Source organism: Schistocerca gregaria, chromosome X (assembly GCF_023897955.1).
Source record: "Schistocerca gregaria isolate iqSchGreg1 chromosome X, iqSchGreg1.2, whole genome shotgun sequence".
Classification (NCBI taxonomy): Eukaryota; Metazoa; Arthropoda; class Insecta; order Orthoptera; family Acrididae; genus Schistocerca; species Schistocerca gregaria.
In genome coordinates, this window is record NC_064931.1 from 456962979 (window position 1) to 457251336 (window position 288358).

Consider the following 288358-nt stretch of genomic DNA (forward strand, 5'->3'; position numbering starts at 1 on the left):
GAAGCTGAAATCTATTGCCTAGATGGAGATGGACCTAAATAATTGCCTGTTTTAGGCAACTGCAATGTGTATGAAATACTTCCTGCAAGGACGCCTGCAGCAGCTGAATTAAGAAAGTAATAGTAATAATCGTTTTATCCGGTAACTACATACTCTGCAAAACCATTCCTGAAAATAAGAAATTTGCTAAAATAGGTTAAATTACCAAATGGCTTCGAATCGGATCTATTATGGCGAGGAGCCTCTTTACATCCGGTTGACATGAGATTAAAATAATAATTTCCTTGTCAGAAGCTTGTTGATAACTAACACTTTAAACAGCCAGTTTCGCTTTCGATATCTAATTTCTGAGCTCTCTTCAGACACAGAGTCAGAAATTAACTGTAACCGATTTGCAATTAAAACCGCATAGAAGCTGATTTTAGTAGGTAATTCAGTATTGTAAAAATACAATCGAACTTTAGGTTTTATTGAGGTATTGAGCATATTGAAAATACAGACTGCGAAACCAAGGCTTATGGTGAATATCGATGCCGCCGAACAACGTTAATGATGTTAAGAAAATGAATGCAGTGATCAGTGTGGAATCCACGTTCATGGACTCGGACCACTCACATAGGATTGTGCATCTTCCGTTACAACACAATCACGAGGTCGAAAAATGTGTGTGTCAGTGGTGTGGTCGATTGATCCTACTGTCTGGCACTGGCTGGCGGGCAGTGAACATCGTATGGAGCAGAGCGAGAGAGATATTTATGGAATTAAAGACAGACGCAAGAAACTTTATGCACGTCTCCGTTAGCTTTCATACAACAATTACTTGTGAAATTCATTTGTAATGAAATTTTCAAGAAATTTATCCGATACTGCGGCGTCAATCGGAAATTACTTAATACCCACGGGGGTGTGAACGATATTCAAATTGCGCTGTCAGCTTGCGAGGTGCCGGCGTGGAGAAGAGTTTGTGCCTTTTTAATTCAGACGAATTTAGCATGAGAGCGAGACATGCACTCGACCCCTTCCCAGTCTACCAGGTAATTAATTATGCGCTCAACGGTAACCAATGAAAATGATGGTAGACCCTGCTAGTTGGTAAAATAAGGTGTGCACACTCACAATAATGTAATGAAAATCGTAATCCACCAAAAAAAGAGAACTTTATCATAATAAACAACAGGAAATGGGATTCTGCATATGTCTACGAAAAGATATGCTGATTAAATATTACAATGAGATTTATTATACATCAGAACATAAATGCACATGATTGTCGACACAAACAGTAGGTTAAAGGATGGGGTATACTGAACAATTATGAGAACAAGAGTTGGCTCAAGAACAAGGGCCTCCTACTCTCTATGATGCAATAGATTGACGATAATGAATGGAGGTCCTAATGAATCGAATAGTAATCTTCTGACTACACCGCAGTATCGCAATTAGTACTGAGAGCTCAAATGGGATCACATGGAGAAACGAAAAAGGTGGACTTGTAGTAAAGCGAGCGCGCGTGCTGCTGAGGGATTCAGTATAAAACTGATAAGGTAGCAGCAGCGCGGTTCCGGACTAAAGCGCCTAGAACCGGTTGGCCACAGCGAACGGCACACACATTTTGAACATTTGATATTTTCGACAGAAGGATAACCTCATCCATAGATTTACATGGGGCAACGCATTCATCATATTGAAGTGTGTACGCCATAAAATAGTGTTTATAGATCATACAGCTCCCAATTTCATCAATTTAAAGGCACTTAATCATCCACAGAGACTGCCATACCCAGGAACGAGAAATAACGCTGTAACATTCATTACTGGACTCACTGTGAGTCACGTACTAATGAAACAAACAGCAAGATCCGAGGATTACCACGCATATCTTGAATATTAACATTGTAAACTAACAGGGAAAAAGAAATATGTAGAAACGTAATATGGCAACATGTTATGAAGTATAAATGAGGGGCAGTTTTTCTACAGTATCCCAATGTAGAGAAGAGGAAATCGTATAGTTATATTTAAAGAAGAAATCTATAATTTACCACAAGAACTTTATATTAGCTATATTTCATGAGTATATAATTTAATTCCGAAAATGACTATGAGTATTTCATGGGAAGAAAAGTTAAAAAGTCACGCAAAAGATTTACTTTATTTTTACGCATTCTTGCTTTTCAGTTTTCTATGCACTCACGAAGTCCGAATATTTACTTTTCAGATTGAGTGAAATTTTATTTCACATTACACAGAAGATACCAGGCTGCAATGAAAGTATAATTTACGCATTTTCCTACGAGAGAGCGAATTTGATTGTTCCTTTATCACATCTCCAAAACCGATACTTGTTGGTGAAATGTCTCAAAAGAAAACTCAATATTCTTTTTACCTTGCGTATATTCAGTAAAGCACAACATTTTATGTCAGTTGATACAAGATTATAGTTTTACATAAAATATTTATCATCCGCTAGTTCAAACGAGAGTCGACTAAGCGCGTCATATCATTGCAAAGAAGTTCTCAAAGAAAGTATTAACTGTGAAGAGAAAGGCAGGCCTGTAAGGGAAGATAAGAAGATAGAATGAGAAGAAAAAATTTTACTTAGATAAGGGCGGTGTATGGGCTCCATTCCCACTTCTGGCAATAATTTCATTCTTACAAATCGCATTAAACAAGATACACTATGTGATCAAAATTATCTGGTCACCAAAAAAAACCTATTTTTTTCTTATTAGGTGCATTGTGCTGCCACGTACTGCCAGGTACTCCATGCCAGCGACCTCAGTAGTCATTAGACGTCGTGAGAGAGCAGAACGGGGTGCTCCGCGGACCTCGAGGACTTCGAATGTGGTCAGGCGATTGACTTTCTCTTGCGTCATCGGTCTGTACGCGAGATTTCCACAATCCATTAGCATCTCTAAGTCAACAGTTTCCGATTTGAAAATGAAGGGAGACAGAAAGCACAAAAGCGTATAGATCGACTTCGTCTGTTGACTGACAGAGACCGCCAACTGGTGCTAGCAGAAGGAAAATGAGAAATTGTTTATTCGTGGGATAATGGTGACATTTTGTGAAGTTTTGTGTGTGACCTGTAGTGTGTATACATACCTGTTTTTAGAAGTGCTCCTATGCGGAGACCGCCAACTGGTGCTAGCAGAAGAAAAATGAGAAACTGTTTATACGTGGGATAATGGTGACATTTTGTGAAGTTTTGTGTGTGACCTGTAGTGTGTATACATACCTGTTTTTAGAAGTGCTCCTATGCGGAGGCCGCCAACTGGTGCTAGCAGAAGAAAAATGAGAAATTGTTTATACGTGGGATAAAGGTGACATTTTGTGAAGTTTTGTGTGTGACCTGTAGTGTGTATACATACCTGTTTTTAGAAGTGCTCCTATGCGGAGACCGCCAGCTGGTGCTAGCAGAAGAAAAATGAGAAATTGTTTATACGTGGGATAATGGTGACATTTTGTGAAGTTTTGTGTGTGACCAGTAGTGTGTATACATACCTGTTTTTAGAAGTGCTCCTATGCGGAGACCGCCAACTGGTGCTAGCAGAAGTAAAATGAGAAATTGTTTATACGTGGGATAATGGTGACATTTTGTGAAGTTTTGTGTGTGACCTGTAGTGTGTATACATACCTGTTTTTAGAAGTGCTCCTATGCGGAGACCGCCAACTGGTGCTAGCAGAAGAAATATGAGAAATTGTTTATACGTGGGATAATGGTGACATTTTGTGAAGTTTTGTGTGTGACCTGTAGTGTGTATACATACCTGTTTTTAGAAGTGCTCCTATGCGGAGACCGCCAACTGGTGCTAGCAGAAGAAAAATGAGAAATTGTTTATACGTGGGATAATGGTGACATTTTGTGAAGTTTTGAGTGTGACCTGTAGTGTGTATACATACCTGTTTTTAGAAGTGCTCCTATGCGGAGACCGCCAGCTGGTGCTAACAGAAGAAAAATGAGAAATTGTTTATACGTGGGATAATGGTGACATTTTGTGAAGTTTTGTGTGTGACCTGTAGTGTGTATACATACCTGTTTTTAGAAGTGCTCCTATGCGGAGACCGCCAACTGGTGCTAGCAGAAGAAAAATGAGAAATTGTTTATACGTGGGATAATGGTGACATTTTGTGAAGTTTTGTGTGTGACCTGTAGTGTGTATACATACCTGTTTTTAGAAGTGCTCCTATGCGGAGACCGCCAACTGGTGCTAGCAGAAGAAAAATGAGAAATTGTTTATACGTGGGATAATGGTGACATTTTGTGAAGTTTTGTGTGTGACCTGTAGTGTGTATACATACCTGTTTTTAGAAGTGCTCCTATGCGGAGACCGCCAACTGGTGCTAGCAGAAGAAAAATGAGAAATTGTTTATACGTGGGATAATGGTGACATTTTGTGAAGTTTTGTGTGTGACCTGTAGTGTGTATACATACCTGTTTTTAGAAGTGCTCCTATGCGGATACCGCCAACTGGTGCTAGCAGAAGAAAAATGAGAAATTGTTTATACGTGGGATAATGGTGACATTTTGTGAAGTTTTGTGTGTAACCTGTAGTGTGTATACATACCTGTTTTTAGAAGTGCTCCTATGCGGATTCCCATTATTTCCCACTGCTTTTATGTGCCCTCCGTGATGCCATGTTTGTCAGACACCTCTTAGGCAGTCTGACACTGACGTCATAGAGTTACAGCTATTTCTAGGTTATAAGTTATAATAAGTTCAATGAGAAGTATATTAACACACTGATATTACGGGAACAAACCCCTTAAATTTCTTAAAACATTATGGTGTTGCAATAGGACTGGGCTTGTGCGTATTGTGGTAGATACTGACTATCATGTGGAAATTCACGTCCACTGTAATGTTAAGTTGGTTGGGCAGATTCGATGTTAATTTTGGATCACAAATTATAATAATTCATATAATTCAGCCACTAGCAAAATTCTCAGAAATTTATATATCAACCATCTGGTCTAGAGGAGTGAGGAGGACGGCTAAGATATTCAAATGGCTCTGAGCACTAAGGGACTTAATATCGGAGGTCATCAGTCCCCTAGAACTTAGAACTACTTAAACCTAACTAACCTAAGGACATCACACACAGCCATGCCCGAGGCAGGATTCGAACCTGCGACCGTAGCAGTCGCGCGGTTCCAAAGTGAAGCGCCTAGAACCGCTAGGCCACCTCGGCCGGCAAGGCTAAGAGAGCCAGTTTTGTTATTAAATTTAAACCATTACGATAATTGTGTGATAATTAGGATATACATAAACTTGACACAAAAGCAGAAGCTCAAAAATGATTCAAATGGCTCTGAGCACTATGCGACTTAACTTCTGAGGTCATCAGTCACCTAGAACTTAGAACTAATTAAACCTAACTAATCTAAGGGCATCACACACATCCATGCCCGAAGCAGGATTCGGACCTGCGACCGTAGCGACCGCTCGGGTCCAGACTGTAGCGCATAGAACGGCACGACCACTCAGGCCGGCAAAGCACAAGTTACTTGTTTGTTTATATAATACTCATTAATTACTCCCGGTCAAGTGGCCAGTTTGTTCATGTAAGAAAACAATGAATCCATTGTGCCAGAACCGGTACAGTCCAAATACTGTCTGAATTACGAGTTCTCTACTTAGTGACAGAGCTTACGGTATAGTTGTCCCTTAACATTTAGCACTGTCTGCCAATCCACCCATTGCCTGAATTTGCACTCGCTTACTGATACCAGTTGCAGGCAAATTGGATGTGGGCTGCCACAGTCGGAAATGAAGAGGCTTGCACATGACAGAGTAGCATCGAGAGCTGTATCAAAGCAGTCTTCAGACAGCAGATCACAGCTCCAAAATGTTCATTTAAGGCGTTTACATAGTTCTCTAAATAAAGAACTGCTATGTTAGAGGATACATCAACCTCCTTATTGAGTTTTTTCGTATAATAGAAATTAGAAATTTTGGTATTACCGTGAAACTGGTGGGAGCTGACGTAATGAGGCATGTGAATAACAGTAAAAGATTAAGATGTTGTAAAGATGGGGACTCTTCTGCGTAAACGTGTTACGGACTTCACATCATGGTAGAAAACTGGAAAAGAGTCATACTAAAATAGTGAAATTATTCTAAAACCACACTTACTTCCCCTCCTTTACTGTTCACACAGGAATTTACATTCGAGACGGTCAGGGTTTGAGTGCCAGCGAAAGCATGTTTCACTCGATTTTATTTAAATTCCTATACTTCCTTGTGTTATACACTTAGTAGGAATTGCACAACAGTTACATGTCTTCACAACTTAGGTTGTCCACACCAGCAGCAGCAGTGTATATCAGTTATGAATAATTAGACAGTGTTTACTCTATATTTTGCAAATCAAACGTAAACATCAGTAACAATATCTACACCACCAGCGCCAAGTCGCTCTTAAGAGCACCGTCTTCACTCACCGAAGGTCCACTCCAGAGTGACGAGAGCACTCTCGCCCTGCAACGAACTTCCCCCAGGCTGCCGGAAGGGACCAGAAGGGTCCTTTCTGCCATCAACAGGCGAATGACTACCGAAAGGGTGCAAATCTCTTTGCCCTGACTAAGAAAGCTACGTTGGCTACATTGTTGCTACAAGAGCAGACGCCATATGCTGGACTGTACCATATTCAGGGTGTTACAAGAAGGTAGGGCCAAACTTTCAGGAAACATTCCTCACACACAAATAAAGAAAAGATGTTATGTGAACATATTCCGGAAACGCTTAATTTCCATGTTAGAGCTCATTTTAGTTTCGTCAGTATGTACTGTACTTCCTCGATTCACCACCAGTTGGCCCAATTGAAGGAAGGTAATGTTGACTTCGGTGCTTGTGTTGACATGCGACTCATTGCTCTACAGTACTAGCATCAGGCACATCAGTACGTAGCATCAACAGGATAGTGTTTATCACGAACGTGTTTTTGCAGTCAATGCAATGCTTACAAATGCGTAGTTGGCAGATGCCCATTTGATGTATGGATTAGCACGGGGCAATAGCCGTGGCGCGGTACGTTTGTATCGAGACACATTTCCAGAACGAAGGTGTCCCGACAAGAAGACTTTCGAAGCAATTGATCAGCGTCTTAGGGAGAACGGAGAATTCCAGCCTATAACTCGCGACTGGGGAAGACCTAGAGCGACGAGGACACCTGCAATGGACGAGGCAATTCTTCGTGCAGTTGAGGATAACCCTAATATCAGCGTCAGAGAAGTTGCTGCTGTACAAGGTCACGTTGATCACGTCACTGTATGGAGAGTGCTACGGGAGAACCAGCTGTTTCCGTACATGTACAGCGTGTGCAGGCACTATCAGCAGCTGGTTGGCCTCCACAGGTACACTTATGCGAATGGTTCATCCAACAATGAGTCAATCCTTATATCAGTGTTCAATGTTCTCTTTACGGATGAGGTTTCATTCCAACGTGATCAAATTGTAAATTTTCACAGTCAACATGTGTGGGCTGACGAGAATCCGCACGCAATTTTGCAATCACGTCATCAACACAGATCTTCTGTGAACGTTAGGGCAGGCATTGTTGGTGATGTCTTGATTGGGCCCCATGTTCTTCCACCTACGCTCAATGGAGCACGTTATCATAATTTCATACGGGATACTCTACCTCTGCTGCTAGAACATGTGCCTTTACAAGTACGACACAACACGTGGTTCATGCACGATGGAGCTCCTGCACATTTCAGTCGAAGTGTTCGTACGCTTCACAACAACAGATTCGGTGACTGATGGATTGGTAGCGGCGGACCAATTCCATGGCCTCCACGCTCTCCTGACCTCAACCCTCTTGACATTCATTTATGGGGGCATTTGAAAGCTCTTGTCTACGCAACACCGGTACCAAATGTAGAGACTCTTCGTGCTCGTATTGTGGACGGCTGTGATACAACACGCCATTCTCCAGGGCTGCATCAGGGCATCAGGGATTCAATGCGACGGAGGGTGGATGTATGTATCCTCGCTAAAGGAGGACATTTTGAACATTTCCTGTATCAAAGTGTTTGAAGTCACGCTGGTACGTTCTGTTGCTGTGTGTTTCCATTCATGATTAATGTGATGTGAAGAGAAGTAATAAAATGAGATCTAACATGGAAAGTAAACGTTTCCGGACACATGTCCACATAACATATTTTATTTCTTTGTGTGTGAGGAATGTTTCCTGAAAGTTTGGCCGTACCTTTTTGTAACACTGTGTATATGAGAAATTGAATTTTCACATTCACTCACACATTCATTCAGATGATAAAGAGAGAAAGGAAACTTGGGAGTGCGTAATATAGATAATGTACATAGAATTAGATACATACTGGGAAAACCGATACTTTATTGAAATTGTGTACCCCTGAATGGGGAAAAACACATAGTACAAAACTAAATCACAAATAATCGAGGGTGACAACACGAAATACTAGTAAAATAGTATGAAATGAATCTAACAGTGACGTTTCAGCATGCATAGTTTCTAATAAGCTGCTAATAAAAAAAGTAATGCAATGCGATTTTAAAAAATATTGTTTAAATGGCTCTGAGCACTATGGGACTTAACTTCTGAGGTGATCAGTCCCCTAGGACTTAAAACTACTTAAACCTAACTAACCTAAGGACATCACAAACATCCATGCCCGAGGCAGGATTAGAACCTGCGACAGTAGCGGTCGCGCGGTTCCAGGCTGTAGCACCTAGAACCGCTCGGCCACCCAGGCCGGCAGCAGGTAAAATTACGAAATGGCTTCTAATAGGAACAATAATGGCAAGGAGTCTCTTTACATCCGGTTGACGTGAGAGTAAAAGAATACTTTCGTTGTCAGAAGCATAGAAGCTGATTTTAGCAGTTACATCAGCAACGTATAAATGCTATCAAACTTTTCGATTTTTTGAGGTATTGAGCATATCGAAAATACAAACTGTGTAACCAAGGCATTAGGTGATTGTCGATGCCGTCGAACAACATTAAGCAGATTCAGACAATGAACGCAGTGAACAGTGTGGAATCCACTTTCGTGGATCAGACGACTCATATAAGGTTGTGCATCTTCCGTTACAACACAATCACGAGGGTGAAAAATGTATGTGTCAGCGGTGTGGTGGACTGATCCTACTGTCTGTCACTGGCTGCCGGTCAGTTAGCACCGTATGGAGCAGAGCGCTCGGGCAACTCTTAACGTCAACGATCGCTGCTTATTTGCAGGAGACTAACACTTTCTGTGGCCGAAACTTAGTTGTGGGGTGTAGTTCATTGTCATGGCTACATTCAACAGAGAAAACCGTATTCACTGTGTATTTGATCCTAATACCTTGCTGCCGACAGTTTCTGAAATTCATATATGGATATTGGAGGAATCAAAGGAAGCCACAGGAAATTGTATGTTCATCTCCGTTAGTTTTCATACGAGACTTATCCGTGAAATTCATATGTAATGAAATTTTCAAGAAATTTATCCAAGAATGCGGCGTCAATCGGAAATTTCATCATATTCACGGGAGTGTGAGCGATATTTAAGTTGCGCTATCAGGTTATCCAGTAATAAATGTGTGTGTTTTTAACGCACCACTTGAACATTACAGTGAGTTGATTGCTAGTGCCCCCTCGCAGTAAAGTGAGATGCAGTGCAACGAAGTTCCTTTTCTTTTTCTTTTCTCTTACCAACTATTTCTCTTGAAGTGTTTTATGTATTCTGGGGAACTTCGACAGTAATCCTGCTTAAAGTGAATGCCGGACGCTAATTCCCAACACTCCGTCTTCCTCAACCGTTTATCGCACAAATACAAAACCATAACCGTGTAGAAATTCGGGCAGGTGAACTGCAATTGCTGATAAAGTATTTAAATGGAGCACAGCACAGCTATCCATATTGGCTTCACGATGGTACGGAAGGGTCCGTAGTTTCTGACAGTTAATGAGTGATAGTCAGACTTAAAATGTAACCGCGATCGACTTCAAGAGAATCCGTGCACTTATATGTTTCCTTTGTAGCATCTGTGCAGACATGGAGCTTCTGTAGGCGGGGAGAGACGAGATCAGTTTGTTTGAGTTTGTATCGATTACCAACACCAACAAAGAGACCTCAACTGGCACTTTTATTTTATTGTACGTAGCAATCCATTTTACGCATGTGAACCGAATCCTTGGCAGAAGAGAAATATCTTGCAGAGTTAACGGTATGCTAATAGTAAGATGGCAACTTATGGCCCGAACGTTCTTCGTTCATAAGAAATAAGATACCAACAGTGCTTGTTAATCCTGACGGGAATTTTACAATTGGCGGCAACTTAAACTGCGTATTAAACGCGAAAGACAAGTCACCGAATTTGAACATGTGTCATGAGCTACCACTCCAAAGTTTACAACTCATTCATACATGTTGAAAGCTATTCGATGAAGGCACTGCTTACACCTGTTCAGACAGACAGTCAGCTACTCGCATAAACAGAATTTACGTTTCAGCAACCCTCCGTCCAAGCGTAATGAACTGCGACATAGCGCTCGTTGCGTTCTCTGATCATTGCGCTTACCAGCCATATATGAATCTCCAACGTTCTGATGAATATCGAGTGACAGGGTACAGGAAATTGAACATCAGTTTTATTAGACGTCCATGCACTTGACGGAATACATGAATCCTGGTCCAAGGTCGTGCGATGTAAAGGTCGCTACGGTATTGTTCAAAATGATTCAAATGTCTCTGAGCTCTATGGGACTTTACATCTGAGGTCATCTGTCCCCTAGAACTTAGAACTACTTAAACCTAACTAACCTAAGGACATCACACACATCCATGCCCGAGGCAGGATACGAACCCGCGAACGTAGCAGTCGCGCGGTTCCGGACTGAAGCACCTAGAACCGCTAGATCACCGCGGCCGGCGCTACGGTATTGTCATCCTGTTGTGAATACCTCATGCAAAACTTAAGCTACGGCAAACTCACGTCAGACACGCCTAATGGGAAAGGTTTTGGCTCAAAAAATATGGAATTTTTCATTCTGAGCGAGCTATACCAAAGCGGTAATATCTACGGTGTTGATACGTACCGCTATATTTGGAGGGGCAAGTCGAAAATTATTGTCTTTCGCGGAGATGATATAGAAGGAACCAATGTCTCTTCGCGACGGACGAATCATGCGCGGGATAAAAGTTTCACATTCTGATGTCGAAAATACACCGCCAATCTTTGATATTGACACGTAGATAAAAGTTCTGATATATTTCTGGAATGTATACAGCAAGGAGGAAATAAATTTGCCCCTTTGTGATAGTGTGCTCAAAAAAGTAAGCCTCCGAATGCCGAGGGAGAAGACCGTTCTTCGCAAACCGTTCAATAGCGATGAAACTGATACTTCCGTCAACAGTGCAGCTTAACAAATGTCTACTATAGCTGACGCCATTTGTGCTGAATTATGTCAGCAGTACTGGAACATCCTAGGATCTGCCCTAGCCGGAATGGCGAATGAAATGTGGAGTGACGATAACATCCCACATGATCTTAAGGATGGTTACATTATTCTAATACCGAAGAAAGGCAACAACAACACGATTAATCAAGTGCACCCGGATGTACTGTTGAACTGTGACTTGAAGATCATAACGATCCCGGTCGTGGTGGCCGAGAGGTTCTAGGCGCTTCGTTCCGGAACAGTGCGATTGCTACGGTCGCAGGTTCGAAACCAGCCTCGGGCATGGATGTGTGTGATGTCCTTAGGTTAGTTAGGTTTAAGTAGTTCTAAGTTCTAGGGAACTGATGACCTCAGATGATAAGTCCTATAGTGCTCAGAGCCATTTGAACCATTTTTTAAAATCATAACTAGGAGGATGAAGTTAGAAAAGCAAAATATTTTTAAAGTGAGCCTGAGGACACATCAGTAGAATGCTGTGCCTGGGGGAAGCATCATAAGTGCTTGCAACGTCTGAACTAATAAATATACACTAATGGAAAAAATGGCAGAACTAAGAAGGAAAATGGAAGTTGGTAGGTATATTTCTACACCTGGAAAATAATGTCTATTCAGATTTGGCCCCAGTAGTGTAAGAGAGGCGCTAGAAGCGCCACGATGATGATGGCAGCAAGAATTGCTATAAATTTGCGCTGTATGAGTCGTGAGCGTTAGTTACTTCTTTGACTGGTCGTAGTTAGTTGATATTAATTCAGAATACCTGTAAGGCAACAAAGACGCCATTATTGCACCTCAATGAGTTTGAATGGGGTCGTGTAATATGGCTACAAGAAGCTGGATGTTCCTTCTGCGATACTGCAGAAAGACTTGGCAGGAATGTAGCACCGTATATGACAGCTGGCGGCGGTGGTCACGAGAATATACGATCGCAAGATGACTGGACTCAGGACGATTACGTGGCACTTCTGAGAAGGAAGACCATCGTGTTTGGCGTATGGCTTTGGCGAACCGTACTGCATCTGCAACACCAATACGACCAGACTTTTTTTAACCACAGGGACACAACGGACAGTTACAAATCGATTACTTCAAGGACAGCTCCAAGCCAGACTCCCTGTAGCGTGTATTTCACTGACCCTAAATTACCACCACTTGCGACTTCAGTGACGTCAAACGAGAATTCTTTGCAGGGCAGGATGTCGGTCTCTTGTGTTTTCTGATGAAAACCGGTTCTTCCTCGTCGCCAGTGATGGCCATGTATTGGGTAGAAGGGGACCAGGTGAGCACCTGTAACCCAATTGTTCGCGGTCTAGACACAATGGAACTTGAGTTATTTCCTCCGGTACAATTTCGTATGATAGGAGTAGCACTCCCGTGATTATCCCACGCTTCCTGATTGGAAAACACTGCGTCAGTCTGGTGATTCGATACGTTTTGTTGCAATTTATGTACAGTATTCCAGGGGGTGTCTTCCAGCAGGATAAGACTCTTGTCACTCAATATGCTCTACAAAGTGTCCACATATGGCCTTGGCTTCCTCCATCACCAGATCTGTCTCATGTCGAGCAGAAATGTGAAATCATCTGACGACAACTCTAGTGTCATCCACAGCCCCCATGAACCGTCTCCTTACTGACAGACCAAGTGCAACAGGTATGGAACTGGATCCCATAAACTGACGTCCCGTCTGTACTACAGAATGCATATACAGGGTGTTTAAAAAATGACCGGTATATTTGAAACTTTCGAAATTACAATAGTTACAATTTTCAACAACAGATGGCGCTGCAAGTGATGTGAAAGATATATAAGACAACGCAGTCTGTGGGTGCGCCATTCTGTACGTCGTCTTTCTGCTGTAAGCGTGCGCTGTTCACAAAGTGCAAATGTGCTGCGGACAACATGGTTTATTCCTTAGAAGAGAGGATTTTTCTGGTTGTGGCGTCGCAACTAGTGCGAGCGCACAGTTTTCTATCAAATATTTACTGTGAAATGTAGACAGACTGTAAAGTAGCCATCAGATTAGCATATGTGCTGTAGCGGGCAGATTACCGGTGTCCGTTCGTCTGACGTCACGACCATATGGCATGTCTGTACCGTGAGAATGTAAGACCTGTGCGCTAACTAGCCGCGTGTATAACGTGGAACTTTCATCTTTAATAACTTCTAACTGAGGAACCTGAGGAAATTAAAAGTTAATATACTAGTTTCTGTTATGAATAAAAATAAGTCATCCAAATTTGAGCTTTGAAATCTGCATATTTTGGAAATTAGAAAAATCTTACAGAAAACGCAAATTTCTACAATTTTCGAGTCTAAATAAATACCATTATGTATAGATCACCTTCAGTGACCATCCAACTATGAAACAAAATCACCTTCCGTGCTTTTGTATTTATTTTGAGAATTTTACTTTTAGAAATTCACCTATAACTTTGTTAAAACCATAAATGTTTTGAATTTTTGTGAACAGTTATTTTATATGAGTAGGTGAGAGTGAATGAGTGTGCCTGAGTGAATGAAAGAGGGACATTCGCCATTCTTTGCAAGTGTATAAAATCTAGGTTGGAACTCGCAAGTGTTCAGACGATGTAACCGTGGGAACAGAGTCGCCAGTGGTTCCCCATCTTAGTGAATGTCGGATGTCCAAGAGTGTATGGTATTGTACAAGCAGCCAGAACGTTCGCGAGTATTTAAATAATTTCTGGAAATAAAGTAAAGTCTAGTTTTCCTTTCGGTTTGTTAAATTATACAGTAAATTTTGTGTAACAAGAAATCATGACGTAAATGATTCAGAAGTCATGACTGGTGCGTGCTAGATTTTGGCGCGAGGCGCACCCAAAGAGTTAATTCTGATTGGCTGTGTGATGTGTGAGCCAATGAGATGCGAGGACGGTTAGCAGACTAGGAGAGTGAGTCGCGAGTGGATGAGGAGTCGCGAAGGAACTGTGATCGAGAAGAGACATGCTTGATGTGTCCTCGCGAATAATGTGTAAAATGAAGTCATAAAACGGCTTCATCGGTTCGGTACTGTGCGATTTGAGACTGGAAGAGTCCAGTAACGCGTAGTGTGAGTTTGAGCGAGTTGTGACTTTTCGTTCCGCGAAAGACGCGAGTAACTTTAATAATTAAAAGCGTGGCGGTACTTCGTAAACTTTTACTAAGTGCTTATGGCGAGCATTAACGTTAAAAAACGAACTATTATTGAACATCGACTGCAAACGTGTATGTTAGAAAATCGTCTGTGTTGCAGTTAAGTAAATTCCGTAACTTTGAAAGCTAATTCTGGCGGGGTTTGAGTGTGGATAGAATTGTGAACTGAACTTTCTTCAAACGTAGATTAGCGGGCTGATGATCAGGCTTAAAGACAATAAAGAGCTTAAATAGAATTACCAACTTCGCGTTCTCGTTTGAGTAAACAATTACTACCATTCCAATAACTCAATTTATTTAGGAAGATTGCTCATAGATTGTATTTCAGCAAACATGTATCGCGGCCTCCGGTGAGCGGCTATTAAATTGCAGTTTCTTCAACACTGCTTTTCTGCAATTTTTCCAGTAGCTGCTATCAGGAGAGGCGAGTGCAGCAACTACCTAAGAAACGAGGTAGGTGGATTTTCTTTCAGGGAAAGGAAACTGCGCGATAAGAGCCTGACCCGTCGCATGGTGTTGGAATTCCACCGCCTAGAACACAGTGTTGTTGCAACAAGACGAAGTTTTCAACGGAGGTTTAATGTACCAAAGGACCGAAAAGCGATACAATAAAGGATCTGTTTGAAAAATTTCAACGGACTGGGAACGTGACGGATGAACGTGCTGGAAAGGTAGGGCAACGCGCAGCTAGTGCAGCATGTGATCCAACAGCGGCCTCGGGTGTCCGTTCGCCGTGTTGCAGCTGCAGTCCAAATGACGCCAACGTCCAGGTATCGTCTCATGCACCAGAGTTTACACCTCTATCCATACAAAATTCAAACGCGGCAACCCCTCAGCGCTGCTACCATTGCTGCACGAGAGACATTCGCTAACGATATAGTGCACAGGATTGATGACGGCGATATGCATGTGGGCAGCATTTGGTTTACTGACGAAGCTTATTTTTACCTGGACGGCTTCGTCAGTAAACAGAACTGGCGCATATGGGGAACCGAAAAGCCCCATGTTGCAGTCCCATCGTCCCTGCATCCTCAAAAAGTACTGGTCTGGGCCGCCAATTACTTCCAAAGGAATCATTGGCCCATTTTGCAGATCCGAAACGATTACTGCATCACGCTATCTGGACATTCTTCGTGAATTTGTGGCGGTACAAACTGCCTTAGATGACACTGCGAACACCTCGTGGTTTATGCAAGATGGTGCCCGGCCACATCGCACGGCCGACGTCTTTAATTTCCTGAATGAATATTTCGATGATCGTGTGATTGCTTTGGGCTATCCGAAACATACAGGAGGCGGCGTGGATTGGCCTCCCTATTCGCGAGACATGAACCCCTGTGACTTCTTTCTGTGGGGACACTTGAAAGACCAGGTTTACCGCCAGAATCCAGAAACAATTGAACAGCTGAAGCAGTACATCTCATCTGCATGTGAAGCCATTCCGCCAGACACGTTGTCAAAGGTTTCGGGTAATTTCATTCAGAGACTACGCCATATTATTGCTACGCATGGTGGATGTGTGGAAAATATCGTACTATAGAGTTTCCCAGACCGCAGGGCCATCTGTTGTTGACAATTGTAACTACTGTAATTTCGAAAGTTTGTCCGCTTGAAAATGTACTGTTGTCCCAAGCATATTGCAACAAACGGTGTATTTCTATCGCTGCTCGTTTAGTTTCTATTGCCGTTTCAAATATACCGGTCATTTTTCAAACACCCTGTACGTTAGCATGCTTCCATTCAACATTCAGGTGGTTACACCAGCTATTAATATACAAGCAATTCACATTTGCTAGACCGCGGCTATTAATATGCAAGCATTTCACATTTGCTAGACCGCGAACATTTGCTTTATCCGTGTGAGCTTTCCAACCATTTTGCTGTGGCATAAAACGGTTTAAGAGCTGTTCAGCATTTGCGTATGCAATCCGTCGGCTGGTTCCTCATCGCCGCAGTAAATGGGATTACATGTAAGAATGACAACGCAGTTCTCGATAAACACTGGCTTATTTCACGCTTACATTAACCTGTGATCTTGCAGTTTTAACCACTTACATATGTTACCTAGACAAAATAATTCCAAATGTTGCGAGGAAAACAGCTGTTACAGGCCTCTAAGACTCACTTTCAGGTTGTGCCAGATAGGGTGTACGCCCGAAATTGAACAGAGCAACTCAACAAAATGAGTGCTTGTCCTGAGATTCACTCCGATGAGGAACTCAACCTCATACAAAGAAAACCAAAAGCTTAATATTTCATTCGAATGTGAAATGTACTACATGACACAGATTCTACCAATTTCACACAGCATGGCTGACAATAGTCTATACCAAGAACGCTGTGCTTTATGATGAGAGTCCACATTTTAAAAATATGATCTCATATCTTAACTCTGATAGTAACGGAAGTCCGATTGACTCTCACGAACATATGGCAGCGTTGCAAGGTCGTTCGGATCAGCCGCGGATGGAAGAGACTCCGTAGCAACAATCCGAGTGTGACTACGACTTTAGCGAAAAAGTGAAAACCAGGGATTTGAGAACTCCGTGTCAGTATTGCACAGATACTGCCCGATATCTCCAACTAAAGATATGTTACTGCGACATAAGTTGCACAGACAAGATTGACCACCACCGACTAGAAAATTGTGCGAGCTCATGACATGAAACGAAGTCTGAAATCATGTAGAACAAAACTTTCCGGATATGAAATGGAACATGGTTTGGAGAAACTTCCGTAGGGGCAACTTACCTTCCCAAGTTAGATTATAATGGTACCTCATTGTCAATGACTGAATAGGGGCAAGCGAAACAGTAAATAATATTTGTCTGTACCCTACAAAGATGTGCAAAATATTTGGGCAGGTGCGCGAAGTGGGCCCACGGTTTAGGCACCATGTCACGGATTGCGCGGCGTCTCCCGTCGGAGTTTCGAGTCGTTCCTCGGGCATGGGTGTGTGTGTTGTTCTTAGCGTAAGTTAGTTTAAGCAGTGTTTAAGTCCAGGGACCGATGACCTCAGCAGTTTGGTCCCTTAGGAATTCACACACATTTTGTCTCAAATGGTTCAAATGACTCTAAGCACTATGTGACTTAACGTATGAGGTCATCTAGTCCCCTAAACTTAGAACTACCTAAACCTAACTAACCTAAGGACATTACACACATCCAATCCCGAGGCAGGATTCGAACCTGCGACCGTAGCAGCAGCGCGGTTCCGGACTGAAGCGCCTAGAACCGCTCGGCCATACACACCGGCACACGCATTTAGAACATTTGATATTTTCGGTAGGTGGATAGATTCAAATATAGATTTACATGTGACAATGTATTCACTATATTGAAGTATGTACTCCTCAACATAGCGTTTACGGACCGTAGAGCTTCCGATTTCATAAATTTAATGGCTCTTAATCATCCACAGAGATTGCCATACTCACGAACAGGAAATAACGCAGTGATATTTATAAGTGAACTCACTTTGAGTCACGTACTAATGAAACAAACTTCAAGACGGATGATTACCATGCTTATCTTGAATATGAACATTATAAAACAACAGGGAACAGAAATATATAGAAACGTAATATAGCAACATGTTATGAAGTACGAATGATGGCAGATTTTCGACAGTATCCCAATGTAGAGAAGAGGAAATCATATAGTCATATTTCAAGAAGAAATATATAGTTTACGACAAGAACTTTATATTAGCTATGTTTCATGAGTATATAATTTATTCCGAAAACGGGTAGGAGTATTTCATTGGAGGAAAAGTTAAAAAGCCACGCACAACATTTATTTTACTTTTAGTCATTCCTGCTTATGAATTTTCTATGTACCCACGAAATCCAGATTGAGTGAAATTTTATTTCACCTTACACAGAAGTTACGAGGCTGCAATGAACTTATAATTTATGTATTTTCATACGAGAGAGCAAATTGATTATTCATTTATAGCATCTCCAAAACTGATACTTGTTGGTGAAATGTCCCCAAAGAAAACACAATATTAATTTTACCTTGCCTACCTTCAGTCAAGCACAACGTTTTATATCACTTGATACAAGATCATAGTTTTATATATAACATTATTTGGCGTTCCGCTAGTTAAACGAGAGTCCAATAAGCGTGACATACCATTGCAAAGAAGCTCGCCGAAGAAAGTATTAACTGTAATGGAAAAGTCAGGCCTATAAGGGGAGATAAGAGGGTAGAAAAAGAAGAAAAGATCCTACTTCGGTAAGGGTGGGGTATGGGTTCGATTCCCACTTCCGGCAATAATTGTTAAAAGGCTACAACTGTTCTCATTCTTACAAAACGCATTAAACAAGATGCTCTAAGTGATCAAAAGTATCCGCACAACCCCAAAAACGTTTTACGTGTTAGGTGCATTGTGCTTCCACGTACTGCCAGGTACTCCATATCAGCGACCTCAGTAGTCATTAGACATCGTGAGAGAGAAGAACGGGGCGCTCCGCGGAACTGAAGGACTTCGAATGTGGTCAGGTGATTGTGTCTCACTTGTGTCACACGTCTCTACGCGAGATATCCACACTCCTAAACACCCCTATGTCCACAGTTTCCGATGTGATAGTGATGTAGAAACGTGAAGGAAGACCTACAGCACAAAAGCGTACAGGCCGAATTCGTCTGTGGACTGACGGAGATCGCCGGTAGTTGAAGATTGTCGTAGCAGCAATAGGCAGACATTTATCCAGACATTCACAAACGAATTCTAAACTGCGTCAGGATCCACTGCAAGTGTCATGAGAGTTAGGGGGAGGTGAGGAAACGTGAATTTCATGGTCGAGCGGCTGCGCATAAGTCACACATCACGCCGCTAAATGCCAAGCGACGCCTCGTTTGGTATAAGGAGCGTAATTATTGGACTATTGAAGAGTGGAGAAACGTTGTGTGGAGACACGAATCACGGAACACAATGTGGCTATTCGATGGCAGGATGTTGGTATGGCGAATGTCCGGTGAATGCCATCTGCCAAAGTGTGCAGTGCCAGCAGTAAAATTCGGAGGTGGTGGTGTTATGGTGTGGTCGTGATTTTCGTGGAGGTTGTTTCACCCCCCGTTGCTTTGCGTGGCACTATCACAGTACAAGTCTTCATTGATGTATTAAGGATCTTCTTGCTTCCCTATGTTGAAGAGAATTTCGAGGATGGTGATTGCATCTTTCAACACGAACGAGCACCTTTTCATAAAGGACGGTCTGTGGTGGAGTTGTTACACGACAATAACAACCCTGTAATGGACTGGCCTGCACAGTATCCTGACATGAATCCAATAGAACATCTTTGGGATGTTTTGGAATGTCGACTTTGTGCCAGGCCTCACCGAACGACATCGATACCTATCCTCAGTCCAGCACTTCGTGAAGAATGGGCATCCATTCCCAAAGAAACATCGCAGCACCTGACTGAATGTATGCCTGCGGGAGTGTTTGCTGTCATCAAGGCTATGGGCAGGCCAACACCATACTGAATTTCAACATTACTGATGGAGGGCCCGACGAACTTGTAAGTCATTATCCGCAAGGTGTCTGGCTAATTTTTATCACATAGTGTAAATAAAGAAGTGATATCTCGCCACCTAGGAAGCACAGGCCGAAAGAGACAGAGTATGACGTCCCAGTTGCTATGCCAGAAAGTGAATTAGATAATTTCTCGAAGCACGTCTGAGGTTGCCTGAATGGCACGATTTCAGAACGTTGGATTGGAAGAGGAGGGGCAGAAGATGAACGACATCGCCAGTGGCCTCTCATGTCTCCAGGCCTCATACTTTGTGACTTTTCACATGATCCTCACAGTGACTGCATAAAAATTTGAAATTTTCTCTTTTCAGGAAAGTTGGAATTGTGTTTCTGTCCTTTGTAGTTTGGAAGAAAGAAATGTTTAAAATCTGTTCCTTCTTTCTAAATGGCACTATATATCGAAATTGGGCGCAGAATAGTCATTATATTCACTTGCTCTAATCTCTCTTATCATGTTCTTAAAACCTATATGTCATATACACAATGGTAAGGCAGAATTACCGTTCAGTCTACTATGAAAATCCGTTCCATAAAATTATACGGAAGTGTTTATCGAGAACTGCGTTGTCATTCTTACATGTAATCCCGTTTACTGCGGCGATGAGGAACCAGCCGACGGATTGCATACGCAAATGCTGAACAGCTCTTAAACCGTTTTATGCCACAGGAAAATTGTTGGAAATCTCACACGGATAATGTAATGTCTTTGTTTACAATATAAGTGTTTTCCTACTACCAGTAATGATTTCCTTGTTTTAAATATGGTGTCAGACCTGCTGCGTAGCAGACAAATGGTCACAAATTCCGTGCACGCTGCTAATGACTTTATTTCTAATATTTTCCTACCGAGATACTGATTTCCTTATTTGAAGTACAATGTATAATTTGACCTGTAAGGTCATCCCATATTAATGTCTACCAGTAAGTGTCCGGATACTTTTGATAAGGTGGTGTATGTGTTACTGGAGCTCATATGGGTGCAGTTATGGAGCAGAATACAGGATGTAGCTTCCCGAAATTTGTCGTTTATAGGATAGATATCATTTTTCCTGTCACATCCTAGCGGTGGTGATAGCAAAAGAAATGTGAGAAATCGTTTATTCGTGGGATATTCGTGACATTTTGAGAAGTTATGTGTGTAACCTGTGTGTATACATACTTGTGTTTAGAAGTGCTCCTATTCGGATTTCCTTAACTTCCCACTGCTTTTACATGCCCTCAGTGATGCCATCGTTGTCAGACTTCTCTTAGGCAGTCTCACACTCACGTCATAGAGTGAAAGCTATTTTTAGGTTATAAGTTATAGTAAGTACAATGCGAAATATTTTAACACACTGAAAATGCGGGAACAGGCCCTTGCATTTCTTAAAATTTTATGTTTGTGCATTAAGACTGGGCCTGTGCGTATTGTGGTAGATACTTACTATATCACGTGGAGTACACACATCCACTGTAATGTTAAATTGGATGGGCAGGTACGACGTTAAATTTGGATCATAAATTATGAATAACAGTAAAAGATTAAGATGTTGTAAACATGGGGACTCTTCTGCGGCTAGGTAATACGGACTTCACATCATGGTAGAAAACTGGAAAAAGAGTCATGCTAAAATAGTGGAATTATTCTAAAACCAGGCTTGCTTCCCCTCCTTTACTGTTCACACAAGAATTTACATTCGAGACCCTCAGGACTCGAGTTCCAGCGAAAGCATGTTTCACTCGATTTCATTTAAAGTCCTATACTTCCTTGTGTTATACACTTAGCAGGAATTGCACAACAGTTACATGTCTTCACAACTTACGTGGTCCACACGAGCAGTAGAAGTGTATGTCAGTTATGAATAATTAGACACTATTCTCTCTATGTTTAGCAATTTGATACCATTATGTTTTAAACATATTGAAAAATGATTTTAATTCTTAGTCCAATGAAGGATACTCTCATTTTACAGCGTTTTGAATACTCATATCTATTTCAGTTCATGTACGCATTACGAGGGACACACTGTGACTTCACGAGGTAATTTACTGATATATGCTCCGTTGATATTATTGATATGCACCTCATATGTTAATACCGCTACATACTCTTTCTGTTTGTGTTGGTTTGCTTGGTCACCGCGAGTGCTACGGTTATAAGGAGTTCTAAATTGTTGAAGAAACATATATGCACTGTTGTTTCATTGCAAGCTGCTCAGAAACTGAAGAAGGAAAACGCCAAAACTCTGTTTGAGTTTACGGTGGTGACTTGATTTTCTTCATATTCAGATTTAGTCTGGACAAGCCTCTGAGTTCACATGTTCGATTTAATATAGAACAGCGAGCAAGGTTCATCTACATCTACATCTACATTTATACTCCGCAAGCCACCCAACGGTGTGGAGCGGAGGGCACTTTACGTGGCACTGTCACTACCTCCCTTTCCTGTTCCATTCGCGTATGGTTCGCGGGAAGAACGACTGCCGGAAAGCCTCCGTGCGCGCTCGAATCTCTCTAATGTGACATTCGTGATCTCCTCGGAAGGTATAAATAGGAGGAAGCAATATATTCGATACTTCGTCCAGAAACGCACACTCTAGAGACCTGCCCATCAAGCTATACCGCGATGCAGAGCGCCTCTCTTGCAGAGTCTACGTTATATTCAAGTATTCCAACTAACCGTCAATGTCACTTCAGTGTGTAATGTTGCCGTAAGTAGTGAAATGACACTTAGGTTTTCTCTAACGCTTCAGAAACATAGACAGATCGAGGGGATTCCACTGCTGCAGTCATGAAACCGGGAGTTCGGCTTAACGCCCTGGAATATCTAACTATCTAATCATGTCACTGAATTCACACTGTGAAATTTCGTGTCTTTTGTTTTTGACCATGAAATGTGTGGTGATCAGTGCTCCAAGGCAAGGGGTGGTTTCATTGACGCCAACTCTTAGAGACGTATCCGTGTCGGTTCTGAGCTGCAGTGTCTGATATGTTTTCCTCTCCCACCCATTTTACCGGTAAAGAATAGTTGAAATGTGGGTAAGATGGGATGTGACGACCTTCCCTTCGTGTGACACGTCCGCGGTGACGTTGGACATAAGTGTGGTGAAATTTTCCACGCATGAGATATAATGAATCCACCTTACCTGACATGTGTCGACACCTTGCTGTTCGAAGCGCCACGAGCCCGTAGGTGAAGACACTGGGCATCACGCTTTTACACCCTTGCAGAGTAACACTGTAGCACCTTAGAACCGAATATCAAAGTTCGGAAGGTTTTTTTTTTTTTTCAATATAATGAAGATTAGGGACCCTAGGTGAGTCAGGCAAATGTCCGGGGTTTTTAACAAGAATACTTTTACTTGTGCACTTGGCGTACTGGATCGGGTCGTTGGCTCTGGCTCAAGGCCTGTTATGAGACCCAAACTGTTAATTAAAACTGCCCCTTCACTAATTTTGACTAATATTTAATAACTAAATTGTGTTGGGGGAACTGATCACCACTAATCAAACAAGGATAGCATTGAACACATATATTGAACAATAATCTTCGTAACATGAAACTGAACAATGGCAGACATTTATAAGTGATAAAATTAAGCTAGTAATGGCAATGGCCCTTAAATTCAAAAACTAACTCTTAAGGTCAGATAACGCATCTGTACTTCTTATTTTCTACTCTCTCCCCTTGTCCGACGGCATAAAATACGTCATACAAACCTACTGCAATTAACAAATTCTCAATAAGAGCGTGGCTGGAAAACTGAGCTCTGGTAATCACAGGCGTGCGTAATATCAAATTTGTGGTGTCACCGCCAGACACCACACTTGATAGATGGTAGCCTTTAAATCGGCCGCGTTCCGTTAGTATACGTCGGACCCGCGTGTCGCCACTATCAGTGATTGCAGACCGAGCGCCGCCACACGACAGGTCGAGAGAGAGTCCCTAGCACTCGCCTCAATTGTACAGCCGACTTTGCTAGCCATGGTTCACTGTCTACATATGCTCTCATTTGCCGAGACGACAGTTTAGCATAGCTTTCAGCTGCGTCATTTGCTATGACCTAGCAAGGTGCCATATTCAGTAGCTATGAATGTATTCTGAACAGATAATATTGTGAATCATGTACCATCAAGAGCGACGTTCATCGCTAATGGATTAAATTTAAGTATCAAACTAATTACGTCCGCTTTCTGAATTCCAATTCCTTGTCATGTACCAGACCTCACGTCAGTATAGTTCTTCCCTCCTCACGCCAGCCTGCGTGATATAAAACGCGTGCATTTCGGCCTCCTCTAGTAACATGGTGTTGGCTCTTCTGCCAACACAACATTGGCGACGAGTGTAAAAACGGTGTTCTTATCTATACTGGCATGATTTAACTGTGTAATGGCTTCGCTACAATCTCCAGATGTACTGTCCGAATTTTATCGCTTACGGAATCAGCAGACGCAGGCCTCACTGGGTGCCCTAGGACAGCTCGTCCAGGGTCGACGTGCAATGCAAAACGACGCGGCAGCTGCCGCTCCACCGTTAACGCAGTCACAAAACGCTGTTGCTCCTCCCTTAAGACCTTTTGATGCTGCGCTGGAAAGCTGGTCGGAGTGGTCACGCCAATTTGGAGTCCATCTCGCGACCTACAGAATTCAAGGTAACGAGCGGCAGCCTTTCCTTTTGTCGTCCGTCGGTGTGCAAACCTACCGTGTCATAGTCAAATTATTTACCCGACGCGACGTAGCAACTCTATACTACGAAGAAATTTTGTCTGCGTTAGATGCATATTTCAAACAATCAATATGAAACGTCCCCTTAGAAAAATTATACATGACTTTGCTTAAACTGATACACAATATTTTTTAGCGCAACGCAATCTGACTTTCAATAATCCCTACAAAAGAATGGCCCTGACTAACATTAAATCATATCTTTCACAAATTACTTACCTCACAAAAATCTTCGTTACTCGAACTACTGCAATACAGCGAGCGCCAATACTGCAAGCTAAATAAAATATTCTAACTACTGAAGGCACTAACTACTGATAGGCATAGTTAGCAAATGAAAGATATTGATAGAGAACAAACAATCTATTTACCTTAATACTTTCAAAAGTCGTTATATATATAGCAGTTTTGAGAGCGGATGATCTGGACGTGTTTCCATCAGAGACAGTACGTTTGTAAGACTGGACGCCATCTCTCTCCCCACATCCACCACTGCTGGTGGCTCACCTCCAACTGCGCTGTCAACAGCCAACTGTCCAACACTACAATAGCCAACAACAATGCAAACCCGCCACAGACTGCACACAGCACAGCCAGTGATTTTCATACAGAGCGCTACGTGGCGTTACCAATAAGAAAACCTAAACAGCCTACTTACATATCCCCCATGCTCCCCATCAAAAAAATTTTCAAATAGTTTTGGGCACTGGCCAATATATACTTCTTAAAAAGATTTCACACTCACAATAACAAAGAAATCATATGCACACAATTATCGATACAATGTTGGTCAAAAGCTAAAATGTTCTAACAGTTCATAAAGACAGTCATGATCAATCATGACAGCATCACAGTAAAATTGCAGTGTTTTTTTTTCTCAAAGTCTGAGCAGTAAAAGAAAATGCACACGGAAGTAGTGGATTTCCCTGCAGTCTTGAAGAAGTAGTGCTGTCCTTCCAACGGAAAGACAGTGCTGACACTTGAGATGCAGACAGGTAATGGGCCACAACAGAGCAAACCCACAGCAGAGTCAGTCGAATTTGAAGACTATTGGTAGGTAGGTCATCACAGAGCAGACCCACTGTAGTCCTGGTAGTGATTATGGTATTGGTGGGCCACCAGAGGAGCAGACCCACTGCAGTCCTTGTACAAATAATGGTACTGGTGGGCCATCGAAGGTGCAGACCCACTTCAGTCCTTGTTGAGATGGCTAGCAGCCAACTGTTGCGACTGTGCAGGTGCACAATCACCATCGAAGAGTCTTGTGGACAATATAGCAAGTCCATAAACCACCACTTGTCCACTCACAAAGAATTTGTTTGAAATGGCCTTAGAACCAGCAATGCTGTTATCCAGTCCCTTGCTGAATTATTAACACACATGCAAACATTATAAGTCCCTACTTCTCACATATTGTCCATATACTATGACCAACAGAAAAGTGTGCAGTGAAATGTAATTTACAAGTTACTTCATTTGATGAACTGGTGTAAATTACAATTTTATAACATGAGAATAAAATATAAAAGATACAAAATATATCATTAAAGAACATAATAGTACAGATAACATTTGCAGTAATACAGGCTTTACAAAAGAATCGAAATAACAAATATATTAGTGGTACAAAAATTACGACATAAGTACATACATAAAAGATCAGAATAACTTTTGAAACATCAACTTCACACATGAGCATTAGAACAAAACAGAATAAATAATGTGTAAACATTTTTACGAAGTAAATAACATGTTATTAATGCAAATTATATTTGAGGATAACAGTATTCCCCACCATAGTGAATGTAGCTTAGTATTAGAAGAGAAAAAATTCTATGAAACAGTGCACAGAGACAGGAAGAAAACAAATACACAAGGGTACACAAACACATAGTGGGATAACACAAGAGGAAAGCGCAGGGTTTGTTTTCAGTGTAACATTTGGTACTGCAGTCCAACCCAAAACTTCATTCCATAGATCTTTCGTCTTAATTCAACATTTGGTTCCACCAAAAAAATCCTATCCAAGCATGATTTCTGTATTTATATGTTCACATATTTCTTACCTCATCATTTATTTTCCAGTATCTTACTTCATCATTTATTTCCAAGAAAATCCTAGCTATACCTGCTTTCTGTACATTTTTCGTATAACCTCTCAGTGCTTTCTTCCAATTCAGCTCAACTCATTCTTTTATATAGTCTACCCCCTCTTAAGCTAACTTAAATCTATTGAGCTCAGATGCTTAACTAAGGGACGAGGCAATGCAGCAGCACAAAACAATTAATACAAACTGCAATGAGAGAAAAAAGCAAGTAAGCAAAGCAAGCAGCAATAAATGTAATAACTTATACAAAAAGATGACAAAGCTCAAGCAGAAAAAATAGTACACTAAAGACAACAACGCAGACAAGGGAAATGTATATTCACATCTTAATGTCTATATCATTAAAGTGGTGCACCACAAAAACTTATTTTATGAAAAAAATTCCCAGAACTTTAAAAGAAAATCATGTATGCAGTTCCTGCGAAGGGAAATGTCTTTTTGTGCTCCCTCATTTTTTTGAGTACATCATAAAGTTATTATTTACTGGATCTGTAGGCATAAAATATTTATATTAGTACATCCATAAAATTTTATTGTAACCAATGATGCAGTGCAACTAGAAACTAGATATTAAACAAAATGAGCAAAGCAAGGCGTGAAACGTCATTCGCTAGCCATAAGGCATTTCATAATGCAGTAATGTAGCAAGACAATAGACATGAAATGTTTCTCATCATTTCATTTCAGTAAATATCATAAATTAAGAACTGTACAGTGTAATAATGTTTTCAAGTTTGGGGGTGTCGTACTTACGATGCTTTCTACAAAGGAATGTCAATAGCGAGGACAATTGCCTCTTTTTTTTCTCTCCACGTGTGCCTCTGAAAGGCACACACTAATGACTTTTTTCCAGGTGACTGTCGCTCTGATGGGCCTCCACGGCACATTACGTGAAGGTCATCTACCTTCTACCTCTGCAGTGACAGTCTCATATAAAATTTAATAAATCAAAGGTTAGAAATTTACATTAGAAGTGTGTAGAAACAAAATCTCATATATAACATTGTCCAAAAAGTTTTCGCCGGCATTGTGATACATTCACCCATTTACACACATTTCATAACTCTTAAAGTACCATTCTTGGTTTCCAACATGTTTTTCACAAATCAGAGTCTCTAACCACTACTCATTACTCCTTACCTTATTACACATATACATATTCGTAGACACTTCTTCAATATTTCATCATAATAAATATGTAACATAATCAAATTCCTCATATAGCATCAGTTTATTGATCATAAACATACCGCAACAGCATAATACACATAGTAATCGTAATAATAACATCATAACACCTCAGTCAACTCTCAAAATCGCCGTAGCTTCCTCCAATAATTTCAAAACCTAAAAAAATTCTCTGCTCATGTCAAAAGTATCATCTGCCTCAAATGTACTTTAAAAATGATGATCCCATACCAAATACATCATTCAAAGCTCTCATAGTATCACAATGGTTCCGAAAAAATATGAACATTTCACAAAGTACAGACAAAATACAATTTCATAAGTGTGAAGTTATCCAACGGTGTAAATACGTAAACATCTGTCACTGATGTAGTATAATAAATGTTTGTTTCTCTCAGTTAAATGATCAGATATCTGTGTAATTTATGTGTTAGAGAAATATTAGCTAAGGCTCCTTGTGCTTGCCAAACACATGATACACAAAGTAAGCGTGTACCCCCCTGAGGATTAATGTAATTATATCCTCAGGTGTTACAGATTACAGCAATGGAATGAAATGTATCACGGAAAACCTTTGTATCATTGTACTTCAAATATCTTTAAAAATAAATGTTTTAAGTACAAAATTAATCACTCAAATACGAGTCCTTTAGGGCTAAATGTGCGTCTGGCCGTAAGATAATTCTGTGGAAGTGTCGTAGTTATCGTCCTCTGCAAGCAAAGTTCTGCTGAAGTCAATGTACTCACCTCATGTTAAAGAAAAGTGAAATGCTTTGCGTATAGATATCGTAGTTATTATGATTATTGCCGTGGTGAAGAAAGTACTGCACTGTAACGTATTTTTGTGCTACAGAAAAGGCTGCCTCATTGTAGCTACGTCGGATTCTGTAAGGTCCATTGTAAACCAGAAAGAATTTGTGACTCAAGTGTTTCTTCTTATGCGACAATGAATGAGCTTTAATGAGAACTTTGTGACCAATATATAGTTTCTTTGCATTTGCTTTACCGTGTAGTTTTCTCCTTTTGTCTGCAGCAGAATTTATATTTTTAATGGCCAAATCAATTATGTCTTTGTGTCGAAGTTTACGTTATTCGGAAAAGGTACAAGCTCTCTGATTCTGTTTGGTGGTTCTTCATTCTTCAGTACAAGAGTAGGTGGTAAAGCAGTGGAGTCATGAGGCATTTCATTCAGCACATTTTGAAATAAGTGTAAATATCTGTCCCAATGCTGATGCTTTCTGTGATAATAAAGTCTGCAAAGCTTATTGATTTAATTCATAATCCGTTCAGACGGGTTACAATGTGGTGAGTGCAATGAAATAAAAACAGGTTTGATTTTATTATTCCGAAGCATTGTGACCACATAGCAGATCTGAATTGCGGTCCGTTATCTGAAATAACTTTACTAACGTGTCCGACTTCACGTAAGAAATTTTTAACAAAGGCGTTGGATACAGACCGTCCAGTGGCTTTACATTACGGTGTGAAAGAAACCAATTTTGAAGTAAGTTCAACAGCGACTAGAACGTGCGAAAATCCATTAGATGTTCTGACAAGCGGTCCCAAGAGATCAACAGCAGCAAATTCTTTTAATTTAGAAGGAATGATAGGAAACAACGGAGCACGATGGGAGATAGTTGATGGTTTCGCCTTTTGACAAAGTTTACAAATAGACAAGACTCTTCGAATTCTCTTTTCCATAATGTTAAAATAACAAGTCGTTCGAAGAATATGATAACACTTTCGTGGACTAAAATGTGCGTAGCTGAAATGAATCTACCAAATGAGCTTATTAACAAAATCGTCTGGAATGCAAAGTACCCACATCTTGTCATCAACAGTGCAGCGTTTGAACAGTATGTTGTTTCTAACCAGATAATAATGCCGAATCTGAGTGTGTGCTTTTCATGCCATTTACTTTTGATGTGTTTCCAAATTGGATCTTTATCTTGTTCATGAGCAATGTCCTTTAAAGGTGTGGTTATGACGTTTTCGAAGGCGACTTTTTGAATGTAAAGAACACTGAAATTTTTCTCGAGGTTGCCTTCTGTGTTACATTTTTTCAAGCCCAGCCGGTGCGTGTGACAGTGCGTCCGCAACAATGTCCTCCTTGGCGGGAATTTAGACTGTTGTGAAGCGGAATTCTTGTAGAAACAATGCCCAACGTTTTAACCTCTCATGATTTAATTTTGAAGACATAAGAAACTGTAATTCACGATGATCACTGTATACTTTTACGTGCTTACCAGAAAGAAAGAAACGGAATTTGTTGAATGCCTAAACGATAGCTAAAGCTTCTAATTCAGTAATGGAATAATTTTTTTCAGATTTTGTTAGCATTGGGCTAGCAAAAGTAATGGTTTTCTGAACAGTAGTGTCATTTTCTATGGCTTCTTGAAATAAATGGGCACCAAGACCGACTTTAGAAGAATCCGTGCTCAGGCAGAAATTTTGTGACAGATCTGGATGAGGTAGTATTGGCGCGTTAAGTAGAGATTCTTTCAAAGAATTGAATTCCAACTTTGCTTGTTCGTCCCATCTCCAAATAGTATTTTTTCCAGTGAGAGAACAAAGATTTGGTGTAACTAGAATTTGCATATTCAGAAAACGACGGTAAAAATTTACGAGACGTAGAAAACTGCGGACTTGTTTTTTGTGGATGAAACTGGAATGGCTCTGATTGCTTCTAACTTTTCAGGATCCGGCTGAATGCCTTCAGAAGAAATAATATGTCCCAAAAACCTCACCTTTGACCTACCGAATTCAGACTTTTACAAGTAAACTGTAATTCCAGATTCTGCAAAAATACGTGACAAACTGTTGAGGATGCGATTATGTTGTTTCCATGAGGCTTCTGGCATTAGAATATCATCCACATATAAGGTGATGCGACGTGTTAAGAAATCAAGTAATATGGAATTTAGTCCGTGAATGAACGCTGCCGAAGAAATGTTCAAACCAAAGGGAAGTTTCTGAAATTGATAACAAACGCCGAAACAAAGAAAAGCTATGTATATTCTACATTCTGGATGAAGTTCGCTCTGATAAAAGCTGGATCTGAGATCAATAGAAGACAACACTTTTACACCATCAAAATTTTGAAGAAGTTCTTCCATCGTTTGCGGCCTGTCTGTTTCAGGAATAATGATAGTATTGATTTGTCTCGAATCTAAGACAAGGCTGATCGATCCATTTTTCTTCTCAACAACATGTAAGGGATTGTTGTATGAGCTTACTGCAGGCTCTATAATGCTCTCATCAAGCATAGATTGTATTTCTGCTCTAACATGGTCCCTATAATGTGCTGGAATTACGTATGGTCTAACAAAATTTAGTATGCTCACGAACACGAAATTGGTATTAAAATCCCTTGATTGTTCCTGATTTGTGAGTAAAAACTGTGGAATATGCTTGTAAAATCTCAAAAAGGTCCTGCCTATCAGTGTCATTGCAATTCTCAATTGTTTGAAATTTATTCTGAATTAACTCATTACTTTCAAGTATGCCGTCGATATCATCCCTGTCAGTACTTGCAGAGTCGTTGTTAGTGTCTAGTTCCGTAGAAAATTCCGAACTGTTGTCTAACGGAAGGTAAACCGATTAATTTCCTCGTCATAGTTTGAGAGCCAATCTTCAAATTTCAAAGCTATTGACTTGGTTTGTAGGCGTACATCTACACTTTTTCCAACAATTGCACCTTGTAATTTAATCTTACGTAATGGAAGTGTGGGGCAATCGTTCGATTTGTTGCATTTGCTAAAGGCTGTTTCAGTAATGACTGAAATGGGACTGCCAGAGACAAGTACTGCCGTAAATTTTACGTCATTTACTGTAATGTGAATCACAGGATATCCAAATGTTGTTATGTTTTACGTCGTGTTCCTGGAGTAAGCTGTCCATAGTATCTTCCATTTTTACGTAATTACTAGCTACGGCAGCTGCGTCGTCAGTTTCATAAGTACGTTTTGTGGCTGCCAGCGGTAAGAGTCATTGCCTATAGTCTCTTTGCTGGCGCGCGTCGTTATTGGGATTTGGACACCTAACTTCTACAAATTCGCCTTGTAAAGAGGGCCCTGCCCTGTATGAATCCCGCCAGTTCTGATGCAATTCAGGTCTGTCGTTACGATCATATCGTCTGTCGTCATGTCGGTAGATTCCATAGTTCCTTTCTTGTCGGACACATGGTGGAGAATTTCTCCCTGAATCGTAACTGCGCGTTGGACCGTTGCGTCTGAAGTTATTCTGTCTCCCTTGATAATAATTATTTTGGTTCCCGTATTGTCTGTTTCTCTGATTGTATCTGTGATAGTCATTACCGCGGAGAGGTGATCTTTCCGTGTGATTATGACTACTCTGCCAACGGTTGTCATACGGGTGGTGTCTGTTTTGGTCACGATTTACGTTGTAAGAATAGCCTTGTCGTGTCCAGTTATTATTTCTGTCATCGCGGAATTGTGACGGACGTGACCTGTAATTGTTGTGCTCCTGTTTCCGCTTTCCGCGATTGTCAGTGTCAATTTCCAGTTCTTATAACAGTCCCTCAAAAGCTTCAATGTCGTCTTGGCAACGTCCCGCCAAAATAATGTGTCGTAAATGTTTAGGCAATTTGATTAAGCAAATGCGGATGAGTTATGAGTGGCTGTATGGGTTTGAAAGATACTGATTCTTATGCAACATGTCTTCAAAATATTCCACAGGACTGTAAAATTCAGATTGTTCGAAATGTTTCATCATTATGATGCTATGTTTTACTCGGTCTTGTGTAGCTTAAGACCAATACGCTGAGAGGAAGGCATGATAAAATTCTCCTTCACTGTGACAATCGTGAATGGCCGATCGCATTCTTACAGATGGTTCATTCTCTAAATAGCCACACATAAATTCTAATCTGTGCTCCAATGACCAGTTGGGAGAAAAACAATGAGAGAATTGATGAAGCCATGCTTGTGGATGAAAGTCGTTGCTAGAATTCTTAAATGTTTTGAATTTACGTGTAGTAATGAACAGCTTATGGTCAAAATCAGCGTGTCGGCGAGTCGCACATCGCTCATTATTACTTTGTTTCGGCGGTTCCATTTCAAAATTCAATGCGCCTTGACAATTTCTTTCATAATTGTCGAAGTGTCCTGTGTTATTATTTTGTGGTTGTTCCGTATTTCTATGTCCCACTTCCCGTACTGGAACGCGAGTGTCTTCTGAAATATGTAATTCTTGTATTACTTGTGCCAACTGATCTCTTACTTCCCGGATTTCTCTCTTGTACCGTGTATTGATTTGATTTTTTTTTTTGAATTTTATAATTTGTTCATACTCTTCAGTGTCAGTGAAGGCTACAGGTCTTGTGTCATTCAGATCATCATCTACCTTTGTAGATAAGTTAGTGAACTGATCTGAAAGTTCGGCTGCTTTATCCGATAGTGAAATTATTTCCTCTGTGTGTTTTTCTGAACCAAGTTTCAGAGTGTCCATTTGTATTGAAATCGTATCTACTGTGTCCTTTAAGTTTTCCTAAGTTTTTTTCAAGTTGCGTAACCGAATCGGTAAATGCAACTGAGTCAATTTTAGCTTGCAAGGTGTCGTGATTTTCATGAACAATAGTTCGCAGTTCTTTTATGGCTGCTTCGTGATTCTGTAATGCATTTTCATGACACAAATTTGTGTTTTTACGTCATTACAGATTGTTTGACATTTCGATTCGATTTTAAGTAACTCAACAGTTAAACTTTCACGTGTTTGTTCAATCGTGGTGTCTAACTTTTGAAGATTTTGTTCCATTGTGTCTAACGTTTGAAGATTTGTTCCCATTTGTTTCTGATTTTGTTTAAGCGTTGTGTCTAACTTTTTTAGCCTTTGTCCCATTTGTTGTATTAACTGTAATAACAATGCACTGGTGTCTGAAACATGTTCCTCAGTGCTATTCGGCAGTGCATTTGAACCGGAAATATTCGCATTTTGAAAAGTAGAAAATGTGTCTTGACTTATTTGAGAAAACGGTGAGGATGCAAAACCTGAATCTACAGTATTTGCAAGATTGTGTCCTGTCATTTCGGAATCCTGAGCTGTTTCCGACCGATCGAGCGATAATGCCTCCCTGTTCACTAGTTGTTTCACGGTCTACGCCATTATTTTCAGCCCGCTCCATTTCCCTATGCACAATTACCAAATTACTACTTTGAACATTACTTAATTCATTACACGGTGGCGCTAACACACTGCTTTCGTCTTCACTGTCATTTCTCAGTTTACTTTGGAGCCTAGTATTACGTTTTTCACGAGTCATTATTGTCATAATGTTTCACACGACAACACAGAAAAGCACAATTTGAAGAGCAAAATAAAAAAAAACACATTAACATAGCGCTGAAAATAATATCTCGTTAATTGCTAGTGCGGCTACGCAATACTTGGTGCGAATCTACATGCATGCCACAAATGTTTTACTGTACAACAATGATAAATTACAACTACAAAGGAAATTCTCTCTATAATTACGTGCTAGGAATAAACAACAGTTACACTAATTACACAAGCTACAAGAAAAAAATCGGAAGATTCCAGTGGGGTATCCTCCACTAAGGGTCGACATATGAAACGTCCCTTAGGAAAATTATACATGACTGTGCCTAAACTGATACACAATATTTTTTAGCGCAACGCAATCTGACTTTTAATAATCCCTACAAAAGAATGGCCCTGACTAACATTAAATCATATCTTTCACAAATTACTTACCTCACAAAAATCTTCGTTACTCGAACTACTGCATTACAGCGAGCGCCAATAATGCAAGCCAAATAAAATATTCTAACTACTGAAGGCACTAACTACTGATAGGCATAGTTAGCAAATGAAAGATTTTGATAGAGAACAAACAATGTATTTACCTTAATACTTTCAAAAGTCGTTATATATATAGCAGTTTTGAGAGCGGATGATCTGGACGTGTTTCCATCAGAGACAGTACGTTTGTAAGACTGGATGCCATCTCTCTCCCCACATCCACCACTGCTGGCGGCTCACCTCCAACTGCGCAACTCTCCTTGCTGTCAACAGCCAACTGTCCAACACTGCAATAGCCAACAACAATGCAAACCAGCCACATACTGCACACAGCGCAGCCAGTGATTTTCATACAGAGCGCTACGTGGCGTTACCAATAAGAAAACCTAAACAGCCTACTTACAAATGTTGTTGCGAAACGCATTCCAGGTCAGACAAATAGGGAATGGGTTGCAACCTTGCAAGTTCTTACTAGGGATTGTGGTTTTGAGTGTCAATGTCGAATCCGTTATTTAGATACTATGGTACGTGATGCAATTGCACAGAACGTTTCTGATGTTCGTATAAGGGGACAGATTTAGAAACTAGTCAGTCCCTCCTTTCAACAGGTGATGGACATATTGGATCGGCAGGACACACTTTACTTTGCTCAGGAATCATTTGAAACTTCGCCAGCCGTGTGTCATGTTAACCGGCACGCCGCGCGAGCCGCACGGAGCAGTCAACAGCCCTCTCGCCCGGCCGCCTCGCTGCCGCCAGGCTCTCAGCCACGTGTGCCGCGCCGGCAAGCAAATGCAGTGCTCAAATCATGCCCGCGGAGCACTACTAAACATTCGCGTGGGAACTGCCCGTCACGCCAAGCTATTTACATTTACTGTACTAAAAAAGGATATTTTCAGAGTGTATGCCAGGAAAAGCTCAGATCGGAAACTCAAAACCATTCCAGGCCCTTTGCTTCGCGCCGGAATTGGAATCGAACCAAAGATACTCAGGCTCGATAAACTTCGCCCATTGAAATTCACGTCTTTGATTCCGCTCCCACCAGTGCCACTCTCTCTAACAGTGACTGAGTTCGTCCCACAAATAATGTGCGTCGAAATCGCCGGAACTCCCGTCAAGTCGCAAGTGATTTTGTACTAGTGTCAGTTCACGTTGCACGAGACAGTCGCTCTTGTCGTCAGCAGGACAATAAACATTTTGTAGACTTGGACATTAACGGCAAAGTGATACCATTCCAGCTCGATACCGGAGCTGCAGTTTCACTGATCAATCAAGACACTTACAAACAGCTGGGCACACCTCTGTTGCGTGCTATTCAGGTCAAGAGATCCCTGTGTTAGGACAGTGCAGGCTTCTTGCAACATACAATGGACAAACAAAACTTGTGTCATTTTACGTCCTTCGTTCGTCTTCTGCAGTGAACTTGTTTGGTTTCGATTTATTTCAGTTGTTTAACTTGTCTATACTAAATCAGGTCCTATCAGTGAAACACACTGTGCCTTCAGACAGTGTTTCTCGTCTATGTGAAGAATTTGCAGACATTTTTGCACCGGACCTCGGTAGCGCTAAGAACTATAAAGCACATTTGGAACTGAAAGTAAACGCGCAACCGAAAATTTTCAAGGCGCGCCACGTTCCCCACGCATTGCGTGATGAGGTCGTAAAAACGTCGCACGATTTGGAATCACAAGGTGTAATTGAACGTGTGCAGGCTTCTCTCTGGGCATCACCCTTAGTAATTTTGCCAAAACCTTCAGGAAAATTTAGACTTTGTGTGGACTTCAAGGCAACAGTGAATCCACAACTAGTGATAGCAACTTTTCCTTTACCCCTCCCGGAAGATCTTTTTGACAAACTGTGCCCGGGTAAATATTTTTCGAAATTGGACCTAGCAGATGTGTACTTGCAAATACCGGTGGACGAGGAAGCCCAGCGCGTTTTGGTGGTTAACACGCATCTTGGTTTGTATCAACTCAAACGACTGCCACTCGGGTGTGCATCGGCCCCTGCATAATTTCAGCAATATCTCCAAACTGTTTGTGCGAAGGTCCCTACTGCAGAAAACTATCTGGACGATATTGTGATCCCCGGAAAGACGGAAGAAGAACGTTCAGCCAATCTCAGAACATTATTTCAGGTCTTGCGACAACATGGTCTTCGCTTACGGAAGGACAAATGTGTGTTTTTTTCCTTGTGCCTTGCCATACTTGGGACTTGTACTCAATGCCCAAGGCATACATCCCAGTCCCACACATCTCCGTGTCATACAAAACTTGCGTTCACCGCAGAATTTGAAGCAGCTACAGGGTGTGCTGGGAAAAATCAACTATTGTCACAGATATGTGCCGCATGCCTCTTCCATTTCAGCTCCAATTCATCGCTTACGCCGTAAAGGTGTTCCATTCGTCTGGACGACGGAATGCGAACGCGCCTTTCGCCGGTTGAAATCGGCGTTGCTTTCCAATACTTGCCTTGCGCCATTCCATCCCCGGAAGCCCCTTTTGTTGATGGTGGCTGCATCGGATTTCGGGGTCGGTGCTGTGCTTGCGCACAAAGTTGGATCGCACGATCGCCCTATTGCCTTTGCGTCCAAATTACTCTCGTCTGCGAAGACAAACTATTCACAGATCGAGAAAGAAGCATTGGCTCTCTCTCGTATTTGGTGTTACAAAGTTTCATGATTTCTTGTATTGTCGTCCCTTTACCATAATCACAGACCTCAAACTTTTGACATCGCTTTTTCATCCGAACAAGCCTGTACCTCCACGTACAACACAGAAATTCATTCGCTGGTCTATTTTCCTCTCGCAGTACCGCTACGATATCTTATATTGGTGCACTGCTAAGCACGGAAACGCCGATGCGTTGTCCCGTTTTCCTGTTGCTGAGGATAGGGCATTCGATTCCTCTGAACTTGCTTACATATTCATTGATTCAGAAACCGATGACGTGGTCGAATCGTTTCCGATTGATTTTCGTAGTGTAGCTACAGCCACAACTGCCGACCCTGTCCTTGCTACCGCTCTGCGTTTTGTTTCTACACAATGGTCCTTGTCAAAGTCACGGATGGGGGGGACCCATTGGTTCGCCGATTTTTTGCTCACGAGGAGAGACCTTTTGTTCGACGTGGTGTTTTGCTGTTGCGTTCTGATAATGATCAGTCCAGGGTCGTGGTCCCACGTTCGTTACAGTCCTCGGAGGTTAAAGCTTTTCCACCAAGGACATTGGGGTATAGTGAGAACGAAACAACTTGCTCATCAGCACTGTACTTGGTTCGAAATCGATGCCTTGATTACAAATATGTTCTCTTCTTGCATGGTTTGTGCCGAACAACAATCAGCACCACCGCGGAAATTCTTTGCATGGCCAAACGCCGCTTTCCCGTGGCAACGCTTACAAATCGATTTTGCTGGTCCATTCTGGAATGCTCGACGGTTGTTAGTGATGGATTCATTCAGTAATATTCGTTTTGTTGTCCCGATGTCTTCCACGACCTCATCTGCCACCAGCCAAGCGTTATCTGCTATCTTTTGCATTGAAGGTCCTCCACAGACTACAGTTTCCGACAATGGCCCACAATTCATCTCCGCAGAATTTCAGTCATTCTGCAAGGTCAATGGTATTCAACGTCTGACGTCCGCGCCGTTTTCGCCACAGTCAAACGGTGCCGCGGAACGATTGGTCAGGACTTTCAACTCACAGATGTTGAAGTTGAATGAGTCGCATTCTCGGGAGGACGCGTTATTACTCTCAGCCCCGAGATGGTCGCTCGCCAGATGAGTTGCTCCACAGTCGCCATCATCGAACCTTGACGTCTTTGCTACATCCGCCGCATCAGATTCCTGTGCAGCGGCAGACACCTGCTTTTGCTCCAGGCGACGTTGTCTACTACCGCCGCTATCGAGGTTCACGGCGTTGGCTCGAAGGGCGCATTTTTTGCTGCCTCGGATGCGCTATGTATCTGGTTTTGCGGGCCTCTGATGAGGTGCACCAGCATCAGCTGCGCCTCTGTCGTCGCACGGGATCTGCCGCTCCCTGTCTGCTTTCAGCGATGGTGCCGTCCGGTCAGCACCCCGGGGACCTATCTACTGGCTCGCCTCGGCCCCAGTTGTTACCGACCCTACCTTCCATTTTGCCCCATGGCGACGCGCAGCCGCCGCCGCCGCCTGTTCTCCCGCCGGCGACGCCCGCAGTGGACGCGTCGCTGCAGCCGCCGGGCGCCCCCCTGCGTCACGCGCCGCCGATCGCTCCCCGTGGTCAGTTGTCCTCCGACATGGAACTCTTGTCCGCTCCGGACCATATGTCGTCTTCGCCCGTCGGGTGCCCCGGCCCGATGGAGTTCGACAATTCGGCCCGTCCTGTCTCTCTACGGGCGCATACACCGCATGTTGGCGTGCACCCTGGAGTAGGTTTTCAGGCGTTCCCTAGCTCCCCGCGGTCCGAATGCCAACGTGCGGGTGGCACAGCCTCGGCTGTTGTTAGGCTCCCCACCTCGTCGCATACGCCAACCGTCCGCCGATTTTCGGGGGAGGAATGTGGTGTCACCGCCAGACATTACACTTGCTAGGTGCTAGCCTTTAAATCGGCCGCGGTCCGTTAGTATAAGGCGGACCCGCATGTCGCCACTATCAGTGATTGCAGACCGAGCGCCGAAACATGGCAGAAGTAGTCTACATTCCCTAGCACTGGACCCAGTTTACAGCCGACTTTGCTAGCGATGGTTCACTTATTACATACGCTCTCATTTGCAGAGACGACAGTTTAGCATAGTCTTCAGCTACGTAATTTGCTACGACCTAGCAAGGCGCCATATTCAGTAATTAGAATGAATTCTGAACAGACAGTATTGTAAGTCATGTACCGTCAAGAGCGACGTTCATCATTAATGGATTAATGAAAAGTATCAAACTAATTACGTCCGCCTTCTGAATTCTAATTCCTTGTCATGTTCCAGACCTTACGTCAGTATAGTTCTTCCCTCCTCACCCCAGCCTGCGTGAGATAAAACGCGTGCATTTCGGCCTCCTCTAGTAACACGGTGTTGGCTCTTCTGTCAACACAACAGTTCTCGAGCAAGATTTCAAAACACGTTGGGTAGATGTGCTCACGTCCTCCCTACTCGCTACGAGAATAGTGGCACAAATAACTCGCTGGATCCATCCTATGAGCGATAACTTGCAAGTGTGCTTTTTTATACATACAACAAGTCAAGTTGATAATGCTTCCCTATTTGCAGATCGACTAAAGACATGAGAGGCAGAATTTATAACCTGTTTAGATTTGGAGAAAGCTAAGAAAAATGTTCGCTATAATACACTCGAAATTCTCAAGGTATATTGAAAGGAGCGGAAACTACGTACAATTTGTATAGAAACGAAACTCTTGTCACAAAGAGTGAGAGGTTTGAAAGCATGGAAAAGGTGGAGGCGGAGAGATACAACACAAATGCCTCTCCCCCATGTTATTCAGTACGTGCATTCAACAAGCAGTAAAAGGAATTAAGCAGAAATTTGGCCCAGGAAGTAATGTACAGATAGCAAAAACAGAAATTTAGTTGTTTGAAGACAACATTGTAATTCTTTCACAGACAGCAAAAGCCATGGAGGAACAGTTAAATAGAATGGATAATGTTTTGAAGTGATGTATTAAGATGAGTATCATCAAAAGTGAAACAAGGGTAGTGGAATGTACTGGATTTCTGTCGAGTGGTGCCGACAGAATTATATTGAGGAACTAAACACTAAAAGTAGTCGACGGGTTTTGCAATGTGCTTTACTTTTTGCAAGAAAAGAATTTATCAACAAGAGAAACTTGTTAACATGAAACATAAATGGGAGATTTGGGAATTCTTGCTAAAGGTATTTGTAATGAGTTTAACCTATTTCGGAAGAGAAACTGCTACAATAAACAGCACAACGAAGAATGGAATGGCAGCCTTTGAAACGAAGCGCTATATAGTGACGTTGCATGTCAGATATGTAGGCGGAATAAGTAATAAGGAAGTACTGAATCGTATTGGGTAAAAAAGAAACTTGCGGTTTGGGCTAAACTGAAAGGACACACCCCGGTTTCAAGGAATCGTCAATATGATAATGGAAGGAACTTTCGGAGGTAAAAACTGTAGAGAGAAACCTAGGCATTCATATAATAAGCCAGTTCAAATGGTAGAAAGTTGCGTTAGTCGTGCCGAGATGAAGACGTTTGCGCAAGATAGACAGGCATGGTGAGCTTCATCAGCCTGTCTTCGGAATGAAGGCCACTTATCAGTGATTGCCGCAGTTGTCGTAGTAATGATCAGGCGCTATATTGGTTGCACGTCTACAGACTGAAGATACCTTTGTGGTATTATTATAAAGATGTTATGAGCTGGCCTCACTAGTTCTGATTCCTAAAAGTGTTATCCAAGCGTTCAAGTGACATCTGTTTGCCGTCTGTTACTTACTGAAATCCTTAATGAAAAAGAAAACTGAGCGCTAACTACATTCTGCTGAAACACAAGTATGAAAATCCACTGTATCCGCCTGAAGATGTTCGTTGAAATTCACAAAACGCTTCGTGAATTTGATTAAAAATTTGACTAACTCTGTGGTTTTAAATATTTAGCACGTCGAGGCAACATTTCGTTGTGGACGAAATATGCAGTTCAGTGAGTATGAATGGTATTGGTCATACAAGGAGAAAATTGAGGCTCACGAGAAACTAAATTTTAAGGGTAAGTCTCTACGAGACATCTGAAAAGAATAGAAGCTAGTAGCAGTATACTTTAAATCATTACTCCATAAGAGGCATATTTATCCTAATTGCAAGTTTCCGCAATTCCACTGTACCCATCGGTTCACATCTACGCTCGTGTGAGAAAGTATCGGGTGCTCTGTGTTATCGTCCAGAGGATCATTAGATATCAAAATTTTAGTACTAGTGATCTGCTGTGGTAGTCCATATTCCTAAGCACGAAAACTTTCATTCGGTTTGTGGCTGGTGGAGGGGATTTACGAAGCTAAATGAAGAATGAGTAAGTAATTTGTTTGTCCCTCCACCATGTTCCCCTAAGTGCTGGAGTATTAAATCCCACCTATAATTTTTCTGCTGTCCCGACCGCGGCCGCCATCAGGCTCTATCACGTCTAGCTGATTCACTGATAAAGAAAGAACTACAGGAGGAGTCTACAGAAAAAAACAAATAGATAGGATATGGTGTTGCACATATTGTGTGAAGACGATGTGTTAAACTAGAGGCAGATTGTTACATGTGAATAATGGTTACTGTTCGCCAACAAACCTACGAAACTGACAAACGTCGTATTGCTGCAGGTCAAGACACAATAATAATCAAGTGGTACAAATTACGAACATAATATTGAATCGTACAACGTCTGCATGAAGAGAGCGAGAGATAGCTGAGCATCTGAAATTCATAAGAATTGACGAGAACAGAACAGGCAGCGGCGTTTGAGATTGCTTTTAGGGAAGCATGATATAATTCCAGCACCAACCGTTTGGTGAACACGTTATCACGTCACGTCAGAATTACTACCGATTAGCACGCGGTAACGGAATATTGCCCATGCTGTATTGTGCCGCGCGATCAGTTGTCGCTACCGAAGTAACCAGCATCCACATATTACTCAGCACAATGGTCACGAATTTGCACCGTCTAAGAACTGGCTTCGACTTGGGTGTCCAGAGCGTCTCCTGTCACTTTATGTACAAAGGCCCAGTTTCAGTGTCTGCCTCTGCCTACAGGAAGAGGAGCTCCGTAACCAATCTGACAGGTGCGCCTCTCGCGCATTCGCCCCGGTCCGTGAAGTCAGTGTCGACGCCATCACATTTGGGACAACTGGAATAGCTGATCTTCCGCCGAACGGGTGGGCGATAAGTGTGCCCTCCTCTGCCAGCGAAGCAGAACCGAAATTCAAACTAACGTCTACATTACTCATCAAGTAATATGCCATATTGTACCAACTCTATATTAATTAAACGAGGCATCAGAAAATTATGATATCTCCATGAGGCAGGAGTGCTGTTGTTAGGAATGCTTACGGAGGTCCGTAACTGCCGGTGAATTTCATTTGTTATGATATATTCGGCACTTAATGAACTCGACTTATAAGCTACCAGGCCGATCACCTAGTGACAAATATAAATCGACTCGTAATCTAAAGACGAATCTGTCATCAGAAGTATTGATTAAATGTTATTAGAACTCTCTTACCTTGTCAGAGACAGGACATGTAGCTGCTTTGCCTCCCTGTATTCTGTAGTGAGTAGCTGTCTATCATTGCCACAAGTTGGCTCACATAACATTCATCATTTCTCCCAGTTACTGATAAATTGTTTTACTACGTTGCAAAAATATGAGACACCCATTCGGTATGTACACCGCCTTTCTCGATTCGTGGCTAGAGGCCTACGCATCCATTACCGTTCTGATTTTGTCATGTGGTGGTGGCCTCATGGTTCAACTCACAATAACTAATTTGTATGAGGAACACATAATCATGTATCTGCTTTTCGTTCAGTTATATAATCTATGATTTTCAAAATTTTCATCTCTTTCGCTTTCAGTTATATAATCTGCAGAATATTTGCCCATATGATTGAAGTCAGCATCTAATCTTTTACCCTGTTTTAAATGAGGAATTAGACTCTTGACGAGGATTAAAGAACTTTGGTCAAATTTCTGCTGGAAACGCGCCATCCAAAACAATGAATACGAAAGCATTAATGCGGCATGACTATTTTAAATATTCTCCAACGTATCTAATTTTCCTATCAGAATTAAAGTTCTACGTAACACTGAACAACATATTCCAGAAACGCCTAAACAATATTTCATTGGTATCTACACTGCAGCTAATCCGTCTTACGAAATCAATTTGTGAAGGTCTACCTGAGACATAAGAAAGGTGGTCACTAGCTACGATAGCCATATCACATGTTCAAAAAACTCGCTGAGTGACAGATACTATCCGAACAGACCTCGGAATGCCAACTGGTACCGGATGACCGCCATGTCATGTTCCGCCGATAGGCGTTATTTGATGCGTATATGGAGGGGTATGTTGACAGCACAACGCCCTCCCAACCGCTGTTAGTTTTCGTGTCTGGGCCACTAATTATCAGTCAAGTAGCACCTCAAGTTGCTTCACAAGGTCTGCGTACACCATGCTTGTCAACAACGCTCTCTGGATCCCGATGCTCACCCATGCAAGTGCAAGACAAGCCCGACAGCCCTTAAATTCGGTGATGTGACGAGAACCGCAGTTACCACATGAGCAATGCCGTTGGCGTTAAACAAAATCGTAGTTAAGAATTACGATAAGTACGAGGTAACCTTCTTTTATCATAAATAGAACTTATTTAACACACTGTGTTTAAAATTTTCCACCAATGTCTATTAATTTTTTTCCTGTTCCCAAACTAAAGGTTACTTCCGTCTCAAAAACATTTATTTCTTTTCAGATTCATATCACCTGTTGGAAAAAAAATTGGGAGGCCAGTATGAAAGAGAGCGAAATAAGAAATCACGTGGTTGATACCAAGATTACTCGAGAGATGGAGCTGGCGTCTCTACTGGAAGGGCGACTTCTACTCGCTCTTAACCGTAGGCTCGCTCGCCAGTAGCAGAACGCCTCACTTGCCAGTGACAACACAAACTCGCGTTATTCCCGAGCTGTTCGTTGTGTAGCGAAGACGTGATCTATTGCTTAGTGCACGAATGTTCTTGTGATTTGGCATCTGACTACAGATATGGAATTCCTCACTTTCTTGCTATGTGTTTTTGGTAAGTACCATTACTCAAAGAATAACTTCCTTCCGCTACATCAATTTTTATTTGACACTCTAAGTTATTGGTTACTGTAATTGGTCTATAAAATGATTACAGTCGATTTCTCAGCCTGCTGCTGCACATTTAAGTCTCTCAAAATTATTTTAATATGTAATTAGTGTATTCCAGTCCTCGTGAAGAAGAGTTGCTATCGAAATGATTTTGAAACTTTCGTGAAAGTATCAATGATAGAGGGCTGAGAATAACGCGGTACAAAATATAACGCGGAACTGACGTATTTAAGCTATGCACGTGATGAACACGTCGACACCTTATACAAATATGTTCCCCTATTGAATTACAGCTCAAGAAATGTTCTCATTTACAACTTCTTTTTATAGGTACAAGAACATTGTGGCAAACTGTTAGGGACGTGAAACACATTACCTGATTTTCATTTCGTGTGGGTACTTACAGACAAATTTCTGTTTCAGTTGTTAGCGCTGTACTAAAACAACCTACCACAAATTCTGGGAATTTCACACCTATTGTTCCTGGATATGAGCTGCCTGACCGTCAGTATGAGTAAGTACTACTATGTCAAGTTACAACCTCCTTTTACACATTAATCAGTGTTTAATGTTACATTTTTATAGTTTAGAAACATCAGATATGGAAGTTAGCTAACTTCCATGAGTCATACAAATAAAATTAACAGACACATTAAGTCATCATTACTATTTGTTTTTGTAATGTGTTGGGAATATTATACATCACCATTTTCACTTCTGTCTAGTATCAGGTTTATTTGCCTATTATTACAATGAACTGCACAATGAACTGTGTCTGACAGTCACAGTTGAAATAACAAAACTGATTGCTGCATGCAAGCACATATCACAATAATGCTGGAAAGCTAAGTATGGGCATACACTTGAGTTTGTGCCACCTTAATACACAAGTTGACATGGGTGAAGCTGTAGCTGTGAAATTCATTACCAGAATTTGTCTTAGTTTGGGACACTGATTGTGACAAACACTGAATTTGTCTTAGTTTGGGACACTGATTGTGACAAACACTTTTAATCCTGAGAACATATTTCATAGACTGCACCAAGAAACTAAGTGTGACAGTTATAATGCTGACGTATAACTGGAGCTAAATCTGTGATACGATTCTAATGTAGAATGTATGGAACGATTGCATGGGCCTATAAATGTTTTCTGCTAGTACTGCATTAGTTTACAGTTACAATCCATTGTATACAGCAACTTCCATAACTAATAGATAAGCAATTCTGTTTTCTAAATAGTAAATCTTTTTGGTTAATTCTGAAATTAGCATTAGTAACCACTTTTATTTATTTAATATCTTTCAGTAGCTATTTTTTTACATTTCGCGTTTTTCTCATCATTACTAATAATTTTGATTTTCCTACTTTCAGGAAAGGTCCTGGCTTCAGCCAAGTATCCAGTGTGTTAGTGACAGTAGATAATACTGCATTATCTAGTGATATGGATGACTTCTCTGAGCAAAATGACCAGGAGAATACTGATGTTGACTTCATAAACAGACTGCGATCTGGAATGGAAAACAAGGAGCGTATCCAACAGTACATCAGAGAAACAGCTGAAGCTGAAATGGAATATCTCGAACAGTGGTATGATGAGTTCAGTGTGACAACAGAGCATGCTAAACTGGACACACATACACCACAATCAGAGACCAATACAACAGTAGGGAATAAGACATCAGTTTTCTGGATGGAAAACAAACCTTTGCCTACAGCTACTGCTCTTCTCAAATTAGTCATATTCATGATAATACTAATCATAGCTGCAATAATTACTACTTCCATGTGGAGTATTTTGAGACACCAAATTACATTCATCTCTGGGATTATACACACAGTGAGGTACAGAAGTGCAGATTTCGTTACTGTCAAATACAACGATACATTTGTTATTTAGAAGGCTCCACACATGTGTCCATCATATACTCAGAACTAACCAACCCTCCTCCCAGACATAGTCAATTCTTGTTTCTTTCTAATCTTTTATCCTTCTTTGCAATTCTAACTCTCTGAGTGATTCGTTGCTGCATATGCACACACACACACACACACACACACACACACACACACACACACACACAAACACACGAATATATAAAAATGGAAAATACTATTATCACAACAATAGAGTCATAGTGGACATAATTACATTCAATTATTTTGAGATTTGTACCACAGAAGACAATTGTGCTTCGGTAATCTATATTCTACTAGCACATTTAGGTAAATGTGAAGTGAATTATCGGGTAGATGTGATTACCTGGTGGTTTCACAAGAGCTACCAAAGATGTTCCCTCGTCAATGTTACCACCTTCGCCATCTTACACTATCTTTGCCCAATTTATGATAAAATGTGCTAATAGATAAACTAACGGTTTCAGGAGATAGTCAGATTGTCACAAAATGTGCCTTACAAAACAAATGACTGTATCAGAAGATTGGTTAACATACTGTGCTGTAAAACATATTGATTTTGCTTTTGTATTCAATGTCTGGAAGATTTGTAGAGTTGCAGATGCAAAATTTATGACATTATCTGTGAGAATATATTAATTCAGTGTATTCGATTAACAGCTTCAGTGGAAGATGAGACTTTTGAAAAGTTTGTTATAAAGAATGAAAAGAAATTTTACAAGAGCACTAGCTAATGCTACCACTTTTGCTTCAATGTTTAATGTTTACAATGATTGTATATTTACAATTATAAATTTCTAATGGTTCTTAATAAAAATAAATAGCATGTTTGTGCTGCTTTTGAATAACTTCTGTAGACTTGAATGTCTCATCCTACCTTCATAGTACTGTTGTGGTGTGATTATAGTTCTTAAGAAAAATATTGCCGTTCCTCGTGTGTTCCAATAGGACAGACACTAAGCATGTAGTGAATATTTTTTATGAATTTTCCTACATGAAGGAATATAACAATTTTCTCTAATTATGCATAGAATGGATATTGCACAAACCTTCAAATTACTATACACAGCAATGTTACATACCATTCATGGTAAACAGTTAGGGGGAATGGAAAGTGAGATCATTGAGGGAAAGAGTGAGTGAGTGAGTGAACGAGTGAGTGAGAGAGAGAGAGAGACAGAGATGGAGAGGATTGTCACCACATAATGAACATATCAGTGTAAACAAGTAAATAATATACAGCATTTAGGTTATCTAATTAATTCCTGGTTGATGTGGAAGTTATTGATGCCATCATAACCATCTACATTCACTGAATGCACATTTGCTGAATGATTATAGTGCATAATTGTCACCACATAAACACATGTCTAAGTACTGCTCTTACATAATAATTAATGATCTGTTCTAGAACGCAATCACTTGCTGCTGTTGCTTTATCTAATGCAGTCTAAATAATCTAAATTCCATTCATTTTATTATTTTGAAGACATTAATTTACCTATACAATAATTCTCATATGGGATTATTATATTACTTTACATTTGATGTTACGAATATAACAATTTCATGTCAGTATTCACACAACTCCAGGAACTGTTTTCCTACTGTGTAATTTCCTATTTCTTACAGAATTTCCAGTCCTTTACCTGCAAGAAAATTGAAGATCTGTTGTAACTTCGTTCATATTTCACTTTTGACACATATAGCTAAGCAATGAGGTCCTATGTAGTTTCAGTGCGACAAGATTAAAGGAGAAGTTTTTTTTAGAATTCACATAAATAATCTGAGATGTAACTGGAATGATAACTGAGAAATAATTCCAATAGTAGATATTGTAAATATTTGTGTATGTTTAATTTAATGTATGTGATTTAGCGTAGGGTATAACAGCAGCTTTACTGTAATAAGAAAATTGTTAATGTGATGGTCCAAAGCTCAGTGCATACAGATCCATACACAAAGAATTATTTACAAAAAGATTCAGCTGGCTCTGAGCACTATGGGACTTAAAAAAAAATGGTTCAAATGGCTCTAAGCACTATCGCTCTTAATATCGTATGTTATCAGTCCCCGATAATTTAGAACTACTTAAACCCAACTAACGTAAGGACATCACACACATCCATGACCGAGGCAGGATTGGAACTTGCGACCGTAGTGGTTGCGCGGTTCCAGCCTGAAGCGCCTAGAACCGCCCAGCCACAGCAGCCAGCCAAAATCATTAAATTTATATTTTGTTGTAATATGGTGATATAATAAACCATGAGGCAATAGTTAAAAAATTCTGTTAATAATGACAGAGAGCTCACTTGGAAAGTACTTAGCGAGCAATCATATGCTGAATGCAGCTCACACTGACAGCAATACTGGTAGATGTGTTTTCTAGGTTCTCTCCAAATCTGGAATTACTCTCTGGGCGTTCACTCATTCAGAAAGGAATATGGGGGGAATTTATGCAATATCGTATTGAAGTTCTTCAAATTGCTGTTTAGGGACCTAGAAACTGACTTTATCTACACATTAGTGAAAAACGTGGACAATAATGAATTAAAGAGGGTCCCCCTCCTTCCAAGAACACAGCAGTTAAAATTGCTGTTTAGGAATCTAGAAACTGACTTTATCTAGCACATTAGTGATAAACGTGAACAATAATGAATTAAAGGGGGTCCCCCTCCTTCCAAGAACACAGTTTTGTTGTCTTTGTTTAATCACAAGATAGGGTTCACCAAATTTGTGTCATCTTCAGTAAATACTCTCTTATATATTTCGTCTTCTTTACGTTTAACTTTATGTATGTTTTCTGGCTCCCAACAGAAAGCAGAAAGAAGTCTACATTAATACTGCATGTCATGAGGGATCCATACGAGCTGTCCTGAGCTGTATTATTATTTCCCTTCTAAAATCATGGTTATAAATTTTTGTTTTTTAAAGTAACGTTTCCTCATATCCATCGGCTACGTCTGGATGTTACTTTCTTTTTGGGACTTAATGCACTTCTCACAGTAGGTCTGCATTTCGACAATAGCAATTAAGCAACATTGAGGACCTGACAATAATTATTAGATAACATCTCTGCACACCAAAATAATAACAACAATACCTTTATCAGATGAATAACAAACAAGTTATACTCAGGAAATGTCAACTGTGAAAATCATTTCCTGATTTCTGATTTCTGTCTGCAGCCACTGGACATGCAATATGTAAAAGAAGAAACAATAAAGAAAAACGACCTTTTGAAAATGATACAGCTCTGGTTAAACATGATTGGGGATGAAAGAAATTTAAAAATAATGTGTTCTTGCAAGAAGTGGACTATCGTAAATTCCTTATCATTTTATGAAAGCACAGGAAATGACACTTACAGTCCATCTGGAAAGCAAAATGTAAAGTGAAAAGTTCCGATTTTCGAATGTCCATTTCTTGTGAAGCTCCTATGAGGTACCTTTTTCCTTTTTTGGTACAGCATTTCTGAGCTCTCTTCTGATACATTGTTGTTATGCCTATATCTTGTCCACTGTAGACGTTTCTAAAATACGTTCTTCTCTGAACTAAAATATCATATTAATGAAATTATTTAATGTCAAAAGAGCAGTTGTACGAGGGTCATATAAATGTATATGGTATCAAAAAGGCAACAGTACGGTATGATGCTGGAGTACCTGAATGGGTGGAAAGAGGGCATAGAAATATTTCTGTGTATTTTCCATCCACAAATTGTGTTTATTCGTCAACAATACAGTTCATCAAGACAGTGAAGAGCTAGTCACCAGAACAATGTATTCCACGTAATTTCCATCGGCCAAATGTGAAGTGAATGTACAGGTCCGAGGTATTAAGTGATTGCTCATCACATATGAGAGTCGTACTAGAACCTTTCATGCTGTTTCATACCAAGCTGAATTTGTGTACGATAACAGTATGAAGCATGCTGTCGGTTTGCTTTGCTACTGTAGTGTCAAAGATGTATCCATCTATACTAAAGGACAAGTTGCAGTAGGATTCGTCTAAATGTACTAAACTTCTTCCACACTGAATGTCAGAGACGGATTTTACATGCCCCTCAGATACCAGCATGTGGTATGTCTGCTCCTTACAGTTTTCATGATGTACTCGTATTAAAATCCGTGAAAGAAACCACAACTAAAAACATTAGGAGACTTCAAATGCATAAATACACCGGAACTAGGAAGTGTGGCGCTAGAAGTCGTTTGTGAGAAGATGTACATTCCCTTCTAAGACCTAAATGGAAAACTTCATAGATTCACTAACAAACATACTCAGGTATAACACAGACATGCTGAGCTAAATACCGAAAAAGTAAGAAGGAAACCTGCACTTTAGGTAACTGATGAACTAAGACAGCTAATGAATTTCAGAAATACTGCACATTGAGCAAACAAACTATTCCCAGCACCTGAAAGGCTGTCACGTTGTCAGTTTTCATAGTTCGTTATTCGTACTACATACAAACAACGGGTGTTATCGATATGAATCTCACTGGGCAATGAAATGAAAACGAACTCCTAGACAGAAACAGACATTAGCTGGGCAACAGCATTCGAGGTTTCAACTTGACATGATGCTGCTGATTTTGTACTAACGTCATAAACACAACAGATCGCTAGGTCTCTCCAACTTCTCTCTCACAGTTAGTGTCAAGCATATGGCTAGAAATCTGGTACGTCGCGCTGCGGAATTTGAATCCGCGACAGACGTCATGGACGTCGAAAACCCCTAAAGTCTCTGCACCATCGCGCCATAATCCGTGGCGGTGAGCGCCCCTGGCCCATATTTAGTGTCAGGGCGCTACAGTGGAACACGTTGTCCCAGCGGCCAATAGCGGCTCCTCCGTTACTGTATTTAAGCGCCTGCCTCTCGTTCAGCAAGCCTCCCGCCGCCCTGATCATCCTCACCCCCTGGTTGTTCCTCTCCTCTCACAGCCCCGCCCACTTCCACGTGTTCACTGTTGTGTCCCTCCTACCCTTCATCTCCACACCGTTCATCTCCTTTCCCAAGGTGGCTTCCATCAACTTCCCCTTCCGGATGATGCCCTCTCTCCTTCCGATTATCCCTCCTACTAACTCTAATCCTCACCCCCCCCTCCTTTACTCCATATTTTCCTGGGCTCTCTCTCCCCCCTTTCCACTTTCCTGATGATGCCATCTCTCACTCCATTTATCCCTCCTATCAACTCTAATACTCACCCCCCTCCTTTCCTCCATCCTTTTACTGGGCTCTCTCTCTCCCCCTTCCATTCTCTTTTTTTCCCCACCTACCCTCTCTCTGCCCCCATTCTCTCCCCCCGAGTCCTTTTGCATTTCCATCCTGTGCCTTTTCCCATTCCCTCTCATGTCTGCTCTGCTCCTCATCCTTCCCCCCTTATGAGTCCTCAACCTCCTTTGCTTCCCCCTTTCATTTTTCCTCTCCTCCCTCCTTGTTTTCCCCTCCATCTGCCCAGGTCCCCCTCCCCCCATCTGCCCTCAGCTATGGTGTGTTATCTTTGTGCCGACATTTTAGTACAGTGTTTACAGTGAATGTTCAGTGTAGTGTGTCTTCTCAGAAGTGTTGCGAATGGACATCATACTGTCGCTGTGTGTGATTTTTATATTTCTTCGCGAACAGAAACCAGACTGTCGCCATGTTTTTTAATTATCTGTCTGCTGTGTTCCCTGTCTGCTTCCTGTGTATTTTATTAGCTTTGCCACCCTTTTGCTTTATGTTTTAACCTTCCACAATTTTCCGCCGTTTTACAATTTCAGTCAGCGTCTTATCGCCTGCTTTTATTGTTTCTTATCTTCTTTCTTACGTTTTAAAAAGTCTGTAGGCTACAGAGCAGCGTAATTAGCTGCTTCCAGCTCGTCCCCTTCGAGGGGAAACGAAATACAATAAAGGAAAAAAAAGACTTACCCAGCGAGTCTAATCGTTGGGTGCGTCTTGACATATCGCCTCTACAACAGACAGCGAGTTTACCGTTCTTTGTTTTCTTTGCTGGTGAACGTATTGGATTCGTTTGGTTCTCTCTGTCACTCCGTTGCTTCTTGCGTGTTGTCGTCGTAAGGCCTCTGTCGTTCCTCCGTCGTTGTTTCGTGTTCGTTCTTCCAGTTCGTATATTTGTTCGCAGGCCGCACTCCGTTTGGTTCCGCCGCGCTTTCCCGGACACCCTGCGACTGGTCCGATCGCGGTTACAACAAGAGACGCTGTTGTAAGGTGTCACATAAGGAGACGGTCAGAAACAAAAGTATTTTCTAAATTAGCAGCAGCTGTACTTGGTAGGTCCGTTCTTCTTCTTGTTACACTACCCCTTTTCTGTTTGTTAGGATGTTAAGCGGACCTAGCCTTCACCTTAATTTGGAAAATTTCGCAAATCCTTGAAGGAATACTAGACGGTGTGTTCCTACTGTTTAGACGGGAAGTAACTGAAGGCACTTCGGACTCGCACGTATTCAGAAACAAGTTCATAATACAATTTACCCTGAAAGTTTCTCCATCGAGTGCTGCTTTCTGGGTTGTTATCAATACAGTTGACTAAGGAATGTTGATACCTCCAACATTGAATGTCACTTCTCACTTGTGCACAATATCTCATGTAACATTTGCGGAATAACCTGTCGTTATTCAGATGTTGTTTCGGACACTGGGGTTGGTGTCCGAAACGCGATGGTACTACGAACGTCTATGTTAAATCGCAGATAAACATATTTGCAGAGCGCTAATCTGTGTGACCTACCTCTCAGGAAGCCCTATTGCAATTTACTCTTTTGGGCGCTCCAGCACTTTATCAGGCATTTCGCCCCCTCCCCCTCTGCCGCCCCTCTCACACAACTGAACATACATTTCCGTTCTCATGAGTCATATTTGATTTACTCGCATTTGCAAATGAATACTAACTGCGTCAGACGAATCAGACTCATTAGGTATTGTCTTCTGTTGCCTTTTATAGATTAGTATTAGAAAGATAGTTCTTGACTAGAAGGAATAATAAGTTCTATGAGTATTTTGATCTGTTGTATAGCATACCGGTGCGGGGATTATCCTGTGACATCGCCGTTCCACATGCTTTTAAACTCATGGAACTTCCTACCTATGTGATAATTTTTCTGTAACATTGGAGACGTATTCTGCGTTCCCGTAAGAATGCCACACACATATAACTTGAGGCTGCGTTACTAGCGAGCCTTTTCGTTCTTTGAAACTCACCGCCTTCCATATCTAGCTTCCAAGAGTCGGCCCTCCTAGTGTCATGTTAAGTCCTCCATCTTATATTAATTGGAGGACAACTCAAATATTCTATTCATGTCACCTTATGGATGGACCGAAATGATCTTCTAATTCAGATGGAGCATATAAGTTACTGCTGTTGCTGTCAAGTGCAAGCGAAAAAAAAAATTGGTGGATACACTTACATATTACTACTTAATGTATTGGGTTGGTGCATAAGTTCGTATCGTTTTTCCATCCAGAAACACTCTGGTCATCATTAATACATTCTACTTCACTATTTACAACTGTCCACCGACACTGGGGTAACTTACTGTTTCCGTGACTGTAGAAGTCACGTGGTTTTGAGGCGAAGAAGTCATCGAGATGTCTATGGAGAGAACTTTTACCCGTAAAGGAAGTTCCTTGAAAGCTGTTCGACAGAGAGCAAAATAAGGAGAAAATCTTAGGGAGCAAGACAGGGTAAACAAGGTGGATGTGGAGTAACTTCCTAACCCAACTCTTGTATAATGTTCTTTGTCAGTCTAGAAGAGTGCCGGCGGTGTTATCAGGGAGTAGTATTACTTACGCAGCCTAACTGGTAATTGTTCTTGGATTTCGTCTGAAAGGGTTGTCAGTTGTTGACTGAAAATATCAGCAGTGACGGTTAAAGTTCGAGGAAAGCGAATCGTAGTACACCACACCGTCACTGTTCCACCAGATGCAAAGCATTTCTTTTGTGGATGCACACGAGTCTTTGTACGACGGGCTGCTGCTATGTTTGGGATCGACTATTCCTTTCTTTTCTTTTTTCATGTTGTTCACGAGCCAACTGATGACGAACAAACAGAGATTTTTGTGATTTGGGTTTAGAGCATATAATACCCAGATACCCGATTGTTGAACTTTCCCTATGACATGCAAATGTCGCACGGTGGTGCAGTGATCACCATCATATTTGCCTGTTCTCGAAGCCAACTGACGTGGATCGTTGTGGATTAATGTGATTAAACGTTCTTTATCAAATCCCAAAGATCTTTCTGACAGTGTCAAAACGATCGTCTAATGGCGTTATCCCTGTACACAGCGTAAATGTTTCTGGCTGCCTCCACAGCTGTCACCTCTCTACTGAATTCAATGAATCCAAAGAATATGTCGCAAGTGTTCCGATATCTCCACTTGTTACTCCGTTTTCTAGCTTCCACAGCTCTACACACTATCCCCAAATGACAATACATAAACTCAAACAGCAGCAATGAACTTCAACTAAAAGATAACAATGGATAAATAAACCCAAAGCAATCAAAATGTCAACACGCATAACACAAGTTTTGCTAACTTATGTAATAACCTAACTGATGTCACATTGTAATTGGTTCACAAAATGCCGCTCAGAGATATGAACCATAAGATGATTAAAGAATTTTGCTTCGCTCACAGGTACCCCTGGTGTAAACATTCGTATTTGTTTCGTGTCTTAATCGATGCTTTCATTTTCTCTACTGTAGAATCTGGAGAAACTGTTTGTAGGCCGAAAGCTATTATAATTGTCGCAAAAAATCGATTGTTTCAAAAATTAACAGACATTACAATAAATCAATGGCTAGCTCCTGAAAAGGACTGCAGGTTTTGCTAAATATATGACATATTAGACATGGAGGGTAATAATACTTTTGGAAATAAGTAGTACTCAATCCCATGGAAGTTGTAACACTCTAGATCAAGTTTAATGTAAACATTAGTAATTAATGTACACATATTTTTCGATTTAACCTAGTCGAATATATAGTGAACACCTGGAGTTTTATCAGAAACAGGTTTCTGCCTCTTCATTAACATTCACAATTTCATAGTACTACAGGTGTAACCTTTTCACATGTTTACGAGAAATTTTTTTCAAAATGTTTAAGTGATTTTCGGGGAGTGGAAATCATAGAAATATGGTTTTAGAATTACTGTTATCCTTTAATAGTAATTGAGTGGAAGGTTTCATATAGGCCGGGTGATTCCCCTACATGTTGGTCTTATTGTATATGTTCATTTCCTTCGCTTACGTTAAAAACTGATGTCGTCAAAAGGTGCTGCTTCGAAATAGCATCAATTATAAAAATTTTATTCATTTTCCAACCTTTCCTTCATTCAGATGCAGCTGTGGACTTCAATTGCAAATTATCAAATGATCATAGCTGCAGCTATACTTCACATTTTTAGATATCTGAGTAGTGAATGACAAGACAGTAAGGAAATGGTTTTGCCACACAACACCAAAAATATTTACTAAAGAATAATGAAATATCGGGGATACATTTGTCTACATAAAATATGTGATTAGCATTCCATTATCACAGGTAATGTAAGTGCGAGATACGTCACTGCATAAGTGAAATGCTGGCACATTAATAAGCGATGTAGCCGCTAGAATGTTGAATTCATTGTGTTTTATAGGTGCTGGATATCAGTTTGTGGGATGGAATTCTACGCCTTTTCACTTCGTCGAGCAATACAGAGGCTGTTGATGGCAGTTGTGCATGACTCAGGAGTTGTCGGCGGATGATGTCCCACATGCGCTTGATTATAGACAAATCTTGTGACCGAGCAGGCCATGACAGCATGTCGACACTCTGTAGAGCATGATAGATTATAACAGCGACGTCTGGGCGAACGTTACCGTCTTGGAAAGCACCTACTGTAATGCTCTTCATTAATGTCAACTAAACAGATTGAATCACCTGACCGACGTACAAATCTACAGTCAGAGTGCGTATGATAACAAAGAGAGTGAGTCTGCTGCCATATGAAATCACACCCCCTACCACAACGCCAGGTATAGGTCAACGGCCGTCAGTGGCACCGAGGCAAAGAAGCTTTCATCACGAAACAACAGATATCCATTCAGCCATCCTATGAGCTCTCTCTTAACACCACTGATGTCACAAATGGCGGTGGTTTGGAGTCATAGGAATGCACGCTACAGGTGGTGTGGGTAGGAACTATCCTTGAAGTAAACTATTTGTAACAGTTCGTTGGGTCACTGTGGTGTCAACTGCTCCTCAAAGTGCTGCTGCAGATGCAGTATGAAGCGACTCAACCACATGCCGAGCACGATGGTCCTCCCTCTCGGTTGTACCACCTGTCTGTCCGGAGCCCGGTCGACTTGCGACCGTGCATGCTCGTAACCACCATTGCTAGATAACATGTACAGTGGCTACATTCCTGCCAAGTCTTTCTGAAATAAAGCAAAGGGAACATCCATCTCATCGTATTCCTATTACAAGACCTCGTTCAGACTCAGTAGGTTGTTGGTATTGTCATCTTAATCACCGTAAAGGTATGGTTGAGTTACATCAACTGACCACGTCCAGTCTCAAACATAATTAGCGCTCACGACCATTACAGAGTGTATTTAAAGCAAACCTGATTTGCACCCTCATAGTATGACAACTGGCCCCGCCCTTTTGCGACGGGTGTGAAATATGATTAGACAACGGCTTTCAGTTGTTGAAACATGCCAACCAACTTCCATTTATGTCGCACAACTCTTTCTTAGTGTTGCTATTTGCTTTTTCCTTTCAGTGCATATGAACCTTCTTACTATCCTCCGGCGATTTCAGTGTTTCATCTGAAGGTGAACAATGAAACCATTCGGACATTCCCAGAACTCAGTATGGCTCATGAATACGTTTCCCCTTCTTCTAACATCATTCAACTGCATGTTGCTCAAATGCTTGTGTAGTATTCTTCGAGTCAAAACAGATACAATGTTTCTCTGCTGGGAATTTAGATAAATTTGCCAAATTTTCTAGTTGATGTGTTTACTTTAATGCAGTTACTTGAAAAGTGGAGATTAAATTTCTGTTTGACTGTAACGCCAGTATCACATACTTAGCTGTGTCAAGAGCTGTATTAGATATAATTTTCCCACAGCCATCAATTATTTTCTGGTGTAATACCTGATACCTAGACTCAAACAAAAACTAATTTATAAGATGTTCTACGATGATATGTGTGGCTTTTCAGAATGATTAACGTGTTGCCTTTCCCAGTACATGTTCTCCAGTATTATTTTTGACTTTTTATTTGCACTATTTTAGGAAAAACAATTAACATTTTGTCGTCTGGGTGGTTATAATAGAAACGACAATGGCTGCGATGTGTGCTGTGTACATTGCATGAGTCTGAAACGTCGTACGTATGTCCATTAATCAGTATGCTCACAGACTGCATTAAAAAATAATAGTTCCACATTTTGCCAACAGCCGAATATATAGCACTGTCTTAGGCCGTGTCCTGCATGAGCGACAGAAGCGACCGACAGCGAGCGACTTCTGTATACACGACACTCCAGCGACAAGCAGCAACATCGGGCGGAAAACTCGGGTGTCCTGTGTGCGAGCAACCACGTCGCACTGCAAGACGGCTACTTAGAGCCAACCAGCTGTTTCTATAAAACGGCGTCCCTAAACTGTAGAATACTGCAGCTGGGGAGTAAGGCTACAAAATTACGTTTACTTACGAAAATAAAGAGAAAAGGAGTGCTGTTTATGCAGTTTACAAAGAAAGGAATCTCCATTGACAATTTCATAGACGTCATCAACTAGGAAGATCACCATACAGATTCTTCGAATACACATGACTGTGCAGAGGATCATCATCAATAAATTAAATGCTAATGTATTTTCATGATTGAGAGCTTTTAACAGGCGATAAATACGGAAGATTGACTGACTACATGACGAACTACCCTAAATCCATATGTAAGTTCACAGAATGAAACCTTCAAACAGTGGCCAGATGTGGTGTAGCAGTAGCGTTACAGGTCATCATTGCCTGCTTCGTGAAGTCCTAGGTTCAGATCTGGCGTTACCTTGTATTTTAACTGACTCAGTTATAATTCTGTATACTAAGTCTTACGTATACTGTTTGCACTGCATCGCTAAGTATAATATTAAGGTCTTGCCAAGGAACTTTATCTTAAATTTATACACACCTATCCCAGTGTATCACACACAGTATATTCCTAGCAAATTACAATGTATCATGAAATTTTACAGATATTTGATGTTGTGCACGTAATTCATCAGCAGTCAGTGTTAAGGCCACGCGTTTCAATTAGTCTAAATAGTCTATAAAATTAAAGCATACTGAATTTTTGAAAAGAAAGCCAAACGTTTTGTGTAACAATTTTTCTAAAAGTATGAAACAGCCGGCCGAGCGGTTCTAGGTGCTTCAGTCTGGAACCGCGTGACCGCTACGGTCGCAGGTGGGAATCCTGCCTCGGGCATGTATGTGTGGGATGTCCTTAGTTAGGTTTAAGTAGGTCTAAGTTCTAGTGGACAGATGACCTCAGCTGTTAACTCGCCTAACACTCTGAACCATTTGAACCATTTGAAGTATGAAATAAAAAATATTAGGGAAACGTTTGGTGCACCTCATTTTCTATTCACGATTTCGACCATCATTCAAAGGCACGTAGACCGTTTCTCTGATCTACTTATTTATTTTACACAAATCGTTTCATAAAATATTTCATTTATTTCATTTTTTATTTTCAAGTTTTATTAAGAAAGCATGATCTTACTGACTCCTCTTTGGCCTTCCTAACGTACATGCTTCGAAGGAAGCCCTATTGACATTTATATATCGCACCAATGTATCTTTTTATGTGGAAAATAACTAGGCCTTGAAGAGATGGAATTTTTGACACTTCATTTACATTAATTGCTAGCAGCTTTTAGTGAAATATTTCAATTTTTCCACACCCCATTAATGAACTTTTAGTTAATTACCCTGATTAATTTAAAGCAGTTACATATTTTCATACAAAACTAGACCTCACGCTGGTCACTTTGCTATTCCGTTTACCTGTTTCTCTCCCTTTGTTTGCCTATGAAAATTCGAACAAATCCACATGGTGTAATTTATAGGTGGTCTTGTTTACGCTGTACTCACGCATTTACAAAAACGTATCGAGTGTTAATCATACGATAAACTAGTCCTTCCTGCGTGCTGTGATTTCCAAAGATGGTCCTTTCACTATCTTCAACCGTTTATGAGATATGAGTATTTTTATGACCACTTGATTCCCGAAGTCTAGGAAAGGTTCGGAAGTGCCGCGAGCTACTCGTCCCCGGATATAACAAGCAATATTTCAAGAATGAAAAGACATATCATTATGGTCTCAACTTTAAATACAATTTACATATATTGGTTACATTTCGTATGCAATAACGTATGGCCTTAAATGAACTATACGGGAAGTCTACGCTATTTGATTTTACCTCTGTAAATTAATAAAAATTTCTTGCAGCCATACACTCAATTTCTTGCAGCACAATAACTATGACGAATAACGAAAATAGATCCAGAGCTTTATTGTTGAAAGATATCAAGCTACAAGTTGTAGAAGAATCAAATTTTTTCACCAAATAGTTTTCTTAAGAACGGTTGAGAAGTATTGCTCCTCTGCTTTTCCGAGAACACACATGGCTGTCGTTCTCTGTTGTGCGTGCTCCAGCGACAAGATTTAAACACGTTTCAGTTCAAACGTTGCCAGTTGCAGCGGTAGACAGGCAGCGACACACATGTCGCTCACGTAGGACACTTCCGTAACTATACCTGCGGTTGTGTATTGTCCCATGAAACTGTCGCGCGCTGTTGGTCGCTTCTGTCTCTTATCATCTACGTAGGACGCGGCCCTACTGTGGTGTGGGTGCGGGAAGAGGGATGGGAAGATAGTCATACAAGTGGTAACGGTGGTTCTGAGACGTTTATTAGGAGTTGGTCACAAGTTACTAAATGTGTTCAGCGTGGTCTCCCTAGTCAGCAACGTGCCACATCCGTAACACGGCACAGTTGACAGTTACTCGTTGCATACCCTGTGTAATCAAAGTGGTATATCATTGTATGCTATCTTTCAGATCGGGCAGAGACCGGACGAATCCCTGACAGAAACGATCTTCGAGATATCCTCAGAATCAGAAACCACATTGAAATAGTGGTGTGGACACAGTTGCAGCCTCGCAAAGCTGAAATCATTAGTTGCATAAGGAGGTCCTTATAACGTGCCGATACCACAGTAAATCTAACGGGAGCAGGAGGTGTCATTTGCTAGAAGAAAAACGGACCATGAATGAAGGATCTTGAGGAACCTCGCCACACTCTGACATAAGCTCAGTGAAGCGGATATTCCTGCACAGAATGTGGCGGAGTAGAACCCAGTGTGAGAGAGTTCTGAGCATTCACGGCATCGTACGGAATAAAACGTGAATTCCGTCCAAAGAATATTCCCCGACCACATGTCATTCTTTTCCAAAAGGGCAAAAAAAAAAAAAAAATAGAAAGATGAAAGGCAAAGTAACGGTGTTGGCTGTCTTTGGGATTCATTTAGTGCACATTTAGAATTTTGTAGGAATACCATTGCGAAATGTGCCACAAAATCTTTTGAATTGTTTACGAGGAAGAGTCGAGCACTGGCTGCGGAAACTGAGGAATATGATGCACGGTCGGTCATAGCTACAGCAACTTCTGCAACAAGTGCCTATTTCTTCAGATTTATAGATCATAATCTTTAGCCCATCTGTTGAGATGGGGCCTCTTCGAAGCTGTTCCTATCGACGATATCCCCGAAATGCAGTGCTGCAGTTGCTGCCGTACTGATGAAACAACTTACCATCTGTGCAAGGCTTTGCTTATCAACAGTCCTTGCGTTTCGCTCGGAAAAATTCAACCATCTTAACTCTTTACAACAAGAGGCACTCCACAAAAGAAATCAACATACGTCGCCAAGCGACGGACTTCAAAAGAGGAAACATTCTACTTTCTAACTGCTTACTGTGTCATCTATGCACTTTGTGGTAGAAGATTGAGCTATCGTTTATCAGCATCCTCAACGAGTGCTCCCGTTAATGAACATACATTCCTCTTTCCAGCGTCCTGCTATGTACACAGCACTGCAGCACTGCAGCACTGCAGCATTAGGAATGCCGTTACTTTAACTACAACCAACTGCTATTACAAATCAGTAGAAGTTCACGGGGTACATTTAGAATTAATCATTTATATTTCTCTTTAGAGCCCAGTACCATTTAAAGCGGACTATAAAATAAAAATGTTACATCGCCATCGAGTATCTCTTTCAGGTTACTGTTTCTGGCTTTCTACAAAGCATTTTCTTCGACTGGTGTAACATTATCAGTCCAGTATTACGTACACGATAAATTATTTCGTTATTGGGAAGTTACTGAATGTCTGAAGATGGGTGAGTTTCATAGTGAATAGTTATCTCAGTATCAGTAGATTTCCCCTATCCTGCTGCATTAACTAGCCATTCTTTAACATCTAACCGAGTCTCAAAAGGCAACAGGTAAGTGATGTCACTTTTTTTAACGACTGATATGAAATAGCTCTGAGCAAAAGATAGTACAAAAGGTATACACTAATGATACTGAAAGCGAGCAACAAACTCGTCGAAAAGTACTTTTTTTGTAGCATTGTACATTCTTCTTGTTTCTTCTTCTTCCTGTCGATCACACCCTTGGATGTCAAAGACTCAAATGAGGGGTCGCACATGATAGAATCATTATTTGCTGCACTTTTTATTCCAATAATGGCCATATTTGTCTATCGTGAAGCGTCAAAATAGTTTTCACTTTTTTACCTTCTGTCATTTTCTTCGTTTTTACGCTTTATAGTGTAGTGTGGCGGTGGGTTTCCTTTACGATAAAATTTTCCCGATGATATGTTTTCTAATAATCCATTGTTGAAAACAAGCCACAAGTGTTTTTATATTACATTTATGAGCATCCATAAAACTGCCGCAAACTTAGTATTTTCAGTCTACATTCCAGTACTCCACTTTTAATCTCACCTGAATTGAAAATTATAGTCATTCTCGGTTCTTTTAAGAGGAGTAAGAAAATAACGACTAACTGTAAAGGTTCGATGTCTTTAGCGATCCAGAAGTTTTTGCCGTTAGATTTAGAGCTGTCCGAATCGCATTTCATGGCGGTGAGTTACTCTGAACTGTTAAAGAAAAAAATAAATAGAAAATAAATAAATACCATGTATTCAAAAACTGTGTTGTCCCACGCAAAAACAATCTTTTAAAAACAGAGCTTGACATCGTTCAGAGCCTAAAATTTCTCAGAACTCCATGTTGTGTAATTTACTGTTATGAAACTGATTTATCCAATAATTCAAAGCACAGTTTGGTGCACGCCTAAAAGTGGTAAATTATAATACAGCACTTATCACACTGATTTCGAATACGATAGGTAGGGCATAAACTACCTCAGACCTAACCGAAAAAGGCATTTAAAGTATTTGACGTCACGCACAAGTTCACAGGAAACGTACGGTTCAGACTAAGGGAATAAATACGGGATGTGACTCACGATATAATGCAGAAACAACCAGCGTCGGCGAAGCGGATAGAGACATCGTTAAAAGGACCTAAATGGTTGACACTACGATGACATCGATACGATACCGACACCTATCAGTGTCGTGTCGCCTGATGGTACCCAGATTTCTGGCCGCTCCAAGGAACTCGTGTCGTACGAGACACAGGGAAAGACAGTTCAAGTCATCCGACGTCCCTAAACCGAATTGTTTATTTAAATAAAACTAAGCTGTATCTTACACTGTACTTGGTTTTACGATATTACTTCTACATTTTGCATAAAAAATTAGAAACCACGGTCTTTGGATTCGCCCGTGTTCTTCGCTACGCTATCTTTCTCGTTTGATTTTGAGGATACTGTAAAGGAAAATAGTTTTCCGAATATTATAGTATCACATCATACGTTCAAAATAAGCTGCTTTTCTTTACGTTATTTCCCATAGCGATTGTCATACTTTTCAAATAGAGAAACTACTGTGTATATTTTGAAAAGTTTGGAATGAAGCACGTAGTCGCTGAGCAGTTTAAATTTGGTGTTTAAGTCACAGGATCTGTACAAAGGCGATGTCCTTGAGGACAATATTATGCAAATGGAAGAGGATGTAGATGAAGATGAAATGGGAGATGTGATACTGCGTGAGTAGTTCGACAGTGCACTGAAAGACCTGAGTCGAAACAAGGCCCCGAGAGTAGACAACATTCCATAAGAACTACTAACAGCCTTTGGAGAGCCGGTACTGACAAAACTGTACCATCTGGGGAGCAAGATGTATGAGACAGGCGAAATTCACACAGTCTCCAAGAAGAATATGATAATTCCAATCCCAAAGAAATCAGGTGTTGACAGATGTGAAAATTACCGAACAATCAGTTTAATAAGCCACAGCTACATAATACTAACGCGAATTCCGTACAGACGAATGGAAAAACTAGTACAAGCCGACCTCGGGGAAGATCAGTTGGGATTCCGTAGAAATAATGGAACACGTGAGGCAATACTGACCCTACGACTTATCTTAAAAGCTAGGTTAAGGAAAGGCCAACCTACGTTTCTAGCATTTGTAGACTTAGGGAAAGCTTTTGACAATGTTGACTGGAATACTCTCTTTCAAATGGTAAAGGTGGCAGCGATAAAATACAGGGAGCGAAAGGCTATTTACAATTTATACAGAAACCAGATGGCAGTTATTAGAGTCGAGGGACGTGAAGGGGAAGCAGTGGTTGGGAAGGGAGTGAGACAGGGTTGTAGCCTATCCCCGATGTTATTCAATCTGTATATTTAGCAAGCAGTGAAGAAAACAAAACAAAAGTTCGGAGTAGGTACTGAGAAGAAATAAAAACTTTGAGGTTCGCCGATGACATCGTGATTCTGTCAGATACAGCAAAGGACTAGGAAGAGCAGTTGAACGGAATGGATAGTGTCTTTAAAGGAGGATATAAGATGAACATCAACAAAAGCAAAACGAGGATAATGGAATGTAGTGGAATTAAGTCAGGTGATGTTGAGGGAATTAGATTGGATAATGAGACACTTAAAGTAGTAACGAAGTTTTGCTATTTGGGGAGCAAGATAACTGATTATAGTCGAAGTAGAGAGGATATAAAATGTAGACTGTCAATGAGAAGGAAAGCGTTTCTGAAGAAGAGAAATTTTTTAACTTGGAGTATAGATTTAAGTGTCAGGAAGTGATTTCTGAAAGTATTTGTATGGAGTGTAGCCATGTATGGACGTGAAACATGAACGATAAATAGTTTGGGCAAGAAGAGAATAGAAGCTTTCGAAATGTGGTGCTAGAGAAGAATTCTGAAGATTAGATGGGTAGATCGCATAACTAATAAGGAGGTATTGAATAGGATTGGGGAGAAGAGACGTTTGTGTCGCAACTTGAGTAGAAGAAGGGATCGGCTGGTGGGACACGTTCTGAGGCAACAAGGGATCACTAATTTACTATTGGAGGGAAGCGCGGAGGGTAGAAATCGTATAGGCAGACCAAGAGATGAATACACTAAGCTGATTCTAAAGGATGTAGGTTGCAGTAGGTACTGGGAGATGAAGAACCTTGCACAGGATAGAGTAGCATGGAGAGCTGCATCAAACCAGTCTTGGGACTGAAGACCCCAACAACAACAACAAGTCACAAATCTCTGCATACGAAGTATAGCTATCGCATCGACATTGTTTTTAACAATGGAAGAAGAGCGGTATTAAGTTCATTCTGGAAGAAGTACGTGACACATATTGGAGGTTGTCCTCTACGAAGTTGACAAATATGCGCCACATGTGACGCTAGTGCCGCCTGCTTTGGCCTGCTATGCAGCCCCACACATTCCTCGTGTTTTTCTTTCCTGTATGCTGCCGATACAAGCCGATGCTGGAAACGAAAAACTTACTCACATGAAAACACACCAGCAGTCATCAGCTGATGAGATCTGAAAGGTGAATCCAGTTACCTCTGAATGAGCAGCTGGATAAAGCAGAGAAAGTCACAGGATGTTATTCTTATCATCATGGGCTTCTTCCATTTCTTCAGTCACATTGTGCACCCCTACTCAGAGTTCTCCACCTACTGCTACACCACTGATGCCCAAATCCGGCAACGTTGCCTCTAGCACATATAGATCGAGGAAGGTAGCACAGTGGTTAGCTCGCTGGACTCACATTCGGGAGGACGACGGTTCAAACCCGTGGGGAACGTGAGAGTCGTATCGATGCGAGTATCGTCACAAGAACTTTATTCTACTACGTCGTTTTCCATAGCCTGTCGTCTCAGTGTGGACCACGCCTAAATGTTCTATAAACAAGAAATCATAAGATTTTCATGTTTCACTCTTAGTTGCCTGTATAAAGACGAACGAGGTTCGCGATTTTGGATGCTGTTAAAATCACAGTGCATTCCATCGGGAAATTAAGCACTAAACTTGTTGAAGGCAACACGTGCTGGCCAAATATTTCAAGTGAATAGATCCTGAGGCAGTTGTAATGTTTCTTATACAGGATATTTTGAAACTCTTCGTTCAAACTAATACATTAGTCAGAGAACATGTAAACAAACATATTCCGGTAAGGAAAATATGGTCTCTGAAGTCCCCTTGTAACGTTAGGTAACATTTTGGCATTGGTACTGACGTAACCTATTGACTCGTTGTCGCTGACTAATTATGGGTACTGACGTTAAAAAATGCTCTGTGTACAGATTGGTGGATCTGAGGTCCACTTGAAAACAAACCGATTCATTCCCAAGCAACACCGTCTTCCCTGCAAACGTACCAGTTCAGTGGCAATCATTACTACCTTGTGACAACAGTGGACATTCAGCAGTTTAAATGTGCTGAAATGGCTGTAATACAACTGGTATACTGGTCTGTGAGCGGAAACAGACGAGCTGCTGCGATAGATTATCGATAGCGCTTTCCCAACACATGAGTTCCACAACACCAGACACCCGAACGTCTCCATCACCTGCTACGTCAAACAGGTACTTTCCGCACATGTTTGCACGATGCAGGTCGGAACTGAACAGTGCGAACTCCCGAAATGGATTCTGCGACATGCTGAAGACACTCTATCTACAAGTATACGATGCACTGCACACATCGTTGGCGTCAGTCGTAGCCATGTGTAAAATGTTACATGTCCAACTGCTTCATCCTTTTCATCCTCAGCCCATCACACCGATATCACCTCAAGATTGTCAACAATGTGGACAGTTAGCATAATGGGTTTTGCAATAGAATGCACCTCTCATTTCCTCCCGAGGTCCTGTACAGGGAGGAGGCTTTGTCTACTTATGAAGACTGTATTAGTACGCCAAAGTGGGCATCAAGGTATTTTGGTAGTGCAGCTTGCCTGCATCAGGGGCATGTACGCACTCAGGTGCAAACCTATTCTACTTCTTTGAATGAAAGGTACTTAACCTCTTGTTCTGCTATGAGGATTAAGACCCCCTGGGGATAATGCAAAATTTTGATTTACAGGTTATGACCCCCAGTGATTATACACAAATTTGACTGACAGGTCCTTAACGTATTGTTTCCCCCTCACTCCTCCTCATCCTCACCACCCTTCCACTGCATCCTCCCTCATCCCTCCGGGAACGCCCCTCTTCGATACAGACACGGAAATTGGCGGCAAAAAGACTCAGCTGATAGTTCATTTGGAGGGAAATCGATTGCACTAGATGGAATATGGTTTAAACAATTTTGACAGTGTGTGGAATACTGTTTATTTAAACAGTTTACGGGGTATGAGACTGTGTACGGAACATCGTTTATTTATTTATGTAAAGATTTTGGTAGTTGTTTAAAAGGTTTAGACAATGTGTGCAGTGTTGTACATTTAAACAATTAAAGAGATATGAGACAATATATGAAATACGGTTTATTTATTTATGTAAAGAATTTAACCTTTGGCGGGAATACGATTGAGATGTATGGAATACTGTTTAAACAATTTAGGCAATGTGTGGAATACTATTTATTTAAACAATTTATGTCACTAAGGTGATATATTGAACATTTAAACAACTGTGAAGCTTTTTCTTTCTCATCGTGCAATACCGCCACATCACACGTAAATACACAGTTAAAAATCTTTCGATAGCGAATCATGCACCACCCTTCGTCCCCTGTCCACTGGACCGCACCCAGTGCCGACTCGCGCAACCGCACTTGCAGCTTGATTGGGGGTTCTGCAAAGCGCCGCCGCGCCACGAGTTTCACGCACGTGCTCGCTCGGGCAACAAATTCCGTACAAGCTACAGCTGCTGATTTCACAGTGCACCGCGGCTACCTGGAAGGGCGTTCAACGACGAGTCGACAACCAGAAGTTACGGAGTAGCCCAAATTTTAATGTATATAATTGATGAGTCCACTTGTTGGATCTTGGCAGTGTCAATGACAGCTGGTGAAGTGACCAGTGTGCTGGGTGAGCACGAGAGAAGCGGACGACTGTCTATTACGTGAGAGAAGAATCAAAGTGATGGACATTAGCACTGGACATATTGACAACATCAGAATTCCTGCCACTGCAATCATCCCCACATGCCGTTTATGGCCGGGAGTGGGGCACTCTGCCATACACGCGCATCCACAACTGCGACTGCGGCCGTGGTGGAAATTTTCACTAACCTCTTTACACTTTCCTTGTGACCACGAGTCTGTGTGATCTTTAGGATTTTTTTGTCACCAGAAGTGTTTAGTAGAAACGCTGAGGAGGAGGAGGGTGCGTACAAGACCTCGAATATATTTAGCGCTACGATTTATTTGTGATGCGAAGTTCATTACTTGATTTACATTATGTTTGCATCTGATACTCAAACACTGAAAATATGTTTTACTACAAAGAATGATCATTGTATGTTGGAAGTGAGTGTTTAAGCGATCTATTTGTTTCCTGTAAACTGTTGAAAAATTAATTTTACAGCATAGTGCAAATGGATTATTTCACTCTATTTTGGATATCGAAATTCCGTCAGCCTTCATTTGCCGCCAGCATTAGCCAGTAGGAGTAAGTTGTTCTAAGGAGAAGTGGAAACCTCCATGTTCGTGATTGGAGGCGTTGGTCCACACAGAAAAGCATGGAGTGTCTTGTTGGAAGCGACAGTGACGGGGAACGGGTCTGCAATTTTCCGATAAGCAGAGAGTTGACATTTGATGCTTTGTTTGGAGGTCGCAAGATGAAAGTAAGCCGATATTCGGTCCGGAGTTGGTGGTATTTATTAACGTGATCTGTAATTAGGACACTGGACAGTTTCAACTTTCGTGGCGGCTCCCTGACGACAGACACACACGTGGGAGAGCCCCAACGGTAGCTGCTATATATCACATCATTCCATTCCCTTGTCATTACAGTTATTATGTCACGGTGATGGAGAGTAGGAGGATGCAGTCACAATGTCTGCTTAAGATAGGAACCCCGTATTCTGTAAGGTGACTAAATAAATAGTATGTACCAGTTATTATGGACTTTGGTTTGAATTTCGTGTCATAATATCCTTCTTGTCCAGCTCAGAGTGATTGCTAGGGGTGATGATGGAGGGGGCGAGGGGTATGGAGGGGGAACCTCCTCTGGTAGTGGCACCGTGCACTGTTCACTGAATGTCAAAATGAACACACATAGGATAATTTAGATATAGGACAACACCTTCAATCTGACGAAGTGTAATTACATAATTAGGACACGTAGCTGCCTGATGTGAGCTTACCCCAGCTCCTGCAAATTGAATTTTATATATAAACAGACATATTCTATGCGATATAATTGAATTTTTCGTGTTGAGATCCTTTCTCTTCTGCGTAGATGGCAGCTAAGAGCTCATGGCGGTATCCCTTCTCAGTCAGGAATTTGCCTTGGAAGGAAGGCATCTGCCCTGCATTGGTACTCTACAGGGGTTTACTGGCTAAATGTACTTTGTTTGCAGTCTGGTCAAACAGCAACCGACGGCGCATGCAGGTCTGGGAGGACATGAGGCGAAACAGAGAAAGAGCACTTGTTTCTATGGGAATTTCTCCGGTGCTTTTGTTCGAGGATTAGTATGACATCCGGGCTCTCAGCAGCGGTGCCCGAGTCGAGACCGGCGCATGGCACATAGCGCTGCCGCGCGTTGCAGAACACCGATAGAGCTGCGTGTGCGGTGGCATAAGTCGGCATTGCGTGCGGTCTAATGCACAGGGAACGGTGGGCTATGCCTGCTATGTGATCTAAAGGTTATTAACTTTGTAATTACGTGTAGTGTGTGGTTCATGGTGGTGCTCCCGGTGCTCCTTGTGCAATCAGGATGAAAAAGCATAACAGTAGCATAATATTTCATATAACACGTTTTATCACGTAAATTGTTTAAATAATCAATATTGCACACATTATCTGAACTGTCAATATTCCCATGAACGCTTTTGATTGCCTTCCAACTGCCGGATTCCTTGCATAAATAAATAAACGACATTCCATACACAGTCTCGTATACTAGAAACTGTTTAAGTAAACAGACTCCACACATTGTCTAAATTTTTTAAATGATATTCCATACCCTGCTATGGATTTCACTCCAAATGCCCTATCAACTGAGTCTTTTTTCCCGCCAATTTCCGGGAGGGGGATGGGAGAGGGAGGGCTGCGGTTTTTACCATGGGGGGAGGGGTTAATTAAATGATCGATTTAATTAATTAGTCAATCAAATTGATATCAGAAGTGTGCCTGTAACGGCAAGCGGAGTTCCTGGAGGGATGGGAGAGGAGGAGGTGGAAAAGGGGAGGAGGAGGTGGAACGATGAGGGGAGAACAATAGGTTAAAGACCTGTCAATCAAATGTGTGGATTATCCCCGGGGAGTTATAAATTGTAGATCAAATTGGCTGATTATCTACAGGGGGCCTTAATCCTCTAAGCAGAACAATAGGTTATGTACCTGGCAATCAAATCAGGTTTGACCCTGAGTGCATACTTGCCCCTGATGTGAGTAACTGACACTAAATAAACGCCCTAATCCGCTTTTCCCTGCTAGTGACTGTTCAAGTGTCCACAATTCGCCTGTTTCAGGACATGTGACTCCATAAGGTAAAACAGTACAGTAGTTTCCGTTCTATAAGCAGCAGGTTTCGCTGCTCGCTCGCACCGGGAAATAGAAACAGAGGCGGATCCGCAGCCAATTTTATTACACGACGCGGCCGGCCGCGGGTGCAACAGAACCCATGTGGACGGGTGGAAAGAAATGTGTCAGGCTTCATAATAAGTATTTATATGTGTCGTGTATTATGGATTTCTTGTACGTGGACGTGAATCTGCACATGAACTTTTCTAATCCCCCTGACACCTTTCCGTAAAGCGTGGCCAAATCTTTGTTCGGAAGTAGTTCTGTAGTATAGTAGTGTCAACCTTACTCCTGGCTAGGGGATCAGAGAGACAAAACAGGCAGGTAAAAGTCAAAGACTTTCCAGTGTCACAAGATTTGAGGTGGAGAGGTTGGTCACTGCCAATTGGTTCGACCACCCCCTCCACCGGGGCCCAGGAAGACCTCCGGATGCTCGCCATATTCTAGGAGTGTTACAGAAGACGGATCCCCCGTGGTACACAAAAAAGGTCCGAACGCTGTTGCAGAGGCAAAGGAAAAAGCGTGCGAAGTTCAGAAGAACGCGAAATCCTGAAGATGGGCTAAAATTTACAGACGCGCGAAGTTTGGCACGTACTTCGATGCGAGATGCCTTTAATAGCTTCCACAACGAAACATTGTCTCGAAATTTGGTAGAAAATCCGAAGAAATTCTGGTCGTATGTAAAGTACACAAGCGGCAAGACGCAGTCAATACCTTCGCTGCGCAGTGCCGATGGTACTGTTATCGACGACTGCGCCGCTAAAGCGGAGTTATTGAACGCAGTTTTCCGAAATTCCTTCACCAGGGAAGACGAATGGAATATTCCAGAATTTGAAACACGAACATCTGCTAGCATGAGTTTCTTAGAAGTAGATACCTTAGGGGTTGCGAAGCAACTCAAATCGCTTGATACGGGCAAGTCTTCAGGTCCAGATTGTATACCGATTAGGTTCCTTTCAGATTACGCTGATACTATAGCTCCCTACTTAGCATTCATATACAACCGCTCGCTCACCGATAGATCTGTACCTACAGATTGGAAAATTGCGCAGGTCGCACCAGTGTTCAAGAAGGGTAGTAGGAGTAATCCATTTAACTACAGACCTATTTCATTGACGTCGGTTTGCAGTAGGGTTTTGGAGCATATACTGTATTCAAACATTATGAATCACCTCGAAGGGAACGATCTATTGACAAGTAATCAGCATGGCTTCAGAAAACATCGCTCTTGTGCAACGCAGCTAGCTCTTTATTCGCACGAAGTAATGGCCGCTATCGACAGGGGATCTCAAGTTGATTCCGTATTTCTAGATTTCCGGAAAGCTTTTGACACCGTTCCTCACAAGCGACTTCTAATCAAGCTGCGGAGCTATGGGTTATCGTCTCAGATGTGCGACTGGATTCGTGATTTCCTGTCAGGAAGGTCGCAGTTCGTAGTAATAGACGGCAAATCATCGAGTAAAACTGAAGTGATATCAGGAGTTCCCCAGGGAAGCGTCCTGGGACCTCTACTGTTCCTGATCTATATAAATGACCTGGGTGACAATCTGAGCAGTTCTCTTAGGTTGTTCGCAGATGATGCTGTAATTTACCGTCTAGTAAGGTCATCCGAAGACCAGTATCAGCTGCAAAGCGATTTAGAAAAGATTGCTGTATGGTGTGTCAGGTGGCAGTTGACGCTAAATAACGAAAAGTGTGAGATGATCCACATGAGTTCCAAAAGAAATCCGTTGGAATTCGATTACTCGATAAATAGTACAATTCTCAAGGCTGTCAATTCAACTAAGTACCTGGGTGTTAAAATTACAAACAACTTCAGTGGGAAGGACCACATAGATAATATTGTCGGGAAGGCGAGCCAAAGGTTGCGTTTCATTGGCAGGACACTTAGAAGATGCAACAAGTCCACTAAAGAGACAGCTTACACTACACTCGTTCGTCCTCTGTTAGAATATTGCTGCGCGGTGTGGGATCCTTACCAGTTGGGATTGACGGAGGACATCGAGAGGGTGCAAAGAAGGGCAGCTCGTTTTGTATTATCGCGTTATAGGGGAGAGAGTGTGGCAGATATGATAAACGAGTTGGGATGGAAGTCATTACAGCATAGACGTTTTTCGTCGCGGCGAGACCTTTTTACGAAATTTCAGTCACCAACTTTCTCTTCCGAATGCGAAAATATTTTGTTGTGCCCAACCTACATAGGTAGGAATGATCATCAAAATAAAATAAGAGAAATCAGAGCTCGAACAGAAAGGTTTAGGTGTTCGTTTTTCCCGCTCGCTGTTCGGGGGTGGAATAGTAGAGAGATAGTATGATTGTGGTTCGATGAAGCCTCTGCCAAGCACTTAAATGTGAATTGCAGAGTAGTCATGTAGATGTAGATGTAAGTGAGCAGACGTGCCCTCAGTGCGTGTGTCTCAATGTTCAAGCATGGAAGAGAGGTATTTGAATAAACCTATCGTAGCACATCACTTTTCTTGTTTTAGAATATATACTTGTTTAGATGATCTGTGTCTCCTTTATTAATCTGAAGGAATAGTTTTGGGACTCACTGTATAATCTCAGTTCTGTCCGCACAATGCCCTGAAACTGAACGATTGCTGCTGAAACGCCAGCGCCTTGCTTCTCTTCTCAAAAAGCACCATTTTTGTGTACTGAATTGTTAATAAATTATCCAGTTTGGATCATATCGCTTCTATAATTTCTCCTGCTATAAATGTCAACATATAGAACCTACACTTTACTTTAGCTTTCATATCTTACTAATTGTGACTTTTGAGATTATTTCAGTAGCGCCTTGAGTGGGTTCTACCCCAGTAAGTGTCCCTTTCATTATCTCTGTACCCTTGTAAAATCCATTAGATTCACTACAAAATGGCACATAGTCATTATTATCCATACAGTATATTTTACTGTATTTTCTAATCTCTAAGTTATGTCTTCGCTCCTGTGAAACAAATCTCTTCTATCGAACAAGCGCCCACAGTTCTTGCGGCATGTGTTTGAAAGCCCATGTTCATTCAATTTTTTTTGGTTCATACTACCACCTCTGAAAGTTACCGACCCTATACCCATAGCAACAACAGTAGTGGAGCTTGAATTCCTCTATCAAAGACATGTGGACGATTTTTGATTATATCTTTCAACTCGGTCGTTTCCAGGCTGGAGTCCCTTACCTCAAACTGATGGTTTTACTGTTCCCCATGAACTCTGAAAGTTTGTTATGTGATCATGGTATCATCCTCAATACGGAGCTGCTGTAACTATTGCTGACTCACGCATGAAGTCAAACGAACGTGAAACTGACCAACTCATATGTAAAACGATCACATTATAAAGATATTGAACGTTGATCAGTACATTTTCACTGTGCAGTTATTTCGCGCTTTTACACGTAGATATGTTTCTGTCGTTAGTTGCCGATTGCTAGCAGCATAGTTTGTCCTTGACACAGTCTGTAACTGTCTGACTTCCGGTTTAGAAGGTGAATCAGTTAAGAGCCCGAATCACAGTGGAGCCTGGTTAGCATGTTTGAAGAACACACTATGGTTTTTGTCGAGCCTGGTGGTGTGGTTCGGGGTCTCGAGCACGTCAGCGTGGTTAGGACAGTTTGACTATATGCTGGTGGAGACAATTTGCCAAACGAGTTTGTTTCTTATTCATAAAGATGGTGTGAGTCATATGTAATTATTTTCCTGGTCCACATCGCGAAGTTTAAAGCAAAGAATCTCATCATTTTAGAGCATGTCTCCCGTACGGAGATATGGTCTTTGTGCCTTTGAAAGAGCGTAGGTATTTGCTTCCTGTTAATTATTTAGAATAACAGAACTTTTAAAAATTTCACACTACCTACAGAGAGTTTGATTCGATGTCTTCCGAAGCACATAGACGTCTTTTGCGTCGTTTCATCATGCTTTGAATCCTTGTGTACCACGTGTTTCACATGTTTGTGAGCTCTAACGTTCCGCGTAGTACTGTGGTTTTATTACTATCTAGTGATATTAACACGCGTTTTATATTCAAATAATTGTCAAATAATTAAGTTAATTTACACCAATTTCCTGTTTAGACGATCTTACGACTTTTCTCTCTTAGCATTTTTCCCAAAATCACTAGATGAAACTGTACTGCCTGCCCTCATCTGCAGTAGGAAAATTTCTGAATTTCAATGGCATTCATTTATGGAAAATGGAGAACATTAATCACATGTGTAACAATTAACAAGCTTGGTGTGTTATTCTGGAGACCTTAGATGTGTTGCTATTCCTGATGCTGGAATTATGTTGTGTGAGAAGTTTTGGACAAGTAGAAGGTAATTATAGGCTTTAAGATCATACTTCAGTGAAACAGGATCACATTTAAGCGTGTTAGTTGTATGTATTGTAGAGGACAGAAGTTCTTTCTTGAGCAGTATTATACACTCATCTCAGAAAATATTACTAGACATACATGTGCATTTTGCCTAGATTGATTGTATTTGTATTTTAATATCTGGAAGTGTTAGATGAAAACAGGATTATGGATAGACTCATTGCAGTGATATGAGTGTACTGATAAATTTGTTTGTATTCTTCTTGTAATTAAGTTGGCGTTATTCTTTGTTTCTTCTATGTAATTTTTTGACGGGAATTTGCCTTTGCATTCTGTGTTTCGTGGATTAAAGTTTATGTACTCACTATTGAGACTTTTTTTCCTTGACAGACAATCGTGATGAATGTAAAATTTTAGAATAGAGACACACTTGGTAACAAAACTCAGTGTTATATTGATGTGAGAGTAGGTGATGGAGCATTGATGATTTTTGCGAGGGAATTATCCTTGCGTGAGACACTGCATATGTTTGAGGCATGTTTTCTAACCAAGTGATATTAATAATACCTTATCGTACAAAGTTCGTGCAATTATTTTTTTGATCTATGTCAATGAGAAACGAGTCTCCTTTTAGAAAGTGTCTTGTAGTGTACAGTTTTATTATCGTGAGTGAAAGTTTTCTTTATAGTTCCTGGAGTGTGAGATATGACTGGGAATTAAACGACTCTCTGGAGTGTAGGGTTGACTGTTTTAATACCGTTATATTAGAATTGTGTCTGTGCAGCAGAGCATTCTTGTGAGTGTGCTACTTATCGTTTAGCAGCTGACGACTGTATAACTTTATTTGATTTGTTACTAGGGTTCATTTGGCCTGATGCAACAAATAACTTCAGGAAGGTGCAAATTTTGAGTTGAGTGATTATACTCTTTTGTGGAGTGAAATAAAAACTGAGGATAGGTATGTGAAATGTATTTCACCTCACATCCTATGGAGAATTTGAGTTTGACGTTGGGTAGAGTTCTTTTTTTAAAATTCTTTATTTCCAAAACTTATGAATTATACAAATTAACCCACTACCTTATGTGATTAGTGGCCCGAAAAAGTGGTACAATAGTTTTAGTTGCAGCTAATCTGACATATATTTAAGTATCTAGTTAGTGTTTTAGCTATGGGATAAATGGAATAGGCAAATTAACTATTGGCTAGTTACTAAGGCCTGCTGTGTTACATATGCGTCAGTTGAAATATAAACCTACTATAGACCCTTGCACATTAAGCTAACCGCAATGAGCGTGCCCCTGACACTGGGCAGGCCAAGATGTTGATCGCTGCAGGTTTCTAGAAATAGCCTAAAATCTAACTCCTACAACTAAACTTATTCTAAGGTCAACTCAGGTATGCTGTCAATATCGGTAAGTTGCACCCCACTCCCCCTGAGTCCCAAGGTGCGGCGGATTCCAGACTGAGGAAGTTGGCCTTTCCGCGCCCAGACGGTTTGGGAATAGGGTACCAGACTCTATCTGTGTTTAGGTAAGTCTCTCATTATTGCTGGTTTAAGTCTCTTAGGTAATCCTTTAAGACTTTCTATGATATCACGTTAGCCAGTTTATTAATGGTCTGAAAGGTGTCGTGTTGTCTGAGTAGTCTGTATGTGTCATAGTGTGGTAGTTGGTTGCGTAACAATGAAGCCACATCATTGAAAAGGGGGCACTCGTAGACTACATGGTCAGAAGTATCCTCTGGAGCACCACAGTCACTCGTTGGTTTTGCCTTTTTTCCAAATCGACATAAGTATGTCGAGTAGGGTCCATGTCCCGTGAGAAAGTGAATTAGTCCCCGGGTTGGTTCGACATATGTCATTCCCATCCGTTCCTTAACATCTGGTAGAAAATCAAAAGTTATGCGTCCAGTTTCTTCATCTTCCCACGATTGTTGCCATAATTGGTCCCCTCTTAACCTAATCTCAGAATTGTTCCTAGTCCTGCTGCCTAAAATTTCCTCTGTTTTCTCCATATTCCCCTTCTTTGCCCAATACCAAGCGGCCGGTTCTCGAAATTTGATGTCCAGGGGTCAGAGCCTCATTATGAGTAACAGGGCTCTTGCCAGCGTAGTCCTGTATGCCCCCACTGATCTCATAATCATATTTCTCTATACTCTTCTCACTGTCATGGCAGGCACCACCCTCGTGAGCCTGTGCCTCCAGATTCACGAGCCGTAACCCACTACTGAGGTGAGTCTACTATTGTGGCAAAGTTTGATGAGATGTGGTGGGAGATGAAATGTTTTGTGTCCAATGGAAATGAGGTTGTTGGGTACTTGCAGGGCTCTTTGAGTTGCGGTTTCAATGTGCCTTCCAAAGGACCACCTTTCATCAATGATGATTCCAAGGTAGCGAGTCTGTCGTCGCCGGAGAACTGGTGAGCCCTCAGTCCTGATAGTTCGATTACGAACTAGCTGTCGCTTTAGAAGAAGATATGTGGACTTGGCTGGTGAGATCTTCATCTTTATGTTTCGGCACCAAAGTTGTAGTGTTTCTATTGCACTTTCTATCTTGGGCTCTATATCTTCTCGGCTACGGCCGACGACCAGTAGGAGGAGGTCATCTGCCTAGGCTATCACCTCTAGCATTTCATCACTTTACTGTAGTTTGTCTAGTAGGGGTTCCATATGGATGTCCCAGAACAGGGGGCCTAATACAGAGCCCTGGGACATCCTTTTGTGATAGTTTTTCTTACTATTGTGCTAGGGGATGATAGCCAAACCTCCCGATCCTCACAATAGCTCCTCAGACACCCATATAGCAGCCCTGGACACTCCTTCTCCCGCAAGCAGGAGAAGAGCGAAGGCCACCACAGGTTGTCGAAGGCGCCACTTATGTCCACCATGATGCCGACAACGTACTTGTACGGGGTAGAGCCACAGACCTCGGCCGCCAGGGCAATTGCATCAGATGCCGATTGCCCAGGCCTGAAGCCGAACTGCCTGTTGCTCATCCATCACAGCACTCGGTGTGCAGCCAGTCTGTCAGCCAGTAGCCTTTCCAGAACCTTTCCCAGCAGATCGAGCAGGCAGATTGGCCTGTAAGATTTTATTTCTGCTGGGTCTTTGTCGGGTCCTTTCTTGATTATTGCGACATTTGCCCTCTTCCAGATTCGAGGGAACTTTTTCTGCCTGAGACATTCGTTGTAGCGGTAAGTTAAAGGGGCGACTATCTGGGGGGGCCTGGAATTGCACCATCTCTGCCAGAATGCCGACTGGCCCGGGAGCTTTCCCTCTCTTCAGGGATATTATATGGACAGCTACCTCCTCTTCAGAGAATGTGTAGACTGCCGTTTCATTTCCATATTCATTGTTGTTATGATCACACAGTAGCCGTTGTTCATTTGTCTCTCCATCCGCGGTGTCGTCAGGCAACAGGGACTAGAGAAAGGCCTCAGCAGTCTACTGCCAAGACAAACTGTTGCCAGCTTTTTGATCTGACATCGCGTAGTTCTTTATGGAAGTTGTCTTTAGCTTCCCGGTATAGCTGCAACCATCTTTGTATTTCCAACCAGACGACACTGCGGTGGTAGTGCCTCCTGAGCCCTCTGACACACCGGTGCATCTCCTCCAGTTCAGCTCACCATGGCCTTCCTTCTAGTAGGTACAGCTGCTTCCACCGCTCGAGTTATTACTTTCACCAGTTCCTCTGCTCTGTTGTCTACGTCAATGTCCAGGTGTCTGTGACATTCTGGTAGTGCAGGAATGTCGCACTCCCTAGCAAGTCGTTCCCAATCGGCTCTTTTATAGTTATATTGCACCTCCCACCCCATAGCCCAGCAGATCTCCTTATCTTCTATAGTAAAGGTGATGAGGTTGTGATCGCTAGTGGTGGCGTTCAATTCTACTCTCCATTGCTGAATAAGATTCGCAGCATTAGGCGTAGCCAAGGTCACATCGATGTTTGTTCCTTGGCCACCTCCCACCACATAGGTCGGAAGGTAGCCGGCTTGTTAGCCACCACCAGCTGCAAGGCCATCATGGCCTCTTCTGCCTTCTCTCCATTTTGGTTCCTGGTGCCGCTGTACCATAGGGGAGATTTAGCATTTATGTCAGCAGCTACAATCGCTTTCCGCCCACGCAATGCCATGGTAACTGTGGTAAGGTGTGCCAGATGTCTCTTAATATCGTCTCTGCACTGGAAGTACATGTTGATGATGATGATTGCTCCTGATGGAGACTGCAGCACCACGACGTTGCAGTGGCTGGTTGTGAATTGTGATAATACTGTGGCCCTTAGAAGTTTATTTGTTGTTATAATTGCCGATTTTGGGTCTTCCCCTCTGCTTACGATTAGCCAGGTTGCAGCCGCGAAAGCTATTTTCTTATTTTGGGAGTACCGCTCTTGCAGACTCAGCACATCTAGTCTCCTCTCTTCCAGTTACTTGCGTAGCTCCTGCATCACTAGTCTGCTGTTATGGGTGTTAAGTTGGCCAATGGTGATTTTCATCATGTAGTCATTTATGGAAAATATGTGTGGATTCTGTCATTTGGCCATGTCTTGCTCCAGTCAAATGAGATGCGTCCATTTGCAAAAACTGCTTGTTCATAGATATCGTCCAGGTCGAATTTTTCACCTCGTCTTTCGAATACTTTCTTAAGTAAGTCCCGCAGTGCTCCAAAGTCGGTGGGAAAATTCACTGACTTGAGCTGTGTTCTGCCCACAGCCTCCATTACCGAGAAGGTGACTCTCCTACCATATTCATGTCCCACCCGGACCACGTGTCTCAAGGCAGTGGTCAGGGTAGTCGGCTGCTCTAGTCTTGCTAGTTGCATAGTAAATTCGAGGTTGGGGTAGACTCTGACTGGGTCGACTGGTGGCAATCTGACGACAGGATATGTTGTGGTAGATGTTTCGCTGGAGCTAGTTATTTTATTTTCCTGAACAGGTTTCTTCGAAGTTCTGTTTCTAAGATTGCCACAGTCTCTGTTACAGGATGCTGTTGCCGTTGGTCTTAAGTCGGCCTTATCTCCCGGCTTAGGGAGGAGGGAATCGTGGCTGTAAAAGGGGGCTCCGTTTGAGTCCCTCTGTCCATTGTGGAAAAGTCGGTTTGAGTCAGTTTGAGTGCTTGTGTTGGTAGTTTCAATAGTGGCGCTCGTGAGCGACCTCAAGAATAACTAGTATGCACTTGCCCTCATGACATCCCTCCTCCTTTTGTTCGGGGATTTTCTCTTGGGCATCCTGTTGGCCTTAGCTTGATCAGCCATAATCTATCCTTGAGATTAGTCTTTGTTCTAAGAGTCTGTAAGTGGGGCAGGTGCGTCCGGTGGCTCCACAAGGTTTTTTGCCCCGTCATTTACATGGGATGCAGACTGCTGCAGCCCTACAGTGTTTCCTAACATGACCATCTTCACCACATTTTTAGCAGGCCGACCCCCTGGTACAGAGCCTCAGAACGTGGTCGAGATCTCCACAATTGTGGCAACGTGGTACCACAAGATAGTCTCTAGTACTGACGTCGTGAAAGCCAATGCATAGTTTGCCCATTGCTGTTACTCTTTTCCATATTAGAGCGGAGACCTCGGCAACGTGATGAACCACATCACGGTCCCGAGGCCCCATTTTGAATCTCAGTCTAAGACTGTCTTTAAATTCCTCGTCTGTCAAGCCCTCAAAATTCTCAGCCTTAATAGTGTTACGTAGTTCCTCGTTTGTCATGACTGTTGGTACGTCATATAAGATGACTAGAGGGTTTCTTTTCCCAGGTGGCTCGCATTTGACCACCGAGTTTAGTCTGACATTGTTCAGCAGTTTTTCTTTGTCCTCCTCTGAGGCAACTTTAACAATTACCGAGGTTTTTCTCGGTTTTACTTTGTTTATTTTGATTTTATCTTTGACAGGATTGGTAGTGGTTGTGAGTAGCTCCTGTATCTTTTTTACGCTGGTATCTTGGCCAGGTAAGGTCATTAGAAAGACCGTTGTGTCTGACAGTTTGGTCACTCGAGCAATGGTGTCTTTGGTTGTTTGCGGTTTCAGTGGCGCTTGTGCGACCACTCCCACCCAGGTCTTGATCGGTTGCTTTCTTAGTCTTCCATTTTCTTCCTCAAGTTCCTCTACGCGGCCCTCAAGTTTGCCATTAGCGATGGCGAATGCCACCAGCTCATTTTTAATTGTCGTTAAAGCCGCTTTACTAATCTTACCGTTTTTAATGTTTTGCTCTAGGAGCAACGTGATTCTTGTGTGTCTCTGCAACACGTTTTCATCAGTTGCCTGTCCCAGCTCGTCCCGAGGAGCGAGTTCAGGCGTCGAAGAAGCTCGCGAAGGCACACTCGTATCACTTGTTTCTGGTGTCGCCATTTTGTACGAGTGATATAAAAGGATGGGAGCCTGGCTCTTGCCTCGGACCGGTTCCTCTGGAGCGGGAGGGGGGTTTAAGGGCACTCTTGAGCTGCTGGGTTCAGCGCACCGTTTCCAGTGCAGTGGTCCCCCTCGGTGGCTCCGTCATCGTCGATTTCACGCGACGCACCACGGCAATTGCACCCCTCCCCGCACTCCGGAGAGGCGGATGCACCTCTCGTCCTTCGCCGCCTACTTGCCCGAGTTTCCACCTCTCGGCCAGGGACCCACTCCTACTCGGGTGGCGGGCCGGTCCCCCAGACGTTCGGCGGTCTGGATCCATCTAACCTGGCCCAGGCGATGTCACCACTACCTGGGTTTGGCAGAACACGCCCCGGTTACCCAGGGGCGTAGCGAAGCACCCTTGCCGACACGCGCCGCGATCCTACGCCGACAAACAAGATCGCCGGCATGCAGAGCACCTGCTGGTATGTGTCCTGCGGACAGAAAGGGACTGGTGTTCGGTCCCTCGACACAGCTCACCCTGTGCCACGCACCCTTCGCTTTAGCATCGGGTTGGGTCGCAGCTCTCCCTTTTGTCGCAAGGCAGAATGCCGAGCTTAAAATCTGGCACCACGGGAGGGCGCAAAGAGCCACTTGGGAAGGAGAGGCTATGAGAGAGGCATCACTTCCTTTGTGAGGACTGCCGCGACACGCCGACTAGAAGCGATGCGCCCCAGTGCGAGCCTCCGTGCCTTACGGCGCGCCGCAATGGGCGGGTCCACGCCGAACGCGCCGTCAAACGACCGACCTCACGCCCGAAAGTACATTTTTTTAAAAATTCTTTATTTCCAGAAAGAATGTTATTTATACATCTAGCCCACTGCCTTATGTGATTAGTGGGCCAAGTAATGATACAGAGATATTAGTTGCAGCTAATTCTAAGTCATATTTTAGTAACTAGTTTGTAGGTAAGCTATTAGGAGAAAGCAGTGGGCAAAAGTTAATGTGTTAATCTACTACAAGCATGTAACTTTAAAATAGACCAGTTACTAAGTCCTACAGCGTTACAAATGTGTCAGCTGAAAATATAAACCTACTATAAAGCCTTGCTCATTGATCTAACCCCAATGAGCGTGCCCCTGACACTGGGCAGCCCATGATGTTGATCGCTGCACGTTTATAAGGATAATGTCTAAAACTAAGTCCTACAACTAACTTATCCTAAGGTCAAGTCTGGTGCGTTTTCCAATTCAGTAAGGCTGCACCCCACTCCCCCAAAATCCTGTGGCGCAGCCGATTCAGACTGAGGAAGTCGGTCTTTCCGCGTCGAAGCGGTTTGGGAGTAGGGTATCGAACTCTATTAGTGTTTAGGTTTGTCTCTTATTAGTGCTAATATAATTCTCTCAAATAGTCCTTTAAGACTTTCTGTGATACCGCGTTAGCCAGTTCATTGATGGCATGAAAAGTGTCGCGTTGTCTGGTCAGTCTATATGTGTCGTTATGCGGTAGTTGGTCACGTAATACTGAGGCCACATCATTGAAAAGGGGGTACTCGTAGACTACATGGTCAGGAGTACCCTCCGGAACACCACAGTCACACTCAGGTGTCGCCTTTTTCCCGAATCGACATAGGTATGTCGAGTACCGTCCATGTCCAGTGAGAAAGTGGATTAGTCCCCGGGTTGGATCGAAATATGACATTCCCATCCTTTCCCTGACATCTGGTAGGAGCTCAAAGGTTCGACGCCCTGTTTCTTCACTTTCCCACGAAAGTTGCCATAGCAGATCCCCTTTTTGCCTGATCTCAACTTTATTTTCAGTCCTGCTGCCTAGAATTTCCTCAGTTTAGTGGACAACCAATTTCACTTTTCTTAAGGGCGCTAAATACACTGAAATACAGAGATGTAGCGACTTTATTAAATTTATTTGCTCGCGAAATGTTTATCTCAGGATCAGAAACAAAGACTTGTGGCATCTATAGAAATGAGGCACTGTGGGACATTGACTGATGAGAATTGAAATACTCTGGTTTCTGGTACTGGTTTTCTGTTGATTGTGATCAATATTTAGTCTGTGTGGATTAAGTGCACTGTTTTAAAAATTTTTGCATTTTATTTTTAAAGAAACGAAAGTAAAAGTGATTTATAGATTTAAATCAGCTGCCACGAATGTTGATGTTAAAATTGTCCCCCAGTTCTGGGTGACAAATAACCTGGTTGTTTACGTTTGACAGTCGGACTTATGAGACATTGTAAGAGCTACATGCAAAGGCATTGTGGCAAGGGTTCCTCTGCTATAAGTAGGTGAGTCGGGTATTTCCAGTACAATTTGGCATCACTGCCTTACATCATGACTCCAGTCACGAGAAAATTGTTGAAGTTAGAAACCAAATGAGGTTTTAACTGCCGTTTGTTGCGGCTGCTTGCTCTAGTGCTCCGTTAGTTCACTTGTTACTGGAACGATATCGTCCCAGTTGGAAGTGAATGCATGTGAGGTGAAGTGTTCTACTGTGCACTGTAATCTTACAAAAAATACCCCATACCTGCAGTAACATACTTGGTAACAGATGATACATCTGAGCAGATGTAATTCGTGGTTAAGAAAGGTGTCCATTGACAAAAGCAGCGAAACAAGCGTAAGCCTTGTACTTCGGATGACTAGTTAGAGACCAAGATTGCTACTTTTGTGTGGTGCCTTCGTTGAGGAGAGAATCAATAGCAAGAAGAAGAGAAATATTCAGGTTCCTGACATCCAGTCTGTCATTCGCCGCGTGGCCTACACGTACCACCATGAAGCACGGATACATACTACGAAAAAGTACAGCCATCCGCCAGTGACACTGCCTCTACATTTACAAGAACATCGTCATCTATAGAAACAAACGAAATCTCACAGTGTGAATTCAGTGACATGGTTAGATATTTAGATGTCCCAGGGCGTAAAGCCGAAGTCTCGCTCTCATGACTGCAGCAGTGGAATCCCCTCGCTTTGTCTATGTTTTGAAGCGTCAGAGAAAACCTAAGTGTCATTTCAACACTTAGGACAACATTACACTCTGCAGAGACATTGAAGGTTTGTTGGAAGACCTGAGTACAACATGTAAGTCACACGTGTGGAGACGGCTTCATAACAAGCCTTACGGCATTACTGATCCATAATGGTAATGAAAGGCCATCCATCCTTTCTGAATATGCTGTCTTAGCTAGAGAAAGGTATACCATGTAGAAATCCGTTGCAAACTATGTTATTTAAAATAATCATGTGTGGTTGGTTCGTGGATATTTCAAAGATATTGCAATACTGTTGAGTTTCCTAAGAGGTTACACCAAGTACTGCTGCCACCTGCGTCAGTGGGACAGTCGCGCAAGAGAAAATTACCTCCAGAAACAGTTCTGGTGCCTGCGTAAAAATGTACTCCCGCAAAACCTGTAGCGAATCATAACACAATTTTTCTCCTACTGTGCACATTAAGTTAGGACTCACGACGATATTTGTTAAGCCTGTTTATGGGACTGATGCAGCATTTTGTATCTGTCTAGGGAGTTTCCACTACTCAATTCAGAGAATATCAGAAAACGATTTTCAATTCGTGGAGTCATCTTCCGTCTATGTAATTAATAGAAGGCAGTTTGTTTATTGCCATACGCGTATCGCTTCTTTTATTTGGGAAGCATCTTCAACGGACTTGAGTTGCCACTGAAGATGCTTGCCAAATAAAAGAAGCGAAACGCGTATGGCAATAAACAAAATGTCTTCAGTTAATTGCATAGACGAATGGTGATGATGATTTATGGTGGATGGCGCTAAATGCATGGACAGAACATACCTCCACGAATTTAAAGCAATTGAAAAAAAGACGGAAAACAGAAAAAATGATGATTTCCAATTCTTACGAAGGTACCTCAGCTATTGGGAGATTTACACATTGTGTCCGCTCTAACTCTGGATCATCTGCTTGAACTTATGATGCTTATAACGATAATGCCTGATATTTGACCCTGAAGATGAAATTTCTTTACTCCCACATGGATATGTTCCCAGGGAACTGTGCTGCATTCACTGTCGAGCAAGGTCAGCGGTCCCTCGAGAGTATTTTACTCGGCGGAGATGCGGCACGCAGAATGGTGGACTACTGCTGTGTTTGCTGATTTCTGCTGGGTGCAACAGAGAGATGCTCCAGACACTTCCCATATGAGGAATGCAAAGAAGGATCAAGAATACGTTAGTTTAATTCAAATAATGTATATACGCTATTGATTACGGCAGTAACATACTAGCCGGCCGCTGCAGTCCGGAACCGCGGGACTGCTACGGTCGCAGGTTCGAGTCCTGCCTCGGGCATGGATGTGTGTGATGTCCTTAGGTTAGTTAGGTTTAAGTAGTTCTAAGTTCTAGGGTACTGAAGACCTAAGGTATTAAGTCCCATAGTGTTCAGAGCCATTTGAACCATTAGAAGTAACATACTTGAAACGTGAAGCCAAAGTTTACTCGTAACCTTGAGCTTGTAGACAATTTTAATTGTGATATTCTTGTTCAACGCATTGAAATGTACAAAAACCGTCTACTCTGTTTTCTGCAGAAAAGTACACCGTGAAGCACAACTTTTTAATATCTGTGTGTGACCGAGGAGACATCCGAACGTGCTTTTGTTTGGAAGTTGATCTGGATTCCATCTTAATTTTTGAATATGCAGCTGATTCCTGAGGAATAACAATTAGTGTTATTGTCTTATGTTGTTCATGTTGTGTTGAAATACAGAAGATTTAGTGGCAAAATGGAAGAATATACGTGTACACACATTAATAGGCCAGTGTTTAACCTGTGATTTTTGTTGTGTTTTGGAGTTAGTGCATTTGAGTTGTATAGTCTAACATTGAGATTGGTTGATCATTGCCTTGATTATTTCAACATTGATTTCAAAACTGTAGTGTGCGCAGGATGTTGTTTGTAATTCTGAGAATGCCAAGACATAAGGTGATCTTGGTAATAGACTAATTAAAGCCATAAAGATATGAGGAGAATCCTATTCTAAAGTAGTTAGCGAAAAAGCCGGTATAATTACAGAACAAGAAGTGGCCAGCATTAAGAAATTAAAACAAGGTTCTGTAAGGATATTTAAGATTCGGACCAATAAGTTAAAGAAGTGTTACAACGAAGGTGTAAAGGAATCTAAGGCCGTGACTAATCACACGAAGGGCAGAAGTGAATGTAGTGGGGGTGCTGTTCTTGGGAAGAAAAGGAACTGTAGCGCACAGGTAACAGCTGATAATTGTAAATTAATTGCTTTACTTGATACAACTGTCAATTATGAAGTTACGTACTTTAAGCATTGCAGATAACTAGAGACAGAACGCAAATCATTTATTAGTACTTCTCTTGTACGAATTAATAAAATAAGTGAAGAATAGCTCTGATGAAATAATGGCTAATCGTGTAGGACTAATGAAAGATGCTCTCATAACGAGCGAATGATAGCTGATTATGAAATGATATGAAATAAATCTCTGATCTTCAGAAGTCATTAAGAGGAAGAGAAAGAGCAATCAAAAGATGGGACTATGAAATTACAGTTACAAACTGAGGCGCAGAAGGCGGTTACCAAAGTTAATGATCTTACAACTATTGTAGCCCAGCCACCTGTTAAGCAGAAGTCAGTTGGCACACTTCCAGCCAGTGTTTGTGATTCAAAAGATGTCACAGCTTGCCTGGAGGAGACAGTGGCTGAACCTCTTGATCACACAACAAGTGCTAAACCAGAAATGTGAGTTAATTCTTAGTTAGCATAACGAACAATAGACATAGACCATAATTTATGTCTCAATGTAATCGTGTAGTAACAATAGGGAAAGGGTACAGAATCTACCAGTGACGTTATGGAGAATAAGCTATCAGTACGCAAAGAGGTAACGAATGAAGTTTCAGAGAGGAGAAGTGAGTGGACAGCCTTTTTGATCCGTTTTGTTGTAGGTGATTATGGGTTCATAGGTACTGTTCCGGTTAGAGGTAACGTTTCCGTATACATAATGCCATTTTGTGAAACATTAACTGTGTCTGTTCTATTTCGAGATGAATATGAGTCAGTAACATAGTTGGATTTTTGTGGTGGTACTAGAAAAAGTGGAATTCTTACGTCTTTGAGATTAAATGAGTTTGTAATGAGTGGTTTTGAAGTTTTCAACAGGGCCTGCAGCACATTTCAAGCCCTGTAGTGCCATTAGTAATAGCTGTGAAAACCAAGTGGCGGTAAGTGAGGCGCATAGGTTTAAGAAAAACTGGAAATGTGTGGTAAGGTCTTATGGGACCTAAGTACTGAGGTCACTGGTCCTTAAGCCTACGTACTACTCAGTATGACTTAAACTGACTTACGCTATGGACAACACACACACCCATACCCCGAGGGAGGACTCGAACCACCAAGTGGCCAGGGGGAGGAGGGGGGGGGGGGGGGGCGCACCAACCGTGACCAGGCGCCCGGAAACTGCGCGGCTACCACGTGCGTAGGGTTTAAGATTTACTGAGTTCAGTGCAGGGTTCATGTCAGAAGACGTGGAGGTAACATACTTTCTGATTTTCCTGTATTCATTATAAAATTGGTATTTGTTCTTTTTACGTGCTAGTTAAAATTCTCCATTCAGTCAGGTGGCTTCAAAGTTTTCTTTGTACCAGGCAACTTATGTAGTTTTTCTAAGTTTACCTTCCTGGTGATAAGATTTTTTCTATTAATAAGTAAAGAGTTACAAGTTAGGTAGTTTCCTACACATAGGTGGCAATATGTTTAAAGGAAATTAGTATTCTTGAGGATAAAGGTTGTTGGGAATTTTTCAGTGCTACCATTTAATAAGCTCACATGGAGTGATATAGCAAATGACAGATTTATTAGGAGTGTGATTGCTCTGTGCTGTATGCTTTGTTACATGTGCAATGATCATGTAATAATAATAATGAGAGTATGGCATTGGTAGTTGGAGACTCCACGCGGGGTGGTTCGGCCACCGCTCCACAAGTTCCTTAACGCCACTACGGCGACTTGCGAGTGAATGAGGATGAGATGATGATGAAAGACACACAACACCCAGTCATCTCGAATCAGAGAAAATCCCGACACCGCTGGGTATCGAATCCGGGACCCCATGCGCAGGAGCGAGAACGCTACCTCAAGACCACAAACCGATGTAATTTTCCTACATGCCTTTGGAAATTCCTTCTTTGTATTGCTTCCTCTTGTGGATTTTATGAATATTTGTTGTAGTAGTACTGGACGTATTTCGAGGTTGTATGATGCAGATCTCTGAGGTAGGATAAGGAATTTTTGTAATTGTTTATTGTGACTCTTGAGCTATGACAAGTGATCATGAGTGAGTGCTGTAAATGTATTGGCATAATCTGACTTTTGTGAAGGATCACTTTTTTCTCCATTTTCTATTTTAAATGTACGCTTAATCAGTTGTTTGGATGTAGTAAAGATCATGTCCTTGTATGATCAATCAATTTTGATTTTACAACTAATTGTCTCTCGTGTGACATGAGTTTTGACTGTTCCATCATTAATTAATTATTGCTAGTAACTATGAGGAAGAATCTTAATATGATATGAAGTGAGGCTACTCTCTTCACCCAGAGAGCGATATACATCCTGCGATTATGATGTCCCTGGCAAACACAGGACTACTCCAGTTGAGGTTGGTCATCTGTGAAATAGTGTATACGTTCATGTGAAATGAAAGGAAATTGATTAATTGAGGTGGTGTGGGCCGTAAGTATTTGTGTGAAGTAAGTGAAGAATTGCGAGTGAGATGCGCTACGTATTGTGTTCCAGAGATGTTAAATGTTTGATAGTGTGTTCTCCAGACTGTAAAGGTGACTAGGATTCTTGCAAAGATATGCTGAAGAGAAGAAAGCAATTACTTCGTTTCTGACTGTATCGTTTAATTATTATGAGATGATTTGAAATGATTTTCTGGATTTGTAGATTCTCTGTAAGTATTAAGGATGAAACAGTGGGAATTCTTGAGTTTTACGTTGTCTTAAGCAACACTGAGAAATGCTATGTGACCATTGGTTTCTCCACAAAAGGAGACTGTTACTGGGCGATGTCTCTTGATGTAGGCCTTAACTGATATTAAGTAGTAGTTCAAAAGATAATTGTGTTCAGATTTATTCTAGATATGTAGGTTTCCGATTGACAGTGGCTGAAGGTACAACACATGGCCGTGTGTGTTGGTGGTGGTGACCGATGAAGAAAATAGCTTTGTGGTGCCTAATTGGATAGAAGCTAACCCGTTTTCGAGGTCTTTTGAGACATTTTTCTGATGTCAGAGGCATTGGAGCTATTTATTCTTTAAAGAGATTTAACGAGAGCTCAGTTGGTTGGTACCCTCTGTGTAATGTAGGCCACATTAGAATTCAGGACGTTTGTATCATGATAAATTTGAAGGGTGCTACTCATAATGCACTTTACTGAATATGAGAGGTCATGTTATATTTTCTAATATGTCGATGCACAAGGGATCTGATGGAAAATGAAGAGTAGCCACCATCGGTCCACTTGTAGACGTATTTACTGGGAGAATAATGTGGATTAAAGAGATGGAACTTGCAGAATAAATATGAAAATGTTTCAATCGTTGCTAAGCTTTGGTGAGGTAAGGATAAGTGTTTTAAAAATGAGGTGTTCATTAGCGAGATCAACGGTGAAAAATCTAAATTTACATTCTTTGAAACTGGGATTTTTTAGATATTATCAAGAGGTGAAATGGATGTATGTGATCAACAAAGCGATGAATTGAAATCTATTTTGAATAGTCTTTCTCCTCCTTACTGTGGTATAAATGTGACTTGATGAACGAAAATTTTAGTCTGTTCATACATTTCTCGTTTTCCAGTGATCGAATGTAGGTTTGAATGCGTTATCATTGTTATTAATGATATGACAACGTTCTTTCTAGTTGACCTGCCAGGTTTCTTACAATTGTTTGTACTTTTATGCTTATGATTAAAAGTTTTGTTAGAGGATCTGCCTTTAATGACTGTGATGCGATTTTTATGTGCTTCCATGGTCATTCTTCTATTCTTTAATATTCTCTTCACTACCCCCAAGAACATCTTCTCTTGCTTAAGTCGTGTTAGTTGTAAATTGTGTTTCTGAACCCTTTCACCTTGTTTGTGTTAACAGTTAGTTATGAAGTGAAGAAAATTTTTCCCTTGTTCGGGTACTGCTACTTACAGATACTGAGGTTATCAATTTTTTGTGCTGATTATGCATTGTTTTCCACGGGTGCTTAGGAGTATGCCCACATGGTATCATTTGTGTTATGTGTGTAAATTAATTACATGATGTGCTGAGGCTGTCCTTTGAATCTTTTGTAGTTATGGATTGAGTAGATTATGGTGGGGGGGGTGGGGGGAGAGGAGTGGATATAATGTGCCACTATATTCATGTACAGTGTTTCCGTTGGTTTGAGTATTCTTCATGGTGTCCATAAAAGAATGAACCACTTGTAAATTTTGGTAGTATCAAGTATAATCGTCGTAGTGAGTTAGCTCAAGGTCTCAATTAAAGTACAACTCAAAAACTTTCAGACAAGGACCTGCGAAACTACTGATTTGATGTTTTCCCGCTTTCAACATAACATATGCCACATACGGAAAATTGCGACTCATGAGTGCAATGAGTTTTGTGTTATGCAGTATGCTAAGTGATTTTAGTTCAACGTGCACTTCATTTAAAATTTAATGGTGATCACCAATGTGAGAAAACATGCGCCAGTGGTATAGTCAATTCGAAACGACCACACACGTGTGTTAAAGGAAAAGCATAGGACTGCCAATAAGTCTATGAAGAAGATGTTGACCTCCACAGAGATTCTTACCTTAAAATTCCTAAGAAGTCTATTCTGGGATCAAATTTGGAACGTAAGCTGCCAAAGACGATGGTGTTGAAAAGTACGCTATAACTTTGCAAGTGCAGTGTTGCAGTGGAAAAATGACTTCCTTCGTCGAGTTGTGTTCAGGCACTTTTCATCAAAGTGGTAAGGTAAAACACGAATGTTCTTATCTTGGAGTCGGAACATCCTCATTAATCTGTAAAATATCAAAGAAATTCCTCATAATTATACGTTATCGGCACTGCGTCCCGACATCAAGTCTACTGACCATTACTTTCGCTCAAGCTACCGTAACAGGGATGGCTTACCCGGATATGATGCAAGAATGGCTCTTCTGCTAAATATTCGATGAACTTCATAACTATATTTGGTAACAAGAAGGAGCCCCTCCCCATAGGCGCCCTTTGTACGAGAGTTGTTCAAGACATAAATCCCTGACAGATTGGTTTTACGGTCAACACGATGGAGCTCTTATCCGCTTACCTCCACATCCACCAGACTTTAAGGCATCGATTTGTTTCCTTTGGAGCATTATAAAAGATCGTGTCTACTTTTCGCCATTATCTACTTATTTGCCAGAGCTGATACACAGAACTGAAGAGGGTATTGTTTCCATTGCTCCGGACTCGTTAACAAATGTGTCGAATGAATTGAATTTTGGGTAGGATGTGGCTAAAGGCGCACATACAGAACACTTGAAGTAAAAATTAGGCTAGTGTCCCTTCAGTTTAATGAACGATTTGTTGTAAAAATCTGAATAGAACTGTTATAATATATCAATGAAACTGAATCGTTCTTTTATGGACACTCGGTATAATAATTATAATGTATAGCGTTTTACACCGCAATATTTCCATTTTTCTTCTCTTGGCAATATGGAAGGTGAAGTGATTGCGAGATATGTGTACATGCCAGTGTCACAAATTCATATTCTTCACTTTATCTACGAGAGGTAAAGGTGAAAGGTATTTGGCGTGCTACATGTAAGATTCATGTCTGCAGCAAGCTGACAGAGGAGTGGAGAGTACATAGCTGTAGGCTCTGAAGCAGCCATGCTGTAGCATTGTTAGTGGTTTAATGTAGCTATTTGGTACCAGGCAGTAACCAAGATGCTCTGTAGTGAAGTATATTGTGTGTGGTGGGCAAAGAACGGTCTTGTGACCTAACGTTAAAGCTGTTCCATGGATCGCTCATTGGAAAAAGCAAGGATCCGAAGGTTTATAAGACTACGAGTACTGAGCTGAGTTTAAAAATGTACTTTGTGAATGGTTTGAACCCATTTTCTAAACATGTACTTTGTGAATGATTTAAACCCATTTTCTTGTCACTGTAAATGTCAAGTAATGTACGCAAAACAAAACCTGATACCAATTTAATAGTAGGCAATGATTCAGATGTGTTGTCTGAAGAAGAAGGCACCGAATGCATATTCTGTATCTTTGGTTATATGCAGCTCACTCTGGTGGTAACGCAACATTCTATTTCATCTAAAGCAGAAATACATGTACCATACTGTTATCAGTGTGTCTGTTCCTTTCTTAATGTAATGATTTAACTTACAGACCGTTTTGATTTTCTGTGATTGTATATAACTACCTCATATTCTCTTATATATGCATTATAGCACTTACTTTTACCTTATACACTATGCGATCAGAAGTATCCGGACACCCCAAAAACATACGTTTCTCACATTAGGTGCATTGTGCTGCAACCTACTACCAGGCACTCCATATCAGCAACCTCAGTAGGCATTAGACAACGTGAGAGAACAGAATGGGGTGCTCCGCGGAATTCAAGGACTTCGAACGTGGTCAGGTGACTGGGTGTCACTTGTGACATACTTCTATAGGCGAGATTTCCACACGCCTAAACATCCCTAGGTCCACTGTTTCCGATGTGATAGTGAAGTAGAAACGTGAAGGGAGGCGTACAGCACAAAAGCGTACAGACCGACCTCGTCTGTTGACTGACAGACACCGCCGACAGTTGAAGAGTGTCGGCCCGGTGAACGTCATCTGAAAGCAGTAAAACTGGGAGACGGTGGTGTTATGGTGTGGTCGTGGTTTTGATGGAGGGAGCTTGCACCTCAAATTGTTTTGCGTGGTAACATCACAGCACAGGTCAACATTGATGTTTTAAGCACCTCCTTGCTTCCCACCGTTGAACAGCAATTCGGGGATAGCAATTGCATCTTGCCATAAGATCGAGCAGCTGTTCATAATGTGGGGCCCGTGGCGGAGAGGTTACACGACACTAACAGCACAGTAATGGATGTTTTGGAACGCCGACTTTAAGCCAGGCTTCACCGATACCACTCCTCAGGACAGCACTCTGTGAAGTATTTTCTGCCATTCCCCTAGAAACCTGCCAGCACCTGATGAACGTATGCCTGTGAGAGTGGAAGCTCTCATGAAGACTAAGGGTGGGCCCACACCGTACTGAATTCCAAATTACGGATGGTTCAAATGCCTCTAAGAACTATGGGACTTAACATCTGAGGTAATCAGTCCCCTAGATTTAGAACTACTTAAACATAACGACATCACACACATTCATGCCCGGGGCAGGATTCGAATATCTGAGATCATCAGTCCCCTAGACTTGGAACTACTTAAACCTAACGAAATCACACACATGCATGCCCGAGGCAGGATTCGAACCTGCGACTATAGCAGCAGCGCGGTTCCGACTAAAGCGGCTAGAACCGCTCGGCTACAGCGGCCGGTGGAATCCCTGTAGGGAAGGCGGCGTTCCTTTCGGGAAATAGCATTAAGAAAATTTTGGGAACCGGTATTTAAAAGTAACTGCTGAACGACTCAGCTCCTGCTAACATACATTGGGCGTAAGGACCAAAGAAACGAGAAAGTGGGGCTCATTCGGGGGTACACAAATCCGCTTCGAGAGCCGAGCGGGAAGGTTCTTGTTGCCGGCCCCGTTGGCCGAGCGGTTCTAGGCACTTCAGTCCGGAACCGCGCGACAGCTACGTTCACAGGTTCGAATCCTGACTCGGGGATGGATGTGTGTGATGTCCTTAGGTTAGTCAGGTTTAAGTAGTTCTAAGGGAAGGATGACCTCAGATGTTAAGTCCCATACTTCTCAGTGCCATTTGAATCATTTTTTGGATCATGTTCATTTTCCCGTGCCACAGCGTCGCTTGTGCGAAGCTTTCCTCGTTAGTGCTGTTCTGTCTGCCGAATGAGTCTTAGCGCTTCCGCTCAGCTGTATTCTCTGTCTGTGCTAGTCTCCTTGCAGCTGCGTCGGCAGCTCAGCTATTGGTTCCACCGTTTCCACGTGTATTCCACGGAAAGGTACTGTGAGCTTTACTTTCGATAAAACAACGCGACACGTGCAGCCAGAGTCTCTGCTAATCCACGATTGGCTTGCCGGTGCAATTCATTTGAAATCTGATCAGGTCCACTCCGCTGATTTTCACGCTTACGAGTACGTGTTTTACGTGAAATTTATTGATCGGCTTCACGTTAAAAGATTACACTCGTGGCACAGTACTCAAGATACGTTCAAGCATCACTATAATTCCGTTCGTATGGTCTCAGCCGCAGATGCTGAAATTGACTATACCAATGTTCGAGTGTTCACCCTCCCGCCGGAGGTTGATTATAACTTTCGTAAGGACATATTGACTCCTAATGGTAAAGCGAAAAAGGCCGTCGTGAACGTTCGTCTACTCCACACAGATTATAGTGTTATGGTGGCATTCGTTTGGTGGAAACGCACGTCAAACGCAATATTCCATCGTATTTTGAGTTGTATGGTTACCGCGTTCGTGTCCTGTATATTTTGTCAAGAGGGACACTGTCTCCCATGTAACGAATGTTTACACGTTCTGTTTAATTGCCCACTACGGGCTTTTGTCCTAAAGCCATCATTAATGAAGCGTCGCTAATTGAGGGTTGCTGATCTTGTCATTTCTACTCCAGACGTCGGACATACTTCTGCTTCAGGTCATAATGAACAAAAAGTCAGTTCTGATAATCGTGTAAATGAATTTCCGACTTTACCTCCGCGTCTCGTTCAGAATCCTCTTGCCCCCAGGAGAGAACCTGTAACAGTGACAAACAAGAGACGTCGCACTCAAGATGGTGAGGATATTGTTGTTCCTACAGCCCGAACCGCCTCCGCGTTGACTGTTGACTGTCCCCTCTGCTCCTCTCGATACTACGATTACTCCCGTCCGTGGTACGCGAGTGGTGAAGAAGCCAACTGATAAATACCTCCTGCTCGCGAAGAATCTCATTCGGAGCTAACTGCGGAGTCTCCACCTTCGTCTTTGTGGTCTCTCCAACAGTCAGCGACAATTCAGTATCCTCCTGATCCTTCGTCTTCAGCCGTCGACAGTTTTCCCAATTTGCCGCCTACCGCAACTCCCAAGGAAATCAAACCAGCCACCAACTATCACCTGCTGAAATGGTAGTTCCAGAGAACGCTTCATCCTTAATGACTGGACTGGCTTTACATGTCCCTTGTTCTGAGGGGCAGGATGCTGTGATTATGACCCCTCCTACGCCTCCCTCTGCAGTGGCCGCCATGCCACGTAGCAGACAGAAACAACGCATACAAGCTGATTGTGCGGTGGCACGTAAGAAACCCTCGAAAAATGGTTGTGATGATGGGGGTTCTGGTCCACCAATGTCTGATTCCTCAATGTGGACTCCGCTGTGGACCTTGACGCTCAGCTGTCCACCTTATTCTGCTCGATACGATCCTCACATCTCTGTATCTACACGTTAATTTCCTTAAATGTTTATTGAGTGGAATCAGAATTGTGATTGGCTCCGCTGTGTTAATTCATTTATGATTCATGTGCGACGTAGTGTTCTTACAGGAGGTGTTATTTAGACATTTCTGCTTGCCTGGTTTTCGTATAATTTTTGATGCAATACCCGAATATTCTACGGGAACCGCCTTCTTCTTTCTCGAAGGCATTCCTGTTGCTGAGGTGGAAACGTTGGATTCATGTAGGGGGATAGATTGTCAAGTTTTTAATCTTACCTTGGTTCTTCTATATGCCCCTTCTGGTACTAGTGGCAGAAAAGATAGTTCGCATTTTTAAAAAGAGGAAACTGTTTATCTGTTGCGTAAGAGACCACTTGATATTCTGTTGGGTAATGATTTCAACTGTGTGTCGCATCCTGCAGATCAATTTCAAAATTTTAATTTCTCTCGTGAATTACGTGAATTGGTCAGCTCCTTACGCCTGAAAGACGTCTGGATATGTTAATACCCGACCTTAGTTAAATTTACGGCTAGCCGTCGAAATGTTTCGTTCTCCGTGGATGTGAAATGACGCTCACCTAGCTGACCACTCTCTCGATGACGCGATGCGAGGCATGTGGGAGTGTACTCTACGGTCCACTGGGAACTACTCTTCCACCCTTGACTGGTGGACGCAGCTGAGCAAAACAGAGGCTCAGGCAAACTTTGATACTTTTCAGTGCTGCCAAAGCGAGAGACTTCCGGAGAACTTATGAGTATTACTATTTCATCCTGCCTGAACTGTATGCTGCTCCGGTTAGCGCACCTCAGCGAATTGCGTATAATAGGCGTGTAAAGGCAAACCTGTTTAACTTGAAGAGAATACAAATGGAAGGTTAGAAAGCGGCGTTCACTGGTGACGAAAGAACTGACTTCCGTATACCATTTGCTTCGGCATCAGAACAGTCGCCGACGTGCTTTTATTCATTCTTTGACGATAAAAATGGACGCATCGTAATGGCGCAAGCAGACATAGAGCGTGTCTTACACCAGTACTATGTAGACATGTATGACGTCGATTATTGCAGTGGAACCACTTAAGACAGACTAGTCAGCATGTTGGATACGAGAATGCAACGTTTTTAGCTGCCTTTTAGCCTGAGAAAGTTTACAAACTTATTGTGGAATCGCCTTAAGTCCCTGGGTGTGGATGGACTACCCAAGGTCTTCGACCTGCGCTTTTACCCGTTGCTGGGTGCTATCTTTATGTCCCTTTTGAGTGAGGTGTCACAGGGTAGAGTAGTGCAGATCTCGTTCAAAGTGGGAAAAATTGTTAAATCAAGAAACGCCCTGGATCGGCTGCCCCTTATAGCTTTCATCCAGTTACTTTGTTAGACTTTGATTATAAGACTGGGGCGATGGAAATTAATAGTGGGATGTCGGCTGTGATGCAGACGGTTGTTGCAAAACATCAAAGGTTCGTACCTGGTCTTACCATTCTTACTCCTGTAGTCGAGGGTCGTGGCGTGGTTTCGGTTGCCGCTGTAACGTCCGTCTGTTGTGCCCTTGCTCTTCTAAGCGTCGATAAGGCATTTGATCGTGTTAATCACGACTTTCTGCTTCGGATTCTGGATTCTGCTGGTTTTACTGTTTGCACACGGCGAGTGCTCTCCAATCTGTTTACGGGTATTTCGGCTTCGATGGTTGTTAATGGACAACAGACACCCACGATAAATATCCATAGAGGAGTGCCTCAAGGAAGCCCACTGTCAACGACTTTGTTTTTGTGGTCTCTAGAGCCCCTGCTTCGTATGCTTGCATCCCAGCAGAACGGTTGGACGCTTTCCGGCGGGACTATAGGTGTTCGTGCATACACGTATGACGTGATATATCAGCTTCGCAATCCTGCTGAGATACCCCGACTGAAGGATGTAATCAATGATTATCGTCGAAGTTCAGGCGCCCTATTTAATGGATGCAAATACAGGCTTGTTACCTTGCAATGTTTACAAACTTATTGTGAGATCGACTTCCCAAAAGTCCCCGGGTGTGGAGGGACTTCCCAAGGACCTTTACGTGCGCTTTTGGCCGTTGTTGGGTGCTATCTTTATGTCCCTTTTGAATGAGGTGTCACAGGGTAGAGTAGTGCAGACCTCGTTCAAAGTGGGAAAAATTGTTATAATCAAGAACCGGCCTGGAATGGCTACCCCTTATAGCTTTCATCCAATTACTTTGTTAGACTCGAACCTTAAAGGCGTTGACTTACTATGCTCCAGAAGGTCCTAAAACTGGATGCATATGTCTTATGCAAAGCTTATTACGTGGCCCAAGTTCCTTCGTTTCTCTCGATGATGGCGAAGAAACTATAATAATTGTCTTGCCGTTTCTTATGGAAAAGACATATGTTTGTCTTACGGTATGAGGTGATGACGAAGCCTCGTTCTTTTGGGGGCTGGTCCTGACTGATATACGAAGGAAAACGCAGATGCTATATGTGCGTCGTACTGCTTTGACGATGACTCAAGAAAATCACACATTCACGTCTCGTTTATTTCTCTGTGTCTGTCCTGCTAATCTTTTACCCTCTATTGATGTTGGTGACATAAATTATAAGTTAAAACACACAATGACTTCTTTCTTGCGGTAAGCTATTTAGGGGCTGTCATTTTGTGGAGACCCGTCCTCACTATGAAATTCCTAAAGACTCGTTGGGAACCAATCCCTAGCCCCAACCTCGTTGCAAGATAATCGCCGCAAACAACCTGGACCAAATTTTAGTTCATTATCTGTCTTCTGATTTTGTCGATGCACCTACCAGGCGACTGCTGTGGCCGAGCAGTTCTAGGGGCTTCAGTCCGGAACCGTGGACTGCTTCGGTCGCAGGTTCGAATCCTTCCTAGGGCATGGATGTTTGTGATGCCCTTAGGTTAGTTAGGTTTAAGTAGTTCTAAGTCTAGGGGACTGATGACCTCAGATGTTAAGTCTCATAGTGCTCAGAGCCATTTAAACCATTTTGATGGGCGTACTGTCCTCTTGGTATAACGTAGTAAAAGCTTGAATCCAACGATCGAGCGACTACTCCGTATTGGGCTTAGCGACATCGAGATATGTTGTCGGTGTACTTCTACAGATACGATGCGACACTGCTTTACTTGTGGAGCTCTTATGGCAAATTGGTGTAGTTTTAGGACAGAATTGTCCTTCCTTACTCGATCGTTTGAGACTGTATACACTACGGACATCATATTGCACCGAGATTCTTCTTTCTTTCTACGGTCGGCAATCCATAGCATTATGTGGTTGCTGGGACACTTCGTTCATTACGTTGTAGAAGGTGAGGAGGGAGATCACGTGAACTTCATGGAGTACATGATTACGGCCCATTGTACATGACTGCGAATGCCTCGATATCGAGACCTCTTCATCAACTTTTTGAATCTTGTTTTCCGTCGGCAAACTGTTGGTTAATTACGTTTTTCTAGTGACAGGTGTTATTCTTTGTTACGTATGTTCACATTTGATTTGCTTCAGATTATTCTCCCCTAGCTTCCATGTTCGTTTTGTTTAGTGTTTTGACTCAGAATCTCTCCATTTCTTGTGTAAAATGTGTATAGATGAAGTACATATACACATGAGCGTATAGGATCTTTTCAGTCAAATTGAGATGTAGATATAGGTAAATTATATTTCTAGAATTAGTTGTCGTGTTCTACAATTTAGCAGTAATAGCAAATTTTCAAGCACAAAGCGGTCTAGTGTGCGGAGTAACATTACATACTTCAGCAACTCCTCATTTAACTTCTTTAAGTGTGTGACACTGTAATTTATAAATTCTTAGCTACTAAGGATTTTATCGAAATCATCGTTCAGTATGTCTAATGATTGTCCATCATACTACTAAGTGAAGAAGTCAGCGGACAAATGATTGATGTCTGAATAGGTTATGATTCCCACGTGTGCGCAAATTAACGTTATGGACACCCGTCTGCCCAACCCAACGCTTCACCAACAGCAAAATAAATCAGAGATCTTTTCACCCACCTTCCGAGGAGGGAGTTACTGGAACCCAAACAATCTAAGCGACCCCGACCTGCAGATCTGTGCTTATGCGTGGGCAGTTATCGCCATCCGAGGTTTTCTTCGTTACCTTTGGGCTCATGCTTCTGTATTTTCCTTCTCGATAAGGAATTACTGTATTTACTTCCTCTTACCTGCTTTCCTTATGCGTGATACACTACTAAAAAAACTGCACTTTAAATTCCAGTAATTAACTACAAATAGATTCTACGTACATTTTGCTAAGATCAATAGGCAGTTCTATTTTCCTCTCTCCCTTTGCGGTAGGAGTAGATGTATTCTTCCAGCACAACCATTTCCCGATGCTATTTGCTATAATATTACAATGTTTCTCCTAATAACCACATGTCCGTTCTATGTTAGTACAATTGTCGTTGCGCCAGTTCTCCCTCGTTACTACCATGCAATCACACCTTCCCAGCTAACGTATGCATTTCGCCATTGGAAGTACTGTGGTGTGCCAGTGAGCTGGAGCAGATAGTTACGACATTTTATTTCATACGCCAGCTATTATAACAACAACAACAACAACGACAACGACACCTGACCGGAAGTATCTCACACACTGCACTACTTCTGTGGTACTACAGTGAGCTTCTCTTTTGAGGCTGCGAGCTGATACGTAGCGTCACCAACAATGCAAAAACAGGATTACGGTATGGATTAGAGCTATCAGCCGAGAAATGTCTGCCGTCAGATAGTTCGTGGAATAATCAATACAGCTCCCAAGGCACGTTCTGAAAATAAGTTAGTGTGCCATGCATCCTGTAAGGACAACCCTCCCCGGTCTTATAAGGTGAGCATTGTGGAAGAAACATCGCGAGTATTCAGCAGCGTGAGAGGAACAAGAACTCCGTCAGAGGTGAGCAGACCGCCACGCCATGGCTCCTTTGCACTGTTGCTCCCTTTCTACGTTCGTGAACTTCGTGATTTTGATCAGCCAGCTATTTGACTACACGACTGCTGAAACAACAATCAGGTGTACGTGTATTGCTGTCCAATCTCTCTCTCTCTCTCTCTCTCTCTCTCTCTCTCTCTCTCTCTCTCTCTCTCTGTGTGTGTGTGTGTGTGTGTGTGTGTGTGTGTGTGTGTGTGTGTGTGTCCATGCGTTTTCTGTCCCCTGGCACTTGTTTCCTTGGATGTTTTAACTTTTCACAATTAGCTAGTGCTTCTGGAGTCATTAGCTGTATCCACGAATTAAGTCTACCCGCATGTGTCAAGGAACGTTAGTTAGAGAATGGTCTTATTCAGTATTACCTGCAGTTCTAGAACAGAATTCCGGCTGTTACTGGCCAGAGATGTAACCATAATACACAAATTCGTAAATAACGACTCACATTTACCGCCTTCCAGATACGAAATTTTTTTCAGACGCAATTCATTAAAATTCGACGATTGTTCTTTCTTCAAAACGAACCACTTGAGTTTGCTCACTGATGCAAAAATAAAAAAAAAAGTGCTTTTACGGAATCTTCCCCCGAAATGATTTCTCTGTTAGCCATTTGCAAGTCCAGAGTATTTTGATTTCTTTCGTCCTGTGAGATTAAACGTTGGTGGCGTAGTAAAGATTTGATGTTATATTGTCTGATTCCGAAACAATAACGTAAATCAATTTTTTCTCGTCCCACGCACGGAAGAATGATAATTACTAAAAACTCTTTCCATAGTATTTCCCCAGTTTCATGCAGGTCACAACTTTTTTTTTAAATTATGAGTAAACTCTGTTCTGAGGATGCTGGCCAAATTTCCTGGAAGTTTCTTTTATACATAAGAAGACGCAAGGGAAAATCTTTTCTGACGTGGTTATGGTACACTGTGAAGTAAAGGCGTGTCTAATCTTCTACTGCACAACCTCGAGTTGTACAGGCAGTCGATCGAAATTAGTAATGAGTACTATAGTCCCTGTCTGTAGTCCTCCTGCAGTTGGCAATACTTCGTCCATCGTTAAGAACTGTGCAAATATTTCTAATTTTAACTATGAAACAAAGAAAGAATACACGTTTGAGGGAGGAGGCTCTAATGATTAATTTATTAATGAAATTACTAAGATGAAAGTAATTATTTTCTGAATGGTTTTCATCACATACACTGAAGACCCAAAGAAAGTGGTACACTAGCCTATAGTGCATTTAAAATTAGTTTCCACTTTTGACGTTTCGGCTGACCGGAGAAGGACGTGACACCGTTGCTCAGTTAACACCACTGGTGAGCCGACTTCCCTTACCATGCCGCCAGCTGATCAGCTGGTAACACGCCACTGTTGTCAAATCATGAATAAATAGAATGCATTACATGCATCAACGTTCGTCAGCTCTTGTTGTAACGTCGTCTTTTCTAGGGTTGGAAGTGGTCTGTAGTCGTTAAGTATCGTGAACAAATGTTCTGAGTTGGTGCTGCAGTAATAACAACTGAGTACATGTGCACACGAGATTTTCAAGTAGTGGAGCGCTCAACTGCGCGGTTATCAAAGCTCGTACAAAGCCTTCACTTTTAAACAGACCAATTTTTTCACAATCCAATCTAGTCACTGTCACAAGTGATGAATATGATGAAATGATGAGGACAACACAAACACCCAGACTCCGGACAGGGAAAATCCCCAGCCCGGCCAGAAATCAAACCTTGGATCCCGTAATCCAGAGACACGAACGCTGGCCCTAGACCACGAGCTGCGGACTTCAATAAAGGTGTCGTCCGAGAACTCGTTCGTGGGCTGGGAAGATAACGTTCTGCTGCAAAACATTCCTCAGAATTCGACAACAGTAACAGACAAAACGCATTACAACTCTGTTGTGATGTACAAAGCTCCAATAGCACAGTCAACCAAAGCGGATATTTTGCGGGTATAAAGAAATGTTCCATGTGATAAAGGTGAACTTCGGATGTAAATGCGAAGGTAATCGAACTTGTAGTGCTGTACAAGATAAAACTTCACGTTACCGGATAGACGAACTGGCTAACGATAAAGGGAATAGTTTAATCAGACTACCTCCGTATCATGCTCATTTAAATCCAACACAGTATATGGGCCAAGGTGAAAAGTAATGTGGCAAAAAACATCAAATAATTTACCCTCAGCGAGGCTGATGTGGGGACCAAAGAAGCCACTGAAAACGTTGCACGACAGGACTGGTATTGATTTGTCAACCATACCAAGAAGGCAGTTCGGGAGGCATTGATTCATGAAGGGCTGTGACGAGTATTGACGAATATGTAACTTCTCTTGTTGCCATGTTAAAATCTGTTTCTTGTGTGAAAACACAGCAGAGTTCAGAAATATTCATCTCATTAACATTCTATTGCAGTTGGAATTGCGACAGAATCCTGAAATAGCGTATTATTACACTAAGAACTGAGCGCTTCTCAGGTCTATAGTTTATGAAACAGCCCATTCTTAGAATAAAAATTAACATGTAGTTTCTTCAATTATATTGTCATAAAACCCACAGCAGTTCTAATTTACCCAGCTGTCGACTGCTCTCTATAATTTTTCATTGAAAAAATCTGTAGTCGTTTGAATATCGCGATAGATACGGAAGTTTCGCATATTAATCATACGGCAAAACACTCTCATCTTGTCGAGCTATCATTTGCCCACATATTGTTTGGATATCTCAAACCATTTATATGGTACGAGGAACTTACGAATATATTTTTTTTTCACTGACTCACGAGTTCGTCATATTTTCTCGAAATTAAAAACAGACGGCGTTATATTATATATTTAAAAATAATTCAATATATCATCTACATTTAATATGCAGCAACATGTAACCTGTCACACACCAAACACAAATTCATATAGATACCTATTTTTCACTGCACGCTAAGAAGTTATTGCAGTATTTTACGTACTATCGAAATATCATAATAACTACGACCATTAACGAAATGATAGACGTTTCATCACGAAGCTGACCAATTAAACTATAAGATGTGCGAGAATTAGAGTTTATTGGCGAATAGTGTCTTTACAAACATTTGAGTAAGGTCGCAGATCGGTCACTGTGGTCACCTGCTGACGCGTCCAGCAAGCGCCTGCATCTACCCTTCCCTCCACTCGCTCCGTACTGAACGGTCAAAACTCAAAACATCTTTTAAACGTACTATAATATCGTGTATTGTGTAGACCCCCGCGAGCACGGAGAACTGCTCCAACATGATGTGGCGTGGATCTGACTAAGGTCTGAAGTAGTTCTGGACGGAATTTACACCATGAATCCTGCAGAAGTATCCATAATTCCGTAAGAGTATGAACGAGGGGGGGGGGGGGGGGAGGGGGGGGGGGAAGATCTCTTCTGAACAGCATGTTGCAAAGCTTCCCAATTATCCTCATTATTAATTATGTCTGGGGAGTTTGACGGCCAGTGGAAGTGTGTAAACTTAGAATAGTTTCCCTGGAGCCACTCTGTAGCAATTCTGGCGTGAAAGGTATCGCGTTGTCCTCCTGAAATTAGTCAAGTATGTCGGAATGCTCAATGGACATGAATGGATGCAGGTGATCAGGCAGGATGCTCACGGACGTGTCACCTCCCAGAGTCGTATCTAGACGTATCAGGGCCCAATCACTCCCTCTGTACATGCCCCACAACATTGCACCATTGCAGAGACTCCACCTGCTTGAACAGTACCCTGCTGATATGCTGGGTTCATGGCCGCATGAGGTTGTCTCCATACCATTACGAGTCCATCCGTTAGATACAATTTGAAACGAGAGGCGTACGACCAGGCAAAATGTTTCCAGTCATCAACAGTCCAATGTCGGTATTGGCGGACCCAGGCGAGGCGTGAAGTTTTGTGTCGTTCAGTCATCAAGGGCACACGAGTGGGCATTAGGCTCCGAAAGCCCATATCTATGATGTTTCGTTGAATGGTTCGCACGCTGATACTTGCTGGCGGCCCAGCATTGAAATCTGCAGAAATTTGCGGAAGGTTTGCACTTCTATCACGTTGAACGATTCTCTTCAGATGTTGTTGGTCCCGTTCTTGCAGGATATTTCTCTGTTCGAAGTGATGTCGGAAATTTGATGTTTTACCGGATTCCTGACGTTCACGACACACTCTTGAAATGCCTCGGTGAAATTGTTTCCCATCGCTCGTGCATCGACTGTAACACCGCTTTCGATTTGACTTAAATCTTGATAACCTTCCATTGTAGCAGTAGTAGGCGTTACCGACCACAGTGCCGATTCCAACTGTTTACATATATCTGCATTTGAATATGCATGCTATACCAGTTTCCTTGGCGCTCTAGCGTACACTAGTAAATAGTATTCTGTATGATGAAATTGAAAAAAAAAATAATGGATAAATTTTGAATTCTTACCTACAGCGTTCTAACCACGAACGTTAGCTCCTGTGGCCTGCACTAAGCTCACTCGGTCAAAACATAATTGAAGTTACGAATATAAGTGAAATGTATATAACTTGAATATAGGTTTTCTCGGTAAACAAGGGGTCTGCACAAGAAAAACCGCTCGCCAGGTACTGAAGACCAGCCCCTGCAACATACCTAGGACTAAGAGAAATCTCTTATGCTTATATGACCTGTGATTAAATGAGATTCCAGGAGACTGAGGCTATATTTAATGGACAGCATACCATGATCTTTTCGGATGTCTAATATATTCTGAATACCTTTACGACCATTACATAAATGTCAATATGTTATTGTAGACGGCAAACACAGTGCAGATGTCTTAACTAGGAATGCAAGTGATGTTTTTCAAAGCATTATTGTTGCATATTTAAAAATGCAGTGCCTGAAAGTGAACAGAGACGGAGGCGGTGGCGCCTGAAAAAAAATTCAGTTCAAACAGCCATCCAGAAGAGTCATCCAGTGTTCATCCCTCCACGGATTTTGACAGTCAAGAACAGTGTACTTTTACTCAGGTCACTTATTCAGTTTTACTCAGGTGAGTATTACAGACTGTAGTTATTCAGGTTTTGCCGGATTTTTCTTATATTAGCCGACCGAGTTCGATAACTCCTACAAAATATTCAGTTAGCTTCCTCCTTGTTATCTGACTGGAGGGACTATCCTCAGCTTCCTTTGTCATTAAGGTTCTAGACAGCTCGATGGATGTGACATTGCGACTTCGTAAAATAAAATAATTCTGGTGCGAGTTGTGGGGTTGGTGGTGGATTAGCATGCACTTGTCACACCACAAGTTATGGAAATAGGTTTCGGTTATAGAACTTGATCAGCCCGAAGTCACGTAAGACGACGGAACTGCTTTGGGAACCCCTTTTGCTTCAGTTAATTAACCCGAGAAGAAGAAGACGGGCCCTATCCAACTCCAAGGAATGCACAGAGCACAGAGAAGACAGAAGAAGAGACCGGGACTATTCTAGAAGACAGACGGTACCAGGGGATGGAGTGATCATCCCAGGAGGTAGTGCTTGAGCACAGGGACAGCGTCCACGACTGGGTGGGTCACATTACCGATGTATTCCACGCTACCACTGATGCATCTGTACCTAAATCTCCAGGCCGTCACAGAAGGCATCCTGTTTCTTGGCGGAACTCTTGTTGTCTTTGAGCTATACGCGACAGGCAGGCAGCGCCGCACTGGTTCCGCCATAGTCCAGCTGCAGAGATCCTTCGAGCATTTCGGATAGCGAGAGGCAAAGCCCGTCGGACATTGAAGGAGACCAAGAATCAATCATGGGAAGAGTTTCTTAAGTTCATAATCGATCAACTTACGTCACTGTAGTAAGAGAATCTGTGAGGAGGATAACTGGAAAAGAATTTCCTGGTAACTAACTGCCGTAAAGGACAGTGGAGTCCTGAAAGTAGCGACCGCGGATATAGCTTGGCGCGGTACTTTTACGATGTAACATCGTCTTTGAGTCATGTTCCAGGTTTCCACACCTATCGCGAAGTGCGGGAGAGGAGACGTCTTCCTTTCATTTCCAGCAGTGACGAGACTTACAATCTCCCGTCCTCGATGTGGGAATTGGACACGGAATTAGCTGCAGCTCGCGAGACCGCTTCCAGGCCACACTTTATACATTATGGTATGCTATGGCACGTTGAGGCTGCATCTAAAGAAATCTTACATTATCTCTTTAATAAGATATGGAGAGATGGGGAATATCCCGTCCCTTGGAAGGAACCCACAATGGTTCCCATTCTTGAAGCAGGGAATGATCGCACACTCCCAGGCAGCTGTCGGACTGTCGCTCATGTCAGCTGCGTGGGAAACACGCTAGAGTGGATGATCAACTCCCTCCTAGTCTGGACTCTGGATTCTCAAAAAATCTTCACACGAGTTGTCAGAGGGATACCACGAAGTGGCTACATGTTGGCCCCAACACAAGGGACTGTCTACTATACTGAATATTGGCTGCAGAGAAATGCAATGTGGTCGTTGGGGCGAAAGAGGACAGTGGACAGTGAGAGCAGATGTAGTATCCCAGAAAGTTTCCTCTTCCAAATGGCTGAATTGCATCTGGAGTTGAAGAGACATGGCAATAACGGTTGTAGAAGGTCGAATGGCACCAAGGACATATGGTGCAACACGTAAGGTGTCCTTCCCAAAATGGTCTGCTCTTCGGAATATTTTGACAGTGTGGCGGTGAAATCCTGAAAGGGGACCATAACGTATTAGGCTGAAAAGACGGAGACTCCTTTTATTCATCTCTTAGAACAGGGAGGAATACTTCAGGGCTATCTACCTCGCAAACCCGCTGGGGAGTCCCGTCGCTGGTCCCTTAACTTCATCCGTACTTCAGTACAGAGAGACGCTTCATTGTGGAGATTGATAGATGGACTTTGTTTCTTGCTGCATTACTTGTAATTAGTCCTCGTATTCTAGGAGAAATATAAGTAAGTCTACTGTTTAATCTTTCGATAATCATCTCTACTCACGTCCAGCTTTTCGACGACGGCAGTTACTGCACCACTCAGCAGCAGTGCGTACGAAGTCGAACACAACATAACGGATCTGCCATCCAGAATGGTGATTATTGGTTTTAAACTGGAGGAATATGTCTGGCGAATCATGTACAAGAGTGGAAAAATAAACCAAGTCGGCAATGCAGAGAGATCAGTGTGGCTTTTGCGCGATTTGGAGGCAACAGTAGCACAGGTCAGGAAATGACCAACGCTGAAGCTGTACCGGGGGTCAGGGACCGGCAACATTAAAACATTACAATTCGCAACTGTATATATGGAAACGAGAGACAGCTGGGTGGATAGCGGCGAAAGAAATAAGTGAAAGTGGAGAGTCCGCGATATTGCAACAGTTTCATGATTCTTCTACTGGAGGACATCAGGTTATAGCAAGAACCTACACTGAAGAGACAAAGAAACTGGTACACATGCTTTATATCGTGTAGAGCCCCCGCGAACACTCAGAAGTGCCGCAACACGACCAGGGCATGGACTCGACTAATGCCTGATGAAGTGCTGGAGGGTACTGACACCATGAACCCTGGGGGCCGTCCATAAATCCGTAAGAGTACGAGGGGTGGAGATCTCTCCTTAACACCTAGCTGCAAGGCATCCCAGATGTGCTCAATAAATGTCATGTGTGGGGAGTGTGGTTGTTAGAGGAAGTATTTAAGCTCAGAATAGTGTTCCTCCAGCATTTATTAAGAAATTATCGATGTGTGGAGTGGCGCATTGTCTTGCAGGAATTGTCCAAGTTGATCGGAATGCATAATGGATATGAACGGCTGCAGGCGAATTGACAGGATGATTACAATTGTGCCACCTGTCACAGTCGTATCGAGACGTCTCACTGGTTCCACATTACCCCAACTGCACACGCTCTACACCATTAAGCAGCTTGCACCAACTTGAACAGTCCCCTGTTGACATGCAAGGTCCATGGAATCATGAAGTTGTCTCCATACCTGTTCGATATGATTTGAAACGAGACTCATCGCACCAGGCAGCATATTTCCAGGCATCAACTGTCCAATGTCGGTTTTACGGGTCCAGGCGAGGCGTAAAGCTTAGTGTCGTGCAGTCATCAAGGGTACACGAGTGGGCCTTCAGCTCCGAAAGCACGGATTGATGATGTTTCGTCGAATGGTTCGCACGCTGACACTTGTTGAAGACCCAGCACTGAAATTTGCAGCAGTCTGAGGAAGGGTTCAACTTCTGTCACGTTTCCGGCGCCAGCGCTGTCGGTGATCTGATGTTTTACCGGATTCCTCATGTTCACGGTAAATTCTCGATATGGTTGTACTGGAAAATCCCCAGCTCATAGCTACCTGTGAGATGCTGTTTCCCATCGCACGAGCGCCGACTATAACACGACGTTCAAACTTACTTAAATCTTGATAACCTGCCATTGTAGCAACAGCAACCAATCTACAAAGTTAATGGTAGTAGCACGAGTGGTGGTTGCGAAAATTACTCCGAGGTACCATCAGTACTGTCAAATGATATCAGAAGTAAGTTCATGAGTGAAACCATGAAAAGAGTACGTAAACTGTTGCATACTGAAAAGATTCAGAGTACCAGCTACCACCCTCACACAAATGGAGCGTTAGGAAGGTCACATCTAACTTAACGGAGATGTTTCGACGCTAGGAAAATAGAGCTCAAACAAATGGGAAGAGCTGGGTTCCGTTAGCCGTTTTTGTGTGTAATACGACGCCGTATAGTGCGACAGGATACACACCACCTGAGTTATTTTTTCCAAGAACAATGAATATTCCAAGGATACTGTGGACGATTTGATTTGAATGTGATATAAATTTGTGATTATATGGCGCGTCGAAAAAATTCACCGATGTGCGAGAGACCAAATGTGCAATGTAAATAACGAGTAAGGTTGTTATGATAGAAGACAGAAACCAAAGGAATTCCGCCTTTGGGATAAGGTTCTTTTGTGTGATTAAAGCATACGACGAGGCATATCGTTACCAACGCAGTGACGGAAGCCGAACACAGTATTACGAACAAAGGGGCCAAATGTAGCAATCTGTCTGAAATCAAATAAGTATCTAACGGTTGATGCCAACATACTGACGGAATATCTGAAATTCCAGATATTTGCCGTTAACGTATTGCTCGTTGGGATTGAACACACAAGACAAGTACTGTACACTAAAGTAACGAAGTTTCAGACGCCACCCGGACTATGTTACGATAATAGAGGAAAAATAAAAACCTGCAGACTAACTTGGAACATTATGAGTTATTTGAGTTTGAAGGAACTGAAAGATAAATTAGCACATATGAGGTTCTCGCGAGGCGGGCAAGTGAATATTATAAAGACAGATTGTCATTACCGAATATGAGTGCAGCAGAATGCAAAAATGTAGAAACTGCGTTAAAATGGCACATAGGGAGAACTGAAAGTGCACGAGGTCAGTAAGATTTTGTCTGGAATACATGACGAAAATGATGCACAGTACGCGAAAGCGAAAATAGTCGTCGAAGAGAAACAGAAACACTCGCTCAGACTTTCGAAGGAGCAGGTAGCCGTAAATAAAGCGGATTTGACTAGTTGTAATCAAACGGAAAGCTTCATAGCGAATAATGAAGAGGTTATCACGCATGGAATGATACAATTAAGCGGAAAAATTTGAGAACAGTAGTGACAAACGGTGTGGAGAGTAGTCATCTTGATCGATGTTGGCGAACATTTGATACCTCTCACGCTCATTTTCAACGAGCTAGAGAGGGAGGATGTGGTGTGCGTACTGTTAGACCTTCGGCACACACACCATCAGATTATTTGACTTGACGCTCTAACGAAGTAGGCGAGTATCAGCAATATGTCTCGTGTTCTTATCGTGGCGTGTTTATCTTCTGCCGTTAGGTCAGACGATAGAAATGCCACTTGCACGCTTAGAGTAGCAGATTGACGGTGACCAACTTTAAACAGAACCTGTTTAATTTTCACACACATTTATTAAAATAATAACAAGCATAAAAATAACATAACTTGGTTCTGGATGCTATTTACAATTGACAATGTGCACAACAGAGGACGATAAGTTAATATCAGCGCCTATCAACGTTCAGAACATCATTCTGGAGCAGCATCTGATCAGTCCAGTTCAGATCGTATAGTACCTAGAACTGATAAACGACGAAAGGTTCTCTGAAATCATTCATGCGGGAAGCATAAAACATCTACGATCGTCACACCTTAGCAAAAATGTGGCAGAAATCCCGAGAAAATTCTGGTCGTATGTTAAATTGCTAAGCGGGTCTAAGGCTTCCATTCAGTCCCTTGTTGACCAGTCTGATCTGCCAGTTGAAAATAGCAAAACGAAAACCAAAGTTTTATATTTCACGTTCACGAAATGACAGAAGAGAGCTATACAAGCATAACGCCATTTGACCACCTAGCGGACTGCCGTATGGACGACGTAGAAATAAGCTTATGTGAGTGTGTGTATTAAACAGGGGACCTAGAAACGACGGAGAGGCTTCGTCTCGCCTCAGTCCTCAGCGGTTCACAACCCCACAAGATGCCACAGGAGTCCACCCACCCCACCGCCACACCCCACCGAACCCAGTGGAAGTGCGAAAAGTAGTGTAAAGTGTTTTCTCTTTCATGTATTAAAATTATAATTATGTTGTGATGCGAACATCAGTGTGTAAAGTACAACTGCTTGTAAAGTTAATTACAGGAAAAGATTAATTTATTTTTGTTATTGTTCTGCAGGACGGTAAAATATTTGTGTATCTGTTTTGAATATTATTGTAAAAGAAATGTGAAAGTTTCTTATTAACTGAATCAAAAATGCGATAAACATATTTCAAAATTTGTAGTCGCTAGGAGCGGCGCCTATAAATTTTTTTCTAAGTGGGGTAAGTGTCGCATATTATAAAATACAAAACTTGAATGACAACAGAGCAGCAGCCAGAGCGAATAAATTCTCTAGGAATTACTCATTGTACAAAGGAGATGGCACAGGAAGGGCTTGGTTCGGGCGGTGGCCGGAAATGTTACGTAGACTCACGAGGTATCACGTGAGCTGACGTCGAGAGCTGTGGGGCGTGATAGTGTGTCGCAGTGACCATATATGGCCACACATCAGAGTCCTCAGGGTGGTGGCCGGTAGCGCCAACGTGGAAGCGGCGACGTGGCCTACCACAGTACAAAGGTGGAAGCAGAGGCGTCCGAAGGAGAATGCCATTTAGACAGCCTGCAGGGAGGGACTTCAGTGCATATGATGCCTGGAGCCTGGACTTGTAGTATTAGATTTTCAATTCCAGATTTCGTTACTGAATTTCGTTCTGGCCGTTGCCAAATGCATTAAAGAAAATAGAAAAAATCTTGAAAACTACAGTTATCCAGCAAGATACGAACCAACATCTTAAGTTTTCAGTGTATCAGAGGCCGACAGTGTTACCGCTAAACCAGCAAGACATCGTTGCAGCATAGCATATCACTTTAGTCCTTTGGTGCCTTAACTCGATTGCTCTGAAGGTCCCGGAAGAAATCAGTCGTAGAACTTAGGGGCGCAGAACAACCATACTGGCTTCAAGGATTGAATTTTAAATACGCATTGTCTCGTCTTAAATTATAATCATTCCGAATAAATCATCAAGATGACAAGAAAGTATCGAGTGAACGTAGATGGAGAAATCATAGCTTTGCAAAACTTTTCCCAGAATCGTGTCAGTTACATCCTGCACTAGCTTCCGTATCCCAACAGCCAGTACCAAACTGGCACTGAGAGTCCCGCGAAGTGGGAGGCGAGCGCAGGACAGCACTAAATTAATTTGAGAGCTGCTCACGCGCCTGGATAGTGCTAAGTAGCTGCACGAGCTACCGACTGAAATTTATTCTCATTTTAGTGACTACGCTAACAGCCTAAACTGTAGGCAGGAATATCGTTCTTGACCTGAATAGCAGCCTACACCGGACATTAAGAGCAGGGGAAATTTTTAGGTAGGGCTTCTATGGGTGTTCACAACTGCTTCCTTCCAATTTAAACGTACCTCAAATTGACACGTTCTTTCAAGAACTTTAAACCATCCGAATATTCATATGTGGAAAGTTGAGATGTAGCTATCGCCAGTTTAATGAGGAGCGACAGTTACAAAATTCTGACAAGAACCATTTCTTGAAGAATGGATACGTGGGTAGCCGTCGGTTTCGGGGAAGACCAGTTTGGGTTCGGGAGACATATAGGAACGCTCAAAACATTACTAACCTGGTGATTCACGTAGAAAGTAGAGTAAAGCAGGCCAAATCTAAAATTATATAACATGTAGATTGCGAGAAAACTTTTGACCATGCTGACAGGCTCCCACTATTAGAAATTCTGAAGAGAGCAGTGGTGAAATACAGGAAAAGGAAAGATATCTACCACTTGTACAATAACCTGACTGCATTAACGAAATCGAAGGACATGATAGAAGCAGTAGTTGACAAGAGTAAGACATAGTTGTAGCCTTCCCCCGATGATATTCAATCAGTATATGGAGCTAGCAGTAAAAGACATTATGGGACAGTTTCCTAACGAAATTAAAGTTCAGGAGAGGGAATAATAATTTGTGGCTTTTTGATGAGACTCTACTTTTGACTGAGATAGCAATCGAGTAGAAACAGTAGACGAACGGAATGAACAGTGTCTGGAAAAGAGATTAAACAATGATTATCAACAAAAGTAATTTAAGGGTTAGCGAATGCAGTCGACTTAAGTGAGAATATCTACATGAATATAACACGTGATCACACACGTAAAAATTGCTAAGTTTGCTATTGCTTCCAGAAATTTGGATGAGCTAGTTTGCAGTTGCTCTCTCTTCATAACGACCGAAGTATTGTCCTTTACTGTTTTACAGCTATGGCAAACGTCCCGGCGACATATGTGACACATTCCACAGAAACCAATTTGTACAGGTGTGTAGATGGTTGTAGCAGCAGAGAATTGGGAGGACCAATTGAGTCAGTCATTTTCCCGCAACAGCGGAAACACAGAGTTTACCATTTTCTTTGTTCAGAATAATCGCTAGTGGACATCGCGATGAAGACAGACGAGCTGGAGTGGGTAGCATATCGGCATAGTGTGGAAAACAGCCACGGAGAGCACACGCAATACTTCGGTTGGGCACACCCTGGGGGGAGTTGTTTACCTGCGGTAGGTGGTAGGCCGGGCGGGCATGTGCCTTCTCTTTAGTTCGACCACTGCGGATCTCTCCTAGCGTATCGTGCGTTGTGTTGTGCCGAGTGCTTAGCCGTTAGCCGTCTGAGTCAGTCGCTCCAAGAGTTCTTCCCGTGCTCGTCTCAATGCGGATGCAGATTCACTGTATCCCGTAGGACGAATCACACGTCGACCTTGTTTCCCACTCTCGGGGTTCTGTTCCCGGTTGTTACCGACCCACCGCAGGTCCTTGAACTACCCGCGCCGATCATGTAGTGAAGTTGCATTGTTTCACCTTGCAGATAGTAAACCTTAATTACAACTAACTTTCGTGGCAAGATGCTTGAATAGGTGTATAATTCAACAGCATTTTATGGCACATTTTAATCATGATGATAGATTATATGTCTCAAAGATTCTCACGTCATATGCTAGACGAGCAACTGTTACCGTCCTAACCCTGCTCATAGAATATGTAATTAGACCCCCTGTCGGCATTTCTATCGGATACGCGCTGCTACCCTTTCACTCGATAAATCATAGACTTAATCCATGAAAACTCAAATATCAACTACACATTTATTTTATTGATTTCATTAACAGTACAGAGTAACCAGCCGCCTTGAAATGTAAGGTGGGTCGGATGCTTCTGAATCTAGCAGCAAAGATTTCCCGTTGTTGCAGTCTTATTGGTATATTGTTGTTAATGCTGTTTTGATAAATAATATAAAGAACATTATATATAAAGATTTCTCTGAGGTTACAGCGAATTGAATGCTTATTAATTATTAAAATGGTTCCATATAATGTGTTACTACCTAGTTGATGAAAATATAATTTATATAATGCAAATATCAAATAAAAATTAAAAGGGAAAACGAAATACAATGAGTGTCGTGGAAAGAATTTTCAGTATGTAGAGGGAAGTGATATACTGTATTTGGATTTGTAATACAGTCTATTTAGCATTCTGGTTGATAATATCCTATTTCTATCTATTTCAGATGAGAATGTCTCGCTAGTACCTCGGTATATTCTCACGTGTGCCTATGTATGTTTACACAGATTATACAGATTAAATACTGAGTGAGCACGTCACACATGGAATACATGAATTTTAGCTTCACATGAGAAATTCATTAGTAAAAATACAATATAGTTAATTCTTACTTGAATTCATTATTCCTTAAATAACTTCATACATTATATTTTTAGTGTCATACATACTTTGTACAGAAAATACTTCTGATATATAAAAATCACTGATTGTAGCCTTGAATAGAGAAGAAAATATACTTGTATCTGCACACACTAAGACGAGCAATACATTGCTGCTTGTATGCAGTATACTATAAACTCAATGCACCGTGTCATTGGGGAGGAGGAGCCTCGGGACAAAAGTTCTTCGAGCCTTCTCCTACCAAGCGACATTACCTTATTACTACAGTCTTACTATGTGGTGTCGGTGTTTGTTTTATGATTGTTATGTTTTTTGTGACAATGTTGTGGCATGCAGTATCATACATTGTTGGTTTAAGTCCCTTACATGTTGGTCCCTTCGGAGTAATGTTCACTTAGTGTTCCTTCCCCGGTTTCGGAATCTGTGGTCGTGCTTGTGTCCTCCCTAGTGATTTTTTGTGGTGTTTGTGCTTTCCTACGCCTCCTTCCATGTAGGTTTTAGCGCCTGTAATCTTCATGCAGAATGTTCGATACAATTTCGGCTACGCTATTTATTGTGTTTATTCTGGCGATGTCATTGTCGTTCCGTGTAGGTCTCACCTGTGCTAGTTTTAAATATACGAGATACGGCCCTTGGCCTGTCAGGAAATGGACCATCCCCCTGCGTAGGTCGACATGTTACAGTTGCAGTCATTCGCGTACGTCAGGAAAGTTAGAGTACTCGGCGACCCTTGTCGGAAGCATCTCACTATCTCTGCCATTATTGAATCTGCCAATGTTTCGGTTGTGTTTTGTTCATATTGTTGGTTCCCGTAATTACGGCGAATTTATTTAGCGTGTCCCTTTTAAGCCAGTAAAGTGCAGCTCTGTAACGTGTTGTTATGTCTACAGGGGAGGTCCCCATCACAACGCAAGGTGCCTCTACTGACACGGAGTAGAAGGCACCGCTCATTCTCAGGAGTACACTACGTTGACCTCGTCTTACAATTGTCTTGTTAATCTGTATGTTCAGTCTGTAAGCCCAAGAACTTGAGGCAAAGCATGCGATGTATTCAAATATCGCAAATTGGTTGGTCCTTATAATGTTAATAGGTAAATTGTACTGAGTTGTGTTTAAGCTTATTAGTTTGTGATTAATTTTCGAGGCTATGTCAATTGTCAGTTTGATATGATGGTTGAAAGTCTGCTATTCGGCAAAATGAAATCCTAGATAACGTGTGGCTTGTGTCCTCTGTATGCTTCAATTGTCTAATTGTAGAACTGGATTCCTCTGTAGTGTTACTCTGAGCAGTAAATATACAATTTTGTTGGGAGCTATTTTTAATTTATTTTCTTTGGTTCAAAAATGGTTCAAATGGCTCTGAGCACTATGAGACTTAACATCTGTGGTCAGCAGTCCCCTAGTACTTAGAACTACTTAAACCTAACTAACGTAAGGACATCACACACATCCATGCCCGAGGCAGGATTCGAACCTGCGACCGTAGCAGTCGCGCGGCTCCGGACTGAGCGCCTAGAACCGCTAGACCACCGCGGCCGGTCTATTTTCTTTGCACCAACTGAAAATTTTCTGAGGCTGTTACGTGTCTTTTGTCTCTAGTGCTGCTCTCGAGTTTGCTGACACTTCTACGAGCAGGTCATCTGCGTAAGCCACTTCACTTCTTACCCTGTTCAGCAAGGGCTCGATTTCGATATCCCCGAACATTGATCCGCAGATCGAGCCATGTGGTCATCCCTTTGTTATTCTCTTGACAACCTTCCTTGTATCAGACCTCCGCTCTGCCACTCTGCCTCTGCAGCAGTAGAGGAGGATATTGAAGAGGGAAGCTGATAGCATCATTTCCCTTAACCTGGCAAAGAGGGACGGCCACCACAAGTTGTAAAAAGACGTGGCTATGTCGATTAGTATGGTGGCTACGTGTGTTGTCGTTGATGCTATTTGTAACTGTCAGTGCTCGGTTGACGGCGTCTTCTATTGACCTACCTTCCCTGAAGCCGATTTGATGGGGCGTTAGGCCGAGGAAATATTTGTGCGATTGTAAACTGGCGAAGATCGGTCGGTGCGTTTTGTGGTCTGTTGCTGTTTGTCTTGTAATTTCCTAATTATTACTACATTAGCCGTTTTGCAGAGGTTTTGAATGCTACCTGTTAGTAGTGCCTCGTTGAACATGATTGTCAGAAAAGGTTCGATTTGTGTTACTGTTTTTTTTAATGTTATGAAAGTATTTGGTCTGGGCCGGATGCTATCCGGGTTTTAAGCCTGATGATTGCCGTCCCGACTTCATCTTGTGCGAATGGCATGGTTACAATGTAACTGATGTATGATTGCCTCATCCTCTCTCTTACGTCAGCATGGTGTTGCTCGTCTTGTGTGGGGACGTCATCTGGGAGGACCCTGTTCAGGAGATATTTTGCGGTGCTTCTCCATCCACTGTTCATTGTGCCGTGAGCTTGTTTTAGTGTTGACAGAACTGTCCGTGTCTTAACTCGTTCTGTTTCTATCTTGAATAGATGTCCCCAGACGTCGTTCTGTAGCTGTGTTTTGACAAAATTGGTCCAGCAGTTTTGCCTTGTTGTCTTTAGTACTTTTTGGCATTTCTGTTTAGCGTCACGATGCAGGTCAAGTCTTATCTGTGTTTCAGTAGCTGTCTTTGCTTGTTGGTAGTACTTTCTCTTGTCCCGTGAATCCTTTCTTAGCCTTACCAGTTCGGTCGATCACGGCTGTTTCTGTCCCCATGTAGTTTTTGCCCATGGTGTACCTTCTTTCTCTGCTCTTTGTAGATCCTCTGTCAGTACTTGCGTTTTGTAATGTATACTGTCTTGAACAGTATGTAATGATGACACCTCAACATATAGCTCGAACGTTTTGCCAGTCGGCTCTTCCTATGAGTAAATGCGGCTGTTCATGGTCCATGTTGAGGGTATTGACATATCTGTCCTTGGTTATGAAGGTTGCGTTGCGGTCGCTCTGTGTGGCTCTACCTAACACCCTCAATGTGTTGGCTAGTGGAAGAGGTTTTTCGTTCCCTAGAGGAAGGTCTATGTTACTTACAACACCGGCGTCTCCACGGTAGGTAGGTGGCTGAACTCCCTATTCAGTATGAAGAGGTGGCATTCATTTTCCACGTCAAGCACTAGCTGCCATCTGTCGTCAGTTCTATCGGAGTTCCATTAGGGGGATTTGGCGTTGATGTCAGTTAGAATAGCAGCCTTTTTCTTTCTGAGTGTCATGCAACGTCTTATATGTTGTATAAGGAAGGTTCTACATCATACGAGTACTGAGTGTAAATAGACGACATTCAGTCCGTCTGTTAACTCTGCTGTGACAATGTGTTCAGAGCAAAACTGGATGATCTCTGTTACTATGAGGTTTTTATTAACTACTATTACTGCGACCTTTGCGTTTGGTGTTCGTGCTATTGTGATGTAATGTGAGGGGAATCTTGAAATCATTCCGATTCGCAGAAAAGGTGCTTGAGTGCAGGCGATGTCTTCCTTTGTTTCTTCTAAGAGCCTACCTGGTTCCATGTTTACTAGAATACAGCCCTGACAGTTTACTTGTATTACCTTCAGAAGGGATATCTGGTGAAGGAAAAACACTTTGGTGGGGTCTTTAAAATCCAGAAACACACGTCCATGTGCTCTCACCTAGTCCTTGTATACTTTCTCTATGCTTAGCCCCTCTCTCCTTCGCGCACCTGCCTCCTCTAATAGCTTACATCATTCTTTGGGGTTCGTTGGCAGATTTTCAACTCTTAGGATAATCCTGTCAGTATGTTCTGTAGTTGGGAAGCAGATTTTATCCCCGTTTTCATTCTTAGTTCATATTACATAGCGTACAGCTGTTTGAAATATATCCTTGTTTTCTAGTCTGCTAAGCTGTAGGTTAACTTCTAAGTTATCACAGTTTACGAAATTAACGGTATTCGGCTTGGGATCCTTGGCTGTATCTGGTTGGTATTTTTGACTGTTTGTTTATTGCTCCGATTTCGAGTAATTTTGTAGTGCAGCGCGTCTTTCTTACTTTATGGCTTCTGGTAGTGTGGAGTTTGATGAGTTTTCGCTGAGCATTTCCCCTGATAGTGACCTGTTCTTGATCTCTACTGGGGATTTGTTAGTGAAAGGTGACCGTTGTACGTCCGTTTCTCTCTCTCTCTCTGTGTGTGTGTGTGTGTGTGTGTGTGTGTGTGTGTGTGTGTGAGTGTGTGTGGGTGGGTGAGTGGGTGGGTGGGGGTTGGGGGTTTTGCATGGTTTTGTGGCGGTGAAAGATGTGTCTTTCTGTTCAGGTACCTTTCTATTTTGTTTTTAGTAGTGACTCTTTGTGCTACCCCCGTAGACAAAACGAGCTGGTGTAGTATAGCGTCTACAATAGGTTGTATCATATTCTACTTGTTGCTCTGGTAGTGTGCAGTTGTTTTGAACTTAGTGACATCTTCATTCTCAGGATGTTCAAGGACGTCGTTACATTTCTCTGAACTATCTCAAAGTATTCCGTCTTCCAGTTCATCAGATCGTAAAAGGATACCAGCCTCTAAGATGGCCCAATCAAACATGAGATGTTTCAGATGCCTGGCAACTTCATATTCAATTGCACGCTGCACGAAAAATCGTCTATACAGTTGGTAATGCTGACGTCTCTAAACTGTATTGTCTCCCAGAAGTGAGGCAATACATTAGTATTAGTATCAGCATTTGTAGGTTGTAATATCCACATGTGTTGCCGCCAGCCTCTCATCGTAGTCGACGGCGATTTGTACCTTTGCCTGTTTGCGTTATTAGTTATGTCTGTTCTTGCGTGTGTCAGGGGGTGGGTTTCTGGCAGTTATGGTAGCACTCCTTATTAAAGGACGTTGTCCAGAACATCGTACTCGCTACGCTTTTTTTGTCTTTCATAGAGCGGTTTGTATGTAGGACAGTCTGGCCCCCACAGCCTTATCACATGATCTGTTTCTGTGTTTGCATGGGATACTGCCTACAGTATCCTCCTGCCTGTATTCTGACTCTCTGTGTCCCGCTTTTTCACATCTCCCGCTTACTGGATCCTTGTCGCAACGCTTCGATGGATGACCAAAGCTCCAACAGTTATAACGTTTTCGTACAGTAACAAAGTCGTTGATATACAAAGATTCAAACTGAATAAGAACCCTTTCTTTTTGAAGCAGCAATAATTGTACTCTTGGCGACACTTCTACAATATTGTTTGCTATCCTTTTACCCTATGGTCCCATTTTAAATTTTATTTTAACCTCGTTATGGAACACGCCTCTAGTAATGTCTTCACTCAGGTTTATTTCGTAGAGCTCTTCTAAGAATTCCTGGTCAGTTAAGTATGTTGAGACATGGTGCACCGCCAGCAGGGGCCTGAACTTCTTCGGCTGTTCACACCCAATGTCTCTAAGCTGTGCTGTTTTTCCTATTAGTTTTTTCTTGGCTATTTGTGATACTGTTTCAATTATTACGGTGTTTGCTACTGACCTGATTGATTTTTTAACATTTGTATTGCTTCGAGTTACTTGTTTTATTGATAGTTTCTCTAATGATTCTCGCATCTTGGTTGATTTCTGATTTAAAAAAAAGTGTGCTGGACTGTTTAGCTTTTGACTACTGAGTCCGTTCCTGTAATTTGCTTTTAGGTTTTGCAATCGGCAGTAGCAACCGCTACAAATGAGAGTGAGAGGAGTTTATTTTCTGACTTTAGTCTCTGATTTTCGTATTTGAGTTCCGCTATTTCTTGTACCAGTTGCTGAATGCGTTCCTTCGCATCTGGTGCGTTTGCAACCACTAGTTATTTTATGAGTGTGGCGTTGTGAGTTTTAAGTACTTCATTTTGGTCTTGAAGCCTTGCTTGACCTAGTGCGAGTGTCCCAATTTTGTCTCTAACATGCGAAGTAATTTTGTTTGACGCCCGTTTTTTGTTTTAGCTCATTCAGGAACTCCGCTAAGATCTGTGCTACTGTGCTTATCATTTTAGTTTCCCTTTTCTTTCTTTTGGAAATTAACTCCTCGCTGAATACCACTCCTCTTACTGCCCCAGTGCTCCTGCCCGTCGGAGTCACGTCACTCTTTCGACGTCCTTCTTGCGACTGATGTGTAGTTCACATTGATTACAGGAGCACGTTCGCCGTTTTCGAAAGTCGCAGCGACTGCCGCCAGCGTGGACCAAGTTGTATGCTCCAGTGTCTGCGTATATTCGCGGACATGGAGCTTAACTTAATCAATCCCGGTGGACGCGTCCAAAATGCTTCCGAAAGTGATGTAAAGAGAGCACGCAGCGAACGAAATTAACTGTACGGTAGCCGATTCCTAAATTATAGATCCTTTGCGCGTGTAGTTCGTCTCTAAACGGAGTGCAACCAGTTTCGTTAAGGGCAGTACGCTCTATGATTTGTTCCACAGTTTGCAGCGCTCTTACTCGGTAACGCCAGGAAATAAGAGCGACACGCCAGGTGACATTACCTGCAGCCTACAGCTTTGAGTAGTATTACATCGCTCAGATGGAAATCAGGGAGCAATCACTGCAACAAATAGGGAATGCATGAGTGGATAGAGGGCCATTGCCAATAGCCAGTGCCAGTGCATCATCTGTGTTGTGGGATGACACAAGGGCACATTGGCGTTCAGAACTGAGCTCCCAGCCTCGATCTCTGTCACGACATTATTCTTGTGGAGTGCCAAAATGTGAAATTATGGATGTGCTTCCGTTAGACATGTAATTGTTGTATACATGCAGAATGTAATATAGTGTCAGACATCAACGAACTTCCTAGCGCTATTTACTACACACCCACTACAGTTACGCCATTGGCTTCCTCTAGCAGAAGATAAAATTTCCTGTATCAACTTCTGCATACTTTAGTGTGGCCAGTTGTTGCATACTGACAGACACACAGGTCTGAGGATTGTCATCTACCCCATAACGGGTTTGTTAAGTCTTAGCCAACGCCAAACCAAACACCCTTAATCAGATCAGTGTTTGCTCCGAGGCGTATTGTTTGTCACAAATACCGTACTGCTTCGAATGCTGTCGAAGTTGAGTATCTTGCAAGAGACATTTAGATTCACGTATCGATTCATGTTATGGTTCTCCGGCCACTATACATGTATAAAAATATTGATATAATGGCGCCGCGGTTTCATTACTAAATATCTAATCGGTGGGTAGCGTGTTCGAAACCATATTTTTCTACAAATTCTAATTCGTAGTATGAGTTATTAGTTTAGGGAGAAAAGTCAGCTCAAGCATTCATCTATTCACAGTGTTGTATACCTTTGTGTATATAGCTCCCAGTGTTCGCTGTAGGAAGGCAAGGACAAAATGGTTCAAATGTCTCTGAGCACCATGGGACTTAACATCTGACGTCATCTGTCCCCTATAACATAGATCTACTTAAACCTAACTAACATAAGGACATCACACACATCCATGCCCGAGGCAGGATTCGAACCAGCGACCGTAGCGGTCTCGCGGCTCCCAACGTAAGTGCCTAAAACCGGTCACATAGGCTGGTGAAGGCAAGGACTAACGTTTTATAAATAAACCTCAGTTTGACTTTGAACTTTTAAAGAAATGTCTTAGAGAGTTCTAAGCAGTTGAATCTTCCTAGCAGATTAAAACTGTGTGCCGGTCCTAGACTTGAAATCGGGACCTTTGCCTTTCGGCTGGAAGTGCTATACCATCTGAGCTACCCAAACAGCAATCACGACCCGTCCTCACAGCTTCATTTCATGTCTCACAATATACTTTCTTCCAGGAGTGCTAGTTCTTCAAAGTTAGCAGAAGAGCTTCCGTGAAATTTTGGGGGTAGGACACAGGGTACTGACAGAATTGAAGCTGTGGGGAGGGGTCGTGGGTCGTGCTTGGGTTGCTCAGATGGTAGAGCACTTGCCCCCGAAAGGCAAAGGTTCCGAGTTCGCGTCTCGGTCCGGCACACAGTTCTAATCTCCCAGGAAGCTTCATATCAGTGTAGACTCCGCCGCAAAGAGGAAATCTCATTCTAAACAGTTGTTAGTCAATCGGTTAGTGGCCAAATTTTGCAGCATTTCATTGGTAAGTAGCATAATACGACTGACAAAAGAAATCTCCCTGAAGGAAAGGAGAAACGGAATTGAATTTCTCATGTTGGGAGGACGCGTAATTTTATTTCTATGATTCCAAAATCAAGTGAAAGAATAAAAACAAATCTGGTAGTACTAGTACACTGCAGTTGTTACTATGATGTTGCACTGTCAGAGGAGTCAAATGATTCATGGCCAGTATAGGTCAGGCATATGCAGTGCTGTAAGCCACGAGGCTATTAAATTCTGAGGTTTGTAAGCATTTCTTGCAGACGAAATTTATGTTACGGTGCAGCTATAGAGCCTACAAAGAGAACTGCAAGTCTTCCAACGAGAAAGAGCACTGCAGACAGTCGTCACTAAATATCATTACCGAAACTTTTGTTCCACATAGCACATTTTTGGTTAGTTACTAACTGAGTCCGATGTGATGTTTCCAAACTGAGCAGTGATCTGATACGTTATCAATTTGGGTACCAAAATTAAACTAATTCATCAAAAATGTGAACTGAATCACGTAGAATGCTCTGATTTGAGTTTATGTCAAAGTAAACCGACGAACTCTTGTTGCATTTTCTTCCTTATGCTACTTGAAACAGGCAACTTCTACCATGTCATCTGGAAACATGTACATGACATTTAACGCAATACTTTAACATAATGTGGCTTTGGTCAGTTTTAGAGTGCTACATTACATGGTTATTAATGAGTGAATGGTTATGTGTCGAGTGATTTGCAAGCAGAAACTGGAGAAGTTAGTCAGTGTGAAACTCTGCAGTCTACTGTAAGTTTTATATGGCGCAAAATTTTTCTGGTTTGCCACCCTATTTAATTAAAATTGGTAAAATTTAATGTAAGAAATGAGTCAATCACTGAATTGGTAAACATAACTAACGTGTTAATATTAATAAAAAGATCCAAATGAAAATATGGAATGAGCAAATGGCAACAATTTCAATATAACCGTTAAATAAAATAATTCAGAACAAGCAGAAGCATAAGCCACAACAAAAAGAATAAGACAGTCACACAAAGTCTACAAATATAATATCTGCCTTTTCTGCTACAGAAACGCCAGGCTGTAAGTCATAAAAATAATCCTACAAAAGCGGATGGGTTTCCCTGAGGAACAGTTGTCGCTGTTTAACATAGTTTAATAAAATAATATATCGTACAGAAAATTCACCAGATAATTCTAAACTATTATCTGTCGTTGCGCGTTACGTAATTTATTAACTCATTTATATTATTATTATATTGAGCGCTATGGTACATTACAGTGATAAATAAAATAGAAATCTTAAGCGCGAATGGGAAAAGTTCGCACAAACATACACGATTCAAACAAAAGTCTGGCGATGAAAAGAATTTTCCCCATCGCAGTAAGTCAGAGGCTCAGAGGTTCACGTAGCATGAAAAAAACTATCCAATCTTAAAACTAAAACGAAACGAAATGAAAAATGGAAGAAATAAAACAAATACACACGAGAAAGGTTCGCGCGTACATTCCACTTAAGAGAAAAATCAGACAACTGAATTTTAAATCTTTGCTGGAATAACCAACTTCCTTCACCACATGGTCTCGTTACACAAAGCAAGGGTCGAGAAAACTTACTAAATACAGAAAAAATACTCGTGACTGCCTTCTGAAAAATATAAAAAATCCACTATCGAACTCTAAAACTGACTAGCAAATCAAACGTTTACATCAGTTACAATAGCTACATATCATCACACATTAACACTCTCGCCAACTACAAATCGCTCTTAAGACTACCGTCTTCACTCACCCAAGGTCCTACCCAGAGTGCCGAGAGCACGCTCTCCTTTCAGCGAAATTGCCCCAGATAGACGGAAGGAACCAGAGGGTTCCTTTCCGCCACCAACTCAATTACTTTCGAATGACTACGGAAAGGGTACAAATCGCTTTGCTTGACTGACAAAGCTACGTTGGCTACACTGTTGCTACAAGAGCAGACCGCCAGATGCTGTACTGCTATCAAATATAAGACAAATTTAGCATACACAAGCACCAATTCATGCAGATGATAAAGAGAGAAAGAAAATTAGGGAGTGCAAAAAATAGGTAATGTACACAGGATTGGGTGCGTAATGGAAAAACTGTTACTTTCATGCAATTGTGCCCCACTGAACGAGGACAAAAACTAACTACAAAATTAAATTACAAATAATTGAGTGTGACTGTACGAAATACAAGTTAAATAGTGTGAACCGAGTCTAAGAAAGACGTTTCATAACCCCTATGTCCCGTGAAACAGACTGTGCAGAGAATGTCCTTTCCATGCTAGGGCATTATCAGTATTATTTAAAAAAAAAAAAAAAGCTACAGAGGAAGGCAGAGAAAAAGATACAGAGGAAGGGAGAGAAAAATAAGGAATAAAACAGCAGACCAAAAAGTAGAGAAGTTCTGAATACATTAGCGAAACAGGAAATAAAAGTTAAAAAACGCAACCAGTAATCTAAAGCTAAAATGTGTGTAAATTTAATCCACTCTGTGCCACTGTAATATGGCAAATTTAACATGGACATCATTAGTTCTCCAAGACTATCATAATGTACAGCTGACGAGTTTAAAATAAGGGAAGAAGGTGGATGTGACTTTTTTGGAGCCCACCAAGTAATGCTCCGTCCGAGAGTCAAGCCAAACTACAAGTATTTTATATATATAACTAGAGAATACAGTGAGTTAAAAGCGAGTACAAACATAGAAAACAAAATTGATTCAGATACAACATGACTGGCAATTATATTACAGAAAACAACACATTAGAAGATATTAAAATCAGAATTAGTGTAAAGAAGCACATAAAGAAATCGGTTATGTAAGTACATACTGAATAATGAGATCAATAACTTAAAAAATGGAACAGTAACTTAAAAGGTTATCGTGAGTATTATAAAATCGTGAGTAAGAAAGAAATTTGTTGGTGGCACCGTTGTGCACAATTCAGCACTTCACATAGGTAATACATGAGAAACGATAGTGGTGTCAAAATATTAATTTGAGGAAAAAATAAGTTTACTTAGGATATGTAATGTATTTTTCAAATGTTGCTGGATTGTCCCATTTTGTTGAAAATATTTGTGAGACGTTTCTATTGCAATGATGCAGAATCAAAGATCAGATAATGAGCAAATTTTAAGATATCCTTGGCCATCCCGAAATGCCCATAGATCGACAAATACGGAATATTGATAATTGTTTTGATGACTCATCAACGTCTATTTCATCGTAACGTTTATTGATAATTCGCTCATAGGTTTCGTTTACTTCGCAAAGAAATGAGCAATGCTTCGTTCAAATGGTTCAAATGGCTCTGAGCTCTATGGGACTTAACATCTGAGGTCATCAGTCCCCTAGAACTGAGAAATACTTCAACCTAACTAATCTAAAGACATCACACACATCCTAGCCCGAGGCAGATTCGAACCTGCGACCGCAGCGGTCGTGCGGTTCCGGACTTAAGCGCCTAGAACCGTACGGCCTAAGCGGTCGGCGACCAAAGCTTATGCACTGTTTTCACACTCAGTCGTCGCCCTGTATTGAGGTCCAAAGCAAGAGGAGCGTGTCGTTTTGGCAGTTCATGAAGTACACTCTCAATTGCTGCGTACGTGCTTGCTGGTAGCGTCGCCTCTGGCACCTATCATGCAACTCGTGGTCGCGTGTTGCGCCGCCTCTTTGCGCCGTCAGTGACGTCGAATTGTAATCCGTCTTCGATCGTGTGTGGTATCTCTGCGCAAGGGGGACACGAACTGGATCTCCTGTGTGTCGCCCTCGGCAGCAGAGACATCGACGGAGGTGCCAGTCACCTGTAGACGTAAGTTGTTTTGAGCGGCACGCTTCCTTGGCACAGAACGCGCCGAATTTGGGTGAGCGTGTCTGCCAGTTGACGTCCCCTCCTGCGGACACTGGTCCACCGTAGGCTTCGGCTCGGTGAGGTAACCACAACCCTTTGGTCTGCCACCTTCGTTCGGTACTGCGAAGCAGGGGGAGGGGGCATTCGACTACCGAACTTTAAAACAGACTAGCAAATCAGTTACAATAGCTACACACCGCCACACATTAATACACTCACCAGCACCAAGTCGCTCTTAAGAGCACCGTCTTCACTCACCGCAGGTCCAGTCCAGAGTGCCAAGAGCAGTCTCAGCCTGAAATCAACTCCCACTAGGTAGCCGGAAGGGACCAGAGGGGTCCTTTCCGTCATCAACTTAATTACTGTCGAATGCCTACCGAAAGGGTACAAATCTCTTTGCCCTGACTAAGAAAGCCACGTTGGCTACACTCTTGCTACAAGAGCAGACAGCCATATGCTGGACTGTACCACATATAAGAGAAATTAAACTTACACATTCGCTCACTCATTCATACACATGAGAAAATGAAAAAGGAAGCTTGGGATTGTCAAATGTAGGTAATGTACATAGGATTGGATGGATACTGTAAAAACTGGTATTTTATGGTAATTGTGTACCACTGAATGAGGACAAACACTAAATACAAAACTAAATTACAAATAATCGAGCGTGAAAACACGAAATGAATGTAACAGAGACTTTTCAACATGCATAATTTCTAGTAAGCTGCTAATACATAAAGAAATGCAACGCGATTTCTGATGTCAACTAATGTCTTCAACGATTAATTTATTTTTAATGTAGCCAATGAACAATTGGAGATGTTCAACATGAAGCTGAAATCTACTGCGTAGACGGAGAAGGACCTAAATAATTGCCTGTTATAGGCAACTGCAATATGTATGAAATACTTCCTGCAAGCACGCCTGCAGCAGCTGAATTAAGAAAGTAATAGTAATAATCGTTTTACCTGGTAACTCCATACTCTGCAAAACCATTCCTGAAAATAAGAAATTTGCTAAAATAGGTTAAATTACCAAATGGCTTCGAATCGGACCTATTGTGGCGAGGAGCCTCTTTACATCCGGTTGACATGAGATTAAAATAATAATTTCCTTGTCAGAAGCTTGTTGATAACTAACACTTTAAACAGCCAGTTTCGCTTCCGATATCTAATTTCTGAGCTCTTTTCAGACACAGAGTCAGAAATTAACTGTAACCGATTAGCAATTAAAACCGCATAGAAGCTGATATTAGTAGGTACTTCAGTATTGTAAAAATACAATCGAACTTTAGGTTTTATTGAGGTATTGAGCATATTGAAAATACAGACTGCGAAACCAAGGCTTATGGTGAATATCGATGCCGTCGAACAACGTTAATGAGGTTCAGAAAATGAATGCAGTGATCAGTGTGGAATCCACGTTCATGGACTCGCACCACTCACATAGGATTGTGCGTCTTCCGTTACAACACAATCACGAGGTCGAAAAATGTGTGTGTCAGTGGTGTGGTGGATTGATCCTACTGTCTGGCACTGGCTGGCGGGAGTGAACATCGTATGGAGCAGAGCGAGAGAGATATTTATGGAATTAAAGACAGACGCAAGAAACTTTATGCACGTCTCCGTTAGCTTTCATACAACAATTACTTGTGAAATTCATTTGTGATGAAATTTTCAAGAAATTTATCCGAGACTGCGGCGTCAATCGGAAATTACTTAATACCCACGGGAGTGTGAACGATATTCAAATTGCGCTGTCAGCTTGCGAGGTGCCGACGTGGAGAAGAGTTTGTGCCTTTTTAATTCAGACGAATTTTGCATGAGAGCGAGACATGCTCTCGACCCCTTCCCTGTCTACCAGGTAATTAATTATGCGCTCAACGGTAACCAATGGAAATGATGGTAGACCCTGCTAGTTGGTAAAATAAGGTGTGCACACTCACAATAATGTAATGAAAATCGTAATCCAACAAAAAAAGAAAACTTTTTCATAATAAACAACAGGAAATGGGATTCTGCATATGTCTACGAAAAGGTATGCAGATTAAATATTACAATGAGATTTATTATACATCAAAACATAAATGCACATGATTGTCGACACAAACAGTAGGTAAAAGGATGGGGTATACTGAACAATTATGAGAACAAGAGTTGGCTCAAGAACAAGGGCCTCCTACTCTCTATGATGCAATAGATTGACGATAATGAATGGAGGTCCTAACGAATCGAATAGTAATCTTCTGACTACACCGCAGTATCGCAATTAGTACTGAGAGCTCAAATGGGATCACATGGAGAAACGAAGAAGGTGGACTTGTAGTAAAGCGAGCGCTCGTGCTGCTGAGGGATTCAGTATAAAACTGATAAGGTAGCAGCAGCGCGGTTCCGGACTAAAGCGCCTAGAACCGGTTGGCCATAGGTAACGGCACACACATTTTGAACATTTGATATTTTCGACAGAAGGATAACCTCATCCATAGATTTACATGGGGCAACGCATTCATCATATTGAAGTGTGTACGCCATAAAACAGTGTTTATAGATCATACAGCTCCCAATTACATCAATTTAATGGCACTTAATCATCCACAGAGATTTCCATACCTACGAACGAGAAATAACGCAGTAACATCCATTACTGGACTCACTGTGAGTCACGTACTAATGAAACAAACAGCAAGATCCGAGGATTACCACGCGTACCTTGAATATGAACATTATAAAATAACAGGGAAAAAGAAATATGTAGAAACGTAATATGGCAACATGTTATGAAGTATGAATGAGGGGCAGTTTTTCTACAGTATCCCAATGTAGAGAAGAGGAAATCGTATAGTTATATTTAAAGAAGAAATCTATAATTTACCACAAGAACTTTATATTAGCTACATTTCATGAGTATATAATTTAATTCCGAAAATGACTATGAGTATTTCATGGGAAGAAACGTTAAAAAGTCACGCAAAAGATTTACTTTATATTTACGCATTCTTGCTTTTCAGTTTTCTATGCACTCACGAAGTCCGAATATTTACTTTTCAGAATGAGTGAAATTTTATTTCACATTACACAGAAGATACCATGCTGCAATGAAAGTATAATTTACGCATTTTCCTACGAGAGAGCGAATTTGATTGTTCCTTTATCACATCTCCAAAACCGATACTTGTTGCTGAAATGTCTCAAAAGAAAACTCAATATTCATTTTACCTTGCGTACCTTCAGTAAAGCACAACATTTTATGTCAGTTGATACAAGATTATAGTTTTACATAAAATATTTATCATCCGATAGTTCAAACGAGAGTCGACTAAGCGCGTCATATCATTGCAAAGAAGTTCGCCAAAGAAAGTATTAACTGTGAAGAGAAAGGCAGGCCTGTAAGGGGAGATAAGAAGATAGAAAAAGAAGAAAAAATTTTACTTAGATAAGGGCGGTGTATGGGGTCCATTCCCACTTCTGGCAATAATTTCATTCTTACAAATCGCATTAAACAAGATACACTATGTGATCAAAATTATCTGGTCACCAAAAAAAACCTATTTTTTCTTATTAGGTGCATTGTGCTGCCACGTACTGCCAGGTACTCCATACCAGCGACCTCAGTAGTCATTAGACGTCGTGAGAGAGCAGAACGGGGTGCTCCGCGGACCTCGAGGACTTCGAATGTGGTCAGGCGATTGACTTTCTCTTGCGTCATCGGTCTGTACGCGAGATTTCCACAATCCATTAGCATCCCTAAGACAACAGTTTCCGATGTAAAAATGAAGGGAGACAGAAAGCACAAAAGCGTATAGATCGACTTCGTCTGTTGACTGACAGAGACCGCCAACTGGTGCTAGCAGAAGAAAAATGAGAAAATGTTTATACGTGGGATGATGGTGACATTTTGTGAAGTTTTGTGTGTGACCTGTAGTGTGTATACATACCTGTTTTTAGAAGTGCTCCTATGCGGATTCCCCTTATTTCCCACTGCTTCTATATGCCCTCAGTGATGCCATGTTTGTCAGACACCTCTTAGGCAGTCTGACACTGACGTCATAGAGTTACAGCTGTTTCTAGGTTATAAGTTATAGTAAGTGCAATGAGAAGTATATTAACACACTGATACTACGGGAACAAGCCCCTTAAATTTCTTAAAACTTTATGGTGTTGCATTAGGACTGGGCTTGTGCGTATTGTGGTAGATACTTACTATCATGTGGAATATTCACGTTCACTGTAATGTTAAGTTGGTTGGGCAGATTCGATGTTAATTTTGGATCACAAATTATAATAATTCATATAATTCAGCCACTAGCAAAATTCTCAGAAATTTATATATCAACCATCTGGTCTAGAGGAGTGAGGAGGACGGCTAAGAGATTCAAATGGCTCTGAGCACTAAGGGACTTAATATCGGAGGTCATCAGTCCCCTAGAACTTAGAACTACTTAAACCTAACTAACCTAAGGACATCACACACAGCCATGCCCGAGGCAGGATTCGAACCTGCGACCGTAGCAGTCGCGCGGTTCCAAAGTGAAGCGCCTAGAACTGCTAGGCCACCTCGGCCGGCAAGGCTAAGAGAGCCAGTTTTGTTATTAAATTTAAATAATTGTGTGATAATTAGGATATACCTAAACTTGACACAAAAGCAGAAGCTCAAAAATGGTTCAAATGGCTCTGACCACTATGCAACTTAACTTCTGAGGTCATCAGTCGCCTAGAACTTAGAACTAATTAAACGTAACTAATCTAAGGGCATCACACACATCCATGCCCGAAGCAGGATTCGGACCTGCGACCGTAGCGACCGCTCGGGTCCAGACTGTAGCGCATAGAACGGCACGACCACTCAGGCCGGCAAAGCACAAGTTACTTGTTTGTTTATATAATACTCATTAATTACTCCTGGTCAAGTGGCCAGTTTGTTCATGTAAGAAAACAATCAATCCATTGTGCCAGAACCGGTACAGTCCAAATACTGTCTGAATTACGAGCAGTTCTCTACTTAGTGACAGAGCTTACGGTATAGTTGTCCCTTAACATTTAGCACTGTCTGCCAATCCACCCATTGCCTGAATTAGCACTCGCTTACTGATACCAGTTGCAGGCAAAGTGGATGTGGGCTGCCACAGTCGGAAATGAAGAGGCTTGTACATGACAGAGTAGCATCGAGAGCTGTATCAAAGCAGTTTTCAGACAGCAGATCACAGCTCCAAAATGTTCATCTAAGGCGTTTACATAGTTCTCTAAATAAAGAACTGCTATGTTAGAGGATACATCAACCTCCTTATTGAGTTTTTTCGTATAATAGAGATTAGAAAGTTTGGTATTACCATGAAACTGGTGGGAGCTAACGTAATGAGGCATGTGAATAACAGTAAAAGATTAAGATGTTGTAAAGATGGGGACTCTTCTGCGTAAAAGTGGTACGGACTTCACACCATGGTAGAAAACTGGAAAAGAGTCATACTAAAATAGTGAAATTATTCTAAAACCACACTTGCTTCCCCTCCTTTACTGTTCACACAGGAATTTACATTCGAGACGCTCAGGGTTTGAGTGCCAGCGAAAGCATGTTTCACTCGATTTTATTTAAATTCCTATACTTCTCGTGTTATACACTTAGTAGGAATTGCACAACAGTTACATGTCTTCACAACTTAGGTTGTCCACACCAGCAGCAGCAGTGTATATCAGTTATGAATAATTAGACAGTGTTTTCTCTATATTTTGCAAATCCAACGTAAACATCAGTAACAATAGCTACACCACCAGCGCCAAGTCGCTCTTAAGAGCACCGTCTTCACTCACCGAAGGTCCACTCCAGAGTGACGAGAGCACTCTCGCCCTGCAACGAACTTCCCCCAGGCTGCCGGAAGGGACCAGAAGGGTCCTTTCTGCCATCAACTGGCGGATGACTACCGAAAGGGTGCAAATCTCTTTGCCCTGACTAAGAAAGCTACGTTGGCTACATTGTTGCTACAAGAGCAGACGCCATATGCTGGACTGTAGCATATTCAGGGTGTTACAAGAAGGTAGGGCCAAACATACAGGAAACATTCCTCACACACAAATTTCCATGTTAGAGCTCATTTTAGTTTCGTCAGTATGTACTGTACTTCCTCGATTCACCGCCATTTGGCCCAATTGAAGGAACGTAATGTTGACTTCTGTGCTTGTGTTGACATGCGACTCATTGCTCTACAGTACTAGCATCAGGCACATCAGTACGTAGCATTAACAGGTTAGTGTTTATCACGAACGTGGTTTTGCAGTCAATGCAATGTTTACAAATGCGTAGTTGGCAGATGCCCATTTGATGTATGGTTTAGCACGGGGCAATAGCCGTGGCGCGGTACGTTTGTATCGAGACACATTTCCAGAACGAAGGTGTCCCGACAAGAAGACTTTCGAAGCAATTGATCAGCGTCTTAGGGAGAACGGAGAATTCCAGCCTATAACTCGCGACTGGGGAAGACCTAGAGCGACGAGGACACCTGCAATGGACGAGGCAATTCTTCGTGCAGTTGAGGATAACCCTAATGTCAGCGTCAGAGAAGTTGCTGCTGTACAAGGTCACGTTGACCACGTCACTCTACGGAGAGTGCTACGGGAGAACCAGCTGTTTCCGTACATGTACAGCGTGTGCAGGCACTATCAGCAGCTGGTTGGCCTCCACAGGTACTCTTATGCGAATGGTTCATCCAACAATCAGTCAATCCTTATTTCAGTGTTCAATGTTCTCTTTACGGATGAGGTTTCATTCCAACGTGATCAAATTGTAAATTTTCACAGTCAACATATGTGGGCTGACGAGAATCAGCACGCAATTTTGCAATCACGTCATCAACACAGATCTTCTGTGAACGTTTGGGCAGGCATTGTTGGTGATGTCTTGAGTGGGCCCCATGTTCTTCCACCTACGCTCAATGGAGCACGTTATCATGATTTCATACGGGATACTCTACCTCTGCTGCTAGAACATGTGCCTCTACATGTACGACACAACATGTGGTTCATGCACGATGGAGCTCCTGCACATTTCAGTCGAAGTGTTCGTACGCTTCACAACAGATTCGGTGACCGATGGATTGGTAGCGGCGGACCAATTCCATGGCCTCCACGCTCTCCTGACCTCAACCCTCTTGACTTTCATTTATGGGGGCATTTGAAAGCTCTTGTCTACGCAACACCGGTACCAAATGTAGAGACTCTTCGTGCTCGTATTGTGGACGGCTGTGATACAACACGCCATTCTCCAGGGCTGCATCAGGGCATCAGGGATTCAATGCGACGGAGGGTGGATGCATGTATCCTCGCTAACGGAGGACATTTTGAACATTTCCTGTATCTAAGTGTTTGAAGTCACGCTGGTACGTTCTGTTGCTGTGTGTTTCCATTCATGATTAATGTGATGTGAAGAGAAGTAATAAAATGAGTTCTAACATGGAAAGTAAACGTTTCCGGACACATGTCCACATAACATATTTTCTTTGTTTGTGTGTGAGGAATGTTTCCTGAAAGTTTGGCCGTACCTTTTTGTAACACTCTGTATATGAGAAATTGAATTTTCACATTCACTCACACATTCATTCAGATGATAAAGAGAGAAAGGAAACTTGGGAGTGAGAAATGTAGATAATGTACATAGAATTGGATACATACTGGGAAAACTGATACTTTATTGAAATTGTGTACCCCTGAATGGGGAAAAACACATAGTACAAAATTAATCACAAATAATCGAGCGTGACAACACGAAATACTAGTAAAATAGTATGAAATGAATCTAACAGTGACGTTTCAGCATGCATAGTTTCTAATAAGCTGCTAATAAAAAAAGTAATGCAATGCGATTTAAAAAAAAAAATGGTTTTAATGGCTCTGAGCACTATGGGACTTAACATCTTAGGTCATCAGTCCCCTAGACCTTAGAACTACTTAAATCTAACTAACCTAAGGATATCACACAACACCCAGCCATCACGAGGCAGAGAAAATCCCTGACCCCGCCGGGAATCGAACCCGGGAACCCTGGCGTTGGGAAGCGAGAACTCTACCGCACGACCACGAGATGCGGGCCTTATTTCAAATAATGTTTTCCGCGATTAATGGTATTCTAATGTAATCAATGAACAATTGTAGATGTTAGACATTATGCTGAAATCTATTGCCTAAATACAGAAGGACGTAAAAAATTGTCTGTTTTAGGCAACCGTATCTAAAAGTTACCAATATGATTGAAATACTTCCTGCAAGCAGGCCAGCAGCAACTGAATTAACAAAGTAATAGAAAAATAATTTTATCCTGTAACTTCATGCTGTGCAAAACCATTTCTCAAAACAAGAAATTTGTTGTAGTAAGTTAAATGGTTCAAATGGCTCTGAGCACTATGGGACTTAACTTCTGAGGTCATCAGTCCCCTAGGACTTAAAACTACTTAAACCTAACTAACCTAAGGACATCACAAACGTCCATGCCCGAGGCAGGATTAGAACCTGCGACAGTAGCGGTCGCGCGGTTCCAGGCTGTAGCACCTAGAACCGCTCGGCCACCCAGGCCGGCAGTAGGTAAAATTACGAAATGGCTTCTAATAGGAACAATAATGGCAAGGAGTCTCTTTACATCCGGTTGACGTGAGACTAAAAGAATACTCTCGTTGTCAGAAGCATAGAAGCTGATTTTAGCAGTTACATCAGCAACGTATAAATGCTATCAAACTTTTCGTTTTTTTGAGGTATTGAGCATATCGAAAATACAAACTGTGTAACCAAGGCATTAGGTGATTGTCGATGCCGTCGAACAACATTAAGCAGATTCAGACAATGAACGTAGTGAACAGTGTGGAATCAACTTTCGTGGATCAGACGACTCATATAAGGCTGCGCATCTTCCGTTACAACACAATCACGAGGGAGAAAAATGTATGTGTCAGCGGTGTGGTGGACTGATCCTACTGTCACTGGCTGCCGGACAGTTAGCACCGTATGGAGCAGAGCGCTCGGGCAACTCTTAACGTCAACGACCGCTGCTTATTTGCAGGAGACGAGCACTTTCTGTGGCCGAAACTTAGTTGTGCGGTTCATTGTCATGGCTACATTCAACAGAGAAAACCGTATTCACTGTGTATTTGATCCTAATGCCTTGCTGCCGACAGCTTCTGAAATTCATATATGGATATTGGAGGAATCAAAGGAAGCCACAGGAAATTGTATGTTCATCTCCGTTAGTTTTCATACGAGACTTATCCGTGAAATTCATTTGTAATGAAATTTTCAAGACATTTATCCAAGAATGCGGCGTCAATCAGAAATTTCATCATATTGACGGAAGTGTGAGCGATATTTAAGTTTCGCTATCAGGTTATCCATTCATAAATGTGTGTGTTTTTAACACACCCCTTGACCATCACAGTGAGTTGATTGCTAGTGCCCCCTCGCAGTAAAGTGTGATTTTGTCAGTCACTAACCAGACAAAAAAGAGAATCCCACTGTCATTAGCAGAGGTAGCTCCCAGGTTACGTGCATTGAGCAACCACAAACGTGCTCAATTTGTCATTCCACTGAACATTTAAGAGCAAACTGTGCCCGTCAAAGCCCGATGGAGCTTAGTCAAGGGAAGGCTGTATTCCACGTTTTGGAACTAGCAGCTCAGGAACAAATCGGCACAAATAACAGTCGGGAACAGATGGAGGTCACTCTATATCCGTAGTCCCTGACAGATAAGATTATCTTGGATAACGAGGATGCATCAGTGCCTTCCGAAAGTAGTCCATGTGAGACGCAGCAAAAGACGGAAGCCACTTTCACTCCACCTTCTCCACTAAAAATGCTTCCGATAGAAGAGAAAGAAGTGAGTAAAAGTAAAAACAAAATTAAGAATGGTAAGAATCAGAAATTACACACTGGCGAATAAAGCCATGTGAGACGGTGGTAGCGAAACTGAGTCTAACAACTCGTCACCGCAGTACTAGATATGTTAGCAAACAGAACACCTGAAGGTATTGCCGAACACCGAGAGATAGCAGGCTTTGATAACAGCAAAGTCCAAACTAAGCCGGCAGGGCTGCACGCGGCATCCCACTATCACTCGCTGACCACAGCATCAGCCCCGCGTGGTGGCCAGCCAGACGCTGCTATGTTGACTGACACGGCTGCCGGTAGCGGGCTGGGCGGGTCCTCGCACAGCACACCGACAAGCACAGTCCGTGACGGCAGCAGGGGGAGCAAGAACAGCAGTAGCTGCCCCGTCTTCGTTTGTCGCTACACAAAATAGTACTGCATTCACAGTATACAAATAGTGGCATCATAAAATTACTATGCAGTACAACGAAGTTCCTTTTCTTTTTCTTTTCTCTTACCAACTATTGCTCTTGAAGTGTTTTATGTATTCTGGGGAACTTCGACAGTAATCCTACTTAAAGTGAATGCCGGACGCTAATTCCCAACACTCCGTCTTCCTCCACCGTTTATCGCACAACCACAAAACAATAACCATGGAGAAATTCGGGCAGGTGAACTGCAATTGCTGATAAAGTATTTAAATGGAGCACAGCACAGCTATCCATGTTGGCTTCACGATGGTACGGAAGGGTCCGTAGTTTCTGACAGTTAATGAGTGATAGTCAGACTTAAAATGTAACTGCCATCGACTTCAAGAGAATCCGTGCACTTATATGTTTCCTTTGTAGCATCTGTGCAGACATGGGGCTTCTGTAGGCGGGGAGAGACGAGATCAGTTTGTTTGAGTTTGTATCGATTACCAACACCAACAAAGAGACCTCAACTGGCACTTTTATTTTATTGTACGTAGCAATCCATTTTACGCATGTGAACCGAATCCTTGGCAGAAGAGAAATATCTTGCAGAGTTAACGGTATGCTAATAGTAAGATGGCAACTCATGGCCCGAACGTTCTTCGTTCATAAAAAATAAGATACCAACAGTGCTTGTTAATCCTGACGGGAATTTTACAATTGGCGGCAACTTAAACTGCGTAGTAAACGCGAAAGACAAGTCACCGAATTTGAACATGTGTCATGAGCTACCACTCCAAAGTTTACAACTCATTCATACATGTTGAAAGCTATTCGATGAAGGCACTGCGTACACCTGTTCAGACAGACAGTCAGCTACTCGCATAAACAGCATTTACGTTTCAGCAACTCTCCGTCCAAGCGTAATGAACTGCGGCATAGCGCTCGTTGCGTTCTCTGATCATTGCGCTTACCAGCCATATATGAATCTCCAACGTTCTGATGAATATCGAGTAACAGGGTACAGGAAATTGAACATCAGTTTATTAGACGTCCATGCACTTGACGGAATACATGAATCCTGGTCCAAGGTCGTGCGATGTAAAGGTCGCTACGGTATTGTTCAAAATGATTCAAATGTCTCTGAGCTCTATGGGACTTTACATCTGAGGTCATCTGTCCCCTAGAACTTAGAACTACTTAAACCTAACTAACCTAAGGACATCACACACATCCATGCCCGAGGCAGGATACGAACCCGCGAACGTAGCAGTCGCGCGGTTCCGGACTGAAGCACCTAGAACCGCTCGATCACCGCGGCCGGCGCTACGGTATTGTCATCCTGTGGTGAATGCCTCCTGCAAAACTTAAGCTACGGTAAACTCACGTCAGACACGCCTAATGGGAAAAGTTTTGGCTCAAAAAATATGGACTTTTTCATTCTGTGCGAGCTATACCAAAGCGGTAATATCTACGGTGTTGATACGTACCGCTATATTTGGAGGGGCAAGTCGAAAATTATTGTCTTTCGCGGAGATGATATAGAAGGAACCATTGTCTCTTCGCGACGGACGAATCATGCGGGGGATAAAAGTTTCACGTTCGGAGGTCGAAAATACACCGTCAATCTTTGATGTTGACACGTAGATAAAAGTTCTGATATATTTCTGGAATGTATACAGCAAGGAGGAAATAAATTTGCCCCTTTGTGATAGTGTGCTCAAAAAAGTAAGCCTCCGTATGCCGAGGGAGAAGACCGTTCTTCGCAAACCGTTCAATAGCGATGAAACTGATACTTCCGTCAACAGTGCAGCTTAACAAATGTCTACTATAGCTGACGCCATTTGTGCTAAATTATGTCAGCAGTACTGGAACACCCTAGGATCTGCCCTAGCCGGAATGGCGAATGAAATGTGGGGTGATGATAACATCCCACATGATCTTAAGGATGGTTACATTATTCTAATACCAAAGAAAGGCAACAACAACAGGATTAATCCAGTGCACCCGGATGTACTGTTGAACTGTGACTTGAAGATCATAACGATCCCGGTCGTGGTGGCCGAGAGGTTCTAGGCGCTTCATTCCGGAACCGTGCGATTGCTACGGTCGCAGGTTCGAATCCAGCCTCGGGCATGGATGTGTGTGATGTCCTTAGGTTAGTTAGGTTTAAGTAGTTCTAAGTTCTAGGGAACTGATGATCTCAGATGATAAGTCCCATAGTGCTCAGAGCCATTTGAACCATTTTTTTAAATCATAACATGAAGTTACAAAAGCAAAATATTTTTAACGTGAGCCTGAGGACACATCAGTAGAATGCTGTGCCTGGGGGAAGCATCATAAGTGCTTGCAACGTCTGAACTAATAAATATACACTAATGGAAAAAATGGCAGAACCAAGAAGGAAAATGGAAGTTGGTAGGTATATTTCTACATCTGAAAAAAATTGTCTATTCAGATTTGGCCCCAGTAGTGTAAGAGTGGCGCTAGAAGCGCCACGATGATGATGGCAGCAAGAATTGCTATAAATTTACGCTGCATGAGTCGTGAGCGTTAGTTACTTCTTAGACTGGTCGTAGTTAGTTGATATTAATTCAGAATACCTGTAAGGCAACAAAGACGCCATTATTGCACCTCAATGAGTTTGAATGGGGTCGTGTAATAGGGCTACAAGAAGCTGGATGTTCCTTCTGCGATACTGCAGAAAGACTTGGCAGGAATGTAGCACCGTATATGATAGCTGGCAGCGGTGGTCACGAGAATATACGATCGCAAGATGACTGGACTCTGGACGATTACGTGGCACTACTGAGAAGGAAGACCATCGTGTTTGGCGTATGGCTTTGGCGAACCGTACTGCATCTGCAGCACCAATACGATCAGCCTTTTTTAACCACAGGGACACAACGGACAGTTACAAATCGATTACTTCAAGGACAGCTCCAAGCCAGACTCCCTGTAGCGTGTATTTCACTGACCCTAAATTACCACCACTTGCGACTTTAGTGACGTCGAACGAGAATTCTTTGCAGGGCAGGATGTCGGTCTCTTGTGTTTTCTGATGAAAACCGGTTCTTCCTCGTCGCCAGTGATGGCCATGTATTGGGTAGAAGGGGACCAGGTGAGCACCTGTAACCCAATTGTTCGCGGTCTAGACACAATGGAACTGGAGTTATGCCCTCCGGTACAATTTCATATGACAGGAGTAGCACTCTCGTGATTATCCCACGCTTCCTGATTGGAAAACACTGCGTCAGTCTGGTGATTCGATATGTTTTATTGCAATTTATGTACAGTATTCCAGGGGGTGTCTTCCAGCAGGATAAGACTCTTGTCACTCAATATGCTCTACAAAGTGTCCACATATGGCCTTGGCTTCCTCCATCACCAGATCTGTCTCATGTCGAGCAGAAATGTGAAATCATCAGACGACAACTCTAGTGTCATCCACAGCCCCCATTAACCGTCTCCTTACTCACCGACCAAGTGCAACAGGTATGGAACTGGATCCCATAAACTGACGTCCCGTCTGTACTACACAATGCATATACAGGGTGTTTCAAAACTGACCGGTATATTTGAAACTTTCGAAATTACAGAAGTTACAATTTTCAACAACAGATGGCGCTGCAAGTGATGTGAAAGATATATAAGACAACGTAGTCTGTGGTTGCGCCATTCTGTACGTCGTCTTTCTGCTGTAAGCGTGTGCTGGTCACAAAGTGCAAGTGTGCTGTGGACAACATGGTTTATTCCTTAAAACAGAGGATTTTTCTGGTGTTGGAATTACACCGCCTAGAACACAGTATTGTTGCAACAAGACGAAGTTTTCAACGGAGGTTTAATGTAACAAAAGGACCGAAAAGCGATACAATAAAGGATCTGTTTGAAAAATTTCAACGGACTGGTAACGTGACGGATGAACGTACTGGAAAGGTAGGGTGACCACATATGGCAACCACAGAGGGCAACGCGCAGCTAGTGCAGCAGGTGATCCAACAGCGGCCTCGGGTTTCCGTTCGCCGTGTTGCTGCTGCGGTCCAAATGACGCCAACGTCCACGTATCGTCACATGCGCCAGAGTTTACACCTATATCCATACAAAATTCAAACGCGGCAACCCCTCAGCGCCGCTACCATTGCTGGACGAGGGACATTCGCTAACGATATAGTGCACAGGATTGATGACGGCGATATGCATGTGGGCAGCATTTGGTTTACTGACGAAGCTTATTTTTACCTGGACGGCTTCGTCAATAAACAGAACTGGCGCATATGGGGAACCGAAAAGCCCCATGTTGCAGTCCCATCGTCCCTGCATCCTCAAAAAGTACTCGTCTGGGCCGCCATTTCTTCCGAAGGAATCATTGGCCCATTTTTCAGATCCGAAACGATTACTGCATCACGCTATCTGGACATTCTTCGTGAATTTGTGGCGGTACAAACTGCCTTAGACGACACTGCGAACACCTCATGGTTTATGCAAGATGGTGCCCGGCCACATCGCACGGCCGAGGTCTTTAATTTTCTGAATGAATATTTCGATGATCGTGTGATTGCTTTGGGCTATCCGAAACATACAGGAGGCGGCGTGGATTGGCCTCCCTATTCGCCAGACATGAACCCCTGTGACTTCTTTCTGTTGGGACACTTGAAAGACCAGGTGTACATCTACATCTACATCTACATGACTACTCTGCAATTCACATTTAAGTGCTTGGCAGAGGGTTCATCGAACCACAATCATACTGTCTCTCTACTATTCCACTCCCGAAAAGCGAGCGGGAAAAACGAACACCTAAACCTTTCTGTTCGAGCTCTGATTTCTCTTATTTTATTTTGATGATCATTCCTACCTATGTAGGTTGGGCTCAACAAAATATTTTCGCATTCGGAAGAGAAAGTTAGTGACTGAAATTTCGTAAAAAGGTCTCGCCGCGACGAAAAACGTCTATGCTGTAATGACTTCCATCCCAACTCGTGTATCATATCTGCCACACTCTCTCCCCTCGTACGCGATAATACAAAACGAGCTGCCCTTTTTTGCACCCTTTCGATGTCCTCCGTCAATCCCACCTGGTAAGGATCCCACACCGCGCAGCAATATTCTAACAGTGGACTTGTTGCATCTTTTAAGTGTCCTGCCAATGAAACGCAACCTTTGGCTCGCCTTCCCGACAATATTTTCTATGTGGTCCTTCCAACTGAAGTTGTTCGTAATTTTAACACCCAGGTACTTACTTGAATTGACAGCCTTGAGAATTGTACTATTTATCGAGTAATCGAATTCCAACGGATTTCTTTTGGAACTCATGTGGATCATCTCACACTTTTCGTTATTTAGCGTCAACTGCCACCTGACACACCATACAGCAATCTTTTCTAAATCGCTTTGCAGCTGATACTGATCTTCGGATGACCTTACCAGACGGTAAATTACAGCATTATCTGCGAACAGTCTAAGAGAACTGCTCAGATAGTCACCCAGGTCATTTATATAGATCAGGAACAGTAGAGGTCCCAGGACGCTTCCCTGGGGAACACCTGATATCACTTCAGTTTTACTCGATGATTTGCCGTCTATTACTACGAACTGCGACCTTCCTGACAGGAAATCACGAATCCAGTCGTACAACTGAGACGATAACCCATAGCTCCGCAGCTTGATTAGAAGTCGCTTGTGAGGAACGGTGTCAAAAGCTTTCCGGAAATCTAGAAATACGGAATCAACTTGAGATCCCCTGTCGATAGCGGCCATTACTTCGTGCGAATAAAGCGCTAGCTGCCTTGCACAAGAGCGATGTTTTCTGAAGCCATGCTGATTACGTGTAAATAGATCGTTCCCTTCGAGGTGATTCATAATGTTTGAATACAGTATATACTCCAAAACCCTACTGCAAACCGACGTCAATGATATAGGTCTGTAGTTAAATGGATTACTCCTACTACCCTTCTTGAACACTGGTGCGACCTGCGCAATTTTCCAATCTGTAGGTACAGATCTATCCGTGAGCGAGCGGTTGTATATGAGTGCTAAGTAGGGAGCTATAGTATCAGCGTAATCTGAAAGGAACCTAATCGGTATACAATCTGGACCTGAAGACTTGCCCGTATCAAGCGATTTGAGTTGCTTCGCAACCCCTAAGGTATCTACTTCTAAGAAACTCATGCTAGCAGATGTTCGTGTTTCAAGTTCTGGAATATTCCATTCGTCTTCCCTGGTGAAGGAATTTCGGAAAACTGCGTTCAATAACTCCGCTTTAGCGGCACAGTCGTCGATAACAGTACCATCGGCACTGCGCAGCGGAGGTATTGACTGCGTCTTGCCGCTTGTGTACTTTACATACGACCAGAATTTCTTCGGAATTTCTACCAAATTTCGAGACAATGTTTCGTTGTGGAAGCTATTAAAGGCATCTCGCATCGAAGTACGTGCCAAATTTCGCGCGTCTGTAAATTTTAGCCCATCTTCAGGATTTCGCGTTCTTCTGAACTTCGCATGCTTTTTCCGTTGCCTCTGCAACAGCGTTCGGAAGATATTTGTGTACCACGGGGGATACGTTCCATCTCTTACCAATTTATGAGGTATGAATATCTCAATTGCTGTTGCTACTATATCTTTCAATTTGAGCCACATCTCGTCTACATTCGCATAGTCAGTTCGGAAGGAATGGAAATTGTCTTTTAGGAAGGCTTTTAGTGGCACTTTATCCGCTTTTTTAAATAAAATTATTTTGCGTTTGTTTCTAATGGATTTGGAATAAATGGTATTGAGCCTAGCTACAATGACCTTGTGATCACTAATCCCTGTATCAGTCATGATGCTCTCTATCAGCTCTGGATTGTTTGTGGCCAAGAGGTCAAGTGTGTTTTCGCAACCATTTACAATTCGCGTGGGTTCGTGGACTAACTGCTCGCCAGAAACCAGAAACAGTTGAACAGCTGAAGCAGTACATCTCATCTGCATGTGAAGCCATTCCGCCAGACACGTTGTCAAAGGTTTCGGGTAATTTCATTCAGAGACTACGCCATATTATTGCTACGCATGGTGGATGTGTGGAAAATATCGTACTATAGAGTTTCCCAGACCGCAGCGCCATCTGTTGTTGACAATTGTAACTACTGCAATTTCAAAAGTTTGTCCGCCTGAAAATGTACTGTTGTCCCAAGCATATTGCAACAAACGGTGTATTTCTATCGCTGCTCGTTTAGTTTCTATTGCCGTTTCAAATATACCAGTCATTTTTGGAACACCCTGTACGTTAGCATGCTTCCATTCAACATTCAGGTGGTTACACCGGCTATTAATATACAAGCAATTCACATTTGCTAGACCGCGGCTATTAATATACAAGCATTTCACACTTGCTAGACCGCGAACATTTGCTTTATCCGTGTGAGATTTCCAACCATTTTCCTGTGGCATAAAACGGTTTAAGAGCTGTTCAGCATTTGCGTATGCAATCCGTCGGCTGGTTCCTCATCGCCGCAGTAAATGGGATTACATGTAAGAATGACAACGCAGTTCTCGATAAACACTGGCTTATTTCACACTTACATTAACCTGTGATGTTGCAGTTTTAACCACTTACATATGTTACCTGGACAAAAGAATTCCAAATATTTCTTTACTCTACATTACTTAATTTTTGATCTTGCTATTTTTTCCGTTATTGTATGTGCATATTCTGAAAGAAAAGGAAATGCAGCGGTAGACTTCTTCCATTTTGAGACGTCGTTGACCGAACAAACCATGAGCACTTAGTCAAGATGAGATTCATCAACCGCTTGATTTGTCTAAGAATGAAATCATCAATGCTTCGTCAAGAGTACTGATAAACGAACAAACAATTAAAGCAGTTACCAGTGGGCAATCAATGCGGCAGAGTCGCTCACTGGCAATGCGCTTTATACAAGTCCTGTGGAGCCGTTGTTAGACAACGTCAGGGACGGAATATTGGACATCAAAGTACACTTCACAGTCGCTTTCTTCGTAGCGTATGCTAATATATTCACTGTTGCGAGGAAAAGAGCTGTTACAGGCCTCTAAGACTCACTTTCAGGTTGTGCCAGATAGGGTGTACTCCCGAAATTGAACAGAGCAACTCAACAAAATGAGTGCTTGTCCTGAGATTCACTCCGATGAGGAACTCAACCTCATACAAAAAAAACCAAAAGCTTAATATTTCATTCGAATGTGAAATGTACTACATGACACAGATTCTACCAATTTCACACAGCATAGCTGACAATAGTCTATACTCGTACCAAGAACGCTGTGCTTTATGATGAGAGTCCACATTTTAAAAATATGATCTCATATCTTAACTCTGATAGTAACGGAAGTCCGATTGACTCTCACGAACATATGGCAGCGTTGCAAGGTCCTTCGGATCAGGCGCGGATGGAAGAGACTCCGTAGCAACCATCCGAGTGTGACTACGACTTTAGCGAAAAAGTGAAAACCAGAGAATTCTGAACTCCGTGTCAGTATTGCACAGATACTGCCCGATATCTCCAACTAAAGATATATTACTGCGACATAAGTTGCACAGACAAGATTGACCACCACCGACTAGAAAATTGTGCGAGCTCATGACATGAAACGATGTCTGAAATCATGTAGAACAAAACTTTCCGGATATGAAATGGAACATGGTTTGGAGAAACTTCCGTAGGGGCAACCTACCTTCCCAAGTTAGATTATAATGGTACCTCATTGTCAATGACTGAATAGGGGCAAGCGAAACAGTAAATAATATTTGTCTGTACCCTACAAAGACGTGGAAAATATTTGGGCAGCTGCGCGAAGTGGGCCCACGGTTTAGGCACCATGTCACGGATTGCGCGACGTCTCCCGTCGGAGTTTCGAGTCGTTCCTCGGGCATGGGTGTATGTGTTGTTCTTAGCGTAAGTTAGTTTAAGCAGTGTGTAAGTCCAGGGACCGATGACCTCAGCAGTTTGGTCCCTTAGGTATTCACACACATTTTGTCTCAAATGGTTCAAATGACTCTAAGCACTATGTGACTTAACATATGAGGTCATCTAGTCCCCTAAACTTAGAACTACCTAAACCTAACTAACCTAAGGACATTACACACATCCAATCCCGAGGCAGGATTCGAACCTGCGACCGTAGCAGCAGCGCGGTTCCGGACTGAAGCGCCTAGAACCGCTCGGCCACACAGACCGGCACACGCATTTAGAACATTTGATATTTTCGGCAGGTGGATACATGCTACTATAGATTTACATGTGACAATGTATTCACTATATTGAAGTATGTACTCCATAAAATAGCGTTTACCGATCGTAGACCTCCCGATTTCATGAATTTAATGGCTCTTAATCATCCACAGAGATTGCCATATTCACGAACGGGAAATAACGCAGTGATATGTATAAGTGAACTCACTTTGAGTCACGTACTAATGAAACAAACTTCAAGACGGATGATTACCATGCGTATCTTGAATATGAACATTATAAAACAACAGGGAAAATAAATATATAGAAACGTAATATGGCAACATGTTATGAAGCACGAATGATGGCAGATTTTCGACAGTATCCCAATGTAGACAAGAGGAAATCATATAGTCATATTTCAAGAAGAAATCTATAGTTTACGACAAGAACTTTATATTAGCTATGTTTCATGAGTATATAATTTATTCCGAAAACGGGTAGGAGTATTTCATTGGAGGAAAAGTTAAAAAGCCACGCACAACATTTATTTTACTTTTAGTCATTCCTGCTTATGAATTTTCTATGTACCCACGAAATCCAGATTGAGTGAAATTTTATTTCACCTTACACAGAAGTTACGAGGCTGCAATGAACTTATAATTTATGTATTTTCATACGAGAGAGCAAATTGATTATTCATTTATAACATCTCCAAAACTGATACTTGTTGGTGAAATGTCCCCAAAGAAAACACAATATACATTTTACCTTGCCTACCTTCAGTCAAGCACAACGTTTTATAACACTTGATACAAGATCATTGTTTTATATATAACATTATTTAGCGTTCCGCTAGTTAAACGAGAGTCCAATAAGCGTGACATACCATTGCAAAGAAGCTCGCCGAAGAAAGTATTAACTGTAATGGAAAAGTCAGGCCTATAAGGAGAGATAAGAGGGTAGAAAAAGAAGAAAAGATCCTACTTGGGCAAGGGTGGGGTATGGGTTCGATTCCCACTTCCGGCAATAATTGTTAAAAGGCTACAATGTTCTCATTCTTACAAAACGCATTAAACAAGATGCACTAAGTGATCAAAAGTATCCGCACAACCCCAAAAACGTTTTACGTATTAGGTGCACTGTGCTTCCACGTACTGCCATGTACTCCATATCAGCGTCCTCAGTAGTCATTAGACATCGTGAGAGAGAAGAACGGGGCGCTCCGCGGAACTGAAGGACTTCGAATGTGGTCAGGTGATTGTGTCTCACTTGTGTCACACGTCTCTACGCGAGATATCCACACTCCTAAAAACCCCTATGTCCACAGTTTCCGATGTGATAGTGATGTAGAAACGTGAAGGAAGACCTACAGCACAAAAGCGTACAGGCCGAATTCGTCTGTGGACTGACGGAGATCGCCGATAGTTGAAGATTCTCGTAGCGAGCAATAGGCAGACATTTATCCAGACATTCACAAACGAATTCTAAACTGCGTCAGGATCCACTGCAAGTATCATGAGAGTTAGGCGGGAGGTGAGGAAACGTGAATTTCATGGTCGAGCGGCTGCGCATAAGTCACACATCACGCCGCTAAATGCCAAGCGACGCCTCGTTTGGTATAAGGAGCGTAATTATTGGACGATTGAAGAGTGGAGAAACGTTGTGTGGAGACACGAATAACGGAACACAATGTGGCGATTCGATGGCAGGATGTTGGTATAGCGAATGTCCGGTGAATGCCATCTGCCAATGTGTGCAGTGCCAGCAGTAAAATTCGGAGGTGGTGGTGTTATGGTGTGGTCGTGATTTTCGTGGAGGTTGTTTCACCCCCCGTTGCTTTGCGTGGCACTATCACAGTACAAGTCTTCATTGATGTATTAAGGATCTTCTTGCTTCCCTATGTTGAAGAGAATTTCGAGGATGGTGATTGCATCTTTCAACACGAACGAGCACCTTTTCATAAAGGACGGTCTGTGGTGAAGTTGTTACACGACAATAACAACCCTGTAATGGACTGGCCTGCACAGTATCCTGACATGAATCCAATAGAACATCTTTGGGATGTTTTGGAATTTCGACTTTGTGCCAGGCCTCACCGAACGACATCGATACCTATCCTCAGTCCAGCACTTCGTGAAGAATGGGCATCCATTCCCAAAGAAACCTCGCAGCACCTGACTGAATGTATGCCTGCGGGAGTGTTTGCTGTCATCAAGGCTATGGGCAGGCCAACACCATACTGAATTTCAACATTACTGATGGAGGGCCCCACGAACTTGTAAGTCATTATCCGCAAGGTGTCCGGCTAATTTTCATCACATAGTGTAAATAAAGAAGTGATATCTCGCCACCTAGGAGACAGAGACAGAGTATGACGTCCCAGTTGCTATGCCAGAAAGTGAATTAGAGAATTTCTCGAAGCACGTCTGAGGTTGCCTGAATGGCACGATTTCAGAACGTTGGATTGGAAGAGGAGGGGCAGAAGATGAACGACATCGCCAGTGGCCTCTCATGTCTCCAGGCCTCATACTTTGTGACTTTTCACATGATCCTCACAGTGACTGCATAAAAATTTGAAATTTTCTCTTTTCAGGAAAGTTGGAATTGTGTTTCTGTCCTTTGTAGTTTGGAAGAAATAAATGTTTGAAATCTGTTCCTTCTTTCTAAATAGCACTATATATCGAAATTGGGCGCAGAATAGTCATTATATTCACTTGCTCTAATCTCTCTTATCATGTCCTTAAAACCTATATGTCATATACACAATGGTAAGGCAGAATTACCGTTCAGTCTACTATGAAAATCCGTTCCATAAAATTATACGGAAGTGTTTATCGAGAACTGCGTTGTCATTCTTACATGTAATCCCGTTTACTGCGGCGACGAGGAACCAGCCGACGGATTGCATACGCAAATGCTGAACAGCTCTTAAACCGTTTTATGCCACAGGAAAATGGTTGGAAATCTCACACGGATAATGTTATGTCTTTGTTTACAATATAAGTGTTTTCCTACTACCAGTAATGATTTCCTTGTTTTAAATATGGTGTCAGACCTGCTGCGTAGCAGACAAATGGTCACAAATTCCGTGCACGCTGCTAATGACTTTATTTCTAATATTTTCCTACCGCGATACTGATTTCCTTATTTGAAGTACAATGTATAATTTGACCTGTAAGGTCATCCCATATTAATGTCTACCAGTAGGTGTCCGGATACTTTTGATAAGGTGGTGTATGTGTTACTGGAGCTCATATGGGTGCAGTTATGGAGCAGAATACAGGATGTAGCTTCCCGAAATTTGTCGTTTATAGGATAGATGTCATTTTTCCTGTCACATCCTAGCGGTGGTGATAGCAAAAGAAAAGTGAGAAATCGTTTATTCGTGGGATATTGGTGACATTTTGAGAAGTTTTGTGTGTAACCTGTGTGTATACATACTTGTCTTTAGAAGTGCTCCTATTCGGATTTCCTTAACTTCCCACTGCTTTTACATGCCCTCAGTGATGCCATGTTTGTCAGACTTCTCTTAGGCAGTCTGACACTCACGTCATAGAGTGACAGCTATTTTTAGGTTATAAGTTATAGTAAGTACAATGCGAAATATTTTAACACACTGAAAATGCGGGAACAGGCCCTTACATTTCTTAAAATTTTATGTTTGTGCATTAAGACTGGGCCTGTGCGTACTGTGGTAGATACTTACTATATCACGTGGAGTACACACATCCACTGTAATGTTAAATTGGATGGGCAGATACGACGTTAAATTTGGATCATAAAGTATAAATAACACTAAAAGTTTAAGATGTTGTAAACATGGGGACTCTTCTGCGGCTAGGTAATACGGACTTCACATCATGGTAGAAAACTGGAAAAGAGTCATGCTAAAATAGTGGAATTATTCTAAAACCTCGCTTGCTTCCCCTCCTTTACTGTTCACACAAGAATTTACATTCGAGACCCTCAGGGCTCGAGTTCCAGCGAAAGCATGTTTCACTCGATTTCATTTAAAGTCCTATACTTCCTTGTGTTATACACTTAGCAGGAATTGCACAACAGTTACATGTCTTCACAACTTACGTGGTCCACACGAGCAGTAGAAGTGTATGTCAGTTATGAATAATTAGACACTATTCTCTCTATTTTTAGCAATTTGATGCCATTATGTTTTAAACATATTGAAAAATGATTTTAATTCTTAGTCCAATGAAGGATACTCTCATTTTACAGCGTTTTGAATACTCTTATCTATTTCAGTTCATGTACGCATTACGAGGGACACACTGTGACTTCACGAGGTAATTTACTGATATATGCTCCGTTGATCTTATTGATTTGCACCTCATATGTTAATACCGCTACATACTCTTTCTGTTTGTGTTGGTTTGCTTGGTCACCGCGAGTGCTACGGTTATAAGGAGTTCTAAATTGTTGAAGAAACATATATGCACAGTTGTTTCATTGCAAGCTGCTCAGAAACTGAAGAAGGAAAACGCCAAAACTCTGTTTAACTTTACAGTGGTGACTTGATTTTCTTCATATTCAGATTCAGTCTTGACAAGCCTCTGAGTTCACATGTTTGATTTAATATAGAACAGCGAGCAAGGTTCATCTACATCTACATCTACATTTATACTCCGCAAGCCACCCAACGGTGAGGAGCGGAGGGCACTTTACGTGGCACTGTCACTAACTCCCTTTCCTGTACCATTCGCGTATGGTTCGCGGGAAGAACGACTGCCGGAAAGCCTCCGTGCGCGCTCGAATCTCTCTAATGTAACATTCGTGATCTCCTCGGAAGGTATAAATAGGAGGAAGCAATATATTCGATACCTCGTCCAGAAACGCACACTCTAGAGACCTGCCCATCAAGCTATACCGCGATGCAGAGCGCCTCTCTTGCAGAGTCTACGTTATATTCAAGTATTCCAACTAACCGTCAATGTCACTTCAGTGTGTAATGTTGCCCTAAGTAGTGAAATGACACTTAGGTTTTCTCTAACGCTTCAGAAACATAGACAGAGCGAGGGGATTCCACTGCTGCAGTCATGAAACCGAGAGTTCGGCTTAACGCCCTGGAAGATCTAACTATCTAATCATGTCACTGAATTCACACTGTGAAATTTCGTGTCTTTTGTTTTTGACCATGAAATGTGTGGTGATCAGTGCTCCAAGGCAAGGGGTGGTTTCATTGACGCCAACTCTTAGAGACGTATCCGTGTCGGTTCTGAGCTGCAGTGTCTGATATGTTTTCCTCTCCCACCCATTTTACCGGTAAAGAATAGTTGAAATGTGGGTAAGATGGGATGTGACGACCTTCCCTTCGTGTGACACGTCCGCGGTGACGTTGGACATAAGTGTGGTGAAATTTTCCACGCGTGAGATATAATGAATCCACCTTACCTGACATGTGTCGACACCTTGCTGTTCGAAGCGCCACGAGCCCGTAGGTGAAGACACTGGGCATCACGCTTTTACACCCTTGCAGAGTAACACTGTAGTACCTTAGAACCGAATATCAAAGTTCGGAAGGTTTTTTTTTTCAATATAATGAAGATTAGGGACCCTAGGTGGGTCAGGCAAATGTCCGGGGTTTTTAACAAGAATACTTTTACTTGTGCACTTGGCGTACTGGATCGGGTCGTTGGCTCTGGCTGAAGGCCTGTTATGAGACCCAAACTGTTAATTAAAACTGCCCCTTCACTAATTTTGACTAATTTTAACTAAATTGTGTTGGGGGAACTGATCACCACTAATCAAACAAGGATAGCATTGAACACATATATTGAACAACAATCTTCCTAACATCAAACTGAACAATGGCAGACATTTATAAGTTATAAAATTAAGCTAGTAATGGCAATGGCCCTTAAATTCAAAAACTAACTCTTAAGGTCAGATAACGCATCTGTACTTCTTATTTTCTACTCTCTCCCCTTGTCTGACGGCATAAAATACGTCATACAAACCTACTGCAATTAACAAATTCTCAATAAGAGCGTGGCTGGAAAACTGAGCTCTGGTAATCAAAGGCGTGCGTAATATCAAATTTGTGGTGTCACCGCCAGACACCACACTTGATAGATGGTAGCCTTTAAATCGGCCGCGTTCCGTTAGTATACGTCGGACCCGCGTGTCGCCACTATCAGTGATTGCAGACCGAGCGCCGCCACACGACAGGTCGAGAGAGAGTCCCTAGCACTCGCCTCAATTGTACAGCCGACTTTGCTAGCCATGGTTCACTGTCTACATATGCTGTCATTTGCCGAGACGACAGTTTAGCATAGCTTTCAGCTGCGTCATTTGCTATGACCTAGCAAGGCGCCATATTCAGTAGCTATGAATGTATTCTGAACAGATAATATTGTGAATCATGTACCATCAAGAGCGACGTTCATCACTAATGGATTAAATTTAAGTATCAAACTAATTACGTCCGCTTTCTGAATTCCAATACCTTGTCATGTACCAGACCTCACGTCAGTATAGTTCTTCCCTCCTCACGCCAGCCTGCGTGATATAAAACGCGTGCATTTCGGCCTCCTCTAGTAACATGGTGTTGGCTCTTCTGCCAACACAACATTGGCGACGAGTGTAAAAACGGTGTTCTTATCTATACTGGCATGATTTAACTGTGTAATGGCTTCGCCACAATCTCCAGATGTACTGTCCGAATTTTATCGCTTACAGAATCAGCAGACGCAGGCCTCACTGGGTGCCCTAGGACAGCTCGTCCAGGGTCGACGTGCAATGCAAAACGATGCGGCAGCTGCCGCTCCACCGTTAACGCAGTCACAAAACGCTGTTGCACCTCCCTTAAGACCTTTTGATGCTGCGCTGGAAAGCTGGTCGGAGTGGTCACGCCAATTTGGAGTCCATCTCGCGACCTACAGAATTCAAGGTAACGAGCGGCAGCCTTTCCTTTTGTCGTCCGTCGGTGTGCAAACCTACCGTGTCATAGTCAAATTATTTACCCGACGCGACGTAGCAACTCTATACTACGAAGAAATTTTGTCTGCGTTAGATGCATATTTCAAACAATCAATCTGAAACGTCCCCTTAGAAAAATTATACATGACTTTGCTTAAACTGATACACAATATTTTTTAGCGCAACGCAATCTGACTTTCAGTATTCCCTACAAAAGAATGGCCCTGACTAACATTAAATTGTATCTTTCACAAATCACTTACCTCACAAAAATCTTCATTACTCGAACTACTGCAATACAGCGAGCGCCAATACTGCCAGCTAAATAAAGTATTCTAACTACTGAAGGCACTAACTACTGATAGGCATAGTTAGCAAATGAAAGATATTGATAGAGAACAAACAATCTATTTACCTTAATACTTTCAAAAGTCATAATATATATAGCAGTTTTGAGAGCGGATGATCTGGACGTGTTTCCATCAGAGACAGTACGTTTGTAAGACTGGACGCCATCTCTCTCCCCACATCCACCACTGCTGGTGGCTCACCTCCAACTGCGCTGTCAACAGCCAACTGTCCAACACTACAATAGCCAACAACAATGCAAACCCGCCACAGACTGCACACAGCGCAGCCAGTGATTTTCATACAGAGCGCTACGTGGCGTTACCAATAAGAAAACCTAAACAGCCTACGTACATATCCCCCATGCTCCCCATCAAAAAAATTTTCAAATAGTTTTGGGCACTGGCCAATACATACTTCTTAAAAAATTTCACACTCACAATAATAAAGAAATCATATGCACACAATTATCGATACAATGTTGGTCAAAAGGTAAAATGTTCTAACAGTTCATAAAGACAGTCATGATCAATCATGACAGCATCACAGTAAAATTGCAGTGTTCTTTTTCTCAAAGTCTGAGCAGTAAAAGAAAATGCACACGGAAGTAGTGGATTTCCCTGCAGTCTTGAAGAAGTAGTGCTGTCCTTCCAACGGAAAAACAGTGCTGACACTTGACATGCAGACAGGTAATGGGCAACAACAGAGCAAACCCACAGCAGAGTCAGTCGAATTTGAAGACTATTGGTAGGTAGGTCATCACAGAGCAGACCCACTGTAGCCCTGGTAGTGATTATGGTATTGGTGGGCCACCAGAGGAGCAGACCCACTGCAGTCCTTGTACAAATAATGGTACTGGTGGGCCATCGAAGGTGCAGACCCACTTCAGTCCTTGTTGAGATGGCTAGCAGCCAACTGTTGCGACTGTGCAGGTGCACAATCACCATCGAAGAGTCTTGTGGACAATATAGCAAGTCCATAAACCACCACTTGTCCACTCACAAAGAATTTGTTTGAAATGGCCTTAGAACCAGCAATGCTGTTATCCAGTCCCTTGCTGAATTATTAACACACATGCAAACATTATAAGTCCCTACTTCTCACATATTGTCCATATACTATGACCAACAGAAAAGTGTGCAGTGAAATGTAATTTACAAGTTACTTCATTTGATGAACTGGTGTAAATTACAATTTTATAACACGAGAATACAATATAAAAGATACAAAATATATCATTAAAGAACATAATAGTACAGATAACATTTGCAGTAATATAGGCTTTACAAAAGAATCGAAATAACAAATACATTAGTGGTAAAAAAATTACGACATAAGTACATACATAAAAGATCAGAATAACTTTTGAATCATCAACTTCACACATGAGCATTAGAACAAAACAGAATAAATAATGTGTAAACATTTTTACGAAGTAAATAACATGTTATTAATGCAAATTATATTTGAGGATAACAGTATTCCCCACCATAGTGAATGTAGCTTAGTATTAGAAGAGAAAAAATTCTATGAAACAGTGCACAGAGACAGTTAGAAAACAAATACACAAGGGTACACAAAAACATAGTGGGATAACACAAGAGGAAAGCGCAGGGTTTGTTTTCAGTGTAACATTTGGTACTGCAGTCCAACCCAAAACTTCATTCCATAGATCTTTCGTCTTATTTCAACATTTGGTTCCACCAAAAAAATCCTATCCAAGCATGATTTCTGTATTTATATGTTCACATATTCCTTACCTCATCATTTATTTTCCAGTATCTTACTTCATCATTTATTTCCAAGAAAATCCTAGCTATACCTGCTTTCTGTACATTTTTCGTATAACCTCTCAGTGCTTTCTTCCAATTCAGCTCACCTCATTCTTTTATATAGTCTACCCCCTCTTAAGCTAACTTAAATCTATTGAGCTCAGATGCTTAACTAAGGGACGAGGCAATGCAGCAGCACAAAACAATTAATACAAACTGCAATGAGAGAAAAAAGCAAGTAAGCAAAGCAAGCAGCAATAAATGTAATAACTTATACCAAAAGATGACAAAGCTCAAGCAGAAAAAATAGTACACTAAAGACAACAACGCACACAAGGGAAATGTATATTCACATCTTAATGTCTATATAATTAAAGTGGTGCACCACAAAAACTTATTTAATGAAAAAAAATTCCCAGAACTTTAAAAGAAAATCATGTATGCAGTTCCTGTGAAGGGAAATGTCTTTTTGTGCTCCCTCATTTTTTTGAGTACATCATAAAGTTATTATTTACTGGATCTATAGGCATAAAACATTTATATTAGTACATGCATAAAATTTTATTGTAACCAATGATGCAGTGCAGCTAGAAACTAGATATTAAACAAAATGAGCAAAGCAAGGCGTGAAACGTCATTCGCTAGCCATAAGGCATTTCATAATGCAGTAATGTAGCAAGACAATAGACATGAAATGTTTCTCATCATTTCATTTCAGTAAATATCATAAATTAAGAACTGTACAGTGTAATAATGTTTTCAAATTTGGGGGTGTCGTATTTACGATGCTTTCTACAAAGGAATGTCAATAGCGAGGACAATTGCCTCTTTTTTTTTCTCTCCACGTGTGCCTCTGAAAGGCACACACTAATGACTTTTTTCCAGGTGACTGTCGCTCTGATGGGCCTCCACGGCACATTACGTGAAGGTCATCTACCTTCTACCACTGCAGTGACAGTCTCATATAAAATTTAATAAATCAAAGGTTAGAAATTTACATTAGAAGTGTGTAGAAACAAAATCTCATATATAACATTGTCCAAAAAGTTTTCGCTGGCATTGTGATACATTCACCCATTTACACACATTTCATAACTCTTAAAGTTCCATTCTTGGTTTCCAACATGTTTTTCACAAATCAGAGTCTCTAACCACTACTCATTACTCCTTACCTTATTACACATATACATATTCGTAGACACTTCTTCAATATTTCATCATAATAAATATGTAGCATAATCAAATTCCTCATATAGCATCAGTTTATTGATCATAAACATACCGCAACAGCATAATACACATAGTAATCGTAATAATAACATCATAACACCTCAGTCAACTCTCAAAATCGCCGTAGCTTCCTCCAATAATTTCAAAACCTAAAAAAACTCTCTGCTCATGTCAAAAGTGTCATCTGCCTCAAATGTACTTTAAAAATGATGATCCCATACCAAATACATCATTCAAAGCTCTCATAGTATCACAATGGTTCCGAAAAAATATGAACATTTCACAAAGTACAGACAAAATACAATTTCATAAGTGTGAAGTTATCCAACGGTTTAAATACATAAACATCTGTCACTGATGTAGTATAATAAATGTTTGTTTCTCTCAGTTAAATGATCAGATATCTGTGTAATTTATGTGTTAGAGAAATATTAGCTAAGGCTCCTTGTGCTTGCCAAACACATGATACATAAAGTAAGCGTGTACCCCCCTGAGGATTAATGTAATTATATCCTCAGGTGTTACAGATTACAGCAATGGAATGAAATGTATCACGGAAAACCTTTGTATCATTGTACTTCAACTATCTTTAAAAATAAATGTTTTAAGTACAAAATTAATCACTCAAATACGAGTCCTTTAGGGCTAAATGTGCGTCTGGCCGTAAGATAATTCTGTGGAAGTGTCGTAGTTATCGTCCTCTGCAAGCAAAGTTCTGCTGAAGTCAATGTACTCACCTCATGTTAAAGAAAAGTGAAATGCTTTGCGTATAGATATCGTAGTTATTATGATTATTGCCGTGGTGAAGAAAGTACTGCACTGTAACGTATTTTTGTGCTACAGAAAAGGCTGCCTCATTGTAGCTACGTCGGATTCTGTAAGGTCCATTGTAAACCAGAAAGAATTTGTGACTCAAGTGTTTCTTCTTATGCGACAATGAATGAGCTTTAATGAGAACTATGTGACCAATATATAGTTTCTTTGCATTTGCTTTACCGTGTAGTTTTCTCCTTTTGTCTGCAGCAGAATTTATATTTTTAATGGCCAAATCAATTATGTCTTTGTGTCGAAGTTTACGTTATTCGGAAAAGGTACAAGCTCTCTGATTCTGTTTGGTGGTTCTTCATTCTTCAGTACAAGAGTAGGTGGTAAAGCAGTGGAGTCATGAGGCATTTCATTCAGCACATTTTGAAATAAGTGTAAATATCTGTCCCAATGCTGATGCTTTCTGTGATAATACAGTCTGCAAAGCTTATTGATTTAATTCATAATCCGTTCAGACGGGTTACAATGTGGTGAGTGCAATGAAATAAAAACAGGTTTGATTTTATTATTCCGAAGCATTGTGACCACATAGCAGATCTGAATTGCGGTCCGTTATCTGAAATAACTTTACTAACGTGTCCGACTTCACGTAAGAAATTTTTTACAAAGGCGTTGGATACAGACCGTCCAGTGGCTTTACATTACGGTGTGAAAGAAACCAATTTTGAAGTAAGTTCAACAGCGACTAGAACGTGCGAAAATCCATTAGATGTTCTGACAAGCGGTCCCAAGAGATCAACAGCAGCAAATTCTTTTAATTTAGAAGGAATGATAGGAAACAACGGAGCACGATGGGAGATAGTAGATGGTTTCGCCTTTTGACAAAGTTTACAAATAGACAAGACTCTTCGAATTCTCTTTTCCATAATGTTAAAATAACAAGTCGTTCGAAGAATATGATAACATTTTCGTGGACTAAAATGTGCGTAGCTGAAATGAATCTACCAAATGAGCTTATTAACAAAATCGTCTGGAATGCAAAGTACCCACATCTTGTCATCAACAGTGCAGCGTTTGAACAGTATGTTGTTTCTAACCAGATAATAATGCCGAATCTGAGTGTGTGCTTTTCATGCCATTTACTTTTGATGTGTTTCCAAATTGGATCTTTATCTTGTTCATGAGCAATGTCCTTTAAAGGTGTGGTTATGACGTTTTCGAAGGCGACTTTTTGAATGTAAAGAACACTGAAATTTTTCTCGAGGTTGCCTTCTGTGTTACATTTTTTCAAGCCCAGCCGGTGCGTGTGACAGTGCGTCCGCAACAATGTCCTCCTTGCCGGGAATTTAGACTCTTGTGAAGCGGAATTCTTGTAGAAACAATGCCCAACGTTTTAACCTCTCATGATTTAATTTTGAAGACATAAGAAATTGTAATGCACGATGATCACTGTATACTTTTACGTGCTTACCAGAAAGAAAGAAACGGAATTTGTTAAATGCCTAAACGATAGCTAAAGCTTCTAATTCAGTAATGGAATAATTTTTTTCAGATTTTGTTAGCATTGGGCTAGCAAAAGTAATGGTTTTCTGAACAGTAGTGTCATTTTCTATGGCTTCTTGAAATAAATGGGCACCAAGACCGACTTTAGAAGAATCCGTGCTCAGGCAGAAATTTTGTGACAGATCTGGATGAGCTAGTATTGGCGCGTTAAGTAGAGATTCTTTCAAAGAATTGAATTCCAACTTTGCTTGATCGTCCCATCTCCAAATAGTATTTTTTCCAGTGAGAGAACAAAGATTTGGTGTAACTAGAATTTGCATATTCAGAAAACGACGGTAAAAATTTACGAGACGTAGAAAACTGCGGACTTGTTTTTTGTGGATGGAACTGGAATGGCTCTGATTGCTTCTAACTTTTCAGGATCCGGCTGAATGCCTTCAGAAGAAATAATATGTCCCAAAAACCTCACCTTTGACCTACCGAATTCAGACTTTTACAAGCAAACTGTAATTCCAGATTCTGCAAAAATACGTAACAAACTGTTGAGGATGCGATTATGTTGTTTCCATGAGGCTTCTGGCATTAGAATATCATCCACGTATAAGGTGATGCGACGTGTTAAGAAATCAAGTAATATGGAATTTAGTCCGCAAATGAACGCTGCCGAAGAAATGTTCAAACCAAAAGGAAGTTTCTGAAATTGATAACAAACGCCGAAACAAAGAAAAGCTATGTATTTTCTACATTCTGGATGAAGTTCGATCTGATAAAAGCTGGATCTGAGATCAATAGAAGACAACACTTTTACACCATCAAAATTTTGAAGAAGTTCTTCCATCGTTTGCGGCCTGTCTGTTTCAGGAATAATGATAGTATTGATTTGTCTCGAATCTAAGACAAGGCTGATCGATCCATTTTTCTTCTCAACAACATGTAATGGATTGTTGTATGAGCTTACTGCAGGCTCTATAATGCTCTCATCAAGCATAGATTGTATTTCTGCTCTAACATGGTCCCTATAATGTGCTGGAATTACGTATGGTCTAACAAAATTTAGTATGCTCTCGAACACGAAATTGGTATTGAAATCCCTTGATTGTTCCTGATTTGTGAGTAAAAACTGTGGAATGTGCTTGTAAAATCTCAAAAAGGTCCTGCCTATCAGTGTCATTGCAATTGTCAATTGTTTGAAATTTATTCTGAATTAACTCATTACTTTCAAGTATGCCGTCGATATCATCCCTGTCAGTACTTGCAGAGTCGTTGTTAGTGTCTAGTTCCGTAGAAAATTCCGAACTGTTGTCTAACGGAAGGTAAACCGATTAATTTCCTCGTCATAGTTTGAGAGCCAATCTTCAAATTTCAAAGCTATTGACTTGGTTTGTAGGCGTACATCTACACTTTTTCCAACAATTGCACCTTGTAATTTAATCTTACGTAATGGAAGTGTGGGGCAATCGTTCGATTTGTTGCATTTGCTAAAGGCTGTTTCAGTAATGACTGAAATGGGACTGCCAGAGACAAGTACTGCTGTAAATTTTACGTCATTTACTGTAATGTGAATCACAGGATATCCAAATGTTGTTATGTTTTACGTCGTGTTCCTGGAGTAAGCTGTCCGTAATGTCTTCAATTTTTACGTAATTACTAGCTACGGCAGCTGCGTCGTCAGTTTCATAAGTACGTTTTGTGGCTGCCAGCGGTAAGAGTCATTGCCTATTGTCTCTTTGCTGGCGCGCGTCGTTATTGGGATTTGGACACCTAACTTCTACAAATTCGCCTTGTAAAGAGGGCCCTGCCCTGTATGAATCCCGCCAGTTCTGATGCAATTCAGGTCTGTCGTTACGATCATATCGTCTGTCGTCATGTCGGTAGATTCCATAGTTTCTTTCTTGTCGGACACATGGTGGAGAATATCTCCCTGAATCGTAACTGCGCGCTGGACCGTTGCGTCTGAAGTTATTCTGTCTCCCTTGATAATAATTATTTTGGTTCCCGTATTGTCTGTTTCTCTGATTGTCTCTGTGATAGTCATTACCACGGAGAGGTGATCTTTCCGTGTGATTATGACTACTCTGCCAACGGTTGTCATACGGGGGGTGTCTGTTTTGGTCACGATTTACGTTGTAAGAATAGCCTTGTCGTGTCCAGTTATTATTTCTGTCATCGCGGAATTGTGACGGACGTGACCTGTAATTGTTGTGCTCCTGTTTTCGCGTTCCGCGATTGTCAGTGTCAATTTCCAATTCTTGTAACAGTCCCTCAAAAGCTTCAATGTCGTCTGGGCAACGTCCCGCCAAAATAATGTGTAGTAAATGATTAGACAATTTGATTAAGCAAATGCGGATGAGTTATGAGTGGCTGTATGGGTTTGAAAGATACTGATTCTTATGCAACATGTCTTCAAAATATTTCACAGGACTGTAAAATTCAGATTGTTCGAAATGTTTCATCATTATGATGCTATGTTTTACTCGGTCTTGTGTAGCTTAAGACCAATACGCTGAGAGGAAGGCATGATAAAATTCTCCTTCACTGTGACAATCGTGAATGGCCGATCGCATTCTTACAGATGGTTCATTCTCTAAATAGCCACACATAAATTCTAATCTGTGCTCCAATGACCAGTTGGGAGAAAAACAATGAGAGAATTGATGAAGCCATGCTTGTGGATGAAAGTCGTTGCTAGAATTCTTAAATGTTTTGAATTTACGTGTAGTAATGAACAGCTTATGGTCAAAATCAGCGTGTCGGCGAGTCGCACGTCGCTCATTATTACTTTGTTTCGGCGGTTCCATTTCAAAATTCAATGCGCCTTGCCAATTTCTTTCATAATTGTCGAAGTGTCCTGTGTCATTATTTTGTGGTTGTTCCGTATTTCTATGTCCCACTTCCCGTACTGGAACGCGAATGTCTTCTGAAATATGTAATTCTTGTATTACTTGTGCCAACTGATCTCTTACTTCCCGGATTTCTCTCTTGTACCGTGTATTGATTTGATTTTTTTTTGAATTTTATAATTTGTTCATACTCTTCAGTGTCAGTGAAGGCTACAGGTCTTGTGTCATTCAGATCATCATCTACCTTTGTAGATAAGTTAGTGAACTGATCTGAAAGTTCGGCTGCTTTATCCGATAGTGAAATTATTTCCTCTGTGTGTTTTCCTGAACCAAGTTTCAGAGTGTCCATTTGTATTGAAATCGTATCTACTGTGTCCTTTAAGTTTTCCTAAGTTTATTCAAGTTGCGTAACCGAATCGGTAAATGCAACTGAGTCAATTTTAGCTTGCAAGGTGTCGTGATTTTCATGAACAATAGTTCGCAGTTCTTTTATGGCTGCTTCGTGATTCTGTAATGCATTTTCATGACACAAATTTGTGTTTTTACGTCATTACAGATTGTTTGACATTTCGATTCGATTTTAAGTAACTCAACAGTTAAACTTTCACGTGTTTGTTCAAGCGTGGTGTCTAACTTTTGAAGATTTTGTTCCATTGTGTCTAACGTTTGAAGATTTGTTCCCATTTGTTTCTGATTTTGTTCAAGCGTTGTGTCTAAATTTTGTAGCCTTTGTCCCATTTGTTGTATTAACTGTAATAACAATGCACTGGTGTCTGAAACATGTTCCTCAGTGCTATTCGGCAGTGCATTTGAACCGGAAATATTCGCATTTTGAAAAGTAGAAAATGTGTCTTGACTTATTTGAGAAAACGGTGAGGATGCAAAACCTGAATCTACAGTATTTGCAAGATTGTGTCCTGTCATTTCGGAATCCTGAGCTGTTGCCGACCGATCGAGCGATAATGCTTCCCTGTTCACTAGTTGTTTCACGGTCTACGCCATTATTTTCAGCCCGCTCCATTTCCCTATGCACAATTACCAAATTACTACTTTGAACATTACTTAATTCATTACACGGTGGCGCTAACACACTGCTTTCGTCTTCACTGTCATTTCTCAGTTTACTTTGGAGCCTAGTATTACGTTTTTCACGAGTCATTATTGTCATAATGTTTCACACGACAACACAGAAAAGCACAATTTGAAGAGCAAAATAAAAAAAAAAACACATTAACATAGCGCTGAAAATAATATCTCGTTAATTGCTAGTGCGGCTACGCAATACTTGGTGCGAATCTACATGCATGCCACAAATGTTTTACTGTACAACAATGATAAATTACAACTACAAAGGAAATTCTCTCTATAATTACGTGCTAGGAATAAACAACAGTTACACTAATTACACAAGCTACAAGAAAAAAATCGGAAGATTCCAGTGAGGTATCCTCCGCTAAGGGTCGACATATGAAACGTCCCTTAGAAAAATTATACATGACTGTGCCTAAACTGATACACAATATTTTTTAGCGCAACACAATCTGACTTTTAATAATCCCTACAAAAGAATGGCCCTGACTAACATTAAATCATATCTTTCACAAATTACTTACCTCACAAAAATCTTCGTTACTCGAACTACTGCAATACAGCGAGCGCCAATAATGCAAGCCAAATAAAATATTCTAACTACTGAAGGCACTAACTACTGATAGGCATAGTTAGCAAATGAAAGATTTTGATAGAGAACAAACAATGTATTTACCTTAATACTTTCAAAAGTCGTTATATATAAAGCAGTTTTGAGAGCGGATGATCTGGACGTGTTTCCATCAGAGACAGTACGTTTGTAAGACTGGATGCCATCTCTCTCCCCACAACCAACACTGCTGGCGGCTCACCTCCAACTGCGCAACTCTCCTTGCTGTCAACAGCCAACTGTCCAACACTGCAATAGCCAACAACAATGCAAACCAGCCACATACTGCACATAGCGCAGCCAGTGATTTTCATACAGAGCGCTACGTGGCGTTACCAATAAGAAAACCTAAGCAGCCTACTTACAAATGTTGTTGCGAAACGCATTCCAGGTCAGACAAATCGGGAATGGGTTGCAACCTTGCAAGTTCTTACTAGGGATTGTGGTTTTGAGTGTCAATGTCGAATCCGTTATTTAGATACTATGGTAAGTGATGCAATTGCACAGAACGTTTCTGATGTTCGTATAAGGGAACAGATTTAGAAACTAGTCAGTCCCTGCTTTCAACAGGTGATGGACATATTGGATCGGCAGGACACACTTTACTTTGCTCAGGAATCATTTGAAACTTCGCCAGCCGTGTGTCATGTTAACCGGCACGCCGGGCGAGCCGCACGGAGCAGTCAACAGCCCTCTCGCCCGGCCGCCTCGCTGCCGCCAGGCTCTCAGCCACGTGTGCCGCGCCGGCAAGCAAATGCAGTGCTCAAATCATGCCCGCGGAGCACTACTAAACATTCGCGTGGGAACTGCCCGTCACGCCAAGCTATTTACTTTTACTGTACTAAAAAAGGATATTTTCAGAGTGTATGCCAGGAAAAGCTCAGATCTGAAACTCAAAACCATTCCAGGCCCTTTGCTTCGCGCCGGAATTGGAATCGAACCAAGGATACTCAGGCTCGATAAACTTCGCCCATTGAAATTCACGTCGTTGATTCCGCTCCCACCAGTGCCACTCTCTCTAACAGTGACTCAGTTCGTCCCACAAATAATGTGCGTCGAAATCGCCGGAACTCCCGTCAAGTCGCAAGTGATTTTGTACTAGTGTCAGTTCACGTTGCACGAGACAGTCGCTCTTGTCGTCAGCAGGACAATAAACATTTTGTAGACTTGGACATTAACGGCAAAGTGATACCATTCCAGCTCAATACCGGAGCTGCAGTTTCACTGATCAATCAAGACACTTACAAACAGCTGGGCACACCTCTGTTGCGTGCTATTCAGGTCAAGAGATCCCTGTGTGAGGACAGTGCAGGCTTCTTGCAACATACAATGGACAAACAAAACTTGTGTCATTTTACGTCCTTCGTTAGTCTTCTGCAGTGAACTTGTTTGGTTTCGATTTATTTCAGTTGTTTAACTTGTCTATAGTAAATCAGGTCCTATCAGTGAAACACACTGTGCCTTCAGACAGTGTTTCTCGTCTATGTGAAGAATTTGCAGACATTTTTGCACCGGACCTCGGTAGCGCTAAGAACTATAAAGCACATTTGGAACTGAAAGTAAACGCGCAACCGAAAATTTTCAAGGCGCGCAACGTTCCCCACGCATTGCGTGATGAGGTCGTAAAAACATCGCACGATTTGGAATCACAAGGTGTAATTGACGTGTGCAGGCTTCTCTCTGGGCATCACCCTTAGTAATTTTGCCAAAACCTTCAGGAAAATTTAGACTTTGTGTGGACTTCAAGGCAACAGTGAATCCACAACTAGTGATTGCAACTTTTCCTTTACCCCTCCCGGAAGATCTTTTTGACAAACTGTGCCCGGGTAAATATTTTTCGAAATTGGACCTAGCAGATGTGTACTTGCAAATACCGGTGGACGAGGAAGCCCAGCGCGTTTTGGTGGTTAACACGCGTCTTGGTTTATATCAATTCAAACGACTGCCACTCGGGTGTGCATCGGCCCCTGCATAATTTCAGCAATATCTCCAAACTGTTTGTGCGAAGGTCCCTACTGCAGAAAACTATCTGGACGATATTGTGATCCCCGGAAAGACGGAAGAAGAACGTTCAGCCAATCTCAGATCATTATTTCAGGTCTTGCGACAACATGGTCTTCGCTTACGGAAGGACAAATGTGTGTTTTTTCCTTGTGCCTTGCCATACTTGGGACTTGTACTCAATGCCCAAGGCATACATCCCAGTCCCACACATCTCCGTGTCATACAAAACTTGCGTTCACCGCAGAATTTGAAGCAGCTACAGGGTGTGCTGGGAAAAATCAACTATTATCACAGATATGTGCCGCATGCCTCTTCCATTTCAGCTCCAATTCATCGCTTACGCCGTAAAGGTGTTCCATTCGTCTGGACGACGGAATGCGAACGCGCCTTTCGCCGGTTGAAATCGGCGTTGCTTTCCAATACTTGCCTTGCGCCATTCCATCCCCGGAAGCCCCTTTTGTTGATGGTGGCTGCATCGGATTTCGGGGTCGGTGCTGTGCTTGCGCACAAAGTTGGATCGCACGATCGCCCTATTGCCTTTGCGTCCAAATTACTCTCGTCTGCGAAGACAAACTATTCACAGATCGAGAAAGAAGCATTGGCTCTCGTATTTGGTGTTAGGAAGTTTCATGATTTCTTGTATTGTCGTCCCTTTACCATAATCACAGACCTCAAACTTTTGACATCGCTTTTTCATCCTAACAAGCCTGTACCTCCACGTACAGCACAGAAATTCATTCGCTGGTCTATTTTCCTCTCGCAGTACCGCTACGATATCTTATATTGGTGCACTGCTAAGCACGGAAACGCCGATGCGTTGTCCCGTTTTCCTGTTGCTGAGGATAGGGCATTCGATTACTCTGAACTTGCTTACATATTCATTGATTCAGAAACCGATGACGTGGTCGAATCGTTTCCGATTGATTTTCGTAGTGTAGCTACAGTCACAACTGCCGACCCTGTCCTTGCTACCGCTCTGCGTTTTGTTGCTACACAATGGTCCTTGTCAAAGTCACGGATGGGGGGGACCCATTGGTTCGCCGATTTTTTGCTCACGAGGAGAGACCTTTTGTTCGACGTGGTGTTTTGCTGTTGCGTTCTGATAATGATCAGTCCAGGGTCGTGGTCCCACGTTCGTTACAGTCCTCGGTGGTTAAAGCTTTTCCACCAAGGACATTGGGGTATAGTGAGAACGAAACAACTTGCTCATCAGCACTGTACTTGGTTCGAAATCGATGCCTTGATTACAAATATGCTCTCTTCTTGCATGGTTTGTGCGGAACAACAATCAGCACCACCGCGGAAATTCTTTGCATGGTCAAACGCCGCTTTCCCGTGGCAACGCTTACAAATCGATTTTGCTGGTCCATTCTGGAATGCTCGACGGTTGTTAGTGATGGATTCATTCAGTAATATTCCTTTTGTTGTCCCGATGTCTTCCACGACCTCATCTGCCACCAGCCAAGCGTTATCTGCTATCTTTTGCATTGAAGGTCTTCCACAGACTACAGTTTCCGACAATGGCCCACAATTCATCTCCTCAGAATTTCAGTCATTCTGCAAGGTCACTGGTATTCAACGTCTTACGTCCACGCCGTTTTCGCCACAGTCAAACGGTGCCGCGGAACGATTGGTCAGGACTTTCAACTCACAGATGTTGAAGTTGAATGAGTCGCATTCTCGGGAGGACGCTTTATTACTCTCAGCCCCGAGATGGTCGCTCGCCAGATGAGTTGCTCCACAGTCGCCATCATCGAACCTTGACGTTTTTGCTACATCCGCCGCATCAGATTCCTGTGCAGCGGCAGACACCTGCTTTTGCTCCAGGCGACGTTGTCTACTACCGCCGCTATCGAGGTTCACGGCGTTGGCTCGAAGGGCGCATTTTTCGCTGCGTCGGATGCGCTATGTATCTGGTTTTGGGGGCCTCTGATGAGGTGCGCTAGCATCAGCTGCGCTTCTGTCGTCGCACGGGATCTGCCGCTCCCTGTCTGCTTTCAGCGCTGGTGCCGTCCGGTCACCACCCCGGGGACCTATCTACTGGCTCGCCTCGGCCCCAGTTGTTACCGACGCTACCTTCCATTTTGCCCCATGGGGACGCGCAGCCGCCGCCGCCGCCTGTTCTCCCGCCGGCGAAGCCCGCAGTGGACGCGTCGCTGCAGCCGCCGGGCGCCCCCCTGCGTCACGCGCCGCCGATCGCTCCCCGTGGTCAGTTGTCCTCCGACATGGAACTCTTGTCCGCTCTGGACCATATGTCGTCTTCGCCCGTCATGTGCCCCGGCCCGATGGAGGTCGACAATTCGGCCCGTCCTGTCTCTCTACGGGCGCATACAACGCATGTTGGCGTGCACCCTGGAGTAGGTTTTCAGGCGTTCCCTAGCTCCCCGCGGTCCGAATGGCAACGTGCGGGTGGCACAGCCTCGGCTGTTGTTAGGCTCCCCACCTCGTCGCATACGCCAACCGTCCGCCGATTTTCGGGGGAGGAATGTGGTGTCACCGCCAGACATTACACTTGCTAGGTGCTAGCCTTTAAATCGGCCGCGGTCCGTTAGTATAAGGCGGACCCGCATGTCGCCACTATCAGTGATTGCAGACCGAGCGCCGAAACATGGCAGAAGTAGTCTACATTCCCTAGCACTGGACCCAGTTTACAGCCGACTTGCTAGCGATGGTTCACTTATTACATACGCTCTCATTTGCAGAGACGACAGTTTAGCATAGTCTTCAGCTACGTAATTTGCTACGACCTAGCAAGGCGCCATATTCTGTAATTAGAATGAATTCTGAACAGACAATATTGTAAGTCATGTACCGTCAAGAGCGACGTACATCATTAATGGATTAATGAAAAGTATCAAACTAATTACGTCCGCCTTCTGAATTCTAATTCCTTGTCATGTTCCAGACCTTACGTCAGTATAGTTCTTCCCTCCTCACCCCAGCCTGCGTGAGATAAAACGCGTGCATTTCGGCCTCCTCTAGTAACACGGTGTTGGCTCTTCTGTCAACACAACAGTTCTCGAGCAAGATTTCAAAACACGTTGGGTACATGTGCTCACGTCCTCCCTACTCTTCCCTCTTCTTCAACGTTCCGCGAAGGAGAGGGCTCTCGTTGTCACTCCGCTGTACTGTTCTTGGCCCTCGGACAATTGACGGCTGCAGTCTGTCGAAATTGATGAGCGTGAAAGTTTAAAAGCCGTACTTTCTGATATTCCTTTCTGCTCGCTACGAGAATAGTGGCACAAATAACTCGCTGGATCCATCCTATGAGCGATAACTTGCAAGTGTGCTTTTTTATACATACAACAAGTCAAGTTGGTAATGCTTCCCTATTTGCAGATCGACTAAAGACATCAGAGGCAGAATTTATAAGCTGTTTAGATTTGGAGAAAGCAAAGAACAATGTTCGCTATAATACACTCGAAATTCTCAAGGTATATTGAAAGGAGCGGAAACTACGTACAATTTGTATAGAAACGAAACTCTTGTCACAAAGAGTGAGAGGTTTGAAAGCATGGAAAAGGTGGAGGCGGAGAGATACAACACAAATGCCTCTCCCCCATGTTATTCAGTACGTGCATTCAACAAGCAGTAAAAGGAATTAAGCAGAAATTTGGCCCAGGAAGTAATGTACAGATAGCTAAAACAGAAATTTAGTTGTTTGAAGACAACATTGTAATTCTTTCACAGACAGCAAAAGCCATGGAGGAACAGTTAAAAAAATGGTTCAAATGGCTCTGAGCACTATGGGACTCAACTGCTGTGGTCATCAGTCCCCTAGAACTTAGAACTACTTAAACCTAACTAACCTAAGGACATCACACACATCCATGCCCGAGGCAGGATTCGAACCTGCGACCGTAGCAGTCGCTCGGTTCCAGACTGCGCGCCTAGAACCGCGAGACCACCGCGGCCGGCACGAGGAACAGTTAAATAGAATGGATAGTGTTTTGAAGTGATGTATTAAGATGAGTATCATCAAAAGTGAAACAAGGGTAGTGGAATGTACTGGATTTCTATCGAGTGGTGCCGACAGAATTATATTGAGGAACTAAACACTAAAAGTAGTCGACGGGTTTTGCAATGTGCTTTACTTTTTGCAAGAAAAGAATTTATCAACAAGAGAAACTTGTTAACATGAAACATAAATGGGAGATTTGGGAATTCTTGCTAAAGGTATTTGTAATGAGTGTAACCTATTTCGGAAAGGAAACTGCTACAATAAACAGCACAACGAAGAATGGAATGGCAGCCTTTGAAACGAAGCGCTATATAGTGACGTTGAATGTCAGATATGTAGGCGGAATAAGTAATAAGGAAGTACTGAATCGTATTGGGTAAAAAAGAAACTTGCGGTTTGGGCTAAACTGAAAGGACACACCCAGGTTTCAAGGAATCGTCAATTTGATAATGGAAGGAACTTTCGGAGGTAAAAACTGTAGGCATTCATATAATAAGCCAGTTCAAATGGTAGGAAGTTGTGTTAGTTGTGCCGAGATGAAGACGTTTGCGCAAGATAGACAGGCATGGTGAGCTTCATCAGCCTGTCTTCGGAATGAAGGCCACTTATCAGTGACTGCCGCAATTGTCGTAGTAATGATCAGGCGCTATATTGGTTGCACGTCTACAGACTGAAGATACCTTTGTGGTATTATTATAAAGATGTTATGAGCTGGCCTCACTAGTGCTGATTCCTAAAAGTGTTATCCAAGCGTTCAAGTGACATCTGTTTGCCGTCTGTTACTTACTGAAATCCTTAATGAAAAAGAAAACTGAGCGCTAACTACATTCTGCTGAAACACAAATATGAAAATCCACTGTATCCGCCTGAAGATGTTCGCTGAAATTCACAAAACGCTTCGTGAATTTGATTAAAAATTTGACTAACTCTGTGGTTTTAAATATTTTGCACGTCGAGGCAACATTTCGTTGTGGACGAAATATGCAGCTCAGTGAGTATGAATGGTATTGGTCATACAAGGAGAAAATTGAGGCTCACGAGAAACTAAATTTTAAGGGTAAGTCTCTATGAGACATCTGAAAAGAATAGAAGCTAGTAGCAGTATACTTTAAATCATTACTCCATAAGAGCCATATTTATCCTAATTGCAAGTTTCCACAATTCCACTGTACCCATCGGTTCACATCTACGCTCGTGTGAGAAAATATCGGGTGCTCTGTGTTATCGTCCAGAGGATCATTAGATATCAAAATTTTAGTACTAGTGATCTGCTGTGGTAGTCCATATTCCTAAGCACGAAAACTTTCATTCGGTTTGTGGCTGGTGGAGGGGATTTACGAAGCTAAATGAAGAATGAGTAAGTAATTTGTTTGTCCCTCCACCATGTTCCCCTAAGAACTGGAGTATTAAATCCCACCTATAATTTTTCTGCTGTCCCGACCGCGGCCGCCATCAGGCTCTATCACGTCTAGCTGATTCACTGATAAAGAAAGAACTACAGGAGGAGTCTACAGAAAAAAACAGATAGATAGGATATGGTGTTGCACATATTGTGTGAAGACGATGTGTTAAACTAGAGGCAGATTGTTACATGTGAATAATGGTTACTGTTCGCCAACAAACCTACGAAACTGACAAACGTCGTATTGCTGCAGGTCAAGACACAATAATAATCAAGTGGTACAAATTACGAACATAATATTGAATCGTACAACGTCTGCATGAAGAGAGCGAGAGATAGCTGAGCATCTGAAATTCATAAGAATTGACGAGAACAGAACAGGCAGCGGCGTTTGAGATTGCTTTTAGGGAAGCATGATATAATTCCAGCACCAACCGTTTGGTGAACACGTTATCACGTCACGTCAGAATTACTACCGATTAGCACGCGGTAACGGATTATTGCCCATGCTGTATTGTGCCGCGCGATCAGTTGTCGCTACCGAAGTAACCAGTATCCACATATTACTCAGCACAATGGTGACGAATTTGCACCGTCTAAGAACTGGCTTCGACTTGGGTGTCTAGAGCGTCTCCTGTCACTTTATGTACAAAGGCCCAGTTTCAGTGTCTGCCTCTGCCGACAGGAAGAGGAGCTCCGTAACCAATCTGACAGGTGCGCCTCTCGCGCATTCGCCCCGGCCCGTGAAGTCAGTGTCGACGCCATCACATTTGGGACAACTGGAATAGCTGATCTTCCGCCGAACCAGGGGGCGATAAGTGTGCCCTCCGCTGCCAGCGAAGCAGAACCGAAATTCAAACTAACGTCTACATTACTCATCAAGTAATACGCCATATTGTACCAACTCTACATTAATTAAACGAGGCATCAGAAAATTATGATATCTCCATGAGCCAGGAGTGCTGTTGTTAGGAATGCTTACGGAGGTCCGTAACTGCGGGTGAATTTCATTTGTTATGATATATTCGGCACTTAATGAACTCGACTTATAAGCTACCAGGCCGATCACCTAGTGACAAATATAAATCGACTCGTAATCTAAAGACGAATCTGTCATCAGAAGTATTGATTAAATGTTATTAGAACTCTCTTACCTTGTCAGGGACAGGACATGTAGCTGCTTTGGCTCCCTGTATTCTGTAGTGAGTAGCAGTCTATCATTGCCACAAGTTGGCTCACATAACATTCATCATTTCTCCCAGTTACTGATAAATTGTTTTACTACGTTGCAAAAATATGAGACACCCATTCGGTATGTACACCGCCTTTCTCGATTCGTGGCTAGAGGCCTACGCATCCATTACCTTTCTGATTTTGTCATGTAGTGGTGGCCTCATGGTTCAACTCACAATAACTAATTTCTATGAGGAACACATAATCATGTATCTGCTTTTCGTTCAGTTATATAATCTATGATTTTCAAAATTTTCATCTCTTTCGCTTTCAGTTATATAATCTGCAGAATATTTGCCCATATGATTGAAGTCAGCACCTAATCTTTTACCTGTTTTAAATGAGGAATTAGACTCTTGACGAGGATTAAAGAACTTTGGTCAAATTTCTGCTGGAAACGCGCCATCCAAAATAATGAATACGAAAGCATTAATGCGGCATGACTATTTTAAATATTCTCCAACGTATCTAATTTTCCCATCAGATTTAAAGTTCTACGTAACACTGAACAACATATTCCAGAAACGCCTAAACAATATTTCATTGGTATCAACACTGCAGCTAATCCGTCTTACGAAATCAATTTGTGAAGGTCTACCTGAGACATAGGAAAGGTGGTCACTAGCTACTACAGCCACATCACTTGTTCAAAAAACTCGCTGAGTGACAGATACTATCCGAACAGACCTCGGAATGCCAACTGGTACCGGATGACCGCCATGTCATGTTCCGCCGATAGGCGTTATTTGATGAGTATATGGAGGGGTATGTTGACAGCACAACGCCCTCCTAACCGTTGTTAGTTTTCGTGTCTGGGCCACTAATTATCAGTCAAGTAGCACTTCAAGTTGCTTCACAAGGTCTGCGTACACCATGCTTGTCAACAACGCTCTCTGGATCCCGATGCTCACCCATGCAAGTGCAAGACAAGCCCGACAGCCCTTAAATTCGGTGATGTGACGAGAACCGCAGTTACCACATCAGCAATGCCGTTGGCGTTAAACAAAATCGTCGTTAAGAATTACGATAAGTACGAGGTAACCTTCTTTTATCATAAATAGAACTTATTTAACACACTGTGTTTAAAGTTTTCCACCAAAGTCTATTAAGTTTTTTCCTGTTCCCAAACTAAAGGTTACTTCCGTCTCAAAAACATTTATTTCTTTTCAGATTCATATCACCTGCTGGAAAAAAAATTGGGAGGCCAGTATGAAAGAGAGCGAAATAAGAAATCACGTGTTTGATACCAAGATTACTCGAGAGATGGAGCTGGCGTCTCTGCTGGAAGGGCGACTTCTACTAGCTCTTAACCGTAGGCTCGCTCGCCAGTAGCAGAACGCCTCACTTGCCAGTGACAACACAAACTCGCGTTATTCCCGAGCTGTTCGTTGTGTAGCGAAGACGTGATCTATTGCTTAGTGCACGAATGTTCTTGTGATTTGGCATCTGACTACAGATATGGAATTCCTCACTTTCTTGCTATGTGTTTTTGGTAAGTACCATTACTCAAAGAATAACTTCTTTCCGCTACATCAATTTTTATTTGACACTCTAAGTTATTGGTTACTGTAATTGGTCTATAAAATGATTACAGTCGATTTCTCAGCCTGCTGCTGCACATTTAAGTCTCTAAAAATTATTTTAATATGTAATTAATGTATTCCAGTCCTCGTGAAGAAGAGCTGCTATCGAAATGATTTTGAAACTTTTTTGAAAGTATCAATGATAGAGGGCTGAGAATAACGCAGCACAAAATATAACGCACAACTGACGTATTTAACCTATGCGCGTGATGAACACGTCGACACCTTATACAAATATGTTCCCCTATTGTATTAGAGCTCAAGAAATGTTCTCATTTACAACTTCTGTTTATAGGTACAAGAACATTACCTGATTTTCATTTCGTATGGGTACTTACAGACAAATTTCTGTTTCAGTTGTTAGCGCTGTACTAAAACAACCTACCACAAATTCTGGGAATTTCACACCTATTGTTCCTGGATATGAGCTGCCTGACCGTCAGTATGAGTAAGTACTACTATGTCCTTACTCTTTACTATTGTTCTACTAGCCTTCACAGGTTTACAACATTAATATATGGAGTTTAAGATTAAGTAAATTCATTTTTAAGTGTTCACTTTTGATAATAATATATTAGATGGAGTCCTGTGCAAGGGCAAGGAATTCTCTGTAAATTTTAGTGGTATATTACCATGTACATTTCTGTTATTTTACTTTATTAACGAATTTCCATTTAGCTAATAGGATATAAAGCTACCAAGTTACAACCTCCTTTTACACATTAATCAGTGTTTAATGTTACATTTTTATAGTTTAGAAACATCAGATATGGAAGTTAGCTAACTTCCATGAGTCATACAAATAAAATTAACAGACACATTAAGTCATCATTACTATTTGTTTTTGTAATGTGTGGGGAATATTAAACATCACCATTTTCACTTCTGTCTAGTATCAGGTTTATTTGCCTATTATTACAATGAACTGCACAACGAACTGTGTCTGACAGTCACAGTTGAAATAACAAAACTGAGTGCTGCATGCAAGCACATATCACAATAATGCTGGAAAGCTAAGTATGGGCATACACTTCAGTTTGTGCCACCTTAATACACAAGTTGACATGGGTGAAGCTGTAGCTGTGAAATTCATTACCAGAATTTGTCTTAGTTTGGGACACTGATTGTGACAAACACTTTTAATCCTGAGAACATATTTCATAGACTGCACCAAGGAACTAAGTGTGACAGTTATGATGCTGACGTATAACTGGAGCTAAATCTGTGATACGATTCTAATGTAGAATGTATGGAACGATTGAATGGGCCTATAAATGTTTTCTGCTAGTACTGCATTAGTTTACAGTTACAATCCATTGTATACAGCAACTTCCATAACTAATGGATAAGCAATTCTGTTTTCTAAATAGTAAATCTTTTTGGTTAATTCTGAAATTAGCATTAGTAACCACTTTTATTTATTTAATATCTTTCAGTAGCTATTTTTTTACATTTCGCATTTTTCTCAACATTACTAATAATTTTGAATTTCCTACTTTCAGGAAAGGTCCTGGCTTCAGCCAAGTATCCAGTGTGTTAGTGACAGTAGATAATACTGCATTATCTAGTGATATGGATGACTTCTCTGAGCAATATGACCAGGAGAATACTGATGTTGAGTTCATAAACAGACTGCGATCTGGAATGGAAAACAAGGAGCGTATCCAACAGTACAGCACAGAAACAGCTGAAGCTGAAATGGAATATCTCGAACAGTGGTATGATGAGTTCAGTGTGACAACAGAGCATGCTAAACTGGACACACATACACCACAATCAGAGACCAATACAACAGTAGGGAATAACACATCAGTTTTCTGGATGGAAAACAAACCTTTGCCTACAGCTACTGCTGTTCTCAAATTAGTCATATTCATGATAATACTAATCATAGCTGCAATAATTACTACTTCCATGTGGAGTATTTTGAGACACCAAATTACATTCATCTCTGGGATTATACACACAGTGAGGTACAGAAGTGCAGATTTCGTTACTGTCAAATACAACGATACATTTGTTATTTAGAAGGCTCCACACACTTGTCCATCATATACTCAGAACTAACCAACCCTCTTCCCAGACATAGTCAATTCTTGTTTCTTTCTAATCTTTTATCCCTCTTTGCAAATCTAACTCTCTGAGTGATTCGTTGCTGCATATGCACACACACACACACACACACACACACACACACACACACACACACACACACACACGAATATATAAAAATGGAAAATACTATTATCACAACAATGGAGTCATAGTGGACATAATTACATTCAATTATTTTGAGATTTGTACCACAGAAGACAATTGTGCTTCGGTAATGTATATTCTACCAGCAAATTTAGGTAAATGTGAAGTGAATTATCGGGTAGATGTGATTACCTGGTGGTTTCACAAGAGCTACCAAAGATGTTCCCTCGTCAATGTTACCACCTTCGCCATCTTACACTATCTTTGCCCAATTTATGATAAAATGTGCAAATAGATAAACTAAGATTGGTTAACACACTGTGCTGTAAAACTTATTGATTTTGCTTTTGAATTCAATGTCTGGAAGATTTGTAGAGTTGCAGATGCAAAGTTTATGACATTATCTGTGAGAATATACTAATTCAGTATATTCGATTAACAGCTTCAGTGGAAGATGAGACTTTTGAAAAGTTTGTTATAAAGAATGAAAAGATATTTTACAAGAGCACTAGCTAATGCTACCACTTTTGCTTCGATGTTTAATGTTTACAATGATTGTATATTTACAATTATAAATTTGTAATGGTTCTTAATAAAAATAAATAGCATCTTTGTGATGCTTTTGAATAACTTCTGTAGACTTGAATGTCTCATCCTACCTTCATAGTACTGTTGTGGTGTGATTATAGTTCTTAGGAAAAATATTGCCGTTCCTTGTGTGTTCCAATAGGCAGACACTAAGCATGTAGTGAATATTTTTTATGAATTTTCCTGCATGAAGGAATATAACAATTTTCTCTAATTATGCATAGAATGGATAATGCACAAACCTTCAAATTACTATACACAGCAATGTCACATACCATTCATGGTAAACAGTTAGGGGGAATGGAAAGTGAGATCATTGAGGGAAAGAGTGAGTGAGTGAGTGAACGAGTGAGTGAGAGAGAGAGAGAGAGAGAGAGAGAGAGAGAGAGAGAGAGAGAGACAGAGAGGGAGAGGGTTGTCACCACATAATGAACATATCAGTGTAAACAAGTAAATAATATACAGCATTTAGGTTATCTAATTAATTCCTGGTTGATGTGGAAGTTATTGATGCCATCATAACCATCTACATTCACTGAATGCACATTTGCTGAATGATTATAGTGCATAATTGTCACCACATAAACACATGTCTAAGTACTGCTCTTACATAATAATTAATGATCTGTTCTAGAACGCAGTCACTTGCTGCAGTTGCTTTATCTAATGCAGTCTAAATAATCTAAATTCCATTCATTTTATTATTTTGAAGACATATTAATTTACCTATACAATAATTCTCATATGGGATTATTATATTACTTTACATTTGCTGTTACGAATATAACAATTTCATGTCAGTATTCACACAACGCCAGGAACTGTTTTCCTACTGTGTAATTTCCTATTTCTTACAGAATTTCCAGTCCTTTACCTGCAAGAAAATTGAAGATCTGTTGTAACTTCTTTCATATTTCACTTTTGACACATATAGCTAAGCAATGAGGTCCTATGTAGTTTCAGTGCGATAAGATTGGAGGAGAAGTTTTCTTAGAATTCACATAAATAATCTGAAATGTAACTGGAATGATAACTGAGAAATAATTCCAATAGTAGATATCGTAAATATTTCTGTATGTTTAATTTAATTTATGTGATTTAGCGTAGGGTATAAGAGCAGCTTTACTGTAATAAGAAAATTGTTAATGTGATGGTCCAAAGCTCAGTGCATACAGATCCATACACAAAGAATTATTTACAAAAAGATTCAGCTGGCTCTGAGCACTATTGGATTTCACAAAAAAATTAGTTCAAATGGCTCTAAGCACTATCGGTCTTAATATCGTATGTTATCAGTCCCCGATAATTTAGAACTACTTAAACCCAACTAACGTAAGGACATCACACACATCCATGACCGAGGCAGGATTGGAACCTGCGGCCGTAGTGGTTGCGCGGTTCCAGCCTGAAGCGCCTAGAACCGCCCAGCCACAGCAGCCAGCCAAAATCATTAAATTTATATTTTGTTGTAATATGGTGATATAATAAACCATGAGGCCATAGTTAAAAAATTCTGTTAATAATGACAGAGAGCTCACTTGGAAAGTACTTAGCGAGCAATCATATGCTGAATGCTGCTCACACTGACAGCATTACTGGTAGATGTGTTTTTTAGGTTCTCTCCAAATCTGGAATTACTCTCTGGGCGTTCACTCATTCAGAAAGGAATATGGGGGGAATTTATGCAATATCGTGTTGAAGTTCTTCAAATTGCTGTTTAGGGACCTAGAAACTGACTTTATCTACACATTAGTGAAAAACGTGGACAATAATGAATTAAAGAGGGTCCCCCTCCTTCCAAGAACACAGCAGTTAAAATTGCTGTTTAGGAATCTAGAAACTGACTTTATCTAGCACATTAGTGATAAACGTGAACAATAATGAATTAAAGGGGGTCCCCCTCCTTCCAAGAACACAGTTTTGTTGTCATTGTTTAATCACAAGATAGGGTTCACCAAATTTGTGTCATCTTCAGTAAATACTCTCTTATATATTTTGTCTTCTTTACGTTTAACTTTATGTATGTTTTCTGGCTCCCAACAGAAAGCAGAAACAAGTCTACATTAATACAGCATGTCATGAGGGATCCATACGAGCTGTCCTGAGCTGTATCATTATTTCCCTTCTAAAATCATGGTTATAAATTTTTGTTTTTTAAAGTAACGTTTCCTCATATCCATCGGCTACGTCTGGATGTAACTTTCTTTTTGGGACTTAATGCACTTCTCACAGTAGGTCTGCATTTCGACAATAGCAATTAAGCAACATTGAGGACCTGACAATAATTATTAGATAACATCTCTGCACACCAAAATAATAACAACAATACATTTATCAGATGAATAACAAACAAGTTATACTCAGGAAATGTCAACTGTGAAAATCATTTCCTGATTTCTGATTTCTGTCTGCAGCCACTGGACATGCAATATGTAAAAGAAGAAAAAATAAAGAAAAACGACCTTTTTGAAAATGATACAGCTCTGGTTAAACATGATTGGGGATGAAAGAAATTTAAAAATAATGTGTTCTTGCAAGAAGTGGACTATCCTAAATTGCTTATCATTTTATGAAAGCACAGGAAATGAGACTTGTAGTCCATCTGGAAAGCAAAATGTAAAGTGAAAAGTTCCGATTTTCGAATGTCCATTTCTTGTGAAGCTCCTATGAGGTACCTTTTTTCTTTTTTGGTACTGCATTTCAGAGCTCTCTTCTGATACATTGTTGTTATGCCTATATCTTGTCCACTGTAGACGTTTCAAAAATACGTTCTTCTCTGAACTAAAATATCATATTGATGAAACTATTTAATGTCAAAAGAGCAGTTGTACGAGGGTCATATAAATGTATATGGTATCAAAAAGGCAACAGTACGGTATGATGCTGGAGTACCTGAATGGGTGGAAAGAGGGTATAGAAATATTTCTGTGTATTTTCCATCCACAAATTGTGTTTATTCGTCAACAATACAGTTCATCAAGACAGTGAAGAGCTAGTCACCAGAACAATGTATTCCACGTAATTTCCATCAGCCAAATGTGAAGTGAATGTACAGGTCCAAGGTATTAAGTGATTGCTCATCACATATGAGAGTCGTACTAGAACCTTTCATGCTGTTTCATACCAAGCTTAATTTGTGTACGATAACAGTATGAAGCATGCTGTCGGTTTGCTTTGCTACTGTAGTGTCAAAGAAGTATCCATCTATACTAGACGACAAGTTGCAGTGGGGTTCGTCTAAATGTACTAAATTTCTTCCACACTGCAAGTCAGCGACGATCTTCACATTCCCCTCAGATAGCTGCATGTGTTGTGTCTGCCCCTGAGAGTTTTCATTACGTACTCGTTATAAAATCCGTGAAAGAAACCACAACTAAACACATTAGGAGACTTCAAATGCATAAATACATCGGAACTAGCAAGTGTGGCGCTAGAAGTCGTTTGTGCGAAGATGTACACTCCCTTCTAAGACCTAAATGGAAAACTTCATAGATTTACTAACAAACATACTCAGGTATAACACAGTCATGCTGAGCTAAATACCGAAAAAGTAAGAAGGAAACCTGCACTTTAGGTAACTGATGAACTAAGACAGCTAATGAATTTCAGAAATACTGCACATTGGGCAAACAAACTATTCCCAGCACCTAAAGGCTGTCATGTTGTCAGTTTTCATAGTTCGTTATTCGTACTACATACAAACAACGGGTGTTATTGATATGAATCTCACTGGGCAATGAAATGAAAACGAACTCCTAGACAGAAACAGACATTAGCTGGGCAACAGCATTCGAGGTTTCAACTTGACATGATGCTGCTGATTTTGTACTAACGTCATAAACACAATAGATCGCTAGGTCTCTCCAACTTCTCTCTCATAGTAAGTGTCAAGCATATGGCTAGAAATCTGGTACGTCGCGCTGCGGAATCTGAATCCGCGACAGATGTCATGGACGTCGAAAACCCCTAGAAGTCGCTGCACCATCGCGCCATAATCCGTGGCGGTGAGCGCCCCTGGCCCATATTTAGTGTCAGGGCGCTACAGTGGAACACGTTGTCCCAGCGGCCAATAGCGGCTCCTCCGTTACTGTATTTAAGCGCCTGCCTCTCGTTCAGCAAGCCTCCCGCCGCCCTGATCCCCCTCACCCCCTGGTTGTTCCTCTCCTCTCACAGCCCCGCCCACTTCCACGTGTTCACTGTTGTGTCCCTCCTACCCTTCATCTCCACACCGTTCATCTCCTTTCCCAAGGAGGCTTCCATCAACTCCCCCTCCCGGATGATGCCCTCTCTCCTTCCGATTATCCCTCCTAGTAACTCTAATCCTCACCCCCCCCCCCCCTCCTGTACTCCATATTTTCCTGGGCTCTCTCTCCCCCCTTTCCACTTTCCTGATGATGCCATCTCTCACTCCATTTATCCCTCCTATCAACTCTAATACTCACCCCCCTCCTTTCCTCCATCCTTTTACTGGGCTCTCTCTCTCCCCCTTCCATTCTCTTTTTTTCCCCACCTACCCTCTCTCTGCCCCCGTTCTCTCCCCCCGAGTCCTTTTGCATTTCCATCCTGTGCCTTTTCCCATTCCCTCTCATGTCTGCTCTGCTCCTCATCCTTCCCCCCCTTATGAGTCCTCCCCCTCCTTTGCTTCCCCCTTTCGTTTTTCCTCTCCTCCCTCCTTGTTATCCCCTCCATCTGCCCAGGTCCCCCTCCCCCCATCTGCCCTCGGCTATGGTGTGTTATCTTTGTGCCGACATTTTAGTACAGTGTTTACAGTGAATGTTCAGTGTAGTGTGTCTTCTCAGAAGTGTTGCGAATGGACATCATACTGTCGCTGTGTGTGATTTTTATATTTCTTCACGAACAGAAACCAGACTGTCACCATGTTTTTTAATTTTCTGTCTGCTGTGTTCCCTGTCTGCTTCCTGTGTATTTTATTAGCTTTGCCACCCTTTTGCTTTATGTTTTAACCTTCCACAATTTTCCGCCGTTTTACAATTACAGTCAGCGTCTTATCGCCTGCTTTTATTGTTTCTTATCTTCTTTCTTACGTTTTAAAAAGTCTGTAGGCTACAGAGCAGCGTAATTAGCTGCGGCCAGCTCGTCCCCTTCGGGGGGAAGCGAAATACAATAAAGGAAAAAAAAGACTTACCCAGCGAGTCTAATCGTTGGGTGCGTCTTGACATATCGCCTCTACAACAGACAGCGAGTTTAGCGTTCTTTGTTTTCTTTGCTGGTGAACGTATTGGATTCGTTTGGTTCTCTCTGTCACTCCGTTGCTTCTTGCGTGTTGTCGTCGTAAGGCCTCTGTCGTTCCTCCGTCGTTGTTTCGTGTTCGTTCTTCTCGTTCGTTTATTTGTTCGCAGGCCGCACGCCGTTTGGTTCCGCCGCGCTTTCCCGGACACCCTGCGACTGGTCCGATCGCGGTTACAACAAGAAACGCTGTTGTAAGGTGTCACATAAGGAGACGGTCAGAAACAAAAATATTTTCTACATTAGTAGCAGCTGTACTTGGTAGGTCCGTTCTTCTTCTTGTTACACTACCCCTTTTCTGTTTGTTAGGATGTTAAGCGGACCTAGCCTTCACCTTAATTTGGAAAATTTCGCAAATCCTTGAAGGAATACTAGACGGTGTGTTCCTACTGATTAGACGGTAAGTATTCAGAAACAAGTTCATAATACAATTTACCCTGAAAGTTTCTCCATCGAGTGCTGCTTTCTGGGTTGTTATCAATACAATTGACTAAGGAATGTTGATACCTCCAACATTGAATGTCACTTCTCACTTGTGCACAATACCTCATGTAACATTTGCGGAATAACCTGTCGTTATTCAGATGTTGTTCTGACACTGGGGTTGGTGTCCGAAACGCGATGGTACTACGAACGTCTATGTTAAATCGCAGATAAACATTTTTGCAGAGCGCTAATCTGTGTGACCTACCTCTCAGGAAGCCCTATTGCAATTTACTCTTTTGGGCGCTCCAGCAATTTATCAGGCATTTCGCCCCCTCCCCCTCCGCCACCCCTCTCACACAACTGAACATACGTTTCCGTTCTCATGAGTCATATTTGATTTACTCGCATTTGCAAATGAATACTAACTGCGTCAGACGAATCAGACTCATTAGGTATTGTCTTCTGTTGCCTTTTTTAGATTAGTATTAGAAAGATAGTTCTTGACTAGAAGGAATAATAAGTTCTATGAGTATTTTGATCTGTAGTATAGCATACCGGTGCGGGGATTATCCTGTGACATTGCCGTTCCACATGCTTTTAAACTCATGGAACTTCCTACCTATGTGATAATTTTTCTGTAACATTGGAGACGTATTCTGCGTTCCCGTAAGAATGCCACACACATATAACTTGAGGCTGCGTTACTAGCGAGCCTTTTCGTCCTTTGAAACTCACCGCCTTCCATATCTAGCTTCCAAGAGTCGGCCCTCCTAGTGTCATGTTAAGTCCTCCACCTTATATTAATTGGAGGACAACTCAAATATTCTATTCATGTCACCTTATGGATGGACCGAAATGATCTTCAAATTCAGATGGAGCATCTAAGTTACTGCTGTTGCTGTCAAGTGCAAGCGAAAAAAAAAAATTGGTGGATACACTTACATATTACTACTTAATGTATTGGGTTGGTGCATAAGTTCGTATCGTTTTTCCATCCAGAAACACTCTGGTCATCATTAATACATTCTACTTCACTATTTACAACTGTCCACCGACACTGGGGTAACTTACTGTTTCCGTGACAGTAGAAGTCACGTGGTTTTGAGGCGAAGAAGTCATCGAGATGTCTATGGAGAGAACTTTTACCCGTAAAGGAAGTTCCTTGAAAGCTGTTCGACAGAGAGCAAAAAAAGGTGAAAATCTTAGGGAGCAAGACAGGGTAAACACGGTGGATGTGGAGTAACTTCCTAACCCAACTCTTGTATAATGTTCTTTGTCAGTCTAGAAGAGTGCCGGCGGGTGTTATCAGGGAGTAGTATTACTTACGCAGCCTAACTGGTAATTGTTCTTGGATTTCGTCTGAAAGGGTTGTCAGTTGTTGACTGAAAATATCAGCAGTGACGGTTACAGTTCGAGGTAAGCGAATCGTAGTACACCACACCGTCACTGTTCCACCAAATGCAAAGCATTTCTTTTGTGGATGCACACGTGTCTTTGTACGACGGGCTGCTGCTATGTTTGGGATCGACTATTCCTTTCTTTTCTTTTTTCATGTTGTTCACGAGCCAACTGATGACGAACAAACAGAGATACACATATGGTCACCTGCAGATTTTTGTGATTTGGGTTTAGAGCATATAATACCCAGATACCCGATTGTTGAACTTTCCCTATGACATGCAAATGTCGCACGGTGGTGCAGTGATCACCATCATATTTGCCTGTTCTCGAGGCCAACTGACGTGGATCGTTGTGGATTCATGTGATTAAACGTTCTTTATCAAATCCCAAAGATCTTTCTGACAGTGTCAAAACGATCGTCTAATGGCGTTATCCCTGTACACAGCGTAAATGTTTCTGGCTGCCTCCACAGCTGTCACCTCTCTACTGAATTCAATGAATCCAAAGAATATGTCGGAAGCGTTTCGATATCTCCACTTGTTACTCCGTTTTCTAGCTTCCACAGCTCTACACACTATCCCCAAATGACAATACATAAACTCAAACAGCAGCAATGAACTTCAACTAAAAGATAACAATGGATAAATAAACCCAAAGCAATCAAAATGTCAACACGCATAACACAAGTTTTGCTAACTTATGTAATAACCTAACGGATGTCACATTGCAATTGGTTCACAAAATGCCGCTCAGAGGTATGAACCATAAGATGATTAAAGAATTTTGCTACGCTCACAGGTACCCCTGGTGTAAACATTCGTATTTGTTTCGTGTCTTAATCGATGCTTTCATTTTTTCTACTGTAGAATCTGGAGAAAGTGATTGTAGGCCGAAAGCTATTATAATTGTCGCAAAAAATCGATTGTTTCAAAAATTAACAGACATTACAATAAATCAATTGCTAGCTCCTGAAAAGGACTGCAGGTTTTGCTAAATATATTACATATTAGACATGGAGGGTAATAATACTTTTGGAAATAAGTAGTACTCAATCGCATGGAAGTTGTAACACTCTAGATCAAGTTTAATGTAAACATTAGTAATTAATGTACACATGTTTTTTCGATTTAACCTAGTCGAATATATAGTGAACACCTGGAGTTTTATCAGAAACAAGTTTCTGCCTCTTCATTAACATTCATAATTTCATAGTACTACAGGTGTAAACTTTTCACATGTTTACGAGAAATTTTTTTCAAAATGTTTAAGTGATTTTCGGGGAGTGTAAATCATAGAAATATGGTTTTAGAATTACTGTTATCCTTTAATAGTAATTGAGTGGAAGGTTTCAAATAGGCCGGGTGATTCCCCTATATGTTGGTCTTATTGTATATGTTCATTTCCTTCGCTTACGTTAAAAACTGATGTCGTCAAAACGTGCTGCTTCGAAATAGCATCAATTATAAAAAATATTATTCATTTTCCAACCTTTCCTACATTCAGATGCAGCTGTGGACTTCAATTGCAAATTATCAAATGATCATAGCTGCAGCTATACTTCACATTTTTAGATATCTGAGTAGTGAATGACAAGACAGTAAGGAAATGGTTTTGCCACACAACACCAAAAATATTTACTAAAGAATAATGAAATATCGGGGATACATTTGTCTACATAAAATATGTGATTAGCATTCCATTATCACAGGTAATGTAAGTGCGAGATACGTCACTGAGTAAGTGAAATGCTGGCACATTAATAAGCGATGTAGCCGCTAGAATGTTGAATTCATTGTTTTTTATAGGTGCTGGATATCAGTTTGTGGGATGGAATTCTACGCCTTTTCACTTGGTCGAGCAATACAGAGGCTGTTGATGGCAGTTGTGCATGACTCAGGAGTTGTCGGCGGATTATGTCCCACATGCGCTTGATTATAGACAAATCTGGTTACCGAGCAGGCCATGACAGCATGTCGACACTCTGTAGAGCATGATGGATTATAACAGCGACGTCTGGGCGAACGTTACCGTCTTGGAAAGCACCTACTGTAATGCTCTTCATTAATGTCAACTAAACAGATTGAATCACCTGACCGACGTACAAATCTACAGTCAGAGTGCGTATGATAACAAAGAGAGTGAGCCTGCTGCCATATGAAATCACACCCCCTACCACAACGCCAGGTATAGGTCAACGGCCGTCAGTGGCACCGAGGCAAAGAAGCTTTCATCACGAAACAACAGATATCCATTCAGCCCTCCTATGAGCTCTCTCTTAACACCACTGAAGTCACAAATGGCGGTGGTTTGGAGTCATAGGAATGCACGCTACAGGTGGTGTGGGTGGGAACTATCCTTGAAGTAAACTATTTGTAACAGTTCGTTGGGTCACTGTGGTGTCAACTGCTCCTCAAAGTGCTGCTGCAGATGCAGTACGAAGCGACCCAACCACATGCCGAGCACGATGGTCCTCCCTCTCGGTTGTACCGCCTGTCTGTCCGGAGCCCGGTCGTCTTGTGACCGTGCATGATCGTGACCACCATTTCTAGATAACATGTACAGTGGCTGCATTCCTGCCAAGTCTTTCTGAAATAAAGCAAAGGGAACATCCATCTCATCGTATTCCTATTACAAGACCTCGTTCAGACTCAGTAGGTTGTTGGTATTGTCATCTTAATCACCGTAAAGGTATGGTTGAGTTACATCAACTGACCACGTCCAGTCTCAAACATAATTAGCGCTCACGACCATTACAGAGTGTATTTAAAGCAAACCTGATTTGCGCCCTCGTAGTATGACAACTGGCCCCGCCCTTTTGCGAGGGGTGTGAAATATGATTAGACAAAGGCTTTCAGTTGTTGAAACATGCCAACCAACTTCCATTTATGTCGCACAACTCTTTCTTAGTGTTGCTATTTGCTTTTTCCTGTCAGTGCATTTGAACCTTCATACTATCCACCGGCGATTTCAGTGTTTCATCTGAAGGTGAACAATGAAACCATTCGGACATTCCCAGAACTCAATATGGCTCATGAATACGTTTCCCCTTCTTCTAACATCATTCAACTGCATGTTGCTCAAATGCTTGTGTAGTATTCTTCGAGTCAAAACAGACAGAATGTTTCTCTGCTGGGAATTTAGATAAATTTGCCAAATTTTCTAGTTGATATGTTTACTTTAATGCAGTTACTTGAAAAGTGGAGATTAAATTTCAGTTTGACTGTAACGCCAGTATCACATACTTAGCTGTTTCAAGAGCTGTATTAGATATAATTTTCCCACAGCCATCAATTATTTTCTGGTGTAATACCTGATACCTAGACACAAACAAAAACTATTTTATAAGATGTTCTACGATGATATGTGTGGCTTTTCAGAATGATTAACGTGTTGCCTTTCCCAGTACGTGTTCTCCAGTATTATTTTTGACTTTTTATTTGCACTATTTAAGGGAAAACAATTAACATTTTTTCGTCTGGGTGGTTATAATACAAACGACAATGGCCCGAGTGCTGCGATGTGGGCTGTGTACATTGCATGAGGCTGAAACGTCGTAGGTATATCCATTAATCAGTATGCTCACAGACTGCATTAAAAAATAATAGTTCCACATTTTGCCAACAGCCGAATATATAGCACTGTCTTAGGCCGTGTCCTGCATGAGCGTCAGAAGCGACCGACAGCGAGCGACTTCTGTATACGCGACACTCCAGCGACAAGCAGCAACATCGGGCGGAAAACTCGGGTGTCCTGTGTGCGAGCGACCACGTCGCACTGCAAGACGGCTACTTAGAGCCAACCAGCTGTTTCTATAAAACGGCGCCCCTAAACTGTAGAATACTGCAGCTGGGTAGTAAGGCTACAAAATTACGTTTACTTACGAAAATAAAGAGAAAAGGAGTGCTGTTTATGCAGTTTACAAAGAAAGGAATCTCCATTGACAATTTCATAGACGTCATCAACTAGGAAGGTCACCATACAGATTCTTCGAATACACATGACTGTGCAGAGGATCATCATCAATAAATTATATACTAATGTTTTTTCATGATTGAGAGCTTTTAACAGGCGATAAATACGGAAGATTGACTACATGACGAACTACCCTAAATCCATATGTAAGTTCACAGAATGAAACCTTCAAACAGTGGCCAGCTGTGGTGTAGCAGTAGCGTTACAGGTCGTCATTGCCTGCTTCGTGAAGTCCTAGGTTCAGATCTGGCGTTACCTTGTATTTTAACTGACTCAGTTATAATTCTGTATACTAAGTCTTGCGTATACTGTTTCCACTGCATCGCTAAGTATAATATTAGGGTCTTGCCAAGGAACTTTATCTTAAATTTATACACACCTATCCCAGTGTATCACACACAGTATATTCCTAGTAAATTACAATGAATCATGAAATTTTACAGATATTTGATGTTGTGCACGTAATTCATCAGCAGTCAGTGTTAAGCCCACGCCTTTCAATTAATCTAAATAGTCTATAAAATTAAAGCATACTGAACTTTTGAAAAGAAAGCCAAACGTTTTGTGTAATAATTTTTCTAAAAGTATGAAATAGCCGGCCGAGCGGTTCTAGGTGCTTCAGTCTGGAACCGCGTGGCCGCTACGGTCGCAGGTGGGAATCCTGCCTCGGGCATGTATGTGTGGGATGTCCTTAGTTAGGTTTAAGTAGGTCTACGTTCTAGGGGACAGATGACCTCAGCTGTTAACTCGCCTAACACTCAGAATCATTTGAACCATTTGAAGTATGAAATAAAAAATATTAGTTAAACGTTTGGTGCACCTCATTTTCTATTCATGATTTCAACCATCATTCAAAGGCACGTAGAGCGTTTCTCTGACCTACTTATTTATTTTACACAAATCGTTTCATAAAATATTTGATTTATTTCATTTTTTATTTTCAAGTTTTATTCAGAAAGCATGATCTTACTGACTCCTCATTGGCCTTCCTAACGTACATGCTTCGAAAGAAGCCCTTTTGACATTTGTATAACGCACCAATGTATCTTTTTATGTGGAAAATAACTAGGCCTTGAAGAGATGGAATTTATGACACTTCATTTACATAAATTGCCAGCAGCTTTTAGTGAAATATTTCAATTTTTCCACACCTCATTAATTAACTTTTAGTTAATTATCCTGATTAATTTAAAGCAGTTACATATTTTCATACAAAACTAGACCTCACGCTGGTAACTTTGATATTCCGTTTACCTGCTTCTCTCCCTTTATTTGCCTATGAAAATTCGAACAAATCCACATGGTGTAATTTGTAGGTGGTCTTGTTTACGCTGTACTCACGCATTTACAAAAACGTATCGAGTGTTAATCATACGATAAACTAGTCCTATCTTCAACCGTTTATGAGATAGACTGTTTTTATGACCACTTGATTCCCGAAGTCTAGGAAAGGTTCGGAAGTGCCGCGAGCTACTCGTCCCCGGATATAACAAGCAATATTTCAAGAATGAAAAGACATATCATTATGGTCTCAACTTTAAATACAATTTACATATATTGATTACATTTCGTATGCAATAACGTATGGCCTTAAATGAACTATACGGGAAGTCTACGCTATTTGATTTTACCTCTGCAAATTAATAAAAATTTCTTGCAGCCATACACTCTATTTCGTGCAGCACAATAACTATGACGAATAACGAAAATAAATTCAGAACTTTATTGTTGAAAGATATCAAGCTATAAGACGTAAAAGAATAAAATTTTTTCACCAAATAGTTTTCTTAAGAACGATTGATAAGTATTTTATAGCTGCCATCGCGTCTGCTCCTCTGCTTTTCCAAGAAGACACATGGCTGTCGTTCTCTGTTGTGCGTGCACCGTAACTATACCTGCGGTTGTGTTTTGTCCCCTGAAACTGTCGCGCGCTGTTGGTCGCTTCTGTCTTTTATCATTTACGTAGGACGCGGCCCTACTGTGGCGTGGGTGCAGGAAGAGGGATGGGAAGGTAATCATACAAGTGGTAACGGTGGTTCTGGAACGTTTATTAGGAGTTGGTCACAAGTTACCAAATGCGTTCAGCGTGGTCTCCCTAGTCAGCAACGTGCCCCATCCGTAACACGGCACAGTTGACAGTTACTCGTTGCATACCCTGTGTAATCAAAGTGGTATATCATTGTATGCTATCTTTCAGATCGGGCAGAGACCGGACGAATCCCTTACAGAAACGATCTTCGAGATATCCTCAGAATCAGAAACCACATGGAAATAGTGGTGTGGACACAGTTGCAGCCTCGCAAAGCTGAAATCACTAGTTGCATAGGGAGGTCCTTATAACGTGCCGATACCACAGTATATCTAACGGGAGCAGGAGGTGTCATTTGCTTGAAGAAAAACGGACCGTGAATGAAGGATCTTGAGGAACCTCGCCACACTCTGACATAAGCTCAGTGAAGCGGATATTCCTGCACAGAATGTGGCGGAGTAGAACGCAGTGTGCGAGAGTTCTGAGCATTCACGGCATCGTACGGAATAAAACGTGAATTCCGTCCAAAGAATATTCCCTGACCACATGTCATTCTTTTCCAAAAGGGCCAAAAAAAAAAAGAAAGATGAAAGGCAAAGTAACGGTGTTGGCGGTCTTTGGGATTCATTTAGTGCACATTTAGAATTTTGTAGGAATACCATTGCGAAATGTGTCACAAAATCTTTTGAATTGTTAATCAAAATATCCACGGGTGTACTGCCGATCTATAGTGTCCAAAGGGCACAATATTTCGGCCATCAAACATGTCGCCATCATCAGGTTAACTGACGGACTGAGCTCCTGTGAATGCGCCGGCACGGAGATCCGTACGTTATGGCTGCTCAGGGGGAACTGGGTTCGGTCGCGGCGGCGGCCGATTTAAATACCCTCCGCCGTCCGCGCCACGGTAGCGCGGTGGAACAGATTGCGACGGCGTCTGAGATGACGTCGGTGTGATGGCTCTTTCCGCCGTGGTCGTCACAACTATGCGTTTGCTCGATTTACTCTTGATTAACCCAATCGCTGGTTCCCAAGCCTTGCTAAGATTATAGCCACAGTCACGGTTTATGAGGTCGTCATTGGTGCGAATTTCGATGGCCTCTCTAACAACGCTGTCCCAGTATCTCGACGTCTGTACCAGAATTCTCGTGCGGTCATACTCCATAGCGTGATTTTCCGATAAACAATGGTCAGCGACCACCGACTTGCTCGGATACATCAGTCGAGTGTGCCTCTGGTGTTCACGGCATCGATCCTCGACGGTAAGCATCGTCTGACCAATATACGACTTGCCACATTGACACGGAATCTGGTACACGCCGGCCTTCCGCAAACCGAGGTCATCTTTGGCGCTCCCCACCAGTGCACGAGTTTTATTCGGAGGACAAAACACAGTTCCGACCCGGTGTTTCTTCAGAATGCGGGCGATTTTCCCCGAGAGTGCGCCTGTGTATGGAATAAATGCAGTGCCTACCTCCTCCCTCGTGACTTCATCCATCTCAACAAGTTGTGATGCAGTGGTTGGGCGGAGAGCACGTTGGATCTGCCACTCTGAGTACCAATTTTTTTCGAAATACAGTTCTCAGATGTTCCAATTCCTGGGGTAGACTCTCTGTGTCAGAGATAGTGCGCGCCCTATGTACTAGAGTTTTAAGTACCCCATTCCTCTGTGAAGGGTGGTGGCAGCTGTCTGCGTGCAAATACAGATCAGTGTGTGTTGTCTTTCGATACACCCCATGACCTAGGGTGCCGTCAGCCCTTCTCCTGACCAAGACGTCAAGGGAAGGTAATTTACCCTCCGTTTCAGTCTCCATAGTGAATTTGATGTTGGGGTGTATGGAGTTTAGATGTGTAAGGAAGTCAAGGAGTTTATCCATACCATTTTGAATTGTTGACGAGGAAGAGTCCAGCACTGGCTGCGGAAACTGAGGAATATGATGCACGGTCGGTCATAGCTACAGCAACTTCTGCAACAAGTGCCTATTTCTTCAGATTTATTGATCATAATCTTTAGCCCATCTGTTGAGATGGGGCCTCTTCGAAGCTGCTCCTATCGACGATATCCCCGAAATGCAGTGCTGCAGTTGCTGCCGTACTGATGAAACAACTTACCATCAGTGCAAGGCTTTGCTTATCAACAGTCCTTGCGTTTCGTTCAGAAAAATTCAACCATCTTAACTCTTTACAACAAGAGGCACTCCACAAAAGAAATCAACATACGTCGCCAAGCGACAGATAGCGTAAGTACTTCAAAAGAGGAAACATTCTACTTTCTAACTGCTTACTGTGTCATCTATTCAATTTGTGGTAGAAGACTGAGGTATCGTTTATCAGCATCCTCAGTGAGTGCTCCGGTTAATGGACATACATTCCTCTTTCCAGCGTCCTGCTATGTACTCAGCGCGCACTGCACCATTCGGAATGCCGTCGGTTTAACTACAACCAACTGCTACAACAAATCAGTAGAAGTTCACGGGGTACATTTAGAATTAATCATTTATATATCTCTTTAGAGCCCAGTACTATTTAAAGCGGACTATGAAATAAAAAAGTTAAATCGCCATCGAGTATCTCTTTCAGGTCACTCTTTCTGGCTTTCTACGAAGCATTTTCTGCGACTTGTGTAACATTATCAGTCCAGTGTTTCGTACATGATAAACTATTTCGTTATTGGGAAGTTACTGAATGTCTGAAGATGGGTGAGTTTCATAGTGAATAGTTATCTCAGTATCAGTAGGTTTCCCCTATCCTGCTGCATTAACTAGCCATTCTTTAACATCTAACCGAGTCTCAAAAGGCAACAGGTACGTCATTTCACTTTTTTTAACGACTAATATGAAATACCTCTGAGCAAAAGACAGTACAAAAGGTATACACTAATGATACTGAAAGCGAGCAACAAACTCGTCGAAAAGTACTTTTTTTGTAGCATTGTACATTCTTCTGGTTTCTTCTTCTTCCTGTCGATCACACCCTTGGGTGTCAAGACTCAAATGCGGGGTCGCCCATGATAGAATCATTATTTTCTGCACTTTTTGTTCCAATAATGACCATATTTGTCTATCGTGAAGCGTCAGAATAGTTTTCACTTTTTTACCTTCTATCATTTTCTTCGTTTTTACGCTTTATAGTGTTGTGTGGCCGTGGGTTTCCTTTATGATAGGATTTTCCCGATGATATGTTTTCTAATAATGCATTGTTGAAACAAGCCACAAGTGTTTTTAAATTACATTTATGAGCATCCATAAAACTGCCGCAAACTTAGTATTTCCAGTCTACATTCCAGTACTCCACTTTTAATCTCACCTGAATTGAAAATTATATTCGTTCTCGTTTCTTTTAAAAGGAGTAAGAAAATAACGACTAACTGTAAAGGTTCGATGTCTTTAGCGATCCAGAAGTTTTTGCCGTTAGATTTAGAGCTGTCCGACTCACATTTCATGGCGGTGAGTTACTCTGAACAGTTAATGAAAAAATAAAAATAAAATAAATACATACAGTGTATTCAAAAACTGTCTTGTCCCACGCAGAAACAATCTTTTAAAAACAGAGCTTGACATCGTTCAGACCCTAAAATTTCTAAGAAGTCCATGTTGTGTAATTTACTGTTATGAAACTGATTTATCCAATAATTCAAAGCACAGTTTGGTGCACGCCTAAAAGTGGTAAATTATAATATAGCACTTATCACACGGATTTCGAATACAATAGGTAGGGCATAAACTACCTCAGACCGAACCGAAAAAGGCATTTAATGTATTTGACGTCACGCACAAGTTCACACGTAACGTACGGTTCAGACTAACGCTATAAATATGGATGTGACTCGCGATTTAATGCAGAAACATCCTGTGTCGGCGAAGCGGATAGAGACATCGTTACAGGGACCTAACTGGTTGATACTACGATGACATCGATACGATACCGACACCTATCAGTGTCGTGTCGCCTGGTGCTACCCGGATTGCTGGCCGCTCCAAGGAACTCGTGTCGTACGAGACACAGTGAAGAACAGCTCAAATCATCCGACGTGCTAAACCGAGTTGTTTATTTAAATAAAACTAAGCTGTATCTTACACTGTACTTGGTTTTACAGTATTACTTCTAAATTTTGCAGAAAAAATTAGAAACCACGTTCTTTGGATTCGCCCGTGTTCTTCGCTACGCTATCTTTCTCGTTTGATTTTGAGGAGAGTGTAAAGGAAAAAAAGTTTTCCGAATATTATAGTATCACATCATACGTTCAAAATAAGCTCCTTTTCTTTACGTTATTTCCCATAGCGGTTGTCATACTTTTCAAATAGAGAAACTACTGTGTATATTTTGAAAAGTTTGTAAGGAAGTACGTAGTCGCTGAGCAGTTTAAATTTGGTGTTTAAGTCACAGGATCTGTACAAAGGCGATGTCCTTGAGGACAATATTATGCAAATGGAAGAGGATGTAGATGAAGATGAAATGGGAGATGTGATACTGCGTGAGTAGTTCGACAGTGCACTGAAAGACCTGAGTAGAAACAAGGCCCCGGGAGTAGATAACATTCCATAAGAACTACTAACAGCCTTTGGAGAGCCAGTACTGACAAAACTGTACCATCTGGGGAGCAAGATGTATGAGACAGGCGAAATTCACACAGTCTCCAAGAAGAATATGATAATTCCAATCCCAAAGAAATCAGGTGTTGACAGATGTGAAAATTACGGAACAGTCAGTTTAATAAGCCACAGTTGCAGAATACTAACGCGAATTCCGTACAGACGAATGGAAAAACTTGTAGAAGCCGACCTCGGGGAAGATCAGTTGGGATTCCGTAGAAATAATGGAACAGGTGAGGCAATGCTGACCCTAAGACTTATCTTAAAAGCTAGATTAACGAAAGGCAAACCTACGTTTCTAGCATTTGTAGACTTAGAGAAAGCTTTTGACAATGTTGACTGGAATACTCTCTTTCAAATGGTGAAGGTGGCAGCGATAAAATACAGGGAGCGAAAGGCTATTTAAAATTTATACAGAAACCAGATGGCAGTTATTAGAGTCGAGGGACGTGAAGGGGAAGCAGTGGTTGGGAAGGGAGTGAGACAGGGTTGTAGCCTATCCCCGATGTTATTCAATCTGTATATTGAGCAAGCAGTGAAGAAAACAAAACAAAAGTTCGGAGTAGGTATTGAGATCCATTGAGAAGAAATAAAAACTTTGAGGTTCGCCGATGACATCGTAATTCTGTCAGAGACAGCAAAGGACTAGGAAGAGCAGTTGAACGGAATGGATAGTGTCTTGAAAGGAGGATATAAGATGAACATCAACAAAAGCAAAACGAGGATAATGGAATGTAGTGGAATTAAGTCAGGTGATGTTGAGGGAATTAGATTGGATAATGAGACACTTAAAGTAGTAAAGGAGTTTTGCTATTTGGGGAGCAAAATAACTGATTATAGTCGAAGTAGAGAGGATATAAAATGTAAACTGTCAATGGCAAGGAAAGCGTTTCTGAAGAAGAGAAATTTGTTAACATCGAGTATAGATTTAAGTGTCAGGAAGTCATTTCTGAAAGTATTTGTATGGAGTGTAGCCATGTATGGAAGTGAAACATGAACGATAAATAGTTTGGGCAAGAAGAGAATAGAAGCTTTCGAAATGTGGTGCTAGAGAAGAATGCTGAAGATTCGATGGGTAGATCACATATTTAATAAGGAGGTATTGAATAGGATTGGGGAGAAGAGAGTTTTATGTCGCAACTTGAGTAGAAGAAGGGATCGGCTGGTGGGACATGTTCTGAGGCAACAAGGGATCACCAATTTAATATTGGAGGGCAGCGTGGAGGGTAGAAATCGTATAGGGAGACCAAGAGATGAATACACTAAGCTGATTCAAAAGGATGTAGGTTGCAGTAGGTACTGGGAGATGAAGAAGCTTGCACAGGATAGAGTAGCATGGAGAGCTGCATCAAACCAGTCTTGGGACTGAAGACCCCAACAACAACAACAAGTCACAAATCTCTGCATACGAAGTATAGCTATCGCATCGACATTGTTTTTAACAATGGAAGAAGAGCGGTATTAAGTTCATTCTGGAAGAAGTACGTGACACATATTGGAGGTTGTCCTCTACGAAGTTGACAAGTATGCGCCACATGTGACGCTAGTGCCGCCTGCTTTGGGCTGCTACGCAGCCCCACACATTCCTCGTGTTTTTCTTTCCTGTATGCTGCCGATACAAGCCGACGCTGGAAACGAAAATCTTACTCACATGAAAACACACCAGCAGTCATCAGCTGATGAGATCTGAAAGCTGAATCCAGTTACCTCTGAATGAGAAGCTGGACAAAGCAGAGAAAGTCACAGGATGTTATTCTTATCATCATGGGCTTCTTCCATTTCTTCAGTCACATTGTGCACCCCTACTCAGAGTTCTCCACCTACTGCTACACCACTGATGCCCAAATCCGGCAACGTTGCCTCTAGCGCATATAGATCGAGGAAGGTAGCACAGTGGTTAGCTCGCTGGACTCGCAATCGGGAGGACGACGGTTCAAACCCGTGGGGAACGTGAGAGTGGTGTCGATGCAAGTATCTTCACAAGAACTTTATTGTACTACGTCGTTTTCCATAGCCTGTCGTCTCAGTGTGGACCACGCCTAAATGTTGTATAAACAAGAAATCATAAGATTTTCATGTTTGACTCTTAGATGTCTGTATACAGACGAACGAGGTTCTCGATTTTGGATGCTGTTAAAATCACAGTGCAATCCATCGGGAAATTAAGCACTAAACTTGTTGAAGGCGACACGTGCTGGCCAAATATTTCAAGTGAATAGATCCTGAGGCAGTTGTAATGTTTGTTATACAGGATGTTTTGAAACTCTTCTTTCAAACTAATACATTAGTCAGAGAACATGTAAACAAACATATTCCGGTAAGGAACATCTGGTCTCGGTAGTCGCCTTGTAACGTTAGGTAACATTTTGGCATTGGTACTGACGTAACCTATTGAGTCAGTGTCGCTGACTAATTATGGATACTGACGTTAAAAAGTGCTCTGTGTACAGATTGGTGGATCTGAGGTCCACTTGAAAACAAACCGATTCATTCCCAAGCATCACAGTATTCCCTGCAAACTTACCAGTTCAGTCGCAATCATTACTACCTTCTGACAACAGTGGACATTCAGCAGTTTAAATGTGCTGAAATGGCTGTAATACAACTGGTATACTGGTCTGTGAGCGGAAAGAGACGAGCTGCAGGGATAGAGTATCGATAGCGCTTTCCCAACAGATGAGTTCCACAACACCAGACACCCGAACGTCTCCATCACCTGCTACGTCAAACAGGTACTTTCCGCAAATGTTTGCACGATGCAGGTCGGAACTGAACAGTGCGAACTCCCGAAATGGATTCTGCGACATGCTGAAGACACTCTATCTACAAGTATACGATGCACTGCACACATCGTTGGCGTCAGTCGTAGCCATGTGTAAAATGTTACATGTCCAGCTGCTTCATCCTTTTCATCCTCAGCCCATCACACCGATATCACCTCAAGATTGTCAACAATGTGGACAGTTAGCATAATGGGTTTTGCAATAGAATGCACCTCTCATTTCTTCCCGAGGTCCTGTACAGGTAGGAGGCTTTGTCTACTTGTGAAGACTGTATTAGTACGCCAAACAGGGCATTAAGGAGTTTTGGTGGTGCAGGTTGCCTGCATCAGGGGCATGTACGCACTCAGGTGCAAAGCTATTGTGATTCTTTGATTGAAAGGTACTTAACCTCTTGTTCTGCTATGAGGATTAAGACGCCCTGGGGATAATGCACAATTTTGATTTACAGGTTATGACCCCCCGGGGTTATACACAAATTTGACTGACAGGTCCTTAACGTATCGTTTCCCCCTCACTCCTCCTCATCCTCACCACCCTTCCACTGCATCCTCCCTCATCCCTCCGGGAACGCCCCTCTTCGATACAGACACACTTTTGATATCAATTTGATTGACAAATTAATTAAATCTATCAATTAATTACGCACTGCTCCTATGGTAAAACCCACAGCCCACCCTCACCCCTCCACCTCCAAGAAATTGGCGGGAAAAAGACTCAGCTGATAGGTCATTTGGAGGGAAATCGATTGCACTATATGGGATATGGTTTAAACAATTTTGACATTGTGTGGAATACTGTTTATTTAAACAGTTTACGGGGTATGAGACTGTGTACGGAACATCGTTTATTTATTTATGTAAAGATTTTGGTAGTAGTTTAAAAAGTTTAGACAATGTGTGCAGTGTTGTACATTTAAACAATTTAAGAGATATGAAACAATATATGAAATACGGTTTATTTATTTATGTAAAGAATTTAACCGTTGGCGGGAATACGATTGAGATGTATGGAATACTGTTTAAACAATTTAGGCAATGTGTGCAATACTATTTATTTAAACAATTTATGTCACTGAGGTGATATATTGAACATTTAAACAACTGCGAAGCTTTTTCTTTCTCATTGTGCAATGGCGCCAGATCACACGTAAATACACAGTTAAAAATCGTTCGATAGCGAATCATTCACCACCCTTCGTGCTCTGTCCACTGGACCGCACCCAGTGCCGACTCTCGCAACCGCACTTGCAACTTGATTGACGGTTCTGCAAAGCGCCGCCGCGCCACAAGTTTCACGCACGTGCTCGCTCGGGCAACAAATTACGTACAAGCTGCAGCTGCTGGTTTCACAGTACACCGCGGCTCCCTGGAAGGGCGGTCAACGACGAGTCGACAACCAGAAGTTCGGAGTAGCCCAGATTTTAATGTGTATAATTGATGAGTCCACTTGTTTGATCTTGGCAGTGTCAATGACAGCTGGTGAAGTGACCAGTGTGCTGGGTGAGCACGAGAGAAGCGGAGGACTGTCTATTACGTTAGAGAAGAATCAAAGTGATGGACATTAGCACTGGACATATTGACAACATCCGAATTCCTGCCACTGCAATCATCCCCAGATACCGTTTATGGCCGGGAGTGGGGCACTCTGCCATACACGCGCATCCACAACTGCGACTGCGGCCGTGGTGAAAATTTTCACTGACCTCTTTACACTTTCTTTGTGACCACGAGTCTGTGTGATCTTGGGATTTTTTTGTCACCAGAAGTGTTTAGTAGAAACGCTGAGGAGGAGGAGGGTGCGTACAAGACCTCGAATATATTTAGCGCTACGATTTATTTGTGATGCGAAGTTCATTACTTGATTTACATTATGTTTGCATCTGATACTCAAACACTGAAAATATGTTTTACTACAAAGAATGATCATTGTATGTTGGAAGTGAGTGTTTAAGCGATCTATTTGTTTCCTGTAAACCGTTGAAAAATTAATTTTACAGCATAGTGCAAATGGATTATTTCACTCTATTTTGGATATCGAAATTCCGTCAGCCTTCATTTGCCTCCAGCATTAGCCAATAGGAGTAAGTTGTTCTAAGGAGAAGTGGAAACCTCCATCTTCGTGATTGGAGCCGTTGGTCCACACGGAAAAGCATGGAGTGCCTTGTTGGAAGCGACAGAGACGGGGAACGGGTCTACAATTTTCCGATAAGCAGAGAGTTGACATTTGATGCTTTGTTTGGAGGTCGCAAGATGAAAGTAAGCCGATATTCGGTCCGGAGTCGGTGGTATTTATTAACGTGATCTGTAATTAGGACACTGGACAGTTTCAACTTACGTGGCGGCTCCCTGACGATAGACACAGACGTGGGAGAGCCCCAACGGTAGCTGCTATATCACACATCATTCCATTCCCTTGTGATTACAGTTATTATGTCACGGTGATGGAGAGTAGGAGGATGCAGTCACAATGTCTGCTTAAGATAGGAACCCCGTATTCTGTAAGGTGACTAAATAAATAGTATGTACCAGTTATTATTGACTTTGGGTTGAATTTCGTGTCATAATATCCTTCTTGTCCAGCTCAGAGTGATTGCTAGGGGTGATGATGGAGGGGGCGAGGGGTATGGAGGGGGAACCTCCTCTGGTAGTGGCACCGTGCACTGTTCACTGAATGTCAAAATGAACACACATAGGATAATTTAGATATAGGACAACACCTTCAATCTGACGAAGTGTAATTACATAATTAGGACACGTAGCTGCTTGATGTGAGCTTTCCCCAGCCCCTGCAAATTGAATTTTATATATAAACAGACATATTCTATGCGATATAATTGAATTTTACGTCTTGAGATCCTTTCTCTTCTGCGTAGATGGCAGCTAAGAGCTCATGGCGGTATCCCTCTTCAGTCAGGAATTTGCCTTGAAAGGAAGGCATCTGCCGTGCATTGGTACTCTACAGGGGTTTACTGGCTAAATGTACTTTGTTTGCAGTCTGGTCAAACAGCAACCGACGGCGCATGCAGGTCTGGGAGGACATGAGGCGAAACAGAGAAAGAGCACTTGTTTCTATGAGAATTTCTCCGGTGCTTTTGTTCGAGGATTAGTATGACATCCGGTCTCTCAGCCGCGGTGCCCTAGTCGAGACCTGCGCATGGCACATAGCGCTGCCGCGCGTTGCAGAACACCGATAGAGCTGCGTGTGCGGTGGCATAAGTCGGCATTGCGTGCGGTCTAATGCACAGGGAACGGTGGGCTATGCCTGCTATGTGATCCAAAGGTTTTTAACTTTGTAATTACGTGTAGTGTGTGGTTCATGGTGGTGCTCCCGGTGCTCCTTGTGCAATCAGGATGAAAAAGCATAACAGTTGCTTAAATATTTCATATATCACGTTTTATCACGTAAATTGTTTAAATAATCAATATTGCACACGTTATCTGAACTGTCAATATTCTTATGAACGCTTTTGATTGCCTTCCAACTGCCGGATTCTTTGCATAAATAAATAAACGACATTCCATACACAGTCTGGTATACTAGAAACTGTTTAAGTGAACAGACTCCACACATTGTCTAAATTTTTTAAATGATATTCCATACCCTGCTATGGATTTCGCTCCAAATGCCCTATCAACTGAGTCTTTTTTCCCGCCAATTTCCGGGAGGGAGAAGGGAGAGGGAGGGCTTTGGTTTTCACCATGGGGAGAGGGGTTAATTAAATGATCGATTTAATTAATTAGTCAATCAAATTGATATCGGAAGTGTACCTGTAACGGCAAGCGGAGGTACTGGAGGAATGGGAGAGGAGGAGGTGGAAAAGGGGAGGAGGAGGTGGAACGATGAGGGGAGAACAATAGGTTAAAGACCTGTCAATCAAATGTGTGGATTATCCCCAGGGCGTTATAAATTGTAGATCAAATTGGCTAATTATCTACAGGGAGCCTTAATCCTCTAAGCAGAACAATAGGTTAAGTACCTGGCAATCAAATCAGGTTTGTCCCTGAGTGCATACTTGCCCCTGATGTGAGTAACTGACACTAAATAAACGCCCTAATCTGCTTTTCCCTGCTAGTGACTGTTCAAGTGTCCACAATTCGCATGTTTCAGCACATGTGACTCCATAAGGTGAAACAGTACAGTAGTTTCCGCTCTATAAGCAGCAGGTTTCGCTGCTCGCTCGCACCGGGAAATAGAAACAGAGGCGGATCCGCAGCCAATTTTATTACACGACGCGGCCGGCCGCGGGTGCAACAGAACCCATGTGGATGGGTGGAAAGAAATGTGTCAGGCTTCATAATACGTATTTATATGTGTCGTGTATTATGTATTTCTTGTACGTGGATGTGAATCTGCACATGAACGTTTCTAATCCCCCTGACACCTTTCTGTAAAGCTTGGTCAAGTAGTTCTGTAGTATAGTAGTGTCAACCTTACTCCTGGCTAGGGGATCAGAGAGACAAAACAGGCAGGTAAAAGTCAAAGACTTTACAGTGTCACAAGATTTGGGGTGGAGTGGTTGGTCACTGCCAAGTGGTTCGACCACCCCCTCCACCGGGGCCCAGGAAGACCTCCGGGTGCTCGCCATATTCTAGGAGTGTTACAGAAGACGGGTAAGTGAGCAGACGTGCCCTCAGTGCGTGTGTCTCAATGTTCAAGCATGGAAGAGAGGTATTTGAATAAACCTATCGTAGCACATCATTTTTTTTGTCTTAGAATGTATACTTGTTTAGATGATCTGTGTCTCCTTTCTTAATCTGAAGGAATAGTTTTGGGACTCACTGTAGAATCTCAGTTCTGTCCGCACAAAGCCCTGAAACTGAACGATCGGTGCTGAAACGCCAGCGCTTTGCTTCTCTTCTCAAAAAGCACCCTTTCTGTGTACTGAATTATTAATAAATTATCCAATTTGGATCATATCGCTTCTATAATTTCTCCTGCTATAAATGTCAACATATAGAACCTACACTTTACTTTAGCTTTCATATCTTACTAATTGTGACTGTTGAGATTATTTCAGTAGCGCCTTGAGTGGGTTCTACCCCATTAAGTGTCCCTTTCATTATCTCTGTACCCTTGTAAAATCCATTAGATTCACTACAAAATGGCACATAGTCATTATTATCTATACAGTATATTTTACTGTATTTTCTAATCTCTATGTTATGTCTTCGCTGCTGTGAAACAAATCTCTTCTATCGAACAAACGCCCACAGTTCTTGCGGTATGCGTTTCAAAGCCCAGGTTCATTCAATTTTTTTTTTTGGTTCATACTACCACCTCTGAAAGTTACCGACCCTATACCCATAGCAACAACAGTAGTGGAGCTTGAATTCCTCTATCAAAGACATGTGGACGATTTTTGATTATATCTTTCAACTCGGTCGTTTCCAGGCTGGATTCCCTTACCTCAAACTGATAGCTTTACTGTTCTCCATGAACTCTGAAAGTTTGTAATGTGATCATGGTATCATCCTCAATACGGAGCTGCTGTAACTATTTCTGACTCACGCATGAAGTCAAACGAACGTGAAACTGACCAACTCATATGTAAAATGATCACATTATAAAGATATTGAACGTTGCTCAGTACATTTTCACTGTGCAGTTATTTCGCGCTTTTACACGTAGATATGTTTCTGTCGTTAGTTGCCGATTGCTAGCAGCATAGTTTGTCCTTGACACAGTCTGTAACTGTCTGACTTCCGGTTTAGCAGGTGAATCAGTTAAGAGCCCGAATCACAGTGGAGCCTGGTTAGCATGTTTGAAGAACACACTATGGTTTTTGTCGAGCCTGGTGGTGTGGTTCGGTGTCTCGAGCACGTCAGCGTGGTTAGGACAGTTTGACTATATGCTGGTGGAGACAATTTGCCAAACGAGTTTGTTTCTTATTCATAAAGATGGTGTGAGTCATATGTAATTATTTTCCTGGTCCACATCACGAAGTTTAAGGCACAGAATCTCATCGTTTTAGAGCATGTCTCCCGTATGGAGATATGGCCTTTGTGCCTTTGAAAGAGCGTAGGTATTTGCTTCCTGTTAATTCTTTAGAATAATAGAACTTTTAAAAATTTCACACTACCTACAGAGAGTTTGATTCGATGTCTTCCGAAGCACATAGACGTCTTTTGTGTCGTTTCATCATGCTTTGAATCTTTGTGTACCACGTGTTTCACATGTTTGTGAGCTCTAACGTTCCGCGTACTACTGTGGTTTTATTACTATCTAGTGATATTAATACGCGTTTTATATTCAAATAATTGTCAAATAATTAAGTTAATTTACACCACTTTCCTGTTTAGACGATCTTACGACTTTTCTCTCTTAGCATTTTCCCCAAAATCACTAGATGAAACTGTACTGCCTGCCCTGACCTGCAGTAGGAAAATTTTTGAATTTCAATGGCATTCATTTATGGAAAATGGAGAACATTAATCACATGTGGAACAATTAACAAGCTTGGTGTGCTATTCAGGAGATCTTACATGTGTTGCTATTCCTGATGCTGGAATTATGTTGTTTAAGAAGTTTTGGACAAGTAGAAGGTAATTTTTGGCTTTAAGATCGTACTTCAGTGAAACAGGATCACATTTAAGCGTGTTAGTTGTATGTATTGTGGAGGACAGAAGTTCTTTCTTGAGCAGTATTATACACTCATCTCAGAAAATATTACTAGACATACATGTGCATTTTGCCTAGATTGATTGTATTTGTATGTTAATATCTGGAAGTGTTTCATTAAAACAGGTTGGTGGATAGACTCATTGCAGTGATATGAGTGTACTGATAAATTTGTTTGTATTCTTCTTCTAATTAAGTCGGATTTATTCTTTGTTTCTTCTATGTAATTTTTTGACTGGAATTTGCCTTTGCTTTCTGTGTTTCGTGGATTACAGTTTATGTACTCACTATTGAGACTTTTATTCCTTGACAGACAATCGTGATGAATGTAAAATTTTAGAATAGAGACACACCTGGTAACAAAACTCACTGTTATATTGATGTGAGAGTAGGTGATGGAGCATTGATGATTTTTGCGAGGGAAATATCTTTGCGTGAGACACTGCATATGTTTGAGGCATGTTTTCTAACTAAGTGATATTAATAATAACTTATCGTACAAACTTCGTGCAATTATTATTTTGATCTATGTCAATGAGAAGCTAGTCTCCTTTTAGAAAGTGTCTTCTAGTGTACTGTTTTATTATCGTGAGTGAAAGTTTTCTTTACAGTTCCTGGAGTGTGAGATATGACTGGGAATTAAACGACTCTCTGGAGTGTAGGGTTGAATGTTTTAATACCGTTATATTAGAATTGTGTCTGAGCAGCAGAGCATTCTTGTGAGTGTGCTACTTATCTCTTAGCAGCTGACGACTTATAACTTTAATTGATTTGTTACTAGGGTTCATTTGGCCTGATGCAACAAATAACTTCAGGAAGGTGCAAATTTTGAGTTGAGTGATTACACTCTTTTGTGGAGTGAAATAAAAACTGAGGATAGATATGTGAAATGTCTTTCACCTCACATCCTATGGAGAATTTGAGTTTGACGTAGGGTACAATTCTTTTTTTAAAATTCTTTATTTCCAAAACTTATAATTATACAATTTAACCCACTACCTTATGTGATTAGTGGCCCGAAAAAGTGGTACAATAGTTTTAGTTGCAGCTAATCTGACATATATTTAAGTATCTAGTTAGTATGTTAGCTATGGGATAAATGCCATAGGCAAATTAACTATTGACTAGTTACTAAGGCCTGCAGTGTTACATATGCATCAGTTGAAATATAAACCTACTATAGACCCTTGCTCATTGAGCTAACCGCAATGAGCGTGCCCCTGACACTGGGCAGGCCAAGATGTTGATCGCTGCAGGTTTCTACAAATAGCCAAAAAACTAACTCCTACAACTAAACTTATTCTTAGGTCAAATCAGGTACGCTGTCAATATCGGTAAGTTGCACCCCACTCCCCCTGATTCCCAAGGTGCGGCGGATTCCAGACTGAGGAAGTTGGCCTTTCCGCGCCCAGGCGGTTTGGGAATAGGGTACCAGACTCTATCTGTGTTTAGGTAAGTCTCTCATTATTGCTGGTTTAAGTCTGTTACGTAATCCTTTAAGACTTTCTATGATATCACGTTAGCCAGTTTATTAATGGTCTGAAAGGTGTCGTGTTGTCTGAGTAGTCTGTATGTGTCATAGTGTGGTAGTTGGTTGCGTAACAATGAAGCCACATCATTGAAAAGGGGGCACTCGTAGACTACATGGTCAGAAGTATCCTCTGGAGCACCACAGTCACTCGTTGGTTTTGCCTTTTTGCCAAATCGACATAAGTATTTCGAGTAGGGTCAATGTCCAGTGAGAAAGTGAATTAGTCCCCGGGTTGGTTCGACATATGTCATTCCCATCCGTTCCTTAACATCTGGTAGAAAATCAAAAGTTCTGGGTCCAGTTTCTTCATCTTCCCACGATTGTTGCCATAATTGGTCCCCTCTTAACCTGATCTCAGCCTTGTTCCTAGTCCTCCTGCCTAAAATTTCCTCTGTTTTCTCCATATTCCCCTTCTTTGCCCAATACCAAGCGGCCGGTTCTCGAAATTTGATGTCCAGGGGTCAGAGCCTCATTATGAGTAACAGGGCTCTTGCCAGCGTAGTCCTGTACGCCCCCACTGATTTCATAATCATATTTCTCTATACTCTTCTCACTGTCATGGCAGGCACCACTCTCGTGAGCCTGTGCCCCCAGAATCACGAGCAGTAACCCAATACCGAGGTGAGTCTACTATTGTGGCAAAGTTTGATGAGATGTGGTGGGAGATGAAATCTTTTGTGTCCAATGGAAATGAGGTTGTTGAGTACTTGCAGGGCTCTTTGAGTAGCGGTTTCAATGTGCCTTCCAAAGGACCACCTTTCATCAATGATGATTCCAAGGTAGCGAGTCTCTCGTCGCCGGAGAACTGGTGATCCCTCAGTCCTGATAGTTGGATTACGAACTAGCTGTCGCTTTAGAAGAAGATATGTGGACTTGGCTGGTGAGATCTTCATCTTTATGTTTCGGCACCAAAGTTGTAGTGTTCCTATTGCACTTTCTATCTTGGGCTCTATATCTTCTCGGCTACGGCCGACGACCAGTAGGAGGAGGTCATCTGCCTAGGCTATCACCTCTACGATTTCTTCACTTTGCTGTAGTTTGTCTAGTAGGGGTTCCATATGGATGTCACAGAACAGGGGGCCTAATACAGAGCCCTGGGGACATCCTTTTGTGATAGTTTTTCTTACTCTTTTGCTAGGGGATGATAGCCAAACCTCCCGATCCTCACAATAGCTCCTCAGACACCCATATAGCAGCCCTGGACACTCCTTCTCCCGCAAGCAGGAGAAGAGCGAAGGCCACCACAGGTTGTCGAAGGCGCCACTTACGTCCACCATGATGCCGAAAATGTACTTGTACGGGATAGAGCCACAGACCTCGGCCACCAGGGCAATTGCATCAGATGCCGATTGCCCAGGCCTGAAGCCGAACTGCCTGTTGCTCATCCATCACAGCACTCGTTGTGCAGACAGTCTGTCAGCCAGTAGCCTTTCCAGAACCTTCCCCAGCAGATCGAGCAGGCAGATTGGTCTGTAAGACTTTATTTCTGCTGGGTCTTTGTAGGATGATTTCATGATTATTGCGACATTTGCCCTCTTCCAGATTCGAGAGAACTTTTTCTGCCTGAGACATTCGTTGTAGCGGTAAGTTAAAGGGGCGACTATCTGGGGGGCCTGGAATTGCACCATATCTGCCAGAATGCCGTCTGGCCCGGGAGCTTTCCCTCTCTTCAGGGATTTTATATGGGCAGCTGCCTCCTCTTCAGAGAATGTGTAGACTGCCGTTTCATTTCCATATTCATTGTTGTTATGATCACGCAGTAGCCGTTGTTCATCTGTCTCTCCATCCGCGGTGTCGTCAGGCAATAGGGACTAGAGAAAGGCCTCAGCAGTCTACTGCCAAGACTCCATCATCCCGCCGCCGTACCTGACGGTTCCCAAGGAAAAGCTTGTAGGGGACTCCCCATGGGTCTAAGGCTAGTTGATTGAGAACAAAGTGTTGCCAGCTTTTTGATCTGACATTGCGTAGCTCTTTTTGGAAGTTGTCTTTGGCTTCACGGTATAGCTGCAACAATCTTTGTCTTTCCAACCAGACGACACTGCGGTGGTAGTGCCTCCTGAGCCCTCTGACACACCGGTGCATCTCCTCCACTTCAGCTCACCATGCCCTTCCTTCTAGTAGGTACAGCTGCTTCCACCGCTTGTGTTATTACTTTCACCAGTTCCTCGGCTCTTTTGTCTACGTCAATGTCCAGGGGTCTGTCACCTTCTGGTAGTGCAAGTCGTTCCCAATCGCCTCTTTTATAGTTATATTGTACCTCCCACCCCATGGAACAGCAGCTCTCCTTATCTCCTATAGTAAAGGTGATGATGTTGTGATCGCTAGTGGTGGCGTTCAATTCTACTCTCCATTGCTGAATAAGATTCGCAGCATTAGGCGTAGCCAAGTTCACATCGATGTTTGTTCCTTGGCCACCTCCAACCACGTAGGTCGGAAGGTTGCCCGGCTTGTTAGCCACCACCAGCTGCAAGGCCATCATGGCCAATGGTGATTTTCATCATGTAGTCATTTATGGAAAATATGTGTGGATTCTGTCATTTGGCCATGTCTTGCTCCAGTCAAATGAGATGGGTCCATTTGCCAAAACTGCTTGTTCATAGATATCGTCCAGGTCGAATTTTTCACCACGTCTTTCGAATACTTTCTTAAGTAAGTGGGAAAATTCACTGACTTGAGCTATGTTCTGCCCACAGCCTCCATTACCGAGAAGGTGACTCTCCTACCATATTCATGTCCCACCCGGACCACGTGTCTCAAGGCAGTGGTCTGGGTAGTCGGCTGCTCTAGTCTTGCTAGTTGCATAGTAAATTCGAGGTTGGGATAGACTCTGACTGGGTTGGCTGGTGGCAATCTGACAACAGGATATGTTGTGGTAGATGTTTCGCTGGAGCTAGTTATTATATTTTCCTGAACAGGTTTCTTCGAAGTTCTGTTTTTAAGATTGCCACAGTCTCTGTTACAGGATGCTGTTGCTGTTGGTCTTAAGTCGGCCTCATCTCCCGGCTTAGGGAGGAGGAAATCGTGGCTGTAAAAGGGGGCTCCGTTTGAGTCCCTCTGTCCATTGTGGAAAAGTCGGTTTGAGTGCTTGTGTTGGTAGTTTCAATAGTGGCGCTCGTGAGCGACCTCAAGAATAACTTGTATGCACTTGCCCTCATGGCATCCCTCCTCCTTTTGTTCGGGGATTTTCTCTTGGGCATCCTGTTGGCCTTAGCTTGATCAGCCATAATCTATCCTTGAGATTAGTCTTTGTTCTAAGAGTCTGTAAGTGAGGCAGTTGCGTCCGGTGGCTTCACAAGGTTTTTTGCCCCGTCATTTACATGGGATGCCGACTGCTGCAGCCCTACAGTCTTTCCTAACATGACCATCTTCACCACATTTTTAGCAGGCTGACCCCCTAGTACAGAGCCTCAGAACGTGGTCGAGATCTCCACAATTGTGGCAACTTGGTACCACAAGATAGTCTCTAGTATTGACGTCGTGAAAGCCAATGCATAGTTTGCCCATTGCTGTTACTCTTTTCCACATTTGAGCGGAGACCTCGGCAACGTGATGAACCACATCACGGTCCCGAGGCCCCGTTTTGAATCTCAGTTTAAGACTTTCTTTAAATTCCTCGTCTGTCAAGTCCTCAAAATTCTCAGCCTTAACAGTGTTACGTAGTTCCTCGTATGTCATGACTGTTGGTACGTCATATAAGATGACTAGAGGGTTTCTTTTTCCAGGTGGCTCGCATTTGACCACCGAGTTTAGTTTGACATTGTTCATCAGTTTTTCTTTGTCCTCCTCTGAGGCAACTTCAACAATTACCGAGCTTTTTCTCGGTTTTACTTTGTTTATTTTGATTTTATCTTTGACAGTATTGGTAGTGGTTGTGAGTAGCTCCTGTACCTTTTTTACGCTGGTATCTTGGCCAGGTAAGGTCATTAAAAACACCGTTGTTTCTGAGCGTTTGGTCACTCGAGCAATGGTGTCTTTGGTTGTTTGCGGTGTCAGTGGCACTTGTGCGACCACTCCCGCCCAGGTCCTGACCGGTTGCTTTCTTAGTCTTCCATTTTCTTTCTCAAGTTCCTCTACGCGGCCCCCAAGTTTGCCACTGGCGATGGCCCATGCCGCCAGCTCATTTTTAATTGTTGTTAAAGCCGCTTTACCAATCTTACCGTTTTTAATGTTTTGCTCTAGGAGCAACGTGATTCTTGTGTGTCTCTGCAACACGTTTTCATCAGTTGTCTGTCCCAGCTCGTCCCGAGGAGCGAATTCAGGCGTCAAAGAAGCTCGCGAAGGCACACTCGTATCACTTGTTTCTGGTGTCGCCATTTTGTACGAGTGATATAAAAGGATGGGAGCCCGGTTCTTGCCCCGGACCGGTTCCTCTGGCGTGGGGGTGGGGGTTCAAGGGCACTCTTGAGCTGCTGGGTTCAGCGCACCGTTTCCAGCGCAGTGGTCCCCCTCGGTGACTCCGTCATCGTCGATTTCACGCGACGCACCACGGCAATTGCACCCCGCCCCGCACTCCGGAGAGGCGGATGCACCTCTCGCCCTTCGCCGCCTACTTGTCCGAGTTTCCACCTCTCGGCTAGCGACCCACTCCTACTCAGGTGGCGGGCCGCTCCCCCAGACGTTCGGCAGTCTGGATCCATCTAACCTGGCCCAGGCGATGTCACCACCACCTGGGTTTGGCAGAACACGCCCCGGTTACCCAGGGACGTAGCGAATCACCCTTGCGACAGGCGCCGCTATCCCACGCCGACAAACAAGATCGCCGGCATGCAGAGCACCTGCAGGTCTGTGTCCTGCTGACAGAAAGGGACTTGTGTTCGGTCCCTCGACACAGCTCCCCCTGTGCCACGCACCCTTCGCTTTCGCATCGGGTTGGGTCGCAGCTCTCCCTTTTGTCGCAAGGCAGAATGCCGAGCTTAAAATCTGGCACCACGGGAAGGCGGAAAGAGCCACTTGGGAAGGAGAGGCTATGAGAGAGGCATCACTTCCTTTGTGAGGACTGCCGCGGCACGCCGACTAGAAGCGATGCGCCCCAGTGCGAGCCTCCGTGCCTTACGGCGCGCCGCAACGGGAGGGTCCGCGCCGAACGCGCCGTCAAGCGACCGACCTCACGCCCGAAAGTACAGTTATTTTTAAATTCTTTATTTCCAGAAAGAATGTTATTTATACATCTAGCTCACTGCCTTATGTGATTAGTGGGCCAAGTAATGATACAGAGATATTAGTTGCCGCTAATTCTAAGTCATATTTTAGTAACTAGTTAGTAAGTAAGCTATTAGGAGAAAGCAATGGGCAAAAGTTAATGTGTTAATATACTACAAGCATGTAACCTTAAAATAGACTAGTTACTAAGTCCTACAGCGTTACAAATGTGTCAGCTGAAAATATAAACCTACTATAGAGCCTTGCTCATTGATCTAACCCAATGAGTGTGCCCCTGACACTGGGCAGGCCAAGATGTTGATCGCTGCTGGTTTCTAAGGATAATGTCTAAAACTAAGTCCTACAACTAACTTATCCTAAGGTCAAGTCTGGTGCGTTTTCCAATTCAGTAAGGCTGCACCCCACTCCCCCAAAATCCTGTGGCGCAGCGGATTCAGACTGAGGAAGTCGGCCTTTCTGCGCCCAAGCGGTTTGGGAGTAGGGTATCGAACTCTATTAGTGTTTAGGTTTGTCTCTTATTAGTGCTAATATAATTCTCTCAAATAGCCCTTTAAGACTTTCTGTGATACCGCGTTAGCCAGTTCATTGATGGTATGAAAAGTGTCGCGTTGTATGATCAGTCTATATGTGTCGTTATGCGGTAGATGGTCACGTAATACTGAGGCCACATCATTGAAAAGGGGGCACTCGTAGACTACATGGTGAGGAGTACCCTCCGGAACACCACAGTCGCACGCAGGTGTCGCCTTTTTCCCGAATCGACATAGGTATGACGAGTACGGTCCATGTCCAGTGAGAAAGTGGATTAGTCCCCGGGTTGGATCGAAATATGACATTCCCATCCTTTCCCTGACATCTGGCAGGAGCTCAAAGGTTCGACGCCCTGTTTCTTCACTTTCCCACGAAAGTTGCCATAGCAGATCCCCTTTTTGCCTGATCTCAACTTTATTTTCAGTCCTGCTGCCTAGAATTTCCTCAGTTTAGTGGTCAATCAATTTCACTTTTCTTAAGAGTGCTAAATACACTGTAATACAGAGATGTAGTGACTTTATTAAATTTATTTGCTCGCGAAATGTTTATCTCAGGATCAGAAACAAAGACTTGTGGCATCTATAGAAATGAGGCACTGTTTGACATTGACTGATGAGAATTGAAATACTCTGGTTTCTGGTACTGGTTTTCTGTTGATTGTGATCAATATTTAGTCTGTGTGGATTAAGTGCACTGTTTTAAAAATTTTTGCATTTTATTTTTAAAGAAACAAAAGTAAAAGTGATTTATAGATTTAAATCAGCTGCCACGAATGTTGATGTTAAAATTGTCCCCCAGTTCTGGGTGACAAATAACCTGGTTGTTTACGTTTGACAGTCGGACTTATGAGACATTGTAAGAGCTACGTGCAAAGGCATTGTGGCAAGGGTTCCTCTGCTATAAGTAGGTGAGTCGGGTATTTCCAGTACAATTTGGCATCACTGCCTTACATCATGACTCCAGTCACGAGAAAATTGTTGAAGTTAGAAACCAAATGAGGTTTTAACTGCCGTTTGTTGCGGCTGCTTGCTCTAGTGCTCCGTTAGTTCACTTGTTACTGGAACGATATCGTCCCAGTTGGAAGTGAATGCATGTGAGGTGAAGTGTTCTACTGTGCACTGTAATCTTACAAAAAATACCCCATACCTGCAGTAACATACTTGGTAACAGACGCTACATCTGAGCAGACGTAATTCTTGGTTAAGAAAGGTGTCCATTGACAAAAGCAGCGAAAGAAGCGTACGCCTTGTACTTCGGATGACTAGTTAGAGACCAAGATTGCTACTTTTGTGTGGTGCCTTCGTTGAGGAGAGAATCAATACCAAGAAGAAGAGAAATATTCAGGTTCCTGACATCCCATCTGTCATTCGCCGCGTGGCCCTCATGTACCACCATCAAGCACGGATACATACTGCGAAAAAGTACAGCCATCAGCCAGTGACACTGCCTCCACATTTACAAGAACATCGTCATCTATAGAAACAAACGAAATCTCACAGTGTGAATTCAGTGACATGGTTAGATATTTAGATGTCCCAGGGCGTAAAGCCGGACTCTCGGTCTCATGACTGCAGCAGTGGAATCCCCTCGCTTTGTCTATGTTTCGAAGCGTCAGAGAAATCCTGAGTGTCATTTCAACACTTAGGACAACATTACACTCTGCAGAGACATTGAAGGTTTGTTGGAAGACCTGAGTACAACATGTAAGGCACACGTGTGGAGACGGCTTCATAACAAGCCTTACGGCATTACTGATCCATAATGGTAATGAAAGGCCATCCATCCTTTCTGAATATGCTGTCTTAGCTAGAGAAACGTATACCATGTAGAAATCCGTTGCAAACTATGTTATTTAAAATAATCATGTGTGGTTGGTTCGTGGATATTTCAAAGATATTGCAATACTGTTGAGTTTCCAAAGAGGTTACACCAAGTACTGCTGCCACCTGCGTCAGTGGGGCAGTCGCGCAAGTGAAAATTACCTCCAGAAACAGTTCTGGTGCCTGCGTCAAAATGTACTCCCGAAAAACCTGTAGCGAATCATAACACAATTTTTCTCCTACTGTGCACATTAAGTTAGGACTCACGACGATATTTGTTAAGCCTGTTTATGGGACTGAAGCAGCATTTGGTATCTGTGTAGGGAGTTTCCACTACTCAATTCAGAGAATATCAGAAAACGATTTTCAATTCGTGGAGTCATCTTCCGTCTATGTAATTAATAGAAGGCAGTTTGTTTATTGCCATACGCGTATCGCTTCTTTTATTTGGGAAGCATCTTCAACGGACTTGAGTTGCCACTGAAGATGCTTGCCAAATAAAAGAAGTGAAATGCGTATGGCAATAAACATAATTCCTTCCGTTAATTGCATAGACGAATGGTGATGATGATTTATGGTGGATGGCGCTAAATGAATGGACAGAACATACCTCCACGAATTTAAAGCAATTGAAAAAAAGACGGAAAACAGAAAAAATGATGATTTCCAATTCTTACGAAAGTACCCCAGCTATTGGGAGATTTACACTTTGTGTCCACTCTAACTCGGGATCATCTGCTTCCGTGCCACTGTGTTCCTAACAAGACAACATTGTTCTTGGGAAAGAGGAGAGTCGAAAGTTTCAGGGAACTTATGATGCTTATAACGATAATGCCTGATATTTGACCCTGAAAATGAAATTTCTTTACTCCCACATGGATATGTTCCCAGGGAACTGTGCTGCATTCACTGTCGAGCAAGGTCAGCGGTCCCTCGAGAGTATTTTACTCGGCGGAGAAGCGGCACGCAGAATGATGGACTACTGCTGTGTTTGCTGATTTCTGCTGGGTGCAACAGAGAGATGCTCCAGACACTTCCCATATGAGGAAGCAAAGAAGGATCAAGAATACGTTAGTTTAATTCAAATAATGTATATACGCTATTGATTACGGCAGTAACATACTAGCCGGCCGCTTCAGTCCGGAACCGCGGGCCTGCTACGGTAGCAGGTTCGAATCCTGCCTCGGGCATGGATGTGTGTGATGTCCTTGGGTTGGTTAGGTTTAAGTAGTTCTACGTTCTAGGGTACTGAAGACCTAAGGTGTTAAGTCCCATAGTGCTCAGAGCCATTTGAACCATTTGAAGTAACATACCTGAAACGTGAAGCCAAAGCTTACTCGTAACCTTGAGCTTGCAGACAATTTTAATCATGATATTCTTGTTCAACGCATTGAAATATACAAAAACCGTCTACTCTGTTTTCTGCAGAAAAGTACAACGTGAAGCACAACTTTTTAATATCTGTGTGTGATCGAGGAAAAATCCGAACGTGCTTTTGTTTGGAAGTTGATCTGTATTCCCTCTTAATTTTTGAATATGCAGCTGATTCCTGAGGAATAACAATGAGTGTTATTGTCTTATGTTGTTCATGTTGTGGTGAAATACAGAAGATTTAGTGTCAAAATGGAAGAATATACGTGTATACACATTAATAGGAAAGTGTTTAACCTGTGATTTTGGTTGTGTTTTGGAGTTAGTGCATTTGAGTTGTATAGTCTGACATTGAGATTGGTTGATCATTGCCTTGATTATTTCAACATTGCTTTCAAAACTGTAGTGTGCGTAGGATGTTGTTTGAAATTCTGAGAATGCCAAGACATAAGGTGATCTTGGTAATAGACTAATTAAAGCCATAAAGATATGAGGAGAATCCTATTCTAAAGTAGTTAGCGAAAAAGCCGGTGTAATTACAGAACAAGAAGTGGCCAGCGTTAAGAAATTAAAACAAAGTTCTGTAAGGATATTTAAAATTCGGACCAATAAGTTAAAGAAGTGTTACAACGAAAGTGTAAAGGAATCTAAGGCCATGACTAATCACACGAAGGGCAAAAGTGAATGTAGTGGGGGTGCTGTTCTTGGGGAGAAAAGGAACTGTAGCGCACAGCTAACTGCTGATAATTGTAAATTAATTGCTTTACTTGATACAACTGTCAATTATGAAGTTACATACTTAAAGCATTGCAGCTAACTAGAGATAGAACGCAAATCATTTATTAGTACTTCTATTGTACGAATTAATAAAATAAGTGAAGAATAGCTCTGATGAAATAATGGCTAATCGTGTAGGGCTAATGAAAGATGCTCTCATAACGAGCGATTGATAGCTGATTATGAAATGATATGAAAAAAATCTCTGATCTTCAGGAGTTATTAAGAGGAAGAGAAAGAGCAATCAAAAGATGGGACTATGAAATTACAGTTACAAAATGAGGTGCAGAAGGCGGTTACCAAAGTTAATGACCCTACAACCATTATAGCCCAGCCACCTGTTAAGCAGAACTCAGTTGGCACACTTCCAGCCAGTGTTTGTGATTCAAAAGATGTCACAGCTTGCCTGGAGGAGACAGTGGCTAAACCTCTTGATCACACAATAAGTGCTAAACCAGAAATGTGAGTTAAATCTGAGTTATCATAACGAACAATAGACATAGACCATAATTTATGTCTCAATGTAATCGTGTAGTAACAATAGGGAATGGGTACAGAATCTACCAGTGACGTTATTGATAATGAGCTATCAGTACGCAAAAAGAGGTAATGAATGAAGTTTCAGAGAGGAGAAGTGAGTGGACAGCCTTTTTGATCCGTTTTGTTGTAGGTGATTATGGGTTCATAAGGTACTGTTCCGGTTAGAGGTAACGTTTCCGTATACATAATGCCATTTTGTGAAACATCAACTGTGTCTGTTCTATTTCGAGATGAATATGAGTCAGTAACGTAGTTGGATTTTTGTGGTGGTACTAGAAAAAGTAGAATTCTTACGTCTTTGAGAGTAAATGAGTTTGTAATGAGTGGTTTTGAAGTTTTCAACAGGGTCTGCAGCACATTTCAAGCCCTGTAGTGCCATTAGTAATAGCTGTGAAAACCAAGTGGCGGTAAGTGAGGCGCATAGGTTTAAGAAAAACTGGAAATGTGTGGTAAGGTCTTATGGGACCTAAGTACTGAGGTCACTGGTCCTTAAGCCTACGTACTACTCAGTATGACTTAAACTGACTTACGCTATGGACAACACACACACCCATACCCGAGGGAGGACTCGAACCCCCGAGGGGCCGGGGGGTGGGGGGGGGGGGCGAGGGGGCGCACGAACCGTGACCAGGCGCCCGGAAACTGCGCCGCTACCACGTGCGTTGGATTTAAGATTTACTGAGTTCAGTGCAGGGTTCATGTCAGAAGATGTGGAGGTAACATACTTTCTGATTTTCCTGTATTCATTATAAAATTGGTATTTGTTCTTTTAACGTGCTAGTTAAAATTCTCCATTCAGTCAGGTGGCTTCAATGTTTTCTTTGTACCAGGCAACTTATGTAGTTTTTCTAAGTTTACCTTCCTGGTGATAAGATTTTTTCTATTAACAAGTAAAGAGTTACAAGTTAGGTAGTTTCCTACATATAGGTGGCAATATGTTGAGAGGAAATTAGTATTCTTGAGGATAAAGGTTGCTGGGAATTTTTCAGTGCTACCATTTAATAAGCTGACGTAGAGTGATATAGCAAATGACAGATTTATTAGGAGTGTGATTGCACTGTGCTGTATGCTTTGTTAATGTGCAATGATCATGTAATAATAATAATGAGCGTATGGCATTGGTAGTTTGAGACTCCACGCGGGGTGGTTCGGCCACCGCTCCACAAGTTCTTTAACGCCACTACGGTGACTTGCGAGTGAATGAGGATGAAATGATGATGAAAGACACACAACACCCAGTCATCTCGAATCAGAGAAAATCCCGACCCCGCTGGGTATCGAATCCGGGACCCCATGCGCACGAGCGAGAACGCTACTTCAAGACCACGAACCGATGTAATTTTCCTACATGCCTTTGGAAATTCCTTCTTTGTATTGCTTCCTTCTTTGTAATTGTTTATTGTGACTCTTGAGCTATGACAAGTGATCATGAGTGGGTGCTGTATATGTATTGGCATAATTTGACATTTGTGAAGGATCACTTTTCTCCATTTTCTATTTTAAATGTACGCTTAATCAGTTGTTTGGATGTAGTGAAGATCATGTCCTTGTATGATCAATCAATTTAATTGTCTCTCGTGTGACATGAGTTTTGACTGTTCCATCATTAATTAATTATTGCGAGTAACTATGAGGAAGAATGTTAATATGATATGAAGTGAGGCTACTCTCTTCACCCTGAGAGCGATATATTTCCTGCGATTATGAGGTCCCTGACAAACACAGGATTACTCCAGTTGAGGTAGGTCATCTGTGAAATAGTGTATACGTTCATGTGAAATGAAAGGAAAATTATTAATTGAGGTGGTGTGGGCCGTAAGTATTTGTGTGAAGTAAGTGAACAATTGCGAGTGAGATGCGATACGCATTGTGTTCCAGAGATGTTAAATGTTTGATAGTGTGTTCTCCAGACTGTAAAGATGACTAGGATTCTTGCAAAGATATGCTGAAGAGAAGAAAGCAATTACTTCGTTTCTGGCTGTATCGTTTAATTATTATGAGACGATTTGAAATGATTTTCTGGATTTGTAGATTCTCTATAAGTATTAAGGATGAAACAGTGGGAATTCTTGAGTTTTACGTTGTCTTAAGCAACACTGAGAAATGCTATGTGATCATTGGTTTCTCCACAAAAGGAGACTGTTACTGGGCGATATCTCTTGATGTAGGCCTTAACTGATATTAAGTAGTAGTTCAAAAGATAACTGTGTTCAGATTTATTCTAGATATGTAGGTTTCCGATTGACAGTGGCTGAAGGTAAAACACAATGGCCGTGTGCGTTGGTGGTGGTGACCGATGAAGAAAATAGCTTTGTGGTGCCTAATTGGATAGAAAGTAACCCTTTTTCGAGGTATTTCGAGATATTTTTCTGATGTCAGAGGCATAGGAGCTATTTATTCTGTAAAGAGATTTAACGAGAGCTCAGTTGGTTGGTACCCTCTGTGTAATGTAGGCCACATTAGAATTCAGGACGTTTGTATCATGATAAATTTGAAGGGTGCTACTGATAATGCACTTTACTGAATATGAGAGGTCATGTTATATTTTCTAATATGTCGATGCACAAGGGATCTGATGGAAAATGAAGAGTAGCCACCATAGGTCCACTTGTAGACGTATTTACTGGGAGAATAATGTTGATTATAGAGATGGAACTTGCAGAATAAATCTGAAAATGTTTTAATCCTTGCTAAGCTTTGGTGAGGTAATGATAAGTGTTTTAAAAATGAGGTGAAAAATCTAAATTTACATTCTTTGAAACTGGGATTTTTTAGATATTATCAAGAGGTGAAATGGATGTATGTGATCAACAAAGCGATGAATTGAAATCTTTTTTGAGTAGTCTTTTTCCTCCTTACTGTGGTATAAATGTGACTTAAAGACGAAAATTTTAGTCTGTTCATACATTTCTCGTGTTCCAGTGGTCGAATGTAGGTTTCCATGCGTTATCATTGTTATTAATGATATGATAACGTTCTTTCTAGTTGACCTGCCAGATTTCTTACAGTTGTTAGTACTATTATGCTTATGATTAAATGTTTTGTTAGAGGATCTGCCTTTAATGACTGTGATGCGATTTTTATGTGCTTCCATGGTCATTCTTATATTCTTTCATATTCTCTTCACTACCCCCAAGAACATCTTCTCTTGCTTAAGTCGTGCTAGTTGTAAATTGTGTTTCTGAACCCTTTCACCTTGTTTGTGTTAACAGTTAGTTATGAAGTGAAGAAAATTTTTCCCTTGTTCGGGTACTGCTACTTACAGATACTGAGGTTATCAACTTTTTGTGCTGATTATGCATTGTTTTCCACGGGTGCTGAGGAGTATGCCCACATGGTATCATTTGTGTTACGTGTGTAAATTAATTACATGTGCTGAGGCTGTCCTTTGAATCTTTTGTAGTTATGGATTGAGTAGATTATGGTGGGGGGGGGGGGGGAGAGGAGTGTATATAATGTGCCACTATATTCATGTACAGTGTTTCCGTTGGTGTGAGTATTCTTCATGGTGTCCATAAAAGAATGAACCAGTTGCAAATTTTGGTAGTATCAAGTATAATCGTCGTAGTGACTTAGCTCAAGGTCTCCATTAAAGTACAACTCAAAAACTTTCAGACAAGGACCTGCGAAACTACTGATTTGATGTTTTCCCGCTTTCAACGTAACATATGCCACATACGCAAAATTGCGACTCATGAGTGCAGTGAGTTTTGTGTTAAGCAGTTTGCTAAGTGATTTTAGTTCAACGTGCACTTCATTTAAAATTTAATGGTGATCACCCATGTGAGAAAACGTGCGCGAGTGGTATAGTCAATTCGAAACGACCACACACATGTGTTAAAGGAAAAGCGTAGGACTGCCAATAAGTCTATGAAGAAGATGTTGACCTCCACAGAGATTCTTACCTTAAAATTCCTAAGAAGTCTATTCTGGGATCAAATTTGGAACGTAAGCTGCCAAAGACGATGGTGTTGAAAAGTACGCTATAACTTTGCATGTGCAGTGTTGCAGTGGAAAAATGACTTCCTTCATCGAGATGTGTTCAGGCACTTTTCATCAAAGTGGTAAGGTAATAACACTAATGTTCGTATCTTGGAGTCGGAACATCCTCATTAATCTTTAAAATATCAAAGAAATTCCTCAGAATTATACGTTATCGGCACTGCGTACCGACATCAAGTCTACTGTCCATTTCTTTCGCTCAAGCTACCGTAACAGGGATGGCTTACCCGGATATGATGCAAGAATGGCTCTTCTCCCAAATATTCGATGAACTTCATAACTATATTTGGTAACAAGAAGGAGTCCCTCCCCATAGGCGCCCTTTGTACGAGAGTTGTTCAAGACATAAATCCCTGACAGATTGATTTTACGGTCAACACGATTGAGCTCTTATCCGATTAACTCCACATCCACCAGACTTTAAGGCATCGATTTGTTTCCTTTGGAGCATTATAAAAGATCGTGTCTACTTTTCGCCATTATGTACTTATTTGCCAGAGCTGATACACAGAACTGAAGAGGGTATTGTTTCCATTGCTCCGGACTCGTTAACAAATGTGTAGAATGAATTGAATTTTGGGTAGGATGTGGCTAAAGGCGCACATACAGAACACTTGAAGTAAAAATTAGGCTAGTTTCCCTTCAGTTTAATGAATGATTTGTTGTAAAAATCTGAATAGAACTGTTATAATATATCAATGAAACTGAATCGTTCTTTTATGGACACTCGGTATAATAATTATAATGTATAGCGTTTTACACCGCAATATTTCCATTTTTCTTCTCTTGGCAATATGGAAGGTGAAGTGATTGCGAGATATGTGTACATGCCAGTGTCACAAATTCATGTTCTTCACTTTTTCTACGAGAGGTAAAGGTGAAAGGTATTTGGCGTGCTACATGTAAGATTCATGTCTGCAGCAAGCTGACAGAGGAGTGGAGAGTACATAGCTGTAGGCTCTGAAGCAGCCATGCTGTAGCATTGTTAGTGGTTTAATGTAGCTATTTGGTACCAGGCAGTAACCAAGATGCTCTGTAGTGAAGTATATTGTGTGTGGTGGGAAAAGAACGGTCTTGTGACTTAACGTTAAAGCTGTTCCATGGATCGCTCATTGAAAAAAGCAAGGACTCGAAGGTTTATAAGACTACGAGTACTGAGCTGAGTTTAAAAATGTACTTTGTGAATGGTTTGAACCCATTTTCTAAACATGTACTTTGTGAATGATTTAAACCCATTTTCTTGTCACTGTAAATGTCAAGTACTGTCCGCAAAACAAAACCTGATACCAATTTAATAGTAGGCAATGATTCAGATGTGTTGTCTAAAGAAGAAGGCACCGAATGCATATTCTGTATCTTTGATTATATGCAGCTCACTCTGGTGCTAACGCAACATTCTATGGCATCGAAAGCAGAAATACATGTACCACACTGTTATCAGTGTGTCTGTTCCTTTCTTAATGTAATGATTTAACTTACAGACCGTTTTGATTTTCTCTGATTGTATATAACTACCTCATATTCTCTTATATATGCATTATAGCACTTACTTTTAGCTTATACACTATGCGATCAAAAGTATCCGGACACCCCAAAAACATACGTTTCTCACATTAGGTGCATTGTGGTGCAACCTACTAGCAGGTACTCCATATCAGCAACCTCAGTAGGCATTAGACAACGTGAGAGAACAGAATGGGGCCTCCGCGGAATTCAAGGACTTCGAACGTGGTCAGGTGACTGGGTGTCACTTGTGACATACTTCTATAGGCGAGTTTCCACACGCCTAAACATCCCTAGGTCCACTGTTTCCGATGTGATAGTGAAGTGGAAACGTGAAGGGAGGCGTACAGCACAAAAGCGTACAGACCGACCTCGTCTGTTGACTGACAGAGACCGCCGACAGTTGAAGAGTGTCGGCCCGGTGAACGTCATCTGAAAGCAGTAAAACTGGGAGACGGTGGTGTTATGGTGTGGTCGTGGTTTTGATGGAGGGAGCTTGCACCTCAAATTGTTTTGCGTGGTAACATCACAGCACAGGTCAACATTGATGTTTTAAGCACCTCCTTGCTTCCCACAGTTGAACAGCAATTCGGGGATAGCAATTGCATCTTGCCATAAGATCGAGCAGGTGTTCATGATGTGCGGCCCGTGGCGGAGAGGTTACACGACACTAACAGCACAGTAATGGATGTTTTGGAACGCCGACTTTAAGCCAGGCCTCACCGATACCACTCCTCAGGACAGCACTCTGTGAAGTATTTTCTGCCATTCCCCTAGAAACCTGCCAGCACCTGATGAACGTATGCCTGCGAGAGTGAAAGCTGTCATGAAGGATAAGGGTGGGCCCACACCGTACTGAATTCCAAATTACGGATGGTTCAAATGGCTCTAAGAACTATGGGACTTAACATCTGACGTAATCAGTCCCCTAGATTTAGAACTACTTAAACCTAACGACATCACACACATTCATGACCGGGGCAGGATTCGAATATCTGAGATCATCAGTCCCCTAGACTTGGAACTACTTAAACCTAACGAAATCACACACATCCATGCCCGAGGCAGGATTCGAACCTGCGACCATAGCAGCAGCACGGTTCCGGACTGAAGCGGCTAGAACCGCTCGGCCACAGCGGCCGGTGGAATCCCTGTAGGGAAGGCGGCGTTCCTTTCGGGAAATACCATTAACAAAATTTTGGGAACCGGCATTTAAAAGTAACTGCTGAACGACTCAGCTCCTGCTAACATACATTGGGCGTAAGGACCAAAGGAACGAGAAATTGGGGCTCATTCGGGGGTACACAAATCCGCTTCGAGAGCCGAGCGGGAAGGTTCTTGTTGCCGGCCCCGTTGGCCGAGCGGTTCTAGGCACTTCAGTCCGGAACCGCGCGACAGCTACGTTCACAGGTTCGAATCCTGACTCGGGGATGGATGTGTGTGATGTCCTTAGGTTAGTCAGGTTTAAGTAGTTCTAAGGGACGGAAGACCTCAGATGTTAAGTCCCATAGTTCTCAGTGCCATTTGAATAATTTTTTGGATCTTGTTTATTTCCCGTGCCACAGCGTCGCTTGTGCGAAGCGTTCCTCGTTAGTGCTGTTCTGTCTGCCGAATGAGTCGTAGCGCTTCCGCTCAGCTGTATTCTCTGTCTGTGCTAGTCTACTTGCAACTGCGACGGCAGCTCAGCTATTGGTTCCATCGTTTCCACGTGTATTCCATGGAAAGGTACTGTGAGCTTTACTTTCGATAAAACAACGCGACACGTGCAGCGAGGGTCTCTGCTAATCCACGATTGGCTTGCCGGTGCAATTCATTTGAAATCTGATCAGGTCCACTCCGCTTATTTTCACGCCGACGAGTACGTGTTTTACGTGAAATTTATTGATCGGCTTCGAGTTAACAGATTACACTCGTGGCATAGTACTCAAGATCCGTTCAAGCATCACTATAATTCCGTTCGTATGGTCTCAGCCGCAGATGCTGAAATTGACTATACCAATGTTCGAGTGTTCACCTTCCCGCCGGAGATTGATTACAACTTTCGTAAGGACATATTGACTCCTTATGGTAAAGCGAAAAAGGCCGTCGTGAACGTTCGTCTACTCCACACAGATTATAGTGTTATGGTGGCATTCGTTTGGTGGAAATGCACGTCAAACGCAATATTCCATCGTATTATGAGTTGTATGGTTACCGCGTTCGTGTCCTGTATATTTTGTCAAGAGGGACACTGTCTCCCATGTAACGAATGTTTACACGTTCTGTTTAATTGCCCACTACGGGCTTTTGTCCTAAAGCCATCATTAATGAAGCGTCGCTAATTGAGGGTTGCTGATCTTGTCATTTCTACTCCAGACGTCGGACATACTTCTGCTTCAGGTCATAATGAACAAAAAGTCAGTTCTGATAATCGTGTAAATGAATTTCCGAGTTTACCTGCGCGTCTCGTTCAGAATCCTCTTGCCCCCAGGACAGAATCTGTAACAGTGACAAACAAGAGACGTCGCACTCAAGATGGTGAGGATATTGTTGTTCCTACAGCCCGAACCGCCTCCGCGTTTACTGTTGACTGTCCCCTCTGCTCCTCTCGATACTACGATTACTATCGTCCGTGGTACGCGAGTGGTGAAGAAGCCAACTGAGAAATACCTCCTGCTCGCGAAGAGGCTCATTCGGAGCTAACTGCGTGTGGAGTGGGAGCCGAGTCCCCACCTTCGTCTTTGTGGTCTCTGCAACAGTCAGCGACAATTCAGTATCCTCCTGATCCTTCGTCTTCAGCCGTCGACGGTTTTCCGAATTTGCCGCCTACCGCAACTCCCAAGGAAATCAAACCAGCCACCAAGTGTCACCTGCTGAAATGGTAGTTCCAGAGAACGCTTCATCCTTAATGACTGGACTGGCTTTACATGTCCCTTGTTCTGAGGGGCAGGATGCTGTGATTATGACCCCTCCTACACCTCCCTCTGCAGTGGCCGCCATGCCACGTAGCAGACAGAAACAACGCATACAAGCTGATTGTGCGGTGGCACGTAAGAAACCCTCGAAAAATGGTTGTGATGATGGGGGTTCTGGTCCACCAATGTCTGATTCCTCAATGTGGACTCCGCTGTGGACCTTGACGCTCAGCTGTCCACCTTATTCTGCTCGATACGATCCGCACATCTCTGTATCTACACGTTAATTTCCTTAAATGTTAATCGAGTGGAATCAGAATAGTGATTGGCTTCGCTGTGTTAATTCATTTATGATTCATGTGCGACGTTGTGTTCTTACAGGAGGTGTTATTTAGACATTTCTGCTTGCCTGGTTTTCGTATAATCTTTGATGCAGTACCCGAATATTCTACGGGAACCGCCTTCTTCTTTCTCGAAGGCATTCGTGTTGCTGAGGTGGAAACGTTGGATTCCGGTAGAGGGATAGATTGTCAAGTTTTTAATCTTACCTTGGTTCTTCTATATGCCCCTTCTGGTACTGGTGGCAGAAAAGATAGTTCGCATTTGTAAAAAGAGGAAACTGTTTATCTGTTGCGTAAGATACCTCTTGATATTCTGTTGGGTGATGATTTCAACTGTGTGTCGCATCCTGCAGATCAATTTCAAAATTTTAATTTCTCTCGTGAATACGTGAATTGGTCCGCTCCTTACGCCTGAAAGACGTCTGGATATGTTAATACTCGACCTTAGTTAAATTTACGGCTAGCAGTCGAAATGTTTCGCTCTCCGTGGATGTGAAATGACGCTCACCTAGCTGACCACTCTCTCGATGACGCAATGCGAGGCATGTGGGAGTGTACTCTACGGTCCACTGGGAAGTACTCTTCCACCCTTGACTGGTGGACGCAGCTGAGCAAAACAGAGGCTCAGGCAAACTTTGATACTTTTCAGTGCTGCCAAAGCGAGAGACTTCCGGAGAACGTATGAGTATTACTATTTCATCCTGCCTCAACTGTATGCTGCTCCGGTTCGCGCACCTCAGCGAATTGCGTATAATAGGCGTGTAAAGGCAAACCTGTTTAACTTGACGAGAATACAAATTGAAGGTTAGAAAGCGGCGTTCACTGGTGACGAAAGAACTGACTTCCGTATATCATTTGCTTCGGCATCAGAACAGTCGCCGACGTGCTTTTATTCATTCTTTGACGATAAAAAATGGACGCATCGTAATGGCGCAAGCAGACATAGAGCGTGTCTTACACCAGTACTATGTAGACATGTATGACGTCGATTATTCCAGTGGAACCACTTAAGACAGACTAGTCAGCATGTTGGATACGAGAATGCAACGTTTTTAGCTGCCTTTTAGCCTGAGAAAGTTTACAAACTTATTGTGGAATCGCCTTAAGTCCCTGGGTGTGGATGGAGTACCCAAGGACTTTGACGTGCGCTTTCACCCGTTGTTGGGTGCTATCTTTATGTCCCTTTTGAGTGAGGTGTCACAGGGTAGAGTAGTGCAGATCTCGTTCAAAGTGGGAAAAATTGTTAAATCAAGAAACGCCCTGGATCGGCTGCCCCTTATAGCTTTCATCCAGTTACTTTGTTAGACTTTGATTATAAGACTGGGGCGATGGAAATTAATAGTGGGATGTCGGCTGTGATGCAGACGGTTGTAGCAAAACATCAAAGCTTCGTACCTGGTCGTACCATTCTTACGCCTGTAGTCGAGGGTCGTGGCGTGGTTTCGGTTGCCGCTGTAACGTCCGTCTGTTGTGCCCTTGCTCTTCTAAGCGTCGATAAGGCATTTTATCGTGTTAATCACGACTTTCTGCTTCGGATTCTGGATTCTGCTGGTTTTACTGTTTGCACATGGCGAGTGCTCTCCAATCTGTTTACGGGTATTTCGGCTTCGATGGTTGTTAATGGACAATAGACTCCCACGATAAATATCCATAGAGGAGTGCCTCAAGGAAGCCCACTGTCAACGACTTTGTTTTTGTGGTCTCTAGAGCCCCTGCTTCGTATGCTTGCATCCCAGCAGAACGGTTGGACGCTTTCCGGCGGGACTATAGGTGTTCGTCCATACACGTATGACGTGATATACAGCTTCGCAATCCTGCTGAGATACCCCGACTGAAGGATGTAATCAATGATTATCGTCGAAGTTCAGGCGCCCTATTTAATGAATGTAAATACAGGCTTGTTACCTTGCGATGTTTAGAAACTTATTGTGAGATCGACTTCCCAAAAGTCCCCGGGTGTGGAGGGACTTCCCAAGGACCTTTACGTGCGCTTTTGGCCGTTGTTGGGTGCTATCTTTATGTCCCTTTTGAATGAGGTGTCACAGGGTAGAGTAGTGCAGACCTCGTTCAAAGTGGGAAAAATTGTTATAATCAAGAACCGGCCTGGAATGGCTACCCCTTATAGCTTTCATCCAATTACTTTGTTAGACTCGAACCTTAAAGGCGTTGACTTACTACGCTCCAGAAGGTGCTCATACTGGATGCATATGTCTTATGCAAAGCTTATTACGTTGCCCAAGTTCATTCGCTTCTCTCGATGATGGCAAAGAAACTATAACAATTGTCTTGCCGTTTCTTATGGAAAAGACACATGTTTGTCTTACGGTATGAGGTGATGACGAAGCCTCGTTCTTTTGGGGGGCTGGTCCTGACTGATATACGAAGGAAAACGCAGATGCTATATGTGCGTTGTACTGCTTTGACGATGACTCAAGAAAATCACACATTCACGTCTCGTTTATTTCTCTGTGTCTGTCCTGCTAATCTTTTACCCTCTATTGATGTTGGTGACATAAATTATAAGTTAAAACACAGAATGACTTCTTTCTTGCGGTAAGCTATTTAGGGGCTGCCAATTTTATGGAGACCCGTCCTCACTATGAAATTCCTAAAGACTCGTTGGGAACCAAACCCTTGCCCCAACCTCGTTGCAAGATAATCGCCACAAACAACCTGGACGAAAATTTAGTTCATTATCTGTCTTCTGATTTTGTCGATGCGCCTACCAGGCGACTGCTGTGGCCGAGCAGTTCTAGGGGCTTCAGTCCGGAACCGCGGACTGCTTCGGTCGCAGGTTCGAATCCTTCCTAGGGCATGGATGTTTGTGATGCCCTTAGGTTAGTTAGGTTTAAGTAGTTCTAAGTCTAGGGGACTGATGACCTCAGATGTTAAGTCTCATAGTGCTCAGAGCCATTTAAACCATTTTGATGTGCGTACTGTCCACTTGGTATAACGTAGTAAAAGCTTGTATCCAACGATCGAGCGACTACTCCGTATTGGGCTTAGCGACATCGAGATATGTTGTCGGTGTACGTCTACAGATACGATGCGACACTGCTTTACTTGTGGAGCTCTTATGGCAAATTGGTCTAGTTTTAGGACAGAATTGTCCTACCTTACTCGATCGTTTGAGACTGTATACACTACGGACATCATATTGCACCGAGATTCTTCTTTCTTTCTACGGTCGGCAATCCATAGCATTATGTGGTTGCTGGGACACTTCGTTCATTACGTTGTAGAAGGTGAGGAGGGAGATCACGTGAACTTCATGGAGTACATGATTACGGCCCATTGTACATGACTGCGAATGCCTCGATATCGAGACCTCTTCATCAACTTGTTGAATCTTGTTTTCCGGCGGCAAACTGTTGGTTAATTACGTTTTTCTTGTGACAGATGTTATTCTTTGTTACGTATGTTTACATTTGATTTGCTTCAGATTATTCCATGTTCGTTTTGTTTAGTGTTTTGACTCAGAATCTCTCCATTTCTTGTGTAAAATGTGTATAGATGTAGTACATATACACATGAGCGTATAGGATCCTTTCAGTCAAATTGAGATGTAGATATAGGTAAATTATATTTTTAGAATTAGTTGTGTTCTACAATTTAGTAGTAATAGCAAATTTTCAAGCACAAAGCGGTCTAGTGTGCGGAGTAACATTACATACTTCAGCAACTCCTCATTTAACGTCTTTAAGTGTGTGACACTGTTACTTATAAATTCTTAGCTACTAAGGACTTTATCGAAATCATCGTTCAGTATGTCTAATGATTGTCCATCATACTACCAAGTGAAGAAATCAGCGGACAAATGATTGATGTCTGAATGGGTTATAATTCCCACGTGTGCGCAAATTAACGTTATGGACACCCGTCTGCCCAACCCAACGCTTCACCAACAGCAAAATAAATCAGAGATCTTTTCACCCACCTTCCGAGGAGGGGGTTACTGGAACCCAAACAATCTAAGCGACCCCGACCTGCATATCTGTGCTTATGCGTGGGCAGCTATCGCCATCCGAGGTTTTCTTCGTTACCTTTGGGCTCATGCTTCTGTATTTTCCTTCTCGATAAGGAATTACTGTATTTACTTCCTCGTAACCTGCTTTCCTTATGCGTGATACACTACTAAAAAAACTGCACTTTAAATTCCAGTAATTAACTACAAATAGATTCTACGTACATTTTGCTAAGATCAAATTGGCAGTTGTATTTTCCTCTCTCCCTCTGCGGTAGGAGTAGATGTATTCTTCCAGCACACCCATTTCCCGATGCTATTTGCTATAATTTGACAGTGTTTCTCCAAATAACCACATGTCCGTTCTATGTTAGTACAATTGTCCGTTGCGCTAGTTCTCTCTCGTTACTACCATGCACTCACACCTTCCCAGCTAACTTAGGCTTTTCGCTATTGGAAGTACTGTGGTGTGCCAGTGAGCTGGAGCAGATAGTTACGACATTTTATTTCATACTCCAGCTATTATAAAAACAACAACAACAACAACGACACCTGACCGGAAGTATCTCACACACTGCACTACTTCTGAGGTACTACAGTGAGCTTCTCTTTTGAGGCTGCGAGCTGATACGTAGCGTCACCAGCAATGCAAAAACAGGATTACGGTATGTATTAGAGCTATCAGCCGAGAAGTGTCTGCCGTCAGATAGTTCGTGGAATAATCAATACATATCCCCAGGCGCGTTCTGAAAATAAGTCAGTGTGCCATGCATCCTGTAAGGACAACCCTCCCCGGTCTTATAAGGTGAGCATTGTGGAAGAAACATCGCGAGTATTTAGCAGCGTGAGAGGAACAAGAACTCCGTCAAAGGTGAGCAGACCGCCACGCCATGGCTCCTTTGCACTGTTGCTCCCTTTCTACGTTCGTGAACTTCGTGATTGATCAGCCAGCTATTTGACTACACGACTGCTGAAACAACAATCAGGTGTACGTGTATTGCTGTCCAATCTCTCTCTCTCTCTCTCTCTCTCTCTCTCTCTCTCTCTCTCTGTGTGTGTGTGTGTGTGTGTGTGTGTGTGTGTCCATGCGTTTTCTGTCCCCTGGCACGTGTTTCCTTGAATGTTTTAACTTTTCACAATTAGCTAGTGCTTCTGGAGTCATTAGCTGTATCCACGAATTAAGTCTGCCCGCATGTGTCAAGGAACGTTAGTTAGAGAATGGTCTTACTCAGTATTACCTGCAGTTCTAGAACAGAATTCCGGATGTTACTGGCCAGAGATGTAACCAAAATACACAAATTCGTAAATAACGACTCACATTTACCGCCTTCCAGATACGAAATTTTTTTCAGACGCAATATTAATTCGTTAAAATTCGACGATTGTTCTTTCTTCAAAACGAATCACTTGAGTTTGCTCACGACGCAAAAATAAAAAAAGTGCTTTTACGGAATCTTCCCCCGAAATAATTTCTCTGTTAGCCATTTGCAAGTCCAGAGTATTTTGATTTCTTTCGTCCTGTGACATTAAACGTCGGTGGCGTGGTAAAGATTTGATGTTATATTGTCTGATTCCGAAACAATAACGTAAATCAATTTTTTCTCGTCCCACGCACGGAAGAATGATAATTACTAAAAACTCTTTCCATAGTATTTCCCCAGTTTCATGCAGGTCACAACTTTTTTTTTTTAATTATGAGTAAACTCTGTTCTGAGGATGCTGGCCAAATTTCCTGGAAGTTTCTTTTATACATAAGAAGACGCAAGGGAAAATCTTTTCTGACGTGGTTATGGTACACTGTGAAGTAAAGGCGTGTCTAATCTTCTACTGCACGGTATGTATTATACCTCGAGTTGTACAGGCAGTCGATCGAAATTAGTAATGAGTATTATAGTCCCTGTCTGTAGTCCCTCTGCAGTTGACAATACTCCGTCCATCGTTGAGAACTGTGCAAATATTTCGAATTTTAACTATGAAACAAAGAAAGAATACACGTTTGAGTGAGGAGGCTCTAATGATTAATTTATTAATGAAATTACTAAGATGGAAGTAATTATTTTCTGAATGGTTTTCATCATATACACTGAAGACCCAAAGGAAGTGGTACACCGGCCTATAGTGCATTTAAAATTAGTTTCGACTTTTGGCGTTTCGGCTGACCGGAGAAGGACGTGACACCGTTGCTCAGTTAACACCAATGGTGAGCCGACTTCCCTTACCATGCCGCCAGCTGATCAGCTGGTAACGCGCCACTGTTGTCAAATCATGAATAAATAGAATGCATTACATGCATCAACGTTCGTCAGCTCTTGTTGTAACGTCGTCTTTTCTAGGGTTGGAAGTGGTCTGTAGTCGTTAAGTATCGTGAATAAATGTTCTGAGTTGGTGCTGCAGTAATAACAACTGTATAGTACATGTGAACACGAGATTTTCAAGTAGTGGAGCGCTCAACTGCGCGGTTATCAAAGCTCGTACAAAGCCTTCACTTTTAAACAGACCAATTTTTTCACAATGCAGTCTAGTCACTGTCACAAATGATGAATATGATGAAATGATGAGGACAACACAAACACCCAGACTCCGGACAGGGAAAATCCCCAGCCCGGCCAGAAATCAAACCATGGATCCCGTAATCCAGAGACACGAACGCTAGCCACTAGACCACGAGCTGCGGACTTCAATGAAGGTGTCGTCCGAGAACTCGTTCGTGGGCTGGGAAGATAACGTTCTGCTGCAAAACATTCCTCAGAATTCGACAACAGTAACAGACAAAACGCATTACAACTCTGTTGTGATGTACAAAGCTCCAATAGCACAGTCAACCAAAGCGGATATTTTGCGGGTATAAAGAAATGTTCCATGTGATAAAGGTGAACTTCGGATGTGTAAGGCGAAGGTAATCGAACTTGTAGTGATGTACAAGATAAAACTTCACGTTACCGGATCGACGAACTGGCTAACGATAAAGGGAATAGTTTAATCAGACTTCCTCCGTATCATGCTCATTTAAATCCTACACAGTATATGGGCCTAGGTGAAAAGTAATGTGGCAAAAAACATCAAATAATTTACCCTCAGCAAGGCTGAAGTGGGGACCAAAGAAGCCACTGAAAACGCTGCACGACAGGACTGGTATTGATTTGTCAACCATACCAAGAAGGCAGTTCGGGAGGCATTGATTCATGAAGGGCTGTGACGAGTATTGATGAATATGTAACTTCTCTTGTTGCGACAGAATCCTGAAATAGCGTATTATTACACTAAGAACTGAGCGCTTCTCAGGTCTATAGTTTATGAAACAGCCCATTCTTAGAATAAAAATTAACATGTAGTTTCTTCAATTATATTGTCATAAAACCCACAGCAGTTCTAATTTACCCAGCTATCGACTGCTCTCTATAATTTTTCATTGAAAAAATCTGTAGTCGTTTGAATATCGCGATAGATACGGAAGTTTCGCATATTAATCATACGGCAAAACACTCTCATCTTGTCGAGCTATCATTTGCCAACATATTGTTTGGATATCTCAAACCATTTATGTGGTACGAGGAACTTATGAATATATATTTTTTTTTCACTGACTCACGAGTTCGTCATATTTTCTCGAAATTGAAAACAGATGGCGATATCTTATACATTTAAAAATAATTCAATATATCATCTACATTTAATATGAAGCAACATGTAACCTGTCACACACCAAACACAAATTCATAAAGATACCTATTTTTCACTGCACACTAAGAAGTTATTGCAGTATTTTACGTACTATCTAAATATCATAATAACTACGACCATTAACGAAATTATAGACGTTTCATCACGAAGCTGACCAATTAAACTATAAGATGTGCGAGAATTAGAGTTTATTGGCGAATAGTGTCTTTACAAACATTTGAGTAAGGTCGCAGATCGGTCACTGTGGTCACCTGCTGACGCGTCCAGCAAGCGCCTGCATCTACCCTTCCCTCCACTCGCTCCGTACTGAACGGTCAAAACTCAAAACATCTTTTAAACGTACTATAATATCGTGTATTGTGTAGACCCCCGTGAGCACGGAGAACTGCTCCAACATGATGTGGCGTGGATCTGACTAAGGTCTGAAGTAGTGCTGGACGGAATTTACACCATGAATCCTGCAGAAGTATCCATAATTCCGTAAGAGTATGAACGAGGGGGGGGGGGGGAGGGGGGGGAAGATCTCTTCTGAACAGCATGTTGCAAAGCTTCCCAATTATCCTCATTATTAATTATGTCTGGGGAGTTTGACGGCCAGTGGAAGTGTGTAAACTTAGAATAGTTTCCCTGGAGCCACTCTGTAGCAATTCTGGCGTGAGAGGTATTGCGTTGTCCTCCTGAAATTAGTCAAGTTTGTCGGAATGCTCAATGTACATGAATGGATGCAGGTGATCAGGCAGGATGCTCACGGACGTGTCACCTCCCAGAGTCGTATCTAGACGTATCAGGGCCCAATCACTCACTCTGTACAGGCCCCACACCATTGCACCATTGCAGAGACTCCACCAGCTTGAACAGTACCCTGCTGATATGCTGGGTTCATGGCCGCATGAGGTTGTCTCCATACCATTACGAGTCCATCCGCTAGATACAATTTGAAACGAGAGGCGTACGACCAGGCAAAATGTTTCCAGTCATCAACAGTCCAATGTCGGTATTGGCGGACCCAGGCGAGGCGTGAAGTTTTGTGTCGTTCAGTCATCAAGGGCACGCGAGTGGGCATTAGGCTCCGAAAGCCCATATCTATGATGTTTCGTTGAATGGTTCGCACGCTGATACTTGCTGGCGGCCCAGCATTGAAATCTGCAGAAATTTGCCGAAGGGTTGCACTTCTATCACGTTGAACGATTCTCTTCAGATGTTGTTGGTCCCGTTCTTGCAGTCTATTTCTCTGTTCGAAGTGATGTCGGAGATTTGATGTTTTACCGGATTCCTGATGTTCACGATACACTCTTGAAATGCCTCGGAAATGATGTTTCCCATCGCTCGTGTATCAACTCTAACACCGCTTTCGATTTGACTTGAATCTTGATAACCTTCCATTGTAGCAGTAGTAGGCGTTACCGACCACAGTGCCGATTTCAACTGTTTACATATATCTGCATTTGAATATGCATGCTATACCAGTTTCCTTGGCGCTCTAGCGTACACTAGTAAATAATATTCTGTATGATGAAATGGAAAAAAAATTATATGGATAAGTTTAGAATTCGTACCTACAGCGTTCTAACCGCGAACGTTAGCTCCTGTGGACTGCACTAAGCTCACTCGGTCAAAACATAATTAAAGTTACGCGTATAAGTGAAATGTATATAACTTCAATATAGGTTTTCTCGGTAAACAAGGGGTCTGCACAAGAAAAACCGCTCGTCAGGTACTGAAGACCAGCCCCTGCAACATACCTAAGATTCAGAGAAATCTCTGATGCTTATATGACCTGTGATTAAATGAGATTCCAGGAGGCTGCGGCTATATTTAATGGACAGCGTACCATGATCTTTTCGGATGTCTAATATGTTCTGAATACCTTTACGACCATTACATAAATGTCAATGTGTTATTGTAGACGGAAAACGCAGTGCAGATGTCTTAACTAGTAATGTAAGTAATGTTTTTCAATAAAATTTTCAAAGCATTATTGTTGCATATTTAAAAATGCAGTGCCTGAAAGTGAACATAGACGGAGGCGGTGGCGCCTGAAAAAAAATTCAATTCAAATAGCCATCCAGAAGAGTCATCCAGTGTTCATCCCTCCACGGATTTTGACAGTCAAGAACAGTGTACTTTTACTCAGGTCACTTATTCAGTTTTACTCAGGTGAGTAGTACAGACTGTAGTTATTCAGGTATTGCCTGATTTTTCTTATATTAGCCGACCGAGTTCGATAACTCCTACAAAATATTCAGTTAGCTTCCTCCTTGTTATCTGACTGGAGGGACTATCCTCAGCTTCCTTTGTCATTAAGGTTCTAGACAGCTCGCTGGATGTGACATTGCGACTTCTTAAAATAAAATAATTCTGGTGCGAGTTGTGGGGTTGGTGGTGGATTAGCATGCACTTGTCACACCACAAGTTATCGATATAGGTTTCGGTTATAGAACTTGCTCAGCCCGAAGTCGCGTAAGATGACGGAACTGCTTTGGGAACCCCTTTTGCTTCAGTTAATTAACCCGAGAAGAAGAAGACGGTCCCTATCCAACTCCAAGGAATGCACAGAGCATGGAGAAGACAGAAGAAGAGACCGGGACTATTCTAGAAGACAGACGGTACCAGGGGATGGAGTGGTCATCCCAGGAGGTAGTGCTTGAGCACAGGGACAGCGTCCCCGACTGGGTGGGTCACATGACCGATGTAATCCACGCTACCACTGATGCATCTGTACCTAAATCTCCAGGCCGTCACTGAAGGCATCCTGTTTCTTGGCGGAACGCTTGCTCTCTTTGAGCTATACGCGACAGGCAGGCAGCGCCGCACAGGTTCCGCCATAGTCCACCTGCAGAGACCCTTCGAGCATTTCGGGTAGCGAGAGGCAAAGCCCGTCGGACAGTGAAGGAGACCAAGAATCAATCATGGGAAGAGTTTCTTAAGTTCATAATCGGTCAACTTACGTCACTGTAGTAAGAGAATCTGTGAGGAGGATAACTGGAAAAGAATTTCCTGTTAACTAGCTGCCGTAAAGGACAGTGGAGTCCTGAAAGTAGCGACCGCGGATATAGCTTGGCGCGGTACTTTTACGATGTAACATCGTCTTTGAGTCATGTTCCCGGTTTCCACGCCTATCGCGGAGTGCGGGAGAGGAGACGATGTCCTTTCATTTTAAACAGTGACGAGACTTACAATCTCCCGTCCTCGATGTGGGAATTGGACACGGAATTAGCTGCAGCTCGCGAGACCGCTGCCAGGCCACACTTTATACATTATGGTATGCTATGGCACGTTAAGGCTGCATCTAAAGGAATCTTACATTATCTCTTTAATAAGATATGGAGAGTTGGGGACTATCCCGTCCCTTGGAAGGAACCCACAATGGTTCCCATTCTTGAAGCAGGGAATGATCGCACACTCCCAGGCAGCTGTCGGAGTGTCGCTCATGTCAGCTGCGTAGGAAACACGCTAGAGTGGATGATCAACTCCCTCCTAGTCTGGACTCTGGATTCTCAAAAAATTTTCAGACGTGTTGTCAGAGGGATACCACGAAGTGGCTACATGTTGGCCCCAACACAAGGGACTGTCTACTGTACTGAATATTGGCTGCAGAGAAATGCAATGTGGTCGTTGGGGCGAAAGAGGACAGTGGACAGTGAGAGCAGATGAAGTATCCCAGAAAGTTTCCTCTTCCAAATGGCTGAATTGCATGTGGAGTTGAAGAGACATGGCAATAACGGTTGTAGAAGGTCGAATGGCACCAAGGATATATGGTGCAACACGTAAGGTGTCCTTCCCAAAATGGTCTGCTCTTCGGAATATTTTGACAGTGTGGCGGTGAAATCCTGAAAGGGGACCATAACGTATTAGGCTGAAAAGACGGAGACTCCTTTTATTCACCTCTTAGAACAGGGAGGAATACTTCAGGGCTATCTACCTCGCAAACCCGCTGGGGAGTCCCGTCGCTGGTCCCTTAACTTCATCCGTACTTCAGTACAGAGTGACGCTTCATTGTGGAGATTGAGAGATGGACTTTGTTTCTTGCTGCATTACTTGTAATTAGTCCTCGTATTCTAGTAGAAATATAAGTAAATCTACTGTTCAATGTGATATCTCTTTCGATAATCATCTCTACTCATGTCCAGCTTTTCGACGACGGCAGTTACTGAACCACTCAGCAGCAGTGCGTACGATGTGGAACACAACATAACGGATCTGCCATCCAGAATGGTGATTATTGGTTTTAAACTGGAGGAATATGTCTGGCGAATCATGTACAAGAGTGGAAAAATAAACCAAGTCGGCAATGCAGAGAGATCTGTGTGGCTTTTGCGCGATTTGGAGGCAACAGTAGCACAGGTCAGGAAATGACCAACGCTGAAGCTGTACCGGGGGTCAGGGACCGGCAACATTAAAACATTACAATTCGCAACTGTATATATGGAAACGAGAGACAGCTGAGTGGATGGTGGCGAAAGAAATAAGTGAAAGTGGAGAGTCCGCGATATTGCAACAGTTTCATGATTCTTCTACTGGAGGACATCAGGTTATAGCAAGAACCTACACCGAAGAGACAAAGAAACTGGTACACATGCTTTATATCGTGTAGAGCCCCCGCGAGCACTCAGAAGTGCCGCAACACGACCAGGGCTTGGACTCGACTAATGCCTGATGAAGTGCTGGAGGGAACTGACACCATGAACCCTGGGGGCTGTCCATAAATCCGTAAGAGTACGAGGGGTGGAGATCTCTCCTTAACACCTAGTTGCAAGGCATCCCAGATGTGCTCAATAAATCTCGTGTGTGGGGAGTGTGGTTGTTAGAGGAAGTATTTAAGCTCAGAATAGTGTTCCTCCAGCCTTTATTAAGAAATTATCGATGTGTGGAGTGGCGCATTGTCTTGCAGGAATTGTCCAAGTCGATCGGAATGCATAATGGATATGAACGGCTGCAGGCGAATTGACAGGATGATTACAATTGTGCCACCTGTCAGAGTCGTATCGAGACGTCTCACTGGTTCCACATTACCCAACTGCACACGCTCTACACCATTAAGCAGCTTGCAATATCTTGAACAGTCCCCTGTTGACATGCAGGGTCCATGAAATCATGAAGTTGTCTCCATACCTGTTCGATATGATTTGAAACGAGACTCATCCCACCAGGCAGCATATTTCCAGGCATCAACTGTCCAATGTCGGTTTTACGGGTCCAGGCGAGGCGTAAAGCTTAGTGTCGTGGAGTCATCAAGGGTACACGAGTGGGCCTTCAGCTCCGAAAGCACGGATCGATGATGTTTCGTCGAATGGTTCGCACGCTGACACTTGTTGAAGGCCCAGCATTGAAATTTGCAGCAGTCTGAGGAAGGGTTGAACTTCTGTCACGTTTCCGGCGTCAGCGCTGTCGGTGATCTGATGTTTTACCGTATTCCTCATGTTCACGGTAAATTCTCGATATGGTTGTACTGGAAAATCCCGAGCTCATAGCTACCTGTGAGATGCTGTTTCCCATCGCACGAGCGCCGACTATAACACGACGTTCAAACTTACTTAAATCTTGATAACCTGCCATTGTAGCAACAGCAACCAATCTAACTACTACGGCAGACAATTGTTGTCCTATATAGGCGTTACCGACGGCAGCGCCCTATTCTGCCTATTTAAGTGTATTTGAATAATTATGCCTCTACCATTTTCCTTGGCGCTTCATTGTATTTCAAGATGCTCTTACAAAGTTAATGGTAGTTGAACCCATTGTCTGGCCAGATTACGACATAGTAGCACGAGTGATGATTGCGAAAATTACTCCGAGTTACCATTAGTACTGTGAAATGATATCAGAAGTAAGTTCATGAGTGAAACCATGAAAAGAGTACGTAAACTGTTGCATACTGAAAAGATTCAGAGTACCAGCTACCACCCTCACACAAATGGAGCGTTAGGAAGGTCACATCTAACGTAACGGAGATGTTTCGACGCTAGGAAAATAGAGCTCAAACAAATGGGAAGAGCTGGGTTCCGTTAGCCGTTTTTGTGTATAATACGACGCCGTATAGTGCGACAGGATACACACCACCTGAGTTATTTTTTCCAAGAACAATGAATATTCCAAGGATACTGTGGACGATTTGATTTGAATGTGATATAAATTTGTGATTATATGGCGCGTCGAAAAAATTCACCGATCTGCGAGAGACCAAATGTGCAATGTAAATAACGAGTAAGGATGTTATGATAGAACACAGAAAGCAAAGGAATTCCGCCTTTGGGATAAGGTTCTATTGTGTGATGGAAGCATACGACGAGGCATATCGTTACCAACGCAGTGACGGAAGCCGAACACAGTATTACGAACAAAGGGGCCAAATGTAGCAACCTGTCTGAAACCAAATAAGTATCTAACGGTTGATGCTAACATACTGACGGAATATCTGAAATTCCGGATATTTGCGTTTAACGTATTGCTCGTTGGGATTGAACACACAAGACAAGTACTGTACACTAAAGTAACGAAGTTTCAGACGCCACCCGGACTATGTTACGATAATAGAGGAAAAATAAAAATCTGCAGACAAACTTGGAACATTATGAGTTATTTGAGTTTGAAGGAACTGAAAGATAAATTAGCACATACTGAGGTTCTCGCGAGGAGGGCAAATGAATTTTATAAAGACAGATTGTCATTACCGAATATGAGTGCAGCAGAATGCTAAAATGTAGAAATTGCGTTAAAATGGCACATAGGGAGAACTGAAAGTCCCCTAGGGTCTAACTGGTTAATTAGCACGGCATAAATCCCGTATAAGAAAACAAGGGATCTTAAACTTTGTGCACGAGGTCAGTAAGATTTTGTCTGGAATACATGACGAAAATGATGCACAGTACGCGAAAGCGAAGATAGTCGTCGAAGAGAAACAGAAACACTCGCTCAGACTTTCGAAGGAGCAGGTAGCCGTAACTAAAGCGGATTTGACTAGTTTTAATCAAACGGAAAGCTTCATAGCGAATAATGAAGAGGTTATCACGCATGGAATGATACAATTAAGCGGACAAATTTGAGAACAGTAGTGACAAACGGTGTGGAGAGTAGTCATCTTGATCGATGTTGGCGAACGTTTGATACCTCTCACGCTCATTTTCAATGAGCTACAGAGGGAGGATGTGGTGTGCGTACTGTTAGACCTTCGGCACACACACCATCTGATTATTTGACTTGACGCTCTAACGAAGTAGGCGAGTGTCAGCAATATGCCTCGTGGTCTTATCGTGTCGTGTTTATCTTCTGCCGTTAGGTCAGACGATAGAAATGCCACTTGCACGCTTAGAGTAGCAGATTGACGGTGACCAACTTTAAACAGAACCTTTTTAATTTTCACACACATTTATTAAAATAATAACAAACATAAAAATAACTTAACTTGGTTCTGGATGCTATTTAAAATTGACAATGTGCACAACAGAGGACGATAAGTTAATATCAGCGACTATCAACGTTCAGAACATCATTCTGGAGCAGCATCTGATCAGTCCAGTTCAGATCGTATAGTACCTAGAACTGATAAACGACGAAAAGTTCTCTGAAATAATTCATGCGGGAAGCATAAAACATCTACCATCGTCACACCTTAGCAAAAATCTGGCAGAAATCCCGAGAAAATTCTGGTCGTATGTTAAATTGCTAAGCGGGTCTAAGGCTTCCCTTCAGTCCCTTGTTGACCAGTCTGGTCTGCCAGTTGAAAGTAGCAAAACGAAAACCAAAGTTTTATATTTCACCTTCACGAAATGACAGAAGAGAGCCATACAAGCATAACACCATTTGACCACCTAGAGGACTGCCGTATGGACGACGTAGAAATAAGCTTATGTGAGTGTATATATTAAACAGGGGACCTAGAAACGATAGAGAGGCTTCGTCTCGCCTCAGTCCTCAGCGGTTCACAACCCCACAAGAAGCCACAGGAGTCCACCCACCCCACCGCCGCACCACACCGAACCCAGTGGAAGTGCGAAAAATAGTGTAAAGTGTTTTCTCTTTCATGTATTAAAATTATAATTATGTTGTGATGCGAACATCAGTGTGTAAGGTGCAACTGCTTGTAAAGTTAATTACAGGAAAAGATTAATTTATTTTTGTTATTGTTCTGCAGGACGGTAAAATATTTGTGTATCTGTTTTGAATATTATTGTAAAAGAAGTGTGAAAGTTTCTTATTAACTGAATCAAAAATGCAATAAACATGTTTCAAAATTTGTAGTCGCTAGGAGCGGCGCCTATAAATTTTTTTCTAAGTGGGGTAAGTGTCGCATATTATAAAATACAAAACTTGAATGACAACAGAGCAGCAGCCAGAGCGAATAAATTCTCTAGGAATTACTCATTGTACAAAGGAGATGGCACAGGAAGGGCTTGGTTCGGGCGGTGGCCGGAAATGTTACGTAGACTCACGAGGTATCACGTGAGCTGACGTCGAGAGCTGTGGGGCGTGATAGTGTGTCGCAGTGACCATATATGGCCACACATCAGAGTCCTCAGGGTGGTGGCCGGTAGCGCCAACGTGGAAGCGGTGACGTGGCCTACCACAGTACAAAGGTGGAAGCAGAGGCGTCCGAAGGAGAGTGCCGTTTAGACAGCCTGCAGGGAGGGACTTCAGTGCATATGATGCCTGGGGCCTGGACTTGTAGTATTAGATTTTCAATTCCAGATTTCGTTACTGAATTTCGTTGTGGCCGTTGGCAAATCCATTAAACAAAATAGAAAAAATCTTGGAAACTACAGTTTTCCAGCAAGATACGAACCAACATCTTAAGTTTTCAGTGTATCAGAGGCCGACATTGTTACCGCAACACCAACAAGACATCGTTGCAGCATAGCATATCACGTTAGTCCTTTGGTGCCTTAACTCTATTGCTCTGAAGGTCCCGGAAGAAATCAGTCGTAGAACTTAGGGGCGCAGAACAACCATACTGGCTTCAAGGATTGAATTTTAAATACGCATTGTCTCGTCTTAAATTATAATCATTCCGAATAAATCATCAAGATGACAAGAAAGTATCGAGTGAACGTAGATGGAGAAATCATAGCTTTGCAAAACTTTTCCCAGAAACGTGTCAGTTACATCCTGCACTAGCTTCCGTATCCCAACAGCCAGTACCAAACTGACACTGAGAATCCCGCGAAGTGGGAGGCGAGCGCAGGACAGCCCTAAATTAATTTGAGAGCTGCTCACGCGCCTGCATAGTGCTAAGTAGCTGCACGAGCTACCGACTGAAATTTATTCTCATTTTAGTGACTACGCTAACAGCCTAAACTGTAGGCAGGAATATCGTTCTTGACCTGAATAGCAGCCTACACAGGACATTAAGAGCAGGGGAAATTTTTAGGTAGGGCTTCTATGGAGCAGTGTTCACAACTGCTTCCTTTTAGTGTAAACGTACCTCAAATTGGCACGTTCTTTCAAGAACTTTAAACCATCCGAATATTCATATGTGGAAAGTTGAGATGTAGCTATCGCCAGTTTAATGAGGAGCGACAGTTACAAAATTCTGACAAGAATCATTTCTTGAAGAATGGATACGTGGGTAGCCGTCGGTTTCGGGGAAGATCAGTTTGGGTTCGGGAGACATATAGGAACGCTCAAAACATTACTAACCTGGTGATTCACGTAGAAAGTAGAGTAAAGCAGGCCAAATCTAAAATTATATAATATGTAGATTGCGAGAAAGCTTTTGACCATGCTGACAGGATCCCACTATTAGAAATTCTGAAGAGAGCAGTGGTGAAATACAGGAAAAGGAAAGATATCTACCACTTGTACAATAACCTGACTGCATTAACGAAATCGAAGGACATGATAGAAGCAGTAGTTGACAAGAGTAAGACATAGTTGTAGCCTTCCCCCGATGATATTCAATCAGTATATGGAGCTAGCAGTAAAAGACATCATGGGACAGTTTCCTAACGAAATTAAAGTTCAGGAGAGGGATTAAAAATTTGTGGCTTTCTGATGAGACTCTACTTTTGACTGAGATAGCAATCGAGTAGAAACAGTAGACGAACGGAATAAACAGTGTCTGGAATAAGAGATTAAACAATGATTATCAACAAAAGTAATTTATGGGTTAGCGAATGCAGTCGACTTAAGTGAGAATATCTACATGAATATAACACGTGATCACACACGTAAAAATTGCTAAGTTTGCTATTGCTTCCAGATATTTGGATGAGCTATTTTGCAGTTGTTCTCTCTTCATAACGATCGAAGTATTGTCCTTTACTGTTTTACTGCTATGGCAAACGTCCCGGCGACATATGTGACACATTCCACAGAAACCAATTTGTACAGGTATGTAGATGGTTGTAGCAGCAGAGAATTGGGAGGACCAATTGAGTCAGTCATTTTCCCGCCACAGCGGAAACAAAGAGTTTACAATTTTCTTTGTTTAGCATACTCGCTAGCGGACATCGCGATGAAGACAGACGAGCTGGAGTGGGTAGCATATCGGCATAGTGTGGAAACCCGCCACGGAGAACACACGCAATACTTTGGCTGGGCAAACCCTCTGGCGGAGTTGCTTACCTGCGGTAGGTGGTAGGCCGGGCGGGCATGTGCCTTCTCTTTAGTTCGATCACCGCGGATCTCTCCTAGCGTATCGTGCGTTGTGTTGTGCCGAGTGCTTAGCCGTTAGCCGTCTGAGTCAGTCGCTCCAAGAGTTCTTCCCGTGCTCGTCTCAACGCGGATGCAGATTCACTGTATCCCGTAGGACGAATCACACGTCGACCTTGTTTCCCACCCTCGGGGTTCTGTTCCCGGTTGTTACCGACCCACCGCAGGTCCTTGAACTACCCGCGCCGATCATATAGTGAAGCTGCATTGTTTCACCTTGCAGATAGTAAACCTTAATTACAACTAACTTTCGTGGCAAGATGCTTTAATAAGTGTATAATTCAACTGCATTTTATGGCACATTTTAATCATGATGATAGATTATATGTCTAAAAGATTCTCACGCCATATGCTAGACGAGCAACTGTTACCGTCCTAACCCTGCTCATAGAATATGTAATTAGACCACCTGTCTGCATTTCTATCGGATACGCGCTGCTACCCTTTCACTGGATAGATCATAGACTTCATCCATGAAAACTCAAATATCAACTACACATTTATTTTATTTATTTCATTAACAGTACAGAGTAACCAGCCGCCTTGAAATGTAAGGTGGGTCGGATGCTTCTGAATCTAACAGCAAAGACTTCCCGTTGTTGCAGTCTTATTGGTATATTGTTGTTAATGCTTTTTTGATAAATAATATAAAGAACATCATATATAAAGATTTCTCTGAGGTTACAGTGAATTGAATGCTTATTAATTATTAAAATGTTTCCATATAATGTGTTACTACCTAGTTGATGAAAATATAATTTATATAACGCAAATATCAAATAAAAATTAAAAGAGAAAACGAAATACAATGAGTGTCGTGGAAAGAATTTTCAGTATGTAGAGGGATGTGATATACTGTATTTGGATTTGTAATATAGTCTATGTAGCATTCTGGTTGATAATATCCTATTTCTATCTATTTCAGATGAGAATGTCTCGCTAGAACCTCGGGATATTCTCATCTGTGCCTATGTATGTTTACACAGATTATACAGATGAAATACTGAGTGAGCACGTCACACATGGAATACATGAAATTTAGCTTCACATGAGAAATTCATTAGTAAAAATACAATATAGTTAATTCCTACTTGAATTCATTATTCCTTAAATAACTTAATACATTATATTTTTAGTGTCATACATACTTTGTACAGAAAATACTTCTGATATATAAAATTCACTGATTGTAGCCTTGAATAGAGAAGCAAATATATTTCTATCTGCACACACTAAGACGAGCAATACATTGCTGCTTGTATGCAGTATACTTGAAACTCAATGCAGCGTGTCACTGGGGAGGAGGAGCCTCGGAACAAAAGGTCTTGGAGCCTTCTCCTACCAAGCGACATTACCTTATTACTACAGTGTTACTATGTGGTGTCGGTGTTTGTTTTATAATTGTTACGTTTTTTGTGACAATGTTGTGGCATGCAGTATCATACATTGTTGCTTTAAGTCCCTTACATGTTGGTCCCTTCGGAGTCATGTTCACTTAGTGTTCTTTCCCCGGTTTCGGAATCTGTGGTCGTGCTTGTGTCCTCCCTAGTGATTATTTGTGGTGTTTGTTCTTTCCTACGCATCCTTCCATGTGGGCTTTGGCGCCTGTACTCTTCATGCAGAATGTTCGATACAATTTCGGCTACGCTATTTATTGTGTTTATTCTGGCGATGTCATTGTCGTTCCGTGTAGGTCTCACCTGTGCTAGTGTGTTGCATAGCACTGTGACGTTAGTTAGTCCCATGCTATTTAAGTATACGAGTTACGGCCCGTGGCCTGTCAGGAAATGGACCATCCCCCTGCGTAGGTCGACATGTTACAGTTGCAGTCATTCGCGTACGTCAGGAAAGTTAGAGTACTCGGCGACCCTTGTCGGAAGCATCTCACTATCTCTGCCATTATTGAATCAGCCAATGTTTCGGTTGTGTTTTGTTCATAATGTTGGTTCCCGTAATTACGGCGAATTTATTGAGCGTGTCCCTTTTAAGCCAGTAAAGTGCAGCTCTGTAACGTGTTGTTATATCTATAGGGCAGGTCCCCATCACAACGCAAGGTGCCTCTACTGACACGGAGTTGAAGGCCCTGCTCATTCACAGGAGTACACTACGTTGACCTAGTCTTACAATTGTCTTGTTAATCTGTATTTTCAGTCTGTAAGCCCAAGAACTTGAGGCAAAGCATGCGATGTATTCAAATATCGCAATGTGGTTGGTCCTTATCATGTTAATAGGTAAATTGTACTGAGTTGTGTTTAAGCTTATTAGTTTATGTTTAATTTTCGAGGCTATGTCAATTGTCAGTTTGATATGATGGTTGAAAGTCTGCTATTCGGCAAAATGCAATCCTAGATAACGTGTGGCTTGTGTCCTCTGTATGCTTCTAATGTCTAATTTTAGAACCGGATTCCTCTGTAGTGTTCCTCTGAGCAGTAAATATACAATTTTGTTGGGAGCTATTTTTAATTTATTTTCTTTGGTTCAAAAATGGTTCAAATGGCTCTGAGCACTATGGGACTTAACATCTGTGGTCAGCAGTTCCTAGTACTTAGAACTACTTAAACCTAACTAACGTAAGGACATCACACACAACCTGCCCGAGGCAGGATTCGAACCTGCGACCGTAGCAGTCGCGCGGCTCCGGACTGAGAGCCTAGAACCGCTAGACCACCGCGGCCAGCCTGTTTTCTTTGCACCAACTGAAAATTTTCTGAAGCTGTTACGTGTCTTTTGTCTCTAGTGCTGCTCTCGAGTTTGCTGACACTTCTACGAGCAGGTCATCTGCGTAAGCCACTTCACTTCTTACCCTGTTCAGCAAGGGCTCGATTTCGATATCTCCGAATATTGATCCGCAGATCGAGCCCTGTGGACATCCCTTTGTTATTCTTTTGACAACCTTCCTGGTATCAGACCTCCGCTCTGCCACTCTGCCTCTGCAGTAGTAGAGGAGGATATTGAAGAGGGAAGCTGATAGCATCATTTCCCTTAACCTGGCAAAGAGGGACGGCCACCACAAGTTGTAAAAAGACGTGGCTATGTCGATTAGTATGGTGGCTACGTGTTTGTCGTTGATGCTATTTGTAACTGTCTGTGCTCGGTTGACGGCGTCTTCTATTGACCTACCTTCCCTGAAGCCGATTTGATGGGGCGTTAGGCCGAGAAAGTATTTGTGCGACTGTAATCGGGCGAAGAACGGTCGGTGCCTTTTGTGGTCTGTTGCTCTTTGTCTTGTAATTTCCTGATTATTACTACATTAGCAGTTTTCCAGAGGTTTTGAATGCTACCTGTTAGTAGTGCCTCGTTGAACATGATTGTCAGAAAAGGTTCGATTTGTGTTACTGTTTATTTTAATGTTCTGAAAGTATTTGGTCTGGGCCGGATGCTTTCCGGGTTTTAAGCCTGATGATTGCCGTCCCGACTTCATCTTGCGCGAATGGCATGGTTACAATGTCACTAATGTATGATTGCCTCATCCTCTCTCTTACGTCAGCATGGTGTTGCTCGTCTTGTGTGGGAACGTCATCTGGGAGGACCCTGTTCAGGAGATATTTAGCGGTGCTTCTCCATCCACTGTTCATTGTTTTAGTGTTGACAGAACTGTCCTTGTCTTAACTCGTTCTGTTTCTATCTTGAATAGATGTCCCCAGATGTCGTTCTGTAGCTGTGTTTTGACAAAATTGGTCCAGCAGTTTTGCCTTGTTGTCTTTAGTACTTTTTGGCATTTCTGTTTAGCGTCACGATACAGGTCAAGTTTTATCTGTGTTTCAGTAGCTGTCTTTGCTTGTTGGTAGTACTTTCTCTTTTCCCGTGAATCCTTTCTTAGCCTTACCAGTTCGGTCGATCACGGCTGTTTCTGTCCCCATGTAGTTTTTGCCCATGGTGTAGCTTCTTTCTCTGCTCTTTGTAGATCCTCTGTCAGTACTTGCGTTTTGTAATGTATACTGTCTTGAACAGTATGTAATGATGACACCTCAACATATAGCTCGAACGTTTTGCCAGTCGGCTCTTCCTATGAGTAAACGCTGCTGTTCATGGTCCATGTTAAGGGTATTGACATATCTGTCCGTGGTTATGAAGGTTGCGTTGCGGTCGCTCTGTGTGGCTCTACCTAACACCCTCCATGTGTTGGCTAGTGGAAGAGGTTTTTCGTTCCCTAGAGGAAGGTCTATGTTACTTACAACACCGGCGTCTCCACGGTAGGTAGGTGGCTGAACTACCTATTCATTATGAAGAGGTGGCATTCATTTTCCGCGTCAAGCAGTAGCTGCCCTCGGTCGTCAGTTCTATCTGAGTTGCATTAGGGGGATTTTGCGTTGATGTCAGTTAGAATGAGCAGCCTTTTTCTTTCTGAGTGTCATGCAACGTCTTATATGTTGTATAAGGAAGGTTCTACATCATACGAGTACTGAGTGTAAATAGACGACATTCAGTCCGTCTGTTAACTCTGCTGTGACAATGTGTTCAGAGCAAAACTGGGTGATCTCTGTTACTATGAGGTTTTTATTAACTACTATTATTGCGACCTTTGCGTTTGGTGTTCCTGCTACTGTGATGTAATGTGAGGGGAATCTTGAAATCATTCCGATTCGCCGAAAAGGTGCTTTAGTGCAGGCGATGTCTTCCTTTGTTTCTTCTAAGAGCCTACCTCGTTCCATGTTTACTAGAATACTGCCCTGACAGTTTACTTGTATTACCTTCAGAAGGGATATCTGGTGAAGAAAAAACACTTTGGTGGGGTCTTTAAAATCCAGAAACACACGTCCATGTGCTCTCACCTAGTCCTTGTATACTTTCTCTATGCGTAGCCCCTCTCTCCTTCGCGCACCTGCCTCCTCTAATAGCTTACATCATTCTTTGGGGTTCTTTGGGAGATTTTCTACTCTTAGGATAATCCTGTCAGTATGTTCTGTAGTTGGGAAGCAGATTTTATCCCTGTTTTCATTCTTAGTTCATATTACATAGCGTACAGCTGTTTGAAATATATCCTTGGTTTTTTTTTTTGTAATCTGCTAAGCGGTAGGTTAACTTCTAAGTTATCACAGTTTACGAAATTAACGGTATTCGGCTTGGGATCCTTGGCTGTATCTGGTTGGTGTTTTTGACTGTTTGTTTATTGCTCCGATTTCGAGTAATTTTGTAGTGCAGCGCGTCTTTCTTACTTTATGGCTTCTGGTAGTGTGGAGTTTGATGAGTTTTCGCTGAGCATTTCCCCTGATAGTGACCTGTTCTTGATCTCTACTGGGGATTTGTTAGTGAAAGGTGACCGTTGTACGTCCGTTTCTCTCTCTCTCTGTGTGTGTGTGTGTGTGTGTGTGTGTGTCTGTGTGTGTGTGTGAGTGTGTGTGGGTGGGTGAGTGGGTGGGTGGGGGTTGGGGGTTTTGCATGGTTTTGTGGCGGTGAAAGATGTGTCTTTCTGTTCAGGTACCTTTCTATTTTGTTTTTAGTAGTGACTCTTTGTGCTACCCCCGTAGACAAAACGAGCTGGTGTAGTATAGCGTCTACAATAGGTTGTATCATATTCTACTTGTTGCTCTGGTAGTGTGCAGTTGTTGTGAACTTAGTGACATCTTCATTCTCAGGATGTTCAAGGACGTCGTTTTATTTCTCTGAACTATCTCAAAGTATTCCGTCTTCCAGTTCGTCAGATCGTAAAAGGATACCAGCCTGGAAGATGGCCCAATCAAACATGAGATGTTTCAGGTGCCTGGCAACTTCATATTCAATTGCACGCTGCATGAAAAATCGTCTATACAGTTGGTAATGCTGAAGTCTCTAAACTGTATTGTCTCCCAGAAGTGAGGCAATACATTTGTATTAGTATCAGCATTTGTAGGTTGTAATATCCACATGTGTTGCCGCCAGCCTCTCATCGTAGTCGACGGCGATTTGTACCTTTGCCTGTTTGCGTTATTAGTTATGTCTGTTGTTGCGTGTGTCAAGGGGGTGGGTTTCTGGCAGTTATGATAGCACTCCTTATTAAAGGACGTTGTCCAGAACATCGTACTCGCTACGCTCTTTTTGTCTTTCGTAGAGCGGTTTGTATGTAGGACAGTCTGGCCCCCACAGCCTTATCACATGCTCTGTTTCTGTGTTTGCATGGGATACTGCCTACAGTATCCTCCTGCTTGTATTCTGACTCTCTGTGTCCCGGCTTTTCACATCTCCCGCTTACTGGATCCTTGTCGCAACGCTTCGATGGATGACCAAAGCTCCAACAGTTATAACGTTTTCGTACAGTAACAAAGTCGTTGATATACAAAGATTCAAACTGAATAAGAACCCTTTCTTTTTGAAGCAGCAATAATTGTACTCTTGGCGACACTTCTACAATATTGTTTGCTATCCTTTTATCCTATGGTCCCATTTTAAATTTTATTTTAACCTCGTTATGGAACACGCCTTTAGTAATGCCTTCACTCAGGTTTATTTCGTAGAGCTCTTCGAAGAATTCCTGGTCATTTAAGTATGTTGAGACATGGTGCACCGCCAGCAGGGAACTGAACTTCTTCGGCTGTTCACACCTGATGTCCTTAAGCTGTGCTGTTTTTCCTATTAGTTTTTTCTTGGCTACTTGTGATACTGTTTCTATTATTACGGTGTTTGCTATTGACCTGATTGATTTTTTAAAATTTGTGTTGCATCGAGTTACTTGTTTTATTGATAGTTTCTCTAATGATTCTCGCATCTTGGTTGATTTCTTAAAAAAAAAAAGTGTGCTGGACTGTTTAGCTTTTGACTACTGAGTCCGTTCCTGTAATTTGCTTTTAGGTTTTGCAATCGGCAGCAGCAACCGTTACAAATGAGAGTGAGAGGAGTTTATTTTCTGACTTTAGTCTCTGATTTTCGTATTTGAGTTCCGCTATTTCTTGTACCAGTTGCTGAATGCGTTCCTTGGCATCTGGGGCGCTTGCAACCACTAGTTATTTTATGAGTGTGGCGTTTTCAGTTTTAAGTTCTTCATTTTGGTCTTGAAGCCTTGCCTGACCTAGTGCGAGTGTCCCAATTTTGTCTCTAACATGCGAAGTAATTTTGTTTGACGCCCGTTTTTTGTTTTAGCTCATTCAGGAACTTCGCTAAGATCTCTTCTACTGTGCTTATCATTTTAGTTTCCATTTTCTTTCTTTTGGAAATTAACTCCTCGCTGGATACCACTCCTCTTACTGCTCCAGTGCTCCTACCCGTCGGAGTCACGTCACTCTTTCGACGTCCTTCTTGCGACTGATGTGTAGTTCACATTTATTACAGGAGCACGTTCGCCGTTTTCGAAAGTCGCAGCGCCTGCCGCCAGCGTGGACCAAGTTGTATGCTCCAGTGTCTGCGTGTATTCGCGGACGTGGAGCTTAACTTAATCAAACCCGGTGGACGCGTCCAAAATGCTTCCGAAAGTGATGTAAAGAGAGCACGCAGCGAACGAAATTAACTGTACGGTAGCCGATTCCTAAATTATAGATCCTTTGCGCGTGTAGTTCGTCTCTAAACGGAGTGCAACCAATTTCGTTAAGGGCAGTAAGCTCTATGATTTGTTCCACAGTTTGCAGAGCTGTTACTCGGTAACGCCAGGGAATAAGAGCGACACGCCAGGTGACAGTACCTGCAGCCTGCAGCTTTGAGTAGTATTACATCGCTCAGATGGAAAGCAGGGAGCAATCACTGCAACAAATAGGGAATGCATGGGTGGCTAGAGGGCCATTGCCAATAGCCAGTGCCAGTGCATCATCTGTGTTGTGGGATGACACAAGGGCACACTGGTGTTCAGAACTGAGCTCCCAGCCTCGATCTCTGCACGACATTATTATTGTGGAGTGCCAAAATGTGAAATTGTGGATGTGCTACCGTTAGACATGTAATTGTTGTATACATGCAGAATGTAATATAGTGTCAGAGATCAGCGAGCTTCCTAGCGCTATTTACTACACACCCACTATTGTTACGCCATTGGCTTCCTCTAGCAGAAGATAAAATTTCCTGTATCAACTTCTGCATACTTTAGTGTGGCCAGTTGTTGCATACTGACAGACACACAGGTCTGAGGATTGTCATCTACCCCATAACGGGTCTGTTAAGCCTTAGCCAAGGCCAAACCAAACACCCTTAATCAGATCAGTGTTTGCTCCGAGGCGTATTGTTTGTCACAAATACCGTACTGCTTCGAATGCTGTCGAAGTTGAGTATCTTGCAAGAGACATTTAGATTCATGTATCGATTCATGTTATGGTTCTCCGGCCACTATACATGTATAAAAAATTGATATAATGGCGCCGCGGTTTCATTACTAAATATCTAATTGGTGGGTAGTGCGTTCGAAACCATATATTTCTACAAAATCTAATTCGTAGTATGAGTTACTAGTTTAGGGAGAAAAGTCAGCTCAAGCATTCATCTATTCACAGTGTTGTATACCTTTGTGTATATAGCTTCCAGTGTTCGCTGTAGGAAGGCAAGGACAAAATGGTTCAAATGTCTCAGAGCAACATGGATCTTAACACCTGAGGTCATCTGTCCCCTAGAACACAGAACTACTTAAACTTAACTAACATAAGGACATCACACACATCCATGCCCGATTCAGGATTCGAACCAGCGACCGTAGCGGTGCCTAACACCGCTCGGTCACATAACCTGGTGAAGGCAAGGACTAACGTTTTATAAATAAACCTCAGTTTGACTTTGAACTTTTAAAGAAATGTCTTAGAGAGTTCTAAACAGTTGAATCTTCCTAGCAGATTAAAACTGTGTGCCGGTCCGAGACTTGAAATCGGGACCTTTGCCTTTCGGGTGGAAGTGCTCTACCATCTGAGCTACCCAAACAGCAATCACGACCCGTCCTCACAGCTTCATTTCATGTCTCACAGTGTACTTTCTTCCAGGAGTACTAGTTCTTCAAAGTTCGCAGAAGAGCTTCCATGAAGTTTTGGGGATAGGACACGAGGTACTGACAGAATTGAAGCTGTGGGGAGGGGTCGTGGGTCGTGCTTGGGTTGCTCAGATGGTAGAGCACTTGCCCCCGAAAGGCAAAGGTCCCGAGTTCGCGTCTCGGTCCGGCACACAGTTCTAATCTCCCAGGAAGTTTCATATCAGCGTAAACTCCGCCGTAAAGAGGAAATCTCATTCTAAACAGTTGTTTGTCAATCGGTTAGTGGCCAAATTTTGCAACATTTCATTGGTAAGTAGCATAATATGACTGACAAAACAAATCTCCCTGGAGGAAAGGAGAAAAGGAATTGAATTTCTTATGTTGGGAGGACGTGTAATTTTATTTCCATGATTCCAAAATCAAGTGAAAGAATAAAAACAAATCTGGTAGTGCGAGTACACTACAGTTGTTACTATGATGTTGCACTGTCAGAGGAGTCAAATGATTCATGGCCAGTATAGGTCAGGCATATGAAGTTCTGTAAACCACGAGGGTATTGAATTCAGAAGTTTGTAAGCATTTCTGGCGAACGAAATTTATGTTACGGTGCAGCTATAGAGCCTACAAAGACAACTGCAAGTCTTCCAGCGAGAAAGAGCACTGCAGACAGTCGTCGCTAAATATCATTACCGAAACTTTTGTTCCACATAGCACATTTTTGGTTAGTTACTAATTGAGTCTGATGTGATGTTTCCAAACTGAGCAGTGATCTGATACGTTATCAACTTGGGTACCAAAATTAAACTAATTCATCGAAAATGTGAACTGTATCACGTAGAATGCTCTGATTTGAGTTTATGTCAAAGTAAACCGACGATCTCTTGTTGCATTTTCTTCCTTATGCTACTTGAAACAGGCAACTTCTACCATGTCATCTGGAAACATATACATGACATTTAACGGAATACTTTAACATAATGTGGCTTTGGTCAGTTTTAGAGTGCTACATTAAATGGTTATTAATGAGTGAATGGTTATGTGTCGAGTGATTTGCAAGCAGAAACTGGGGAAATTAGTCAGTGTGAAACTCTGCAGTCTACTGTAAGTTTTATATGGCGCAAAATTTTTCTGGTTTGCCACACTATTTAATTAAAATTGGTAAAATTTAATGTAAGAAATGAGTCAATCACTGAATTGGTAAACATAACTAACGTGTTAATATTAATAAAAAGATCCAAATGAAAATATGGAATGAGCAAATGGCAACAATTTCAGTATAACTGTTAAATAAAATAATTCAGAACAAGCAGAAGCATAAGCCACAACAAAAAGAATAAGACAGTCACACAAAGTTTACAAATATAAGATCTGCCTTTTCTGCTACAGAAACGCCAGGCTGTAAGTCATAAAAATAATCCTACAAAAGCGGATGGGTTTCCCTGAGAAACAGTCGTCGCTGTTTAACATATTTTTATAAAATAAAATATCGTACTGAAAATTCACCAGATAATTCTAAACTATTATCTGTCGTTGCGCGTTACGTAATTTATTAACTCATCTATATTATTATATTGAGCGCTGTGGTACATTACAGTGATAAATAAAATAGAAATCTTAAGCGCGAATGGGAAAAGTTCGCACAAACATACACGATTCAAACAAAAGACTGGCGATGAAAAGAATTTTCCCCATCGCAGTAAGTCAGAGGCTCAGAGGTTCATCCTTATCGCTATGACTGAATTATTGCGAATAAGAGTTCTATGGAACACTTTCCGACAAAGAAATTTATATGCGTCACCTTGCATATCAAACTAAGCTACGCTCACGTTAAACACCCGCAAATGTCTAGAATAGCATAATTATTAAGACTCGACGAAACCTCAAGAACACAAATATAAATCGTATAGACACAAATACCAATAAAATGTCACGCAGAATTAAGAAGAAAACTTATTCAAGATGGCACTGAAATTACACACGATGTAATTACTACCACGTAGCATGAAAAAAACTATCCAATCTTAAAAGTAAAACGAAACGAAATGAAAAATGGTAGAAATGAAACAAATGCACACGAGAAAGGTTCGCGCATACATTCCACTTAAGAGAAAAATCAGACAACTGAATTTTAAATCTTTGCTGAAGTAACGAACTTACTTCACCACATGGTCTCGTTACACAAAGCAAGGGTCGAGAAAACTTACTAAATACAGAAAAAATACTCCAAATCGCTCTTAAGACTACCGTCTTCACTCACCCAAGGTCCTACCCAGAGTGCCGAGAGCACGCTCTCCTTTCAGCGAAATTGCCCCAGATAGATGGAAGGGACCAGAGGGTTCCTTTCCGCCACCAACTCAGTTACTTTCGAATGACTACCGAAAGGGTACAAATCGCTTTGCCTTGACTGACAAAGCTACGTTGGCTACACTGTTGCTACAAGAGCAGACCGCCAGATGCTGTACTGCTATCAAATATAAGACAAATTTAGCATACACACGCACCAATTCATGCAGATGATAAAGAGAGAAAGAAAATTTGGGAGTGCAAAAAATAGGTAATGTACATAAGATTGGGTGCGTAATGGAAAAACTGTTACTTTAATGCAATTGTGCCCCACTGAACGAGGACAAAAACTAACTACAAAACTAAATTACAAATAATTGAGTTTGACTGTACGAAATACAAGTTAAATAGTGTGAACCGAGTCTAAGAAAGACGTTTCATAACCCCTATGTCCCGTGAAACACACTGTGCAGAGAATGTCCTTTCCATGCTAGGGCATTATCAGTATTCTTTTTTTTTTAAAAAAAAAAAAGCTACAGAGGAAGGGAGAGAAAAAGCTACAGAGGAAAGGAGAGAAAAATAAGGAATAATACAGCAGACCAAAAAGTAGACAAGTTCTGAAAAAATTAGCGAAGCAGGAGATAAAAGTTAAAAAACGCAACCAGTAATGTAAAGCTAAAATGTGTGTAAATTTAATCCATTCTGTGGCACTGTAATACGGCAAATTTAACATGGACATCATTAGTTCTCCAAGACTATCATAATGTGCAGTTGACGAGTTTAAAATAAGGAAAGAAGGTGGATGTGACTCTTTTGGAGCCCACCACGTAATGCTCAGTCCGAGAGTCAAGGCAAACTACAAGTATTTTATATATATAACTAGAGAACACAGTGAGTTAAAAGCGAGTACAGACACAGAAAACAAAATTGATTCAGATACAACATGACTGGCAATTATATTACAGAAAACAACACATTAGAAGATATTAAAATCAGAATTAGTGTAAAGAAGGACATAAAGAAATCGGTTATGTAAGTACATACTGAATAATGAGATCAATAACTTAAAAAATGGAACAGTAACTTAAAAGGTTATCGTGAGTATTATAAAATCGTGAGTAAGAAAGAAATTTGTTGGTGGCACCGTTGTGCACAATTCAGCACTTCACATAGGTAATACATGAGAAACGATAATGGTGTCAAAAAATAATTTGAGGAAAAGATAAGTTTACTTAGGATATGTAATGTATTTTTCAAATGTTGCTGGATTGTCCCATTTTGTTGAAAATATTTGTGAGACGTTTCTATTGCAATGATGCAGATTCAAAGATCAGATAATGAGCAAATTTATCCCTTGGCCATCCCGAAGTGCCCATAGATCGACAAATACGGAAAACTGGTAATTGTTTTGATGACTCATCAACGTCTATTTCATCGTAACGTTTATTGATAATTCGCTCATAGGTTTCGTTTACTTCGCACAGAAATGAGCAATGTTCGTTCAAATGGTTCAAATGGCTCTGAGCTCTATGGGACTTACCATCTGAGGTCATCAGTCCCCTAGAACTGAGAAATACTTCAATCTAACTAACCTAAGGACATCACACACATCCTTGCCCGAGACAGATTCGAACCTGCGACCGCAGCGGTCGTGCAGTTCCGGACTTAAGCGCCTAGAGCCGTACGGCCTAAGCGGACGGCGAGCAAAGCTTATGCACTGTTTTAACACTCAGTCGTCGCACTGTATTGAGGTCCAAAGCAAGAGGAGCGCGTCGTTTTGGCAGTTCATGAAGTACACTCTCAATTGCTGCGTGCGTGCTTGCTGGTAGCGTCGCCTCTGGCACCTATCATGCAACTCGTGGTCGCGTGTTGCGCCTCCTCTTTGCGCCGTCAGTGACGTCGAATTGTAATTCGTCTTCGATCGTCTGTGGTATCTCTGCGCAAGGGGGACACGAACTGGATCTCCTGTGTGTCGCCCTCGGGAGCAGAGACATCGACGGAGGTGCCAGTCACCTGTACGTAAGCTTTTTTGAGCGGCACACTTCCTTGGCACAGAACGCGCCGAATTTGGGTGAGCGTGTCTGCCAGTTGACGTCCTCTCCTGCGGACACTGGTCCACCGTAGGCTTCGGCTCGGTGAGGTAACCACAACCCTTTGGTCTGCCACCTTCGTTCGGTACTGCGAAGCAGGGGGAGGGGGCATTCGACTACCGAACTTTAAAACAGACTAGCAAATCAGTTACAATAGCTACACACCGCCACACATTAATACAGTCACCAGCGCCAAGTCGCTCTTAAGAGCACCGTCTTCACTCACCGCAGGTCCAGTCCAGAGTGCCGAGAGCAGTCTCAGCCTGAAATCAACTCCCACTAGGTAGCCGGAAGGGACCAGAGGGGTCCTTTCCGCCATCAACTTAATTACTGTCGAATGCCTACCGAAATGGTACAAATCTCTTTGTCTTGACTAAGAAAGCTACGTTGGCTACACTCTTGCTACAAGAGCAGACAGCCATATGCTGGACTGTACCACATATAAGAGAAATTAAACTTACACATTCGCTCACTCATTCATACAGATGAGAAAATGAGAAAGGAAGCTTGGGAGTGTCAAATGTAGGTAATGTACATAGGATTGGATGGATACTGTAAAAACTGGTATTTTATGGTAATTGTGTACCACTGAATGAGGACAAACACTAAATACAAAACTAAATTACAAATAATCGAGCGTGACAACACGAAATGAATGTAACAGAGACTTTTCAACATGCATAATTTCTAGTAAGCTGCTAATACATAAAGAAATGCAACGCGATTTCTGATGTCAAGTAATGTCTTCAACGATTAATTCATTTTTAATGTAGCCAATGAACAATTGGAGATGTTCGACATGAAGCTGAAATCTATTGCCTAGATGGAGATGGACCTAAATAATTGCCTGTTTTAGGCAACTGCAATGTGTATGAAATACTTCCTGCAAGGACGCCTGCAGCAGCTGAATTAAGAAAGTAATAGTAATAATCGTTTTATCTGGTAACTCCATACTCTGCAAAACCATTCCTGAAAATAAGAAATTTGCTAAAATAGGTTAAATTACCAAATGGCTTCGAATCGGATCTATTATGGCGAGGAGCCTCTTTACATCCGGTTGACATGAGATTAAAATAATAATTTCCTTGTCAGAAGGTTGTTGATAACTAACACTTTAAACAGCCAGTTTCGCTTCCGATATCTAACTTCTGAGCTCTTTTCAGACACAGAGTCAGAAATTAACTGTAACCGATTAGCAATTAAAACCGCATAGAAGCTGATTTTAGCAGGTACTTCAGTATTGTAAAAATACAATCGAACTTTAGGTTTTATTGAGGTATTGAGCATATAGAAAATACAGACTGCGTAACCAAGGCTTATGGTGAATATCGATGCCGTCGAACAACGTTAATCAGGTTCAGAAAATGAATGCAGTGATCAGTGTGGAATCCACGTTCATGGACTCAGACCACTCATATAAGGATTGTGCATCTTCCGTTACAACACAATCACGAGGTCGAAAAATGTGTGTGTCAGTGGTGTGGTGGATTGATCCTACTGTCTGGCACTGGCTCGCGGGCAGTGAACATCGTATGGAGCAGAGCGAGAGAGATATTTATGGAATTAAAGACAGACGCAAGAAACTTTATGCACGTCTCCGTTAGCTTTCATACAACAATTACTTGTGAAATTCATTTGTGATGAAATTTTCAAGAAATTTATCCGAGACTGTGCCGTCAATCGGAAATTGCTTAATACCCACGGGAGTGTGAACGATATTCAAATTGCGCTGTCAGCTTGCGAGGTGCCGGCGTGGAGAAGAGTTTGTGCCTTTTTAATTCAGACGAATTTAGCATGAGAGCGAGACATGCACTCGACCCCTTCCCTGTCTACCAGGTAATTAATTATGCGCTCAACGGTAACCAATGGAAATGATGGTAGATCCTGCTAGTTCGTAAAGTAAGGAGTGCACACTCACAATAATTTAATGAAAATCATAATCCACCAAAAAAAGAGAACATTATCATAATAAACAACAGGAAATGGGATTCTGCATATGTCTACAAAAAGATATGCAGATTAAATACTACAATGAGATTTATTATACATCAGAACATAAATGCACATGATTGTCGACACAAACAGTAGGTTAAAGGATGGGGTATACTGAACAATTATGAGAACAAGAGTTGGCTCAAGAACAAGGGCCTCCTACTCTCTATGATGCAATAGATTGACGATAATGAATGGAGGTCCTAATGAATCGAATAGTAATCTTCTGACTACACCGCAGTATCGCAATTAGTACTGAGAGCTCAAATGGGATCACATGGAGAAACGAAGAAGGTGGACTTGTAGTAAAGCGAGCGCGCGTGCTGCTGAGGGATTCAGTATAAAACTGATAAGGTAGCAGCAGCGCGGTTCCGGACTAAAGCGCCTAGAACCGGTTGGCCACCGCGAACGGCACACACATTTTGAACATTTGATATTTTCGACAGAAGGATAACCTCATCCATAGATTTACATGGGGCAACGCATTCATCATATTGTAGTGTGTACGCCATAAAATAGTGTTTATAGATCATACAGCTCCCAATTTCATCAATTTAATGGCACTTAATCATCCACAGAGATTGCCATACCCACGCCACGAACGAGAAATAACGCAGTAACATACATTACTGGACTCACTGTGAGTCACGTACTAATGAAACAAACAGCAAGATCCGAGGATTACCACGCGTATCATGAATATGAACATTATAAAATAACAGGGAAAAAGAAATATGTAGAAACGTAATATGGCAAAATGTTATGAAGTATGAATGAGGGGCAGTTTTCTACAGTATCCCAATGTAGAGAAGAGGAAATCGTATAGTTATATTTCAAGAAGAAATCTATAATTTACCACAAGAACTTTATATTAGCTATATTTCATGAGTATATAATTTAATTCCGAAAATGACTATGAGTATTTCATATGAAGAAAAGTTAAAAAGTCACGCAAAATATTTATTTTATTTTTACGCATTCTTGCTTTTCAGTTTTCTATGCACTCACGAAGTCCGAATATTCACTTTTCAGATTGAGTGAAATTTTATTTCACATTACACAGAAGATACCAGGCTGCAGTGAAAGTATAATTTACGCATTTTCCTACGAGAGAGCGAATTTGATTGTTCCTTTATCACATCTCCAAAACCGATACTTGTTGGTGAAATGTCTCAAAAGAAAACTCAATATTCTTTTTACCTTGCGTACCTTCAGTAAAGCACAACATTTTATGTCAGTTGATACAAGATTATAGTTTTACATAAAATATTTATCATCCGCTAGTTCAAACGAGAGTCGACTAAGCGCGTCATATCATTGCAAAGAAGTTCGCCAAAGAAAGTATTAACTGTTAAGAGAAAGGGAGGCCTGTAAGGGGAGATAAGAAGATAGAAAAAGAAGAAAAAATTTTACTTAGATAAGGGCGGTGTATGGGCTCCATTCCCACTTCTGGCAATAATTTCATTCTTACAAATCGCATTAAACAACATACACTATGTGATCAAAAGTATCTGGTCACAAAAAAACCTACTTTTTTTCTTATTAGGTGCATTGTGCTGCCACGTACTGCCAGGTACTCCATGCCAGCGACCTCAGTAGTCATTAGACGTCGTGAGAGAGCAGAACGGGGTGCTCCGCGGACCTCGAGGACTTCGAACGTGGTCAGGCGATTGACTTTCTCTTGCGTCATCGGTCTGTACGCGAGATTTCCACAATCCATTAGCATCTCTAAGTCAACAGTTTCCGATGTGAAAATGAAGGGAGACAGAAAGCACAAAAGCGTATAGATCGACTTCGTCTGTTGACTGACAGAGACCGCCAACTGGTGCTAGCAGAAGAAAAATGAGAAATGGTTTATACGTGGGATAATGGTGACATTTTGTGAAGTTTTGTGTGTAACCTGTAGTGTGTATACATACCTGTATTTAAAAGTGCTCCTATGCGGATTCCCATTATTTCCCACTGCTCTTATATGCCCTCCGTGATGCCATGTTTGTCAGACACCTCTTAGGCAGTCTGACACTGACGTCATAGAGTTACAGCTATTTCTAGGTTATAAGTTATAATAAGTGCAATGAGAAGTATATTAACACACTGATATTACGGGAACAAGCCCCTTTAATGTCTTAAAATTTTATGGTGTTGCATTAGGACTGGGCTTGTGCGTATTGTGGTAGATACTTACTATCATGTGGAATATTCACGTCCACTGTAATGTTAAGTTGGTTGGGCAGATTCGATGTTAATTTTGGATCACAAATTATAATAATTAATATAATTCAGCCACTAGCAAAATTCTCAGAAATTTATATATCAACCATCTGGTCTAGAGGAGTGAGGAGGACGGCTAAGAGATTCAAATGGCTCTGAGCACTAAGGGACTTAATATTGGATGTCATCAATCCTCTAGAACTTAGAACTACTTAAACCTAACTAATCTAAGGACATCACACACAGCCATGCCCGAGGCCGGATTCGAACCTGCGACTGTAGCCGTCGCGCGGTTCCAAAGTGTAGCGCCTAGAACCGCTAGGCCATCTCGGCCGGCAAGGCTAAGAGAGCCATTTTGGTTGTTAAAGTTAAACCATTACGATAATTGTGTGATAATTAGGATATACATAAACTTGACACAAAAGCAGAAGTTCAAAAATGGTTGAAATGGCTCTGAGCACTATGCGACTTAACTTCTGAGGTCATCAGTCGCCTAGAACTTAGAACTAATTAAACCTAACTCATCTAAGGGCATCACACACATCCATGCCCGAAGCAGGATTCGGACCTGCGACCGTAGCTGTCGCTCGGGTCCAGACTGTAGCGCATAGAACGGCACGACCACTCAGGCCGGCAAAGCACAAGTTACTTGTTTGTTTATATAATACTCATTAATTACTCCCGGTCAAGTGGCCAGTTTGTTCATGTAAGAAAACAATCAATCCATTGTGCCAGAACCGGTACAGTCCAATTCCTGTCTGAATTACGAGCAGTTCTCTTCTTAGTGACAGAGCTTACGGTATAGTTGTCCCTTAACATTTAGCACTGTCTGCCAATCCACCCATTGCCTGAATTTGCACTCGCTTACTGATACCAGTTGCAGGCAAAGTGGATGTGGGCTGCCACAGTCGGAAATGAAGAGGCTTGCACATGACAGAGTAGCATCGAGAGCTGTATCAAAGCAGTCTTCAGACAGCAGATCACAGCTCCATAATGTTCATTTAAGGCGTTTACATAGTTCTCTAAATAAAGAACTGCTATGTTAGAGGATACATCAACCTCCTTATTGAGTTTTTTCGTATAATAGAAATTAGAAATTTAGGTATTACCGTGAAACTGGTGGGAGCTAACGTAATGAGGCATGTGAATAACAGTAAAAGATTAAGATGTTGTAAAGATGGGGAATCTTCTGCATAAAAGTGGTACGGACTTCACATCATGGTAGAAAACTGGAAAAGAGTCATACTAAAATAGTGAAATTATTCTAAAACCACACTTGCTTCCCCTCCTTTACTGTTCACACAGGAATTTACATTCGAGACGCTCAGGGTTTGAGTGCCAGCGAAAGCATGTTTCACTAGATTTTATTTAAATTCCTATACTTCCTTATACACTTAGTAGGAATTGCACAACAGTTACATGTCTTCACAACTTAGGTTGTCCACACCAGCAGCAGCAGTGTATATCCGTTATGAATAATTAGACAGTGTTTACTCAATTTTTGGCAAATTTGATACCATTATGTGTTAAACATATTGAAAAATCATTTTAATTCTTAGTCCAATGAATTATACTCTCATTTTACAACGTTTTTAGTACATCTATTTCAGTTCATGTACACATTACAAGGGACACAGTGTGACTTTAGCAGGTAATATAAATATCACCCCAGTATAATATAAAAAGAATCTCCATATAGGCTCACAAACAACCAGTTACAACAGTAGCATAGAAGAATGGGAAAAATTGGAAGGATTGCATTTTTTGTTTTCATTTGTGAAAAGGTGTCTGTCATTTACTGATATATGCCCCATTGATCCTATTGATATGCAGCTGATATGTTAATACCGCTACATATTCTTTCGGTTTCTGTTGGTTTTCTTGGTCACCGCAAATGCTATGGTTATACAGAGTTCTTAATTGTTGAAGAAACATACATGCCATGTTGTTTAGTTGAAATCTAACCAGACGCTGAACAAGGAAATGGCCAAAACTCTGTATAACTTTACAGTGGTGACTTGATTTTCTTCATATTCAGATTCAGTCTGATATAACATGTTCGGTTTACTATAGGACGGCGAGCAAGGTTAATCAGTTTAACAATTACTAAGGAGTGTATGAGTCTAACAATTTGTTGACGTTGAATGAATATTAAATGTAGCATCTAAATAGTACCATTTTAATGGCTTCAAATTGCTATTGTGCCTTACGTATTCACTGTGGAAAAAAACAAAATTCTAGTTGTAATCAGTACTGCGACACCTCTGTACACGCAAGGGATCGTAATCTACTAACGCATAGGTTCCTGTTTATGCAGATGCTATGTATTGTCAGTTAAGGAGCTGAAAGAAAGAAAGATAAATTAGAACCTGAAGCTCCTGCGAGTTCCCTTGAAGAAACATCAAAACCAAGCAGACTGATAAGATTAGTGTTTCTCCACCTAAAATAACTGTCAACAAGAACAAGGTGGTATATTGTAAACGAAGATTTCTAAACGAGTGGGTATTGGTTACCACCACACACTGAAATCATGGTTCCAGGTTTCATTCGAAAAGGCAGTGTTCACCACCAAAGAGTAATTTAAATATCATCAAGCACTCTCTATAGATGAAGGCACCAGTACTATCAGGATATACTTAATGTATCCTATGTGACCCGACTTAAAATTGACTTAAAATTATATCATCGCTCTAAAGTAGAATATCTGTACTCACCACCTCGTAGGATCCCAATATCTTCATAACTGCTCGTGTGCACCTTTCTAGTAGACGCAACTTCCAGCGTCCATATATTTTGGAATGAGAAAAATGACCGATCTGTTCATTCGTGCTTCAAAAAGCATGATGTTTTGTCGCTGTCAAGGAAGTCACCGTGGTCTTCTTCCCGGACAGAGGAGAAGATTCGAGAACATAGTAGGAGCTTCCACAAGAATACCTGAAGTTTCACTGAAATGTATCCTTTTTAAAATAGGCGAGACGCTTTCTGTCTGTCATTGAAGTCTCGCTTCAAGTAGGCCGAATTCGGCGCTTAGATACTTTGGCAAGTGAGAAATTTATAGATGCATCAAATAGATATGACATTAACATACGCTTTTCAACCTATTGATCAGAAAACTATCGTGTTGTCATTGTTCCGGTGTCAACGAATTGTAACTCTGAAGTCTGAGACCCGATGTTAGCAGCTACAAACTATGGCTACGTCGGTGCTCATATTCGCTACACTGGTAGTAGATACTGGCGGTTGCTTATACGAGGAGGTGCTGAAAAGTAATGGCTCCGTATTTTCTGTTTGAAAACTGTAAAATGTTCTCATTTACACTGCGCTGACAAAAGTCACCGGATAGCGATACGCACATATATAGATGGCGGTAGTACCGCGTACACAATGTATAAAAGGGCGGTAGACTGGCGGAGTTGTCATTTGTACTCAGATGATTCATATGACAAGGCTTCCGACATAATTATGGCCCCACGACGGGAATTAACAGTCCTTGAACGCGGAATGGTAGTTGGGGCTAGACGCATGGGGAATTTCCTTTCGGAAATTGTTAAGGAATTAAATATTCTGCAATCCACAGTGTCAGAGGTGCCGAGAATACCAGATGCCAGGCATTTCGTCTCATCACGGACAACGCAGTGGCCGACGGTCTTCACTCAACGTAAGAGAGCAGTGCTGTTTGCGTGGAATTGTTTATCCTAAAAGACAAGGAACACTGCCAGAAGTAACGGCAGAAATCAATGTGGGACTTATGATAAATATATTCATTAGGACAGTGCGGCGAAATGTGTCATTAATGTGTCATTATGATAGCAGACGATCGACGCGAGTGCCTTTGCGAACCGCACATTATCGCCTGCAGCTCCTCTCCTGGGCCCATAACCATATCGGTTGGACCGTAAACGACTGGAAAACTGTGGACTGGTCTGATGAGTCCCGATTCCAGTTTGTAAGAGCTAAAGGTAGTCTTCGAGTGAGGCGTAGATCCTACAAAGCCATGGACTCAAGTTGTCCACAAGGCTCTGTGCAATCTGAAAGTGGTGTAAACTATGCTTACTTGGAAATGATTTGGTCCTCTGGATGCTCGACTACTTAGAGACCAGTTGCACCCGTACGTGGATGTCATGTTCAGAAACTACAACGGAATATTTTTATGGATGACAATGTGCCATGTCACATAACCACAACTGTTTGTGATTAGTTTGAAGAACATTCTCGACAGTTTGATCGAGTGGTCTGACCTCCTGGCATGAGTGCCATCGATCATGTGTGAGACTTAATCGAGAAATATTTTCGTAATTATGGACGACTATAGAAGCAGCGTGGCTCTGTACTTCTGCAGGGACTTCCAACGATTTGTTGAGTCTAAGCCAAAAAAGCTGCTGCACTAAGCTGGGCAAAAAGACCTATACGATATAATGAAGAATCATCATCATCATCGTCGTCATCATAATCACCATCATCATTATCATCATCAAAATATCCACAGGTCTACTGCCGCTCTACAGTGTCCAACTGGCACAATATTTCGGCTATCATACATGTCGCCATCATCAGGTGAACTGACAGACTGAACACCTGTGAAAGTGCCGGCACGTCGATCCGTAATCTATGGCTGCTCAGAGGGAACTGAGTTCGGTCGCGGCGGCGACCGCTTTAAATACCCTCCGCCCCCGGCGGGCTCCGTCCGCTGTCCGCACCCCGCGCCAAGGTCGCTCAGTCGAACAGATTACGACGGCGTCAGAGATGACGTCCGAGTGATCGCTCTGTCCGTCGTGGTCGTCACAACTATACGTTTGCTCGATTTACTCTTGATTAACCCAATCGCTGGTTCCCAAGCCTTGCTAAGATTATAGCCACAGTCACGGTCTATGAGGTCGTTATTGGTGCGAATTTCGATGATGGCCTCTCTAACAACGTTGTCCCAGTATCTCGACGTCTGTACCAGAATCCTAGAGCGTTCATACTCCATAGCGTGATTTTCCGACAAACAATGTTCAGCGACCGCCGACTTGCTCCGATACATCAGTCGATTGTGCCTCTGGTGTTCACGGCATCGATCCTCGACGGTACGCATCGTCTGACCAATATACGACTTCCTCAAACCGAGGTCATCTTTGGCACTCCCCACCAGTGCACGAGTTTTATTCGGAGGACATAACACAGTTCCGACCCGGTGTTCTTTCAAAATGCGGGCGATTGTCCCAGAGAGTGCGCCTGTATATGGAATAAACGCTGTGCCTACCTCCTCCCTCGTCATTTCATCCAGCTCCACAGGTTGTGCTGTAGTGGCTGGGCGGAGAGCACGTTGAATCTGCCACCCTGAGTACCCATTTTTTCGAAATACAGTTCTCAGATGTTCCAATTCTTGGGGTAGACTCTCTGCGCGCCCTATGAACTAGAGTTTTAATTACCCCATTCCTCTGTGAAGGGTGGTGGCAGCTGTCATCTGGCCACATGGTATGAATTAACTCCTTGACTTCCTTACACATCTAAACTCCATACACCCCAACATCAAATTCACTATGAAGACTAAAACGGAGGGTAAATTATTTTTCCTTGACGTCTTGGTCAAGAGAAGGGCTAACAGCACCCTAGGTCATGGGGTGTATCAGAAGACAACGCACACTGATCTGTATTTGCAAGCAGACAGCTGCCACCACCCTTCGAAGAGGGATGGGGTACTCAAAACTCTAGTACATAGGACGCGCACTATCTCTGACGCAGAGAGTCTACCCCAGGAATTTTAACATCTGAGAACTGTATTTCGAAAAAGTGGGTACTCAAAGTGGCAGATTCAACCTTGCTCTCCGCCCAGCCGCTACAGCACAACCTGTGGAGCTGGATGAAATCACGAGGGAGGAGGTAGGCACAGCGTTTATTCCATATGCAGGCGCACTCTCGGGGAAAATCGCCGGCATTTTGAAGAAACACCGGGTCGGAACTGTGTTATGTCCTCCGAATGAAACTCGTGCACTAGTGGGGAGTGCCAAAGATGACCTCGGTTTGAGGAAGTTGTATATTGGTCAGACGATGCGTACCGTCGACGATCGATGCCGTGAACACCAGAGGCACAATCGACTGATGTATCCGAGCAAGTCGGCGGTCGCTGAACATTGTTTGTCGTGTGACGACCACGGCGGACAGAGCCATCACTCCGATGTCATATCAGACGCCGTTGCAATCGGTTCCACCACGCGACCGTGGCACGGGGCGCGGACAGCGGAGGCAGCGCGCCGCGGGCGGAGGGTATTTAAATCGGCCGCCGCCGCGACTGAACCCAGTTCCCTTTGAGCAGCCATAGCGTAGGGATCTCCGTGCCGGCACGTTCACAGGAGCTCAGTCCGTCAGTTCACCTGATGATGGCGACATGTATGATCGTCGAAATAGTGTGCCCGTTGGACACTGTAGACTGGCAGTACACCCGTGGATATTTTGATTATCAAATACGCCGGGAGAAACTCAAGAATCACATCATCATTATCATCGTTTCCAACTTCAGTTTTCTGGGTTTTGTGTACAAAGGCTTGCCATCTCCTCTCTTCATAATCTCCTGTTTGTGTCCTTTCCCTCCACATCTGATCTTCAAGTGTTTTCTTCGTCTTCCACGTGGTCTTCTTCCTAAGAGGTTCAGGTTGAAACACTTTTTGGCAGGTCTTTCGCTGCTCATCCTCATTATGTGCCTATACCACTGAAGCCTGCGTTCCTTTATTGCTCTGATAACAGGAGCGTCAAAACCAGCTATTTTTCTATATACCTTATTCTTATTTGTCCTTTCTACTTGTTTGATTTACAGTTTCAAAGAACCTCATGTATTTTGGCTTAATTCTGCTGAGGTCTTTATACAGTAGTGTACGTGCTTTTATACGATGTATATGGACCGGTACGAAATAGGTGTGGAACGGTACATAGTCGCTTTTGCTTTTCGTGGCGTTCTGTTATCCCGACGAAGATTTATTATCTGAATGTAAAAACTGGATGCTTTTTGAGGCTAAAGCAAACTTTATTAACATTTTACATATTTGTTCTTCATGTCTACATATTTATTTCTCAGTGTACTCACCCTGGCGACGAAAATATTTCTCCCAACGGGAGACCAGTTTGTTGATACCGTCACTGGAGAATGATTGACTTTGTTGGCGGAGCTGCAAGCTCATCTCTGCTTTCACCCTTTCAGGTGAAATCCTCGAAGGAGTTCATTCGGTTTCGGAAACAGATGAAAATTGGATGGCGATAAGTCGGGACTGTATCAATGACAGTTAATCCAAGGCGTCGGACTGTTGCAAATATTGTAGCGCTCGTGTTCGGTCTGGCACTGTATTGGTGAAGGAGAGATTGTTCCCTATGTGAAAAAACTGCTCGAATTAGAAACCTTATTACAGCATACAGTTTTTCACTCAACGCCGTAGTAACGTTACATACAGCTATGGTACACGCTAGACATCGGAGCCCTCTTGTGGAAGAGCGCTGTAGCTCGACCTCGCCCTACCAGAGTTCCATGGTGCCCAGTGTTCTATCAGGAGCTGCTGTGAACGCGTCGAATACACTGCTATGTATCGATCTGGTAGCATTAATGGAGGTAGTTGGGTACTCTTGCAACGTTCTTGTCGGCATCTGAGTAGCTGTTAGATAACTTTTAGCAAAAGATAACATTAGGAATTGTGCACTACATAAGAGGTTGTAAGTACGTTAAGTGATAATAATTGTGAAGAGACCTTCAGGGAACAATATATCATTTCGTTGGTATAGGATTGAATACGAGTTTCTTACGTAAAAATAATTTGTGATATTAAAATCTTCCTGCTGCACGAAACAACTCAAGAAGAAGAGGTTCTAAGCTAAAACATGCATTACTGTGTACCTTCACAACATAGTGATAAGTGCATATCTTACAATGTCTTTTCCTTCAGACAGAGTAAAATAAGTATTACAAGTCTTGACAGGCAAACAAACCATAAAGAATACTAACGTTTCAAACATGTGTCTTATTAACATTGTTGGGTGAATTCACATAATGTAGCAAGCAATAGGGGTGTAAATACTGTGGAATATGGAGGTTATAATCGTTACTGTGCTGGCATAAGCTGTCACCAGCACACAAGTCAGCAAAGATGGATTGCGGAGGTCGATATTAAGCGCTGGATCACGCATGCCTATCATGCCAGAAGCCAGAGACACATCGACAAGCAACAGGCTGCCAACGCCCTCTCTACAACATGTATGTGGGCCCCCCGCACTGACTCACGGTCTCACTCATTCCAGTTTAGCGTCTGTTATTCATTCGGAGAGGAGGAGGAGGAGATTACTTTTTAACGTGCCGTCGACAACGAGGTCATTAGAGGCGGAGCACAAGCTCGGATTAGGGAAGGATGGGGAAGGAAATCGGCCGTGCCCATTCAATTGAACCATCCCGGCATTTGCCTGAAGTGATCTAAGGAAATCACGGAAAACCTAAATCAGGATGGCCGGACGCGGGATTGAACCGTCGTCCTCCCGAATGCGAGGCCAGTGTGCTACCCACTGCGCCACCTCGCTCGGTATTTATTCGGAGAGCAGGCTGAGTTCATCACAGGTTACGACAGTACATAGCGACCAGATTAGTGACTACAGTGGGACTAGTAGCGAGACTACAGTTTGTAATAGCAAGATTAGCGATATTTTGTGCAAGAGGACTATTACTAATGAGATCACACCTCAAAACGTGAACGCTATTCAAGTTAGGTAAAAGTTCATGTGAATAAAAAACCGTATTGATCCTCGAGTTCATTTGTGTTGTAGAAGGAGGTAACTGGCCACATCCTCTCCCTTGCTTCATTGCTGTACAAAACTCTACAGTGGCGACCGAGGATAATGCAATGGCGATTGAAGTTAATGAACTCGGCCAAAGAGTTTGTTTGCTTCTTTTGTATTTTAGCTTGCAGGTCTGATTTTTTTCAAACTGAGCTACAGTACTTCGGTCATGTGATAAACAGTCAGGGTGTGTAGCGACTCCAATCTCATTTTCTGGCAATCAGTTACCTTCCTGTTACAATGTGTGTGGACTGCAGTCAGTACTAGGCAAGATGACGTACTACATTCGGTTCATACCAAATGTCGCTCAGATAGTGGCTCCATTGCATCGTTTCGGTCGGAAAAATGTGCCTTTCGTCCGGACCAAAGAGTGTCACGACGCATTTCAGAAACTCAAAAATGCTTTGCCCGTTGACTGATGTTTAATACTTTTTGATCCTGCCAAACCAATTGTATAGCAAGTCGACGCTTCTACCTGCTGAGTCGGTAGTGTGTTTTCGCACAGAATTGGTACACAACAGAGACCTATTGCTTTTGCCCCAAACTTATTAACTGAAACACCGTACAGTTATTCTCAAATAGAAAAAGAGTCTCTCACTATTGTGTATGGTGTGACCAAAGTCCATCACTATTTGTATGGTCGCAAATTATTTTTAGTGACAGATCACACACCTTTGCAGTCCTTGTTTGTTTCGACAAAGCCGGTTCCTAGACGCGCTGATCAAAAACTGCAACGTTGGCCTTTGTTGCCCCTGCTGTGACAGTATGAAACTGTGTACAGGCCTACTTCAAAGCATGGCAATGCAGACGCTCTGTCTCGCCTTTCTATTGGCCCAGACGCTGATTTTGGTGCATCTGCCGCACATTGTTGCCAAATCGATGCGATCCACTGTGAATTGCTGGAATATATTCCCTTGCACTCAGAAAAATAGCTCAGGCCACGGATGCAAATCCAGATCTCAAGATTTTGTTGCATTACATTCGCACGTCTTGGCCTCGTTCATTGAACAGTATCTAGAACTCAGTTGAGCACCGATATTTTGCAGGTCGGCATAACCTTTCAGTTCAAATTTCTCATTCAAAATGACAGTGATAAACCGAGTGTGCTTGTTCCCAAAGCTTTGCAAAAGAATGTGTTGCGGTTGCTCTACCAAGTACATTAGGGAATTGTTCGCAATAAACAGTTAGCGCGATGACACTGTACTTGGCAGAGCATGGACGCCCATATTGAACAGATGAGATCACAGTGTCGCGCATGATCGGAAAACTAATCCGCTCCGCCACAGACATGCTCAGCTTGTCATAATACTCAACCGCCATGGCCGCGAGTGCACATTGACTTTTCAGGACCATTTTTAACACTCGTTGGCTCATAGTGGTAGACTATTTTACCAAGTTTCCATATGCGGTGCCTGTTACTTCTACCACATCACATAGCACCATTCAATCGTTCACCTCAATATTTGGCATGGAAGGTGTGCCAGGAGTATTTGTGTCAGACAACGGACCACAGTTCACGGGAATTTGAACAGTTTTCTGAACTAAATGGCATTCGTCATCTAACAAATGCTCCGCTTAACTTCCGTTCCAACGAGGAAGCACAACGCTTAGTACACACTTTTAAACATAAGGTGGCCAAGCTTCCCACCACCACACAGAGGGACAGGTGCTGCAACTCTTTCTCGTCTCCTACGCTCCCATCTACGAGACGGTCCTTCACCGGCGAAACTTCTGCATGGCCGCCGCCATCGGATGCTGCTACACTTGCTACACATACCGCTGCAGTATCCGGCGCACCCAATGGTCCGCTAGTATCACTTTGCACCGAGCAATCTTGTTTTGTTTAGGGCTGTATGGAGACCGGGGAAACTGGGAAAGAGGACTGATCCACGAACACACTAGCTCTTATATGTACTTGATTGTAAGTCCCGATGGTTTGCAGCGCCGCCACCAGAATTGCTTCGTGCGTGTCATTTGCCCCGTGATTCTACTTCTTTTCTTCCCCTAGATTCACGGCTCAGGGGTCGGCGCGACCTTCGTTGCAGCCCGCCGGTACCAGCAGGGCACCCGAGGAGGAGCGGATGGACGATGTGCCCTTGCCCCCGCCGTGCCTGCTGGGCGACCCAAGGGACGTGGACCAGTCGTTGCCGTCGCCGTCGCCATCGGCTTCATCGCATCAGCACCCGCCTTCAGGGCTGAACATGTGCCCTGACAGCAGTTTTCCGGAGGATGTTCCTGTCGATTCATAACCAGATAGCGGGGTACAGACGGGAGTACAACATCCTCCACGATCTAGGCTCCCAGCTCATCTCTACGTCCAGCATCGACCCTCTCTTTCCGTTGTCGTTCGCGTCCTTCTTACGCGACGATGTTTTGGGATTTCGGGGAGGGAAGGTCAGGGGGGTGGTCGTGGGTGCAGGGTGGAGGAACGTGCTGGCGTAAGCTGTAGCTAGCTTACTAGTCAGCAAAATTGAAGCTAAGAGACCGATAGCAGGCGCTGGATCAAGCGCACCTATCAGGACAGAGATCAGAAACACATCGACAAGCAACACAGCACGCCGTCAACATCTTCTAGACAGCACGTATTTAGGCCGCCGCCGCTAACCAGAGGGGCGCACTGAACCACGGACTCACTCATTCCTGTTTGACATCTTACATTCACTCGTAGAGTGGGCTGAGTTCGTCACAGGCTACAACAGTACATAGTGACCGGACTATCACTTATAGTGGGATTATCAGTGAGACTGAAGTTCCTAATAGCAAGATTACTGATATTGTCTGCAAGAGGGCTATTACGACAAGCTTGTACCACAACACATGAACTCTATTCAAGTTAAGTAAAAGTTCATGTAAATAAAAAACCGTATTAATCCATTTGTGCATATGTGTTGTAGAAAGAGGATACCAGCCAACCATAACAATATCCTCTCCCTTGCTTCCTTGCGGTACAAGACTCTACAGTTACGACAAACATACATGGATAGCTGAAGTTGTTAAGACGACCGCTAGCGAAAAGCTGGAAATCCGTTCGAAATGTAGTTCGGCACAAAATTTCATGTGTCTCTAATAGGTTATCTTTCAAAATCTAATACAGCTGATGTCAAAAAATTCAAAATTGTTGAATGTATTATTTAACAGTGATAAGTGACAAAGGTATAAATATATGGAATACTGGACCAACAACCACAATCCTTTTGTTGTAACTAACTTGCCTCATATGGAACATCAAAATGGGGTGTGATGCAGTTGTATGACATTACATCACGGTTTCTTACTGGTATTCAGGCAGTATACCATAAACTGCAGTCTCTCTAATTGCTGGGCAAGGGTGACTGTAGTAATACATGGAGCAATGCTAAAGGGACAAACATTCGGCATCGGGGGCCCATATCTTTTAAATTGTTTTTAAGTCTTGACAACAGTACCGAATATATGATACTGTCAAGTCTGAGGTATTCTCCCAAAAGGACAATCCACTGAGGTTGCACATAATGTTGATACTTGTTGTCACTTTGTACCGCAAGTCCTATATCAGCCAGCAAGAAGCATATGCTGCGGTACACTTCCATGTGAAGTATTTTATCCCCGCTAAGTAGCGACAATTATACTCCACCAGCGGACAGCGATGTGGAAATGGAATAGATAGTCTCCTCGATAGGGAACTGAGCATAGTCATTGGCAGCCACGCGGAAGCAGAGGTAGATAAAAGCCACATCTAAGACGTGCAAGTCCTTTGGTTCCTGGCGTTTTTCAATAACGGTGAACTACGTTCGGAAAGCATTTCGCACACTACTTACATGAAATATTCCTTTACGTTACATAATGCTATCCTGGTGATTTCTTCGATTTGGACTTTGATTTAGATTTGGTTACAGTTGGGGCTATTTGAAGAGTGAACGTGGAAAACTTTCTAGATACCAAATGTTCCATTTGTCAGAAGATTAAAAAAACCATATATCTCTTTTCGAACATTACTTACCTGTATATAAAATATCTTTAAGGTATTCTTATAGCACATAATTTTGTTTCCTACCTCATCAGTGCAAAAAGAGATGAGGCAAGGTTGGAAATAAATTAGATATTTAGAACGTTCTAAGTTTCCTGCAAGGGAACTAGTTCTCAGTGCCAATAAGAGAGTTTTCGTGCCAAGTCCCACTGATACAGAAGTACTACGTTTTACTTTTGACAACAAAAGGACAGCAACAAAGCAGTAATGTTTTAACTAGTAGGACTGCTGTCAAAAAAATTCTGTTTCTCATTTCTTTTACGTTTCCTTACAAGTTAATGATAACATTAAATTTATGAAAACTTCTATTTCTTACACTACTGAATTCTTGACACCCGATGTTACAATTCTTGCTGTAACTCTCTGTGGTGTTGAAAAAAAAAGGCTACATGGTCATCCCATCTACCTGTTTGACAACTGAAAAAGATGGCATATGATTCATACGAATTACGGAATGATACACACTAATCAGCCAGAACATTATGATAACCTACCTAATAGTCGGTTGTCCACCTTTGGCACAAATAGCAAAGGCGCCGCATCGTGGAATGGAAGAAATGAAGCCTTGGTAGGTCGCTGGAGGGAGTTGGCACCAATCCTGCACACACAAGTCACCTAATTTCAATAAATTCCGGGGAGAGTGGGAAAGGGCACTGATGCCACGTTCAATCACATCCCAGAGGTGTTCAATGGGGTTCGGATCTGTCGAGTTGTGGGACCAGCACATCAATTGGAATTCACCAATGTGTCCCTAAAACCACTCTATCACACTCCTGGCCTTCAGACGTGGTGCATTATACTGCTGAAAAACGCCACTGCCGTTATGAAGGATGATCGTCATGGAGGAGTGTAAGTGGTCTGTAACCATTGTACGATGCTCCTTGGGCGTCATGGTGCCTCAAATGAGCTCCGCTGGAACCATGGATGCCCTCGAGAATGTTTCCCAGAGAAAAATGGAGCCCCCGTCAGCTTCTCTCCGTCCCAAAGCACAGGTGTCAATGAGCTGTGTCCTCTGGAAGATTACGGATTCGCGCCCTTCCATCTGCATGATAAAGAAGTTATCAGGATTCACCAGAGCATCCAACGCTCTGACACTGCACCAACGTGCAGTGCCAATGGCCTTGTGCCCATTGCAGTCGCAGTTGCCAATATTGTAGTGTTAACTTGGCACATGTATGGGTCGTCGGCTGCGAAGGCACATCGTTAGGAGTGTTCGGTGCACTGTGTGTTCAGCCGCAATTGCACTCTGTCCATATTAAAGTGTAATGTTAGGTCCCGCACAGTTCGCCACCTGTCCTGTTTTACCAGTCTGTCCAGCCTTCGACGTGCGACATCTGTATTGAGGGGTGGCCGCCCAACCCCTCGACTTCTGGACGTGGTTTCGCCACGTGTTGAAGACATTGACCACAGCACTCCTCGACCACTCGACAAGTCGCGCAGTTTCCGAAACGCTCGTGCCCAGCTCCAGTCTATCACAATCTGACCTCAGTTCAACTCAGATAGATAGCGCGTCTTCCAGTTCTACATGTGGACTGCAAGCACACTGACACTACACGCACCGGGCATGTATCTGATTAGAAGTCATTCCTCACCAGGTGACGCTACTATCTCCAACCGATAGTAAGTCTGTGGTCATAATGTTCAGGCTGTTCACTATGTGTGTGTTTGGGAGTTTGAATGTACGTGTGAGTCAGTATATTTCTGTTGTGTGTACACATGCAATACGTGCATATACATACGCACGTATGAACAGAACGACATTCACTGCTAACGTATCAGTTTCAGTAAATAGCCGGCGACACGCCCCGTTTTCGCGCGGGTGGCATTAATTGTGTGCGGCCGGATGACTTGCCTGGGGTAGCAGTTATGCATTATATACAAAAATCGTGCCCTTTAATGGGTTCTCTCTTAGTGAAACGCTATAAAAATCTCTGCAGTGGTTCTTGAGATTATTCTTCGCATGCAGACAGACAACCGTAAGTAGTGACTATGCCACGAGTCCTCGGTTACACTTGCGAACTCGTGTACTCGCTCTACTAATCACGGTGTCTCACTACAGCTCTACCGGAGAACAGATTCAGGAGTGGTGTTGTCGGTTACAAGAACAGCGGCTGATAGTGACGAGTGCAGTTCTAAGGACACGGAGACGGCGAGTTCGGAGGTGACGTCAGAGGAGCCGCTGCCGAGTTTAGAGCGAGTCCACGAAGTGCACTTCTGGGCTCTAATATACACTGAAGAGCCAAAGAAAATGTGCAACATGACGTGGTATGGAGTCGACTAATGTCTGAAGTGGTGCTGAAGGGAACTGACACCATGAATCCTGCAGGTCTGTCCATAAATCCTTAAGAGTACGAGGGGGTCGAGATCTCTTCTGTACAGCACATTTCAAGGCATCCCATATATGCTCAATATTGTACATTTCTGGGAAGTTTGGTGGACAGCAGAAGTATTTAAACTCAGAAGAGTGTTCCTGGAGCCACACTGTGGCAATTGTGAACATGTGAAGTGTCGCATTGTCTTGCTACAATTGTCCAATTCCGCTACAAAGCACGATGGCCATGAATGGATGTAGGTGATCAGACAGGATGTTTACGAACGTGTCACCTGTCGCAGTCATATCTAGACCTATCGGGGCTCCCACATCACTTCAACTGCACACGCTCCACTACATTAGTCTCCACCAGCTTGAAGAGTCCCCTGCTCACATTCATGAGTTCGTCTCCATACCCCCACACGTGCATCCGCTCGATATAATTTGAAACGAGACTCTTCCGACCAGGCAACATGCTTCCAGTCATCAACAGTCCAATGTTGGTGTTGACGGGCCCAGGGCAGGCATAAAGCTTTGTCATGCAATCATCAAGGGTACACGAGTTGTCCTTCGGCTCATCAAGGGTACAGAGTTGTCCTTTGGCTCTGAAAGCCCATAACGATGATTTTTCGTTGAATGGTTCGCACGCTGGCACTTGTTGATGGCGAAGCGTTTAAACAGCAGCAATTAGCGGAAGGGTTGCACTTCCGTCACGTTGAACTATTCTCTTCAGTCGTCGTTAGTTCCGTTCTCACAGGATCTTCTTCCGGCCGCAACAATGTCGGAGATTTGATGTTTTATCGGATTCCTGATATCCACGGTACACTCGTGAAATTAGCGTACTGGAAAATCCCCACTTCATCTCTATCTCGGAGATGCTGTTGCCCATCACTCGTTCACCGATTATAACGCCACGTTCAAACTATCTTAAATCTTGATAGCCTGCCATTGTAGCAGCAATAACCGTTGTACCACACGCACCAAACACTTGTAGTCTTATATGGTCGTTACCGACTGCAGCCCCGTATTCTGCCATTTTACATGTCTCCGTATTTGAATACGCATGCCTATACCAGTTTCTTTGGCGCTTTAGTATAGATCCTTTACCGCGCCATGTTGCTACAAAACACCCTTGCGGCATTCATTCCGTGGTGGGTAGTGGTCGTAATGTTTCTAACTCGTAAATGTAGTTTTCGTCCGTCTGCTGTGACTCCATGGATCACGACAACGCGTTACATTTACAAAGCCATAGGCCTGTTACGCAAATTGAATACCGAGACAGGCGGAAGGACTGAAAGTTCGTATATCGTCTTTGAAGCTGGGCCACTCCTATTCACAAACAGAGATATTATGTTCACCTCGCTTTCCTCGACCCAGACATTGATTTGGAACATTGTTGGCTTTTGTTGTTATTTATGGAGAATCCTATCTCGTTCATCGGTATTGATTCACACGTGAGGCACTGAATTAAAATGACGAAAGGAGAAAAATAAAAATGCTGCAAATGAAGCAAGGAATAGAACATAAAGACGTACAAAATATGAGACTGGGAGAAAATATAAAAGAATGAGAAGTTGTGAATGATCAGAGAGCAGAGGCAAAGCGTCAGAACTCTGTATTACCAGGGAACGGATGGTTGCTGAGAAAGGAAACATAAAGACAAGAGGGTAGCGGTTGTATGAATAACAAGTGCTCCGATGTCAAGCTCGTACTAAGCTAAGAAGGCAACGGTCGAAGGTTAAAGGACTGTGAAGAATGGCTTTACAAATGAAATGACCTGAGAAACAGTACTACACGAAGGGAAGACTAAGTAAATGTAAATGCGATGAGAGATGCGACACTGCGAGACTAAGCTCTGAAAGATATAAGGTGAAACGCGTCCTCTGCTGAGATTCTCGGCCACACACACACACACACACACTCACACACACACAAATCTACCTGATGTACAAGGTATAAGAGGCAATGGGATCACAGTCACAAATCAGGAAGACTGTAATAACTACAAACCTGAAATAGGTAAATACCGAAGCGTGTACATTACCGAACTAAGTTTAATCTGTCATGATTTCAAATCACTGATACGAATTAGTTGAAGAAAAATGGAAAAACAGCTACACACCGCTTTCAGGAAAGATACGTTGCTGTGCCAGACAAATTTGCACACTAGGCCGTATTAATAATATGACGTATCTCAGAAGGAAACATCACCAATGTGACCTCATATCTTCAATAGATATAAGCCCCAGCAATAGATCCCGTAGGAAAATTGGGGCCATAATTGCGATAGTAGACAGTTATGACCTCCAGGAAGTACAACCAATAAACTTTCGTGTGCATCGATCGTTTTACAGTGAAGCAATAGATTTCTGAAATAATTTTCCCACGTTGGAAACAGGCTTTGTTCATTGCGTCAAAGTGTGCAGTTTCTATCCTGTAGCTGGCACCAGAGATATCTTTGCTTTGAACATTTTTATATTGATATTCACAAATTCTGTGCATATGATTGAAACGCAAGAGTGTGTTACTAAATAAGTAGCTTAGCACTGTCTAATTCTAACATAACTGCAATAAATTTTTTATCTGGATTTTAAAACTTGCACTATAGGAGTCAACAAAACATATAGGATTCTGCTAGCTATGGCATAACCACCTCTGGGAAGCTAATATACATCCACAAGGGAGAACATTTGCAAGCCCTTGCGTAGCAGCAACGTTCACTGGATATGTCATCTGCTATTAAAGCCGACCAACAAGCTACAGCAGGGATACCGAAAAGCTCCAACCCTAACCCACAAACAACCAACATTACCCTAGACTGTGAATCTAATATATGATTAAAATGATTATGAACCTAACTGTGGCAGGTATGCTGATGCTGCCTAGAAATCACCACATGCACCTAGCAGCAACCGCCGCAATAGTGGGCATCGATCTGCATGATACCCACCAACAACAAAGCCCACCCTTGCATGATATGTCGCAGGTAGCAAGAAAACCACTACTGCTCTTACAGCCCGACCCAACTATCGCAGATGTTCTTTTCCTTGGCTGTTGCCTTTGTACTTTTTTGCCCCTGCCCTTCAAACCGCTACCCTTCGTTCAACTTTCGACTCAGTCTATGTCCAGATGAGCGCGTATTGATGGTTAACCTTAACCAGGCGGCCCCAAACATCGCAGTACCCGCATTCTGCGACACCTTACTTTAGTGAACACTAATCATAATGCAGAGATGGCAGTAGAACTTTTGTGTTAACCATCATGCCCGTGTGGGTGTAAAGGTCCTTCACTTTTTTCCCCTAAAAAGGAGAAGCGCTATTCGTTAAAGTCAGTGGCACGATGAAATTGTGAACAAAAATAATCACTTTAATCACATACTAATTCTTCACTTGCTTGGGTTTATTTATTTTGATTTTGAGGTATCCAGAAAATCAGCACCAGAATATTATTAAAACAATACTGAAGCTACATATGCTTAAGATTGACCTATTACTCACTCATATTACTAACAGTTTTGGTAAAGAATAATAGCGTTCTCGGGCAAGATTTCAAAACACGTTGGACAGATATGCCCACATCCTCCCTACTCTTCCCTCGTCTTCAACGTTCCGCGAAAGGTAGAGCTCTGGTAGTCACTCCACTGTACTGTTCTTGGCCCGTCGGACAATTGACGGCTGCAGTCTGTCGAAACGCGTATCGATAATTGATGAGTGTGAAAGTTTGAAAGTCGTACTTTCTGATATTCCTATCTGCTCGCTATGAGAATAATGGCACAAATAACTAGCTGGATCGATCCTATGAGTGATAACTTGCAAGTGTGCTTTTTATATCCTTACAGCACGATATGAAGTTGGTAATGCTTCCCTATTTGAAGATCGAATAAAGACATGAAAGCCACAGTTTATGATCTGTTTAGATTTGGAGAAAGCTAAGAACAATGTTCGCTACAATACACTCGAAATTCTGAAGGTAGCAGGAACATTGAAAGGAGCGGAAACTACCTACAATCTATATAGAAACGAGACTGTCTTCACAAAGAGTGAGAGGTTTGAAACCATCAGCCTGTCTTCGGAATTAAGGCCACTTGTCAGTGATTGCCGCAATTCTCGTAGTAATGGTCAGGCTGTATATTGGTGGCACGTCTACAGACTCTCACTGAAAGATACCTTTGTGGTATTATTATAAAGATGTTATGAGCTGGATTCACTAGTGCCGATTCCTAAAAGTGTTGCCCAAGCGCTCAAGTGACATCTGTTTGCTGTCTGTTACTTACTGAAATCCTTCATGAAATGAAAACTGAGCGCTAACTACATTCTGCTGAAACACAAATGTGAAAATACACTGTATCCGCCTGAAGATGTTCGATGAAATTCACAAAACGCTTCGTGAATTTAATTAAAAATTTGACTAACTCTGTGGTTTTAAATATTTTGCACTATGAGGCAACATTTCGTTGTGGACGAAATACGCAGTTCAGTGAGTATGAGTGATATTGCTCATACAAGAAGAAAATTGAGGCTCACGACAAACTAAATTTTATGGGTAAGTCTCTCGCTATGACACATCTGAAAAGAATAAAAGCTAGTAGCAGTATACTTTAAATCATTACTCCCTAAGAGCAATATTGATCCTAAGATTCCACTGTACCCGTCAGTTCACATTTAGGCTCGTGTGAGAATATATCGGCTGCTCTGTGTTATCGTCCAGAGGATCATTAGGTATCAAATTCTAGTACGAGTGATCTGCCAGTCGTAAAGAAATGGGCGACTATTGTACAAATTGAGGTGATGTTTTTCTTTATGTGCTCTTGTAGTACATACTCCTAGGCACGAAAAATTTTCATTCAGTTTGCTGCTGGTGGAGCGGATTTATGAAGCTAAGTGAAGAATGAATAAGTAATTTAATTGTCCCTTCCCAATGTTTCCCTAAGAACCGGAGTATTAAATCTCACCTATAATTTTTCTGCTATCCAGACCGCGGCCGCCACCAGGCTCTATGACGCCTAGCTAATTCACTGATAATGAAAGAACTACAGAAGGATTCTACCGAAAAAAACCCAGATAGATATGATATGGTGTTGCAAATATTGTGTCAAGATAATGTGTTAAACTAGAGATAGACTGTTACACGTGAATAATGGTTACTGTTCGCCAACAAAGTTAAGAAACTGACAAAACTCGTCTTGCTGGAGGTCAACACACAATAATAATCAAATGGTACAAATTTCGAACATAATATTGAATGGTACAACCTCTGCATTAAGAGAGCGTGGGTCGAGAGAGCTGAGTATCTAAAAGTCATAAGAATTGACGAGAACAGAGTAGGCAGGGGCGTTTGAGATTGCTTTTGGGGAAGCATGATATAATTCCAGCACCAACCGTTTAGTGGACACGTTATCACGTCGCGTCAGAATTACTACCGAATAGCTTGCGGAAACGGATTATTGCCCATGCTGTATTGTGTCGTGTGATTAATTGCCGCTACCGAAGTAACCAGCATCCACATATTACTCGAGCACAATGGTCACGAATTTGCACCTACTAAGAACTGGCTTCGACTTGGGCGTCTAGAGCGCCTCCTATCACTTTAAGTCCCAAGGCCCAATGACACTGTCTGCCTCCGCCGACGGGAAGAGGAGCTCCGTAACCAACCCGACAGGTGCGCCTCTAGTGCATTAACTCTCGCCCATGAAGCCAGTGTCTGCGTCCTCACATTTTGGACAACTGGAATAGTTGATCTTCCGAAAAACCGGGGGGCGAGGCGTGTGCCTTCCGCTGCCGGCGAAGAAGAACCGAAATTCAAATTAACGTCTACTTTACCCATCAAGTAATACTACGTATTGTACCAACTCTATAGTAATTAAACGAGGCGTGAGGAAGTTATGGTATTTTCATGAGCAAGGAGTCCTGTTGTTAGGAATGCTTCCGGAGGTCCCTAACTGCCGGCGAACTTCATTTGGTAAAATTTATTTGGCAGTTAATGAACTCGACTTCTAAGCTACTGGGCCGATCAGATAATGACGTATATCAATTGACTAGTAATCTACAGACGAATCTGTCATCAGAAGTAATGATTAAATGTTATTAGTGTTCTCTTACCTTGTCAGAGCCTGGACTGGTAGCTGCTTTGCCTCCCTGTATTTTATGGTGAGTAGCCAAATCTATCAGTGCCACAAGCTGGCTCACATAACATTCATCACCTTTCCCAGATACTGATAAATTGAATTACTACGTCGCAACTATATGAAACACCCTTTCGGTATGTAAAATGCTTTTCTCAATTCGTGGCTACAGGTTTCCACATCTATTACTTTTCTGATTTTGTCATGTAGTGGTGGTCCCATGTTTCTACTCACAATAACTAATGGGTGTGAGGAATACATAATCATGTATCGGCTGTTCGTTCAGAAATATGCTCTACGGTTTTCTACAATTTCATGTATTTCCCTTCAGTTAGATAATCTGCAGAATGTTTACCCCCATGATTGAAGTCGGCATAGTTATATGTGTTGGAAATGAGGGATGACAATCTTAATGAAGATTAAATAACTTTGGTCAAATTTCCGCTGGCAACACGCCATCCAAAACAATGAATACCAAGACACTCATGCGGCATGACTATTTTAAAAGTTGTCCAACGTATCTAATACTCCCATCAGATTAAAAGTTTTACGTAACACTGAACAACATGCTCTAGCAACACCTAAACAATATTTCATTGGTATCAACACTGGTACTAATCCAGCTAACGAAATTCATTTGTGAAGGTCTACCTGAGACATAACAAAGGTGGTCACTGGCTAGTACAGCCACACCACTTGTTAACAAAATCGCTGAGTGACAGACACCATCCACACAGACGCCGGAAGCCCACTGGTAGCGGATCACCGCCATGTCATTCTCCGCCGAAAGGCGTTATTTGATGCGGATATGGAGGGGTATGGGGTCATCACACCGCTCGCCCGACCGTTGTTAGTTTTCGTGTCTGAGCCCCTTACTCTCACTCAAGTAGCTCTTCAGTTGGCTTCTCCAGGGCCGGCAGCGGTGGCCGAGCGGTTCTATGCGCTTCAGTCCGGAAAAGCGCGACTGCTACAGTCGCAGGTTCGAATCCTCCCTCGGACATGGATGTGTGTGATGTCCTTAGGTTAGTTATGTTTAAGTAGCTGTAAGTTATAGGGGACTAATGACTTCAGATGTTAAGTCGCATAATGCTCAGAGCCATTTTGGCTTCACAAGGGCTGCGTACACCCTGCTGCTTGCCAACAAGGCTCTCTGTATCCGGATCCTCACCCATGCAAGCGCAAGCAAAGACGACCGCCCCTGAATTCGGTGATCTGACGAAAACCGGAGTTACAACAGCAGCAACGCCGTTGGCATAAACAAAATCTTAGGTAAGAATTACGAAAAATACGAGGTTACCATATTTTATCTCAAACAGATCTCATTTAACACACTGTGTTTGAAGTTTCCCACCGATGAGTATTAATTTTATTCCTGTTCCCATAATGAAAGTTACTTCCGTCAAAAACCATTTATTTCTTTTAAGATTTATATCACCTGTTGGATAAAATTGGGAGGCCAGTATGAAAGAGAACGCAATAAGAAATCACGTGGTTGATACCAAAATTACCCGAGAGATGGAGCTGGCGTCTCTGCTGGAAGGGCGACTTTTACTCTCAGCCGTAGGCTCGCTCGCCAGTAGCCCAACGCCTCACTTTCCAGTGGCAGCGCAAACTCGCGTTATTCTCGAGCTGTCCATGGTCTAGTGAAGACGTGATCTATTGCTTAGTGCACGAATATTCTTGTGATTTGGCATCTGACTACAGATATGGAATTCCTCACTTTCTTGCTAAGTATTTTTGGTGAGTACCATCACTCAAAGAATAACTTATTTCCTCTACACCAATTTTTATTTGACACCCTAAGTTATTGGTTACTGTACTTCGCCTATAAAATGATTACAGTCGATTTCTCAACCTGTTGCTACATATTTCAGTTTCTCAAAATTATTTTTAAATGTAATTAATGTATTCTAGTCCCAGTGAAGAAGAGCTGTTATCGAAATTATTTTGAAACTGTAGTGAAAGGATCAATGATAGAGGGCTGAGAATAAAGCAGCAGAAAATATAACGCTGAACTTACGTATTTAACCTATACATGTGATGAACTCGTCGACATCTTAAACAAATATTATCTCCCATTGTAATATAGCTCCAGGATCACTGTAATGAGAAATGTTCTTATTTACAACTTCTGTTGGTTGGTACAAGAACACTGTTACAAACTGTTAGCGAAGTTAAACACATTACCTGATTTTCATTTCGTATGGGGTACTTACAGACAAATTTCTGTTTCAGTTATTAGCGCCGTACTAAAACAACCTACCACAAATTCTGGGAATTTCACACCTATTGTTCCTGGATATGAGCTGCCTGACCATCAGTATGAGTAAGTACCACTATTTCCTTACTCTTTACTATTGTTGTACTAGCCTTCACAGGTTTCCAGCATTAATATATAGACTTTAAGATAAAGTAAATTCATTTTTGAAGTGTTCAATATTGATAATAATATATTAGACTGAGACCTGTGCAAGGGCAAATTTTTCTCTGTAAAATTTTCAGCTATATTACCATGTAAATCCCTGTTATTTTTGTATTTTCCAAACAGCTAATAGAATATAAAGCTACCGAGTTACAACCTCCTTTTACACATTAATCAGTGTTTAATGTTACATTTTTATAATTTTGAAACATCAGATATGGAAGTTAGATGACTACCATGAGTCATACAAATAACAAGTGACACATTAAGTCATCATTACTATTTGTTTTTGTAATGTGTTAGGAAAATTATACATCGCCATTTTCACTTCTGTCTAGTATCAGGTTTACTTGCCTAATATTACAATGAACTGCACAACGATCTATGTCTGAGAGTCACAGCTGAAGTAACAAAACTGACTGCTGCCTACGTAGCACATATCACAATAATGTTGGAAAGCTAAGTATGGGCATACTCTTCAGTTTGTGCCACCTTAATACACAGGTTGACATGGATGAATCTGTAGCTGTGAAATTCATTACCAGAATTTGTCTTAGTTTAGGACATTTATTGTGACAAATACTTTTAATCCTGACAAAATATTTCATATAATGCACCAAGAAACTAGGTGTGATAGTTATGATGCTGACCTATAACTGTAGCTACATCTATTATAGTATTCTAATGTACAATATATGGAACGATAGCATGAGCATATAAATGTTTTCTGCTATTACTAAATTAGTTTACAGCTACATCACATTTTATACAGTAACTTCCATAACTAATGGATAAGCAATTACATGTTCTAAATATTAAACCTTTTTGGTTAATTTGGAAATTAACAGTAGCATGTCACTGTTATTTATTAATATCTTTCAGTAGCTATTATGTTCTTTTTGCTGCTGTGGCGTTAAATTTCGCCAATTTTTCTCAACATTACTAATAATTTTGCTTTTTCCTACTTTCAGGAAAGGTCCTGGCTTCAGCCAAGTAGCCAGTGTGTCAGTGACAGTAGATAATACTGCATTATCTAGTGACATGGATGACTTCTCTGAGCAATATGACCAGGAGAATACTGATCTTGAGTTCATGAACAGACTGCGATCTGGAATGGGAAACAAGGAGCGTATCCAACAGTACAGCACAGAAACAGAAGAAGCTGAAATGGAATATCTCGAACAGTGGTATGAGGAGTTCAGTGTGACAACAGAGCAAGCTAAACTGGACACACATAAACCACAATCAGAGTGCAATACAGCAGTAGGGAATAACACATCAGTTTGCTGGCTGGAAAACATACCTTTGCCAACAGCTACCGCTATTCTAAAGTTAGTCAAAATCATGCTAATACTAATCACAGCTGCTCTAATTACTACTTTAATGTTGAGTATCTTGAGATACAATTTTACTTTCCTCTCTGGGATTATATACACAGTGAGGTACAGAACTGCAGATTCGGTTACTGTCAAACTCAACAATACATTTACTATTTAGAAGGCTCCACACACACATCCATCATATACCCAGAACTAACCAACCCTCCCCCACACACAATCAATACATGTTTCTTTATAGTCTTTTATCCTTCATTGCTATTCTAACTCTCTGAGTGATTCATTGCTGTATATGCAGACACACACATTTACACACACACACACACACACACACACACACACACACACACACACACACACACACACAAATACATAAAATTGAAAATACTCCTATCACATCAACATACCACAGTGGACACAATTACTTTCAATTATTTTGATAATTGTACCACAGAAGACAATTATACTTTGGCAATCTGTATTCTATCAGAAAATTTAGGTGTATCTGAAGTGAATTATGCAGTAGGTGTGATTACCTGATGGTTTCACAAGAGCTTCCAAGTATATTGCTTTGTCAATGTTACCACCTTCACCTTCTTACCCTATCTTTGCCCAATTTATGAATAATGTGCAAATAGATAAACTAACGATATCAGATGATTATCAGATTGTCACAAAATGTGCCTTACAAAACAAATGACTGTTTCACAAGATTGGCTAATATACTGTCCTGTAAAATGTATCGCTTTTTCTTTTGTATTCAATGCCTGGAACAATTGTATAGTTGCACATGTAAATTTTATTAGGTTATCTGTAAGAATATAATAACTCAGTATAGTCGATTAACTTTTAAAAAGTTTGTTATATACAATAAAAAGCTGTTTTACGAGAGCACTAGCTAATGTTACAACTTTTGCTTCAATGTTCACTGTTTACAATGCTTGTGTAATTAAAATTACAAATTTGTAGTTGTTCATAATAAAAATAAATAGCATCTTTGTTGTGCTTTTGAATAGCTTCTGTAGACCTGAATGTCTCATCCTACCTTCATAGTACTGTCGTGGTCTGACTGGAGTTCTTAAGAAAAATATTGACATTCCTGATGTGTTCCAATAGAACAGACATTAAGCATGTAGTGAATATTTTTTATGCATTTTCTTGCATGAAGGAATATAACAATTTTCTATAATTATCAACAGAATGGATATTACACAAACCTTCAAATTACTCTACACAGCAGTTTTTCATACCAGTCATAGTAAACAGTTAGGGAGAATGGAAGGTGAGACTGTTGAGGGAAAGAGTGTGTGAGTGAGTGAGAGAGAGAGAGAGAGAGAGAGAGAGAGAGAGAGAGAGAGAGAGAGAGAGAGAATGAGAGAAAGTTAGAGAGTTGTCACTGCATAATGAACATATCAGAGAAACAAGTAAATAATATACAACATGGAAGTTATCTAATTAATCCCTGGTTGATTAAGAAGTTACTGATGCCATCATAACCATCTACATTCACTGAATGTACATATGCTGAATGAGTATAGTGCATAAGTGTCACCATATAAACACTTGTCTAAGTAGTACTAGTACATAGTAATCAATGATCTGTTCCAGAATGCAAACACTTGTTGCAGCTGCTTTTTCTAATGCAGTCTAAATAAGCTAAGTTCCATGCATTTTATTATTTTGAAGACATGTTAATTTACCTATACAATAATACTCATATGGGATTATTATATTTCTTTACGTCTGCTGTTACGAATATAATTATTTCATGTAGGTATTCACAGAATTTCCTATTTCTCTCAGAATGTCCAGTCCATTACATGAGAGAAAACTGTATACCTGTTTTAACTTCGTTTAAATTTCACTTTTGACACATATAGGTAAGCAATGAGATGTTACGTAGTTATAGTGTGACAAGATTAAAGCAGACTGTTTTGCAGAATTATCGTAAATAATCCGAAATGTAACTGGAATGATAACTGAGAAATAATTCCAATAGGAGATATATATATTACTGTATGTTTAATTTAATTTATGTGATTTAGCCCGTGGGATAGCGGGAGCTTTGGCGTGATAAGTGAATTAGTAATGTGATGGCCCAAAGCTCAGTGCGTACAGATCTGTAAATAAAGAATTATTTACAAAAAATTCAACTGTCTCTGAGTACTATGCGACTTACAAAAAAATTGTTCAAATGTCTCTGAGCACTATGGGACTTAACATCTTATGTCATCAGTCCCCTAGAACTTAGAACTACTTAAACTTAACTAACCTAAGGACATCACACACACATGCCCTAGGCAGGATTCGAACCTGCGATTGTAGCGGTCGCGAGGTTCCACACTGAAGCGCCTAGAACAACGCGGCCACAGCGGCCAGCCAGAATCATTAAGCTGATATTTTGTTGTAATTTGATGATATAATAAACCATAAGGCAATACTTATAAAATTCTGTTAATACTGACAGAGACCTCACTTGGAAATTACTTAGTGGCAATCGTATGCTGAATGCAGATCACACTGACACCAACCTCACTCAGAAAGGAATTTGGGGTTAATGTAAGCAATATCGTGTTGAGGTTGTTCAAATTGCTGTTTAGGAATCTAGAAACTGACTTTATCTAGCACATTAGTGAGAAACGTGAACAATAATGAATTAAAGAGGGTCTCACTCCTTCCGAAAACACAGTTTTGTTCTCTTTTTTTAATCACAAGATAGGGTTCACTAAATTTGTGTCATCATCACTAAATTTTCTGTTATATTATTTGTGTTCTTTACATTTAACTTGATGTGTGTTCTCTGGCTGCCAACAGAAGGCAGAAACAAGTCTACATTAATACAGAATGTCATCAGGGCTCCATACGAGCTATCCTGAGGTGTATCATTATTTCCTTGCTAAAAGTGTGGTTTTAAATTTTTGATTTTTAAAGTAATGTTTCGTCATAACTGTTAGCTACTTCTGGATATTACTTTCTTTTTGGGACTTAATGCAATTCTCACTGCATATCTGCATTTCGACAATAGCAATGAAGCAACATTCAGAACCTGACACTATTTATTAGATAACATCTCTTTGAACACCAAAATAATAACAACAATAAATTTATCAGATGAATAACAAAAAAGTTATACTCAGGAAATGCCTACTGTGAAAATGATTTCATGCTCCATTCATATATACTTGAGCCTGAATTCTGTCTGCAGCCACAGGACACGCAATATGTAAAAGAAGAGACAATAAAGAAAAACGACATTTCGAAAATGACACAGCTGTGGTTAAAC

At 42.0% G+C, this 288358-nt stretch overlaps 2 protein-coding genes across 2 annotated transcripts; both read left to right on the forward strand.

The window, feature by feature from the left end:
* The first annotated feature begins 44602 nt into the window (after positions 1–44602).
* On the forward strand, positions 44603–223779 carry LOC126298138 (uncharacterized). The gene is made up of 4 exons (XM_049989454.1): positions 44603–44684; positions 45164–45254; positions 175550–175841; positions 223591–223779. The coding sequence occupies exons 1-4, from the start codon at positions 44651–44653 to the stop codon at positions 223777–223779; spliced, it is 606 nt and encodes a 201-aa protein (XP_049845411.1). The 5' UTR covers positions 44603–44650.
* A 59207-nt stretch (positions 223780–282986) lies between these two features.
* On the forward strand, positions 282987–285235 carry LOC126298139 (uncharacterized). Its single transcript, XM_049989455.1, has 3 exons — positions 282987–283056; positions 283552–283642; positions 284710–285235. The coding sequence occupies exons 1-3, from the start codon at positions 283023–283025 to the stop codon at positions 285233–285235; spliced, it is 651 nt and encodes a 216-aa protein (XP_049845412.1). The 5' UTR covers positions 282987–283022.
* The last annotated feature ends 3123 nt before the right edge of the window (positions 285236–288358 follow it).

Excerpts from the sequence above, each read along its gene's own strand:
- LOC126298138 (XM_049989454.1), top strand. The coding sequence starts at position 44,651 with ATGGAATTCCTCACTTTCTTGCTATGTGTTTTTG. Across the intron at positions 44,685-45,163 it reads TTTCTTGCTATGTGTTTTTG|TTGTTAGCGCTGTACTAAAA; the intron begins GTAAGTACCATT and ends TTTCTGTTTCAG. Across the intron at positions 45,255-175,549 it reads CTGCCTGACCGTCAGTATGA|GAAAGGTCCTGGCTTCAGCC; the intron begins GTAAGTACTACT and ends TCCTACTTTCAG.
- LOC126298139 (XM_049989455.1), top strand. The coding sequence starts at position 283,023 with ATGGAATTCCTCACTTTCTTGCTAAGTATTTTTG. Across the intron at positions 283,057-283,551 it reads TTTCTTGCTAAGTATTTTTG|TTATTAGCGCCGTACTAAAA; the intron begins GTGAGTACCATC and ends TTTCTGTTTCAG. Across the intron at positions 283,643-284,709 it reads CTGCCTGACCATCAGTATGA|GAAAGGTCCTGGCTTCAGCC; the intron begins GTAAGTACCACT and ends TCCTACTTTCAG.